The 261,700-nt window shown below is 38.2% G+C and overlaps 10 protein-coding genes, 1 long non-coding RNA gene and 1 pseudogene across 14 annotated transcripts; 5 read left to right on the top strand and 7 right to left on the bottom strand.

Annotated features, from left to right (window-relative positions):
- Nucleotides 1-1,553: 1,553 nt before the first annotated feature.
- Nucleotides 1,554-16,976, bottom strand: LOC128617432 (inactive all-trans-retinol 13,14-reductase-like). Its single transcript, XM_053640554.1, has 11 exons — nucleotides 16,755-16,976; nucleotides 15,947-16,129; nucleotides 13,901-14,142; nucleotides 13,574-13,769; nucleotides 5,654-5,851; nucleotides 5,210-5,329; nucleotides 4,945-5,083; nucleotides 3,599-3,708; nucleotides 3,190-3,356; nucleotides 2,366-2,525; nucleotides 1,554-1,964 (listed from the first exon to the last, which is right to left on the bottom strand). Exons 1-11 carry the CDS (start codon nucleotides 16,909-16,911, stop codon nucleotides 1,798-1,800), a joined length of 1,839 nt encoding a protein of 612 aa, XP_053496529.1. The 5' UTR covers nucleotides 16,912-16,976; the 3' UTR covers nucleotides 1,554-1,797.
- Nucleotides 16,977-18,237: 1,261 nt separating this feature from the next.
- On the top strand, nucleotides 18,238-26,358 carry LOC128617459 (inactive all-trans-retinol 13,14-reductase-like). The gene is made up of 11 exons (XM_053640583.1): nucleotides 18,238-18,394; nucleotides 19,011-19,193; nucleotides 21,318-21,559; nucleotides 21,691-21,886; nucleotides 22,599-22,796; nucleotides 23,097-23,216; nucleotides 23,343-23,481; nucleotides 23,950-24,059; nucleotides 24,184-24,350; nucleotides 25,254-25,413; nucleotides 25,810-26,358. Exons 1-11 carry the CDS (start codon nucleotides 18,238-18,240, stop codon nucleotides 25,974-25,976), a joined length of 1,839 nt encoding a protein of 612 aa, XP_053496558.1. The 3' UTR covers nucleotides 25,977-26,358.
- An 11,405-nt stretch (nucleotides 26,359-37,763) lies between these two features.
- Nucleotides 37,764-43,574, top strand: LOC128617319 (inactive all-trans-retinol 13,14-reductase-like; annotated as a pseudogene).
- Nucleotides 43,575-69,544: 25,970 nt separating this feature from the next.
- Nucleotides 69,545-89,415, bottom strand: LOC128616546 (uncharacterized). The gene is made up of 5 exons (XR_008387456.1): nucleotides 89,329-89,415; nucleotides 83,146-83,232; nucleotides 82,300-82,352; nucleotides 70,310-70,405; nucleotides 69,545-69,626 (listed from the first exon to the last, which is right to left on the bottom strand). It is a non-coding gene; the product is annotated as an uncharacterized LOC128616546 (long non-coding RNA).
- On the top strand, nucleotides 87,757-110,716 carry col1a1b (collagen, type I, alpha 1b). Its single transcript, XM_053639130.1, has 51 exons — nucleotides 87,757-87,982; nucleotides 89,356-89,544; nucleotides 89,971-90,002; nucleotides 90,226-90,267; nucleotides 90,920-91,012; nucleotides 91,761-91,829; nucleotides 92,488-92,532; nucleotides 92,706-92,759; nucleotides 92,955-93,008; nucleotides 93,409-93,462; nucleotides 93,704-93,757; nucleotides 93,856-93,909; nucleotides 94,017-94,061; nucleotides 94,178-94,231; nucleotides 94,760-94,804; nucleotides 95,044-95,097; nucleotides 95,386-95,484; nucleotides 95,596-95,640; nucleotides 95,906-96,004; nucleotides 96,212-96,265; nucleotides 96,374-96,481; nucleotides 97,125-97,178; nucleotides 97,680-97,778; nucleotides 97,862-97,915; nucleotides 98,118-98,216; nucleotides 98,414-98,467; nucleotides 98,641-98,694; nucleotides 98,843-98,896; nucleotides 99,042-99,095; nucleotides 99,293-99,337; nucleotides 99,466-99,564; nucleotides 99,651-99,758; nucleotides 100,637-100,744; nucleotides 101,482-101,535; nucleotides 103,960-104,013; nucleotides 104,123-104,230; nucleotides 104,323-104,376; nucleotides 104,479-104,532; nucleotides 104,703-104,864; nucleotides 105,183-105,290; nucleotides 105,440-105,547; nucleotides 105,746-105,799; nucleotides 106,119-106,226; nucleotides 106,437-106,490; nucleotides 106,582-106,689; nucleotides 106,818-106,871; nucleotides 106,988-107,095; nucleotides 107,200-107,473; nucleotides 107,767-107,957; nucleotides 108,770-109,012; nucleotides 109,359-110,716. The coding sequence occupies exons 1-51, from the start codon at nucleotides 87,901-87,903 to the stop codon at nucleotides 109,503-109,505; spliced, it is 4,350 nt and encodes a 1,449-aa protein (XP_053495105.1). The 5' UTR covers nucleotides 87,757-87,900; the 3' UTR covers nucleotides 109,506-110,716.
- sgca (sarcoglycan, alpha) lies at nucleotides 110,484-127,686 on the bottom strand. Of its 3 annotated transcripts, XM_053639133.1 has the most exons (11): nucleotides 127,547-127,686; nucleotides 126,901-127,029; nucleotides 126,057-126,211; nucleotides 125,899-125,968; nucleotides 120,580-120,778; nucleotides 119,890-120,052; nucleotides 118,788-118,996; nucleotides 118,650-118,676; nucleotides 117,343-117,528; nucleotides 111,348-111,374; nucleotides 110,484-111,209 (listed from the first exon to the last, which is right to left on the bottom strand). In XM_053639133.1, exons 1-11 carry the CDS (start codon nucleotides 127,581-127,583, stop codon nucleotides 111,203-111,205), a joined length of 1,209 nt encoding a protein of 402 aa, XP_053495108.1. In that variant the 5' UTR covers nucleotides 127,584-127,686; the 3' UTR covers nucleotides 110,484-111,202. The 3 variants fall into 3 exon arrangements, with proteins under 3 accessions (XP_053495108.1, XP_053495106.1, XP_053495107.1); XM_053639131.1 differs by lacking the exon at nucleotides 127,547-127,686 and having other exon boundaries at nucleotides 126,901-127,257; XM_053639132.1 differs by lacking the exons at nucleotides 110,484-111,209; nucleotides 127,547-127,686 and having other exon boundaries at nucleotides 111,344-111,374; nucleotides 126,901-127,257.
- Nucleotides 127,687-133,288: 5,602 nt separating this feature from the next.
- On the bottom strand, nucleotides 133,289-170,160 carry arhgap27 (Rho GTPase activating protein 27). The gene is made up of 18 exons (XM_053639867.1): nucleotides 169,815-170,160; nucleotides 167,040-167,969; nucleotides 151,195-151,662; nucleotides 149,030-149,254; nucleotides 148,821-148,901; nucleotides 147,370-147,471; nucleotides 145,988-146,059; nucleotides 141,593-141,660; nucleotides 141,389-141,476; nucleotides 141,180-141,281; nucleotides 139,514-139,612; nucleotides 138,258-138,369; nucleotides 135,643-135,768; nucleotides 135,458-135,556; nucleotides 135,288-135,365; nucleotides 135,035-135,163; nucleotides 134,826-134,931; nucleotides 133,289-134,586 (listed from the first exon to the last, which is right to left on the bottom strand). The coding sequence occupies exons 2-18, from the start codon at nucleotides 167,934-167,936 to the stop codon at nucleotides 134,412-134,414; spliced, it is 3,027 nt and encodes a 1,008-aa protein (XP_053495842.1). The 5' UTR covers nucleotides 167,937-167,969; nucleotides 169,815-170,160; the 3' UTR covers nucleotides 133,289-134,411.
- A 4,496-nt stretch (nucleotides 170,161-174,656) lies between these two features.
- Nucleotides 174,657-191,295, bottom strand: plekhm1 (pleckstrin homology domain containing, family M (with RUN domain) member 1). The gene is made up of 13 exons (XM_053640138.1): nucleotides 191,068-191,295; nucleotides 190,020-190,110; nucleotides 184,804-185,045; nucleotides 182,144-182,668; nucleotides 181,373-181,868; nucleotides 181,055-181,232; nucleotides 178,969-179,585; nucleotides 178,625-178,883; nucleotides 178,216-178,361; nucleotides 177,853-178,046; nucleotides 177,543-177,606; nucleotides 176,932-177,089; nucleotides 174,657-176,211 (listed from the first exon to the last, which is right to left on the bottom strand). The coding sequence occupies exons 2-13, from the start codon at nucleotides 190,071-190,073 to the stop codon at nucleotides 176,103-176,105; spliced, it is 3,042 nt and encodes a 1,013-aa protein (XP_053496113.1). The 5' UTR covers nucleotides 190,074-190,110; nucleotides 191,068-191,295; the 3' UTR covers nucleotides 174,657-176,102.
- A 24,554-nt stretch (nucleotides 191,296-215,849) lies between these two features.
- On the top strand, nucleotides 215,850-217,840 carry ifnphi4 (interferon phi 4). Its single transcript, XM_053640003.1, has 5 exons — nucleotides 215,850-216,258; nucleotides 216,398-216,472; nucleotides 216,576-216,722; nucleotides 216,893-216,970; nucleotides 217,079-217,840. Exons 1-5 carry the CDS (start codon nucleotides 216,127-216,129, stop codon nucleotides 217,190-217,192), a joined length of 546 nt encoding a protein of 181 aa, XP_053495978.1. The 5' UTR covers nucleotides 215,850-216,126; the 3' UTR covers nucleotides 217,193-217,840.
- A 5,201-nt stretch (nucleotides 217,841-223,041) lies between these two features.
- Nucleotides 223,042-228,320, bottom strand: cd79b (CD79b molecule, immunoglobulin-associated beta). 2 transcript variants are annotated; one of them, XM_053640610.1, is made up of 5 exons: nucleotides 227,988-228,320; nucleotides 227,182-227,496; nucleotides 226,898-227,016; nucleotides 224,812-224,865; nucleotides 223,042-224,358 (listed from the first exon to the last, which is right to left on the bottom strand). In XM_053640610.1, exons 1-5 carry the CDS (start codon nucleotides 228,061-228,063, stop codon nucleotides 224,251-224,253), a joined length of 672 nt encoding a protein of 223 aa, XP_053496585.1. In that variant the 5' UTR covers nucleotides 228,064-228,320; the 3' UTR covers nucleotides 223,042-224,250. The 2 variants fall into 2 exon arrangements, with proteins under 2 accessions (XP_053496585.1, XP_053496584.1); XM_053640609.1 differs by lacking the exon at nucleotides 227,988-228,320 and having other exon boundaries at nucleotides 227,182-227,863.
- Nucleotides 228,321-232,776: 4,456 nt separating this feature from the next.
- Nucleotides 232,777-258,659, bottom strand: scn4aa (sodium channel, voltage-gated, type IV, alpha, a). Its single transcript, XM_053639577.1, has 26 exons — nucleotides 258,463-258,659; nucleotides 258,034-258,340; nucleotides 257,755-257,870; nucleotides 257,401-257,493; nucleotides 257,042-257,170; nucleotides 255,948-256,039; nucleotides 255,532-255,780; nucleotides 253,458-253,521; nucleotides 253,185-253,326; nucleotides 252,493-252,693; nucleotides 252,222-252,371; nucleotides 251,219-251,351; nucleotides 250,324-250,562; nucleotides 249,951-250,124; nucleotides 248,677-249,033; nucleotides 245,287-245,676; nucleotides 243,898-244,024; nucleotides 243,557-243,711; nucleotides 238,644-238,817; nucleotides 238,389-238,511; nucleotides 237,995-238,273; nucleotides 237,688-237,741; nucleotides 237,331-237,468; nucleotides 237,142-237,246; nucleotides 236,716-236,986; nucleotides 232,777-236,512 (listed from the first exon to the last, which is right to left on the bottom strand). Exons 2-26 carry the CDS (start codon nucleotides 258,289-258,291, stop codon nucleotides 235,221-235,223), a joined length of 5,505 nt encoding a protein of 1,834 aa, XP_053495552.1. The 5' UTR covers nucleotides 258,292-258,340; nucleotides 258,463-258,659; the 3' UTR covers nucleotides 232,777-235,220.
- Nucleotides 258,660-259,006: 347 nt separating this feature from the next.
- On the top strand, nucleotides 259,007-260,816 carry LOC128616784 (uncharacterized). The gene is made up of 2 exons (XM_053639578.1): nucleotides 259,007-260,056; nucleotides 260,177-260,816. The coding sequence occupies exons 1-2, from the start codon at nucleotides 259,211-259,213 to the stop codon at nucleotides 260,546-260,548; spliced, it is 1,218 nt and encodes a 405-aa protein (XP_053495553.1). The 5' UTR covers nucleotides 259,007-259,210; the 3' UTR covers nucleotides 260,549-260,816.
- The last annotated feature ends 884 nt before the right edge of the window (nucleotides 260,817-261,700 follow it).

Genomic DNA, 261,700 nt, shown 5'->3' with positions numbered 1-261,700 from the left:
AATGTTTTTGAAAGGGACCTTGAGCCGCGGTGAGTGGGTACTACTAAGCGTCGGTCATTGATTGATCGCAGATTGCGTGAGGGAACATAAGCCTTCAGGAGAGAGTTGAGGTAGGAGGGTGCTGTTCCAGACAAGGTCTTGTGCGTGAGCATCAAGGCCTTGAATTTGATGTGGGCGGCTACAGGAAGCCAGTGGAGGGAGATGAAGAGGGGTGTGACATGGGTTCTCTTGGGCTGGTTGAAAACGAGGCATGCTGCTGCATTCTGAATCACTTGAAGGGGTTTGATGGAGCTGGCCGTTACATAAGAAAAAAACTATTCACAAAAGGCTTGACTAAACTAATGTTTTCAGCCTAGACTTGAACACTCAGACTGTGTCTGAGTCAAAAACACTTATAGGAAGGCTGTTCCATAACTGTTTGGTTTTGTAAGAGAAAGCTCTACCCCCTGCTGTAGCCTTCACTATTCGAGGTACCAACAAATAGCCTGCACCTTTTGATTGAAGCAGGCCTGGCGAATCATAAAAGACCAAAATTTCACTCAGGTATTGTGGCATGAGACAATTTAATCCTTTATAGGTCAATAGTAGCATTTTATAATAAATGGGAAATTTTACTGGGAGCCAATGCAGTGTGGCTAAGATAGGGGTGATGTGGTCATATTTTCTGGTTCTAGTAAGGACTTGTGCAGCTGCATTCTGGACTAACTGGAGCTTGTTTAGGCACCTACTGGAACATCCAGACAGTAAGGCATTACAATAATCCAATCTAGAGGTAAGAAAAACGGATGATGGGACGGCCTCCAAAGCTACCAATTCTTTGTTCTGTGATCTTGTTCCCAGTTTCTCGGTTTTCGTGTTCTGCCTTTGCCCTGTCAACCCTGTTTGCTGATCGCCTTACCTCTGCCTGTTTGTGGAGCTTGATTTTGCCTTCACGATTTGGATTTTTCAAATCGTTAAAAGCTTTAACTGCAATTGCATCCATATCCACCCTGTTTACATGACAATGAATTTCACTTTTCTCTTCCGTGTTACCCCACAGCGAACTCGCGGCCACAATACTCAGATGGCGGCACCGCTTACAAACATGGCGGACAAGGACTACACTTCCTGGCCATGCCCGTTCTCAAGTCCGCCTGAGTATTGATCACCAACACCTATACGGCTCATAAGTTATAAAAGGCCTCGTTAACCTTCGCGCCCTAGCGAAGTAAACGCTCAGTTCTCGTGACTTAGTTGTGTTACCAAGCCTTTAGTTTTCGTCTAGATTTTCCTGGTTCTTGGAATTTCCTGCCTGTTAATTATTATCACGATTCTCTGCTCTGTCTCATTCGGATTGTTTGCCTGATCACCTGACTTTTGCCTGTTTCCTGTGTTTCCTCTTACATCGCTTCTGTACACGCCGCCCTGCCCATCCGCGCTTGTCTCCAGCAGGTATCGTGACATTCTGACTTCTGACCTTGTAGTTGTCAGGAGCCAAAATGACTGTAAATGGAGCATAATTAACAGTATTATCATTTACAGTAGGTAAAAATGACAGGGCACTAAAATGAAAGACCAAATTTTATTTATTTATTTGTTTGCTTGTTTGTTTCATTTTTTCATTCGTTCAATAATTCATTGGTTTATTTTCATATTGATTATATATTCTTACTTTTTTGCTATGCAAAGGAAAGAACATATTTGTTTCATCAATTTGGACGAAACCGTTTACAATAAAGATAAAAATAAACAAATTAATTTGTGCCACTAATTTGCAGGACATTGCTTCTGTCAGTTGCCGCAGTTTTTCTCTCTGATTCACAGCAACTTTTTGATACGTTCAGCAGTTCCTCTTGCCTTCTTCTTCTTCAGCTTCTTCTTTAGCATCAAGAGGTCGATGTACACAATATGTCTGAGCACCGTGGAGGCACAGAGAAGGCCACCATGTAATGCACCTGCAATACCACAGCTAAACACATCTTGACCTGAGAACCCAAACACACACAGTCATATAATCAGTGAACAAACCCTGGAATACAAGCTCAATGTACTGGAGCTCAAAAAACCAGGCACTCAAGGATATAACAATGACGTCCAAACTGACTCTAAGTAAGGAAGGAGCTGAGCAGTCACCAAATTTCATAAGGAGTCTAATAAGCAAGAACGTCATTGGATTTTAGATGAAAAAGTGGTTAAAAAAAGCTACATCTGCAAGCTCCACCCCTCATCCTAACAGTAACTACTTGTAACTTTCCATACAAGCTGCATCATGTAAATTGAATTGAAATGTCATAGTCGACAAATATAAGTGCACCATCCTTTCCAAAGCATAACTAAGAACTACAGAAACACTTAGCTACTGTATATCACAAAGGGCTTGTTATACCTGAAACAAAGAGATTTTTGACAGGGGTATCACAACGATTTCTAGCGAGGGCCTCTGCTTGGAAGCGCTCCACATTCTGCTCAGTTGAGTACATGGCTCCGAGGTAACGACCAAGATAATGTGCGTTAGACAATGGAGTGGAGACTTCCTGATATACCAGCTAGGAGGAAAACAGGTAGAAAAATAAGAGTTCCTGAATAAGAGCATAATTTTTTTTTACAGTGTATTAAAAAAATTACAATTGTCCAGTTTCGCTTAACCTGTACCCATTGTAGTCTCAGATTGCTGTACTTGGGTGACAGGAGTGGAACCCAATGTGGGCTGTTGTAGCCTCATTTTGACATGCCTTTCTGCTCACCATGTTTGTAAAGAGTAGTTATTTAGTTACTGTAGACTTCCTGTAGGTCAAACCAGTGTCCTCTGACCTCTCAAGGTGTTTCTGCCTGACTTTTTTAAAAATCTTTTGACACCATTCTGTGTAAACACTAGAGACACACATATAATGTGTGTGAAATTCTCAGGAAATCAGCAGATTCTGAAATACACAAACCAGCCCATCTGGCATCAACAGCCATGCCATGGTCAAAGTCACTGAGCTCATGCTTTTTTTCCGCATTCTGATGTTTGATAAAGACATTAACTGAAGTGCTTGACCTGTATCTGCATAATGTTTTACACTGCACTGCTGCCACATGATTGTCTGATTACAGGTGTTCCTATGAGTATATTTATAAACTATGCTTTACCTTTAATTATCTGTGACATTTAATACAAAATATTACGTGTGATTCTGCTACTGAAATCTATTTTGAAATGATTGCTACCTTGTCTCTCAGTTTGGGGTACTGGCTGCAGGCCCAGTCAAAGACATTGTTGGCAAATCTCATCTTGTACTTTAAATAGTCATCCCCTCTTTTTCTCACTGGAGTGTCCTTCCACTCTTCAAACCATTCATAATTAACCACTGTCAGGATGGTCATGCAAGATTTACCTGAAAAATGAACAGGAGATGCCATTAGTATTGCTCTCAAAATTTTCATACACAGAGTAAAGAATGAACACAACGTCTTGTTGTCTTGAGTGGACAGTATCTGATGTGTGATTTGAACTTAAAATCAGTACTTCACATGGCATCCAAAACTTTAACTCCAACCACTGTTCTTGCCACATCATTGAGCTGCGTCTGGCATTTTTAAAAAGCAAAACACATTTTGCTGAAACCTGAGGTTGTACCTGGGTGACGGATCTTTGATGTGGGATCTTTGGCAGATGGAAACGTAAAGTGAATCATGGGAACATTATCTGGAGCTTCATCCTTCCCCATACTGAAGTACTCATCCATCCTTTACATAAACATAACATTAGAAGTGTGAAAACTCACCGCAGTGCCACTTTGCCAAATGTGTTTAATAGGAATAGCTGTGAATGTTATAGAAAGCTGGGTTTGGCCATGTTCTTCCAACAGCCTGTGATATAACAGCCTGTAATAAGAATAAAACCATGTCCAACTTGAAGAAAGACAGCTGAGTGCTGGGATTGTGCTGTGGTTATTCTTCTCTCAAGGTTTAAACAACAGCACTACACTGTGGGTGTATAAGAAGAGGTCTGACGAGAAAACTAGGCCATTTTTGTTATTATAAAGTTTTCCTTTACACTGCTGAAACATATGCAGTTTTTAAGAAGTGCTACATTTTACTAATAACCAATAAAACTGCAAAAAATTACAGATATCTACTCTTCAGACTATCATGTTGCCTTGTTAGCCACAGCAGATAATAGATGAACAGCGATTCCTGTATTCTTACATATATAAGCATTAATACCACAGCGCTGTTGAACTGTTGACCACTTGATTCTGATTGGTCAGAAAGTGTTGATTTATTTTCTATAACAGCAGCTCTGACACTAGTGTTGGCTGCAGGTCAAATGATTTATATTAATGTGAACACATTCACAGGGCCTTGTATGGCGGACGATCTACACGATGTAGGGCTAATAATAAATTGATGGAAGAACTATTATTTAACAAAGAAAAACGTATAATCATTGATATGGTGATGTTTTGTAAGGAGATGTTTATATAAGATTTATAAATGCTTAGTATTGCTCAGTTTTCTGCCATGGGAGAGTCTTCAGGAGTCTGTGCTTTCTGGTTTCTGTGTAACATGCCAAGCTGTATGGTTTTTTAAATTTATTTATTTATTTATTTATTTATTTATTAATAACCTCAAGAAAGAAAAAGAGAGGCTGGTGAGCTGCTGCAATGCAAGTGTAATCTTATCATCTAAGGAAATTGTCTCACAAAATTTCCACAATATTATATGTAACAACAAACCAATAAAAAGCACAGTTTCATTCATTAATAAATAAAGAATTGTAACAGCTGTGGTTTAAGAGGAATAAAACACTTCATGATGTGCTGTTATAGGAAAATAATCCACATCTGGTGTTAACAGCACTTTGCCTTAGAGATCCCCAACACTCCATTGATTTTTTTTTTTTTTTTACCTATAACACAATGCCACATTGTGTCTTATTCCTTACATATTATATGTGATTTTTTTCCCTTTAGTACTGACATGGCATCCATATCGTTAGACTTAAAGAGCCACATGTTGCTAGAATTGATGCCCAGTTCCTCCTTTGTGGCATCGAAACCTGAGAACACTAAAAGGCATCCTCGTCCAGGTCTCATCATATTCAGCCGCTTCTGAATCTCTGCAACATGGGATCATAGCATGATTAGTGCTGGATTTAATGCTTTAATGTTCTAATACCTGAAATCCAGACACCAAAGAAATAAAGGCTAAGTAATATATAAGAACTAATGGTTGAAGAGCTGACCTGGTTTGGTTTGTATATGTGATGGTAGCAATTTCTGGAAGGTGTTGAAGACCCCACAGTTGGAGATGATAACAGGAGCCCGCATTTCCACATCCTCTTGGCCTTTTTTCACAGTGACGCCTATCACAAAGTGACAATTACTGCATGTTCCAGACATTCCGTTTTAATAAGGAAAAGTTCAGCTATATTATAACTGTCCTGTCCTGAACACCATTCATCTGAGAGACTTTTTCAGTTAAGTGACATAGTTGTGATTATTTATGAAAGTATGGAAAAATCTTTGGCATGATAAAAATATACATCCTCATATAATATTTGACATATAACAATATCTGCTTCTACATTATATACAGGTCTTAAAGAGGACATGCTATATAAAATGGCAGCAGCTAGTAGTGCATTATTTGGTTAGAGAAATGGCTGTAATTGTCTTCTGTCACTCACCATATGCAGCTCCCTTATTGTCAACCAGGATGCGATTTACAGGAGCACGGACCAGCACACGTCCACCAAATTTCTGGATGACCTTTATGATGTGGAATGGGATTTCACTGGCGCCACCTTTTGGGTAGTATGCTCCGCGCTTGTAGTGGTGCAACAGCAGTGCATTAATGACACAGCTGGACTCTTTGGGTGGAATGCCTGTAAATTAAAAAAATAGCCTAGTTCTAAGGAATTTTATTGATTTAACACTCACAAAAGTGCTTCCCATGCTTAGGGACCTCCTTCTAATATGAAGGAAATGTAACAGCAACTAAAAATCACTTTTTTTTTCCTTCAAATGTACAAAAAAAAATCACGTTGAACACTTTTAGTTTACATACACTACTGACCTTCACATCATCTCCGTAATAGACATGTGATCTCTAATAATGATTTTCATGTTCATTAAAGCTATAACAACAAGAACAAAAGCTGTTGTGTTAGAGAAACAATATTCAACAAAAGTACTGTTCTGCTTTTTGTCAAATTTAAAGAATATAAGGGTTATAAGAAAAGTCCAAATCCTATTCCAGGAACACACCCTGGATGGGATGGCAGTCTATCACAGGACACATTGCACACACTTATTGTGCTAGTTTAGCATAGCCAATCCACCTACCAACATGTTTTTGGACAGTGTGATGAAACTGGGGAACCTGTAGGAAACCCACCCAGAATCGAGAAGAACATGATATACTCCACACAAACAGTAACCTGAGCTCAGGATGGGACAAAGGACCCTGGAGCTGTGAGGCAGCAACTCTATAAACTGCACCACCATGACAGCCATGACTGGTAAACCTGCCAGATTAATATATACAGTGGTGTTTAAAAGTTTGTGAACCCTTAGGAGTTTTCTATATATCTGCATAAATATGACCTAAAACATTATCAGTTTTATCATTGTCAGATCATCAGATTTGTGAGTGGCAAAAGTATGTGAATCTCTAGGATTAGCAGTTATTTAAATGTGAAGTTAGAGTCAGGTGTTTTCAATCAATGGGATGACAATCATGTGTGAGTGAGCACCCTGTTTTATTTGAAGAACAGGGATCTATTAAAGTCTGAACTTCACAACACGTTTGTGGAAGTGTATCATGGCACGAACAAAGGAGATTTCTGAGGACCTCAGAAAAACTGTTGTTGATGCTCATCAGCCTGGAAAGGGTTACAAAACCATCTCTAAAGAGTTTTGGACTGCACCAATCCATAATTAGACAGATTGTGTACAAATGGATGAAATTCAAGACCACTGTTACCCTCCCCAAATGTGTAATAGTCTGCAAGGTCACAAAGGAACCGAAGGTAACTTCTAAGCAACTAAAACCCTCTCTCACATTTGCTAATGTTAATTTTCTTGAGTCCACCATCAGGAGAACACTGAACAAAAATGGTTTGCATGGCAGTGTTGCAAGGAGAAAACCACTGCTCTCCAAAAGAACATTGCTTCCCCTCTGCAGTTTGCTAAAGATCACAAGCCAGAAGGCTATTTTGTGGATGGACGAGAACAAAATATAACTTTTTGGCTATGTTTGGAGAAAGGAAAACACTGCATTCCAGCATAAGAGCGTTATCACATCTGTGAAACACTGTGATGGTTGTATCATGTTTGGGCCTGTTTTGTGGCATCTGGGCTAGGCCGACGTCCCATCATTGATGGAACAATTAATTCTTAATTATACCAGAGAATTCTCAAGGAAAATGCCAGGATATCTGTCCATGAACTGAATCTCAAGAAAAAGTGGGTTATGCAGTAAGATAGCAACCCTAAAAACACAAGTCGTTCTACCAAAGAATGGTTAAAGAAGAATAAAGTTAATTTTTTGGAATGGCCAAGTGAAATACCCAACTTTAATGCAATATTAATGCTGTGGAAGAACATAACGCAAGTAGTTAATTTGAGGAAACCCACCAACATCCCAGAGTTGAAGCTGTTCCCTTTCAAAGGGAACTTCACGTTGCGTTAGCTGAATGCTGTGGGAAGCGCCCTCGCGCATGACCGGTATCTGAAGCTTGTGTAACATCATGCCTATTTATAGGCCTGCCGTGATCAGGTGACAAGGCATTTAAGCGTGTCGCGTGATATATAAATGACACCTGTGAACCGTGCCGTCAGCCTTATTATCTTCAGCGAGACTGCGTGTCGGTTGTTTATGTAACAAAAACAAAAAGACTCTTCATTTCCTCTCTATCTTTTCTCAAAATCTCTGGACTTTTCTATCCCTTTAAAAAAAGAGAAGAAAAAAAGTATGAGTGAGATAATTCAGGAAGTGTGTTACGCCTTGCTCCCGTTTCATCACGGGGAGGACTGCACAATTTCTGTGTGAAGTGTCTAGGGTTGGAGCATGCCATGGCAACCCTCGAGAGGTCCGACTGTACACATTGTAACGCCTTACATTAGGCAGCTCCGCTTGTGACTTGCTCTCTTCTTGGAAGCTGAAGTGAGTTGGGTTTCAGAGCTTCGTGGATCTGGGCTGGCTGCTGCTGAGGCAGCTAGCCGTTTCAGGTCCGGGGGATCTCTTATGGATCCGGAAGAAGAACCGGAGGTAAGCGCTGATCCATCTTTTCCGGGTGCGCCTCTCTGCTGAATTTTGGAGCTTGCGTCGCGACTCCTCCTTCCGCTATGGAAAGCCAAAAAACAAAACGAAAAAAAAAAACACACACACACAAAAATAAAAAATAGTAATTCCTCTCTGACTCCAAGGAGCCAGAAGGGTGTGCTAAAAACTGAGAGCAGCATATAAAGAGCTGCTTGAAGTGATTACTACAGCTGGATGAGCTTTTTTCTCCCCAGTGAAATAAATCCCTCACACTGCAGAAACCCCCTTTTTTTTCCAAAAGTGCATGACAAAATATCACGCTTCTGGGGGAAAACCATGCATAAGCCGTATTTATAACCCCGTGATGTTGGATTATTCAGCCATCATGGGGAAAGATGCTATGCTGAAGGTGGAGGAGGCGCTTGTGAGCCACCTATCTCTATTGATGGCAGGTAATTTAGGCCATCCAAGCCATTTAAGGCCACCATGGCATTGGTGGGCAAGGCCTGTGCAGTAGTAGGTCTTGCTTGTGGGTCACTGCAGACAATGTCTTCCGACAATAACAACGTTAATTATAATCGATGTTCAATTAATAGTCCAGCACCTGTAATACATACTATAGAGACTGTGTCTGTTCCCCGAGCTATAAAAATACAGAGAAAATCTCGGAAAGTCTTTTCTTCGTAACCTAAATAACATAAAATTAAATCATATTGAATGCACAGCCAGCACTTTTAATCTGAAGCTAGGACTATTAAACATTAGATCTCTTGCGTCTCAGGCTCTTATTGTTAACGAAATCATTACTGATCAGGAATGTAATTTAATGTGTTTAACGGAAACTTGGATTAAACCAAACGAGTACATAGCATTAAATGACGCCAGTCCTCCTGGATACAATTATGTACATCAGCCTCGTTCAACTGGTAGAGGAGGAAGTGTTGGTCTCATCCATAGTAAAAATCTAGTCGTCACACAAAAACCTAGTTATAAATTTAATTCTTTTGAAATTCTTTATACCGGTATAAGTTATGTAGCCACAAAAAATAAGTCAATTCCTCTAATTATTATTTACAGACCCCCAGGGCCATATACTGAATTTCATAGTGAATTTGCAGACTTTGTCTCAAACCTGGTTGTGTCTGAAGATAAAGCATTAATTGTCTGAGATTTTAATATTCATTTTGATAACCTGGAAGACCCTCTAAGAATAGCGGTTGTGTCCATCTTAGACTCAGTAGGGATTAATCAGAACATAATCGGGCCTACTCATAATGGTGGTCACACTCTTGATCTGATACTAACATACGGATTAAGTATAGAAGATATTGTAATTTTTCCGCAGTCTGGAGTTGTCTCAGACCATTATCTTATCTCGTTCATAATACATATTGATCATAATATTTCCACCTCGCCTCGCTACCGCGTAAAACGTACCGTATAGGAGATAACAAAAACAATTCAAGATTCCTATTCAACACGGTAGCAAAATTAACTAGGAATAAAACCACTACAGAGAGAAACACTCAATCATTAGATAGCAGTGAAGATTTCATGAAATTTTTCATTGATAAGGTTGAAAATATTAGACGTGAAATACAGGCCATTAATTTAAAACCGGACAGTACTGTAACAAACCCATTAGATGATAATGTAGCAATATCAGATCAATGCTTAGAGTGTTTTGCTCCGCTTAGAGAGACTGAACTAGCTCCATTAATCTCTTCAGCCAATTCATCAACTTGTATACTAGATCCCGTACCTACATGTTTGTTTAAACAGATTTGTCCAGGAGTAATTGAACCACTTTTAAATATAATCAATTCTTCCCTTAGCACTGGCTATGTACCTAAATTACTTAAATTAGCAGTTATTAAACCCTTGATTAAAAAACCTGATCTTGACCCCTGTCAACTGTCCAGCTATAGACCTATATCAAATCTCCCCTTCCTGTCTAAGATTTTAGAAAAGGTTGTAGCAAAGCAGTTATGCTCATACTTAGATAGGAATAACATTCATGAAATGTATCAGTCAGGATTTAGACCTCATCATAGCACAGAGACAGCGTTAGTTAAAGTAGTAAATGACCTACTACTGGCCTCTGATCAGGGTTGTGTCTTGCTGCTTGTGTTACTCGACCTTAGTGCAGCTTTTGATACTATAGATCATACTATTCTCCTTGATAGATTAGAAAATGTTGTTGGCATTAAGGAAACAGTCCTCTCCTGGCTCAGGTCTTATTTGACCAATCGTTATCAGTTCGTAGATGTAAATGGAGACTTCTCCACGCATACTGACCTTTGGAGTTCCACAGGGTTCTGTTTTAGGCCCACTGCTTTTTACTTTATATATGCTATCCCTAGGACAAATTATTCGTAAGCATGGAATTAGCTTCCACTGTTATGCTGATGATACACAGTTGTATGTTTCAGCGAAGCCAGAGGACAGACAGAAGCTTAGTAAAGTTGAGGATTGTGTAAAGGACATTAGACGTTGGATGCTAACTAACTTCCTTTTACTTAATTCTGATAAAACAGAAATACTATTATTAGAATCACGTGTAGCTAGAAATAATCTTTCTGATCACATGGTTACTCTGGATGGACTTTCTGTTTCAACATGTACAGCAGTAAAAGACCTTGGTGTGATTATTGACTCCAGTCTATCATTTGATGCTCATGTAGATAATATTACTAGGATAGCCTTCTTTCATCTCAGAAATATTTCTAAGATAAGAAATATATTGTCACTACATGATGCAGAAATATTAGTTCATGCATTCCTCACCTCTAGACTAGATTACTGTAATGCCTTACTATCTGGATGTTCCAGTAGGAATATAAACAAACTCCAGTTAGTCCAGAATGCAGCTGCTAGAGTCCTAACTAGAACTAGAAGATACGACCATATCACACCAATATTATCAATACTGCATTGGCTCCCAGTGGAATCCCGCATTAACTATAAAATACATTTATTGGCCTATAAAGCACTAAACGGTCTCGCGCCACAGTATCTAAGCGACCTTTTGGTTTTCTATGATGCGCCAGGCCTACTTAGATCAAAAGATGCAGGCTATTTGACAGTACCTCGAATAGTGAAGGCTACAGCAGGGGGGAGAGCTTTCGCTTATAGAGCCCCACTGTTATGGAAAAGTCTTCCTATTAGTGTTCGGGACTCAGACACAGTCTCAGTGTTTAAATCTAGGCTTAAAACGTATTTGTTTACTCAAGCCTACCCTGACTAGACTTTCTATTATACTAATTCCCAGTCCTAATAATCTTTTCTCTCCCTCTCTCGTTCTGCCGAGCCACACACGATTTTATGGAGATACTAGAGATCCAGATCCTTTCTGCCTCTGGATGGAGCTCAAATCTTCTCCAAGTCCAGAATGCTGGGACTACGGCTGCTCCTAAGGCCATACAGACTTCATATACGCCAATAATGAACTTTTTCACATTATCTGTTGTTACCCAGATGAGGATGGGTTCCCTTCTGAGTCTGGTTTCTTCCTCTTAAAATATCTCAGGGAGTTTGCCCTGAGGGGCACCAGCTCATAGATTCTGGTCTCACAACTGAGGTTATAGAGACCAGGTAGAATGCTAGAACGCCATCCACGATGAAATTGTATGCGCTCAAGTGGCAACTTTTTATCTTGTGGTATGAGGAACGTCAGCTAGACCCAGTGAACTGCGCAATAGCTACAGTCCTGGAGTTCTTACAAGGACGTTTCTCAGCGGGGTTGGCTTCTCCTACAATCAGGGTCTATGTGGCCGCCATTTCAGCCAGCCATGCCCCTGTTGATGGAGCCTGTGTGGGGCAACATCCTCTAACTTTGAGGGATATGTGTGGTGTCAGGTGGCTGAGGCACATCTGCAGACCATACATACCTTCTTGGGACCTTTCTGTGGTCCTGGAAGGTATGTCAGATGCCGCATTTGAGCCCTTAGTGTCACCTTCTGAGAAGCTCCTGACTCTAAAGGTAGCTCTTCTGCTGGTCCTGACATCTCTCAAGTGTGTAGGAGATCCACAAGCTCTCTGTTACCCACTCCTGCCTTGACTTTACCTCTGGATTAGCCAAGGCCTTCCTGTATCCTAGGCCAGATTATATTCCTAAAGTGCCTACATCTGCTGCCCAGCCAGTAGTGTTGCATGCTTTCTGCCCTCATCTGTTTCTCATACGGGAACAAGAAAAATTGCACAGACTGTGTCCAGTAATGGCTCACTGTACTTACATCCACCACTCCGGCCAGTGGCATAAGTCAGAGCAGCTGCTGGTCGGCTTTGGCGGTGACAGCAGAGGTGATGCTGTGTTGAAACTGCGCATCTCTAATTGGATAGTGGAAGCTATCTCTATTGCTTATGAGGCGTGACTCACTACACCTCTGGGCATAAGGGTTCATTCCACTAGGGGGTCGCCTCCTCGAAGGCTTTGTCCAAAGGGGTATCCTTACAGGATGTGTGTGCTGTGGCGGGTGGTCTACGCCATACACATTCATTCGATTTTACAGCCTAGATATACATTCTGGCCCAGGCTCGAGTGTCTTGCAGTGGACCCTTGGGCTCGGGTCTTTTTGAACAGGTTGTACCCTCAGTATGATGGAGTGGGTATTCTCGTTCCCACATCGTTCAGCTAACGAATGTGAAGTTCCCTATGAAAGTGATAGTCTGTGTTATGCATGTAACCCTGTTCCCTGAGAAGGGAACAATATGTTGCGTAGCTTTGTCATTCTGGGGCATGCCTGTGAATTGCGTCTTCACTTCAGATAATAGAGGCTGACGGCTCGGTTCACAGGTGTCGTTTTTTTATTTTACGCGACGCACTTAATTGCCACATCACCTGATCACTGCAGGCCTATAAATAGGCATGATGTTACACAAGCTTCAGATACCGGTCATGCGCGAGGGCACTTCCCACAGCGTTCAGCTAATGCAACGTCTCCTCCCCTTCTCAGGGAACAAGGTTACATGCGTAACCCAGACGGTTTGTACTGAGGAATGGGCTAAAATTCCCCAAAACTGATGTGCAGGACTGATCAACAGCTACCAGAAACGTTTTGTTGCAGTTATGGTTACACAAGGGGGTCACCCTAGATACTGAAAGCAAAGGTTCACATACTTTTGCCACTCACAATTATGTAATACTGGATCATTTTCCTCAATAAATATAGTACCAAGTATAATATTTTTGTCTCATTTGTTTAAGTGGGTTCTCTATATCTACTTTTAGGACTTGTGTGAAAACCTGAGGATGTTTTTCATATTTATACAGAAATATAGCAAATTCTAAAGGGTTCACAACCTTTCAAGCACCACTGTAGATCAATACAAGCAGCCTCACCATAGAAGAAATAGTTGAAGATTAACTGGAGGTCCTTGTTGGAGGTCAGACTGTCAGCAACTGCAGTGGCATTAGTGGCTGCAAGGCGAAAGATGGAGGTACAGAGGTCAGCAATGCCACTCTTAAGCAGGAACAGTGTCACCCACTGAGGAATTAGCTTTATTGCAGCCAAAATGGATGTCTTCCTGGCTGAGATCTGAGGAAAAATAAATATATTTTGTTTTGGAAATTATAAAGGTCCTCCAAAAGCTGAGAGAAGAAGATCCTGCTCTAACCTCTTGAGGTCTGTACAAATAAACAGGTTTCCTAATCAGGGAGATGCACTACCTTCATGATCTTAAAGAACTCCTCCACAGCTTTGGTGTCATCAGGGAACTGCTCCTTCAGATGCTCCTCCATCTCAGTTTTTCCGCTGTGGATTGTGTACTTCCTGCTTTTCTCTCCGCTACCTATCACTAAAGTGTCAAAGTGCTTGTCCAGTTCCACAAACTGCAGTTGTCCTTCTGTGATCTGGTCCATGATGATCTTAAACAGACTGTTCTCATGTAGCTGACCAATGTAATGTAGCCCTGCAAAAATAGATATACAGTGGATATAAAAAGTCTGCACACCACTGTTAAAAAAAAAAAAAAAAAAAAAAACTTTTCCAGCTACACCTCCTGATTGCAAAGACATTGCTATTGTAAAACTATTGTGATTTGTAAATGCAAGCTGAATTTCTTTTCTAAACTGTCATGCTGTGCTGTTTGGTGTAAGAATCGGAAAAGTGTTCATTAAGACACCTTACCAAGCCAAAAAAGAAGATAGGAGAGATAACTGGCTCGAGGAGCTCTGTCAATCCAATTTCTAAAACAAATTTGTGATAGATTTTTCAGCCAGAAAAGGTTAGCGTCAGGTTGCTAGGCTACTTAGGTCTATCTGCACCTGGGTTTTGTGTGCAATCTCTTTTTGTTTACAAAAGACCAAAGGTTAATATGCTTGAAATCATTGGCAGCCAAAATACCACAATATATGACCTGATATTGAGCTTTACAGTTATTCATTAATCTTCTGTAACCACATTCTTATTGAGGACTTGCCTATAATGGACACTTTTATCTAATTTTGTTCAGCTAACAACTGAGTTTATTGCATCTGTTTCTGCAGCACCTTGGCTTTCATTGGGATGATGATGACATCCTTGACTCATAAAACATTATGCCTTGAATGTGCCCACAAACAACAAGGTTGTAAACATCAAGAGACTTGTATGCCTTCAATGTATAACACAAATGCTAGTAGATTCTATGAGATACACTGCCTTGCAAAAGTATTCAATCTCCTTAAAAATCAATTTGTCTAGATTTCAAATGATGCTTACACAGATTATTTCAGGTTCTTTTGTTTTTTTGTTAAAGTAAATGTTCAATGTCAAAATACATTATTTGTCAGCTTTCTTTTCAAAAAGTTACAACTTAAAATGCTGCTTGCATAAGTATTCGACCCCTTCATACTTGTACTTGGTAGAACCACTTTTTGCTGCAATAACAGTTTTTAGTCTGTTCTATTGGATTAAGATATGAACTTTGACTTGGTCATTCTAGAGCATTTCATTTTTGGTTGTTCAATTACTCCTGTGTTGCTTTGAACTTGTGCTTGGGATCATTGTCATGTTAAAAGTTGAAGTTTCTCCCAAGCTTTATTTTTTGGGATGGTGTTAACTCAGGAATAGGCAGTGTTAGGCTTGCACCATGCATAGCATTTAGAATTTTGGCCAAAAAGCTTTATTTTTGTCTCATCTGTCCACACATCCATATACCACATTTTAGCTGGGTCACGCTGATGCTTTCTGGCAAACTCCATAGGTGCTTTGCTGTGTTTTTCCTCAATTTCTAGGCACCATCACATACAGGCCAGTTGTAAACAGAACGTTTGATGAAATTGACTGGTACACCTTCATTCCAGTCTCAACCACTGCACTCTGTAACTCCTTCAAAGTGATTGTTTGCCTCACTGTCTCTTCCCTCATAAGTCTCCTTTTTGCTCTGACGCTTAGTTTTGAGGGTCTTCCAGTGCTTGGGTGATATGATGCAACTTCAATTTCCTCACAATTTTGTAGCCTTTTCCTATGTTGTGCATGTCTATATCTTTATCTCTAATTTCCATAGAATGCACACTGATCTTCATTTTCACAGCTTTCCTTCACATTCACAGTCTGACCAATGGTGCATGAATTAAGTGGGTCTTTGATCCAGTAAAAGGTTTTTTTAATGATTTACAAGTAAAGGTCAAATGTAAGATAATTTATATTGGTTAAGGTCAGGTAGACCTGTAGCTTATCACAGTGAAAATGCTGAAAATCAAAGTCCAAAATATAATAGCATGATCTCTTACCTACGTCAAACTCGAAGCCTTTCTCAGTGAAAGTGTGGCAGCAGCCTCCAGCTTGGTCATGCTGCTCCAGCACCAGCACTCTCTTGCCCAGTTTGGCCAGTGTAGCTGCCGCTGTCATGCCACCTATGCCACTGCCAATCACGATGGCATCCAGATTCTCTGGAATCTTCTCTTTCCTGAAACCTACAGGAACAAATAATTGGAGTGTTTCATTGTCTTGTAAACCCACTGATATTATTTAGATTAGATTATGTAAAAAAAAAATAAGCGTTTCAACTCAATATAACTGCAAAATTAGATAAATCTAACTCAGATAATGTTTCCTTTATCATAAAAGCAGTTTAGGTAAGCATCTTTCAACACTCTGGGCAGTTGGCCAAATCCGTAAATCGAATTAAGATAAGACAAGATAAAGATGGACTATCACATTATTAGTTTAGGGCATGTAAATATTTCTTTTACATCTTCATTTGAAAAAAAAAATCTGTGAACCTTGCATTATATGTTCCTTCTATTTATATAAATTTTGCTAATAAGGTCAATTTATTATTTCTATCATTTCATTTGGATTTTTGTGTTTTATTTGAGCAAAATATGCTACATTTAGATGATATTTTAAGCTATAGCGTGCAATGCTGCAAAACATACAATCCTCCAAGCATCAACCAAGGTCAGTATCCTGCTTAAGAAATTAAAGATATTTAAAAACAAACAAACAAACAAACAAACAAACAAAAACTCCTGATTTCATTTTTAAGAAATCAAACCAACATGTACCATGACATGTACAGAATCCTCATGAACTTACCTTGCTTCAGAATTTTGTCTCTCTTCTTCTGGTCCAGCTCTAATGGACCCGGAGGTCTAAGTGACTCAAGTGAGAAAGGGCTTGGTTTGCCAAACAGGTACCAGTAAGTACCAACAGCCCAAATCAAAAAACACACCAACAGCAGCAGCAACCACATCCTGAAGGAAACAACCCAATTGTTATAGACAGAATAAGTAAAGCTTCAGTGTTGTATGAACTGATTACTGCTGCATCACTGATGAAAGTATTCTCTCTCATAAGCCATTTTATAGCTAGTAGGTGCTAAAGGTCTAAAGACATGATAGGTAAATTAATTATGACCAACAGTAAAGATAAGGGGTGATATATGGTGATAGAAATTAATCAGCTATAATGTAATATATGTAATGTTTGGCCAAACCAATTCCTAGAAATAATGAGTGAGAGCATTGCTATTACTTTATATATATATATATATATATATATATATATATATATATATATATATATATATATATATATATATATATATATATATATATATATATATATATATAGTGTCTATAAATGACACTCTTAAATCTACTTGAGTGCAACTTAAAAGCTGCAGAAAAAACCTAAACACATTTAAAATATATTTAAACATAGATTAATTACAATGTAAATAAATTGTTCCATAAAGTAAAGGTACACTTAAATTGTTTGTATTTTTAACAAGAAAGGAGGTTGTGTGACATAATGATGACTTAATAATACTGACAGAAGGCTTTCTGAAGGGCTTGTCCCAGGGTTTCCTGTCAGGAACGGATGCAAGTGCAGTAAAAGGCGTTTTATTAAAGGGCAAATCCGAAATGTTACTCGGACTCTAAAAAAGAAACAGGCAGAGACTGGCTGATCTACAAACAATAACTGGGCAATCCAAAATACATGAACAATGTAACAGAACAATATCGAAAACCAGAGAGTCATGAGACACAGAATGCAAAATGGCTTGGTTCAGACAGGTGTTTAAACAGTGAACACATACTTTGCATGGAACAAAGACACGCAAGCGTTTAAATATACAAACTAATTAAGCAATGACAGAACATGGATGAAAACATTACATGAACCAAAATAAAAATACTTGTGGCATGAGATAAATAAACATGACATTTTGGAAGTGTGTGATGCATTGCTAATGCATGCTGCTTATGCACGCTTGTGCCTCTGCTCACAGCACTCAGTGCAAGGGAGAATTTGGCCAAACATTACATATATTACATTATAGCTGATTCATTTCTATCACCATATATCACCCCTTATCTTTACTGTTGGTCATAATTAATTTCCCTATGATGTTTTTAGACCTTTAGCATGTCTTTAGACCTACTAGCTATAAAATGGCTTATGAGAGAGAATACTTTCATCAGCGCTGCAGCAGTAATCAGTTCATACAACACTGAAGCACCAACTGTGCAGCTTTAATTATTCTGTCTATAGCAGTTGGGTTGTTTCCTTCAGGATGTGGTTGCTGCTGCTGTTGGTGTGGTTTTTGATTTGGGCTGTTGGTACTTACTGGTACCTGTTTGGCAAACCGAGCCCTTTCTCACTTGAGTCACTTAGACCTCCGGGTCCATTAGAGCTGGACCAGAAGAAGAGAGATAAAATTCTGAAGCAAGGTAAGTTCATGAGGATTCTGTAGACATCATGGGACATGTTGGTTTGATTTCTTAAAAATGAAATCAGGAGTTTTTGTTTGTTTGCTTGTTTGTTTGTTTTTAAATATCTTTAATTTCTTAAGCAGGATACTGACCTTAGTTGATGCTTGGAGGATTGTATGTTTTGCAGCATTGCACGCTATAGCTTAAAATATCATCTAAATGTAGCATATTTTGCTCAAATAAAACACAAAAATCCAAATGAAATGATAGAAATAATAAGTTGACCTTATTAGCAAAATTCATATAAATAGAAGGAACATATAATCCAAGGTTCACATTTTTTTTTTCAAATGAAGATGTAAAAGAAATATTTACATGCCCTAAACTGATAATGTGATAGTCCATCTTTATCTTGTCTTATCTTAATTCGATTTACAGATTTGGCCAACTGCCCAGAGTGTTGAAAGATGCTTACCTAAACTGCTTTTATGATAAAGGAAACATTATCTGAGTTAGATTTATCTAATTTTGCAGTTATATTGAGTATAAACGCTTATTTTTTTACATAATGTGATCTAAATAATAGCAGTGGGTTTACAAGACAATGAAACACTAAAATGATTTGTTCCTGTAGGCTTCAGGAAAGAGAAGATTCCAGAGAATCTGGATGCCATCGTGATTGGCAGTGGCATAGGTGGCATGACAGCGGCAGCTACACTGGCCAAACTGGGCAAGAGAGTGTTGGTGCTGGAGCAGCATGACCAAGCTGGAGGCTGCTGCCACACTTTCACTGAAAAAGGTTTCGAGTTTGACGTAGGTAAGAAATCATGCTATTATATTTTGGACTTTGAATTTTAGCATGTATTACTGCCTGAACCCCAGTGTCAATGTGATAAGCTATGGATCCACATGATAAATTATCTTGCAGTTGACCTCTACTTGTGAATCATTAAAAACCTTTTACTGGATCAAAGACCCACTTAATTGAAGTAACATTGGTCAGACTGAATCCGAAGGAAAGCTGTGAAAATGAAGACCAATGTGCATTGTAAGGAAACTAGAGATAAACGTATAGACATGCACGACATAGGAAAAGGCTACAAAATTATATCCAAGTGAGCACTATTGGATCAATTGTGAGGAAATCGAAGCTGCTTCATTTCACCCAGGCACTGGTGGGACAAGACCCTCAAAACTCAGCATCAGAGCAAGAAGGAGACTCATGAGGGAAGCAGTGGTGTAGTCCTAAAAAAAGTGGTTTAATATTACTCCCTGCAGTGCAACCCTGACATGCACACCATTGTTGTTCAGTGTTCTTCTGATGGTGGATTCATGTTAATGTTAATTAATGGCCAATGTTAATCCTTTGTGACTTCGTGGACTCTTACACATTTTGGTGTTAGAGTGATCTTAGTTGGTTGACCACTCCTGGGGACGGTAACAATGGTCTAGAATTTCCTCCATTTATACACAATCTATCTGACTGTGGATTGGTTGAGTCTAAACTCTTTAGAGAGGGTTTTGTGGTTATCAACCTTTTCCAGCCTGATAAGCATCAACGACTCTTTTTCTGAGGTCCTCAGAAATCTCATTTGTTCAAGCCATGATACACTTCATGTGCATCATGTCAAGGACAACATGTGTTTTGAAGATCAGACTTTGATAGATCCCTGTTCTTTAAATAAAACAGGGCGCTCACTCAAACCTGATTGTTATAACATTGACTGAAAAGACCTGACTCTTATTTCACCTTGAAATTAACTGATAATCTGATAAACAAACCTAACACTGTCTGTTTCTGAACTAATATCATCCCAATAGTGAAGTATGCTTTTCGACACAGTGACTGGGCATCTTTTTAAGATTAAAGGATAGTGGATAGTGCAAAATATAGGGAGATACTGCAAGACAACCTATTTTAGTTTGTTAAAAAATACTAAAGCTTGGGAGAAACTTCAACTTTCAACCGGCCAAACCAACACAGGAGCACTTGAACCACCAAAAGGTAAATGTTCTACAATGGCCAAGTCAAAGTCCATATCTTAATGCAAAAAGTGGTTCTACCCAGTACTAGTCTGAAGGGGTTGAATACTTATGCAAGCAGCATTTTAGGTTTTAATTTTTTTTTAAAAGAAAGCTGACAAATAATGACTTTTGACTTTGAAAAGTTTTCTTTAACAGTATATTGATTTGCAATGGAAAAAAGTGTCATTTGTAATCCAGACAAATGTGATGACTTTTAAGGGTTGAATACTTTTGCAAGGCACTGTATCTCATAGAAAGCTTTTGTGCTAGAAATTGAAGACATACAAACCTCTTGATGTTTACAACTTCGAGATGTAATGTTTTATTATTATAACATCAAAGATCTCATCCCACTGAAAGCTGAGGTTCTGCCCAAGCAGATGCCATAATCTAATTTGTTAGCTGAATAAAGGTAGGTAAAAGTGTAATAAAATGAATAAATAACTGTAAAGCTCAATTAAAATATTTTTTAGTATATTGTGGTGTAGCATTTCGGTTGCTAATGAATTCAGGCATTGCATACAAAACCTGCGTGCAATAAGACCTAAGTAGCCTAGCAACCTGATGCTAACCTTTTCTGACTGAAAAATCTATCATGAATTTAATTTAGAAATTGGATTGACAGAGCTTCCTGAACCAGTTAACTCTCCTATCTCCTTTTTTGGCTTGGTAAGGTGTCTTATTCGATAGAATGCAGTAAAAAAAAAAAAAAAAAGTCTAAATGAACACTTTTCAGATTCTGACATCAAACAGCACAACATGACACTTTAGAAAACAAATTCGGCTTGTATTTACAAAACACAATAGACTCCTGCTATGTCTTTGCAATCAGGAGGCGTAGCTGAAAAAGTTTTTTTTTTTTTTTTTAACAGTGGTGTGCAGACTTTTTATATCCACTGTATATCTGTTTTTGCAGGGCTACACTACATTGGTCAGCTACATGAGAACGGTCTGTTTAAGATCACCATGGACCAGATCACAGAAGGACAACTGCAGTTTGTGGAACTGGACAAGCACTTTGACACTTTAGTGATAGGTAGCGGAGAGAAAAGCAGGAAATACACAATCCACAGCGGAAAAACTGAGATGGAGGAGCATCTGAAGGAGCAGTTCCCTGATGACGCCAAAGCTGTGGAGGAGTTCTTCAAGATCATGAAGGTAGTGCATCTCCCTGATTAGGAAACCTGTTTATTTATACAGACCTCAAGAGGTTAGAGCAGGATCTTCTTCTCTCAGCTTTTGGAGGATGTTTATAACGTCCAAAACAAAATATATTTATTTTTCCTCAGATCTCAGCCAGGAAGACACCCATTTTGGCTGCAATAAAACTAATTCCTCAGTGGGTGACACTGTTCCTGCTTAAGAGTGGCATTGCTGACCTCTGTACCTCCATCTTTCGCCTTGTAGCTACTAATGCCACTGCAGTTGCTGACAATCTGACCTCCAACAAGGACCTCCAGTTAATCTTCAACTATTTCTTCTATGGTGAGACACTGCTTGTATTGATCTATATATTAATCTAACTGTTTTACCGCGCATGTGTGGCATGGTGGTGTAACGGGTAAAGTTGCTGTGTCACAGCTCCAAAGTCCTTGGTTCCATCTGGATTACCATTTGTATGGAGTTTATTATGTCGGGTACTATTCGTGTCTGGGTGGGCAATTTCCTACAGGTTCTCCAGTTTCATCACACTGTCCTAACAAATGTTTGTAGGTGGACTGGCTATGCTAAACTGGAACAGTGAGTTTGTGCATGGTGCTCTGTGATAGACTGCCATAGGCTTTGGGCTTCTTATTTATTTATTTATTTATTTATTTATTTATGTTTATAAAACTTCTATTCTTTAAATTTGACTAAAACCAGAAAAATAATACTGTTAATTTATTATTATTATTATTATTATTATTATTATTATTATTATTATTACAGCTTTGTTCTTGTCACAATATCTTTAATGAACATGAAAATCATTATTAGAGATCACATCTCTATTACGGAGATGATGTGAAGGTCAGTAGTGTATGTAAACTAAAAGTGTTCAACATAAATATTTTTTGAATGTCTGAAGGAAAAAAAGGTGATTTTTAGTTGCTGTCACATTTCCTTCATATTAGAAGGAGGTCCCTAAGCATGGGAAGGACTTTTGTGAGTGTTAATCCATAAAATCCCATTGAATTAAGCTGTTTTTTTTGGACAGGCGTTCCACCCAAAGAGTCTAGCTGTGTCATTAATGCACTGCTGTTGCACCACTACAAGCGTGGAGCATACTACCCAAAAGGTGGCGCCAGTGAAATCCCATTCCACATCACAAAAGTCATTCAGAAATTTGGTGGACGTGTGCTGGTCCGTGCTCCTGTAAATCGCATCCTGGTTGACAATAAGGGAGCTGCATATGGTGAGTGACAGAAGACAATTACAGCCATTTCTCTCCATTTCTTTTTCTATAGCATGTCCTCTTTAAAACCTGTGTATAGTGTAGACGCAGATCTTGCAATATGTCAAATATTATATTAGGATGTATATTTATCATGCCATGAATTTTTTCATACTTTCATAAATAATCACACCTATATCACTGAACTGAAAAAGTCTCTCAGATGAATGGTGTTCAGGACAGGACAGTTATAATATAGCTTAACTTTTCCTTATTAAAACGGAATGTCTGGAACATGCAGTAATTGTCACTTTGTGATAGGCGTCACTGTGAAAAAAGGCCAAGAGGATGTGGAAGTGCGGGCTCCTGTTATCATCTCCAACTGTGGGGTCTTCACCACCTTCCAGGAATTGCTACCATCACATATACAAACCAAATCAGGTCAGCTCTTCAACCATTAGTTTTTATATATTACTTAGCCTTTATTTCTTTGGTGTCTGGATTTCAGGTATTAGAACATTAAAGCATTAAATCCAGCACTAATCATGCTATGATCCCATGTTGCAGAGATTCAGAAGCGGCTGAATATGATGAGACCTGGACGAGGATGCCTTTTAGTGTTCTCAGGTTTCGATGCCACACAGGAGGAACTGGGCATCAATTCTAGCAACACGTGGCTCTTTAAGTCTAACGATATGGATGCCATGTCAGTACTAAAGGAAAAAAAATCACATATAATATGTAAGGAATAAGACATTGGCATTGTGTTATAGGTAAAAAAAAAAAAAAAAAAATCAATTCCAGGGCTTTACGGCAAAGTGCCATTACCACCAGATGTGGATTATTTTCCTATAACAGCACATCATGAAGTGTTTTATTGCTTTTATAGTACCGTTGTTACAATTCTTTATTTATTAATGAATGAATCTGTGCTTTTCAATGGTTTATTGTTCCATATAATATTGTGGGACGTTTGTGAGACAAGTTCTTTATATAATAAGATTACACTTGCATTATAGCAACTCACCAGCCTCTCTTTTTCTTTCTTGAGGTTATTAATAATAATAATAATAATAATAATAATAATAAACCGTCATGTTATTCCTACTAAACAAATGTGGCAAAGTGGCACTGCGGTGAGTTTTCACGCTTCTAATGTTATGTTTATGTAAAGGATGGATGAGTACTTCAGTATGGGGAAGGACGAAGCTCCTGATAACGTTCCCATGATGTACTTTACGTTTCCATCTGCCAAAGATCCCACATCAAAGATCCGTCACCCAGGTACAACTTCAGGTTTCAGCAGAACGTGTTTAGATTTGACAAATTCCAGACGCAGCTCACCAACAGTGGTTGGAGTTAAAGTTTTGGATGCCATAGTACTGATGCAGTACTGTTCATTTTTCAGGTAAATCTTGCATGACCATCCTGACAATGGTTAATTATGAATGGTTTGAAGAGTGGAAGGACACTCCAGTGAGAAAAAGAGGGGATGACTATTTAGAGTACAAGATGAGATTTGGTAACAATCTATTTGACTTGGCCTGCAGCCAGTACCCCAAACTGAGAGACAAGGTAACAATCATTTCACAAATAGATTTCAGTAGCAGAATCACATTGTGTATTAAATGTCACAGATGATTAAATGTAAAGCATAGTTTATAAATATACTCATAGGAACACCTGTACTCTTCCTTATTCATGCAGTTATCCAATCAGCCAATCATGTGGCAGCAGTGCAGTGCAAAACATTATGCAGATACAGCTCAAGCGCTTCAGTTAATGTTTGCATCAAACATCAGAATGGAAAAAAAACCCCACGAGCTCAGTGACTTTGACCATGGTGTGGCTGCAAGATGGGCTGGTTTAAGTATTATTATTAGAATTTCACACACAACAGTCTCTAGAGTTTACACAGAAGGGTGTGAAAAACAAAAAACAGTTCTGCAGGCAGAAATGCCTTAAGAGATCAAAGTAGACTGACATGAAGCCTATAGTAAATAAAATAACCACTCTTTACAACCATGGTGAGCAGAAAGGCATCTCAGAATGAGGCTACAACATCCCACATTGGGTTCTACTCCTGTCAGCCAAGTACAGCAATCTGAGACTACAATGGACAAATGCACAACATGTCAGACCTTGCAGACGACCACATCAGTTTTCACTTCTGTCAGCTAAGAACAGGAATCTGAGGCAATATTGGGCATAGACTAAACAGCTGAAGATTGCAAAACGTGAAGCCAGGCGATGTTTTTCCATTGTTCAATTGTTTGGTTTCCATGAACCTATGCCAACTGTAGTCTGAAGCGCTTGACCTTTATCTGCATGCTTTCATGCTTTGCGCTGCTGCACCATGATTTGCATGAATGATCAAAGGTACATGCGTCCCTATTGAAGATCCCAGTGAGTGGATTTTTAAAATACACTACAAAAACATTGCTCCTGTTCATTATTTTTCTACCTGTTTTCCTAAAGCTGGTATATCAGGAGGTCTCAACTCCATTGTCTAACACACACTATCTTGGTCGTTACCTCGGAGCCATGTACTCAGCTGAGCACAATTTGGAGCGCTTCCAAGCAGAGGCCCTCGCCAGAAACCGTTGTGATACCCCTGTCAAAAATCTCTTCATTTCAGGTACAACAAGCCCTGTATGATATATAGTAGCTAAATGTTTCTACAGTATGATTCTTAGTTATGCATTGGAAAGGATGGTGCACTTGTCAACAATGACATTACAAGTCAATTTACATGATCCAGCTTGTATGGAAAGTTACAAGTGACTAGTGTTAGGGTGAAGGGTGGAGCTTTCCCATGTATCTTTTTTTTTTTTTTTCCATTCATACAAAATCCAATCTGACAGCATTCTTTCTCATTAGAATCCTCATGAAATTTGACTACTCAGCTCCTCCCTTAATTGGCATCAGTTTAGATTTCATCGTTCTATCCTTGGTTATTTGAGCTCCAGTACACTGAGCTTGAATTCCAGGGTTTGTTCACTGATTATATGACTGTGTGTGTTTGGGTTCTCAGGTCAGGATGTGTTTAGCTGTGGTATTGCAGGTGCATTACACGGTGGCCTTCTCTGTGCCTCCACGGTGCTCAGACACATTGTGTACATTGACCTCTTCATGCTTAAGAAGAAACTGAAGAGGCAAAATGTGAGAGGAACTGCTGATCGCATCAAAAAGCTGCTGTGATTCAGGTCAGAATTCAGATGAGAAAAGTCACATTCATGATAAAGAAGCTGAAGAGACAAAAGGCGATAGGAAATTCTGAATGTGTCAAAAAGCTGCTGGGAATCAGAGAGGAAAGCTACAGCAACTGACGGAAGCAATGTCCTGCTAATTAACAAATTAATTTGTTTATTTTACATAGCCGATCATCATTTTATCTTTATATGTATCATTAAATAATATATTCTCTGCATCTGTAAAGGAAAACAAGTAATAATACATAATCAACATTAAACCAATGAATGAATGAATAAATGAAAATAAATACATGTTGGTACTTTATTTGAGTTCCCTCTCATTTTGAACCTGTTAATGAGGCTCAGTCATTTTGACTCCTGACAACTGCAAACTTCAGGTCAGATTCAGAAGGGAATATTCATATTCATGGTAAAACTACATCCTTCAATAAAATATTGTTTTATTGAAGTCTGTAACTGCACAGCATGCCATTACAGACTTCCATACTCCCTAGTTAGCTAAACAAAAGTCTAGATTTATTTTAATTCATACTTTTATTGTTGTAACGACAAAAATATTTGGAAAAACTGTCATGATTCAGGATACATTGAAAAGGAGTAAGGTTAGTAGCGGAGCATGTAAGTGAGTTCTGGACGTATTTGGCTCACAGGAGGAATCATGCCCAGTCCTCTTTATTGGTGGCACAGAATGTCCTTAGGAAACGTCCGAGCTCTTGATTAGCACTCTCCACCTGACCGTTGACTTGAGGGTGGTAGCCTGACAAGCTCACAGAGACACCTAACATCTCCATAAAGTTCCTCCATACCTGGGATGTGAACTGGACACCCTAGCACTTGTTTCTTGATCCAGGGTGGTAGGACAGATTGGAGTTAAACCTGGAGAAAACCAGTGACGAGAATGCCTGATATGAGTTAAGTCATTTGACAAATTTGATGTACTCCAGGTTCTTGTGGTCTGTATATATGGTGAATGAGTGGAGGTCCCCCTCTAACCAGTGACATTACTCCTCCAGAGCGAGTTTGACAGCAAGGAGTTCCCAGTTTCCGATGTTGTAATTCCTCTTGGCCAGTGATAGCTTCTTCGAGAAGAAGGTCACTGGATGAAGCTTAGGTTTCTCTTCTGTTCTTTGTGAGAGTAGGATCCACACCCCTGTTTGATGCCTCAACATCTACTATAAATCGTTTTGTGTGGTCAGTGTGTCTAAGGCTCGATTGCCCATAGAGTTCCATTGTAGCTTCTTAGCCCCTTTCTTCATCAGGGAGCTCAGTGGGGCTGTGCTGCTGTTGAATCTCTGTATGAACCGCTGTTAGAAATTGGAAAATCCCACTAATCACTGTAACTCTTTGACACTGCTAGACACAGGGTACTTGGTTACTGCAGAGACTTTGTCTTGGTCCATGAGCAACCCCTATGGTGTTATTATTCAGCTGGGGAAGACTACCCTGTGCACCTGAAATTCACATTTCACTCTCTTTACGTAGAGCTGGTGCTTGAGCAGTTGTACTACTGCCTTTTTTACGTGTTGGACATGGGTGATCTGGTCGGGGGAGTATATCAGGATGTCGTTTATGTATGCAATGACCATACTTCTCCAGCATTTGTCACAGCACATTGTTGATCAGGAACAGAAAGACTGCAGGTACTGAAGAAGTGGTCAGAGGTGGTGCTATACGCTGTCTTCCTCTCATCTCCCTCCCTGATACACACTAGATTGTAGGTGGTTTGCAGGTCAAGCTTGGTGAAGATGCACGCTTCACGGAGTTGTTCTAATGCTACTGAGACCAGTGGAATGGGATAGCGATACTTAACTGTGACTTGATTTAAGGCCCAATAGTCTATGCACAGCCTCATTCTACCCCTTTTTTTCTCCACAAAGAAGAATCCAGCAGAGGCAGGTGACATGGAGGGATGATTGTACCCCTGCTTGAGAGCTTCTTCGAAGTGTTCCTCCATTGCCTGTGTTTCCTTTGCAGATAGAGGCTAGATGTGGTTGTGTAGGGGTGTAGCTCAGACCAGCAACCCTATTGCACAGTCATAGGGGTGATAAGGAGGCAGGCCACTTGCCTTGGTTTTACTGAACACTTCCAGATACTCTTGGGACTCCTGGGGTATGATAACTGGAGCTGTGGTTTGGGGACTTTCGATGGAGGTGGTTGCCAGTCGAACAGAGGTCAGACATAGACAATTTGCATGACAGTGAACTGACCAGCACATGGTCTGATGTTCCTTCAATGAAATTTGAGGGTGGTGAGTGTGGTGACATGAGTGGTTCTGTGCTTTGGATGATGAATCCATGACCAATGAATCTGCCATAGAGGGCTTGGAGCTTAAGTGGATGTTGCAGTGGCCGGAGTGGTAAATGAAGTTCCCCGCCACACCAGAAACGATCAACACTAGAACAGAATGAAACCTTCCTGAGTGTTCAAGCTTTACAAGAATCACAAAGTTATGGCAAGAGAGATAACAGACAGGACTCACTGTGGTGAAGGGAGGGACACTGTGAGACCAGGTGTTGAGAACTGCTGAGAAGCACAGTCTCTCCTTTTGATGCCTTTGGCATTCCACAATGTTGCACTTCACCTGTTCGAGATGCATGGGCTCTGTGGTCTGGAACACTCAAGGTTGTTTAGCATCAAGGGTTTAATGAGGATCTGCTCACAGAACCATCAGTTAACCCTAGATGCCCTGATAAACATGTCCACTTAGCACGATGCCCTGATAATAAAAAACCCAAGCTGTAAAATCAGTCAGCTCTCCCGTTCTGAAGATCCAGACCACAGAGCCCAAGCAGTTTGAACAGGTGAAGTATTCTGTCAGGATTCAGGTGTGGATGCAAGTGCAGGTACTCAATGCTTTTAGTAAAGTAGCAAACAAAACAAAGACATAATCCAATAACATGGTAAACAAACAGACATAGGTCAGCAATGTGCAAACAACATAAACAGGGACTGGCAAAATCAATAAACTGTAAAACAGACTAAGGTCAAAATCAGATAAGCATACAATAGACAAAGGCTTGGTAATGACTGGTGCTGAAAGCCACAGAGCATATACTTCGCAACGTGTGTGTAAACTGAATGTCCTTTTAAACTGTGAGTGTGCTTTGGATGTATTTGAGTCCAGGTGTGTGCGATTAGTAATCAGGTGAGTGTGAACGTGAGAGAGTTTGGGAGTTGTAGTCCTTGGCAGTCATATCTGTAGGCCATGCTGTGTACTGGGAAGTGTAGTTGGACGCTATTTCCGGTATCGGCATGACAAAAACAAACAAATAAATAATAACCATAATTTAAAATAAATAAAAAAAATAAATAAAAAAAAACACTTTTCAAGGAATATTTATGATTTAATAATAAAAAAAAATCCTAAGAAATTTCCACATGACTGCAAATGTATACAATATGTGTATATGATTATTTTAATCTCGAAACAAAATTCATGCATAGATTTCATTTATTGTTTTAATAACATTGCAAAGAAAGATAACGTCCATTATATCCACCCATAACTCTCACCTAGGGCAGTGGTATTCAAAGTGGGGGCCACCAGGGGGCGCCAGGGGGGCCTCAACAATTTGGTGTGCCCATCCCTTCCACTAATATGTTTTCTCTTTCTCACTCTCAGACAACCACACACACACACACACACACACACACACACACACACACACACAATCAATTCCTAATGTAATGTAATGTAAAGATGTAAGATGTAATTATTAATAAAAAAGGGGGATATTTTCAGAAGTCTGTATTTTTAATGTGTTATAAAGACATTTTGCAAAAGGAGGGCCTTGTCAAATGTTAATGCCATTTGGGGGCCTTGCCCTGGAATAGTTTGGAAACCCCTGACCTAGGGCATCTGCAACTTTTAATATGTTGTGAATTTGCTGAAACAGCTACATACATCTGGTTAATTATAAAATTATAATTAAATTGACTAAATTATAGTCCATGACATATTTATTTATATATGGATCAATATTGAGAATATGCATACGTTACAGTATTCCCGGGAGAGACTCTGGAATCACTGCAACTCTGAGCAGGATAAAATGGTTATTGAATATGAATGAATGAATGAGTGTATAATGTTATGTCACATAAAAGACATTGATAAAGAAGAGACAATAAATAGTCTACGTTGCTGTTCCCCCAATCAATTCCTATTATTAATAATAATTATTAAGGAATTATGATTAATTTTCATATTAGTTAGATTGAACCACCAATCCTATCCCTAACCATTATATTTTTAAAACTTTCTCATTATCTTTTCACCTGTTTTAACTTCATCCATTAGTCCATTCAAATTGGTTTCAATGTTCAATTATAGCATAGTGTTTGGGATTTTCCTCACTCTTAATAAACAACTAGATCTATATATGTACACAGTTTGACAAAAATAGTGTCACTCGACAGGGAAATGTATCCATGCATGCTGATCTGTTAAACAATCCAAATCAACACATTATGTAATGCCTTGAAGCAGTGGCTTTCTCCTTGCAATCCTGTCATGCGCACCATTGCTGTTCAGTGTTCTCCTGATGGTGGACTCATGAACATTAACATTAGCCAATGTGACAGCGGTCTTTAGTTGCTTAGAAGTTACCTGGGTTCCTTTGTGACCTCGGGGATTATTACATGTCTTGCTCTTGGAGTGATCTTTGTTGGTCGACCACTCCTGGGGAGGGTAACAATGGCCTCAAATTTCCTCAACTTGTACACAATCTGTCTGACTGTGGATTGGTGGAGTCCAAACTCTTTAGAGATGGTCTTGTAACCTTTTCCAGCCTGATGAACATCAGCAACTCTTTTCTGAGGTCCTCAAAATTCTCCTTTGTTCATGCCATGATACACTTCCACAAACAAGATCAGACTTTGATAAATTCCTGTTCTTTAAATAAAACAAGTCACTCACTCACAGTTGATTGTCATGCCATTGATTGAAAACATTTCACTCTAATTTCACCTTCAAATTAACTGCTAATCCTAGAGGTTCACATACTTTTGCAACTCACAGATATGTAATATTGGATCATTTTCCTCAATAATTAAATGACCAAGTCTCCTTTGTTTAAATGGGTTCTCTTTGGCTACTTTTAGGACTTCTAAGAAAATCTAATGATGTTTTAGGTCATATATATATATATATATATATATATATATATATATATAGCGGGCGGCAGGATCAATGCGTAAGCAAAGGGGTGATCAATATTCGTGGTCGTGATGCAGGCAGAGGTCAGGCGATCGGCGAACAAAACAACAGAGGGCAAGGCAGAAGTCGTAGTCGGAAACGGAAGCTAAGGTCAATGAAACTAAGCGAACAGACACTAGAGAACAACGGCTTGGAAACGACAGAGAACAAGTCTACTGAACGTATACTTCGCAAAGTCATTGTGGTGAAAGAGTCTCTCTATGCTGTGGTGTGAGTGTGTGTGAGATTGGTGACAGGTGTGTGTGATTAGAACTCCGCAGAAGGTGAGCGCATGCGTGTGTGGGAGGTGTGTGTTGCTTCTTGGGAAACTGAGTCGTGGCTGGACTGGGATATGACATACAGATATATATAGAAAATTCACAAACTTTCAAGCACCACTGTATATGTTCTTGTATCCAATCCCAGATGAATAAGCTGATCGTTTCAGTTTGTCTTATAAATGTAGTTTTTACCAAGTTAAGCAGAAGACTGCTTAAGAAGAGTAGAAGTAAAAACCTTGATAGATTAACAGGCGGAACTCACAGCACACGTGCGTCAAATGTTGATAAGGAGGTCAACCTGACCTGGTGCGGTCTCAGCGGCCTTACATCTTATAGATAAATGATCGATATTTACATAAACATTAAATGGGAGATTTAAAGGGAAAGGGGAACCATCTAGTGGCAGTATAGAGAGTTAGAATGAGTAAGACTAATTAGAATTAGCCAGTTCGAGGGGGCAAATATGTCACGACCACGAAGGTCATGCACTACAATCAACTATTCAGTTTTTGCTCTTGAGACAGACCTCCTGTGTTGCTTAGGTTTACCTTCGTAGTAAAGTTCTTCCTGATTGTAAGAAGCTTGGTTTCCTTGCTTATCCTATCTAGGAATATAGGTAGGAGATGGGAAAAATTGCCTGCGACATTATACAGTAGTCTAAACCTTTTTACTATTATCATTTCTTATCAGAAGTTCAGGAAGAGTTTTAAAAGAGTTTTTAAATTCATAGTGCTGGATGAAACAGTTTAACTGAATATATAGGTCTCAGTTATACACTACACTACTGTTCAAGCCCCTAAACTCACCGACCTGAGGGGAGGACATTCAGTCAGAAAAGAAGAGTGTAGATCAGGCTTCATAACATCCAACGTTCACTGACCCTCTGGGTTTGTCCCAAGCAGTATACTATCTATTTAATTAAACGACGTCCAAAATAGTAATACTGGTATAGTAATACTGTTGTTTCACTGAATGATGCTCTAACCCCTGCTTGTCTTTACATTGTCAAAGGTATCTTTGCCTTAATGAGTATGGACTTAATCTGAGCTCTGAACTGCTCCTTCCACTTTGGTACTGTTTATTCATCACACGAAATACATGGAGCTGTCAGCAAAACCAGTCCTGTTCCAGATGCTTCCGTGGGCTGCAAAAGGTTTTGTTCATAAGCCTACAATCAGACCTCATGCTATCCTGGATTGTCAAAAGCTCCGCCAACAACTGTCGACAGCAACTTCACCACAACAACTTCACCCTGTCAGCTTGCCACCAGAGCCATGGCAGAAACTAAGGCTTGATACAGTGGGGCCTTCTGATTATGGTGCTTCTGATTGCCATTTCACCATCTCCCTAGTTGATTACCACAGTAAGTGGCCTGAAGTAACCTCCAGTCAGTTTTCAGTAGGGAGGGAAATCCACAGTGCATTGTAACTGACAATGGCCCTCAATTCCTCTCCAGTGTGTTTGCAGACTTTTTACAGGAGCGGGAGAATAAGTCATATACATAGTAGCGTGTACTACCCTCAGTGTAATGGTGCTGTGGAGAGATGGAACCGAGTTCTGAAGGAATGCATTCTCTCGGCTGAACAAATGAGAAAGCCATGGAAATATAGGGTTACTGAGTTCTTGCAAAATTACAGAGGTACTCTGCATATCACACACCCCTTTTGAACTTCTTCACAATCAGAAGATGTGCACAAATCTGATTAATGATGTCCTGAGGGACATGTTGGGGAAATTTGTGATAACCTACATTGACGACATTCTGGTGTATTCTCTATCCTTTGATTAACCATGTTAACCATGTCCACCAGGTCCTTCAGCGCCTCCTACAACACCAGCTGTTCATAAAAGGAGAGAAATGTGTGTTCCACCAGCATACAATTTCATTTCTGGGTTACATTTTCAGCCCCAATTACTGTATCAGCGTCCAAGGTAGCGGCAGTCGTAGACTGGCCCACTCCCCCTACAGTCAAGGACCTACCACGATTTCTGAAATGTCTTAAATGTTCAGCAGAAAAAAGCCATCTCTGCATCAGTCCTTCAGGTCTCATAGTTTTCGTCACCTCTCAAAAGACATGCTGATATTTATTCTCGTTTTAGCACAGGCTCTGTTGCTTTCCCTTTTTGACTGCAGGCTCTTCGCAGTTCGAGGCTTCTTGGTTTTGACAACAGATGATTCCCCAGATGTCAACAGTGATTGAGTTTAGAACTATCCAAATTAAAATCAGCCATCTAGATGACAAGTTTAAATACTAAGTAACTCGTAAAGCTACAAACACCAACATCCTCAGCCCCCACACATGCGATATAGTACCCGGGTCTTCTTTCTACTTACAGATGTGTGACATCAAAGGCCACGCAAATGACGTCAAACTCAAAAATTGATTTTTGTTCATTTTTAACCAAAAAATGTGCGATACTGCAGCTTTAAACTTGCTGTAAATTAGTAATCATGTCAATGCTGTTTAGTTTGGAGTCTTTTTGTCTCCTGAAAATTTTCCCCATGCTGAAATATCAGATGGAGGTCAAAAGTAAAAATAAATAAATAAATAAATAAATAAATAAATAGATAAATAAATAAAATGAAAGTTACATCCTGCAATACATTTTATTATTATTATTTTTGTAAACCATAACATGCAATTATAGACTTTAATATTCTCTGGTTCACTATACTGTACTTCTTGTCAGATATTTAATCATCGCATACACAAAATAATTACTCAGTTATCCATTAGAGTGCACGTGAGTTTGAATCACCATTAGTTCATTTCTTCATTCCAGATGTCTACAACTGCCCCTGAGCCTGTCTCCTTCATTGAGGCCCAGTCTGCAGAAGACCCCTTAATCAAGGGAGTTCCTGAAGACAAGGAACTCCCTTTTAGGAGAAAGGAGGTTGCGTTATTACACAGCAATGTCTACATAATAATGACAGAAGGCTTTCTGAAGGGCTCGTCACAGGTTTGTCCCATCTTCTACATTCTACAGGCAATAACTGAAAGAGGAAAAGAGATCATTTTATGTTCCCTTGGATTCCTTATTTATATGTTGCCTCTATGATACATTCATGAGTAACTGAAAAACATTCTTAATCCTATTCTCCAAATGTCATCTCAGGATTAAGATCTAAGCCTTTTATCCTATTACCTTACTGTCCCTCAAACTAACTTCAGGAAGCGTTTTAAATGGGGTTACTTTGCTGGCTGAAGCAGTTTAGCTGACAATAAAGATCACAGTCATACACTACATTACTGTATGAGCCCCTAACCTTGCTGACTTGCTGGAAGGCCATTCACTCAGAAACCGAGTGTAGATCAGGCTTCATAACATTCAGCATTCACTGACTCTTGGGGTTCGACACAAACATTATATAACCATATTAAATAATCTGACTTCCAAAATAGTAATACTGAGAATGTACAAATTTTACCTGGAATTATTTCAATAATAACAACCACCAGTGAATTGTTCTTGGTTTTAATAGCTTTATTTTGGATTACAAACTGTAATATTCCATTGTGTGTGTGTGTGTGTGTGTGTGTGTGTGTGTGTGTGTGTGTGTGTGTGTGTGATGTGTAATAGATTGTAATAAATCTTTTTAACATTTTCAAATATTAAGCCTACATGAAGACAATACAAAATTAATTTGTTATTATTGAATTGTTTTTATTTATTTATTTATTTATTTATTTATTTATTTATTCATTTTAATATTAAATTTGAATCTTAAATTGGGTTTTGAATACAAATGCTATTATTGGATATTGGTTTGTCTTGGAATAAATTGATAGATTATCCCCTCTTACTTTATTCTTACTACACTAGTTACCGGCAAGTGGTTTTAGTCTTACTCTGACTCTGGATATGATCTTGGGAAGGATTTGGTTGGGATTTTGTCTTTAACTGAATTTTGGGCATTTATGGCCTTCAATATTCACATCCACTGTGGTTTACTCAGAATTCAGTGCAACAGATGAATAGCAGTCTAATGTCACATCCACCCAGGACATTTCATAGCCATACCACCAGAGGGCATCTCCCCCAAATTCTACACACACTTCTTCTGTTATCGTGCTCATTTCCTGTTTACTCAGCAGTGGTCAGTGAAACCTTGATGATTGTTACGTTTTGTGTCATTTCTGAGCTGTTTTTCTTGTTTTGTCTGTTTTGTCTGACCCTTTCCTTGCTGGTTTGTGTACCTCTTTGGATGACTCTTTGGATCTTGTGAAGTACTGTATAATGGTTTGTTCTTAACCCTGCCTGACCTACTGACTATTCTTTAGATTTTTACTTGAGATTACTGTGTTTGATTTGGTTACAGTTTTGGAGAGTACTGTGTTTGACCCTGGCCTGTTATTGAGTTTTGGATTATGGACATTATTAATAATAAACCTCCAGCACATGAAGCATAACAGCGTCCCTGAGTTGTGTCCATTGCATCCAAAGCATACCTGTTTAACAAAATGTTTAGAAATTTTCTCAAGCATTTTTGTATTTAAAAAAAAAAAAAAAAAAAATGCAAACAGTTAAGGCCAGGAATGGGTTAGCAGTTGTGTATATTCTTGTAAAATATAAACAAAACTGTTTTTAAGTGTGCTTTTGCTTTTAGGGACAGCTTAATAAATTGTAATTAAGCTATGTTTAAATGTATCTTAAATACATTGTTTTTTTTTTGTTTCAGTTTTTAAGTTGCACTCGATTAGATTTAAGAGTAATTTTTAAACTGTGACTAAATATACTTTTTAAATTATGCTTTTAGTATTTTGATAAATGGTCATCTTTGATATACCTAATTTTAAGTATGCTTCGATATGAAAAAAACAAAAAAACAAACAAAAAAAACCCAAACCTTTTACTAACGACTACACCTAAGCTGTATTAAAACATACATTGAAAGGTATTACTTTAAAGTGTACTTTCATAATAATATACTTAAGGCTACATGACAGTAAAAAGTATGTTTCAGTAAGAATAGTTCCTTACAGCATACTGAACTTTAATTTAGGTATTACTTTAAAATATACTTTTGGAAAAATACAGACAAGTATAGTTTAGGTATATATCCAGAAAGTACGTGAAGTGAAAAAATGTACTTTTAATATTCTTTGTGCATGAAGTAAACTATTTATGAAATTAAGCATGCTTCATTTTTGCATGGGCCACATTTACTGTACTGTATATGAAATCTAATAGCAATACTCTCACTCATTTTATAATAGAAGTGTAATAACAATGCACTCACTCTCAAGTTTTGAGTCCTTTTGAGGTCACATGGCAAGTCGGAGAAGATGACGATGAGGCAGGCGAATGGATAGAGGCAATGCATTGCAAATATACCACCTCAACCTGTTGAAACGTTGGAAAGAGGCAGTTCCTGCGGCTCTGACGATGGTGCTTCAAGAGAGGGAGGAGCTGGGACTGGAAATAAGTCAAAAGAGTGTGGCCCAGTTCACCTCAGTCCCCTGTGGAGACCATCTCTCACTGTCTCAGAGACTACAGATTGCCAAGTTGTAAGAGAAATTTTCCAACATGTTTTCCAACGAGACTTCTCCAGTTGTGGTTGCTTGTGGCTATTAAAGCATTAAATCCAGCACTAATCATGCAATGATCCCATGTTGCAGAGATTCAGAAGCGGCTGAATATGATGAGACCTGGACGAGGATGCCTTTTAGTGTTCTCAGGTTTTGATGCCATACAGGAGGAACTGGGCATCAATTCTAGCAATACGTGGATCTTTAAGTCTAATGATATGGATGCCATGTCAGTACTAAAGGAAAAAAATGTTATATAATATTGGATAATAATATAATATGGGGGGGGGGGGTGTCTTTGCAGCAAAGTGCCATTACCACCATATGTGGATTATTTTCCTATAACAGCACGTCATGCAGAGTTTTTGTTCCTCTTATACCACAGTTGTTACAATTCTTTATTTATTAATGAATGAAACTGTGCTTTTTAATGGTTTATTGTTACATATAATATTGTGGAAAGTTTGTGAGACAAGTTCCTTAGATTATAAGATTACACTTGCATTGCAGCAGCTCACCAGCCTCTCTTTTTCTTTTTTGAGATTATTATTATTTATTTTTTTTTAAATCCCACAGCTTGGCATGCTACATAGAAACATACTGCTGTTGCTTACTTAGATGACATAATCATTTACTGTATAGTACTGATTGGCAGCAGCATTTGATCCTGATCCTGAGATCCTTGAGATGGTTACTCACAGCAAACCCAAAGAAGTTTGCAGTTTGTCAGGTGTAAGTATGGTATCTGGGCTTCCACTTGGGCCATGGGCCCCGCCAGGGTGGGGAGAAAGCTGCAGGCTGGATGGCTCAGGGTATTTGGTGGTGGGGGCGTGGTCAAGAGGTGTCAGGTCAAACTGGCAGGTAAAGTGTGATAATTCTCATTTGTGTCTTATTACGAGTTTGTGTTTTTGGTTGAGTTTTGAAAGTGCACTGAAAAGCAGGGTCTGAATAAACATGAGCCTGGAGCTCCACTAAAAATCTACCTCTCTTCTGAGTCTTCCACTACACTCTGCCACACCGGAGATCTACACTGACTATATCAAGTCTTAGCTACTGATTCACTCCCTGATTCTGGTTAGACCTTGTTTACCATTGTTTTCTTAGCCCTGCCTATCGCCTGACCGCTGATCGCCTGACCTTTGCCTGTTTTGACTTTGAACCTGCAAGCCATTTTGGATTTGTTTGACCCACATCAAATCAATTCCTTTATATCACACAAATAAATCATCTCAGATCTTTTCCCACCTTTAATGTGCTATAGCAACCAACACATTTCTAGTGAAAATAAAAAGGGTTTCTTTTAACAGTGGTGTGCAGACTTTTTATATCCACTGTATTTCTGTCTCTACAGGACTGCATTACATTGGTCAGCTACGTGAGAACAGTCTGTGTAAGATCATCATGGACCAGATCACAGAAGGACAACTGCAGTTTGACGGTGTAGTGATAGGTAGTACAGAGAAAAGCAGGAAATACACAATCTACAGTGGCAAAACAGAGATGGAGGAACATCTGAAGGAGCAGTTTCCTGATGATACCAAATCTGTAAAAATCTTCAAGCTCATGAGAGTAGTGCATCTCCCTGATTAGGAAACCTGTTTAGTTACAAAGACCTCAAGAACTTAAAGCAGGATCCTCTTCTCTCAGCTTTATAATTTCCAAAACAAAATCCATTTATTTTTTCTCAGATCTCAGCCAGGAAGACACATTTTGGTTATGCTAAAGCTTATTCCTCAGTGGGTGGCACTGTTCCTGCTTAACAGTGGCATTGCCAAACTCTGTTCCTCCATCTTTCACCTTGTAGCCACGAATGTCACAGCGGTTGCTGACAGTGTGACCTCCAACAAGGACCTCCACATAATCTTCTGCTATCTTATCTATGGTGAGAAGCTGCTTGTATTGATTTATATATTAATCTGGCAGTTTGACCAGTCATGGCTGTCATGGTGGTGCAGTGTATAGAGTTGCTGCCTCACAGCTCCAGGGCCTTTGTTCCATCCTGAGCTCAGGTTACTGTTTCTGTTGAGTATATCATGTTCTCCTCATTTCTGGGTTGGTTTCCTACAGGTTCCCCAGTTTCATCACACTGTCCAGAAACATAATGGAAGGTGATATTTGGCACAATAAGTGTGTGTAATGTGCCCTGTGATAGACTGCCATCCCATTCAGGGTGTATTCCCGGAATAGGATTTGGACTTTTTTGAATAACCCTCATATCCTTAACTTTGACTAAATGCAAAACAGTACTATTGTTGAATATTGTTTCTCTAACACAACAGCTTTTGTTCTTGTCATAATATCTTTACTGAATATGAAAATCATTATTAGAGATCACGTCTCTATTACAGAGATGATATTAAAGTCATTAATGTATCTAAGCTAAGTGTTCAACATGAATGTTTTTTGAATGTCTGAAGGAAAAAGGTGATTTTAGTTGCTGTCACATTTCCTTCATATTAGGAGGAAGATCCTCAAGCATGTGAAGGACATTTGTGAGTGTTAATCCATAAAATCCCACGGAATTTTTTATTTTTTGTTTATTGTCATGTGTTCCACCCAAAGAGTCCAGCTGTGTCATTAATGCACTGCTGTTGCACCACTACAAGCGCGGAGCATACTACCCAAAAGGTGGCGCCAGTGAAATCCCATTCCACATCATAAAGGTCATCCAGAAATTTGGTGGACGTGTGCTGGTCCGTGCTCCTGTAAATCGCATCCTAGTTGACAATAAGGGAGCTGCATATGGTGAGTGACAGAAGACAATTACAGCCATTTCTCTAACCAAATAATGCACTACTTTCTGCTGCATTCTATATAGCATGTCCTCATTAAAACCTGTGTATGATGTAGACGCAGATCTTGCAATATGTCAAATGCTATATGAGGATGCATGTTTTTCATGCCATGAATTTTTTCATACTTTCATAAATAATCACACCTATATCACTGAACTGAAAAAGTCTCTCAGATGAATGGTGTTCAGGACAGGACAGTTATAATATAGCTGAACTTTTCCTTATTAAAACGGAATGTCTGGAACATGCAGTAATTGTCACTTTGTGATAGGCGTCACTGTGAAAAAAAGGCCAAGAGGATGTGGAAGTGCGGGCTCCTGTTATCATCTCCAACTGTGGGGTCTTCAACACCTTCCAGAAATTGCTACCATCACATATACAAACCAAATCAGGTCAGCTCTTCAACCATTAGTTTTTATATATTACTTAGCCTTTATTTCTTTGGTGTCTGGATTTCAGGTATTAGAACATTAAAGCATTAAATCCAGCACTAATCATGCTATGATCCCATGTTGCAGAGATTCAGAAGCGGCTGAATATGATGAGACCTGGACGAGGATGCCTTTTAGTGTTCTCAGGTTTCGATGCCACAAAGGAGGAACTGGGCATCAATTCTAGCAACACGTGGCTCTTTAAGTCTAATGATATGGATGCCATGTCAGTACTAAGTGGGGGGGGGGGGGGGGTGTCTTTGCAGCAAAGTGCCATTACCACAAGATGTGGATTATTTTCCTATAACAGCACATCATGCAGTGTTTTATTCCTCTTAAACCACAGCTGTTGCAATTTTTTATTTATTAATGAATGAAACTGTGCTTTGTAATGGTTTATTGTTACATATAATATTGTGGAAAGTTTGTGAGATAAGTTCCTTAGATTATAAGATTACACTTGCATTGCAGCAGCTCACCAGCCTCTCTTTTTCTTTTTTTGAGATTATTAATTATTTTTTTTATTTTTATTTTTTTTTAAATCCCAACAGCTTGGCATGTTACATAGAAACCAGAAAGCACAGATTCCTGAAGACTCCAGTGGCAGATAACACATTGAGCATTACTAAGCATTTATAAATGTTGTATAAACATCTCCTTACAAAACATCACAATGTCAACGGTTATACATTTTTCTTTGTTAAATAAATTTTTTCCCATCAATTTATTATTAGCCCTAGATTGTGTAGATCGTCCGCCCTGTGAATGTGTCCTTATTGTAAAAATGACAACATATTAGAACAAGCACATCAATATAAATCATTTGACCTGCAGCCAACACTGCTGTTATAGAAAATAAATCAACACCTTCTGACCAATCAGAATCAAGTATTCAACAGCGCTGTGGAATTAATGCTTATATATGTAAAAAATTCAGGAATCGCTGTTCATCTATTATCTGCTGTGGCTACCAAGGCAACATGATAGTCTGAAGAGTAGATATCTGTAATTTTTGCAGTTTTATTGGTTATTAGTAAAATGTAGCACTTCTTAATCAACTGCATATGTTTCAACAGTGTAAAGGAAAACTTTATTAATAGCTTTGACATAGTTTCCTGGTCAGAATTTTCTCATGTAAAGCCCACAGGGTAGTGCTGTTGTTTAGACCTTGAGAGAAAGTTAACCAAAGCACAATCCCAGCACTCAACTCTTTGCTCTTTTTCCACTTGAACATGGTTTTATTCATATTATATTACAGACTGTGGGAAGAACATGTCCAAACCCAGCATTTCTATACTTCATTCTTCGGCAGGATAATATTCACAGCTATTTCTATTAAACAAATGTAGCAAAGTGGCACTGCGGTGAGTTTTCACACTTCTAATGTTATGTTTATGTAAAAGATGGATGAGTACTTCAGTATGGGGAAGGATGAAGCTCCTGATAACGTTTCCATGATGTACTTTACGTTTCCATCTGCCGAAGATCCCACATCAAAGATCCGTCACCCAGGTACAACCTCAGGTTTCAGCAGAACGTGTTTAGATTTTTTAAAAATTCCAGACGCAGCTCACCAACAATGGTTGGAGTTAAAGTTTTGGATGGCATAGTACTGATTTCAAGTTCAAACCACACATCAGCTACTGTCCACTCAAGACAAGGAGACTTTGTGTTTGTTCCTTACTGTGAGAATGTTGAGACCAATACTAGTAGAATCTCCGGTTCATTTTTCAGGTAAATCTTGCATGACCATCCTGACAGTAGTTATTTATGAATGCTTTGAAGAGTGGAAGGACACTCCAGTGAGAAAACGATTGGATTACTATTTACAAGATGCGTACAAGATGAGATTTGCCAACAATGTCTTTGACTGGGCCTGCAGCCTGTGCCCCAAACTGAGAGACAAGGTAGCAATCATTTCACAAATAGATTTCAGAAGCAGCATCGCATGTAATATTTTGTATTAAAAGTCACAGTTTTAAACCTAGAGCATAGTTTATAAGTATACACCTGTACTCCTCCTTATTCATGCAGTTATCCAATCAGCCAATCATGTGGCAGAAGTGCAGTGCAAAACATTAATCAGATACAGGTCAAGCACTTCAGTTAATGTTTGTATCAAACATCAGAATGGGAAAAAAAATATTATCTCAATGACTTTCACCATGGCATGGCTGTTGATGCAAGATGGGCTGATTTCCTGAGAAGTTCACACACAAGAGTTTACAAAGAATGGTGTGAAAAACAAAAAAACATCCAGTGAGCAGCAGTTCTGCTGGAAATACCTTGAGAGGTCAGAGGAGACTGGTTCAAGCTGACATGAAGTCTATAGTAATGACATAATCTCTCTTTACAACCATGGTGAGCTGAAAAGCATCTCAGAATGAGGCTACCACAACCCACATTGGGTTCCACTCCTGTCAACCAAGTACAGCAATCTGAGACTACAATGGATATGGGTTAAGTGAAACTGGACAGTTTGATTGAATCTTTGATTGAAAAATATGACTTTGATTGTGCCATGGGTATGAATGCCAGACAGGTTTGTTTGAGAAATTGCTGATTTCCTGGGATTTTCATGCACATCAGTCTGTAGTGTTTAGACAGGATGGTGCAAAAAAAAAAAAAAATGTCCAGAGAGCAGCAGTTCTGTGGGTGGAAACACTTTGTTGATAAAAAAGATCAGACTGTTTCACACGAACAGGACAGCTACAGTGACTCAAATTTGTGACAGTGACTCACTTCGGTGAGCAGAAAAGCATCTCGGAATGCACAACATGTCAAACCTTGAGGTGTATGGACTACAACAAGACCACATCAGGTTCCAGTCCTGTCAACCAAGAACAGGAACCTGAGGTGACATTGGGCACAGGTTCAGAAAAACTATACAACTGAAGATTGGAAAAAGAACAAGAAATGTTTTTCCATTGTTCAGTTGTCCAGTTTCTGTCAACCTATGATAACTGTAGCTTGAAGCCCTTGAACATTATCTGCATGATTTCATGCTTTGCACTGCTACACCATGATTTGCATGGGTACAGGTGTTCCTATTAAAGTTGCCAGTGATTGTATCTTGTAAATACTCTACAAAAACATTGCTCTTATTCATTAACTCTTATTTTTCTACCTCTTTTCCTTCTAGCTGGTATATCAGGAGGTCTCCACTCCATTGTCTAACGGACACTATCTTGGTTCTTACCTCGGAGCCATTCAGCTGAGCAGAATTTGGAGCGCTTCCAAGCAGAGGCCCTCGCCAGAAATCGTTGTGATACCCCTGTCAAAATCTCTTCATTTCTGGTATAACAAGCCCTTTGTTACTGTATTGATGCTCAGTTTACAGTTATTTTGACTCCTGACATCTGCAAACTTCAGGTCAGAAATCAGAAAAGAAAAGTTATATTAATGGTAAATTACATCCTGCAATATATATATATATATATATATATATATATATATATATATATATATATATATATATATATATATATAACATACTACAGCATGCAGTCACAGACTTAGCTATGTAGAAGTCTATATTTTCTTTAATTCATGCTTGTAATGTTGTAATGACAAAAATATTAAAATAAATAAATAAATAAATAATAACATTAAATTAAAAAAAAATAATAATTTTATAAAAATATTTGAAAAAAAATTCCAGGAAATTTCCATGTGAATGCAAATGTATACAGCATGTGTATATGATTATCTTTTCTATATAAACTATGTATGGATTAATATTGACAAGGCAATATGTTACATGAGCCAAAAATAGGAATTATGGACAACTTTGTTAAGCAATAAAAAAATGAGTCTGTAGTAAATATCTTAATTCAGTTAAGGAGGAACACAGTTGGTTTCAGATAATTCATCTGATATTTCTATGTATAATTAACATACTGTTAAAATTTTTTTAAGCATTATTATATAACATATTGATGCACTAGGTAGCATTGGTGCATTGCTGCCTCTTCGATCCACTCACTCACTCGACAGGGAACTGTATCCATGCATGCTGATCTGTTAAACAATCCAGATCAACACATTAAGTAATGCCTTTAACTGTTTAAGAAGAATCCTCGTGCCGGTGTTGTTCTGACCTGTGTGTGAGTCCCTCCTGATCGGGAATCAAAGGGATTACAGAAAACCTCAAATTTATTCAACTAAGTGGACATTTCCTTTGGGAAAAGCATGCAGATCGGCTGGCATAACATGGGCCCTGATGAATGAAAGGATCTGTGGAGGGATGAATGCTTTCTCTGTGTGTAGCTGCAGCGGGATGCGAACTCTCCTCCAACTTTCTGCTCTTCTCTATTCGCTGTGAACACAGACCTTTACCCCGTGGGTGATAACCTGCGGTTATGATCTGTATCTAAATTGCCACAGTGCACTTGATATAGTAGAATGATGGAATGTACAGCAGTGTAATACAGAAAATAACTGTTAAACATGGCCTATAATAGTAGCTTTGTATATAGTCGTCAGTTAGTATATTATACTCCACATTACAATGTTTGAACTTCATTGATGCAACATAATGGATATCATGGGCACAGACTCACCAAAAGTGAACAGATATAACTGATTTTTTTTTCTATATTTGAACATTATTGATTGATACATCAGTGCACTTGTATGTTCTGATCACCTCTATGCTTCTATTTCTTTGTATTAGGGGTGTAACTCTTAGTTAAGTGCTCTAAATATTCGTATCTGTATTCAGATTTAAACCTAAATTTGCATCTGGAGCTCAACAACAACTCAACCAATGAAAAAACATTGACGAACAACAACAAAACGTTGCAGCACTTCCTGTTCGTTTCTGTATTTGTGTTCATTTAGAACACATTATATGTTGAATCTGTATAATGTATTCGTATTCGGTTACATACCTACTATGTATTGATCGCTTGTTTGACTCCAACAGGTTATATCGTAGCTCTATATCTATCACATTGCTGAAAGTCATTGAGCTATAGGTTGATATTTTGAAAAGGTTATCTTAAGTGTTTGCGTATTCACATTAATGAATTTCATTAATATCAACTTTTAAGAAATTTAGCCTTAAAAGTTGAGTACGTTGGCGGCTGTGGATCAGGTGATAGAGCGGGTTGTCCAGTAATCGTAGGGTTGGCGTTTCTATTCACGGCCCACATGACTCCACATGCAGAAGTGTCCTTGGGCAAGACACTGAACCCCGATTTGCTCCTGATGGCAAGCTAACACCTTGCATGGCAGCTCTACTACCATTGGTGTGTGAGTGATTAGATGACATTCAAAGAAAGTAGAAAGAGAAAAGACAATTGGAACACTTGAAAGAAAATGATATCTAATGCAAAAGTGTAAAATGCAATATTCAACTGATATTCAAATTCAATATTCAAAACAAAAAGAAAACACACACTGACAATAAACAGACAATAAACTCTGATTGTTTGATCCTGAGCTCAGGTTGCTCTCTATGTGGACTTTCACATGCTCACCATGTTTCCTCCCATCTCCCAAAAACACGCAGTTCCCAGCCTCCACAGCAACCTTAAGCAGGATAAAGTGGTCAGAGAAGATGATTCATAAAATCGGACTTAACATTCAATAAGCTAGAGAATCCCAGATCATGTTGCCACCCTTATTACTACACCCTCTTCACTGGAGACATTTACCATAAAAAAAAACAACAACAACAAAAAAAAAACATATACAAATATATTAAAATCAACCAAGGAATGGTTTTAAGAGCAGGTGCGAATACATGTAAGAATTCATAAAATGCCATTTTAATCTTGCTGTAAATTACAGTATGAATCATGTTAACGCTGTTCAGTTTGCAGTCTTTTTGTCTCCTGAAGTTTTCCACCATGCTGAAATATCAGGTGGAGTTCAGAAGTCAGATAGAGAAAAATCATATTCATGGTAAAATTATATCCTGCAACACAATGATTTTTTTTTTTTTTTTTTTTTTTGTAAACCATAGCATGCAATTATAGACTTTCATATTCTCTGGGTAATTATATATTGAGGCTCATATTTCCTTTAATTCCTACTTATAATTTTGTTCCCATGACAAAAAGATTCAGAATAAAGGAAATGTGGTACGCTCTTTATAAAAAAGAGACTTCAAATGATACTTTGTACAGCTAAGGGTCTTTAGCCTTCTAAAGGGGTTCTTTTTAGGAGCCCTTTCTGATCTGGTATTATGATATTACCAGATACCGCTAATCTGATATTTAAGGGTTCTCCAAAGGGATAAAAGTAAATTATTAAGGGTTCTAAATGTGACCTTTTTTTTCCTTCTTCTTCTTCTAATTGTTACAATACGTTTCCAATGTCAGACAAGTTAAGCAACACTCTGGGAGAAAAAAAACCCGAAAAAACTCAGGGCGTGTTTTCTTTCAGCTGCTTTAAGACGTGTCAGTGATAAAGATTCTGCAAAGGATTAAAGATAGATTTTATATTATAATTAGCATGGTTTAATGGAATGTTTCGATGTCTTCAGGAAAAAAAAGCAAGCTGAAGTTTGAAATTGAAAGCCATTTGAACACAAAGGAGAACTTGTGGACTTTTACTGTTTCACCACCGTGCTCTGTGGATCGCTCAATTAATATGATTGTTTTGTTTGTTTGTTTCTGGAATATTACCTCCCCTTGATTTCTTTCTTTGTCTATCCTTTGTTGCCTTTTCTTCTATCTTACTGTCTTCCAAATGTCCCTCCCATGAGCAGGGAGCAGGGTTTGGCTAGGCTTTCTTCGTTTTTTTTTGACTTTCCCAGCTGTGTTGAGGCCAGTAGAGGCAGCTGGCTTTAATCACCACACAAACCGAGAGAGAGAGAGAGAGAGAGAGAGAGAGAGAGAGAGACAGACTCCCTGAAAAGGGTGGGGAGGAAAAACATACTAACACACTGTTAGGTCACCTGAACACTTGGAGAAGATCGAGTAGCACCACTGTTCAGTATTTATTCTCATTTCAGTTAGAGCAGGTCATGTCATTATATCTGAATCTGTACAAATTTACACAGTTCACATGAGAAGTTCATATGGGTAACATCATTCTCTAAAATGCCTCTCTTTCTCGTTACCATCCCTAGAACATTTTCAGAAGAGTCTGTATACAATCTAAATCTCTATGGATGAAGAGGAGCTCAACAGATTTTCACGATGCACTTTCTATTTCCTCTCCCTCTTTCATGCGCGTTGTGTTGTGTTTGTGTGTAGCTGTGAGAGAGAGGTGGGGGAAGATGTGTGTCAAGCTTTTATAAATAATGTCCAGATTCCTCCATGTAGTTGATGTTATTCAGCTTCTGCTAACAAAGTCTGCTGATAGATTGTGTTAATTTGCATTGTTTCAGTACTGACTATGCCTGCTTGTGGATGAGTAGCATCTAAGAAAGCTTTTTATTGTCCTTCTATAATCCTTCTTTTGGCTATTTCATTTATTCTTTTAAACGGAAATGGTGCACAGCCTGCATCTGTTGTGTTTGTGCGTGTCTCTGTGGGTGTGTGATAGAGAGAGAGAGAGGGTGGGGGGGGGGGGATGGGGGGTTTTGGCTGTGTTGAGCTTTTATAAATAATGTGTGGCAAACACAGATCCCTCCACGTCCGTCCCGGAGAGGAAAACGGGCCAGACAAGAACAGAACCGCGAAATGACTGCGATGTTGGCCGAGACACCTGGGAATTAAAATGGATCATTTACACTAAGTTAATTTGAAGTTTTTTAGTCAAAGACCCGTTCCTTACTTGCAACTAATTCTGTGATTAATGAAACATAAAGAAGATAAGAATAATTGTTGAAAGCTCGACTGTTATCTTTTATTTTATTTCCGGTTGCTATTATATGCAGGATTATTGAGACATTAGGTTAAGCAGCGAATAATGAATTTAATTTTGGCCATTAACAAAAAAGAAGTAAAAAAAAAAAAAAAAGGTACAGTATATACAGAACATCTTTCACCTTGAAGCAGTAGTCTAACAAACAGAGGTGATTAAGAATAAAATAAATGCAAAAATAATTGTAAGACAAAATTTCATACTGGCAGCTACAGTAAAATAAAATAATATAACCCTCAATTCTTTCTAGAAATGAAGATCACCCTTCCATTCACATTGAGAATGGAAACTGTATATGTTATTTTGTTGTTATTTTTATTCTTAATGCAAGAGTCATTTCAATGATTGTGAATTCCTGTAGTGGTGTGTTCATAGTAAAACCTTCCTCAGAAACCCTTAGTAAATCTGCACTTACTTTATTATCTGCTATTAAATATGTAGTTTTTATGTAGTGTTTCATCACTAGAGATCTGCCGGGCCGGATGGAAGCGAGCACTGCTAACACCGCCAGTCGACTCATAACACTGGAATTCCTCTTGGCAGCTGCTTCACTTTTTTCCGTTTGGATTGTGCAGAGCACTGGGTTATAACTTATGTTACATGCACTTCAGAGAGAGAAAAAAGGGGCGGCCATTTTGGGAGCATTGTAAGTGCAGAACAAAGACAGATAGACGGAAAGAGTAACATGGAGCAAATCCATCAGAGAGTGAAACAGTAGAAGAGAACAGAGAGGGAGAGGAAGAATGCAGACACTTGTAATTAGGCTTTATCTTTTAGATTAAAGAAGAGCAATGTATAGTACAATATACCTTTGGCTAGAATAACATATTTCGCAGAGAATCTATAAAATATGTCTTTATTCCAGTTAGGAAAGTGATTTAGTGATCAGGTCAGAGCAGGTTCAGTTTATACAAAAGTACATAGAGATTGTAAACGGCGGTAGAAATCTTTAAACAGGTCTTTACAATAGCTTACTTCAAATTGGAGAATTATTTTTGCTTGACTTGTAAGAATACTCCCACTGTAACATCTACAAGTTGAGAGCAACAGCAGGCATTGATTCCAGAGATTTGGCCTAACTGTGTTAAACACTGGAGATCCTCTTTCCCCTGCCTCTCCATCTCCCCCTGTTGTTTACAATGTGCCACAATCAATAAAGGCATTAAAAACCTGTTTTCAAATTATCACCCTACTCTTCCTTAAGAAACTCACTTCCTGCCATCACACAAATAGATCTGAAACTCATTTTAGGACTCGTTGAAGTTATATAATGGAGCCTGTAGCCTGTTATATCTTCGGTTAAATGCCTTCACACTTCACACAGGGTTTTAAATGACTAGGATTGTAAATATGGTGATGCCCATGTTATTTACAGTCAAAACAGCCTCATGTAAGTACAAGCGTAGAAAAACTCCTAAGCTCCTAAACAGCTTTTAACCGATCCTTACACTGATTATACAGAACTTAATTCAGAGCCAATTAATTAGATGTGATAGTCTTTTCTACTCTGAAGTTTATTTTCCAAAAACAGTGCATCCCCCTGTGTTTTATTCCTCTTATACCACAGCAATTTATCAAACAACAATATTTTATATTAATAAGAGTCATGTCGTACTTTTGATCCATTAATAATTACATTTAATGTTGTAGAGCATCCACAAAACAAGTTAACTCCTGTTATCACTTACATTATAGCAGCTATAAACAGCTGTCCCCTCACCCGCCTCTCTTTTTTTCTCTCTTAAAGTTTAATGACGTTATTTATATACATTTTATAGAATAGAATATTTAATTATATTCCTGAAAAGTGTCATTTGCCATGTCCACTGATGATGTCACTAATTCTACTGTAGTAACAGTTTCAAACCAGGAAGTGGAATTTTACCTGGCGAACACAGACGAGTGGAGTGATAGGTACAGTGAAACGTCCCAGTGCGGTTATAGGAAATATAAGGGCTATTGGAACACCGCTCGACCAATGAAATAGGTGGACCGTAATTAAATGTAATAGACACAAAATTGACAAAATACACACCTTCTCCTGTTACCCTGAAAGTGTCCTCTGCCCAGAAAACTTTCTGTTACAAAGGTGACAGCATTACCTGGTACTCTGCATGAAAAGCATGGATGAGAAAGGAGCATATTAAAGTTGAGAAATGGACAAAACAAGATGCAAACTTACAAACAAGTCAAATTTACAGCACAACCCTATGTTTATCATCCATCCATCCATCTTCTATACCGCTTATCCTTTTCAGGGTCATGGGGAACCTGGAGCCTATCCCAGGGAGCATCGGGCACAAGGCAGGGTACACCCTGGACAGGGTGCCAATCCATCGCAGGGCATAATCACATACACACTCACACACCCATTCATACACTATGGACACTTTAGACACGCCAATCAGCCTACCATGCATGTCTTTGGACTGGGGGAGGAAACCGGAGTACCCGGAGGAAACCCCGCAGCACGGGGAGAACATGCAAACTCCGCACACACAGGACCACGGCGGGAATCAAACCCCTGACCATGGAGGTGTGAGGCGAACGTGCTAACCACTAAGCCACCGTGCACCCCCTATGTTTATCATATTTAAAAAAAACAAAAAAAACAAAACATTTTACTACCGTAGACTGTGCTGAGGGTTATTTATTCACCCTTTAATTCCATTTATTTATTTTTTTTTGTTTGACCACTAAGTAATGGCACTAAGGATAATAGTATTTGGGCAAATATGATGTAAGATGTTTGATTACAAAAACTCCCATCAATTCTGACCTGACATCTCTGACTATGTGATGTTTTAGAGTATTTTTTTCTACTGACTCAATAATACTGTATTTACTTAGAAAAAAGTTACTGCAGCTTATTTAACCCACTTAATTTTTTATTTTTTAATCCATTAACCTGTGACTTATCTTGCTGTACTAATTTTTCTCTAACAGGGGTTTTCCTTGGTTGTATACTTAGACTGTACAGTAAGTCACTCTGAATAAGGGTGTTTGCTAAACGCTGTAAATGTAAGCTTTGGGAAAAGCTGTTAATGTAAAGCAGCTCTTTTACATTCTAATGACAGTCTACACTGGTTTAATAGTAGAAACTGAAGGCAATTGAACTGCTGTATATTTGATAATTAAAGCAAAATGTGTTCACTTTGCTAGTATAAAGGCCTTGCTCTATCATATATAGTGTATACCAGAAAGATAGGGCTAAAGAAGACATTTTGGTGCCAAAACTGTAATTAATCACATGAAGCTCTTAGAACAGAAACACTGAAAACCCATTTTAATGTTCAGAACTCCTACAAGATAAACTGAGAATCCCTATTGTTGCCACCTCAGGAAAAAAGTGATCTCTCTTTTCCTAAAAAAGCAATTTAAATCCAGCTCAACACTAAGCCTTACTGCTTTAAAATGTTTCACTTGGAAGCAGGAAAAATCTCCGGCTTATCCGCCACTTTCCTCTTCCTCTTTCTGATTTATCAGTGTCCGTGTTTCAGATAGAGTTCATATCCCTGATGTGTTTAAAGCAGAATTGTAGTCCCTGAGTCACTGAAAAATTTATGTAAAAAAAAAGTTTAGTACTATCATTTATTTTGACAAGTAATCTAATTAAGAATACAAGAGATGCTAGGAAAGAAAACAGCATAGCTTTGCATTAGCACGTTCAATTCTTAGCTAACAGGATATATACAGTCCCTTCTGAAAGTATTGGAAATTCAAGGCCAATTCTATTGTTTTCACTATACATTGAAGACATTTGGGTTTGAGATCAAAATATGAATATGAGACGACAGATCAGAATTTCAGCTTTCATTTCCTCCTATTTACATTTAGATGTGTTAAACAACTCAGCACATGGCACCTTTTATTTGAATCTACCCATTTTTTCAAGTGATCAAAAAATTTGGAATATGTGAACTAGAGGTGTTTCTCGCTGCCCAGATGTGGCCTGTTAGACAGATTGTTTAAAGAACTAATAGCTCGGAATGTCTACTCTTGGTTTGAGCACTAGGTTTCGTCTGCATTTGTTGTTAAAAAGGATAAACCAACATGAAGACCAGAGAACTGTCTATGGAAGAAAAGCGAGCCATTTTGAAGCTGAGAAAAGGGGGATAATTTAAAGAGTCATTGCAAATGCATTGTGCATAACCAATATAACAATTTGGATTGTCCTGAAAATGAAAGAAACCACTGGTATACTTACAACCAGACATGGAACAGATAGGGTAAGGAAAACAACAGCAGTTGATGATAGAAACATAGTGAGAGCTGTGAAGAAATCCCCCCAAAACAACAGTTTGTGACATGACCAACAACCTTCCCAGGGCAGGGGTGAAGGTATCACAACCCACCGTTCGAGGAAGACTTCAAGTGCAGAAATACAGAGGCCATACCACAAGATGCAAAGCACTCATCAGTAGTGTTGCGTAAATTACTAAAAAAAAGTAATCCACTACAGATTACTAATTACTACTTTAAAATTGTAATGCATGTAAAAAGTAATCAGATTACTAATTACTTTACCTTCATGTTGCTTTCAAATCCTATCAAACTTACAAAAATACACTCCCAAATGAAATTCATAGTTCTTTCAGTATTTTTAGTGCGCATTGTATAACATGATCAGAAAAAGTCAGATTTATTATGACACTTGCCTCAGGTGCTGTCAGTTTGTAAGACGACCAGACCGATAAAATATAAAACTTCTCTAACTAGGCTAGTCTGGTGTCGCTAGCCAAGGGGAGGCACAACTAAGCCATCATTGTATGAATTTCGCTGCTACAGTGCAATGCAAAGTACATTATCTTTCCTTCTACTCTGCTCATATCGTGTTCACATAAACTGGAACTCATATAGACATTTACACACCTTGTTTTCCTGCTCAGTGTTTTCCTGTTTCAATTTCAACCCCTTTACTGCTTTTTTTTTTTAAAAAAAAATCAGCATATATCCACATTTCCTCACACTGACTGTGTGAACTAGCGTTGGGCAGAATTGAGTCTGAGTGGGCTCGCCTCCATTCACCTAAGATATAAAATTAAAGTTGATCTTCTTTTACTGATGTTCAGTTACGTGGTGATAAACCGCTCCAAGTGGAGAATTATTCAGGACTAATAAAAAAAATCTTCAAAGCAAAATGTGATTTATTTTAAAATGCATACTTAATATTGTTTTCTGAACATTAAATTTTTAACGCAAGTAGCATCATTTTATTGACAGTAACTTTAATCAAATTACATAAATTTAATGTGTAATGTCTTACATTACTTTGTTATCAGAAAAAGTAATTAGATTAGTGTAACCAGTTACTTTGTAACACATTACAGCCAACTCTGCTCATCAGCAGTAAGAATTGGAGTATAGAAGTATATAGATGAGCCACAAAAGTTCTGGAATCAAGACTAACCTTTAACAAAGTGATGGAAAGCCCAAAGTGTGAAGAAAGAATTGATCTGCTCAATGATCCAAAACATAAAAGCTCATCCGTCTCATCAGACCAGGCTCACTAATCTATATTGATCTTTATTGAACTCATGATGGTAACAGCAGAATGAATTCAGAAGTCTACAGAAAGAATCTGTCTTCCAATTTACAATCTTATTGGCGGTGGTCTGGAAAACCCCCTCAAATGGTGAACTGGAGTGAAATGTTCAGCCATGTAAATTTTTGAAAAAGTTTTCCTGACCTGAAAATGCTTCTCTTTTACACACATCATAATTACAAGTAAAGTTCCTGCATATGAAGTCATTTTAACTCAATTTGATCAAATCCTGATTTTTCATCATTTCTAGTGATGCCCAGATTTCAGCCACAGTGACATCTGGCACATACACTCAGCAGGCCCTTTAATAGGAACACCAGTATACCTGCTCATTCATGCAGTAATCCCATCAGTCAATCATGTGGCAGAAGAGCAATGCATAACATCACGCAGATACAGGTCAAGAGCTTCAGATAATGTTTACATCAAACATCAGAATGGGGGAAAATGTGAGCTGAGTGACTGTGGGATGGATGTTGGTGCCAGACAGACTGGTTTGTATTTCAAGCTGCTGGTCTCCTGGGATTTTAACACATCAATCTTTAAAAACAAAAAAACACCTTGAGAGAGAGGTCAGAGGAGAATAGCCAGACTGGTTCGAGCTGACAGGAAGGCTATGGTAACTCCCATAATCACTCTTTACAACCGTGGTTGAAAAGCATCTCAGACAAACATGTTGACCCTTGATGTAGATGGGCTACAACAGCAGAAGACCACATCTTAGTTCCACGCCTGTCAGTCAAGAACAGGAATCTGAGGCACAGACTTACCGAACTGGACACATTTTTACAAAATGTGCAATAATGCATGACAAATTTTGAACCTTATTTAAAGAAATTGTATTTATAAAATAATATTAATGTAATATGTATTGTATGTCGTTACATTGGGAATATTACGGTACATTAGGCAATGTCAAGTTGAATATTGAATTTCATTAAATGACATGAATTCAAGAGTCTGTCACCATTACAACACATCAAACAAGGAACGTGAAGCATGCTGAAAGGATATCAAAGGCAACATGCAGTGGAGAGCAATAAATAGTGTAAATTTGCTGTACTTCATAGTAAGGATGGAAAAGCAGGAAATGATTTCTTACATCCCATCAGCAATGTTATTGCACGGTAAGCCAGAGATATTCATCACTGGTAGAGTTGCGCTGCTTCAATAATACTTATTTTGGCAGATCAGAGTCCTAAAAGAACGTATTAAAGGAAAAATCATTCAGGAGTGATGATTATGTGCAGAGAGATAATATTAGATATGATAGGATGCTCTCTCCGCATATATAAACACATACACCATGTTCAGGCCTAGAATAAACATGTTGGACGACACACCACAGGGTACAAGCTGTAAGGCCTGCAGGCATTCTGAAGTGTGGCCAGGGAAAACTCTTCACACACACACACACACACACACACACACACACGCTTCCAGAGCTAGACAAGAAACACACACATACATACTCCCTGCTGTTAACATAAATCATAGGAACACTTGTACAAAATAACTGACCATATGGCCAATTTTCATTCTTGCCATAATCTGCCATAGTTCACCTAAATAAAACCTACCTAAATAAAGAAATCCCCACTCCCAAAAAATGGCAAGTATTTTCCTGCCCATTAGCCTTAAAAAGGGGGGATTTCCTCTGGACTGAACTCTCTGCCCACAACATAACACTTTCATCTGCTTTCCCAAAGTATAATGTAGGTCAATAAAGGCTTTACTCGTCTATGCATGCCTACATAGCTGCCTCGTCAATGCTTACAGTGAAGGGTGCATGGTATTCTCAAATTCTGTCTATGGTTTTTAATTAAACAGATTATTGACCACGCCTCTGACTCCAGCTCCAGGACAATAAGCTCTCAACACAAGAAGTGTTGCCTTCAGGAGAGAGTTCAGGTCCCATTCAAGGAGAGAGAGAGAGAGAGAGAGAGAGAGAGAGAGAGAGAGAATACTGCAGACAGATAGCATGTAATATGCACAGGAAAAGTACAGAACAATTGGAGAATAGTTTAGATTTAATACAAAATGAACAGTTTAACACAATTACGTCAAACTCTTCAGGTGGTACTCAACATGACTGAACACTGAAACCCCCGTGGTAGAGAAGAATCTGATCTAAGATCAGTGTTAAACTTCCAGTTGCTATTTTCTATTTTAAATCATGTACTCTACTTAAATCGTTTGAATAAATACTTTTAATTGGAAAAGGACTGAGCAGATGAGAGAGCGAGAGCCAGAGAGTCATATGACAACAATAATTCAAGGGATTTTGCACCAACATATTTTTTCATTCAGTCAACAAGAAACAAATGATGAGTTGCATTTTTCAAGTTACAAAGCAAACGGTATAAACTGATTCCTGCTACTTAATCCTACTCCTGTAATTCACTCCATAAAAGCCATATTAGAATGGCAAACAGCATTTACGGGCTATTATCTTCTGTATGGTTTGTTACCGAAGTTGCATCAACACTGCAAAATAGTGAATTCCATCTGTTTAAACAATTCCACATGCCTGAAACAGAAAACATATGTGCTGAGGCATTGGTAAGTGATACTCCTTATCATGGAGGGAGATAAGAGAGAACAATACTCATCAATACACATGTAGGGAAAGCAACCTAGCCTTAAATCTCTATTAATTAACCATTAGTTATATCACACACCATTGAATTATTAATTCTGTGTGGTGTTGATTAATTTTGCGGAGGTAGGAACAGGACAACCATGAAACCAGGATGACAGGAAAACTCGTCTCTCCTAGGAGAGAGAACGTGGATGGTGACAAACGAACAAACATAACAAGATAGGACTACATTAGGCTATATTTAAAGCAGCTAACCTGACTGCCAAAACATCAAATGAAAACCAGCTTACTACACTAAGCTAAGCTAACAAGAAATACAAGGGGTGGCACATGCCCTCTAACTTAATCTGTCTTTATATTCAAATATTTGTGTGCACAATCTAACGTGTTCTCAAATCAAGGGAGCTAGTATAAGGGTGGAAAGGAAAACAAAGCAACAAAATAAACTAACCAACAATCAAAATAATTGAGAAGCAAACAAGCTGGCTAACAGTGAACCAATGGGCTGACAGGGGGGCTTCATTATGGTTCTGTCAAACCGATAACTCCGCCTCTGTTGTTCGGGATCTTGCCTTCCCATTGGTCATGTCCTGTCAACCAGTTAATGGTGAGTGCCTCAAGGATCCACCTATAGGAGGACAACCAGAGACAGAAGAGCAAACAAACAGTGGAAAAAAAGAGTACAGGGGGAGCACACAAATGCAAGCACACTGACTCATAACACCATGCATACAGCCAATCTGGCTCCCAAAACCGGAGAAGATCCACAGCAGAATGTCCACAACAGTATAAAACTTCTAAACAAACTTTGAAATCATTGAAAATTTCCAGAATAATTGGAATTAATTTCCTAGTTTAAATCTGGTATTCATAATACATGTGTGATTAGTCTCTCTGGATAAGTAAGCCTGTAGCTTGCAGAAAATCTGCTGCAAGCTTGAAGCTCCACGTGACAGAAAAATACTGGAAAATGTAAGACTCTGCTTTTTGAATGAGAAAATGGAAAAAATAAGACATGTCTAGGAGACAACGAGGGTTTTTAAATTCAACACGTTTTTCAATCAAGATTTTCAAACCAACAGTGGAGAATGAGTGTATAGAAATAGTTATGATGTCATAAGTATTTACATACAGTACAACAGCCTCTTAGCTGGCTATGCATGCTAAACTGCCAGAGGAAAAAAGATAAGCAATTTCATGCTGAATTCAAACGTGCAACATATAGTGTATCAGTTACAAGTTTTATCTTTTATTAGCTAATTAGAAGATTGTTTTCTTGAGTTACCAATTTAGCTATGAGCTACTGGACCTGATGGGCATGCTGTTGATTTAGGTGGTCTTTAAGGCCTCCTTTGTGGATGTCATGCAATAGCGGAGATGGACTAGAGACAACAATTCCCATCAGCCACTGCACCTAGTCACATGTCTTATTTCACCTGTTTCACAATTTTAGCTCATTAGCACTGGTGTATATATAGTCACGTTCGGTAGTGCACTGGTTGTTTTGCATTGTTTGGTCTGTATCATGGTCTGCTTGCCCTTGGTTCACTATGGGTACATTATTAAATGTTTCAAATTAGTAAATGAATCACATGTAAATGAATCATACGTAAATGAATCACATGAAAATGAATCACATGAAAATGAATCACATGTAAATGAATCATACGTAAATGAATCACATGTAAATGAATCACATGAAAATGAATCACATGTAAATGAATCACATGAAAATGAATCACATGTAAATGAATCATATGAAAATGAATAAATAAATTAAAGACAAATGTTTCACTTCAGTTCTGCATTTGCATCTGTTGCTACGTATAAATGTGATGGTGGATAGTAAAGGTGTTGGAGAAATTTAGAAATTGTTGAATGAGTAGAAAGTAAAATGAACTGAATAACTTCTCCGAATGGTTTTCTATTCCGATTTTGCTTACATATGATTTTACTTTTCCAATGTTAAAATAAATCACTTATTGCCACAAGATCAAGTTTGGTCATAGTTTTTCTTTGCAAGTTTTTTGTTAATTGTCATTACTTTTTGGTAATAAATCTTGGTAGGAAAGAATGTTATGTTGGGAATAGTGTTTGCCCCCCCCCACCACCACCCCACCCCCCGCAGCAGGCAGGTACAGGCAAAGCACTGAGTATAAAGTAACTCAGTCAGGTGAGATTAAAAGGGGAAGAAAGAGTACAGGTCTGGTGTATGGTGTCTACAAGGTTCCCACTCTGAGTCAAATGTAAAATTCCATGACTTTCCCTGACAAATCTTGAATTTCCATGGCTTGCTGTATGGAGAATGGTACAATGTACTGCCTGGGTACTGAACAGAAAAAAAAAAAACTATTTTTAACCCATTAAATCTGTAAGCTCCATTTCTTGGTTAAGACATTTTCAGTGCAAAACTCTTTTCATTGCTTAAAAAGAACATGTACTTCTCATGAGTCATCTTTACACCTCATAAACATAATGATCCTAATAAACTTTGTGCAAAATATTCCTTTAATGGAAATAAAATCAATTCATTTACAAGGCACCTTAAGCCATTTTAAGTACATTTTAACCACAATCCTGTGTAACATTCAGCAAATGAGTACACTGTTTAAAAAAAGACATTTCTGGTGTTTATTCAGTTTAGTGCTTGTGGGGGAACAATGTCCTATCACAGAAGAATAAATTTTGCCTCTACAGAACGGCACAACTGGGTATAGGAGAAGATGGGAATCGAGAACTTCATTAAAGGAAAACTTTTGTGTTGTATTTTTTCCATCTTAGAGCGCTTAACATGTCATTCTGAACAAGTACCAATCAAAATAAAAATAAAAAAAAGAGTAAATTCCAAACAACCATGACACAAAATAGCTATAAAATGCATTCTACAGGGCCAAACTACATTGTAAAATAAGACAATATATTTACCTTGATAACTGTAAAGAAGCTGTAGAAAATGACAACTTCAGACAGTCCCAGCTTGTAACTTCTAACCATTTCTTGCATTCAATCCATTGTCCTCTATTGTTGATGGCGGGGCTTTTTGCTAATCTATATAGCTCATGTGATGTAATGAGTGACAACGTATGCCTTAACGTCATAACAAAGAGCTACAAGCTGGGACAACCTACCGAAATGGTCATTTTTCTACCACTTTGCTTTGTTTGCGTCTTCAAACAGCAAAACATCCATTCTTCAGATCCTGTCCATCAACAGTGATTTGCAGTATGGTGCTATGCCAAAAACTGTCAAATTGGAGGATTTAGTCCCTACACATTGAAAGCTGCTGGCAATGGTGCTATCTGGGAACATTCTTTTGAACAGAGACCCTGTTGAAGAAAAGTGGACAAAGCTGTAATGTATTTATATTCTCCAAACATAGGCTTGGCCTATTTTTCCATAAAATCTATTTAACTGCAATACAATGTAGTAATCACTTTGGATGAAAGCACCTGCAAAATGCATAAATAATCAAATTGCAACTGTCTCAACTCAACTAAGTTTCATTATGCATCCTATAGCTGATGTCTTTGTAGATATGATTAATGGACGAAGGATCACATTATCAATATGAATGACAATTGCTTTCCAAAATATCTTGGTAATGGCATTTCATCATGTCTAAAGCAATGCCATGTTATTAGTTTAGAATTATTAGGTTTGAAGATATCAGTGATACTAGTTTCTAAAAAGTAGGATACTGTGGCTCAGCCTACCTTAACCTTCTCTTTGAGAATGAATGTCAGGTGATGCAATCGCTGGCTGGCGTATTATATTAATAAAGAATCTATATAATTATATTTTGTTCTGTTAGTAAAATAGCTGGATATCTGAGGATTTACATTCATTCCAATTTCATAAAGCATCAACAATGCATCTTAACCATACAGTCTATGGTCTTAACACACCATGTAAGAAACGATAATGGTATCTGGTGCTCTCACATTACTTCCATTACAAAAGCTGACATTTGATGGTATAACAGACACACTAACTATACTGACTAGTAAATCTTCCCTGGGATTGCACCAATATCTAAAGAAATATTTAATGTTACATGATAGACAGTTGTGCCCTGCGATGGACTGGCACCCTGTCCAGGGTGTACCCCGCCTTGTGCCCGATGCTTCCTGGGATAGGCTCCAGGTTCCCCGTGGCCCTGAAAAGGAGTAAGCGGTAGAAGATGGATGGATGGATGGATGGATGATAGACAGTTGCAGAGACTAAGCATTTTTCTAATGTTCACTCTGACAATGCTGCGTAGAAACAAACACATTATGTGTGTGTGTGTGTGTGTGTGTGTGTGTGTGTGTGTGTGTGTGTGTGTGTGTACATATAACATTTTAGCTAGTATATTTGAAAAATGTACAAACGCGATTCCCTGATATTTCCTGACTTTCCATGACTGGAATGGACTTTATTAAAATTCCATGACCTGTGGGAACCCTGTGTCTAAATGATAATGCAACAGTGCATTATGGGAATTCAATCATTTAGCCACCATCTACTGCAATGCATAATGGGATGTAATGAGTATATATTAATGTGCTCATTCTAATACATTAGTTTCTATAGTAACAGCTAATTCACAGGGACTTGTACAGTGGGTGATCAAATGATCTCAGATTAATAATAAACATATTAAACCAACATGCTTTATTTCCACAAAGAAAAATATATAATCATAGAGATGGTGAATTTTTTAATAAGGAGATGTTTATTTAAAAGTGTTGGGAGGAGTCTCCAGTGTCAGTAATTTTGTAACGGGTAAAGCTGTGCCTTTATTTATTTCAACATGGGAATTTCTTGCACTTTTCTCAGTAACATGACAAGCTGTGTCTTTCTTTTCTTTTTTTTTTTTTTTGTATTAGCTTCAAGAGAGAAATAAAGAGAGGCTGGTAAATGTTTATTTATTTATTTATTTATTTATTTATTTATTTATTTATTATTATTATTATTATTATTATTGTTATTATTATTATTTACATTTTTATGGTTGATGGCGTCACTTCCTCATAGCTCCAGGATCTCCACACACATGTTCGCGCAGGTTTCTTCAGGTTCTCTGGTGTCCTCTCGTCTCTGAAACTTGTCCTGATTGTAGTTATATACCATTCATGAACATAATTATAGCACAATTACTGACCATAACAATGGTATTCAATGTCAAATTTAATTCGTGTTAAATTTCACCATTCATGCATGCGTTTGGCATCCACAAAAAGCCCTACTGGAATGCGTTATGCATATGAATATAATGACATGAAATCAAAAAAAGGCCCTGATGCTTGTACTGATTCTTTCAACACACTTGGTACTGTTTGATTGAGGAAGAGTAATGACTCATAATCACACTGTGCCCTGCGATGGATAGGCACCCTGTCCAGGGTGTACCCCGCCTTGTGCCCCATACTCCCTGGGATAGGCTCCAGGTTCCCCGTGACCCTGCAAAAGGATAAAGCGGTATAGAAGATGGATGGATGGATGAATTAGAAGATGGATGAACTGGTTAAATCGTCTCAGAGTTGTTGCTTTTTTTTTTGTTGTTTTTTTGTGTTTTGTTTTTACCACTGGCTTGCTCATTAGGGATAAATTCATACATTTAAAATCTATATTTCTGTGAAGCTGCCTTGGGACAATGTTCATTGTTAAAAGCGCTGTACAAATAAAACTGAATTGAATTGAACTTAATTGAAATTAAATTGAATTGAATTTAAATTGAATTTAAATGAATCTGAAATTGAAATGAGTTGAAATTGCATTGAAAGCGAATTGCATTTAAATTGGGTTGAATTGCATTGCATTCATTCACATTGACATTGAATTGACATTGAAAGTATAATTCAGCTGAATTGTGCAGTTGAATTGCATTGAAACTGAAACCGAATTGAAAGTGAATTGAATTGTGTTGCCATTGAAAATTCATCTATAATTGAATTTGAAAATAATTGAATTGCGTTGAACTTGCATTGTATTGGAATACATTTAAATTGCATTGAAATTGAATTGAATAAAGGCCACACAGTGGTTTTTGTTTAGCTACTGTATAAAATGATTTCCTGGCTCGGCCACTGTGCAGTGCCACAAGTTTGCATTAATGAATGTGACCTGTCTTTTGTGTCCCATGAGCTTAATATATGAAAGTATAAACCACCCACTCACGCAATTTTTTTGTGTCCTCAGATCTCAAATCCACACCTCTAGTCTCAACCGTAAACATAACCAGAATAGTGTGCCTCCTGTATTTGTATCTCATTCAAATACATTACCTGTTCAATCTGTTCAGTTTTAGTTATGTCTCTACACTATACTGTATCTAGTATCAATAAGTAGTTATGTTCCTACTGGTCGGCTTCGGTGCTTTCATTTGGATTTGTCCCTCAAGAACCTTTCTGTCTCTGCCTATGAGCTGAATCCTTGCGACTTTCATGATCAGCATCATTACAAGTTTACAAGCCTTTTTGTCAGATCATTTGTGTCCTGTTTAGGAGATTTGAGTAGCCAACTCTCCTCCTGCCATGTTTTTACGAGGAAAGCAGAGAAACCAGAGGAAACCCACATGGACATGGGAAGAACATATGAAACTCCACACAGACAGTAACCGGTGAACCACGCACAGGTATCATTCTCACCAAACTGCTGCTAGGTAGCAATCATTGTAAGCTTGATTCCCAGAAGTCCACAATAAATTTGTACCTACTGTTTCATATAGCGGTCAGATAAGACCCAACTGCCAGAAAACAAAGTACGCAGATACTCCTAGAATATACAGTGTTCCTAGGGTTAGGGTTAGGATCCTCAATAGACTTGAATACTTCTTTATTGGATCATTGTCCAACATGTGTATTTCAGTTGACGATTCCTATACCCTGTTCAAAATGCTGATTTACAAAAAGAAATAACTACCATGAAATAATGTTTGAAACTGGAGGAAAAAAACCCCCACCTAAACAGGAAACCAAGAGAGACCAGATGTTGCTGCTTACATTGTTTCTAAGAATGAAATGTCGCATTTCTATGCCATTAATTAGTGTTTTGTCAGTTTATTATTAGCAACTTTAAATTGGGAATATAAAGCAAACCCTTCGGTTCTGAATGTTACATGCAGTCCATGTGTTTATCCAATCATCATTCTGTATTTGCTATTGCCCAATTATTAATCCCTATCTCTCTCTCTCTCACTCACTCACTCTCACATACTCACACATTCTCTCTCTCTCTCTCTCTCTCTCTCTCTCTCTCACTCACTCACACACACTCACACATTCTCTGTCTCTCTCTCCCTCTCACACACACACTTCTCTCTCTCTCTCTCTCTCTCTCTCTCTCTCTGATAGGGAATGCTGTTTGCATGTTTTTTAAGCTCCCTTCTTATGCTGATGTGGCAGCCCTTGCAAAATTATGCTGTACTGTGTTTGCAAACTTGAGAGAAAAAAAAATGCAAACCCTTCCTCTCTGTGTCTGTCTGTCTGTCTGTCTGTCTGTCTGTACCTCCACCCAAGGGTGATGTGCTTTATACAACAGGCATTCAATCTCGGGTGAAGAACTATTTTTTTCCAGTTAAATACTTACTGTGGGTCTGTGGGATCGTGTTGGAAACATTCACATGATGAACTCCTGAATTACATCGAACAAGAAGCAGGTTTTGGAGAACAGCTACAGAGACAATGCTTCATGTTTCACATTTTCTCTCCGTCTTCATGACACTTTCTCAGCGCAACTGAACCGAATGTTTAATGTAGAAAGCATAGGTGTGGACATTTGCAAACATTTTGGTGGGTTTTTCATAATGTGAATCTGAGAAAGTTCTCCTCCAGTGTAACAAAAACCCGCACACACAAAAAAACATCGCCTCTGGGCTGAGAATTTACCCAACTAAACATGGCCATCTGGCTTCAGCCAATCAGCAGGAAACATTTGCAGAGGCTCCAGTCACCATGTAATAGCATGCATGAGTTATAACATGGCTCCACCTCTCTCTCTCACTCTCTCTCTCACTCTCTCTCTCACTCTCTCCCTCGCTTTCTCTCTCTCTCTCTCTCTCTCTCTCTCTCTCTCTCTCTCTCTCCTTCCTACTATTTTTTTCAGTTTGGAGTCCATCTTGGAGCTCAGCTGAAAAAAGCACTAAAGCAAAAGCTTCTGAAACAACACCATCGTATGAAAAATGCGTTATGAGATTTTAGTGTATCAGTACAAAACATGGATAAAGAATTATAAGCATATTTGGTTGTCTGCTTCTACTTTTAATCTTGTGACATCTTTTCACACACTTTAACACATACTCCTTGCTTTCTGTTGTACAAGCTCACACGTCTTTTCTGCAGACTTTTTCTTGTATCATCCTTGGTATTTCCTGCAATGACACAGACTTCTGCTTCCCATCTGGACATACAATGTTCAGAGCGGAGTTGTAGATCAGTGAAACATGATGGCGTAGCACTTTGTCATCTTTATCCATCTCACCTCATTTTTGTTCTTATTTATTTCTTCTTCTTTTTTTTTTTTTTTTGCAGTCTGGTGTTTTGTATCTTGATATTGTTTCTTTAACGAACATACCATGGATAACGACCAACAATGTCAGTCTATCAGTCTATACCTGAAAAGTGAAGGGATTTTTCTGTGTGGTTTAGATAGTTAGTTATATTTAAGCTCTTTGGTATCCTATTAAAACATTATTAATTGTTGAGAACCAGTTGTAATGCGACCATGATTCAGGACTAACATTCTCAGCACTATTCTCTATATTATTATCATATGCTGAATGTATACAGTATATACAGAACCTGAGCGACTGTTTAAAAAAAAAAAAAAACGTCACTGAGATTCTGTCAGAACAAGAAAGAGATAAGAACATGATAAATAACAGACAAACTACAAGGTTGAAATTACAAAACTGTAATTTTTTTTTTTCTTTTCACAAAACATGTTAAACCCGAACATTGTAAAACATCAGTAACCATTTTCCCTACAACAGAGTATAATGCATAAGATTGATCTTAAACCAAATCCGATACATTCCACGTAGCCTTCTTTTTTTCTTCTTCTTTTTACTGAGTTCTCTCTGCAGATTGTACTAATCTGTTCCACCCATCCATGAGCATTTGGGCAGGGCTGTGGTTCCCTGTCTGACCAACAGAAGGCATCTCTAAACATGAGGAACTGCACTTTTGGCTGTAAACTTCTGCCATTTTTTTTTTTCTAGTAAAGAGGCTTTTTAGTGCTTTATTTTATTTAGCATGTTCAATTTGGCAAGTCTCTTCAGACCAGAGCTACTGTATGATTAGAAATCGAGATCAGATGCAGAAATCCTGTCAAAACAGCAAAAATTTCAGGACAAAAAAATTCAATCTACTTAAATTGTAAATAACTAAAAGATACGATGTTAAACATGTGTGTTTGTAAAATATCTGTAGCTTATCACAAATATTTTTATTTGTAATTTTTTACACTAGTATTACAACAACAAGAATTGAATTCAATTATCATGCTATTTTATTTTAATCCTATTCCACAGGTTCCTACTTCCAAATCTGGACGAGCTGGTGATGAAAAGTGTGGTTTAGTTTAACTGCAGGTCCTCCATAGGACGTCTTGCCTAGTGTAAAGTCCTGATTACTTACCAATTTAAGCAGGCATGTTTATAGACTACTGTCTCCAGGGGTTACAGGTAGCCGGAGGGAAATGAACCAGATATTCAAGATATAATGTTTACAGTGACTCTGCTTAAATTGCATTCTTTTTTACTTTTTTTTTTTTTTTTTACTGTGCTATAGAAGTTTTACGACAGCTACTCTGTGTGTAATTTGCAATGTTTAGCTCCACATGACAGGATCATAATGAGGACATGTTTTTACTTTACTTTCCCAGACGTCTTCACATATTTGAAGTTAGTAGCGGTCCTGGATTACTGAAATGCTTACCTTTTCTTCACAGACAATTGGCTTAAGTAGTAACTACAGGCACTTTCACAACACTGTACATCCTACATAATTATTTACATACATGCTTGCTGTGGGGTTTCTCTAATGTACACAGCTTGTCCTATACTTCCCATTCCTTTAAGTTCAAACTTCTGTGTAATTGTCTTTAGCATTATGGACTTTATTGCCAATTTCACCAGTATAATGATACCTCTAACATGAGGGACCAGGAATCCATTCACTTTGGCTTATGCAAAGTCACTTGCAGGTGAGCGACTCAAATCCATGCACTTGGGGATTAAGGCCTTTAAGTCCTAAGACTTCTGATCATTAACACAGTGCCTCACTAAATTTAACACATTGTCTTATAGCAATTGTCCATCCATCCATCTTCTATACCGCTATCACGGTGAACCTGGAGCCTATCCCAGGGAGGATGGGGCACAAGGCGGTGTACACCCTGGACAGGGTGCCAATCCATCGCAGGGCACAATCACGTACACATTCATACACCCATTCATACACTACAGACACTTTGGACATGCCAATCAGCCTACCTTTTTTTCTTTGGACTGGGGGAGGAAACCAGAGTACCCGGAGGAAACCCCCGCAACACAGGGTGAACATGCACGGTGGGAATCGAACCCCCGACCCTGGAGGTGTGAGGCGAACGTGCTAACCACTAAGCCACCTTGTAATAACTTGTAGTTATTTTTTTAAAGGTGTTCTTGTCAAATGCAATTTTCCAACTATATTGTTGGGTTTATGTGTGCATTCTTCCAAAGTCTTGCAAAGCACATAAAGTGATTTAGTATATGGGAATTTGCATAATTGCATATCATTCCTATCTGAGTAGCTGTTTAGACAAGCTTTTTTTTTGTCTGTTACCTTTTTTTTTTTTTTTTTTTTTTTTTTTACAAACAATCGTATTAGTTTTAAAGCAGCACATCCATAAGCCTACAATAACATTATAAAGTGTTAAAACATCAAAGCAGGTTATCTGGTTGTCTCCAAAGCATTATTGAATTACTAGCTCAACATGTGGTCACATGACCCATGAAAAGAAAGCAAAGTTAAAGAAAAGTGAAATCTGTCTTCAATTTGAAATTGCTGTGCTATATTTTCCCCAGTCCTCTTCCAGTTTCACTCAGGCAATGCTGTTACTAACACAGAGCCAAATGCAAAAGTGTCATGTAATTTTAAATGAAATGTATAAAGATGTCATTGGTTTGGAACAATGTGGGAGAATTAACGTAAAAAAGGTCAAAGACGTATGAAAAATCAAATCAAGGTTGTCATGCAATATGGTGGAACATAAGCTTTTATTTAAAATATATCAAATAAGGTTTGATATATTATTATCTATTACACGTGCTAGCAGTGATATTCATTCATAATAAAATATATGCAGGTGAGTCAAATGAAAAAGTCTGACACAAATTAGAATTAATTCAAATTTTAGGCACTGGAACATTTGCACTGAATCAAATGGAGATTATGTTAAAAAAAAAGAAGAAGAAGAAAAAATATACACTTGTGAGACATTCGCAATACACAATTAAAAATAATAATAGAAGAAGAAGCCTTTGTTTGTCACATATTCGTAAAATACTTTTCTTTGCATATCTCAGCTTGTTAGGAAGCTGGGTTCAGAGCACAGGGTCAGCTATGATAAGGCACCCCTGGAGCAGATAAGGTGGCAGCTTGGCAGTGCTGGGGCTTGAACCCCCCAATCTTCTGATCGATAACCCAGAGCTGTAAACGCTGAGCCATCACTACCCTGATTATAACAATTAAAAAAGTTTTCATTTGACACAACCTCATAGTTTTAATAAAACACCAGTAGCAATTTACCTTAAAATGAATTACCACATTTTATCATAATGACAATAATTTGTTACCAAGATGCCCTGTGTAACTGATGCGTCTAAATGAAAAAAAAAAAAAAAGACTCCTGACACAAACTGTCTTGCTGTTATGTTATAGGCAAATGTAGTACCAAAACTGAGTGAATAAATGAATTCTGTTTTAATGGAACCATGGTTTACATGCGTCCGTACTTCAAGCACATTTCTGCTAAGAATAGTGTTTCATTCAGTTGGCTAAAGTAGCAGATTTAGTTCCATTTGACTTCTCCATAGACAATGTTCATGCTAGTTATATCATGCTGGAGCATCTGCTTTAGTCACCGTGTTTTAACAGCCCCAAGTGATCAGTCTGCGAATACAGCTTGAAGAGAAGTGGCCTGCTAAAGGCATTTGGCAGAAAATGCACACGTTTCAATCTCAGAAGACGGCGAGGCTGTAATTTGTGTTCCACAGACGAGTGTTAGGGTTCATTTCTGATGCTGATAAACTAATCCTGGCAAATGATATCAGCAAAACAATTTAGCTCGCTTTCTTTTTAGCTTTTGTTTCTACCTTTTAGAGAGATCAAGAATGGCATGTCTCTCCCTCTATTTCTCTCTCTCTCTCTCTCTCTCTCTCTCTCTCTCTCTCTCTCTCTGTGTGTCTCTGTCTGTCTCTCTCTCTTTCCAAACACCTCCCTATTGCTGTCTGGAAATACAACGTTCAGCACGACTGCTTTTTTTTCCGTTTGTCATCTATTTGACAGACAAAACGGAAAAGATTCCAGATAATATTACAATGACATGATTTTACAATCACTTCAATAAAAGACAAACAAACAAACAAAACAAAACAAAAAAAAAAACAAGATGTGCAAGAATAACACTGAAATCATCGGGTTTCAGTCTGCCAACAAGATACATGTTTTGTGAGCAAATTTAATAATAATAAAAAAAAGTAATTTGTTAATGAACTCTGTGAATTTTGCAATACACAAAGTCTTCTTTATTTTTAATAATTAAAATGATAAATGTTGGAAGTGTAATTATATCTGTATATGATTTTCTCACATATGTCGAACTGATATTTATTGTAGCTTTATTGCAAAAATTTTTTTTAAATAAAACTTTGCCTAACTTTGCCTAAAAAAGAAAAAGAAAAAAAAAAAAAAAAAAAAGAAGAATAATTCAGAAAATCTCTGAAACACTTCAGATGCTGGATGGATGGACTATGATTTTTCTTTTTCCCACCAAGAGCTGGTTTCCAAGATTTTTGCCTTGCCTGGTTTTACACTCTTTAATTTTGAATGTTTATTTCAGGAGAGTTTATTGTCCCCGTTCCTGTTCTGAATGCCCAGAGAAAAGACGAGGACTGAGTGGTGATATTTTGGGAGTTCCGTTGTGTCTCAGTAACACTGGTTGTGTATGTAAGAGAGAGAGTGTGTGTTGTCTGCTCTACGTTTGTGACTCACATTAGCCATGTCCACTCTATAATTTCAGCCATAGTGGTATCATATTATATGGTATTATGGCATACAAACTGTATTATAGTATTCTTCTGCACTCGGAGGTTCTCTTTAGTTCAGTTGTACACGTTCACAGTGCTGTAGAATCCTCAATTCTGATTGGTTGATTATGAAGGTGTTGGATAATTTTCTATAACAGTGGCTCTGCAAGGCAAATCACAGGTTTATTGTAATGCACTCATTCTAATATATTACTGTTTCTATTCTAAGTCACAGAGACAAACAAATTCATATAATCATTGATGTTTTCTGTTCTGTTCTGCAACATTAAATACATGTTTAAGAAAAGGGTCTCCAGTTTCAGCACTTTGTAACAGTACGTCTTTCGGTACAGGAGAGTTTTCAGGACCAAAAAAAAATTTTGGAAAATTTTGGAGATGCTGGTGAGGGAATGAATATTTATAGCTGCTATAACAGGAACTAACTTTTTATGGCTGTTTCACAACATTAAATGTAACTATAAACAGTTAAAAATCACAACAGTTCATTAATAAATTAAAAACTGTAATCATTGCTGTGCTTTAAGAGGAACAAAACACTTTAGGACATGCTGTTATAGGAAAATAATCCAGGGTGGTAACAGTGACTCCGCTTCATGTCAGGCCACATCACACCACCACGTCCTTGATTATTTTCTTATAATAGCACACTTCCATCATTTTTTTAAATCAACAATCCTGTCTTTATTATCATCTTAGCCCAAGGTTACTTAGTTGCTGGGAAAGATTTGAAATAAAAATTAAAAGGGGACTGAAAGTTTGTCAACATCTGGAAGCTGTTATCAAAATCTGTCTCCATGACGACAAGTATAAATCAACTTCTCTTACCCTGTCTCAACACTCAGGCGAAATGAAGGGCACTGCACAGACACTGCAAGTCACAACCTCTAAGAGAGATGGATATCCTGGGCACCGTGGTCTGAGCTAATGACCGGGTTCACATTCCAAAAGAAAACATAAAACAAGTTGCTTTTAAACACAGAACGCAACTAAAGTGCACATAGTCTGGACAACACCAATCCTGAATATTTTGCTAACAGTGAAAATGTCTGACACATTCTCCAAATAACCAACATATATCTTAGGAGTGTGAAAGTGTGCCAACAGCATATCTGCTTCCTTTTACAAGGAACAGCATCGTGCGTGGCAACACATCACATTTGCTCCAGGAAGAAAGAGAAAGGGATGGAGAGAAAGAAAGACAGATCGAGGAAACGTTAAATGAGAACTGTGGTTTGTGTTTCATTCCCTCCTTTTCCATTCTCAGTCATAGGTTAGAGAAAGCAAGAGCAGGAGAAGGAGCACATATTGCCTGAGTTTGAATGCTAGGGAGGGAGAGGAGACCACTGCACATTCTTTTCCGTTTAAGTCACTGTTTCTACTCGGTTCTCAAGTGCACTGGGAGGCCAGGGTAGATGCAGGGAAACGTCTGAGTCTACAACACTTTAGAAAAAGCCTCAAACTTTGCAGAAATGTTGTATGAGCAGAGAAGGGTTTGAAGCAAAGTAAACGTTTGCTTAGTTGTGCATGAATCCTGTCATGTTGTGTTTGGTGATTCACTGAAGTACATGTTAAAGAACTGACAGTGTTGCACATAGAGATTTTGGAATGTTTAGAAGAAATGAGACCATGCTAATCTGAGCAAAGCCGTAATGATCGTGGTATAAAAATGTAATAAAATAAAAAATACATTTCCCACACACCTGAACAAAGGCCCACCTCCACGGTTTGTTGCGTAAACACTACTGCCTACTGGACTATGCCACATCACTGATTTTATTTTAAGTACTTCCATACCTCTTTACTCACCAGTCACACTGCCTACTACTGACATTTTCCTCCCAGTGGGGTAAGAAGTGCTAAACCCTGCAACACAAACACACCTGCATCTCTTTTTTGGGGTGGGTCTTACAGTTACTTTCTTGTCGAAAAATCATGAGAAAGCTGTAGCTGATTATGTCTAAATTACCTGGTATCAGTTCTTATTCCACAGTACTGTTGAATTCTCCAAACGGATTAGTCAGAAGCTGTTGATTAATTTTCTATAACAGCAGCTCAGACATTAGTTCCTGCTGAAATTCAAATCAAATTTGTAAGAGTAACATGAAAGTCTTCAGGACAGGGTAGTTTGTCTGTGACAATCGAGAGGAAAAAAGGAGAAAACCTGGTGGTGGCTGTCACATGGGGGGGCGGTCAAATAATAATAATTTTGTTGCCATGCTTTAATCTTATGAAACATTTCTATTGTGATGGGAGTGGTCTCATCCAGGATGACTCCACAGGATAAGAGAGCTTGCTGAATGGTTTGATGAGGATGAAAATTATGTAAATCATATTTTACAGCCTTCTCACCCTATCTCAACCCACTTGAACAACTGTGGGAGATTTTGGATTTACATGTTTGACGGCGCTCTCCGCCACCAGCAAAACACCATTTGAAGGACTATCTTTTGGAAGTACCATGTTCCAGGACAGTTCCAGAAACTTGTATGATTATACCAAGGTGCACTGATGCTGTTCGGGCAGCCCAAAACCTTACTAAAACTGCTTATTCTGTATTTTCCCTTTAATTCTCCCATTTTAAAACATAGGAATTTGTAAGTAGAGCAACTGGACCATGTCTCCATGCTAAAAACATCAAGCTTTTTATCTTGTTAGAACATCTATCCATTTTCCATACCGATTATCCTATACAGGGTCATAGGGGAACCTGGAACCTATCCCATGTCACAAGGCACAGACACCCTGGATGAGGTGTTAACCCATCACAGGGCACAATTACACATACATTCACACACTATGGACAATTTGGAAATGCCAATCAGCCTAAAACACATGTCTTTGGATTGGTGGAGGAAACTGGAGTACCTGGAGGAAACCCCCAAAGCACTGGGAGAACATGGAAACTCTGCACATGCAGGGCCGAAGCAGGATTCAAACCCCCAACCCTGAAGATGCAAGCAAGGCAAACATGCTGTTGATGCCAATTGACACCAAATTCATGCCTTAGATGGAAATGGATGTTTAAACTTCTGTTTCAACTCTAGATACTGTTGTACGTGAACATGCCAGGTGATCATCAATTTCTGAAATATTCAAACCCTCATCAGGCACCAATAACAATGCAATGGTCAAAGTCATAAAGCTCACACCTTTCCCCATTCTGATGTTTGACATGAACATTAACTGAGGCTCCTGACCTGCGTCTGCATTATTTCATAGGATTGTGCTGCTGCCACAGATGATTGTCTGTTTGACATTCTCTGTAGATTATGCAGGTTTGCCTCGTGTTTTGATTGGCTGTCTGTCGGTGTCTGCAATAAACTCTAGATTGTGATCTTTGGTTCGGCAGCGCTGTCATGCAGAGTGTGGGGCTGCCAGAGCTTCAGATGAACCTACCTGATGCGCTCAACAGAACAAACATGAGCACGAATCTTGTATGAGACAGAGTGAGGGATAGAATATGACTTACTGTTAATGATGTTCTCTGGCAGGCCGAGTATCTTGAGGGAGGGAATTTCCTTCCTTCTCTCAGTTTCAGGCTGCATCAACACAGCGACAAAAATCTGGCTGTGCAGTGCAAGGTTTTCTCTCTGTGTAAAGTATTACTTACAGAGCTATGGGTGACTGATGCCAAATCGCCTTGGCCGAACCGTTTCTGTTGATGTGTTTTACTGATAGTTGTCTCAGGCATTACATGTACAGGAAGAAATACAACTGCACCTGCTGAGTCAAGATTGTAATATCAAGATGCAATACCCTGGTAGAGATAGAGCAGCGTGACTGACACCAATCAAACCATGCTGTTACTTGAAGAACACAGTAACTTCCGAGTCGCTACCATATGATTCTAGCCTATTGACAATTTAATTCTATAATTAATTTAATTGATGTATTAAAATATGGCGGTCAAAATATGATGACAAAAATCAGTCAATTCAGCTTCTCTGGTAACTTTATTTATAGAATATATTGCCAGGGTTTCAGAAAGAAAACATATGCAGTTGGTTTATTTTTGCTCATATACAGTATATAGCATACACAACTACCTGTTGTGTTGGCTAATTATAATATGTTGGCAGGAAGTTAGCTCAACAGTCCATCACATGATCTGCAACAAATGATTTAATACCAACAAAGATACATTGGTGCTATAATACCTCACTCACAAGCTAACATTTGCTAGCTACTATTGTCATCAAAGGTAATCGTGTGCTTCTATATATGACGGTAATATTTTAAAAATGTAAACATTCATGCCAATAGCTAGGATTTCTGTGGGGAAGGGTAATGCTAGACTAGCCAGTAGGAACTTTAAAGTAGCTGATGGTTAGCAAGCTAAGCTCAGAGCTATCTTGACACACTGAAGCTGTGTTCCTTATATAGGAGATATACAAATCCAAATTATGGTTTTTATTATTTTTTTTACATGTGCTTATGATTTTTTTATGCACATGCTCAATTTATTTTCAGGTAAATGTTGAACATAATGTGCAAATTCCAGGCATAACATGTTGAAATGCACGTTTACACTTTTTCCCAGTGATCACACGTGGCAAAACATATGATCACACATGAAATGGATTTTTTTTTTTTTTTTTTTTTTCCGTAAGGCTGTCTTAATTAGATTTTCCTGCAGCTTTGCTATCTGAAGAGTGTCTGAGTCAGACCTAAGCTATTCAGGTCAACTTTCTCTTTAAGCTTTATCCAGTCTCTCTCTCTTTTTCTGTCTGCATATATGCAAGTAACGACCCTCATTACTCATTTACCATCACTCTTTCTTGCACTGTTTCTATCTGTACTCCATATGGCTCCATACTTTAGCCACCACATTTTCATACCACCTAATCTCTTGTTCTTCATCTTTCCTTCCCCTCTGCTCCCCTTTTTTCCATCTCTCTCTCTCTCTCTCTCTCTCTCTCTCTCTCTCCTTGCAGTCCGTGCACAAGCCTGGAGCAGCATTTATGAGTGCCTGTGTGGTGGCGTCAGGGGATGACTGATGAGGTTTCCAGACCTCGGTACTGAACTAAGTTTCCCCACCATGCTCTCACACACGCCTCCCATGATGAGTTTACCTTTGACTTTTAACACTTAAAAATACAACACATGGTCTTGGAAGTTAGGAAGAATTGATACTGACATAATTATACTACTTAACACATAAACACAGTTCATTTTGTGATTGAAGTCTTTGTTATCTCTTGCATTTCATCAGTGTTGCAAAGACAAATAAGATGACTTCTTATCCCGCCTAGCTGTTTACCCAGCTAAAAATCTACAACATCTACAAAATAAAACAAATGAAGAGAGACCATGCATATAAACAGCAAAAGGAATGGAGAACAGCGTATTAAACATAGAGTCTTAAGAGAACGTTTTCCAGATGTCTCCCTGGGCAGAGGTTTTGAAATTAAATGTCTGCCAGAGAGACTGGAAATTGTGTCTAGATTAAAAAGAGCACTGAGCAGTTCTACAAGGCATGAAACAAAGCTCCTCATGTGTGTGCTATAAATACTGTAATAGAAGTCTACCTTAATGGTAAAGCTCTTTTTAAATTGATTGACATCTCAGATCATTTGTATGCCTATAAGAACTAATCAGTAAATGGGGTGTTTACACAGGGAGTACATAAACCCAGTCCTTCAAAATAAGCGTGTATTTTATTTCAGAGGTGTATTTGGGTGCAGTTTACAAAAAAAAAAAGGAAAGAAAAAAAATGAGAATATTGCAAGGTCAGTGATGTATGCTGTTTTACAGTTTAAGCTTCTTTCACACAAACACAACCTGAAATCTGAAACACATTTAGGCCACACCCCTTGGACAGCAAATTCCCAGCGAGGCACACATGGACTCATAATTTTTCACTTATTTGAGCTCTTTCACCAGAGCACCTTCCCCCATTTCAGACAATTAATCTTAAAACTAGCCTCTGACTAAACTGAACATTAAAAGTCTCTTAAATTGTGAGTCTAAGCAGTCTAACTGAACTGACAGGGACTAGTTTTGCTGTCTTTGTGTTCTTTCTGTTTTGCAGAAACAGTAATATGGCGGCTTCCACCCACCATATGCACATTATCAGAAGTCTGGGAAGAATTCAGTCACATTTTCCATTCTCTCTCTCTCATTCTCTCTCACTGTTAGCATGGGCGTCTTGGTAAAGAGGAGGCGACTGGTGCTCGGGGGTGGGGAGTAAATAAGTAAATGTTCAAGGAAGTAAGGCAGGACTAAGACGAAGGAAGAAAAACCATGTCACAGTGTGACCTAAATGAAGCGATTCGTGTAGAAACACCAAATGTTCTTAGATCTCCCTTACCAAAGACAGTGTTGCTGAGGTTACACATTTTAATCCCAGGTCAAATCCCAGGTCAAAAAAGGCCAAACATGGACAGCTTCAAATACCAGACATGTATTTGGACAAATATGGTGTGTACCTGTATTTCCAGTGGTTCTGTTATGTTAAAACATTGCTCGGAATAATGTTTTCATGCTGCATTATTGAAAACCAAACTCAGACAGATCATGTAATGAAAACATCTTCCCAGTTTTCCCCTAGGCATGCTTTCTGAAATGGGAGGAGCCATATCCAAGGGGAGGTCTATGCTTAGCATCTCCTTTTCCTACAGGCATCCACATCCCAGCGTGTCCACTGGTGACGTGGTATGAGGATGAAGCATAGACATCTCTTTAGGAAGAGCCTTAACATCCAACTAAACAGTACTTCCAATTTTATCTAGCTACAGATATCCTATACTTCCTTAAACCTACAAACCTCATCAAGAACCTGAGCTCAGAATCTCAGTACATGAAATCAGTGTGTGTTACTGAGACAGTAAAATAGTCCCCTTTTAGGGAAAATTATGGGTTTGTTAGATAGAGTTGGACAATGACTCTCTCTAAGGACAGAGGCATGATATGCCATGTCATTACAACTTCAAGGTGCAAGGCTGCCAAGTATTCAGAAGACAGCCTGACACCCTGTAATTAAGTACACCCACGCAAATCCTGAGGGAGGAGTTAGGGCCTTCACTTGCTTGTAGAGTTGAGTTCGAAAGTAAGAGTGCACTTATCTCACTGTGATGCTGGGAGGGCAATTTTTCTCATAGCATTCTAGGTGAAAGTTAAAGGTGGAAGGTTTACCCTCAGGTATTTATGCACAGTCAATATCCAAATTCCAGTCTTCCCCATTGAATCAGTTATTACTGCCAAGGTGTACAGTCTTGGGGGTGCAGTGGGTAGTGTTCCCACCTCACAGTTCCAAGGTTCAAGTTCAATCAGGTTACAGTTAATGTTTCTCACACACTTTCTCACCATGTGGGTTTCCTCTGGGTTCTCTGGTTTTCTCCCACCCACCTCCCAAAACCATGACTGAAAGGTGGACTGTACCAAATTGACCCTAGATATGGATGTGTGTGTACATGGTGCCCTGTGATGGACTAGCAATCCATTCTGTTTGTGTCCCTGCTTCAGGCCCTCACTGTTCCCATCATTAGGTCTGGATCCACCACAAACCTGAAATGAGTGAATGAATGACTGTAGGGTCTTGCTGGATCTTCACGCATTCCTTGTGAAAGTGCTTGTCGCTGGCTGGATTCCCATCAGGGGAACAATTTGAAGGAACCAGCACATATGCGATCTCCCAGAATCCAGAGAACAACAGTACAGGATAACATTTAGCCACATATCTGGTTGTAGGTAATCCAGAGAGGTAGAGCTGATAGACAAAGAAAATTAGACAAGAAGGTCAAATCCAGTCTAGTTTAGATATTCAGACCTCAGATCAATTCTCCATGCTTCAGAAGAACCCAGCTAATTTCTGAAAGTCCCTTTCCATATGGACAACTGCTAATTCCATATACAGTGCATCCAGAAAGTATTCACAGCGCTTCACTTTTTCCACATTTTGTTATGTTACTACTTTATTCCAAAATGGATTAAATTAATTATTTTCCTCAAAATTCTACAAACAATACCCCATAATGACAACATGAAAGAAGTTTGTTTGAAATCTTCGCAAATTTATTAAAAATAAAAAACAAAAAAAGCACATGTACATAAGTATTCACAGCCTTTGCTCAATACTTTGTTGAAGCACCTTTGGCACCAATTACAGCCTCAAGTCTTTTTGAGTATGATGCTACAAGCTTGGCACACCTATTTTTGTGCAGTTTCTCTCATTCTTCTTTGCAGGACCTCTCAAGATCCATCAGGTTGGATGGGGTTGGCACAGCCACTTTCAGATCTCTCCAGAGATGTTCAATCGGGTTCAAGTCTGGGATCTGGCTGGGCCACTCAAGGACATTCACAGAGTTGTCCTGTAGCCAGTCCTTTGTTAGCTTGGCTGTGTGCTTAGGGTCGCTTGTTGAGCTTGTTGTCCTGTTGGAAGATAAACCTTCGCCCCAGTCTGAGGTCCAGAGCGCTCTGGAGCAGGTTTTCATCAAGGATGTCTCTGTACATTGCTGCATTCATCTTTCCGTCAATCCTGACTAGTCTCCCAGTTCCTGCCGCTGAAAAACATCCCCACAGCATGATGCTGCCACCACCATGCTTCACTGTAGGGATGGTATTGGCCAGGTGATGAGTGGTGCCTTGTTTCCTCCAGACATGACGCTTGCCATTCAGGCCAAAGAGTTCAATCTTTGTTCAATCTTTGGTCTGAGAGTCCTTCAGGTGCCTTTTGGCAAACTCCATGCAGGCTGTCATGTGCCTTTTACTGAGGAGTGGCTTCCGTCTAGCCACTCTACCATACAGGCCTGATTGGTGGAGTGCTGCAGAGATGGTTGTTCTTCTGGAAGGTTCTCCTCTCTCCACAGAGACACGCTGGAGCTCTGTCAGAGTGACCATCGGGTTTTTGGTCACCTTCCTGTCTAAGGCCCCTTCTCCCCCTATTGCTCAGTTTGGCCATACGGCCAGCTCTAGGAAGAGTCCTGCTGGTTCCAGACTTCTTCCATTTATGGATGATGGAGGCCACTGTGCTCATTGGGACCTTCAATGCTGCAGAAATGTTTCTGTACCCTTCCCCAGATCTGTGCCTCAATACAATCCTGTCCTGGAGGTCTCCAGACAATTCCTTGGACTTCATAGCTTGGTTTGTGCTCTGACATGCATTGTTAACTGTGGGACCTTATATAGACAGGTGTGTGCCTTTCCAAATCATGTCCAATCAACTGAATTTACCACAGGTGGACTCCAATCGAGTTGTAGAATCATCTCAAGGATGATCAGTGGAAACAGGATGCACCTGAGCTCAATTTTGAGTGTCATGTCAAAGGCTGTGAATACTTATGTAAATGTGTTTTTTTTGTTTTTTATTTTTAATAAATTTGCAAAGATTTCAAACAAACTTCTTTCACATTGTCATTATGGGGTATTGTTTGTAGAATTTTGAGGAAAATAAATAATTTAATCCATTTTTGAATAAGACTGTAACATAACAAAATGTGGGGAAAGGGAAACGCTGTGAATACTTTCCGGATGCACTGTATTTTCTATAATCACTTTTAGGGGCAGTGTACTATATATTTGAACCCCAGGACTTTGTTTACATATGTGTTTAAACTGCTGCTGCAAGAGCACATGTCTGAGGGAATCTTGAAAAAAAAAAAAATCTAGAGCAAAACGCTGAAATACTGTCCAAAAGCTGGAGTGGTGTCAGGAAAGCATTAGTCAGGCACAGATTTTTGTACTTACTTCACCGAGGAACATTTTCAGACAAACTACAGAGCTCAAGGTTAAACTGTTGTTGGGGGTTATTTTATTTTGCAAATGCCACTTTAAAGTCACACATCAAACTTCAAAATGTATGAAAATATATGTCTTCAAACCATGGTTTGCATTACAACAAATAAATTGTGACAAGTGCAAAATGGCATGGTATGTAATTATTTAAAGAGAATTTCCAAATGGCCAGTTGCTAGATAATTTCCCTGAGGTACTTTAGTATATTACATAGCTTGAAGTCAAGACTTGCAGTGCTAAAGGACCATACAGCGATTGACAGAATCCCAGGAACAAAGAAGGAAGTAGAGAGGAAGAAAAGAAAAAGGGGGAAGGACAAAGCAAGAGCTTGGGGGGTTTGGCATGGATTTCTCCAGCAACAACTCAAGCGTTCTCTCCCCTCTCTGCAAGTAGGAACACGCGAGAAGCACCAGATGCTCAGGGACTGAGGAATCTTTGCAGCCCTAGACTCTCTCTGCACCACAAACATGAAATGTTCTTAATGCTCCTCATAACAGTATAAATACAATCTAATAGCTTTGAGTCAAACATAGTGAACATTTTATCTTATGAATTATGTAAGATATACTCAAATGTGAAAGAAACTACATCAAATCTTGTGTTCGCTGACAACAACGTTACATCATCACAGCTGCCACGTGTCAGTTTGAGAAATCAGACACAATGGTACATCAAGCAGCAAAAAAATTTTATTTTTTATTTTTTATCTATAAGACTGATGTTCTGTTAAGCACTTTTTAAAAAAAAAAAATCATGAAATCATACAATCATTATATAGGCAACGTTTTTCAGTTTATAAATGAATTCACATGCAACTGTTAAACCATTACAGGCAAAGCAGAACTAACCATGCTAAGAATAAACTAGATCTTCCTAACAGACACACCCAAGAGGTGGAAGCTTAGCAGAGGGGGTGCAGAAAGAATGCTACATTTTCAAAGCTTCAGGCCAACATAATCACTACACTTACCATATCAGGTAGGAGGGGTTTTTCCCAACCCATTTCATTCTACAGTTAGTTAACTCCAAGCCAGTTAACTCCATATTTTATTCAAACAGAGCCAAATCTGGCAAGGCTCTATTTGACCAGGTTCAGGAACAAATACAGAGCTTCTAGAAACAGGCAAATGGTTCAAATTTCAGTTTGGAAAAGTTTTTAAAATCAGTGGGGTTTTCTGACAGTTTCAAAACATTTTACTAATCCTCTAATACTGAACATGTCAAGCAGTTGTCAGAAATTAAAATATTTTAAAATGTTGTGGAATCAAAATATCCTGAAAGACAGAGTATCCTGAAGGATGGGATGGAAGCACTTAAAGCTCATATGGTCTTGATATTTGTCTGGCCACCAGGTGTATAATACAGAACACGTTAGCCTGTACATGTCCATTTTGGCGTGGTGACACGTTGTCCCTGGCTAGCATAATGCCTTGTTTGATGGTGCCTGTCTTTGAAAGTCAACACTTTCCATTTAATTCTACTTCTTTCTGGATTGGGAAAGGGAGGCGTTTTAGGCTTCTCTAATTGTAGGTACCAGTGCAGCTTGTGGATTTGAAAGGGAGCCTTATAGAATAGGGCATGGACCGCACCTAGTCATCTGACATGTTGGTACTGCTGAGATAAAACCAGGACACTGCTGTGAGTCAGGAAGAGGTTATGTGGCATAGCTAGCACCTGAGGCTTCTAGAAAGTTGTAACCTTAGTTTTATAAGACAAGATAGAATAACAGATACATTGTAAAGTACTACCTTAGTCCTTTTGGAGGGAATCCAGACAATTAAATCACTCACTCAATTTTTGTAATTGCTTTATCCTGGCCATTGTGGCAGTAGATCTAGAGCCTCCTCTTTCCCATCCTGTATAAGATGCCAGTCCAGTGCATGCCACCATGCACACACACACACACACACACACACACACACACACACACACACACACACACACACACACACACACACACACACACACACATTCATGAACTCACTCACAACTAGGGGAAGTTTATCATAGTTAAGCCATCTACCAGCATGTCTTTTGGAGGTGAGGAATAACCCGAAGGAAAGCCACATGAAAACTGTACAAAACTCCACAGACAGTACCACGAGCTCAGGATTGAGCTGTGAGGTGGCAACTCTAACCAGCTGCGCCACCAAAATCTTTGAAGTAAGAAGATGCAAAACATTTGTAGGTTCTGAAAATGGTAATTATGCAAGTTGTGCATCATTATTATTATTGTCATACCTTTCATTATTTTCAGAAAGTCTGAAAGTCTATATGATAGACTGTTACTGTCATGGGTATGACTGACTGCTTTGGGATAATATCTCCTAATTATTCCATGTAATAAAAAGAAAACCATAAATACATCAATATATCTTTAATGTATTACCCACTATTCAATGTCCATATGATTTGTGCATCTTCATGGCTGGTGAACAGCATTCAGGGCCACTGTCCCTAAAACACCAGTGCATTGGTCTTTTTCATGGTGCACTGGTCCAACATGTGTCCACCCTAACTGCCAGTCTGAACTATCCCACATGCAAACCACAAAGCCCCACATTACTGAGGCTCCTGCCTGGACAAAAACACAGAAAATTGCAAGTTCTATTTAAACCCAAGCAAGTCTCTGCTGTATCTCCACATTTCCACTTCCTTCAGTGGTATGAATCCTGACAGTCAGGCAAATGCATATGAAAATGTGTGCTGTCGTGTACTAAATACTGGATGTGATTTCTGGGAGGGACATAGGGAAGTAACTGAAGCTTTATCATCACCGTTGTACCACAATAGGGGTTAAGGGAAAAAAAAAAGAAAATGAAATCATGTCTACATTCAAGGCACTTCCTCAGTTAGTAAAGTGTTGATAATATTTATAGATTCAGCCAGTCAATAACCCAGTAGCATATATTCAACACTACTTTCCAACAAATAAATGGTAGCTAGTAGTTAAAAGATGGGAACTGCAATAAGCACTGACAGAGATCCACTGGGTCAGGAATCATGCTGCCCCATGCTCACTCTATGAACATTTTGTTTCTGAGTGAGGGAGGGGCAGCAGAGAGGACAGATTAAGATGTTACCTTTCATGTCTTAGTCTTGCACACTCTGACAATGGCCACAGGAGAAAGACCAGCTGTGAACACAGTTGAATAAAAAATAAATAAATAAATAAAACTTAAGCTAATCAAAATGAACACTGTTATTGTTTTAGTCCATAGTTTTTACTTTCAATCTGGTCTCCATAATTAGAAAGGTTATTATTAGCAAGTTTACACTAGCTAGCTAGCTTGGTAATGTGTAGCTTGGTAAAGCAACTAGAAACCATCATAATTGCACCAATAATTTCATCCATACATTTTCCCTTCCACTTATCCTACACAGGGTTGCGTGGGAGCCTGAACCTATTCCAGGGTACTTGGGGTGCAAGGCTGGGGACACCCTGGACAGGACTCCGACCCATCACACACACATTCACAGTGCATATGCTTGGACTTGGGGCAAAGCAAACTCCACACACACAGAGCAGAGGTGGGATTCAAACCAGCCTCCCCCCCCCCCCCCCCCAAGTTATAATGTCTAATAATAAATACATTTACTCATTTAGCAAATAAGTACATAAATGCACATACGTGATTCTTCATAGTAAGACTGCATCTGTTCCTAAGCTAAACAACAATCTCAAAATATTCATTCTAGTAATCGAATTAAGATATAACTAGCTTATGAAGAAAGTCTTGGATTCCTTACATCTGAAGTGGATATTGTAAATAAAACTATAACTGATCAATAATTCAGTGCATTTTGTTTAATAGACAGATCAGACTAAATGAGTGTGTTTCCCATTATCCACCATTATGACAGCCTTTTTCCATTTCAGAAACATTGCTATACAGAATGCAAGAAAAACTAGTTCATGCTTTTGTTACCTGTAGTCTTGTAGACTATTGTGAAGTCTTGCCATCTGGACATTCCAGTAGGTGCGTAAACAAAATCCAGTTAGTCCAGAGTCAATTCTAAAAACAGAAATCATGTTACTTCTATTTTATCCACACCACATTGACTCCCAGTAAAATTCTGCATTAATTTTGCAATAAAGCATTGAATGGTCTCACAGTACCCGAGTGAACTTTTGATCTGTTATGAGTCACCATGCCTGCTTCAATCAAAATGTGCAGGCTTTTTATTAGTGCCTAGAATAATGAAGAATACAACAGGGAGCAGGGCTACAAAGTCCCCCAGAGATATGGAACAGCCTTCCAATCAGTGTTCAGGACTCTAACTCAGTGCTTTTTTTTAAGTCAAACTTTTTAAAACAGCTCTTCTCTTAGGTAAAGGAGCACATCTGGGGATTCAGGGGCATAGAGATTTTTGGTAAACTGGGATCTTTTTATGTTATCGCCCCTACTTACACAGACTCACTCATGTTTGTTGACTTCTGAGTAGTGGGATGCTTTATGTCCCAGGGTACCTCATGGCTGTGTTAGCTTCTGATGCGATGTTTTATTCATACTATCATAACTAGACCTGCCAGAGTCCCTGCTTGCACTCTGACCAAAATTTACCACAACATTTCAACCACTGTATGGCAAGAGCACATCTCTTTCTGCTGTTTACTCAGATATGTATTTCTACTTCCTGATGTGATTCCTATAGCTGATCCTCACACAGTTCTCCAGCTGTGGCTCTGCTTACCCTCTAGACCTGCAAGATTCATCCAGATGATCTACTGCTCCTGCTCTATTCTAGCTGTTTCTTGCCTAGATACTCTAAAGATTCACAGTTCCCCAAAACAGTCTAGGCTTAGAATCTTCCAGCTTCAATAATCTCACCTGGATACTCTAGACTTGTAACTGTTCTAAGAACTGCTGCTGGAATGGCTACTGCTGATTCTCTGCTCATCCCTGGACTCCCACTTACAACATGACCATACCTACTACTCCATATCACTTCAATATATATATATTGAACTCATGAACTAAATTTACCAATAAACTAATGACTAAAAAAAAAAAAAGACTAAGCAGAGGTGGGAATCAAACCCGCAAGCCGAGAGGTGCAAGGTAAACAAACTCACCAGTAAACCACCATTCTTGTTCCAGAACTATTGTACAAATGTACAAATGTACAAATTTGTACCTCTGTAGTTCTGTATTAATATTACTATTCTTCCTAACATGGAAACAAGATTTTGCTTGGTAATACAGAACCAAGTTTTCTTTCAGAACCAGGTGAAAATAAATAGTGCAATGCACAAAATGAAATGCATGAAATAGCAAGCAACCACTTCTATTACAAGAGTGAAATGAAAACCAGAACCACTCAGGAATCTGGATACAACGTGTATGGAGAAATGGTCTTGGATTTTGTAGAGAGGAAAACCCACCATGTGCGGTTGTTTGAGGGGTTTGGGTGCAGAGCATAGAAAACATCTGATAAATAATGAAAGTAAACTGGACTTAGAATCTTTAGTCATTATAATTGAGAATGCAGATCTTTATGGAGTGTTATGGTGAGTTTACGGTCTGTATATTCTAAACACCATTGCCAAATCTACCATGCTATAAAGAGTTTTTGTCATTTATATGATAAAGTACTCTGTTTATATGACTATAACATTGTGTGTCACATATTCACAATTCAATACTGTAGTCAATACTGTAATACTGCCAAATTCTACTGTATTAATAGTGTACTGTATAGGTACTGTAACACTTTTTTTTTTTTTTTTTTTCAAATGCTCTAGTTAGAATCCTCTATTTTTTACTTAATTTGATTTAAAATGTTTATTTGAAAATTTAATTATACAACTCTCTAATGCGGGGGAGGGGGGTGGAGGAGTTGATTGGCATGTCCAAAAGTGTCTGTAGTGTGTGAATGTGTCTGATTGTGCCCGGCAATAGATTGGCACCCCCGCTTTGTGCCCCAAGGTCCCTGGGATAGAATCCAGTTTCCCTGTGTCCCAGTAACAATAAGTGGTATAGAAAATGGATGGAACTCTCTAATTAACTAAAATTGCAGCAGAGATTTTTGCAGTAATATGCTCTTATGAATATGTAGTCTTTCAAAATTACAGCAGCACAATATACCATTCCTGCAAATAAACATTATAATAATAATGCTGTATATATTACTTACAGTACCGACCTGGCAACTCTGCTACTAGTGAATTTACAAGGACATTTCCGAGATGTCTGACTTGTGCACTGATACTATGGAAATAGAAAAAAAGGAAACATTTGAATTCATTTTAAAAAAAAAAGAATTAGAATATGCGATGTGAATATAGATGTGAATTTTGATCAGGGTAAATGTACTTCCTGCCAATGTGAAGAGGGAATGTTGTTTCAAAAACTTTATGAGGGAATGTACCCTTTTAAAATGGTTCTATTATCGGTTACAAGCATTTCTGACAGTGCAGACCAGATCATAAATCCAAGGTCAAAGGTTCTCAGTGATGTCTGGTGATGATATTAGATGGGAGGCTAAAATCTAATATCTTTCATTACCTCAACAGTAAAACTATACTACTGAGTAAGGCAGGTCTCATCAGTGGTATAATAAGAATGACGTGGGGCAAACTATTACACACACATACACACACACTTAAAGACAGATAGGCAGTTGCATTAATGATTTCTCATTTTTTTAAGCATTTCAAGTGTGTAATGCTCTATTGGGTTCACGCTGTGTTTAGTCTGAATTCCAAAACTCTGTCTTTTGCCCTTTGGTAGCTTGCACATTGATGGGACAATGTGTGCTTAGTCTATCTACTTTTAGTTTCTCCTCCAAATGCATTTTTTGGGGGAAAAAGGACGATAGAAGAAATAATCCACCTCGTTCACATTCATTACATCTGCGAAACTATTTGACACGCACCTTCTCAATCCCTTCTGATGACATGTTACAGATGTGTCCGAAAAATATCAGCCTTAATGGAGATCAAGTCTAGGGGGCGTGTCACTCTGCGTAATCACCTGACATGTCTGGTCTAGAAAGAAATCAGCCTCATCCTCGCTTCTTCATACCAGTCTATGTACATTTCTTATGACTGTTGAAGTTGATGGTGCTGTTGTACGTGGTTCCACAGAAGCCCCAAAGATTTTTGTTAACAGCAAATAATCTGATGTGGATGGGGAAATTTTTTTTATACTCTTGTCTTTATGTCTTTGAAAGATTACCTAGCCCATGTTCTGTACTTGTATCTAGTAGGTTGCAGGTTCATATCTCATAAATTCTGGAAAGTGGTCTGTTTGTTTGACCCTTTGACAATGCTCTTAACCCTCAACTAATCAGTGCTACTCGGTGCTCTACTGAGGTTAAATTTGTCTCTCCTCATGTGAACAGCATTACTCTTCAGTTAGTAATCAAAGGCTAATCAAAGACAGCACACAATACTGTATGAACTCTTCAGATGAGGCTCTGAACTTGCAACGTGTCCATGACACAACACGTACTTTCAAATAATGCCAAGTCTCGCTCTCTCTCTCTCTCTCTCTCTCTCTCTCTCTCTGGCTCTCTCTCACACACACACATCCATATTCTTCCATGTTACATATTCAACATAAACGCTTAAAATCACAAAAAAGTTTGAGATGATGTCTGCCCCATTATGTTAAAATGTAATTTATTTGAATTCATATAGATATTTCTCTGAATGAACTATAAATGACTCTACTTGTGATAGCCAAGAAATACAAATGGGATACAGACAGAATGTAGTTGTAAAGAGGAGGAAGATGATGATATCATAGATTCCAATGTTCCTTTTACTATTATAAAAATGGAGGAGGAAAAAAAACAGATTTTGTATTTTTATTAAACATAAAGCAAATGAAAAAGGCCAAAGAGGGAAGCTGAATATGCGTCATTAAGACAGCGCACTCGGCATCAGTCTAATTCCTACTATTCAGACCACCCTTTTCGACGAAAACAGTCATTTGCAAATAAATGGTAGGGTCAACAACTGCTTTCAATCAAATAACAGTGTGGATTAAATAGATCCACGTTAAACCCAAGAGATCTGTGTAATGGCATGCAATCTTTTAACAGCATGTTTCACTGCCTATTTGAAAGTAAAGGCAAAAAAAAAAAAGTTTGAGAGATATGGAAACATCACTTTCAATAATGCACAGTAAAAAAAAACAACAAAACAAAACAAAAAAAACTATATCTATTACCATAAGTGCAATGATGACAGTGTAATAGGTAATAGAGTTCCATGTCAGTTTGCATCCAGTGTTGGAATGTGTGTGTAACATAGCATGAAGATGCACATGTGTGCATCCAGGCCATGTTAATTCCCTGTAAGAAACTTCCACCTCATCACTAAAAACCACTCGAAACGTCCACGTTGTCCTGAAGTTGAGTTCTCCCGACATGGTTTTATTCTTTCTTGGCGAAGGAGGGTCTCTCTCTCTCTCTCTCTCTCTCTCTCTCTCTCTCTCTCTCTCTCTCTCTCTCTCTCTCTCTCTGTTGAACATGCTGAGGATGTTGAGCACCTCCCTAACACAGCTGGCAATATAAAAGCCGGGATAAGGTGTGTGTTTGGGCAGTAGGGAGTGTGTGTGTGTGTGTTGGGGTCTGGGTTTGGAGTTATAACCTCGACGTGTATGATCGGCGTCTGCGGGAACTAAAGACACAACACTCTCGCCTCAAAGAGTCTACATGTCTAACATTTAGACATGTTCAGCTTTGTGGATATCCGGTTAGGGCTGTTGCTCGCGGCCGTTGTGCTCGTGGTGAGAGGACAGGGCGAGGATGACAGTGAGTACCTTTTTTTAATTTTTTAATTTTTTTTTTTTTTTTTAAAGAAAGAAAGAAAATATGTTTAACGAAAGGGGGGGGGGAAAAAGTGGAGAAATGTGTTAGTATAAAGTTTGGGTCAAAACAACGGTTGAATGTTATGTTGTGTTGAGTGCGTGCCCTTACAAGTTTGCAGCAGCTGGAATCTCTAATTGTTGTCCCACTTAAGCAGAAATGGAAAAAATAAATGAAGCTGCACTCAATTTATAGGTTTTTTTTTTGTTGTTTTGTTTTGTTTTGGGTTGTTTTGTTTTTTGTTTTTTTTTACAAACGGAAATTCGTTGCTGTTCATCGACCGTGAGACAGATGTGGAACATCTGGACAGCCCTTATTTTTTTAGTTTTGAGCGCTAATCAGGTAGAAGTCTCACTCAAACAGAGTGAGAAAACTACTCTGTGCAAAATAAAGTAAAATAAATGAATTAATACAAAACAAAATAAAAGCTAACCTCGATAAAAAAATAAAATAAAAAAGCAGTGATGTCTGTTGTGTAATTTCCAGAGACAAGTTAATAGGCTTTAATAGATGATGTAGTTTGGGCGTTGAATTCAGTTATGAGTAATGTGAGTCAATGGCGGCACCATGTGGTCGGTTTGTGTATTGCAGGACGGCATTTTTTTTCTGGGGGCGTGGTGCAGGCTATGAGTAGGATACGCCCACTGTTTTTTTCCCTAAGATTTTTAAATTTTTTTTCCTGAAGTAGACCTCGGTTGATCTCTGAATCATTCTAATGAAAGTTGCTGCTGTGAACTTTATTCTAATGTGAATTAGAAACGTCATTACATGACATTAATCAAAATTAATTAAAAGTACAGCACTGATTTATTGCAATTTAATTAAAAAAGGAATTGTTCAAACAGCCAACACACAGCCAACACACACACACACACACACACACACACACACACACACACATATGGTACAGGCACTGTATTTAGTTTTGTTTGTTCATTTCTGAAGCATTCAACATTTCTATGTCTGCAGAGTTATCTTGCATGACTGGTCATTATTGGACGAAAAAGCAGTCAATGTTTGTGAAAATGAATAATTCATTAAATATGATTAACTGTATATTTGTATAGAATGACATCTGGTCTTTATGGATTAATAGAGTAACATATAGACATGATGACTACCAAAAAAAGTCAGATCCTCATCTATTATCCCATGTTATATAATCTATATAAATCTAGTTCTGTGAGCAACAAAGCTCATAACTAAACCTCCTTCTTCCACCTGATCCAGCTGAAATGGATTTCATAACATCAGGAATCAATGAGGAACCTTATAAAATGCTCATAACTCACGTGCTCCTCTTGGTCTTTCATTCGCAGGCTTATTCAATAGCTGCACATTAGACGGCCAGTCGTACAATGACAAGGACGTATGGAAACCTGAGCCATGCCGGATTTGCGTGTGCGACAGCGGAACTGTCATGTGCGACGAGGTGATCTGCGAGGACATAACGGACTGCGCCAACCCAGAAATCCCCGATGGCGAATGCTGCCCTATTTGCATCGACGGTATATTTGCCACATCACCACTCACTCACTCGCAGGCGTGCTAGTTTTATATCGCCCTCTAGCAGACTTTCTTTACCTGAGCTGGGAAATCGTAAAACCAAGTGAGGTGTCTCTACTCTGATGGCCATCCTGCTGGAACGGTGCACAGTCTGGGAGGGCGCTACTGTGGATCTATTTTCACACTGGATTAAGATTACTTTTGGAATGATCAGTATTTGGCAGTTATGAAATATCGATTTTGTGAAAGGGAACACAGTGGAACACATTTTTTCATGATCAAAGAGTGTTTCATCTGTTAGCTTGGGCCAATCATAATGAATATATATATATATATATATATATATATAATGATAGAGAATATGTGTCTAAAACTCTTGATTATAGACGGTCAAAAACACTAATTTTGATTTGTATTTCATTTCCCAGGCACAGAAACACCAACCACTGATAGCCCTGGGGTCAGTAACAATACCAGCTTACACTCAACATATACCTTCGTCATATATACTTAATATTTTTGTATAAAATTGACAGATTTTTCATATTCAAGTAATGGAATAGTGTACAAGAAATACACAAAAAAAAAATCACATCCACTTTAAGTTTAAAAGAAAAAATAAATTGTTTCTAAACGGCATATTTTTGAGGTATAATTATATAAATATATGTATGTATTTTTAGGTTTATGGACCCAAGGGTGATCGTGGACCTAAGGGTGAGCCGGTAAGCGCCATTTTCATCTTCGTGTCTTCCGTTTGATATCGTTGTGTGTTGCTTTAGGCTCGAGGTTATGTTGACCAGCCATGTTGGCATTGTTACTTTACTTTGCTTGTATAATATTTTTTTTTTTAGGTTCTACTTCAAAACATTATTATATATTGATAAAGTCTATCCAGACACATTTTGGATATATGTGAAATATTTTATGCATTTTATGCAACAGGAAACACTGAATCAGTTTATAGAAATCATATAGAATGTTTCTGGAAACATGTTATTGTAGGTTATTTTAAATGAAGGAATTATACCGGTCCTCTGCTGCCAAAATAATGGCTACTTTTGTAACCTTATGACCTTATGACCTGTGTGAACTTTGACCTCTGCGACACTGAATTAGATGTAAATTTGACGTGTGACCTGAACATTTTTAAAATAATTTGATGTAATTATCTAGAACTATCTCTTTAATTTATTCTATTAATAAAAGTACTTTTAAATCATTTAGTAATTTATGTCATTCCCCAATGGATCAGCATATATACATTAGATTTGAAAAATTTTGTTTGATCCGTTCCTATGTCCTGCAGTTGCACTGTAAGAGGTGGTCTGGCTGTTACTAAGCATTTTATATATTTTATATATTTGTAATATAAAGGGTCCCGTTGGACGTGCCGGTAACGATGGTATTCCCGGAGAGCCTGGACTTCCTGGACCTCCCGGCCCCCCTGGACCCCCTGGTCTTGGTGGAGTGAGTACATCACTTTATACATTTTCCACAGATAATGCTGTGAAAAGCAGACCCATGCATGTTTAAGACATGGTCAGGTCAGTGTCCTTATACCATAAGGACTCCAACACCAACACAAAATCCTAACTGGCATTACTTTCAATTTTACGGTGGACTACAGCATCTGGTTAGCGGGGAAGATTGTTTTTATACAGTATGTGTTAGTGGGAATCAGATGTGGCAATTTAGAATCTCTAACACATAAATGAAAAGGAATTTAAAGGAAAATATATCTCGCCAGTTTTAAATGACAGGTTTTGCACCTGAATTTGTGTTTATATTGAATTATCCAACAGAGATACCAGTAATTATGACAAAGGACATGTATTGAATTATCCAACAGAGATACCAGTAATTATGACAAAGGATATATATTTGATGTCTTTTGTTAAGTGATTCTATCATGTCACACCAAGACAGCCAAGGAAACTCAATTCCTCCATTTCCCCGTGTTTACTCTGAAAATCAGCACCACTAAGATGGAGAGCAGCTTTAACTCTTTATTTTTAGAAGCTCTGAGCACTATATATACACAACATGAGCAGTGTGTGCGAAAATATGTGAATATTAAAAGAATATAAACAATAGTAATGCTCCAAACTGTGAGGGAGAAATCTAAACCAAAGTAATGGGACACAGAGAGACTTGTTGAAGGTGTAATGGATGGATTATTATAGCTTTTAACCTATATCCTTTGCTTGTTTTGCAGTACAACTTGCCCCAGCTGTCTTATGGAAGTGAGAAATCCAGTGGAATATCTGCTGGTCCTGGACCACCAGTATGACAATTTTATTCTTCACTTCTCTTCTCTTCTCTTCTCTTCTCTTCTCTTCTCTTCTCTTCTCTTCTCTCCTGTCCTCTTCTCTTCTCTTCTCTCCTGTCCTCTTCTCTTCAATATGTTGTAATCAGTAATAATGATTCCAAATATCTCATGTTGACTGTAATACTCAGTAGATATATAGATATAGATATAGATATTACCTGTTATGCTATAGAGTTATGCATGAACACATGAAGATAGTGTTTTATCCACAATTTCACACTAATAAATGCAGCACAAACCTAAATATCTTTCTCTCTCTCTCTCTCTCTCTCTCTCACTGTCTCTCCTTCACCAGTATGACAACTTTGTTTATCTCTCCTCTATTTTTCTCTTCTCTCATCTGTTCTCCTCTCCTCTCATTTTCTCTTCTCTTCAATATGTTGTAATCAGTAATAATGATTCCAAACATCTCATGTTGACTGTGATAGTCAGTAGATCATATATATATATAGATATAGATATAACCTGTTATGCTGTAGAATTATGCATGAACACATGAAGACAGTGTGTTTTTCCAACAATTTCACACTAATAAATGCAGTACAGACCTAAATCTCTCTCTCTCTCTCTCTCTCTCTCTCTCTCTCTCTCTCTCTCTCTGTCTCTCCTTCAGGGCCCAATGGGACCCCGTGGACCTCCTGGACCTTCAGGTTCTCCTGTAAGTTTTTTATTTCTTCAGTGTCTAGGAGAAATCCATACAGTTTTATGTTTAAATCAGTTCAATCCTAAAACTGTGCACCATTATTACCAATAACACATTTGCAGCCAGTAGAGAGGTGTCAGTGATGTTTTTTTTTTTTTTCCCCCTCATTTTCCCTAACATTTTCTTAGGGTCCTCAAGGATTCACTGGCCCTCCAGGTGAACCTGGCGAGCCTGGCTCTCCTGTGAGTATTTACTTCCTGCAACACTCTCACTTTCTTGCTCTGTAGATGTTACTTCCTTTCCAAAAACAGTGGAACATTTCTGATAGAAACAGATATATATATATATATATATATATATATATATATATATATATATATATATATATATATATGACATCTATGTCATACTTCTATTGACGATTTTATTGTCTTCAGGGTTCCATGGGTCCTCGTGGTTCCATTGGTCCTCCTGGAAAGAACGGAGATGATGTGAGTCCATATTCAATTTCAGTCTTATTGAAAAGTGCTATTCAATCTGGAGTTTACTATCCAGCTAATAGTTTTTAGGATTTTTCTAAAAGAAATGTAAGCTTTTATTCAGTTGATATTCAGGAAAACTTTTTTGGTGGAAATATCATTCCTCGTATGATTTAGATTTTTGTTTAATATTCCACTGAAATATTAACATACACAGCAGACGATATTTATTGCTGTCATACTCACACTGATATGATGAAATAATAATAATAACAATAATAATTCAGTGATCTGTATCTATTATTATATATGGATGTTATTGTGTATTATATTGTATTATAATCTGATGTATTATATGTGCACACGCTTTCACTTATACATGAAAGTCTAAACCTTTTTCTCACTTTGTTAGGGTGAGGCTGGCAAACCTGGTCGCCCCGGTGAGCGTGGAGCTGCTGGTGCTCAGGTCTGTATTGGTTCTGTTTGTTGTAATAAATGATCATTTTAATGGAACCAACTAGCTTGACCTTTAAGGAAAATGAACCATTTAGAGCATTTAGTTCATATTAACAGAAGTTTCATCTCTCTCTCTCTCTCTCTCTCTCTCTCTCTCTCTCTCTCTCTCTCTCTCTCTCTTTCTCTCTCTCTCACTCTCTCTCGCTCTCTCTCTCTCTCTCTCTCACACACACACACACACACACACACAGGGAGGTCGTGGTTTCCCTGGAACCCCTGGACTTCCCGGCATCAAGGGACACAGAGTGAGTATGACCCCGTGAAGTCAAACCCCTGTCGATTGACCTCTAAACCCCTAAACCCTCTGTGACCTCTTTCTATCTATCCATTTATATATCTTTAGGGTTTCCCTGGTCTAGATGGAGCTAAGGGAGATTCTGGCCCTGCTGGACCTAAGGTAGGATTCTCCCTTTAATCTTTTTGAACGTTTTCGACGTAGATATAATATTTTATAATGAATTGCTTTAAGTAACTGTTTGATCTTAGTTGTATTTATTTCTATAGGGAGAGCCTGGTTCACCTGGTGAGAATGGTGTTGCTGGTGTTATGGTGAGTTTATTAGTTAATTTTGTTTTTTAGTCTGTCAGATCAATCTGCTAGACAGAAATATTTACCAGTTTCATTAAAAGACTGAAAGTTTTTTTTTTTTAATTATTATTTTCTAGGGCCCTCGTGGTCTGCCTGGTGAGAGAGGCCGCCCTGGACCTGCTGGACCTGCTGTAAGTGTCCTGGTCACTCCGAGCCATTCCCACCTTTCTTTAATTTACATAAGAGATTGCAAAGAATGAGCTGAATTACGTTCTAAAAAAAAAAACCTCATCCCTAGTGCACTGTATCACTTAAACTGTGTCATTTCAATCTATTGAAAGGTAATACTAGTTATGTTATGTACATCATCAAAAATTATATAAATAATAGGGAAAGAGAAGACCAGATTTCATTAAACCCAAAACTTTAGTTGATATTCTACTAATGCAGTTGTAACTTGAGTAGATTTACAATGAATGCACAGTAAGTTAGTGTACTTTATGTATTTAATTATTCTTAAAATTAAGTGGACATTTAAACTCAAAGTATTTTATTTATTAACCTGGTTGGTTAAACTAGTTTAACATACATTTTGTCAGCACATTATACTAAAATATTACATTTTATATACTTTCAAAAAGATCTATAAAAATCTATAATATTTTATACACATTTCTGACAATTTAACGATTATTTTCGGTCATGTTTTCTTGCTGTAGGGTGCTCGTGGTAATGATGGCAACTCTGGCCCAGCTGGATCTCCTGTACGTATTACCTGTACTTTCATTAAATACAACAGAATTACTGAATAATGAACACTGTCTTATAAATATAAATATGAACTTATGAGTTTTAGTAGTGGCATAGCTGGCATGAAGAATGGAAAAGATTTATATATCCATTGTGCTTTACCAGACAGATTTGAAGCTTTAGGTGGAAGTTGAATATAGAGTGGCAAAGGGAACTGTTGTAACTTTTTCTTTTCTCTGATTTTCTCTTTTAGGGACCCACTGGCCCTGCTGGTCCTCCTGGATTCCCTGGTGGTGCTGGAGCCAAGGTAGGCCTTAATCTACCTTAATCCAACACACACACACACACACACACACACACACACACACACACACACACTCAATGCTATAGGAAATTAAATCTACATGGTTTCATTTGGCTAACACTTTTATCCAAATTTAGGAAGAAACTAAACAGTTGAGGGTTTTTAGGGCCCACAGTGGGAGTACTTCCGTTTTCTAATTGGTAGCCCAAAGCTTTAACCACTGATCTAGCAGTGCCCTACTGCCTCTCTGCATTACAACAGCATCTAGATTAACCTCTAACCCCCCTGCAGGGAGAGACTGGCCCCGCTGGAGGCCGTGGATCAGAGGGACCTCAGGGAGCCCGTGGTGAGCCTGGTAACTCTGGACCTGCTGGAGCTGCTGGACCCCCTGTGAGTCAATAAGGTTTTTTTTTAATTATAATTATAATTAATATAATTATATTGTATAATAATAATTAACAGATTTAAATCTGAACTTAACTCTTCTATTTCTCTGTACAGGGTCCTCCTGGTAACGATGGTAGTCCTGGTGGCAAGGGTTCTCCTGTAAGTTATTTGTTTTGTCTTTTACAGTAGACATATCTTTTGGTATGAGCACTGATTAACCATTATTATACATGCTTTGAAGTAGGTTAGAAGATTTTGAAACCAGATTTACAGCAATGCTAGGAAAATGAGCAGACTGCGTTTTGAAAATGATTGTGTTATATGTCATTTTATGTCATTAGACAGTTATCATAGAATCAAGAGTTATCAAGACTATTTCATACATCACTGAATATTCTTTTCTCATTTCTCTGAACATGTGTAGGGTGCTGCTGGTATTACTGGTGCTCCTGGTTTCCCCGGTACTCGTGGACCTGCTGGACCCGCTGGACCTGCTGGTTCTGTTGGACCTAAGGGTGTTAATGTATGTACATGTAGACTTTTGTCTGTTACTTGTGTAGTTTTCCAAAACCTATAGCCACTATGAGGTGTTAAAACAAGCTAAATCAAAAATGGACCTGATTCTTGAACCCTCCAATCATTCATTGTTTTTTTCACTTCACATATATTTATCACTTCATATTAGAGAAGGTGAATAAGTTCTGAAGGTAATTTTTTTTGCCAATCACAGGGTGATGCTGGTGCCCAGGGACCCAAAGGAGAGCCTGGTCCTAAGGGAGAGCCTGTGAGTATGCTTAATGTTTACCAAGAGGTGTACATGAAATCTGATGGTGTCTGGAATTGTTGATCTGATTCTCTTTGCCTTTCTTCTTTTTGTCTTTCTTGTATACAGGGACCTGCTGGACCTCAGGGTCTTGCTGGACCTCCTGGTGATGAGGGAAAGAGAGGAGCCCGTGGTGAGCCTGGCGGCACTGGACCCGTTGGACCTCCTGGAGCTCGTGTAAGTTTAATATATATAAAATTATATATATTTGTGTTGGAGCACTTTCCTGATCCCCTCTCTTCCTGAGTCCTGACAGATCCCTCAGAAATAATCAGGGCTTGTGACAGAATCACAAAGGGAATGCAAAGTATCTCTGTGTAAACCGAGGCTAGTGCAGTCCTACTAACATAAATTATGAAGCCACTGTATCTGTTCTAAATTATCAAAACTTGGAGAACATCAACTTGTCCATATTGACTACTGATAAAACCTCAGCTTATTAGGGAATGTCACAGAGCATAATCATTACCCTTTGACCTGTGTATCAAAATCTCAGTTGACCTATAGAATGCACAACAGTGTTACAACAAGCCTATTTTGTAACTAAATCGTATATAATTTGTTACATAAACTTATATAACTTATATAACTTTACAGAAAGAGCCTTCAATCTGAACTATTTTAACTATCCTATTTTGAACTATTTTTTCCCAATGAATGCATATCCAAAAAGAGAAATAGAGTGTAAAAGATGTGAAGATGTACTGAATGTTCTACAGCCACAAGTTCTTTCACATACACAATTTTCTTCTTCCTTTCATTCATTCCTTTTTTATTATTATTCATTTTTGTTAATCTTTATGTCCGTCTCTTCAAACAGGGTGCCCCTGGCAACCGAGGTTTCCCTGGTGCTGAAGGTGGACCAGGCCCCAAGGCAAGTCTTTCAAATACACGATTCACCATTTATGTATCAGTCATGTATCAAATATCAGTGATAATCATCATTCCTGCACCGTGATACAGAAGAAATGTGCTGAATGTATACTGCTGCTACACTAAGCCCATTCAGTTTCTGATAGGATATGGTTTATTATATGAAATGGGTCAGAATTTCTGTCAGTCTCACTCCCCCTTGTTTTATCATGAAGCAACTTGCATGGTCCAAAAAATAAATTCAGCCAGCACATATGAAATTTTCAGGATTCATGGAGTTAGTGGTCATAGTTGTTCTTAGAACTTCATTCTCATGACATTTAAAATCCACTAAACTCATTACATTGTTCATTACAATTACACATTTCTTACAATATGTAGGCTTGGGTAGTTCTGTAGAGCTGTCCATGGTGCTGGATCTGAGCAGTCAGAGCATTGCACATCGGTCAAGAGAGTATAAAGATGGATGTCTATAAGTTGTATGTATTTTCTTGCATTATAGGGTGCCCCTGGTGAGCTTGGCCCCAACGGACCTGCTGGAGCTCAGGGAGCCACTGGAGAATCTGGCCGACCTGGAGAGCCTGGACTGCCTGGATCCAAGGCAAGACTCTTGTCCTTTTTTCCATCTTGATGATTATTTCCACATTTCTATTCTTACTTTACTGTCCCATGTCTCCTATTTAGGGTGTGACTGGTTCCCCTGGTGCCCCTGGACCTGATGGCAAAGCTGGACCTGCTGTAAGTCAAGTTTATGACCACAGATTAGTATAATAAAGTTCAATGTGTCAAAATATACAGCATTTGGCTATAACATTATGGTACACATGTAAGGAAATATTAATTATATGTCATACAGGGCATTTGGCAATATTTTAAACCTTGCACACACTTGCTGCTGGGCTGTTTTCAAGGGAATTTAGCATGGGTTATTCTTTTACAGGGTGCTTCTGGTCAGGACGGTGCCCCTGGACCTCCAGGCTCTGCTGGATCTCGTGGTGCTCCTGGTGTGATGGGATTCCCTGGACCTAAGGGAGCTGATGTACGGAAAGGGAAAACATGCATCACCAAACCATCACCTTCCTATTTCTTGTTTAATATTAGAGATTAAAATTAGTGAATTGCATTCTGGCTACTCACTGTTTGTTTTTTCATTTGTAGTTATTTGCAACTTGAATTGATGTTATACCTCAAAAAAAAAAAACCTTGAGAATTAATTACGATCCTGTCCTCTTATAGGGTGAGTCTGGTAAGCCTGGCGAGAGAGGCGTTGAAGGACCCGTTGGATCTGTGGTGTGTACTCTTTCCCAAAGTAGTTTTTTTTTTTTTTTTTTTTTTTTAAAGAGAATATTTTGTATTTGAAGAATGTGTGTACCTGGAATATTTTACTCACATAGACAGCCTTCCACACTATTTGACATTTGTAGTCAATATAAACTTGAGTGATTTTGAATTATCTTTTATAGGGTGCCCCTGGTAAAGATGGTGATGTTGGTGCTCCTGGACCTTCTGGACCTGCTGTACGTTGTTTATAGGGACAATAAAAACAAAACAAACAAACAAAAAAATTATTATTTATATTGTATTTTGTTTTCATAAATGTAACACATTATAGCTGAATGCATAATACATCTCTATACTGATTATTTGGCATGTTTCCTGTAACAGGGACCTGCTGGTGATAAAGGAGAACAAGGACCTGCTGGACCACCTGGATTCCAGGTATGCAGCTGTTAACCTGCATACCAAAACAAGTTGTCTTGTGTTACTTTCATTAGTGAAACATTTTTATTTATAAGCCTTTCAAGCCAATCAATTGCAAACGGGGCACCATCAATCATTTCCATGCTTTTTATTATCTTGGCAGGGTCTTCCTGGAGCTCAGGGTGCCACTGGTGAGACTGGCAAGTCTGGTGAGCAGGTGAGTGCCAGCACATTGTGATGGAAATGTATTATCCATCACTTTTAATAAGGTTCTGCCCCTTTTTATGTTACTTGTGTTTGTAATAAGTATATGCCTAACAATGGCATTTTGGAGCCAAGCAGGGAATATCTTGCATTATGATAATAAGTCCTTGGTGAGTATTAATTGTTAATTCTGTATGTTTCTCTGAGTAGGGTTTGCCTGGTGAGGCTGGAGTTCCTGGACCTTCTGGTCCCAGAGTAAGTATCACTGTGATGAGTTCTTCAAAATCTCTGCTTAATTGCCCCAGCTATTATTGCTAAGACCCTGCTATTATTCTACATGTATTTGGTGTTATATAACTAAAATGTGAATCCTTTCCCCTCAGGGTGATAGAGGTCTTCCTGGTGAGCGTGGTGCCCCAGGCCCTGCTGGCCCCACTGGCGCTCGTGGCTCTCCCGGATCTGCTGGTAACGACGGTGCTAGGGTAGGTTTTGCGTGGCTTGCAGTATCATGAGAAACAGGAATAAAGTCTGCATACATCTGTGTAAGAATATATATGTGTGTGTTTAGGGAGATCCTGGTGCTGCTGGAATTCCTGGTGGTGTGGGTCCTGCTGGTCCACAGGGAATGCCCGGAGAGCGCGGCGCTAGTGGACTTCCTGGTGCAAGAGGAGAAAGAGTGAGGGCTGAATATTACCTTTTCATATTAAACCCACTTTGAACATCTACACCAAGATATTACCCTCTCTGACCGCTTTATGAACACGTTAAACCTAGCCTTGAGCTAAAAAGCTTTTTAATTGGAATGGACAGCTACCTTGGAATTTAATCCATGACAAGGATAGACGCTGTGTCTCAAATTCCAGCCCAGTCAGTTCAGAGTAGTGCCTGTTATATTCTGTTAAAATACTAGCTACTAGTAATCTGTAAATAACGAAGCATTCAACCATAATTATTGTTTACAGATGCAGGGAGTCATTTTTAAAATTAGCTTCTATCCAAATTTTTCATTTCATATTGTAGGATGTCTGTAATTCTTTTTTTAAAAGCTGTGATGATGCCATGATGAGTAGCTCTTAACTATTTTTTATATTTGCTGATAATAGTTATTTAAGTCTAAAATAATTGTGATTATTTCTAGAACTTTGAAAAGATGAAAGATCTATTGAAAAAACCTAATTCTTCATTACGAATTATTTAACATCAAATCAGCAAAATTTTAACATTCAACCAGTTTATACTGATAAAAAAATTATATACGTTTAAAATATTATCACTATATCCACAATATCTTAGAAAAGTGTATCAAGACAGAATTTATCAAAATACCTGTATTATATCAGCATGTTAATCATATAGCCCTAATTTACTCTAAGAGATCTCACTGTTTGATATTGTATGTACAGGTGAACTAATTTGCAGGATTATGTTTAAATGTTTAAATGTAATAGCAGAATGTTGCCTAGGAAAACTGTAACAATAATGAATCTTTATTTCACTTGAGTTTTAGGAATGGTGTGTGATGATGTCTTTACTAATGCTATCTTCCATTGACAGGGTGATGCTGGACCTAAGGGCCTTGATGGTGCTCCTGGTAAGGATGGTGCGCGTGGTTTGACTGGTGCTGTCGGTGCCCCTGGACCTAATGGTCTTGCTGGAGAAAAGGTTACCAAAGCTGCATTGTTTTTTGTTGTGTTATAGCTGAAGGCATGTCAGTTAGAAGACATTGCATGTACATTATGATTATTTGATTATGAGCATTTGATTGTAGATGTTCTCACTTAACCATCACTAAACCTATTCCATCCTGTTTCATTTTTTAGGACATTCTTTAAAAGCACATTATAAAACAGATAGTTTCAGGTCTAAAATCTGATGCATGTCCTCTATACATGCACAACTGTGACCGTATCACAATCATTTAATTCAGTATTAATTCACCATTTTTTAAACCATTTCTGCTCAAAGAATTTCCGTATCTTTGATTATGTTGCTTAACAGCAAAAGCTTTCTGTTCACAGATTAGACTGCATGGCAAAAAGATTGTTCATTGCGAATAGTAGTAATAATAAATTTAACCACCTATTAATTGAACGCTATATTTTATTGTATTTTTTGTCACTCTTGAGTGGCTTATTGCTTTAGTGTAGAATCTTCACGTTAACTTAGCAGCACAGTTTATGGAAACACAGATTCATGAAGATTGAAGATTTACAGTCCAATCATCTTGATACTATTTTAGAACATTTCATGTTCCCTTGTAGCCGTTTTAAATTTTGACCAGACAGAACATGTTAATTTTGCGTGTAGGGTTTTTGTGTGTGTGTGTGTGTGTGTGTGTGTGTGTGTGTGTGTTGGAACATGTGCTGTGTTATTAACATGCACTTCCTGTCATGCTACAGGGTGAAATTGGACCTGTAGGACCTGCTGGAGCTACTGGACCTCGTGGTGGACCTGTGAGTGATCCATTGTTATTTCACAAATGCCACTCACATCAGCATGCTGCCAATAATATGCACAAAACACACAACACCACATGACAAATAAACAGTTACCCTGAAATACACTGTTACCCTCTGACGTATTACATTAACACATGAGGGAAAACATGGGGATATCTTGAATAAATGGGTGGAGAGACATAATGAATGCAGATGTTTTTAACATCCTACCATGCTCTGCAAGCCTAGCTGACCTTGATTTTAGATCAAGATCCAAATCCAGAGATCTAAGTTCATTTTGAAATATGGTTCATTATTAGGATTATTATGGATGCAGGAGCTTTATTCATGAAGACTAGCTCATGAATGTTTCAGTAGGGACAGTGACTAATATGACATTAGGCTTCAATAATTAGAACTGGAAATAGTGGACACTATATGGTCAAAAGTATGTGGACGCCTAACCATTATACCCATATGTGATTGGTAAACATCCACTTCCAGATCTAGTCCCCTCAGTGCTGTTATAATAACCTCCATTCTTCTGGGAAGACTTTTGACTAGATTTTGGAGTGTGGCAGTGGAGATTTGTGTTCATTCAGCCACAAGAGCATTAGTAAGGTCAGGCACTGATGTTAGGGGAGGAGGCCTGAGGTGCAGTCAGCGTTCCAGTTCATCCCAGAGGTGTTCAGGGGGCTTGAAGTCAGGACTCAGAGCAGGACACTCGAGTTCTTCCAGTCAAACCTGGTAAACCTTGTCTTTACAAACCTTGGTTTGTGCACAGGGGCATTGTCATGCAGGAACAGGTTTGGGTCTTGTAGTTCCAGTGAAAGGAAATTGTAATGCAATAGCATACAAAGACATTCTGTACAATTGTGTGCTTAGTGGCAACAGCTTGGGGGAAAACCACATATGGGTGTAATGGTCAGGTGTAAGTAAGTAAGTAAGTAAGTAAGTAAATTTTATTTATATAGCACATTTAACACAGCAAAGCTAACCAAACTACTGAACAGAGTAAAATAAAGTAAAATAGAACTCAGAATAAAGACAAATAAAGACAGACAAGACCAAGGCAGTACCCTTGATACCAATAAAAAGCTCTAAGTGCCAAAGAGGTTTGTTATGATCTACAGTATCAAAGGCAGCTGTAAGATCTAGTAGCATCAACACAGTATTTTTTCCAGCATCCACTGTCAGTAAAATGTCATTTAACACTTTTAACAAAGCAGACTCCGTGCTATGATAAGCAATGAAACCAGATTGAAAGATTCCAGTAACTTAGCTGAATTTATAAACAGGATCAATTGTGACTGCACAACTTTCTCTAACAGCTTTGACAGAAACGATAGCTTAGAGACAGGCCGATTATTATTAAAGCAACCTTCATCCAAACCCTGTTTCTTAAGCAAAGGTTGAACAATAGTATGCTTAAAACAATTCGGGACAACCCCGGCATCCAAAGATGAATTTATACCTACAATATACTGGGGTCAATTATGGAAAAAGTTGCTTTTATAATCTCAGAGGGAACAACATCAAGTGAAGTGGAAGTTATTTTCATCTGGTTAACCAGATCACACAGTTCCTTAAGAGAAACATGTTGAAAATGATAAAAGGAAACCGGTATAGCCAGCAAATTCAGGGACAGGTCTGAGAACTTTGAAGTGAAGGAATAACGAATGGCTATTACTTTATCAGCAAAAAAACATTAAAAATCTCTCACAAGGTTCGACTGAGGATTCCCCATGGAATTGGCAACTCGGATTAATTATTGAATTAATCGTGGTGAATAAAATCTTAGGTCTATGACAGTGTGTAGTAATTAAATCAGAAAAATACCTAGACCTAGCTGACTTTGCTGCATTCTGAAACTTAAACAGACAATCTTTAAAAATCTCAAAAGACACAGTTAAACGATCATGCTTCCATCTCCGTTCCGCTTTACGACAAGCCAGGCTGAGAGAACGAGTATTATCAACTAGCCAGTAGTACGATTTACACTTTTGGTTGTGTCCACACACAGTACTTTTGACCATATAGTGTATATTAATTATAAGCAAAACAGAAGCGCAACAGTTCTTCAGGTGACTGAGAATGTCAGGGCAGGAGGTGATCAGACTGTCAGCAAGAACAATCCACCCACAACCGCACAGAGCGTGTTATTATAATAGTGTCACAGTGCAGAAACCCCTCATTAGAAATGTGAATACAGTGAGACACCTTAGTTGCTTATCCCTGTCTGTATCTCAGTTATGTTTTCACTGCAACCCAAATGGTAAGAGCACAAAACCATGTCCAGTAGCCCAAATCAGAAACTCTGACAAAGATATGGCACAATGTAAATGCACATCTACCAGAACTGGTAACGTATTATGACAATATATACACTTCTTAACTAGCTAATGACTAATCATGACATTTTCTCATCAAACTACATAGGGCGACCGTGGTGAGCACGGACCTCCTGGACCTGCTGGATTTGCTGGACCTCCTGTGAGCGTTCTAACATTTTCTCTATAATATCAGAAATATGGTCATTTATTTTTGAGGTAATATCTAGTATAGAAAGAAAATACAAGTGGCTGTTGTTCACCTAATACAGGGTGCAGCTGGCCAGCCTGGAGCCAAGGGTGAGCATGGTGACACTGGACCTAAAGGTGATGCTGGACCTCCTGGACCTCCCGGACCTGGTGGTGCTTCCGGTCCTCAGGTACTGTCCCGAAAGCTGATATAATGAGTATGTGTATATAGATAAATGGACATGCATGTAGATATATAAATGTTTCTCTTTTCTTTATCCAGGGCCCTGCTGGTGCTACTGGAGCCAAAGGTGCTCGTGGTGGTGCTGGACCTCCTGTAAGGACCTAGATATATTGTTAAAATGTGTGCTGAAGCTTACAAGCTAACAAGTGTTACATGATAAGTCATTAACAGTGTATACTTCTTTATTTTTTATAGGGTGCCACTGGTTTCCCTGGTGCTGCTGGTAGAGTTGGACCTCCTGGCCCTGCTGTAAGTTACTTCATCACAATCACCTTCATCATCCTGAGTGTGGTCCTACCTGTAGTCCCTTCCCAATAAGGCATTATTAGTAGCTTATAAAGTATTATCTTAAAAACGGAGATTTCTACAATGTGTTACATTAAATTTAAATGATCTGCTCATATATCTCTTCCTCCTAGGGTATTTCTGGACCTCCTGGCCCCGTTGGCCCAGGTGGTAAAGAGGGACAGCGTGGTGCACGTGGTGAGAAGGGAGCACCTGGTCGCCCTGGTGAGGTTGGTCCTGCTGGACTCCCAGGACCTCCTGGAGAGAGAGGTTCTCCCGGTTCCGATGGACCTGCCGTATGTAACTCACATCTATTCAGTTCAAATAAATTTTATATATTTGTATAGCACTTTTAACAATGTACATTCTCACAAAGCAGCTTTACAGGAATCCAGATATAACATTTTCATTTAAATTTATCCCTCAACTGCTTCTAATTTGAAACATTTTTGTCATTGTAACATCGTGTGGAACTAATTATTTGAAATTTGGAGCTTCATTAGTAATGAAATGAAATATTCTGGCCCTCTGTGCACACAGTATAACAATGGATAGTATTGCAACAGTAATCATGCCAGTTGAAGACATTTACATTTGATTTCTTTCTTCTCTAGGGTCCTTCTGGTGCCCCTGGACCTCAGGGTATAGGTGGAGGTGTTGGTATTGCTGGTAGCCCTGGACAAAGAGGAGAGAGAGGCTTGCCAGGTTCCCCTGGACCATCTGTAAGTCCGGCACAAACAAATAGTCTAGCTTACATTAGTCACTTAAAACTTTAGGGCTTTAGTTATTCTTTAATCAAGACATAACACTAGCCTGCATCTGTTCTGAAATGGCTCTTTATAAAGCTGATTATGTTTTGTCCTCCACTCAGGGAGAGCCAGGAAAACAGGGACCTACTGGTTTAGTTGGTGAGCGTGGACCTCCTGGCCCAATGGGACCCCCTGGTCTGAGCGGAGGTACTGGTGAGGCTGGCCGTGAGGTAAGAAAACCACTTTTTTTAAATACATTTTCACATCCATGTACCGTTAATAATAAACTGCTAGATGCTAAATATGAAGAAATCTAGCACGGGAGCAGATTTATTTTGTACTGTATCATGGGGAGCAGCCTGTTTTGTGTGATGACATGGTAATATTATTCAAATAAATTAACTTCTTTTTCCTGTGTGTCATTGCAGGGTAGCCCTGGTCATGATGGTGCCCCTGGTCGCGATGGTGCTCCTGGCCCCAAGGTGATTTATACTGTCTTTGCATTTTTAAGCTTGTATTTTTAATCTTTCAGTGCCATCATTTAAACTGTATGGTATCCTTAAGAACAAACAAATCACAGGAAATGGTATTCCTGCATTGTGTATTGTATATTAATATTTCAGTCATGTAATAGATGCTCCAAGAAAGATAATGAATTACTTGCAGTGATGTAGCACACTTTTATGTCGTTTAATGTTGCCCTGTTTTGAAGTCTGAAAGCTTTTTTGTGTGTACAGTAAGGAGTGTAAAGCTATGCTGTGTGTGCAATACTTTATTTTTGTGATTTTCTGTGTATCTCAGGGAGACCGTGGTGAGTCTGGACATGCCGGAGCTCCAGGAGCTCCTGGACCCCCTGGACCTCCTGGACCCGTTGGTCCATCTGGCAAGCATGGAGATCGCGGAGAGGCTGTGAGTTTCAAGAGCTTATTTTTTTTATTTTTTTTTATTTTTTTAATACATTTTAACAGCTGTGTATTTTATCTAAATGCGAACCATTTAAAGGGTTATCCAGTCAATAACTTTTACAAATGTAATAAATTCACATTTGAATTATTGATATTAATGTTAGCATTATCAATATAGTGCATAGCTTACTCCTGTCTCGCTCTCTTTCTCTAGGGTCCCGCTGGTCCCGCTGGCATTTCCGGTCCTGCTGGTGCACGTGGTGCTGTGGTGAGTGCACCAAAGCCTTTGTCTTTTGAACATCAGATAGCACTTTTAGTCAGGAAAAGTATTTGTGCTAAATACCTATATCTATCTCTAGGGCCCTGCTGGTGCTCGTGGAGACAAGGGTGAGGCTGGAGAGACTGGAGAGAGAGGCATAAAGGGATACCGTGGCTTCTCTGGCATGGCTGGACTGCCTGGACCTGCTGTGAGTGACCATGTCAACTTGCTATATTTTAGATCCAATGTTTACTGTCTTATTTTTCTCCACTAAGTTATTATTTAGGGTTGATATCTCCAGTAAGGAATACTTATTATCATTTTGTGCACCTTTAGGGCCACCCTGGTGAGCCAGGACCTGCTGGACCCACTGGCCCTGCTGGACCTCGTGTAAGTCTTTGACGCCAAATCTGTAATTTAATTCCGAAGAGGTTCTGACACAATATTTATAGACCAGTTAGCTGGTTAGCATTCTGTGCTCAGTTGTACTACCATTCTCATTATAGGGACCTGCTGGCTCTACTGGTGTCCATGGTAAGGATGGCATGAATGGTATTCCTGGACCTGTTGGACCTCCTGGACCTCGTGGTCGCTCTGGAGAGATGGGACCTGCTGTGAGTGGCTTAATCCCTCTTTAATTCATCCCATTGTTCCCTCTATGCATCTAGTCTTTGACTTTGGCAGTCCCTGATGTCTTGACCCACCAATCTTTCTGTAGGGTGCCCCTGGTCTTCCCGGACCCCCAGGTCCTCCAGGACCTGCAGGCATTGGTGAGCCGTTCCCCATCATGCCCCAGCCTGAGAAGGCAGCTGACCCATACCATGGCTACAGAGCTGATGAAGCTAGTGTGCGTGACCGCGATGCTGAGGTGGATACCACCCTCAAGTCCATCAGCCAAAAGATCGAGAACATCCGCAGCCCTGAGGGAACCAAGACAAACCCAGCTCGCATGTGCCGTGACCTCAGGATGTGTCATTCTGAGTGGAAGAGTGGTGAGTCCAGAAGAGTCCAGAGATAGCTAGAGAGATTTAGAAGCCCTTTCCTAGAGATTTAGGCAGCAGTGCCTTATGAAACTAAGTAAGGAACTAGGTGATACATTCACAGTCCACTGCGGAATTAGCAGAGTGGCTGACTTTTCAGTTTTTTTGTGCCTCAGCTTCTCAACTTCAAACTTAACATGATTGTTATTTCCTACACAATTAGCTTCTAAATGAGAACTTTAACCTTTTAGTCTTAACCTTTCATGATTTCACTCATCACTACAATCTTCTGCTCATTCCTAAAGGTTCCTACTGGGTGGATCCCAACCAGGGATCTCCTCTGGATGCCATCAAGGTCTTCTGCAACATGGAGACTGGTGAGACCTGCATCAACCCCACTCGTGCAAGCGTTCCTCTGAAGAACTGGTACATCAGCAAGAACATCCGCGAGAAGAAGCACGTCTGGTTCGGAGAGTCCATGCCTGATGGCTTCCAGGTAGGGGAAGATGATGTAGTAGTTTTAATTCTGACTCAAATGTTAAAGCAAAAGGCTGTGGATGAAAAAGAAAACAAGAGGAATAGAGAGAAATAGTTCAGGAACCACAATGAAGGGTGACATATTACGTAGTCTAATGAAATGAGAATGTCTAGATTATGGGTGTGTCTTATAGGTTTAAAGATATCAAGTCATATTTGAATCGAATGTTTGTATATACTTCAGCCTTCCAAGGTGCCTTCATGTGGATGATGAAATATGGAAGCCACACAGCAAAATCACCAGTGTTGATTTAACACCCACAGTGTTGAATTCACACCCTACAGTGTTTATATGAGTCCATTGGGTGTTAATTCAACACTAGGGATTTTACTGTGCAGCATATATACATATGCTGAGAGTGGATTTGAGGTCAAATAAATTATCAGAATATCAGAATAAGTTGTCCAGATATTCACTCTATTATCTGCAATAAAATGATTCCATCTCTCCTAATGGACTTTAATGTTGGTGAGCATTGGTTGTTGGTATGCGTTGTATACGTATGCGTTGTATAGCGTTGGTATGTTGGTAATCTGGCAACATGGTCACATATCCTGTCTTTGAACCCATCTTAAACCTTGTAAACTTGTAAATATCCAAGTGATATTATAATACATCAAGGTTAACTGTATTATAAACAGTTAGGATACCTTATAATACATCAAGGTCATCTGTTTCAGACATCTCTTATGTACATCCTGCATGTTATATACCAAACCCATGCTGTCCAAGTGAATGGATTAAACCTAGTTCTCTGTCTCCATCCACAGTTCCAGTATGGCAGCGAGGGCTCAGACTCTGAAGATGTGAGCATCCAGATGACCTTCATGCGCCTGATGTCCAACAAGGCATCCCAGAACATCACATACCACTGCAAGAACAGCATTGCCTACATGGATGAGGCCTCAGGCAACCTGAAGAAGGCTCTGCTCCTGCAGGGATCCAACGATGCCGAGATCAGGGCTGAAGGCAACAGTCGCTCTACGTATACAGTCAGCGAGGACGGCTGCACGGTGAGACCTCTCTCTCTTCTACTACTTTCTATTTTTCTCTCTCTCATTTGTTCTCTTGATCAAGTCATTTTGAGCTCTCTAGCTAATATTATTGATAAACAACTAGAATGTGAAGGAGGAAAATAGGCCAGCCCTCTGTGTCGTCATATTTTTATCTTTGTTTTTTTTTTCTACCAGTTTATTTAACAGTTTTCACTAGTAAGGATTGTCTATCCTCCTTCAGCTTTTTAAATATAAGGGCATAATAAGTAAAATTATTAGTATATATAAGTTATATAAGTGTCTCTTGGTGTTATGAATAGTGCTTATTGACTGATTTACTGATTCCATCTTCCTGTCTCTACAGTCGCACACTGGCACTTGGGGCAAGACAATCATCGAATATAAGACAACGAAAACATCTCGTCTTCCCATCATTGACATTGCTCCTATGGACATTGGTGCTCCCAATCAGGAATTCGGCATAGAAGTTGGCCCAGTCTGCTTCTTGTAAAAAGATAAATCTGGACATTAAAAATGTTGTTGTTGTTTTTCTAGCAATCATCTCCAAATCTTTTTCTATGCATTAAAAAAAAACTCATTCGGCTGCAATCAGTCCACGTGCTTACACTTTAACATCCTTGAGGACGGTGCTTGTTGTGATCTCGAGAGACGTTCTGCTTTTCTTTTTTTTAAGAAAATAATTTTGAGGACCACTATTGCCAATCAGCGTCAACGTCATGGACACTTAGCGAGAAATTTTTGAGTCATTTGGCAACAAGAAAATAATATATACCTGTACTTGTAAAGTGTAAGATCACCCCCAAAGATGCCAAAAAAGAGCAAACAACCCAAAAGGTCATGAAAATACCAGTGACTTATTTGCCGTTTTTTTGCCACTGCAGAAGGACAATGAAAAAACACACAAGTGCTAATGTACCATTTTCTGGTGTTGAATAAATCTGAAAAATGACAATTAAGTGTCTTGTTCTTCCAGCCAAAAGGGGAAAGATGTCAACATCCCGTCATTGTGTTATGCAGACTCTAGACTCAAACTTGTAATGGCTACCTCAGGACAACCAAATCATGTTACCTATGGGTGTTTGGGGGACACTAAGGCAGGTTATTACCACTCCAAAAAAAACTTATTAGCAAAGTAAAAACACGAATACCATTTGTGAAAAGGTGCTACTTTCCTCTCCAGGTCCTAACTGTGGTGTATATGTGTTTGAACAAAAAGAACAGAAAATGCTCATTTTTGTTTCTGTCTCTTGTGCTTTTGGGACCTGTTTGGTGCTATTTAGTCTTGTTGTCAATGTGATGCAATTTTTCTCTCATTATATTGTTGGCTGAAGAAAAAAATAAAAGCTGAATGCGACACTTACTGTAGGCGAGTGAAGTAGGTGGACCGATTGCCGGTTTGATTCCCAGGTTCCCTGTAATCTTTGGGGAAATCTTTATTTGTGTCTGCACATGGCCCCCCGACTGTCAATTTTTCTTTTTTTTTTTCCTCTACAAATGCAATGCGCACCTTTCATTTTTCCTATTTTTGGGTTTTGATTCATTTGTTTTTAGTTAAATACGGCGGCACAGAAAGAAAACCACAACCAGACACTTTAATGGTTCCAAACAGAGGATCTGTACTTATTTTGTACATGTATAATATTTCGAGATGTTTTTAATTATTTTGGATGCTGAAATAAAGCATGTTTTAAAGTGGTCAAAGGAATGTTCGGCATGTCATCTTCTTGCCATGGCCTCACTGCCTTCCTATCAAATTAAGCAATCTATACTGTTTACATTCAGCTAGCTTAATAATATTTGATTTGCTGGACTGACACATTTGCACATGTGCTAGCATTTGGGTGGGATGGAGGACATGTTTTTATCATGGTATTTAAATATGTAAGAAAATTACATTCTACTTAGATATTACAGGTATCTACTCAGATATTTTCCTAACAACAAGAAATACATGAAATACAGATTTTAAACGTTAGCATTACACTTCTAAAAGAGGCAATTAATTGGTGCACTTAAAGCCACATGGTACTGCAGCTTTATCCATATCAGCAAAACAGAGTGGCACAAACAGTACACCAATTAAAATGTGCTGAAACACACAATGCAGATCAGAAAAAAATCATAGTGAGCAGACAAAAACTCTCCAGCAAATCGGGATCCTTCATTGGGTTCCCAAGAGCCATATCTTTATTTCCTAAGAAATAGAAAAAGAGCTACATATTTATAATTATACGACTGGATCATTGTGAAATGAATACATAAATGAAATGAATGAAATAAAATCAAGCTTTATGATTAAAAAAAAAAAAAACAGAACTGAAATGAGGATTACCTGGGCAGCGTATCAACATTAGGCTCCCTGTAGAAACGAAACAAAACAAAAAGAAGTGAGAGACTTTTGAAAAGTTTTTCCAAATCATAAATGGTCATTTATCAGTCACAAAAGGCAAGGAAAGTTCATTTGTATAATGAACTTCCACAGAGGTCATTCAAAATGCTTTACATGAGCAGAAACTATAGAAAGAGGTAAGAGAAAGATGAGATGAAGATCAAAATTAAGATAATAAAATGTGTTTACAATTTAAGGTTAAAAGAATAAAAGGGCAAATGGCTAGGTAGCAAGAAAATAGAAATGATTTTCACATGGAATTTTAAAATAGCTACATTTGTGGTACATCTGATTGGTTGGTGTTGGTTTCACTTATGTGTAACATAAAAGAAACACTTAAATGCTGCTTCATGATGCTTAGTTTGGATTTTAGTCGTTACTAACTGTCCTGTACCAAAAGAGACCTACTATGCTTCAATTCTTTAGACCAGAAGCAGCACTTTAAAATCAATTTTGTAGCTAACCAGAAGCCAGTGTATAGATTTTAGACCTGGACTATTGTTCCTTGTTCTCTTGGTCCTGATGATGACGGGAGATGATTACAGTACCACTCGATATGTTGGTTTTCACAAACAGTTAACAACATGATTCATGAACATCATGATTTGCTTCAAATTCAAATTCGCTTCAGTTATGTTGAAATCGGTGTCATATTCTCCATTAGTACAGTCTGTTATTGTCATTACTGCTTTAGGACTGCCCAGTACTGTATGAATTATATATTTACTTTTATCACAAAATCACAGAATGTGGGTGTGAGAAGACATTGATGTAGGCATGTCTCATACGCACTCTGTAGTCATGTCGTAGTGCTTCTCACTGCAAAACCAGAACAGTGTTGAATTTAAAATATATAGTCCCCTCTGAAAGTATTGGAAAAGCAAGGCCAATTCTATTGTTTTCACTATACTTTGAAGACATTTTGGTTTGAGAGAAAAAGATGAATATGAGACAACAGATCAGAATCTCAGCTTTAATTTCCTCCTATTTACTTCTAGATGGGTTAGACAACTTAAAACATGGCACCTTTTATTGACCCCACCCATTTTTTCAAGTGATCAGAAATACTGAAACATGTGACTGATGGGTGCTTCTTGCTGCCCAGGTGTGTCCTGTTAAATTGGTTAATTAAAGAATTAATAGCTCTGAATGTCTACTCTTGGTCTGAGCCCTGGGTTTCACCTTTGAAGACTGTGTTTGTTGTTAAAAAGGATAAACTAACATGAAGACCAGAGAGCTGTCTTTGGGAGAAAAGTCAGAGGCTGAGAAAAGAGGGGAAATCTATCAGCACAATTGCACATGCATTGGGCATAGCCAATACAACAATTTGGAATGTCCTGAAAAAGAAAGAAACCACTGGTGTACTAACAACCAGACATGGAACAGGTCAGTCAATGAAAACAACAGCAGCCGATGACAGAAATATTGTGAGAGCTGTGAAGAAAAACCCAAAATCAACAGTCAGTGACTGCACCAACAACCTTCCCAGGGCAGGGGTGAAGGTATCACAATCCACCATTCAAAGAAGATTTCAAGTGCAGAAATATAGAGGCCATACCACAAGATGCAAAGCACTCATCAGTAGTAAGAATCTGAAAGCCAGATTGGAATTTGCAAATAAACACAGAGATGAGTAACAAAAGTTATGGAACCAAGATTAACCTCTGACAAAGTGATGGAAAGGCCAAAGTGTGGAGAAAGACTGGATCTGCTCATGATCCAAATATACAGTAGAAGCTAATCAGTCAAGCATGGTGGAGGTAGTGTCATGGCTTGGGCTTGCATGGCTTCTGCTGCAACAAGCTCACTAATATTTTGATGATGTAACTTATGACGGGAGCAGCAGAATTAATTCAGTCTAATTCAATTCAATTAATTAAGTCTATAGAAACAATCTGTCTTCCAATTTACAGAGAAATGCATCAAATCTAATTAGGAGGAACTTTGTCATGCAGCAAGGCAATGACTTTAAAAGACTTCATCAGCGGGAAAGAGTGGAACGTTTTACAACCCGAATTCCAAAAAAGTTGGGACAGTATGGAAAATGCTAATAAAAATAAAGAGGAGTGTTTTATAAATGCACTTTGACTTGTATTTAATATATTTTATATATATAAATATACACATACAGTATCTCACAAAAGTGAGTACACCCCTCACCCATCCATCTTCTATACCGCTTATCCTCTTCAGGGTCACGGGGAAACCTAGAGCATATCCCAGGAAGCATCGGGCCCAAGGTGGGGTACACCCTGGACAGGGTGCCAATCCATCGCAGGGCACAATTACACCCCTCACATTTTTGTAAATATTTGATTAATCTTTTCATGTGACAACACTGAAGAAATGACACTTTGCTACAATGTAAAGTAGTGAGTGTACAGCTTGTGTAACAGTGTAAATTTGCTGTCTCCTCAAAATAACTCAACACACAGCCATTAATGTCTAAACCGCTGGCAACAAAAGTGAGTACACCCTTAAGTGAAAATGTCCAAATTGGGCCCAATTAGCCATTTTCCCTCCCCGGTGTCATGTGACTTGTTAGTGTTACAAGGTCTCAGGTGTGAATGGGGAGCAGGTGTGTTAAATTTGGTGTCATCGCTCTCACACTCCCTCATACTGGTCACTGGAAGTTCAACATGGCACCTCATGGCAAGGAGACATGGCAAGGAGACATGGAAAAGGAGATCTCAAGTAGAGTAAGGGCCAGATGGAAAGACTTTAACAGCATAAGGGATGTGCTAAAGGGAAGACTGGATAAGACCACCTGTGCCAATCTCTTCAATGGCACAGTTTTGCCTGCGATGTTATACGGAAGCAAAACTTGGGCCACAATGTATAGAGAGGAGCAGAGGCTGGCAACAGCTCAAAGAGCCATGGAAAGATTCATGCTAGGAGTATCATTGAGGGAGCACATCAGAAGCGAGGTGATCAGAGAGAGGTCCGGCGTGAGAGATGTCATCACGGAATATAAAAGGAACAAGCTCAGATGGGCTGGACACATCGGTTCACAGACAACCGGTGGACCTTGCCAGTTGACGAGTGGCATCCACGCGAGCGGAAACGACCATTCAGAAGGCCTCCAAGACGGTGGATTAACGATATTAGAAGCATAATTTGAGTAATGTGGATGAGGAAGGCACGATCCAGAGAGGAATGGAAGGTGTGCTGTGACCAGCGGTGCCGAATCGACACCTGACGGACTGGTCGGTCAAGGTGATCTATATATATATATATATATATATATATATATATATATATATATATATATATATATATATATATATATATAAAGACAAGGTATTTGATGTTTTACCTAATCAACTGTCTAGCTTTTTGAAGACAAATGTTCATTTTGAAATTAATGCATGCAACACGTTCCAAAAAAGTTGGTATAGGGGCAATTTAGGACTAGTAGCAATGTGACAAGTTGAAATAAGAATGTGATTTGAAACAAGTGAAGCAATCGTCTAATCATAGTATATAAAGAGCCTCCAAGAAATGCCTAGTCCTTCAAGAGCAAGGATGGGTAGAGGCTCGCCAATCTGCCAGCAGATGCATCACGAATAATCTGAATATAATAATAGCGAATAGCACTTTGAGAACAACATTCCCCAAAGACAAATTGGTAGGATTTTGGGCATTTCACCTTACACAGTGCACAATATAATTAAAAGATTCAAGGAATCCGGTCAACTCTCGGTGCAAGGCCGAAAACCACTTCTGATTGTGCATGATCCCTCAGACTTCACTGTCTTAAAAACAATCATGAGTCTGTAATGGATATCCTGGCATGGGCTCGGGAATACTTTGGTCAATACCATTCGCCGCTGCATCCACAGATGCAAGTTAAGGCTTTACTATGCAAAGCAGAAGCCTTACATCAACACTGTCCAGAAGCGCTGCTGATTTCTCTTGGCTCAGTTTCAATTTCTGAGATGGACAGTAGCACAGTGCAATCATGTTTTGTGGTCCGACGAGTCAACATTTCAAATACTTTTTGGACAAAACAGCTGGGCCAAAGAGGAAAAGGACCATCCAAGCTGCGTCAGGTCAAAAAGCCAGTGTCTGTCATGGTATGGGGGTGTGCCCCCACATCTGTGAGGGCAGCATTAATGCAGAAAGATATGTACACGTGTGGCGCATTATAAAGTGTAAAAAAAAAAAAAAATGCAATGAAGGCCCCGTACAGTTGCACAGCTGAGGAAATGCATAATGGATGAATGGGGTAAAATTCCGATGGATAAACTAAACCAACTGATGTCTTCAGCGTCCAAATGATTAATAAGTGTTATTAAAAGAAAAGGTGATGTTACACAGTGGTAAACAGTCAACTATCCCAACTTTTTTTGAGTGTGTTGCAGTCATCAGATTTGAAATGAATGTATAGTTTCACAAATAAATTAGATTCACAAAGTAAAACATCAAATGATGTGTTCATAATGTGTTTTCAATATAGTACAGGGTGAAGTGAGTTTTCAAATGACTCTTTTTGTTTGTTTTTTTGCATTTTCCATACTATCCCAACTTTTTGGGAATTCGGGTTCTAGACTGGCCACGTCAATCACCAGACCTTAACCCAAATGAGCAGCATTTCATCTACTAAAGAGGAGACTGAAGGGAGAAACCCCTCGAAACATACAACAACTGAAAGATGCTGCAGTACAAGCAAGAACAAACAACACAAAAGAAAAATGCAACAGTTTGGTGATGTCAGTGGGTCACAGGCTTGATTCTTACTATGTATTTCAATACAATAATGCAATAAACAAACAAGATTATTAAACATACAGTGGGGTCCAAAAGTCTGAGACCACATTAAACCACAGGGATTATTTATTTAAAATGGGAAATAAATAATAATAATAATATTTTGAAAATTCTCAAACAAAAAATATTCAAGATGTTGCACCATTTGTAGGTCACTATTTAAATCTAAGCAAATTTATGATATTGATCATGTTAACTCCTCATCCCTTCTATTGAAGCACATGTTCAGAAGACTTGTGTAGGGTGTGTCTGCTCTAGTGCATACTGTCATTAAAGTGCATTAGGTAAGATTATGTCTCTAACAATTAAGTAGATTATTCTTTTACACTACTTGAGCCCACTTCCCATTCCTGCCCATGTTCAGGAAGCTCCACCTGCTGGGTCCAGAGCATCTATAAAATGACTGACAGGAGGCCCACCCAAACACAAACAAACATTCCTGACTAGAAGTCAGGAAGGTGTTTTTTAAGGGGCTTCCGTAGCCATTTGATAGACCTAAACAATTGTTTATCATGTTCTACATATTTTCCTGGTTATTTGTACAAGTAAGAAATTTTATCAACTATTGCACCTTTAAAGCATACCAAATGCTAAGAAATTCTGAAGTGTAATAACAAGTCTCTAGTTGTTGTGATAATATCATTTGCAAGGAAAGTCTGTGTGTTAAATTGAAAAAGAACTCCAAAACAGGAGCATTTTCACTAGTTTTCTCAGACTTTTGGACCCCACTGTATTTCTAGTTTTTAAAGATTAGTTTTGAAAAATATAACGAGAACCAGGCTGAATAATCTATTTAATTTATAGTAATCTTATTATTAAAAATATCAGATAAAATTGTACATATTCAAAATATTTTCACTTGCTAGGATATAATTTTTGCAGTGCATGCACAAGCATTGATGAAACTTTGTTACTTTAGTTACTTGCTCAAAAAGCTAACGTTCATCATATTCTGTGAACGGTTTGGAGGTTTTTGATGATAAGGTTCATGTTAAAACATTAAACAAGCAAGGCAATGGCTTTGAGTACACACTTCTTTCTGCCAAGGATATTCCTGTCGAGACCGCCCTCTGCTGTCATATGGGTGATATGCACTTCCACGATGTGAGCGTAAGTCAATGATTAAAACAGTACAAATAATTCATGTGCAAAAAGAATAATCTCTTACTGCTGGGCCATGATGAGGGGGATGTGTACGCTGTCGGAGGGATATTCTGGAGGTGCCCTCTGCCCAGTTCGGGTGTTAAACATAGGCATTGTAGACAGGGGCTGTGGTGCACTACTACGGTTGCCTGCCATGTTCCGCAGCTCACTGCTGTTCCCTTGGATGGTGTGATGATGGTAAAGCTGGATCCTGAGCATGAGAGAAAAGAGAAAGTGTAGCATAAGATGGAAGAGAACATTAGCATTAAGAAAGTGATGACAAACGTTGTGCTTATACTTATAATGTGTTGATTAAGTTATAATAAAATACTAAAACAAAATTTCAACTGCAGCAATATATTGTCAGTATACTAGACCAAATGCTTGGCATCCTTTCATCACTGTACTAGTTTTTCTTTTTAATTGATGCTTTTTATATTGTCTCTTGCGTTTATGTTGCATTGTATTGCAATTGACAACATTGGCATTTCTATTCCACCATGTTAAGTGCAAGTGCTTTTATTTAAAGGTGGTGGTCTAGAGGCTACTGAAAAAAGCGCAGTCTCGGACACCTCTATTGAAAAATATTATAAATCTGGCAACCTAGGATGTGTAAACTACACACAGGTCACATTAATCATCTGAATGGACCACTGAGAAAATCAGCTTAAGCACCTGCTTAACCTGACTCTGAATACGAGTAACTTTCTTTACATAAGTATTGACGTAACTTGTGAACTTAACTCATACAAATCTGAATACAGCCTTTACACTCACCGTCCATTTTCTTAGGAACACTTGTACACCTGCACATTCATGCAGATTTCTTAACAGCCAATTATGTAGCAGCAGTGCAATGCAAAAAATCATGACCAGACTGGTTCGAGCTGGCAGTAAGTCTATAGTAACTAAAATAATCACTCTTTATAAGCATGGTGAGCGGAAAAGCACCTTACAATGCACAAAATATCAAAACATGAGTTGGATGACCTAGAACAGCAGAAGACCACATCAGGTTTGACTCCTGTCATCCAAGAACAAGAATCTGAGGCACAGACTCTGAACAGCTATGGACTGGAAAAAGACCAACAGATTTTTTTTCCTAATCTTCAATTGTCCAATTTGGGTGAGTCTATTCCCATGACAGTATAATGAACACCGAATAATGACTCCACTAGTACAGTCTGTAATCATTACTATCAATACTACTGCTTTTGGAGTTTACATGCAGTCGCTAATAAAATGTCGTCAAGGCACCATGGATTAAATTTTACTACAAAATAAATGTAAATGTGTGAAGAGAATATTAAGATAGTAATGTGGCATACATACACGGGAGTCATGGCATCACGCTTCTGACTGCAAAAACAGAAAAATTGAATATTAAGTCTATATACACACATAGACATAGCCTATACATTCTTCATTTCAGAAGTATATTTTTTCTGGTCTGGAATGAAGCGAACTTACACTCCTTCTCTCCTGCAGCACATAACGTAAGCTAGAATGAGGCAGAGGAGGATGGCGAGAGCGAAGGGCACAATAATGGTAACTATGTAGTCAGGGATGAAGTCTCTCTCAGGCGGAGAGTCAGGTGGCATAAACTCTCCTCCCCATGCCAGAATACCTGAACCCACGGTTGGTGCCGGAGTAGGAGGCACAGGCCTGGATAAATCAATCTGAGAGAAATGACAAAAAATATGACAAAGTGATTGATTTGTTTATTATTAAGTTTTATTTTTAGTTAGAGTATATTTTACACCCCTACAGTTGTGTATTATTGTGCTTGTGAAATTGAAGAGTATACACAGTAGACTTGAGCACACAACTCTTATCTCACATCTTGCTGGAAGTTCAGTATTTCATGACACTGTATACATTTGACATAATTTCTGTCTAGCATATTCCTTTTATAGATCCCAAGCCTATGCTGGGAATACTGGGGAACGAGGTGGGAATGCAACCTTGGTGGTACACCAATCCACACACACACACACACCACTTAGGGGCCATTTTTAATGTAGCCAATCTGGAGAACCCAGAGGAAACATGCAGAAACTCCACACAAACAGTAACCCAAGCTCAGGATAGAACCGAGGACCCTGGCGCTGTAAGACATCAACACTACCTTCTGCACCAACCATTAGTAGGGCACAATCACACACACACAATTTGAAAATGCCATTCAGCCCGGGGAGAACATGCAAACTCTGCACACACAGGGTGTAGATGGCACCCCAGAGGTTCGAGGCAAACATACTAACCACTAAGCTACCATGCCCCCACAAAGAAGCTCAATAAACTCTAAATTATTCCAGCAGTGACAAAATTTTGTTTCACTAGCTGCACATCACCTTACAAGCTGTACATAAGAGGGTTTAAGTGCCATGCCTAAAAACAACAACAATTCCCTTCCTTTTGGTTCAAACCTCATAGAGCTGGGATTTTAAACTTAAGCTTTGACTTCCTATTACTAATCTTAACCTTTTACTAATTGATTACTGATGACTGATTACTAATCTTAACCTTTCAGCCATCATTGCTCACACTTGGTGATGTTGTAAATGCTTACCAGAGCTGACTTGCACCAGGTCACACAGTTAGCAGGGATGCTGCACACACTGCAATCTCCGCTGATCTTCCCTCCGGCCTCACACTCCCTCAGATGATCTGCTGTCTGCAGCCTCTGCAGGCATTTGGAGTAGGGTTGATCTGACCCCAACTTCACATACACCCTGACACACACACGCACACACACACACACCATTACAACCCTGGAAATGGACTATTCTTCTTATAAAACAGCAATTTGCCAGCTATTTGTTTTATTCATAAAAGAATGACATGTCATACTTTTTATCTGTTTATAACTACATTTAATGGAAAGTCAATGAGGCAAGAATAAAAATGCAGGTTGTCATGTTATCTGGAAAGCACAAAGTCGTCTATCTTAAAAACCTTCCCGTGATGGAAAACTTACTGACTGTTACAAAGCACCGACACTGGAGGCTCCTTCCATAAGTGTTCAATAAATGTCACCTTACAAAACATTTCACCATGTTAATGACAATTATTAATCTGGTGTCTTGTGGGCCTTAAGTTATGTTTATCATCTGCCATAAAAGTCCTTCTGAATGAGCTGTTACTATAGCAACCATAACATATTAGAACAAACACATTAATACTGTGCAAATCTATTATTCGAGAATTCTGCAGCAATGTTGTATTAAAAAAACAAAACAATAAAAGCACTTTAAGTCACCCCTCATAATGTCCAGGCAGAGGCAGAGGGACACGTCCACCACGGTCCAGAGCAGAGGTGATGTTGACATAGTCGAGTCGATCGGTTCCCCAGATCAGCTGGATATCCTGCTTTATCTCCTCTTGAACCTCAAACGGTAAGGCCTTCTCAATCTCCCTCAGCCCAATGAAGAATTCAGCCTGGTAAGGCAACAGTTTTTCTGGGAGCAAAGAAATATTGCATGACTGCATTTCTCCTTGCCTATTGCTTTGCTTATTTTTATTTAATGGCCATATTTATGGGGGCTTTATTTTGCTCAGCTAACATTTATTTGATTATGCATTATTTGTTTTTAAAGCAAGGTCATATAAATTGAGGAATACTTTTTTTAATCCTTCAGTGATTTTTTTTTCCTTCTTATAAACTTCATGACTATCCACTCAGTGCAACAAAATGTATTTCGAATTGCCCTTACTTTCTATCACTGAACTGTTAATCTTCCAATCACTAACATGCTGATCATTAAACTACAGACTCCTGTGTGATTGTTCTACCATGTAGATCACTCTATACATGGTTTTACATAATTCTGTACTGTTACATTCTCATCTTTAATGTCTGTTTGTTTATTTATTTATTTATTTATTTATTTACTTACTTATATTTTACTTGTACAAATAACTTTGCTTGTATTTTCTCATTTGTAAGTCACTTTGGACTAAAGCATCTGCTAAATGAATAAATGTACATGTAAATATGTAGAACATGATTTTTAAAAAATAATAGTTTAAGCCATGACCTCTGAGAAGGCTATGAAAACCGTTTTGGAAAACTGACTTCCGGCCCAGAATACTTATTTGTATTTGGATAAGCCTCCTGTTAATCATGTTAATAAAATGATCACAAATCCTGGGAGCAGAGCTTTGTGAACATGGGAGGGAAGGTGAGAGGTGGGGGGGGGTTGTCCATCCATCCATTTTCCATACTGTTATCCTACACAGGGTTGTGGGAGAGCCAGGGGCCTACCCCAGGGAACTTAGGGGCATGGGTGGGCAGGGTGCCAACCCATCACAGGGCACAATCACACATATTCACACACTACAGACAATTTGGAAATGCCAATCAGCCTACAATGCATGTCTTACCAAACCAAACCAAAGTATCCAGAGGAAATCCCCCAAGCACAGGGAGAACATGCAAACTCCACCCACATGGGGCATGGGCAGGATTCAAACCCCATACCCCAGAGGTGCAAGGCAAATGTGCTAACCACTAAACCACCATGACTTGGTTTATACTTTATTTACTTGTACCTGAATGAAAGAAATCTACTGTATTGTCAAACCCTTATGTTCTGGTCAGATAAAAAAAAAGACAATTTAAATAAAACAAGACAAACCTTTCAAAGGTCCAGAATGGAGCTACAAGAGTCATTAGTATAACCAGTAGATATGACCACATCACCCCTATTGTCATATCACAGCAAACCGACTTCATTTCCCATCCTGCACTGTGGTGGTCTACAAACATGGCCGCCATGGACTACACTTCCCACATGCACGTTCACCTTCTCCGGAATTCTAGTCACACACACCTGTTGCCAATCTCACACTCACTCACTCCACACTATATAAGAGACTTTTTGAACACTATGACTTTGCATAGTATTGAGTGTTATCACCATACGAAGCGTTTGTACCTTGTGCTGCGTTTTGATTCATGTTCACTGATCTAGTTTCTTGTTCTCGTTTCTTGCCTTTCCTAGTTTATGCCTGTTTGTAGATCGTCTGACCCTTTGCCTGTTTTTTTGACCATGCTGTTGTCTCATGTTTTGGATTTGTCTGCCTGCCTCTCTCTATTAAAAGCTCTTTTCTGCACTTGCATCCGTCCTAACCCTCATTACAAGGAATACGTGACAGAATACTACACCTAACCATGAATGCAGGAAGACGGAGGAGTCATCATGCCCAGGTAGTAAGGAACACCCTACTAAGATTCAACTCGATTAAGCTTCCTCAATGGGTAGCCAAGGATCCTCCAGAGCCATACGATAGACTTTTTGGCTACCCTGAGTATTTTCTCTTTGACTGCCAATTGTATTTTTGCCTGACCAGAGGAAGTAGCTAGGGTTCATACTCTCCTGGCTCGTTGGCCAATCCCGCCAGTGGACGGAGCATCTGGCCCATACAGAATCCAAGGGTCTGCACAATGTACCTCAGTTTGTGGGACTATTAATGAAGGAGTTTGGGAGTCCAAAGTACGCCCCAACATGGATTTTGGGAGAGGCCTGCCTCATAGTTAAACCTGACTTGCTGTTCACCACCTATTATGAGCAGGCAAACTGGGTGACCTCCTCCCCAAAGTTCCTGCCTAAGACCCACTATGTGGTCTCAGCTCCAGAGCTCCAGCATAAAGTCAAGTTCGTGCTAGAGGTCAACGAGGTGACCTCCCAAGCCATGTTCCTGTCTGAGGTCAAAGAGACGATCTCTCCAGCCAAGTTCATTTCCGAGGTCGACGAGGCGATTTCCCACGCCATGTTCATGTCCGAGGTTGACGAGGCGACTTCCCATGTCACGTTCCCGTCCGAGGTCAACGAGGCGACTTCCCACACCACGTTCCCGTCCGAGGTCAACGAGGTGACTTCCCACGCCACGTTCCCGTCCGAGGTCAATGAGGTGACCTGCCATGCCACATTCATGTCCGAGGTGGACAAGGCGACCTCCAAAGCCACGTTCCCGTCCAAAGTCAACGAGGCACCCTCTCCAGCAAAGTTCATGTCTGAGGTCGACGAGGCGACCTCCCATGCCACGTTCATGTCCGAGGTCGACGAGGCGACCTCCAAAGCCATGTTCCTGTCCGAGGTCGATGAGGTGATCTCCAAAGCCACATTTCCGTCCGAGGTCAACGAGGTGATCTCCCAAGCCAAGTTCCAGTCCGAGGTCGACAAGGCAACCTCCCACGCCAAGTTCCAGTCTGAGATGGACGATGTGACCTTCCATGGCAAGTTCCAGTCTGAAACCAACGTCACGACCAACCAGGTTCTGTTCACGCCAAAGTCTGTTGACACGACCAACCAGGTCATGCTCATTCCAGAGTCGGTTGTCACGACCAACCAAGTTATGCTCATGCCAGAGTCTGTTGTCACGGACAAGCAAGTTCTGATCATGCCCGAGTATGCTGACACAGATAACCAAGTTCTGCTCACCCCTGAGTCTGCTGACACAGACAAGCAAGTTCTGATCACGCCCAAGTCTGCTGACACAACCAACCAAGTTCTCCTCATGCCTGAAACTGATGTCATGATTCTGCTCATGCCTGAAACTGATGCCAGGTTCTGCTCACCTCTGAAACCAACTTCATGACCTGGTTAGGTTCTGTTCACGCCCGAGTCTGCTCACATGGACAACCAAGTTCTGCTCACGCCCAAGTCTGCTGATGCGGCCAATCAAGTTCTGCTCATGCCTGAGTCTGCTGACGAGGCCAACCAAGTTCTGATAAAAAGAAGACAATTTAAATAAAACAAGACAAACCTTTCAAAGGTCCAGAATGGAGCTGCAAGAGTCATTACTATAACCAGAAGATATGATCACATCACCGCAGCAAACCAGTGACTACATTTCCCATCCTGCACTGTGGCGGTCTACAAACATGGCCACCATGGACTACACTTCCCACACACACGTTCACCTTCTCCGGAATTCTAATCACACACAACTGTTGCCAATCTCACACTCACTCACTCCACACTATATAAGAGACTTTTTGAACACCATGACTTTGCGTAGTATTGAGTGTTATCACCATACCAAGCATTTGTACCTTGTGCCGCATTTTCATTCATGTTAATTGAGCTAGTTTCTTGTTACTTGTTCTCATTTCTTGCCTTGCCTAGTTTATGCCTGTTTGTAGATCGCCTGACCCTTTGCCTGTTTTTTCGACTACTCTATTGTCTCATGTTTTGGATTTGTCTGCCTGCCTCTCTCTATTAAAAGCTCTTTTGTGCACTTGCATCGGTCCTAACCTTCATTGTGATGAATACTTGACACCTAACTTATCCACACTGCATTGGCTCCCAGTAAAATCTTGCATTTATTATAAAATACTACTATTGACCTATAAAGCACTCAATGGTTTCGGACCATACACCTAAGTGAACACTTGGTCTTTTGATCTGCCATGTCTACTATGATCAAAAGGTGTATGATATTTGTTGGTACCTCGAATAGTGAAGGCTACAGCAGGGGGAAGAGCATTCTCTTACAAAGCCCCACAGTTGTGGAACTGCCTTCCAATTAGTGTTCAGGACAGTGTTAAATCTAGGCTGAAAACATATTTGTTTAATCAAGCTTTTGTGGTTAGTTTTTTCTCTCTCTCTATACAAATAAAACTCAATTGAACTGAATTGAATTGAAAGGTGTTGGCTCAGTTTCTTTAATTAACATCCATTTATATTCATATTTAAATCCATATTTAGAGATCAATTTTAGCCTCTTTGTCAAGTGGCAAATCCATTTCCCAGAATGCACCATGAACTACAAACATGGACAACAACTTCAACTCCCAACAGTACACACAGTCACGTCACCTTCTCCTAAGGACTAATCACCCAAACCTGTTCTCAATCACACCACACTACTTAGGATATGCTCACACACACAGCCATTGCGAAGTATTACGCTCAGTTGACTTGTCTCTGTCATTTACCAAGACTTTGTGTCGTTGCTCTGGTTTTGTGATTTTGTTATTCCCTTGACTTTGATTCTCTGCCTTGGCTAGTTTGGATTGTTTACATGATCCTTTGACCCTTGCCTGTTTATGGTTATTGATTTCTGCCTTACCCTGTGGATTCTCATTAAACTGCCTTACCTGCACTTGCAGCCACCTTTGCCTCCTATATGTGACACTCTTAATATCATGACCAGACATCACTGATTTTTTTAAATTATTTTTTATTTCGATTATGTTTCGATTATGTTCTGGTACTTTTGACCTATGAGAAACAATGTGCAATAAAAGTATGTAAGTCTGAATTTTTAGTGGTCATATTTGTTCCAGCAGAAAGATCCCCAGTCTGGTAATCAAGAGATTTTAAGGCCCAGGAGTTTTTAAGACTCCATTTCCATCAAAAGTTTTATATTTTAATTAATTTGGGATTTAAATTAGCATTACAACTACTATAATATCAGGAAAGAGGGTGTGGCTCAAACTATTACTGTCAGTTTGTGTAAATATGAGCTAAAGAAGTGTTTCACAAAGAAGTGTTACTCATGATGCTAACTCATCTTATGGAGGAAGATATCCCCTTTTATTATAGATATGTGGTGGTGTTGTTTTTTTTACCTGCAGGCCCAACATTTATAACAAGGCGGTCTTTGAAAGTCTCATAACTTCGTTTATTTGTCACAAAAACCTAAATGGAAAAAGGGGGCAGGCATCACCAGTATAAAATAGCAACTTTATACATAATTCAAGATTTAGTTTAATCAGATGTTTTGTACCTCAATGATGCTCTTGCCCAGGTCTTGGGGCAGCGGTGTGCCATACAGGAAGCCATTGTCATACGGGTGGCGCTGTGTGAAGCGCAGCCAGCGTGGCAGGTCTGGGAACTGCTGCTTGTTGCATTTGAACACCATGGGGTCATTATACACACGCCCTGGATACACAAATGGAGATGATGTAGTGATATAGACAGTGAAACATGGCAATTGGGAGTCTGATCCAGGTGCACAAAATGATAAAAGTGCCTGATTTACAAAAAATAATTCAGTCAATTATGTAATGTGTAAAAGAGGTGGAGGAATTAATATTTAAAACTGCAGTATGTACAAGAGTCAAGCAGTACTAGGAACCCACAGTGCTGCAAGTCCTCCTGGCAATTTTGTAATTCCTACTGAGAGCTGTTGGGTGTTATTTGGCTTCATATGCGAACTAAGATGCATCATCATGCTCCAATTTTAGAAACAAGCCCAGATTCACACAGAGCTAATAGTTTCACTGTCTGGTTAATGTTAGATAGTATATAGATATAATATGCAGAAAACACAGACTGGAGAATAAAAAGTAAAAGGCGTATATGAAGATTTTGTTCTCCACATTAGATAACTAGCCAAAATTAGCTGGTTAAAATCAAACATCAACCTCAAAGATGCAAAAAAAAAAAAAAAAGTGATCAAAAGGGAGAAATCATTTATGTTTAGCTCACGAATGTGAAGAGGGCATCAAATATAAATGTGGAAATAGTCATAATTTTAATAAACTTCCTGATTTTACTGGCATACTGAGTCAATAGAATAACATTCTGGTTATTAAGGAAATTTATTTTTATATTCTAATACAGCTTACCATAGTGTTTGAGGAATGGCTCAAATTCATTCTGGTAGACTTCTCGGTTTAGCTCATGGACAAACAGCTGGCCCACAGGAGCATGTTTTATGATGTCTGCTTGGACCACCAGCAAATAGACCATACACACTGAGGAGAGAGATATGCTGTTCCATTGACATTTATTCATTTGAAAGAGTGAGACAGAATCGTATACAAGCATGGAATGTTGGATGGAAGGCAACATCGGCTCTCTGGCAGCCCTGGAAATTACATTCTAAGCTTTCTGGTCATTAGCACACAACTGAGATAGCACTATCTTCTGTGCTTCCACTGGCCTCAAACACACAGTTTAATACTTTACATCATGTGGAAAATAAAAGGAAATGTCTTGTCTTAAATTCATAGTAAATATTATATACATTTATATTTTGTTTTTCACATACACAGGTTTACACATAGAATAGGACACACAGTAGTACAGGTTTAGTACAGCTATATATGTCAGGCGCTGACTGACATCATACTAAAGCTACATTCAGTCGGTTTTCACAGGTCAGTCAAAAGCTCATCTCTGTAGTGCATGGGCTCATGAATAAAGCTTAATTAAAGATTTTATCATAAGCGAGATCATTTGGGAGAACAAAAGAAAACACCAAATACTTGCCTGAGAGTGTTAAAACCCAGTTCCCTCTATCTGCCATCTTGTTTTGAAATTTGACTGACAAGACCAGCTGGAAAAGACAGTGGCATCCCCACTGAGTTTAAAAGAGAGGCTATTTTTGCTTCAGCCATAAGACCATAACAGTGTGTGTGTGTGTGTGTGTGTGTGTGTGTGTGTGTGTACTCTATTTTAGAATGGAAACCACATCATACTATGTTGCTTGGTAATCAAATAAAATGGATGAAATGGATGTTTTTCAAGGTTACAGTTTGCTTAATGAGTATGCATTATTTAATATAACCACTTGAAGTTAGAGTAAATTCACATCAGTTAACATCAATTTAAAAAAAATAAATTAATTAAAAAAAAAAAAAAAAAAAGGCCTACAGTCAGGGGTGTCACAGAGGAAGGGATCCCTGGGATTTGCTCTGGATCCACCAGGACCTTTACCAGGATAAAGTGATGATTGAATGAATGAATGAATGAATGAATTAATGATGTAATTTACAGTGGTGGCTCATTCATAGGGGCAGGATGAGCACCATATACAGTATATCATCTGTATAAAAAAACATTAATCGTCATAAAGTTCTCATTAACAATGGCATACATTTTAAATTCCATTGAAATACTAATTATCTCTTTGGTGTGAGCAATGATTTTTTAAAATGTTGCTATTTGACATGTAACTGAGTGTTCAGTGCCAGATTTTATTCATAATGTGAACTACAGTAAGTAACTAATAATTGCTAATAATACTATTTACAGTGTTCAGTTGGGTATTTTACAAATGAACATGTGATGTTCATCACATCCTACCCTTGAACCCCTTTGTGCTGTAGTCACTTACTGCTTTTATCACAGGAGAAACAACACCACAGCTCTGTTTATGACACACTGTAATTCCATTTTTGGATAAAATGTATTCACACATACCAACTGTACTGCTGTACAAACATGATAGATCAGGCTGGTTCTTCAAATCTGGCACTTGAGGGCCACTGTCCTGCAGAGTTTAGCTCCAACCCTAATCAAACACATCTGAACAAGCTAACCAAGGTCTTCAGGATTACTAGAAAATTACTTGACAAGTTTGGACGTTGGAGTTAATCTCTGCATATTTGAAGAACCATGTGATAGATCATGCTTCACTGTTTACCAATATCAAATGTAGTAACATTTAAGACATCTTTGTTAATAAATAAACATAATTAATGTAAAATACTGTTTTATTATTTGCTGTGCTTATATTATATGTTATCATGACTATTATCATGATATACATACATCATATATGCATCTCAAAATGCCTGAATAAAGTAGGCTTATCCCCAGATTTCTACTAGCCCTAGCTCTGTAACCAGTGGAATGTCAAACTCAAAGTTTTTACAGCAGAATGCTACTATAGAGGACTTATTTCTGTGAAAATTTTAGGGTTGTATCTGGTCCCCCACCAGAGATATTCAACCAGAAACTAAGGGGAAGTTTATGGCACTTTCTCGTCCCCATAGAAAATATAATAATAATAGTAAGAGAAGTCTCAAACCTGAAATATTCTGCATGTACACTATACTTACCTAGGTACTGCCTAAAAAAGTTAAGACTAAGACTCAACCCTTCCTTCATAAATCGACCCTAAAAGTGGAACTGTGAGCAATCTTGTGCATTACATTTGGACTTACATTCTAAGTCTAAGGAACATGAATGTGCAAAATGTTTATATATGTACACGTACCTTGTAATGTGTTCAGCGAGGTCATTTTTTGTTCCAACTAGCTAGGCCGGTGCAGATCTGAGATTTTGAGGTTTCTGTAAACAGCTGTGTAACCAAAATTTGTTGTGTGCCATGACACAAACATGGCCATCACAGTTAAACCAAGGGAATTTTAGAAAAATTTGGAAGGTGAATACATAAAGGTAATCACTCAAAAAAAAAATTGAAAGATTAAAAATGGTCAAGCAACCAACTTTACAATTATTAGACCACTTCAGATGGACTTACCCATAATAGAATTGTTGGTGCTTTTTTTAAATCCAAAATTGAGCTGGTCATTTTCTGTTGTGGGAACATGTGTTACCTCTTATGGGCCAAACGATTACTGAACAAACTACTTCATCTAAATGACAGCAGATATACAGTAAACTATATAATTAAAGGTTTGTGGCTACATGACTATCACACCCATATGTGGTTCTTCCCCAAACTGTCCCATAGAGTTGAAAGCACACAATTGTATAGAATGCAGGGCCGTAGGAGCTCTCTGGAAAGGCTTTTTTTTTTTTTTAAATAATAAAGCAATTAACTGCTCATTTCTACTGGCATTTCATTGGTGAAATATCTGTAAAACACAGACAGATGTAAAGGGTGACCAATAGCATTGATTTATGAAAAAATAAAAATGACAAAATATGGAGATACAAGTTGTCACTGATGTATATCTCTGAATTAAGCTCAAGTTGTTCATTAATATTACTCCAAACAGAAAATTGTTAATTTAAAACACTAGCTACTATAATAGTTAAGAACAGCTGCTAGTTAATGTAGCTAGCCACAGAACATTTCGAGACGTGGGGGCCATCCTGTGAGGATCGCTGTTTCTGTTGGTGAGTTGAAGCTAGGAGTATGAGTTGAAGGCTATATTGCTATAAAAAAAACATTCCATTGTCCAGTATTCTTGCTGGATGACTGTGTGACCTACTATGGCAGTTCTTGATGCAGCAGCACTTCCCAAGTACCTTGTAAACTTATGCATATTTGACAGTTTCATAGGCTAAATAATTATTTAAACAACAAAATTGTCGATCAAAACCAGCAAACAATCAGCATTTTCATGGGCTGAAATAGCTACAATATCCTACCACAAATACAAAGTGGTAAATCTTTTATCTACACGTTAGTGGGCTCAAGAGCATCTGAATGTCATAACCGCCCTCACCTCAGGACACAAGTTTTTTTTTTTTTCCCATGGATCTTCACGGAATAGTTGAGTATCTCCAAATGAATCCATTCCGCTTTCATTGCATAAGAGTAGCCACCTCTCTGAAAATCCATAACAGGTTTTGCTTGTTACCTTGCAGTGACAAACACTTTGCTCTCGCCAAGCTTGGCAACAGGCAAATGGGTTCAGTCCTAGCTACTCGAGTCTGACCCCTCCACTTATTACAGAGAAAGTTTTTTTTTTATATATAGAATTATGTTTCTAAAAGTTGTAGAATGGATTCATTTGGAGACTATCCAACTCAGAAATCCTCAGAGACACGCAGGCAATGCGAAATAAAATTTAAGATTAGGAAAAAGCCATGTATAATGGTTCCTACACCCATGATAGAATGCCTTTGTATACGGTAACAATACAATTTCCCTTCACTGGAACTAAAAGGCCCAAACCTGTTCCAGCATGACAATTCCGCACTGAGGTGTATCCATATAATAATATATAACAAAGCAACAGAAACACGCCAGCAGCCTCAATAAGTGGTTTCAACTAGTTTTGGTTGGAAAGAAAATGGTTGCCAAATTTCATATACGTGAGCTATGTCAGCAAGGGGTTAAGGTAATGGACTGCCAATCCGCTGTGTACCCATGTGGGTTGGATGCCATTTTGTGAACCCTTTTGAATTTTTTATGTTTCACCATAAATTAAACATCATCAGATTGTCAGAGAAGTCCTAAAAGTAGACACAGAGAACCCAATTAAACAAATGAGACAAAAATATTATACTTGGCCATTTATTTATTGAGGAAAATTATCTAATGTTACAAGTCATGTATGGCAAAACCTCTAGGATTAGCAGTTGGTTTGAAGGTGAAATTAGGGTCAGGTGTTTTCAATCAATGGGATGACAGTCAAAAGTGTATGAGCACCCTTTTTTATTTAAAGAACAGGGATCTATCAAAGTTTGATCTTCACAACACATTTGTGGAAGTGTATCATGGTATGAAAAAAATGAGATTTGTGAGGATCTCAGAAAAAGAGCTGTTGATGCTCATTAGGTTGGAAAAGGTTAAAAAAAACAACAACAATCTCTTAAGAGTGTGGACTCCGCCAATCCACAGTCAGACAGATTGTGTACAAATGGAGGAAATTCATGACCATGGTTACCCTCCATAGGCATGGTCAACCAACAAAGATCACTCCAAAAGCAAGACATGTAGTAATCCACGAGGTCACAACTGAACCCAGGGTAACTTCTAAGCAACTAAAGGCCTCTCTCACATTGGAGAATGTTAATGTTCATGAGTCAACCGTAAGGAGAACACTGAACAACAATGGTGTGCATGGCAGGGCTACAAGGAGAAAGCCAGTGCTCTCCAAAAAGGACATTGCTGCCCGTCTGCAGTTTGCTAAAGATCACGTGGACAAGCCTATTGGAGAAAAAGTTTCATGGACAAATGAGAAGACTGAAAGAACTTTTTGGTTTAAATGAGAAGCCTTATATTTGGAGAAAGGAAAACACTGCGTAAGAACTGTATCCCCTTTGTGAAACATGGTGGTGGTGGTAGTATTACGGTTTGGGCCTTTTCCACTGCATCTGAGCCAGGACGGCTTGGAACAATGAATTCTAAAGGAAAGTGTCAGGATATCTGTTTGTTAACTGAATCGCAAGAGAAAGTGGACCATGCAGCAAGACCCTAAGCACACAAGCACTCAAGCACACAAGTCGTTCTACAAAAGAATGGTTAAAGTAGAAAAAGGTCAATGTTTTGGAATGGCCAAGTCAAGGTCCTGACCTTAATCCAATGGAAATGTTGTGGAAGGACCTGAAGCAAGCAGCTCATGGGAGGAAACCCACCCTCCAAGCTGATGTACAGGACTGATCAACATTTACCGGAAACGTTTGGTTGCAGTTGCTGCTGCACACCGAGGTCACACCAGATACTGAAAGCATAGGTTCACATACATTTGCCACTCACAGATATGTAATATTGGATCATTTTCCTCAATAAATAAATGACCCTGTGTAATATCTGATGATGTTTTTGGTCATGTTTATGCAGATGTATAGAAAGTTCTAAAGGGTTCACAAACTTTCAAGCACCACTGCAAGTGGGATGTAAGATCATAGCAGAATAGCTCTTGTGCAAACACTACATATGTGACCATAGACCACGGTATCTTAAGCCTAGGTGAATCACATCTAAAAAACGATGCCTTAGCTCTATATTCAGCTAGAAATGGTTAGATGTCTCCTGTAGAGCTGGTTAAGAAGGAGGCACTTGAGTCTCACAACAGATTGGATTGGGTCCAGTTGATTATGGAATTGTCCCATTCTGTGTGAACTTTGGATTTATTAGAGAAGCAGTCATCTAGTTTGCTAACAGTAAACCCTTCTTTGCATAGTTTTCGTTGAAAGCAGCATGTCTTGGATGAGGTGGCTGAGAGGTTAAGGCGGTGGAATGTGTGAGAGAAATTGTCTTTTATTTCATGCTATATGTTGTGTTCTATGCCTGTGCAAGGATGCACGTCTAAGAAGGTCATGTCATGTCATTTAGATTAGTATAGATTGTTTATCTGCTTACAGAGACGCAAACATGTTTTTCTGTTAAGGGTTCGTCTGCACATTTGCTAAGACCCTGAAACAAAGCCTGTTTGAACTGCCTCAAATGACTCCTTATATATATACATATATATAATTATTTATCTCCCCCCACCCCACCCCCCCATTCTATTTCTAATTAATGTGTATTATTTCCTATCTGTTTTTTGTGTGTAATTGAGCTGCTGTAATGAGGGAATTTCCCCAGTGTGGGATCAATAAAGTTTATCTTATCTGATTATCAGCCAACACCACACACCTTTGAGAATCAGCACTGTGTGATTCTCTGACACAAAGAATTGTCTGCAGTACTGTGCAGGAAAGGGGCCTCTAATGATCAGGCCACGTAATTTAATATACTCCGATTCTCAATTGATAAATATCAATGTCACATGACTTGTAAAACAGTTATTTTTATTAAAAATTCTTTATAAGCAGCATAAATATGCCTTTCATATGTACATCATCAAAACACAAACATATGCCTTATATTTAATAAAATATTAATGCTTTACAAATCTTTACAACTATGCTCTTTATTTCATTAAGGATTAAACTGTATGTGCAAATACATTTTACAGAGAGACGTTTTACTTTTGTACTAATAAATATAGCACTTTATATCTCTAAAGACTGTACAAGTAATCTACTGTCCCCCATTTATGGTAATATATCTTAGATGAGTATAGATGGCAGTATTAAAGGACAAAAGTCAACATAAAATAACAGAAACAATCCTCAGCTAAAATGCTAAAAATGACAATCTGTACTCAAGTCTCTAAAACTTTTAATTATAATATAATATCTTAAACCACTTGTAGGATTACAGGTGAGAGTTAACTGGTTTGAAACATACCAAGTCAGAAGAATGTAGTTTTCCATATTAAGGGTAAATATAACACTTATACAGTGTTATAACCACAACACAATTTACTTACGAGGAAAATATTTCCATGTTCTGAGGTAAGTGGTCATTACCAGAATTACATGAGACTATGCTCACAAGATTGATTATGTCTGAGTACAGCTACCGGAATATCATTAATAAATAACTCTAATTGATTGTTAAATTCAACTTAGGGCGAATGTACTGTCTATCATTAAATTAATAATGAATATATGGGCACTTCCAGCTAATATGATCAAGAGTACTAAATAGGTTAAAGAAATACTATGCCCAAAATACTAACCTGGCTCACAGCAAGAAATTTTATAATGACAGCTGACCCTTACTGACTTTTTTCTTTGTTTAAATATTTCTTATTCTCTCAAATTATTTGACATGATGTTTGATTCTTTTAACTACCACTGGTGCGGCATTTTTAGGTGTTCACATGTGAAAGATTGCTTCAAATTCACTGAGGATGAACTCGATGATCTGGTTCTGGAAGACCATGTATGCCGTTATGTTTGCTGACTCCATTTCAGGCTTGAGCAACGTTGGGCCGAAGACAATGGCCACATTCTGCAAACTCATCCTGTTCTCATCTCCATGCTCAATAACTCTGAAAAAAAGAGTGATATAGGAAGTGATTCAGGAAGATTTCCTTCTAGAAACTGTCCACACTGTATAAAATCAACAGTGATCATCTACGCTACTTTTACTATGTCCTTAACATGCAACAAACAAAACCAGATCTCAGAGAGAACACTATCACTCTGAAAAGGCTGATAAATATTTGCCCCGGGCACTAATGGTAACTGAAGAAGAAGAAGAAGAAGAGGAAGAAGAAAAAAACCTTACTTCCTTAAATGGCTAAAGAGTGCCTCCATTGTGTCATGATTATGTGTTGGTAAAGATTTCACCAGATCACGTATATAGGACACTCGGCTGTTGTAGTCTGGAATTTCTACAGCAAATCAAAAAACACAATATATTAAGCTCTCCATGAACATTAAAAACAACCACACCAGTCTAATTTCTGCCATAAATATGAGAAGATAATTACTCACTGATGCCCTGGACAAAGCTGTTGAAGTGACTGTAAGGGAACAGGGGTTCTTGTAGCTCCCTGAAAAAGAGCTTCAAGGCTCCTGTAATGACATGGATGTCCCAGTGGCCCTCCTCCAGATCTAGATCCTCTGTTGATGTGCATAAAAATATTAATATGACTGCTTAGGATAAAAAATACTATGTTAGTTTAAGCCAAGGAATAGAACACTGACAAACAGCACAAGAAAACAATATATTTTTAAATGATATTACCATGATCAGCCTTGAAACGTAGCTTCTGAATAACAGCTAAGTTCCCACTAACTCTGTAGATTCCATCAACCTCCAAACCTGGGAGAAAAAAGTAGATTGGGTCACTCTCTTCATTTAAATGTAACAAAATTGCATCTAATTTTGATCTAGTATTACACAACACACAGTACCTCTGTTCTCTACTGTCCTGATGCACTTCACAACAAAGCTAGGCACTGTAGTCTTCTCCTGGGCACAGAGATTTTGCAGATGACAGCCAAACACGTTTTCTATGTCAGACAATGAAACATCTTCGTTATATACCTCTTGTACATGGAAACTACATAGATACCCTAAACAGAAGCAGTCATTTCACCTCTAATATAGCCTTTTTCCTTGACTGACTGCAAAGTAGGCCGCTTGAGGAGAAACTTGCGGAGCTTGTTGCGGACCTTCTTTGGGTCTGATTCAGATGTGGAATTAGAGGAAAGCTGTCTACCTACTAACAGACAAACAGAGAAACATATGATAGGATCACTACAATGCAACCTAGTAGACTATGTGTACAATATTTCCCATAATTTCTGCAATGATAGTAGGTCAGTTTATGTTACATAAGCAATTTGGAAACACATTCAAATACATTTATGTATTTAATGAATTATTCCTTAAAAGTATTTAACTAATTAGGTGTCATTTCACATTCACTCAACACAGGTTAATTTATAGTATGTTAGTGTATTATACAGATAAAATTTGTTAGGCATTCCTGTCTGCTGTACTTCCAGTGGTGTACAGTTTGGTTGTACGATGCTCTTGGGTCAACCAGGGGACTGCCAAACAACAATGTTTTATTCCTTTTAACATCTGGTACATCTGCTCTGTAATAGAATAGTAACGTGTCTGCCCCTCAACTCAGTTAGGTCCCCAATTCTTGTCGACCTGGTAACACCGCCTGAACCCTGTAATACAGTACAGAGGTTCTCAACCTTTGGTTACTAAAGCCACCCCCAAGCCTCCCCTATCATGTGCATGCCCAACCCCCCCACCCCCGCCTCCCCCCCCATTGGAGGTATAATAATTATCTATATTCTATATAAAATCTATCTTTATATAACCTAATCTATAATGTGTTTTTGATAGATAGATTGCTTTTGTGTTTTTGTACTTTTTAAAATTACTTTTCATAACTTTTGATTTTTTTAAATAACTTTTATGACTTTTATAAAACTATATAACGGACAGGTATGGAACATGAATGATCAAAAATATTTCTGAAGACTATAACTACTTTGAACTAGGCTGTAATAACGTGTACTATTTTACATGTAAAACATGTTGCATTCCATTCATCTTGCATTCTAAAAACATTCGCATACGAATTATGCAAATTGGAATGAAGGACGCGTCTCGTTAGCCATGACTTGGTAAATGTCCGCCTCTCAGACACTCTCTGAACAGAGCAGACGCAGAGAGAGGTGAGAGTGAAGTAGGAAAGCAAGACCTGGCGCTTGCAGGATAGTACTGGTGACATTTGGAAAGTTTTTTCCAAAAAGTCGCTAGATTTGTCGCTAGACACTTTTTTGTTGCAAAAAAGTCGCTAAGTTGGCAACACTGGTATGCACTGACAGCTACACAGCTAGAAAACGGCAGGCTAGGCTCCGCCTCTCCCCAGCAAAAAGAAAATGCAGAGGGAGAGGGAACTTAGGGTTCTTCATTTACGCAAATGTATGCTATTTGAAAAGCAATAAAGCAATGAAATACACAGAGTACCCAAATGATTACCTGTCTGTATTTTCTTGAAAACAATTTGCACCCCCCTTCAGAACCACTGCTGTAGTACAACTATGGCTTTTTTCTCTTTCTCAGCAGACTTGGACCAGCACTTCTGCCAAACTAAGAGTTGATGGAGTGGCAGTTTCTAGGAGTGGCAGCCTGCTGATGGCCTTGTGCACCTCTGGCAGTGTCTTTGTGCTATTTGGAGTGGGATATTAACACACACAGGTTGATGGACTGCCTCAACTCTAGGACAAGTCTAATTTTCTCTTGTTTTTCCCCAAGGATGATGGATTCATGTGGAAGTTGCGGAGGCCTGAATCCGTGAGGCATCTTGGCAGGTTTGGCTTTAATGGATATATGTTGAATATTGGGGCAACAGTGGATCCGATATTAAGTCTATTATGGCTACTAATCAAAGCACTGACAGCACCAACAATAACTGACCTTATTATACTATATATAATGGTAATATATATTACTGGCTCCCCGACCTCTCAGTTATCTGGCTACATAGTGCTTGTTCACCACTGTTAGACTTTCCTTTTTCACTACCTGTCTTCAGCAGTGTTGGATTCCTCTGGTCTGTGTTTATCTACCTAGCTTTGGCTCTTGTCTTCAGCTGTGCAAGGCTGCCCATGTTCCATCCTCTTTCCTGGTGGATTCATTTCCAAAAAGATCTTTGTTTTCTTTTCCCTTGTTCCAGTGGTTACCCTGGTAGTTACTTCAGGAAGCAACAATGCAATGGTTTGTCCTAGTTTAGCTAAAATTTGAACATCATATGCATTTATTTAAAGTACTACTTGCATAGCATGCTGGGCTTATGCTAATTGGTATGCTAAAATTAGTTCCCCTTGGATACCATAACATACTTTCAGATTATACGCTCACTGGTAACTTTAATAGGAACACCTGTACACCTACTCATTTATGCAGTTATCTAATCAGCCAATCATGTGGCAGCAGCACAATGCATAAAATCATGCAGATACAAGTCAAGGGCTTCAGTTAATGTTCACATCAAACAACAGAATGAAGAAATGTGATTTCTGTGACTTTAACCGTGGAATGGTTGTTGGGAACAAATGGGCTGGTTTGAGTATTTCAGAAACTGAAGTCCCAACACCTGCTAAGGTGTGGGCCAGACATAAGAATTCTTTCTGGGTTTAGAATTCACTTATAGTCAGTTAAGGGACAATATCGTCCCTATATTACCATTGCTCATCCTTCGTTTGTCTACACTTGATTTGTCTTCCTTTTCTGTGTTAGAGGACTTTTCACTGGCTTCCTCGTCATCATCTGAGTGGTGCTGCTCCATGTCCTGAGACTGAGAGAAATAAATACACTTTAACTTTAGAGGATGTTTAAGCTTTTAATATTAAAATATTTCTAAAACCTCTACAGGTGCATCTAAAAAAAATGTAATATTGTGGAAAAATTCCATAATTTAATAAAAAAAAAAGTGGAACTTTCATATATTCTAGATTCATTACATATAAAGTGAAACATTTCAAGCCTTTTTTTTGTTTCAATCTTGATGATTATGGCTTCCAGCTCATGGAAATGAGATACTGAAAAAAATCCAGTATCTCAAAAATTTTACAATACAGAATTTATAATACGGCAATGTCGACCTGAGAAGAGCTCTAATCAGACAATTAACTCAAAACACCTTATTATTAAAACACCATTTCTCAGTGGTCCAAAGTCTTCTTTTCAGATGAAAGTAAATTTTGCATTTCATTTGGAAATCAAGGTCCCAGAGTCTGGAGGAAGAGTGGAGAGGAACAAAATCCAAGCCGCTTGAAGTGCAGTGTGAAGTTTCTACAGTCAGTGATGATTTGAGGTGTCATCTGCTGGTGTTGGTCCACTGTGTTTTCTCAAGTCGAGAGTCGATGCAGCGTCTACCAGGAGATTTTAGAGAACTTCATGCTTCATCTGCTGACGAGCTTTATGGAGATGCTGATTTCCTTTTCCAGCAGGACTCAGCACCTGCCCACAGTGCCAAAACTACTAGTAACTGGTTTACTGACCATGGTGTTACTGTGCTTGATTGGCCAGCCGACTCGCCTGACCCGAACCCCATAGAGATTGCCTCCATGTCACGCCGCATTGATGCAGTAATTCGTGCAAAAGGAGCTCAGACCAAGTATCGAGTGCATAAATTAACATACTTTTCAGAAGGTCAACATTTCTGTATTATAAATTCTTTATTATAATATTTTGAGATACTGGATTTTTTATTTCCATGAGCTGTAAGCAGTAATCATCAAGATAAAAAAAAAATGGCTTGACATATTTCACTTTATGTGTAATTGGTATAGAATATATGAAAGTTCCACCTTTCAATTAAATTACGGAAAAGAATGTACTTTTCCATGATATTCTAAGTTTCTGAGATGCACCTGTATTAGAGACATGCTAATTGTCTATAAACAGAATCAGAATGTTTGGACATTAGTCTGACTTACAAGTTGCCGTATGGTGTCTGTTATTACTTTATGCCAGTCTGTGATGATGCTTTCAGTGTCATACTGAATCAGGAATTCTGTTCCAGCCCGACTTTTCAGCTAAATAATTAAAAAAAATAAAATAAAAAATGTAAAAACATTTTAATCAATCATTCATAACAATATACAGTGCTGTGAAAAAGTGATTTCTTCTGTTTTCATATATATATATATATATATATATATATATATATATATATATATATACATATATATATATATATATATGTATATATATACGTATATATATATATATATATATATATATATATATATATATATATATATATATATATATAAAATAAACAAAAACTAAGATAAAACAAAGGCAACCTGAGTAAACGCAAAATACAGTTTTTAAATGATAATGTTATTTATTGAAGCAAAAAAGTTATCAAGACCAACTGGGCCTGTGTGAAAATGTATTTGCCTCTCGTAGTTACTAATTCCCCAAATCTATGAAACTGCATTCATAATGGGGTTCAGCTGGACTAGACACAACCAGACCTGATTACTGCAAACCCTGTTCAATCAAATCAACACTTAAATAGAACTTTTTCATTAGTATGAACTTGGTTAAAAGATCTTACCCAGTAACACACTATGCCAAAATTGAAAGTTATTCCAGAAATGATGAGGAGGAAGGTAACACAAATACATCAGTCTGGGAAGGGTTACAAAGCTATTTCAAAGGCTCTGGGACTCCAAATGACAACAGTGAGAGCCGTTATCTCCAAATGGAAAAACTCGGCACAGTAGAGAATGTTCCCAGAAGTGACTGACCTTCCAAAATTCCTCCAAGAGCACAACAACTTGGCCAAGAGCCAAGGACAACATCAAAGGACCTACAGGCCTTTCTTGCATCAGTAAAGGTCACTGTTCATGACTCCACTATCAGAAAGACACTGGGCAAAAATGGCATCCATGGAACAGTGGTGAAGCAAAAACCACTGCTAACCCAGAAGAACATTAAGGCTCGTCTGAATTTTGCCAAAATACACCTTGATGATCCTAAACCTTTTTGGGAGAATGTTGTGTGGATTGAAGAGTCAAAAGTGGAACTGTTTGGAAGACATGTAAACCAAACACAGAATTCCACAAAAAGATCATCATCAAGGTCAAGCATGGTGGTGGAAGTGTGATGGTGTGGGGATGCTTTGCTGCTTCAGGACCTGGGCAACTTGCAATAACTGAAGGAAACATGAATTCTGCTCTCTAACAGAAAATCCTGAAGGAGAATGTCCGGTCTTCAGTCCGTAAGTTGAAACTCAAATACAACTGGATTAAGCAGCAAGACAATGATCCAAAGCGTAGGAGTAACTCTTAGTCCTAGACATAAGTGAAAGACTGATCTCCAGTTATCAGAGGCATTTGGTTGCAGTTATTGCTGCTAAAGGTGGCACAACCAGATTTTAAGTTTAAGGGAGCAATACAAATATATGTTTCAATAAAATAATAATAAAACATGTATTGTGTGTTTATTCCGGTTGCCTTTGTTTTATGTTGTATTTCATTTGAAGATCTAAAACTATTTAGTATGAGATATACACAAAAACAGAAGAAATCAGCAAATACTTTTCAACAGCACTGTACACTAGAAGTATGTCTGGTTTCCTTATTTTTATACCTCCAGCACATTTTTTTTGCTGGACTTCTCCTTTGCAGCCCATCCAATTATTGCTCCTTTCAAATCCACAGTGAATTCTGGAACAATCTGATTGGTCTTGCTCTGTGGAAACAGAAATTCATTGTTGTAAGAAGTAGGCTCTTTGTAAAAACGGCTATCAGTGGCATTGAGTCATGGCAGCTCTTTATGTGCAGTGCTGCAGCACTTACTGATGTTCCTGCTGGGGTGGACTTTGGGTCCTTGTGGAATGTTAGAACCCCTCCATGAAGAACAGTCCATGACTGAGCCCAATTTTTTCTGTATAAACAGTATTGACAAGCAGGTTTTGTTAAACAAAATCGTGAAGCCACAAAAGTAATATTGTTTATCACCCTTATAAATCACATTTATGCACAAGAAGCTTTTGTCCTTACCGTACTTTTTTACCGTTCTCAGATATCTTGGTCTTGTTGAGGATTCCAGCTTTCTCCAAATTTGACACCTAAAAATGGGAATAAGGAATAAGAAGATTTCAGAGTATATGATGCATTTTCAGCAGGCAGCAAAGGTACCTGCAGATTTGTGAACAATATATGGTTATTCTAATGCTTGTTTACAGTTGCTTACTTGTGTATTTTATTCATGTCTCAATTCTTATCTTAGCATAAACGTGTCTTTACTATCCAATGATTAGTAGGCAATGTGCCATACTCAATAGTGTTACACTGCTTAGACAGATAGAAAACAGTGTACCGGTAGCATTATAGTATTTAAAGCTCTTTATATGTCCATGTGTTAAGAGCCTTTGTCAAAATTCTCCTTCATCAGCCTTACTTTATATTGCTACAAATGTTTCAATAATGCACTGTAGTCACCATTGCCTCTGCAAATAATGACAAGAGTTCATGATATAAACCATAAAATAACACTGAATATATATATATAAAGCTACCAAATTTGATGATATAGAGGACTCCTTGGCATCTAATGAAGTCATATCATGATTTTTTAAATATTTTCCTTTTGTTTGGGTGTGTAATGTATCTGTTTGTGCATGTATAAGATCTGCAAAGTCACAAACCTCATCTCCCCCAAAGCGATTTATTTAGAGATGTACCGATGTATCGGCCGATACCGATTATTGGCATTAAAGGCAATTTTTCAAGCTCTGCCCCGCTAAAATTTTACACCGGACATTGCAGCAGTGAAGCGGGAGTTTCGGCGTCGAATCGATTTCTCTTTTTTGCGTTGCTCGCGCTGAATTAAAGCGCCAGTACACAATTCAAAGATTTAAATGAAGATGAGTTGGCAAAAATTATATTGCCCAGAAAAATATATTTATAAATTAGTATATTTCATATCCAGTTAATGTTAATATATAAAAAGTTGATATTATATATTATCAGTTTGATGTTCAGTGATGAAGTAGAAATGCTTTTGTTTGTGGTGAGTGAATGTGAGACTAACAGGAGGTTTTTTAGAATTCAGTCAATGTTAATATGAATTAATAACATTCGATAAGTTAATAATCTTACTTTAAGCTTCAGAATTGAGTTCATGTGTTAATGTTAATTAGAGTAATGTGTTTTCTGTTTATGAGATCAGTTACTGTGAAACAACTTGCTGAAATGGAGAGAATAAAGTTTTTATTTGCATTTCCTTCAGAATTGTGGAATTAATTATTATTCATTTAAAAGATGGTATAAAAGGCAGAACTATCAGTATCGGTTATCAGTATCGGCCGATACCACTCTGAATAATCGGTTATCGGTATCGGCTGAGAAATTTAGTATCGGTGCATCTCTAGATTTATTTTATCTAACAGAGAACACTGCTCCAGACCTGCCCAAAACGCGTCGTTTGAAGTCCTGATATTACTTCTGCGAATGTGTACGTCACTACGTGAACTATTAGCATAATCCCACCAAAAGGCAGGCGCGAAGAAAGAGGACGATTCAGGCACTATGTCATGGAGACGCTGTGTGTTTTGATGCAAAAGCAAACTCCTTTGTTTGGCCTTCCAAAAACAGACGAGATTAGGAATCAGTGGTTACTATTTATTTATAATGCTGTTCCTGAACAGTACAACCCAAACGTTTGCTTGTGCACAGCGCATTTTATGGAGGACGACTTCCTGAACCTGGCAAGGCAGGCTAGACACAAAGGCTACTCCTGAAATGTGGGGCGATTCCCACTTTACTCAGACAATGTTGTGCTTCTGAATCAGAACCTGTAAGTATGTTTGATTATTTTATGAAGTATCTGCTATTGACTGTTCAAATGCAGAGTTTTGTGTTGTGGCCCAGGGCTCAGTTGTAGACCTCTTCTAACATGCTAGCTAAAGATTGCAAAGTTGCCTCAGTTTTTTTTAAGTATTTGTTTGTTTGTATGTTGGTGGGCTGACTTAGACGTTGATTGTAGCTGCTGTTGTGATTGTATCCTGAAACGGTTTATATCAGTTGAATCACAAGAATCTTAGCTTTCCAAAGATATACTGCATGAGTACCTATGTATGCACAACAGCGGTGTACATAACATAGTTTTCCACTTAACAACACGCCGGCTCACCAGCGGGGTGTCGGAATTTAAATCGTATCTGAAAGGTAAGAGAGTTACAAAATAAAAATTTATCACTGGGCTTTTTGGAAGGACAGGCTTTGGAGAAATTGGAGTGTTTTAGGCAGCCTGGGAATAGAGGTACTGCAACAATGTAAGGTATGTGACCAATAATGCGTTTTTGAACAATAAAGCATGTTAACCTATTTTATTACACTCAATAAACAAAATAATGAACGTTTAAAAATCATGATATGACCCCTTTAAAAAACACGTAACTGGATCAACATATAACAGAACATGACCATTGTAGAGTACATTAATTGCAATTACCTACACAACTGATAAGATACATTTTTACATTGATACATTTTTGTCACTTGTCAGTGTCATGCAGCAGCAATACATCATCATTATGCTTGTCTATATTGTGTAGACCCAGTGGTAACTAATAAGTAAGCAAATATATTAAAAAATGCAATCATCTATATTATTTCTAACAAATACTGGAGTCCCATCACAAAGTAAAATGAAATATTCATGAAACAGTATAACAGAACTTCTGTTTATTTAATCACTCCACCAGAAGTCCAGCAATTCAATAAGCAGATACAATTCAAAAACACTTTCTATAGCTGAGATTCCGTTCTCTGATTTGGCAGGTTATTCCCAGATATAGCTGTAATATGGAGTTAATTTTGTGCTAAATGTTGCAAATAAAATAATTAAATCCACAAGGCATTCACCTTAAATCTCTATTGGTCAACTTTTTGGAGTGGGAGGTACTCTGAAAGTTAGCCACACCCACTCCATTAACTGTGGTGCATCCTCTGACATGTCGGAACGAACGGTGTCTAGTGCTCAGCAGCAGGTAAACTATATTGTAGCTGCATTAAAAAGCTGACAAAAACAACAATATGAGTAGCTACTGAACTGTTTGTAGATGCATTCACATGTATTTCTTGATCATACAAGTGTCTTCATTCCATCCACTTGAGCAGCAGTTTAAACAGCTAATGTTAGCTAGGTGTCAAGACTGAAGTTGGCTTCTTATTCGCCAGTCTCTTATTTGGATATTCCATTCCACCTTCAGAGGTCCAGGTCTTATGATCTCGTGCCAGTAGATGGCGCCATGAAGTGCACTAATATCAAATACAATTTCCTACGTCAAATGTCATTCTCAGGACGTCTAAAAATCAGACAGCTCCATATGAAAATAAGTGTAATGTACTATCAAAATGCGCAATATGAAGAAATAAGTACAATTCTTTTTAATAATGGCCCTGTGAACGTCTCTATTCTATACTGTATATTTTGTATTCTCTATATATAATTTTATATTTATAGTATATGTACTGTTGTATATACAGTGTACATATCTCTGACATATATTTATGACTAATACTTACATATACGGCATTTTTAAAAAATACCTATTAGAGCTTTTCTATTATAACATCATTCATAATGCATCATTCATACTGTTATCTACTCAGTAGCTACTGCACATATTCACTGCCCATAGCCTTGTTATTTATTTACTGTATATATTTACATATTCAAACTACAATTTGTTAATTTGCACAATGCTACTATTTGCACTTCTGGTAGATGCTAAGCTGAATTTCGTTGAGGAGTACCTGTACTGTGCATTGATGATGAAGATCGATCTATCTATCTATCTATCTATCTATCTATCTATCTATCCATCCATCCATTCACCCGTCTGTCTGTCTGTCTGTCTATTGGATGCAGGCAAATTGCATTTTCTGCCTATACCATTATCTCCTTACAATAATACTACTTCTCACTTATTTTCATATGAAATATTCAGATTTTTGAGTTTTAAGAATGAGGACTCATGCTCTCAATCATGCTGTTGTAGTGAATATAAGCATGCCCGTGATTACCTGTGGCACTCGGCATGCAGCTTCACGCACATGGCCGAATCACAGACATGCTGATATTCACTACAACAGCCCTCTTGCTTGTGCAATATTGCTTAAATATATATTAATTCATTATTTTAAAAAATTATAATTCTCATGATGGGTACCAGTAATTCCGGTAGTCACTCTATTGTGTTGTGGTAAACATACAAGCCTGTAATTATTTGACAGTCTGCTGCTGAGGATTTAAGACTCCCTTAAATACATCTCTTGGACTAACCAGATGTGGATAAATGTATACTTTCTTTGCCTATCATGGAAGATTAATCACGTGCATGCACAATCAAGTGGATGTCAAGTGGATAAGTCAGGTCAGTCACTTACATTATGCAGCATTTCTGGAGAGCCAGACATATCGCTGTCTGAAGCATTCCTGCGATGACTAAAGGGAAGTTTCTGTCAGCGAGAAAAAGCCATTTAGATCTCCACAAAATTGTGTTTGTTTATTTCCTTCCAACCAGTGTTACTGTTAAAGTATGAGGTGCAGTGGTGCTCAAAGAATAAACATATTTAAAACATATCATTCAGTTATTTCTTGGAGGAAAAACAAGTATGAAACAAATGCTACTTTAGGAAAACTAGATTAACTACACTTAATCATTCTGTAATGATTTATGAAATAGGTCTTATCTTACTTGAGAATAGTTAACTACTGTAAGTTATGATAAACATGTTAAAATCAACTTCGATTACATTACAATATATTGAATTATTATTACATTAGTTTACATAATCTATTTTGCAACATAAAATACGGTATACAGTATAATATGGCTGAATCATGTAGTTTTATTTCTAGTTCTAATCTGTGCAGAGTTTTTTGCATGCTTTCCCCATGTCCACTTTCATCTCATTCCCGCTGTGTTTCCAGAATGGGCTCCGTGACCCTGACCAGGATAAAGAGGCTGTTAAAGATGAATGAATGAATGAATTATGGAATCCATCTCAGTGGAAGCCTGTATTGTATCAAAATAGGAAAAAAGTAAAGGGGCACAGACAAAGCAGGGGTCCAACAATGCCCCCTGGTTGGACACCCTGCACGTGTTTCGTGGTAATTTGAGTACAGGGTTAGTTAATATCTTTTAAGAATTTTTAATGACATATAAGACTAAAGTTGGGTGCACACTGTGCGATTTATAATAGTCGTTTGCGACTGTTGCTTGTCAGACTGTACGAACTTGATCCCCACTGTAATCCATGTCACACTGTAGGATCTCAGTTGTCATTAATGTCAGACTGTACGACAGTCAGGAAAAAAAACGCACGCACGCAAGAAGACTTGTACGGAGTAGGAGAAGCCACACTGCAGGACTGTGCCTCAAATCTTCTGTCACTGCCAGAATTTAATCGGAGGAAATATGTCAACGCAGCAGCCATTAATCAGTTGTCGGGGAACACGTCAAACTAGCGATCAAAGGCTACAGATTTTGGCCTAGGATTATAGGAATCTTTTAAGGTTCTCAAAATTTGTCTCAGACGACCAAATCGTGGCCAAAATCATACGGTGTGAACCCTGACTTACTTAAGGTAAGTTCAGGATATAGTAGTTATGAAAATGAATGAGTAAATGAATGAATGAATGAATTGAGTTTTATTTCGATTTTTATACATCATGCTCCAAGTGATAGTGTACATCATTGAATGGGCTGCAACAACCCTTGAGAGAGTGAGTGAGAGTGTGTGTGTGTGTGTGTGTGTGCATGCACCTCATCTTGAGATCCTGTGCTATTCCTCCAGGTTTTCATCATTCCAAGTCCATCCTGCCCCACTGTCCCACCATTTCCCAATCGTCTCAAACCTGCAGAATGCTGAAGGGAAAAAAAAAAACACCTTTCATTAAATTCCCTATTATTTGAAGACAAATGACAGAAAAGAAATATAATGAAAGTCACAGTGCATAGATTTTTCATTTTCTTGTTAAAAGCAAAAACATGATTAACATGATTACTGAGTCACGGGAAAAAAACTATTCTATTACTGGATATCATGCGTTACCCTCACAATCCTTAAATAGTAATTCACAGTCAGTGCTGCGTCAGGGGTGATCAGTCCAAATTGGTTTGACTGAAGTTTGTACACATACATCGTACATCAGCTCAGATCTATTAACATCATCAGGCCCCGATGTTAAGTATGAAAGAAGTCTGACGACACGTGCAATCATTCACAATTTACCGGTCCACCTATTGTCATGTTTTTGGGAAGTCGGAGGAAATTCGAGAACCCGGTGGACAACCATATGGACACGGGGGGGAACATGTTAAACTCTGCACTGATAGTTAGGCGATAGAGCTGTAAGGTGGCAATGCTACCTGATGCACCTCCATGTTGCCCCTAATATGATCAATAAGTGGAAAATGGATTCAAAAGTGATGAGAATTTTAGCTTTGCTGAACAGGCATATTTAGTCTCTAATTTGGTGGGAATCTAGTGAAAGATTATCATCTGTGATTTTTTTTCCCCTTGTGGAATGTGTATTGTTACTCAGTTTGCAAAGTTGCTTTGAATAAAATTATTGATAGCCAATTAACCGATCACTAGTTTGGTGTATTTTGGTTTGGTGTATTTTGTGTATTTTTGAAATTCATATCCAGTTAATTTACATAGTGAAGTAAATGGTCATGTATACATTTATTTCTGCAACAAATTTTCTTTTGTTGGTTTTACTTTAAATTAAATTGCTTCCCCAAGCAAGTAGTTTTAACTTAAAACTGAGGAGAAGCAGTGAGGAGCTCAGCCTTTTTTGGAGCTTTAGGAAGAGCCTCCTGGGTGAGGCTCCCTGATGAAGCTGGTTGAGAATGTGGGAAAATGTCAACAGCAATACTGTTCAAATTTATATTCAAAATTGTCTCAGTCACTACATAATTCCATATGTATTATTTCATTATGTTAAAGTGGTATGTCTGTTTTGTGCCTAGGTATGGTCCCAGAAACCCCTCTGTCATCCAGGTGAAAACATAGGCTATAAGCAAGCTTCTTTCAATTTAAGGCTTTTCCAAACCACTGATTTATTTTTTAATTAAATCAATTAATTTAATTATAAATTAAGCACATTACAATAATAATAAATAAATAAATAAATAAAAATAAACAGTAATTATTGAAATGAAAGGATGTATTTGTTGCCCTTCATTTTAAGACAAAAGTTTTCACTTACTTCAGGTAAGTTCCACTCAGACTTGGAGCCGTCTTTCAGGTAGTAATATGTCTGTCCCCGATCATCCAGTGACTTGATCCACTGTCCACACAAACATTTATGTTGTTTATAACATTCCAAATATAAAAACGGAGAAAAGAGAAAAAAATTAATGCTCAACTCAGGTATGGGTATGTACAGTTTGTAATAAAAGTCTAAGCATGCACTACCTGCTCCTGTGTATGGTCGTTGGTGAAGATCCAGACTCCATCAGGGTCAACGTTTAGTGTCCAGCCTGCAGGAGCACTGCGGTCTAGACACGCTCTGGGAATGACTGCTTTTTTCACGTGGGCCAGTGAGTATTCTGAAGAACCAGCAAAGGAGAAAGCATCCTCCTGCCAAGGAGTTGCTGGACTATCTTCTTCAGCAGGGTAGTCTTCCTCAGGGAGGGGAGGCTAATGATGGATCACAGGTTGACAGGTGATATATATAGAGTCATGTGAAAAAAATAAGTACACCCCATGGAAATTGTTGGCTTACATTTGATCATCTTTGAAACAGCGCCTATTAATGAAGTTGATATACTTGAACAAAACCACAAGGAAAAATTTTTCAATCATTTATTCAACAGAAATATCAATATATGTGATATTCTTCTGTAGAAAAAGTACGTACACCCTAGAATCTAGTATTGCTCCCTTTAGCAGACCACTTTTTTGACCACTCTTCCATGCAATATTCTTTCAGGTGCAAGATGTTTGAAGGTTTTCTTGCATATACTGCCAGTTTCAAATCCCCCCACATGGAGGTTTGAGGAATGGCCTAGTAAAAACACTGTATTGAAAGCCAGGCTTTGACTAGGCCATTCCATAACCCTCCATTTCTTGTTTTTGAGCCATGCCTTGGTGGATTTGCTAGTGTGCTTAGGATCATTATCCTGTTGAAAGGTCCACTTTCGGACAGATGGCCTCATATTATCTTCAAGCACTCTTTGATATGATGCAGAAATCATAGTTGAATCATAGAATGAAAGCTCAACAGTCCCTGAGGCAGCGAAGCAACCCGAAACCATAACATTTTTACCACAGTGTTTCAGAGTTGGTATGAGGTGCTTCTTCTGAAAAGCTGTCTTTGGACTGCGCCAAACGTGACTGCTGTTACTGTGGCTAAACAACTCTCTCTTTGATTCATTTGTCCAGAGCGCATTATTTCAAAAGGTCTGGTCTTTGCTTATATGCTTATTGGCAAACTGTAGTCTTGCAAAGGCTTTTTCGTGGCACGCCTCCCATACAGGTCAAATTTGTATCCCTTTCTGATTGTAGAAGCATGCATTTTGACACCAACAGTTGCAAGACTTCCTTGCAAATCTTGTGATGAAATTTGGGGGTTCTTGGAGACTTCTTTTTGCATCAAACGGTCTGCTCTTGGTCTGAATTTGCAGGGACGGCCAGTCCTGGACATATTGGCAGTCATTTAAAATCTGCACCATTTGTAGATTATTTTCCTTACAGTGGAATGATGTATTTAAAATGATTTGGAGATCTCTTTAAATCCCTTGCCAGACTCATGGGTATCCGCAATCTTTTTTTCTGAAGGCCTTACAGAACTCTTTAGATCTTGGCATGATGACACCACACACCTCAATAACAAAGGGAACACCAGACACTAGATATGAGAGGGGTATAAATAAGACAGGTTCCACCTGCACTCCCTAAGCAGGTTCTAATCACCCCCACCCAATCTTCAACACCTGGATTGGAAGGTGTGATAAAATGTAGTTTATCTTAAAGTAAATAAGGGTTTACATACTTTTTCCATGTGACTGATCTGTTTTTTGTTCGTTTAAATTGTGAAAATTACTACAACATGTCGATTTTCTGTGTCATTTGATAGAGTGTATCAACTTTAATAATAGGCACTGTTTCAAAGAGGATCGAATGTTTGCTTGTCCAAATATGTCCCAAATGCCACCAATTTCCATGGGGTGTACTTTTTTTTTTTTACATGACTGTAAGTATAACAAGTAGTTGTAGACTGTTAGATTAGATTGCGCTTCCAAAAAATTGTTATTTTGAGTTTTATTATAAACCCAGTTTGAGATCAAATCACAGCAATATTACTGTGCAGTCATAGGCCAATCTTTTTTGTTGCATATTTTCGGTTATATACAGACCTCATTGTGTGTATTCTAAAATACTATTTTAGCTGTAACCAACTGCAATCATCTTTTGAATCAAACTGAATCATCTCTTGATATCTGTTTGTGCTAAAAAAAAAAAAAAAACTAGCCTGACAGTGACTGGGGCTTCAAGCTTATTTTACATTCCAGTGGCTTATATGTGAACTGAAAAAATGCTGCAAATACAGAGGTGGTTTCTGTGTGTGCTTTTTATACCGGTGCCCCTTCCTGCAGACTGTTGGCTGACAGGGGAGGAGTCAGCAAGTCATCCGGTAGGTCCCATGAACTCTGTCCAGAGATAGGGTTAAAAAAATAGTGTCTGCCACTCCTCTCATCCAGCACCTTCTCCCAGCCGGAGGTCCTTCTTGCTTCATCTGTGGGCGAACAGGCTGGAGACAGGGATGGAGTGGGGGAGACAGGAAGATCCTTAGCCCCCACCTCAGACTCCATTGAGGAGCTAAGAGGGTAATCCCAGGTGCTACGGCCTGTGCTGGGGTGATAGTAGTACTCTTTTCCAGTCTCCTCGTCAGTGTGGATCTCCCATCCCTCGGCGCCTAGAAGGAGAGTGTCATGGAGTTCAGGAGATTCTGAAATGCCCCAAGCAGAAGCGGAGGGCAAGCTGCTGATGCTCTGATGTGCCCTGGGCAGGTTTACATACACTGCCGTCAGATCCTCATCCTCAACCTGGTAGAGATGAATCAATGAATAAAAAACTAAAATGAGACAAGTCCTGACAATATGACAATAACAATTCTTTTTGCACATATGTCTCTGTTTAGGGCAAATGAAGTGCACCGAGACAAACACAAAGACACAAACAAAGGCACCCACACTGCTTTTTTTTCTCCCTGCATTCAAGGAGTGAGGTAACAATGTTTGTTTAGTCAGACACTGTGCGCTAAAAAAATCTCTTCCTGTAGACAGAAAAAAAAAATTGAGAATACAACCACCGCAACCTAATCACTTGTTCTATTCAGAGACATTTACATGTCTCACAGATAGCGCAAATAAAGAAACCAGACCCGAGAGTACAAGCACATATGCAGGGCCAGAACAAGTTATGATATAACGAAAAGTTTATAACACCTTTTACATAGCAATAACATAGGAAGGTGGAGAAAATTAAGGACTTTTCTGGAACTTGGAACTCATGGTCAACATAGATTTTGTAAGTATTTGTGTCAAAGTGCAACAGCAAGAGATTACTGAAAACACACACTTGTTCTGATACAGAGTTTTCATAATAGTAGCCCGGTGTTACTGGCCTGAAACACTGATCAGTATTGTATTGAATTTGGCATATTTTCCGATCCTACCCACTGAGGTCATTTTGATGCTGTACATGCATCATGACTACCACAACCTATATCTTTTAAACCCTTTTTTTTTTTTTTTTTTTTAAGTACACAAGTACCTGCAAATTACAGCAATGATTGACTATGACAAACACAAAGATGCTTAAATGAACGTTTATTTATTCTGCATCATCGAATACATTTAGTCCAGTATGAATAAAAAAGTGCAATAAATAATTCCAGAAATTGAACCATAATTGTTGTGGTTCTTTATTTGGAGCTTCATTTCTGTGCTTTTGTGCCACGTGTCCATAAATACAACATGTCAAATTCATCAGATTAGTACATTAGTAAGTTTAACTCATACTGAGACTGTAGTGATGCAACTTTCCAACTTTTGGACGTCTGTTACAGGCTTATATTGATTAACACAGGGACGTATGCAGATGTGTATTAACAGCACTAGTAGTGTATCACATACTTGCCTCTTATCTAAACAAATCGAGCAAAAAGAAAGACTCCATCCTGACATTGTATCTACCATCCAAAGACTTGCTGCCATTAAGCTTTGTCAAGTGAGAAAACTCAGTAGCTTATACAAAAATTGCTACCCCAACCCCACACCTATTTCTGTCAAATACTCAAAAAAATGACCAAAATGCATATGTGTAATGCTCATAGTGCATCTCACAGCTTGTCTTAATAGCATGGTGCCATGATGCCTGTTTCCCATAACTCAGTATCAAATCGGTATTACACATTGCCCGACACCATCCGAAGCACTTAAGTTGGTATTTTGAGACAGTCTGAGAGCAGCATTCGCTGAAAAATGAACATCTCTGAAATATACACCTTACTGAATATCACTAAATATACGTGTAAGCCAAGCAAGACAATGGGGATTAGTCATCAGCGATGGCTTAAATCCAATGTTTAGCTCCTTAAACTGATATAGTCCTCAGCTCACCTGTATCCCTAAGAGAGATTTCTGGGAGGCCACACCTCTTTTGATGAGGTATTTCTGAGAGAGAGAGAGAGAGAGAGAGAGAGAGACAGACAAACAGAGACAGAACGAAAGAAAGAAAGAAAGAAAGAAAGAAAGAAAGGAAGGAAGAAAGAAAGAACAGCTTCAGCTGTGCAATTAAGATTGTTGTGAGCTCTTTGAAATTCTATGGATTTCTGAAAGAATGGCTCCAAACTATAACACAGCATTTTATATTGCTATTCGATTACTGAAAAATGGTTTAACCAGTTAAATGCACTGATAGGAAAACCATGTAGATCCTTATATTTATAAGATTCATGATAAGAAATAAGCTATTCATGTGGAAATTTTATTAATGGCATTAACCTTATCCTATACTTTCTATAGCTGCTAATTAATGCTAGTTAGTAGGTCTTTTGTTTTCTTTTGTTTTTGTGATGGCAGAAATTCACAATCAAGCAAACTCCACAAAATTCAGAAGAGCTTGCAATTTTTCAAAATTACTGCAGATTTTCCACAGGTTTGGGCCCAGATGCATAACGTGACGTTATAACAACACGCATTCAGCCAAAGCCCTCTTCGATTCACGTGTGTCGAACATGGAAAAAAAAAGGTCTCATTTACTAACAAACATCACTGTGAAAGACAATTTCGTACAATTGCAATTTCACAAAATGCAAGTAGTTTTCCACAAAAAAAAAAAACTCTGCAAGTTGTATTGCAAATTTTGAAAAAGGCCGCAGTAAAATCATGCATTTTTGGCCGCAACAATCACAAAAAAAAAAACCCTCAGAAATCCTGTACGGACTGATTAATGTAAATTCATGTATAAAGGCCTGTCTATCAGGATTGAGGTCTAAAGATTTGTTTTCATCAAACAGGCTGTGTATATTTACAGAGAAATTCAACTATCTGTCTCATCTCTTCACAAAACAAACATTATAACAGTACGGGTGTAAAATACACAGCAGGTCTTTAGTAATTAGAGAGTTTTTTGTACAGTTGCGGCTTATTCCAGGATAAACTCTGATTAGCCCTAACCCTTTCTCTCTCTTTTTTTTTTTTATGACAACATATTACATATACCAGATACCTGTTTTTGCCTAATGTTTGCAGACTGTACCATTTGTTACCTTTAACCGTTAACAAGATTTCTAAGGTCCATGAAAATCTTATTTGATCAAGCCATATCAGAACTATTGAGGAACGGGGATGTCTAAGTCCTCCTTTATCAAGAGGCCATTAACTTCGAGGTTCACATACCTGTCCATCAATGACCATGTCCATTTAAATCATTTGCGCAATAATGATACAGCAATGCAAAATGTGTGTTGTTTGTGAAATATTTTCTGGAGCCATTCCAAATAGTTCACGAACATTTTTTCCACAACTTGAGCTAAGGTGTACTGTTAGGGTGGTCAAGTGCTCCGTCTCTCCTTATTAGCCCACTGTATGCATCTTTCCCCTGGAACTTGAATTATGCTAACCAAAACATTACAACTTGTATCTGAGAGCATAACATGTGTAAGAGACGGTTTTGAGAAAGAGAAGAGGTGGGACATAAAAAAAGAGAGCGAGAGAAAACAAGCTCTTATGGGAGATATGCAATTCCCAGAACGCATGCCATCTTTTTGAGGATAAAATTAGATGAGCTGAATGCGTTGAGCCAACAGAGACATGGATATACCCTGCATATGTCACTTTATAAGTAGGCTAACGGGAATGAGAGGTAGAGAAGGAATAAGTGAGTTAGTGAGGAAGACACAGAGATACGGAGGGAGCAAGAGAGAGACATGAAGAATGGGAGACAGAATAAGACTGATGGGACACAAAGAGGTCTACTATATATTTTTGTGTCAAGCAACCAGGGTAAATGAGGACATTCAATGTTTGAAGCCACCCATCACACACACACACACACACACACACACACATTATTGATCAGTTTATACTTTGAATGAAGTAGACCAAACAGTACAATAGCAGTGGCTATTGACTACTACGCCCTTCGTTCACTGTTGGCTGGAACGTGTTTTCATAGCATCTGATCTGTCATAACACACACAGCATTTTAGGAAGAACATGAGCATCTTACTTCTTCTTACCACAAAGTGAACACACACTTTGACATGTTACACCTAGGCGTTTTCTGCAACCAAGTTTCTAACAGGAAGAGTGCAGAGCAGACTAGCCACTAACAGTAGAAAAACCTCTAATTTCATTCGATTTCGTTTTCTCAGAACTTCCTGCTTTCAAAAACAACACAATAATCACCTCTGACAAGCTTACCTCTAATCACAGCAACTTGCCTTTAAAGTTTTACTGATACTAGAGCTGGTCAGATCCAAAACATAAGCAGAAAGCTCATACACTGTACCTCAAACTAACAATCTGGTTGTCCTATGGAAATTCAAGCCTACCTGGGGATGCAGAGAGATGGCCAAAGCAGTCTTGGGACGGCAGTTGAGCCGAACCTTGGAGTAATAATCCACCATGGTACTGTTTTGGAAGCTCTGTCAAGAGTCAAAGCTCATGATGGGAGTTAACCTACTGTTATGGCATGGCGAACTGGAGCAACCATAAAATCAACACGCGTATGAAAACACAAGCATCTTCTGAAAGCTGTGTGTTCAGTGTTTTACAGACAGAGGAAAGAGAAGTGCTTGCTCTGTGTTTGTGGGGGAGGGGGAAATACTGAGAGAGTGCGACAGAAGAGACAGAGCAGAGGGTGAGAGACAGTAATAGAGAGATGGGTGCACTATGGCAAACTCTGGTTGAATGGATGATACAATTAATATTATTATAATGAAAAACACTCTCTTCCTCGCAGTGCTAAAGAAAGTGTCGGAAGAGAGTGTCAAGAGAGCTTGTCTACAGAGATGCAAATTCAGTTTACTGTTGCATTCACTCACAGACCCAAGTCTGTGCATAAGTCATAGAGATCTTTTTAACAACTACCGGAAAACATCTGAACATCTCAGTGCCGTTTGAGTAAAATCCACTTGACTGTCAAAAGTGTCTGTGACATGCTGAAAAAAAAATTGTTTTTTAGCTGATTCCACAAGCATATAATGAATATAAAGAGACTAACACAATACTGGTTTATGAACAAATAGTTATAAATAGTCAAACAATCATAGTTTATCATGGAATTGTTAACAACTCTTGGCAGCAAGTCCACTTGAAACTTAGCCTGGAAACTAAGATGGGACAGAATATAGCTAATATTGTGTGTGTAATGGCTTTGTAGAAAGATTACAAGCCAATATGTGTATGATTATGTGCTTACAAATGCTCAAAGAGAGAACAATACACAGGATAAAGGGTGAGGGTTGCTAAACACTTTCTTTCCATTAGCTGTAAGGGTGAGAAGGTCTGTGTGGATGTGGTTCTGCATATTTACAGCATTTGTAAGTATGTGTACTTCTATTCAAAAAAACAACAACAAAAAAAAAAAACGCACACACACACACACACACACACACACACACACACACACACACACACACACACACGCTTCCTCTGAAATGCAGCAGGTTTCCGGTAGAGCGGTGGTGATACCAATGTGTAGCCAAGTGCCACAGTGTGGGACCGAAACCTTGGTTAGTTATTTTACTACTGAACGTGATCTAATTCTAGACCCGTTATCAGGTAGATATAAAAGTCTGCCTCTCTTATGCATTCTTGTCACTCGAAAAGGGCAGTGTGCATACTACTAATCTTTTAAAACAACTCTCCTATTTTGTTCATGCATATACTTTGAGTATATTCACACTGCAGACAATTTTAGACCTTCTGTCTACATTTTCCTCCTGTAATTTGAGAACGTTGATGTCCCCACTACGTATTGTTATTCCCACTCTGTGATGAACCATCTGTGTGTCAGATGTTTGTGATTGATCCTTTGCCTTGAAATCATGCATGATCCCTTCTGACACAGTGGCTTACTACACAGAGTACAGTAAAAATCAGGTGGAGTTTAAAAAAAAAAAAAAAAAAAAAGGCTTCCTTGTGTATGTGTAGTTTGTTATTCAAATCTTCAGCTTGACAGCCTAAACCTATATGACCTCACTTCCACACAGTCCAGTGCTTCAGATACCAGACAACTGAACACTCTCCCTTGCATATTCATTTAAACAAATGTGCTTCCTACAGCAGCACAAGGATTTCAAAGCCTATTCACGACTTTTAAAAATGCTCAGTATGTAGATTATTGAGGACTTAAATCAGTATCTTAATCAGTAGGTAGTTAGTTTACTTAAGCAAGTCATATTTATTCAACCAGATGCGAATGTATGTAATGAGTTCATTTTTAAAACAGTCAGTCTAACCTCAGGAGATCTGCTTAATGAAGTCAGAGCTCTCAAGAGGCATTTTATCTTAAAATGGCAGTGGCACAAAATGTACTAGAAGCAAAAGTACATGATCTAGAGAACATACACAATCATTATATATGTGTGTGTGCGCGCACACACGCACACACAGGTGCTTTGTTGATGTGAGAGGTCAAAGAAGAATGGCCAGACTAGTTTGACTGAAGCTCTAAACCTGTCTAGGCATTATTATGCTAGTTCATGTATTTCATGTGTTCCAGCTCAAGCACACCTGGTGCAACTAATGAAGCCCTTGATTAGTTTAGCATCAGGTGTGCTTGCGACAACACCTGTTTTGCATATGTGTGCTGTTGTGAGGGATTCTATTCAGGGGGTTGAATCATTTTGAGACTGGAGAAATCATTATAAGTTGCATTTTCAGTTGAATTTCGGGAAACCTATTGATGCATTCATCGTGCTGAACTATTTCAATTGCTTTTGTTTGATTTGTTCATCGCAAACAGCTGAAAGTCTGTACATTTTGACAATAAACCTGATTTGCAATGGGGGTTGAATACTTTTGATTGCAACTGTAAATGCAGGAGTACATATGATTTTAAAAGGAACAGTATATTTATTTGATTTACTATTTATGTTTTCATGTTGAAGGCAAATGTCAGACAAAAACTGGTTCCAAGTTAAAAGAAAGTAGAATAAACTGACATACCCATAGAATTTTCATGCTGGTTCATCTGTCCACCAACATGATGGTATATGACAAAGAATTTATAGCTGCTATAAACGAATAAAAGACAGATTGTGGAGCACAGATCGAGAAAGCATACAACTGCTTAATTAACCAAATTACTTGTTTCGATGTAACAGCGCCTGACCAGGCAGGCAAGGACCCAATCACAGCACACACACACATGCACAGACTCTCTTTCTTGCACAGAAGCACTATTGAGGCCAAACTTCCCTCTCCCCCCCAATGTTATATCATCAAGCATGGCCTGGAATCTGGATTAATTCACGGAATGATGGTCTGATCTACTGCACTGCAACATGCAGCATTATAGCATCAGTTATGCAGTGATGGTTGGTAATGCCAGTGGTAAAGAGAGTCTGATTATCAACCACACTGTCAGGTAAGAGATGGAAATAGTCCCTGTATATCTGAGATATAAGGTTACTTCTGGCAAAATACCTCAATGTCATGATCTGACATATCAAAGGGAGAACAGAAATATCCAGCAGGTTAATACCCATCCTAAGTGAACAGTTCCTGAAATACATGTCAGGATAGACTTGCAGTAGAGTTCATGTAAAAAAGAGTATGTAAAATATTTGTACTCTGGCTGATATCACAACGCATTTTAAATGGCATGACTACACAGGACAGGCAGTATGGTTCATAGCCAACCCACCAAGTACCATTTGAAATAAGGAACTGAGCACACAGGAACCAAAAACGGATGTTACATAAAGCGCATTTGACACTACTCAACCCAATGTTGGGCTTAATTCGAAACTATACCCATCTGAACATATTTTCCATAAGTTTAAGATGAAGAATCTAAATGTTAAAAGACAGAGGCTGATGTGATTAAACAGGAAACCATGAACCGAAACACACAGTTTAATCACTGCTACGTATTACTGTTGTTGGCTCAGAGAAATCCCCTACAACAGAAATGAGGAGTCACCCAAAATGCGGACAATCCACCTAGGTGATGCAATCAGTCAGCTGACACACTGCAAATAAGCATAGCTCTTCTAAGATGTTTTCTTCCCTCGTTGGGCTCGACAAATTGAACTAAGTTGAAAAAAATGATGAATAATACCTACAGTAATTAAATGTTTATATGATCATTGCTCACAGTGCGGACTTGGCAGCTCATTACATTAACCATCAACACACAAGTCACAAAGGGTTTGGTTATGGCTTGATGAATGGTAAAGCCAAGGGAGCACATTGTCTTACGTACATCTTATTTAGTGTGACGATTATTACAATCCTCGGTGGAGTTTCATGTTTGGTCAGGATGGTGAGATGAGTCCACTTGTTTATATACATGAGATAGATGTGATCCTAACAGGATTTGTGATGTTTACACAGCCCATCAAATGATATCTCTAAGTCATTTTAAAGGCCACAAGACCCTTGTGTATTTAAATTAGAAACGGTGGACTTTTAGTGTGATAAATTCAGCCAGTCTAAACAAAGGTCAGACAATAAGCAAACAACAAGGGCTCACTTTGAACAAGGGCAACTATAAAACACTACCAACCCTTATAACTTGGAAATTCACCTAATCTTACAACTTTGACTAAATTTATCTCTGTTGTTGTTACTTTTATATATTTTTTTTTCCACCTGTGTTTGTAATAAACCCGAGGTGAAATGAACCCACCATATTTTTCCAACAGCACAAATTTTTTGAACTAATCACACGCCCGGACAGACATTCTGGGAATAGAACATCAGGAGAAAAATCAGACAACCATAGCCATATGGTTCATCAGAGCACCTAAACCTTTGGATTTGATATACTGTCCCTGTTTCTGTGTTGTAGTAACACTCTTTGTTTTCAAGGCTGCTTGTGACATTTACATACAAACAAATTGTTGCCTGTTGCTTTGATGTCTGTTCGGCAGTATGCGGAGGAGCTGAACTGGAGGGTGGAGCAAAACTGCAGGCCACAAAACAGATAAACAATGTAAGGTGATATTTCACACCAGATTGTCTAGGGAACCTTTTAAATTAGATAATTATTTAAGATTAAATGCAATGTTAAAACTACAAACTGCACTTATGTTAATAACTGCACAAGTTCAGAGGTGTTGTTGTTGAATGAATTTGTGGCTAACATTTTAAACATGGCATTGACAGTGAGAGTGCAATTTTAAATACTTAATATTTGCATAAATTACCTTAAGGTATAAGCAGCAGCTAAAACTCCCCTGTATGCGCACGAACACACACACCCACCCACCCACACACACACACACACACACACAACTGGTCAGAGCAGTTCTGCTGCATTCCCAACGCTCCACAGTGCAGAAGCTACAGATGTGCTTGCATAGAGATAGCTCTGTGCAGCAGATTCAACCTTTCACAAATGAACACTTTGGTACACCATGCTTCATAAAATGTTGAGGTTCTTAAGTAGATTCAAGATAGTAGGTGATTCTGAACACCTGGAACACCACAACATGAATTACTGCAGTCTTAATTTACATGTGCACTGTACAAGCATTTATTATGGACATATTTTCAGGAATTCATGAGAATCTGCAGCCATCTTATAGGAAATGTTCTATAAGGCCAAAAATGTTATCATACTTTCGATATAGAACCTAAGCTTATAATGGTCAGAATCATGTGCCCTTACGTTACTATTGCAGTCATGTTACAAAACAAACTTGACTCTCTGAAACGCTGAAGTGTTGAAGCAAAGAAAATCCTCCTGACTGTTTCGTAACCGTGTCAGCAGTGTTTTTACAACTCTGTTAATCACACCATTCCTCTGTACAAAACATACTGTCAGACTGACTGTAGTTACACAAAGACCTCTGGCTCACAAGGTGAGAGGTAACATAAGGGTTCTACTTATGGCAGAGCCCTTCCCCCATATTCCCTTTTCCACATGAATATATCTGATTTCTAAGTAGAAGTTCAGTAAAAGGTGAAGTTTCCCCATTTATAATTAGTAACTCAAGGGTCAAATGTGTTTCGTTGCTTCAGTATGTATCATTGTTAAGTCTGAGTCCTGGTTCAAGTGACTTCTATTTAATAAAATGTATATATAGTCCTATTAACAGATTCAGAAACACTACATTCAGTTCATCTTAACTTATCATGTAAAATGTAAAATACCTAATGGTGGTATTTAAAATACATCAGTCATACAGTATGCATGTCTCTTATGTATGATTGGCACTGTACAGCATATACTGTAAAGAAGCTGCATTATTACAAAAGTACACAGAAATGACAATACAATAGAAGATAAATCTATAGTCAACTAAAGAATGGAACAAATGCTTTTAGGGGGTAAATACTGTAGGCTTTACATCGTTCCATGAACTGCCTCTCTGGTGCTTTCATACATATCACATGGATCCCTTTCCCGGTGAATCACAAAGTCCCACACACAAAGAAGTCACCTATGTTTTGTGTAGCTACATTATGCAACGCAGAAATGTCAACAGCATTCAGATGAGTCCCAACCAGTGCCCCCTAACACACAACACACATGACAGCCACAACCACACCACACAGTCAAGCACAGGTTCCGGTGCTGCTGTGAGCAGTAAGAGCCTACATTAGCATAAACTGCCCTACAGCCTGCTACTTGGACATCTGATTGCCATGGAGACCAGAACTTCGGTGGCAGACTTCCAAATGGGGCCTTTAGTTCTTCCAAAGAGCTTTAGTTCATGGTGGAGTGAGATTTCACACGGTCGCGTTTTCACTTCTCTTTATTCACACACATGGAATTATGAGGATTCAGCTGCTGTCAAAGCTGAAAATGAAATTACAAAATAGTGTCGACTCACCAAGAAGTTAAAGTGAGTTAATATGCAAACACACAGAGTATTTTCACAAAATACTCATCCGCAGGGGAACACTGCATACCACCATACAATTTGTATAATTAGGGGAAAAAAACTGCACCACTGACGGTCGCATTCTCACACGGTCGCCATGGCTACCTACTACTTTTTTATTTTTATTTTATTTTTTTACATAAGACTCTGTGTAGCCGCGAAACATAGCACAAACAACTCAAAAGTCATTGAAACGCAAAGGAGAACTTATTTTGCTGACATGAAACCTCTGGTGTTTCAGGACTTGAAAAAAGGGAAGCAAATGAAAACTTAAAGGCGTTTCCTGCTTCACCTGGATTTACTACATCATCTACAGTAGCCTACTGAGAGCGCAGAGAAAGTGCCACAGCCTACCGTGCAGCAGGTGCTTTTATCCTCCCTCCGAAAAAAAAGGTCAAAGCAAAATCCTTCTTATTAAATCCTCATGAAACGACGGATGATCTTAGGGCAAGCCGACGTTGTGTGTGGAAAACAGGTAGTCTGTTTGGGAAGCTGCTCCGTAGGGAGTGTTTGTGCACTAGGAGGGCATGAACTTAACTCTTTCAGTGCCATGGCACAGAAGCAGCTATGCTGAACTGTGTGGAGTGTTTAATACCATCCAGGAATTTCACCCTGACTGTTAATTTGACTACATCATAAAGTATGTGAAAAGACATTGAAGGTTAAAGATTCAACAATAAAGTAACAATAAATCCAATGCAAACACAGATGTCATTTTTGTGCAAGAAATCTAATTACAATAGAAGGATAATCTGGGCTGATAGCAGTAATGATCAGATTATCCATAGCACTTATCCTCCACAGGGTTGTGGGGAGCCTGGAGCCTATCCCAGGGAACTCGGGGCACAAGGCGGGGGACACCCGAGGTGGCAAACGATCACAGGGCACAAACGCACACTCACATTCACACACTATGGACAATTTGTAAACGCCACTCAGTTTACAGCACATGTCTTTCGACTGGGGGAGGAAACCAGAGTACCTGGAGGAAACCTCCGAAGCATGTGGAGAACAAGTCAAAAGAAAATTCTGTGTACACATGGTGGAGGTGTGATTCAGACCCCCAACCCCAGAAGTGCAAGGTAAACGTGCTAACCACTAAACCACCATGTCTCGTGAAGCACAGGGTTAAATTCATTTAAGGTATTCCATTACACTTAGACCACTGTCAAGTGGGCTGGACAAAAAAACAACAACAATTCAACTCCTCATAAACCAACAACTGGTCTTAGATGTGTTAATTTATCAGAATTTATCTGAAAAGTTACATCTCAGTGCATGGACAGATTGAACTTACTATATTACCTGCAAAACAGATAAACACTGCAATTTCTTAACAAGAAGAAAACAAACTTTCCAAATTATGCTTTTAGCATACACTGCCTTGCCTAAATATTCACCCCCTTGAACTTTTCAACAGTTTTCTAGTGTAGTGGACTTAATTAGAAAATGAACTTAATTTGGATAATATATAAAATACTTACCTTGCTAATTAAAAACTACTTATCATTAGCACATTTTGCCAATAGCTGAGTTTATAACCCTGCATTTATTAATATATTATGCCCCCTAGTGGAATTACTGAGAAGGCTGGTCCCAGCCCAGGGGAACCTTTGACACACCTGATCAGATCGTGTGAATACTGTGATTTATCAAAACCCCTAAGACGACCCCTGTTCATTTCACAAAAGCCAATGACATAATATATGTTATGTTAATACCTTATATGTACTGGTTAGATTTTGCTGCAGTTGGAAGAAAATCTAACCAGCACATATAGGGTATTAAATTAACATATATAAAACAAAACATATTGCCATGAATAACATAAATAAAAACATATAGGCTTCAAAGCCTGTTTCTTTGGGTGCCGCATAACAATAGCACAGCCAAGCCAGTGCAGAAGACATGCATCTCACTCACATGCAGATTGCTTGGCACAACACACCATAGCGATTAAGGCTTGTCGACTGGGCATTTGATCACTGGTAGTAAATGAGTGAACTATAATGTTTGCAGAAAGGGGACATTGCCAGATCCTGAATGTTATGAATGAATGCAAGAATGTGTTTGATGCTAAGAATACACAGTGCACAGCAAAAGCTATGTGCATTAAAAGCATCAAGGATAGATACATAAAAAATCTAAATAGCTTATTTTATATTATTATTATAATATTATTAGGATCAACATTAGATATTAGGACTGATTACGCCAGAAAGTATTATGATTATGGTCAACATTATCACAAACATGAATAAATATCATCTTACTTATGGAAGTATAATAGTGCTAAATGTCCTCAAGGCAAAATGGCATGTTGAATTACATCAACTGAATGAAAACATATCGCAGTAACAATACTTGATTTTTTTCTGCCCAGCAATTTTACACAATGAGCTTTATCACACGTCAGATCCTTGTGTGGAAATTCAAGAGTCCAGTACTATAAATGAAATCTACAGTGCTTCAGAGGCACAAGCTGTGACCACAAGTCAGTCAAATAAACATTTTACACATTACTCTTAAATAACTTACCTTCCAAGCAGATTACCTTTAGTTCATTGGCAGGGGTACTTTACTAACACAAACATACAATACTGTATCATTGTCTTTTGATAACACGGTTGTGGGTCACTTTAGGAATTGCTAAACTGCTCTTGGCAGATTAATTAAGAATTAATAATTGCATATGATCATGTGAAATTACCTGTTATTTTCTGACATCACATTTCTGCACTCCAAATTTTGTTGCATACAGCGCCTCACAGTGGCCATGCATATAACTAACACTCAGGTTTTTTTCAGTACTCAGCAGTAAATGTACTTACTGCTCCATGTTCAATGAATGTTCCACACTCCCAGTATGGGATTAATTTTCCGTCAAAAGTATTGCAGTCACAGATAAAAAAAATAATAATAATAAAATAAACGTGAATCAAACATTTTTAAAAACATGCAAAAATACATTGTACACATCTGAAAAGTAAATGCAAAGTTATCAGAATAGCAAACAGCGTGATCACGTATCGAAAAACAATAAGCGTGAATCAAAAGTTTAAAATATATATATAAAAAATTATAAACTAAATTGCTGATAATCGAGATTTTCATCTACACTGCCGTTTTTCTGCAAACCGTCTTTTATGACAAGCTCCTCGTTTTGGCTGAGCGACTGACATATTGTGAATTTTACTGTAGTTGGTTGGCTAACAGTTCAGGCAGTGTAAAGTAGCTGTAAGAAGGGAAGGTATATCTGCAGGTGAGCCCCCCATGATGTCCAGTGAGCACTTCGAGCTGGAGGACTTTGACAGGACAGGTCAGACTGTCAGGATTAGAGATGGAGCTAAACCACCTGTCTTCAGTTTCCCCACACATCTCCAAACAATAGGTGTATCCATAGGCTATAATGATTTAATAGCTTGTCATCAAATTGTGGTTTTATTATTATTATTATTAGTAGTAGTAGTAGTAGTAGTAGTATCATTATTATTATTATTATCACCACATAAATGTTTTTACCACTGTAACTGAAAATGTTTTACCAGATCCATAAAGGATTATCTTATACTTATCTTTCTAATTGTCTGTTTTGGAGTATATCTGTATCCTTTTATTGCTAAGAAAACATAGAAAGCAGACTGACTGCCAGTGTCTCACTATTTGATTTGTATTTGCCGATTTTTTTTTTCTTCAATATTTAAAAATGAACAATCTTTGTTAACAGAATTCTGACCTGGAGCACAAGAAAAGCTAGAAGATGGGGTTGAAGACAGAAAAATCCATTTCCACAATGAAAAAACTTTTATTCACATTTCATGTACCTTACATGATATTACATTAAGGACGTCTCAGCATTTTTTAACCAAGAAAAGTAAGCCAAATCTATGCTTGGCAAGCGTGAGTTTTCACAATTCCTTATGCCAATGAAGAAATTTCAAAGTGTAACTATCGAGATTCTAAGTAACTGGAGACAGAACCTTTTTTTTTTTGTACACTACATAGATCATAAACCATTGAAATCGTTTGAGAAATGTAAACGTTATTGTGATTTTTATCCAGAAAAAAGGGTAGCTCCCACGTATTTGTTTATAGGGCAGTCTTGCCCGGATCAATATGGCGGCGACGTTGACCTACGATCCAGCAGCCAATACGGTGTCTATGTATGTCTATGAACACAACAGCCATGAGTCGCAGCGGAGTGATGTCAACTCCCCTCTTCGATTGATTGGCTAGAGGAGGAGCTGTAGCGGACCAATGGTGACGCTAAAGCCCACCCTGATTTACATGTAACTCGAACTGCAACATTTGGAAAACCAAGTGGAGAATGTGGAAACAAGCGTGAAGAGAAAACCAGCATAAGTGTTCAAAAGAAGAAAACATGAGCAGAAAATGTCAGAGAGCACAAAAGACAGAGTAATATAACCAAGGAAAACATGATTTTGTGTGCGATTCAGAAGACTTTGAATTCATGTTTCAGTTTTGTGCAATGTAATTGTAAATGCATTTTAAAATTTTTGATTCACGCTTATTATTTTTTGATCCCATAGCCCAGACCATCCCTTCTCCATTTGAAGCAATGTCATTTTGAAAATTTCCCATATATGCCTTCTTGTCATCAAAATTATTAGCAGTACAAACTATGCGACTCAGGTCTAATTAATTTGTCTTTATATTGTACTTTGTAAAATAGATCTGATGCATAAAATGTTTGAGTCAAACTCTAGGAAAAAATCATTTTAGTATTGTTGCAGCAAATGGATGCCCTGAACAGAACACAATGGATAGACTGTTTTCTTTATCATTTAAGTGTAATCCTCATAGGAATGAATAAATAAAGATGGACTGTACCTTCTCAGTGAATGCACATGGCATGTCAGCGGGAGGACCAGGACTCTGCTGTGGAGAAGATGGAGAGGGTACAGATGTAGGAGAAACTGGAGACACCAGTGCCAATTCTACCCCCACTTTCCTCTCGTTGTCTTTAGTGTCCTGAACCACAGAATCTTTCAGTGACTCTATAGACTCATATATACAGTTTTTCTTGAGGTCCCATATTTTTGGGTCCCAGCCAGCCCGTATGAGCATTCGAATGTCATCGTTGAGGTCAGTATGAGGATTTTCATTTGACTGAAACTCACTGGGCTCTGTTGCTGTTCTTTGTGAGTTAGTACTAGGGATATGTGGTTGGGAGACAGCATATGTACTTTCCCCTTTAACGAGAGAAAAAGAATTTGTTAAATCATCTTGGCTACTATCCATCTGTGTTGCATCCTTGTACAAGTTGCGAGGATCAAGCCCCTGCTCTGATTTAACCTCCCATGGCTCATTCTCCAAGAATTTGTTTTTGTACTGATCACTTGGAATGACAAATTTGGAGGTCCTGTGTTCGTTCGTTTCATTAGCTCTCATGATGGATTTTTGGTCTTTAATGGTCGCCTCCAAATACACAGGGGGCACTGTGTCAGAATATGGCTTTGGAGTATCCTGCTCATCCTGCTCACATGAAAGTTGAGTAGTCTCAGTTTTAGAGGGCAACACTGTGACATATTTGGCTGGGATAAAGAAAGGCTTGGTTGCCTCGTCTTTGCGTACATGCCACCAGTGGTCATTGGTCTTGGCCAACAGAACATAGCGTTCATTGGGCTTGATGGATACATGCCTGCCTTCACGCGTTGTGTATTCGTACTGAAAGTTCACCAGCACCACTTGCAGGAGTGACATCGTTTCCAAGCTCTCAGTATTCATAGGGTCAGGGTTCACAGTGGATAACCATTAGAACTGGAAGTCAAGAAGACAAATTGTGATTTGACAAAAAGACATTTTATTAATTCACCATTGCACAAATCATGAACTTCAGCTAAATCCATTATGTGTATGTTTTCTCTTTGACTGAAACTTGAGTACACTGAGTTCTGAAAGACAGCCATATAGTTAGATCATGTATACATGCAATCTGACTTTGTTTAACGTTATGTCTTTTTTTATGTGTCAGATTAATTATGACTTCAAGAGTACATTATTTACCATATGTTTTGGGCCTCGCAAATTCTTCACCATGTTTATCAACCTTTCCAGAACCCCACATCCTTTTAGAAAAGAGGAATGTGGACAGACAAGAGGAACAAAAACCATACTTCTGCTTGTTCTATTTCAAGTGCACTGAGAAACGGGTGAGGCCAGCTATGTGATGCACAAAGGCTTAACAATAGAACCAAATCAGCTTCAAACATGAAAAGCTGGTTTTCAGACACAAACTGAATCTAATCAGGAATAAACATTTTCATTCTGCAATCCTTTAGAGCCCCTGGACTAGGTTTCATTTATATCTGGGAACAAACCGCTAATCAAGATTTAGGAATTGTATATATATTTTTATTTCAAAATTGAAGAACTGCATCTAAAACGGTAAACACTTATGACTCATGTCATCTACTGTACACAAGTGTAATAGACTGCTGGCAGCAATCTATATATGAATGCCTCCATATGTATGCATATTAGTGCATATTAGATGCATTTGTATTGTTAATTCTATTCCTTTTTATAATTAGTTGGTTGAGACGCCTTGCTACTTACACTTTACCTATTAGTACAAAGTACTAAGTGAAATATTTAGGAGTCTGATGGAGTACAGACTGCAGGAAGCAAGCAATTACACTTGAAAGAGGGGAAATGAAGTCACAACCCACAAAACAGGAAATCATACAGCTGTCTGCATGTAACAACAGTGTGCATGATGTACAGCGACCTCAGGTTCCCATAAAAGGACTGTTCTAACACGTTTGTATTATAAGCTTCTACATTATTGCTCCAATACCGTTTGTTGTACCAGCAAAACAAAAATGCCTGCAAAGTGAATTTTCCATGACAACACATAGTTCCTATTCATGGTATTGTAGGTGTCTGAAAATACTATTTGGACAACTCGGGTAGCTTATATTAGAAGCTGAAACTTAAACGGGTGATTTGGAAATTTGAAATAATTAATGTCTGGTAATTTTTTTTTTTTTTTAATAAAATGAGTAGTGTGTAAAGTATGTTCTTTATTTAAAAAACTTTGATTATAAGTTTAATAAGCCTGTAAAATATTATGTGACACAGAATAAGAAGAAACCAAATAAAGAGTTAGAGTTAGACATAAAGTAGTTGCTCTAGAATGTTATACAGCTAAGTACAGTGTCATTAAATATGTCATCTGTTCTGGATTACACTTCCTCAGTAATTTCTGTCACTAATCCCTAACAGTGTCTGTCTAGCTGATGACGTCACAAAAAAGGTGTTTCCAGGTGTGGCATGTCACATATGCCAAACAATTTGAAAACAGGGTAGAGGTCAAGGTCTTATAATTTCGTTACTATTTACAATAACATTTCATTGGATATATATTCATTAGCATTAGAATGTATAATCATTTATAAAAGTATTATCTGATATGACAAGCTGCGTACAATTTCAAGAGTATTGTGCTTTTACGGTAAGGTAAACATTAACAGCTCTACAAGGAGTTGTACAAGGATATTGAATGTTTATTTACTGCAGGAAGATTAAAAGGATTGTAGAGCACATAGTACACACACACACACACACACACACACAGTGTGTAAATTAAATGTAAAGTCTTACCTATAGTGAGCAGACAACAAGCTTCTTTACACAAACAAAACCCACTCACAGGTGGCATGTCTTCACTTCTTGCAAAATTGGAATTGAATAAAATAGAGTTGAGTTAAAGTGAGTCCACGAAGCGAACTGTGTCCAGATGAGTGTGTGAGCGTGTGTGCGCGCGCGCGCGTGAGAGTGTGTGTGTGTGTGTGTGCATGAATGTGCCTGGAGGGCGTTTTGAGTGTGACCGCAGAGATGCTTATTTAGGTACCTTCCTTGCACTGGAATAAAGTTGGTGTGAAGTTGGACGCTCGATATTCTCAGATATGCGGAAATTAAGGGACCGTCTCTAAAGTTACATACCACATTGTTATACACGTTTCAAACTTCAATAGCATTTGAAGGGAATGATGTTCAGTCATATAACCAACTGTAAAATGTTCGTCTATGTAAATATGTAAATATTGCCATGTATTTTATTACTGCATGGGCTCATACACAAAATATACCATAATTTAAAGCTCAATAGCATTTGAAGGGAATGACTTACAGTCAAACAAGCAACTGTAAAGTGTTCATCTAGGTGTCAGGTATGATGCACACCTCTTAGATTTTTGATATTTATTAAAATGAGCTATTAAATCACATTTAAATTAGACGTGTATTTCACTGCAGAATGGGCCCGTACACAAAATATACCATTATTTAAAGATCAATAGCAATTGAAGGGGATGATGTACAGTCACACAACCAACCAGATGAACACTTCACAGTTGGTTATATGACTGTAAGTCATTCCCTTCAAATGCTATTGAGCTTTAAATAATAGCGCATTTTATGTATGGGCCCATTCTGTCGTGAAATACATGTCTAATTTAAATGTGATTTAATAGGTCATTTTAATAAATATCAAAAATCTAAGAGGTGTGCATTATACCTGACACCTAGATGAACACTGAACACTTTAAATTATGGTATATTTTGTGTATGAGCCCATTCTGTAGTGAAATTCATATCTAATTTACATATGATTTAATAGCTTATTTTAATAATTAGCAAAAATCTAAAAGGTGTGCGTCATACCTGACACCTAGATGAACACTATACAGTTGGCCTCATGACTGTACATCATTCCATTCAAATGCTATTGAGCTTTAAATTATGGTAAATTTTGTGGATAAGCCCATGCAGTAATAAAATACATGGCAATTTTTATATATGATTTAATAGTTTATTTTTGTTAAATATCAAAAAATCTAAAAGGTGTGCGTTATACCTGACACCTAGATGAACACTTTACAGTTGGTTAAATGACTGTACGTCATTCCCTTCAAATGCTATTGAAGTTAGAAACGTGTATAACAATGTGGTATGTAACTTTAGAGACGGTCCCTTAATTTCCGCATATCTGAGAATATCCAACGTCACAGCAACTTTATTTCAGTGTTGCACGGCACCATGTTGTACTTGGTGCATTTTAACCTACGTCCACGAAATCAGAAATGCAATCAGGAGACAAAGATTCAGCAGAAACACACAAAAATGATCAGATAAGTAGAGGAGGAGCAGTGGTTTGACTTGTTCCTTAAGAACTACCACCAGGCAGCAATGACGCATGAAAAGAGATTCTTAGAGGTGTGAGTATGTTTAAGTCAATAACACGAGTTCCTCCTGACCGAGTCCCCAGTTTGCTGTAAGACCTTGTGCTTTTTAAAAACCGTATATATTTTTAAATGTAATAAGAAAGTATGCGGTTCTGATCAGTATTGCCAGCTCTTTTCAGGGTGAAGTAGCTAATGCATGCTCAAAAACACCACAGAGGTCGCCAGATGACGTCACATAGCCTAGTAAATATCAAAACGTGTTACATGAAGAGGATTTTCTGGACAAAGAATAGAATAGTCTTTGGTCATGGCACCACACATTACTTACATGACATATTTACAAAACCTACTGTTTAGATATTTCCAAAATGCTATAATTTCTGTTAACACAGAAAAAAAGAAGCAGTGGGAGTGAGTAGTTGTGAAAAAGACATGACAGAAACAGTACTGAAACGAATAACTCGAGTTTATTACGTGTCAGTATAGCCAAGGGTGCAGGAAGATGATGATCGAAGGGAGCTGCAGCACTGCCAACTTTCAGGATTAAATAAAACAATCATCATCATCATCATCATCATCATTATAATATAGAAGTAGATGACTTTTCTTCCAGCCTCTGTAGATGTGGGATGTTCCTTTAAAAAAAATAAAATAATAATAATAGCATAGCTATTACCAGTTGGAGTTCATCTCTGGTGGTTACATGACAAATTTGCTGAATGAATTGTCTTTATACTGTATTTTAATGCAAAAACGAGACAGATAAAAAAAAGTCCTATGTCAGAAAGGGATGTATTTAAAAAAAAAAAAAAAAAAAATGACAGTGTACTGTAGATAGGTAGGTAGTTAAGACTGAAATTAAAAATGAAGGTTCTAAAGATTCCAGTAGTCTTGTGACAAACTAATTACATACAATAATAATAATAATAATAATAATAATAATAATAATAACAGTTGTATTTCTTGATGTCTAAAAAAAAAAAAAAAATTAAGACTGTTCACAAAGCCTAGGCTGTGGATTTTGCCTAGGCAAAACATTAGAGACGGCTGTGCCTAGACAGTTGGTACTGATATGAGTTGTAACCCTTTTGACATAATAATAACCACATGGTTAATGATGTCAGGAGTAATGGTGTGACATGCCTCAATAATATGCCAACACAAATGTTCAACAGTCCTAATTTTCTGTGTAACCCGGTGCTTTCAAATGGCCCCAGAGATAAAATCCACTGTATGGTTTATCCTGCATGGATCCTGTTTGCTTAAACTTTAACCTAGGCTGTGGATTTTGCTATGAAATGTTTTAAATGTTCACCAGCTCTTCCGTGAGCTATACGCCCTGGAGATATGTGGGCATGCGTCAGAGATGTGGTGAGATATTTGAGACAGACACCAAATCCAGACTAACTCTAACCATTTTTTTTTATTGTTTATTAACACGTTTACATTAGCTGTGAGGTTTTGTTCAGAAAATATAATTTGTTTGTTATTTAGTGATTATTAAACATTAAACATTAGTGGCTATTAACGCAACTGCTGCTGAGGTGGCCGGGCTACTCTGGCCCCACCATTAACTCCGCGCATGTGATTTGCCAATGAATGACACATCACACATTTAATCTGTTCATAGTTACATTTAACATTATGGAACATCCATGAGACTCAAGTCTACAGGACAGGGAAGGTCAAGCTTTCTGGTTTCCCTGTAACATGACAAGCCACATTTTTTGTTTCATTAACTTTGAGAGACCAAAAAAAAAAAATAAAAAAAGAGGCAGGATAAGCGATAACAGGAACTAACTCCTGTGTCACGAAACTGACTTTTACAAAGTGCTGACACTCCTTCCATAAATGATTAAATAATTAAATATCTCCTAATGAAAACCTTCACCATATCGATGATTATATGCTTTTCTTTGTTATACAACGTTTATAATCTGCTTTTTATTAAGCTTAGATTATGTGGTGTAAATTATGTGGCTGCACAAGCCCCTGTGAATTAGCTGTTACTATAGAAATGACAACATATTAGAACAAGAGCATTAATATATACCTGCAATTCATGATACCATCGTAAATATTTGTAAGTCATAGAGGGGAGAGGGTGTGTGCGAATGTGCGTGCATGAGAGAGAGAGAGAGAGAGAGAGAGAGAGAGAGAGAGAGCACTGTCATATGTGCTGGACTGGAAGAACGAGTCCATGCCTAAGGTCTTGGTAGGATACAGAATGATTTTATTATTATTATTATTATTATTTTAAAGAATGACTCCTGACTGCATACTGCCTATACTGGGTATTACCTGTCCTGATGTTTTACATACTGCTTTATTGCAGTGAAGCACTTTGAGCTGCATTTTATTTATGAAACGTGGTGTATAAATAAAGATGATTATTATTATTGACAGCTGGTACGGATATGAGTTGTAACCCTTTTGACATAATAATAAACACATGGTTAATGATGTCAGGAGTAATGGTGGGACATGACTCAATAACATGCTGACACAAATGTTCAACAGTCCTAATTTTCTGTGTAAGCCAGTGCTTTCAAATGGCCTCAGAGATAAAACCCACTGTATGGTTTATCTTGTATGGATCCTGTTTCCTTAAATTTCGCAACAAGTCTACTAACTTACTCTGTGCTCTTGGTCTGGATGCAATCTTTTAAATTCAACACCAGCTTCTCTTTAACGTTCCTATGAGCAAAATTATTTGGTTTCTTTTTTTTTTTATTCTTCATAGTCTATAATGATATGAAAACGTACATGATCCCTATGATGCTGGACTTATGGAACACCCTGTAGTATCACTTTTAACATCCCATTCACTCTCACAAACTGTACATGTTAAAGCCATCCCTTCTGTATGAGTGATAAACTAAGTGCGGAGGAAGAAAGTGATTATAGGTTCAAAATGGCTGTTACTAAATATTTTAGCTTTGCAACGTACTTTTTGTCCATTTTTATAGATAATGTCATGCAGTGTCAGAAATTAAATAAACAAGTCACAAAGCCTTTTACCCAAAGCAAATAAGTCAGAATCCAAGTCAAGCAATTAAAGTTAAAAAGAAAGAAGAAATAAAAACATTAGTAACAATTCACTCCGTTCTGTATTAAATACATTATTTAATCATGAGAACATAAGGCAATGGTTACAAAAAAAATAAAAAAATAAAAAAAAAAATAAAAATAAAAAACACACCAGTAGAAGAGTGGAGAAGAAATCAGAATATGTAAAGCATATAACAAGCCAAAAGAAAAATACTATATATATGTGTAAAGTATGTAAAGAACTGTTCAATTCTGCTACACGCGGTGTGAGATGCATGGTTTCAGATATTGCACTCTGAACTCAGAGGTGGCAGCACCCCTCATGAACCTGGCATAGTTATGCTGAAAAACCATTTAAAATTTTTTATTTAAAATAAATTAATTTTAAAAATCAACAAGTGTACAGAGTTAGAATTTCCTGTAAAGTTTAAGACATTTCTGTGAGCCAAATAAACAGCGGTAATTACACTAATAAAAACATTAATAAAGACACTGAACATCTGACTAACAAGACAGTCACATGTTCAAGACAAAAAAAAAAAAAAAAAAAAACTACTAAGTCAGTGAGCCCAAGCAAGAGTGTGATGCATTGGCAAACACATGACCACAAACCAAAAAGAAAACACAGTGTCAACTTCAAACAGGCAACGGATCATAAGGTTGTGCAAATAACATTCATATAAACAGTAATTAATTTGGCAACTAAACCAGGAAGTGTGCAGTACAAGCAAAATCAGAAACCAAATCTAGAATAGTTACATACTTCCTATGCAGTGTTCTACAGGGAACTAATAGCATTTACACCCTCTGTAGTGCACTAAACAAGTGGATTAGACCTATTCAAGATTCAGAATCAGCTAATTCTTCATGAGGGGTAAAACATTGCATACTGCTTGAACCGAGTAACTCCCTTTTAATTACTTGGCAATAGTAATAAAAAACATAATTGTGTAAAGAATTATGATGTTATGTGACAGTGTACAAAATGTTATCATTCGTATAATAATCACGTTTTTGGCAGAATGATTTAAAAACAATCAGACAAATCGGTAGGAATAATATTAAGCATTAAGAACAAAAACGAAAAGATGAGTTTTAGGACCGTTCTATGTATAAATTAAAATGTAAATAAGAGTAGAACGCTACAATGTTGCTGCCATATTATAACAGACCTTCAATTCCATTAAGAACAGCATCATTAAGATAGAGTCCTATTATAAAACCATGCTTTTCATACACATAAACGTAGAAGTGTAGCCATATCAAAACAGGGGGGCTTTGATCCTTGGCAAAACACTGCTTCGTGCGTTTCTTAAACATGGTTCCTTAGCAAAATGTTATATATATATATATATATATAAAAACAAAACAAACAAACAAAAAAAAAGCACTAATAATAAAACCCTGGAAAAACCATAGGTTAATGAGATGAAAAGAAAAAAAAAAATCAAAAATAGCGTCTATCCATTATAGGTGCGTATGGAGAGTTTATACGTACATATGTATTAAATAAGTGCACTTAAGGCAGTGTAAATAAATATATTCAAATTAGACTCCATGATCCTGGTTGAGCTCTGCAGCGATCATGTCACAGCTAGTGGTGGTCGTGAGGAACATAAGCTGGGAGTGTGGGAAATATAGCAGGATGCATGATTTATTCAAGAAGGTCTCTCTCTTTATATCTCTGCAGACGCTCACAGCGAGGACAGGTAACACTCTGGGCTTTACAGGAGGAGTGGAAAACAGTTTTGCATGCCTTACACCTGTGAGAAAGCAAGAAAGAATGCAATCACAAAATGATATGTTTATGACTGTATAGGGCAGGGGTCCAATCTTATCCGGAAAGGGCCGGTGTGGGTGCAGGTTTTCATTCCAACCAATCAGGAGGCACACCTGATTCCACCTGTTTAATCAGTTGATCTTGGCTTTCAATAGACTTTAGGTGTGGCTTCTGCTTGGTTGGAATGAAAACCTGCACCCACACAGGCCACACCGGATAAGATTGGACACCCCTGGTATAGGGTTTCAAGGTGGTGCATGGCTGAAGACTAGAGCGATGAATCGATCTCAGTGCGCAGCTATCCATGTTCAGCTCTTTTTCCGTCATTTCCGACAAGCCATCCAATATTGTCCTGTCTAGTAAGCATGCACTGTCCAGTGTATATACATGGTCCTATTTATTTGCCATTTTGCACTCGTCTCGTCTCACACTGTGAGTATTTATACTTCATTAAGTACCTACTGTATCGTGCATCGTACAATGGTCCCGAAGAAACATTTTGTTCCCATGTACGCACGTTATATGAAGGAATGACTATTAAAATCAGTTGACTTGACAAAGCTTTTAAAAATCCTGTGACCATTTACACAGTTTGTGGTTCAAAATGAAAGTCTCACATTTCATTGAAAGGGGAAGGTGAGGCTTCTCGATGAGCAACCATGTTATGGCACCATATTGAAGATTTATCGTATTTTGTGCATACCTAGAGGTGGTGTCAAACTGAAAAGGAAAAATGATGTCGTCCACGTTGCAGATCTGGCAGATGAAGCCTCGCTGAGTGCAGAGGTCGCAATGATGCACGTGCTTGCAGGAGAACTGGATGAGAGACTGCAGGAAGGACTCGTACTGGCTGTCCGCTATCTGTGTGGAAGGAGTGGGGGAGAGATTGAAAAGCAGCAATACAGAAAGGACTTGAGCGAATAAATATTCATTTCAGCAGAGATACTATCAGGCAGTTGATTGGTTTTGTCCATGGTCCGTGTTATAGTGCTGGGTAATATAAACGAGACACGAGTAAAAATGTCAATCATTCTATTTCAGTTTAGCAAAACTACAAATACATCTATGGACCACATTCCCACTGCTTTAAAACTAATTTATGTTTTGGGCAACAAGCGTTATGTGCATAACAAACAGTAGCTATTTTTGCACCGCCACTAGACTGGTTTATTTCTTGACTATGCACTTCCTTTCCCTACAGCGTCACTATGATTGTATTCGGTTCATAAGCTGTTTAATCTGTTCATTCTGAATGGGTTTATCAAGTGATGTGGCTCTTTCTAAATGACCAACAACTTTACAGAACAACCCTACCTGCCTGAAGTCCAGCACGCTATATAGATCACTTGACTCCAATAGGTAGGTTCTCTGCTTCAACCTGCAATGAAAACAGCGATCTTAAACTGATCATAATTACACACTTATGGAATGGAACATGATTAATTGTACATTAGTGTAGCGTTTCCTGTATCTGTTCACATTTTTGTTCTCCCCAGATCCCGATGCACATGAATTAATCAATCGAGAACTCGGCACTGACAGGAAGCAAAAACAGTTTGGGAAAGTGGACAGTTTAGGAAACAGCGCATTAGTCTGTAACGTGTACACACACACACACACACACCTGGCCTCCACTTTTTTCCGGATTCCACTCCGACAGGTGAGCAGGTAATCTCCAAGAAGGCGGAGTCTCTGCCTGAAGCGTTGCACTGTTGCCATGGTTTCACTGTGATCAAACAAGTCAGGGTTTAAGAGGTCAAGATTGAGCAAGGGCTCCTGCTCAATGTCCGTCAGCAGCTTCAAGGCCTGCCTGGAGACCTACATGCATACATATGTGCACACACACACACACACACACACACACACACACACACACACACACACACACAGAGAGAGAGAGAGAGAGAGAGAGGGACAGAGAGAAATAGTGAAACAGGGAAGTACAAGAAATAATCCGATTGTGTTGAAGCATACTGACAGTGCTCACCTCACGTGCGGTGAGATCCCAGTTGTGCACAACGCGAGAGGGGATGATGGTGGTGTCACCTTGGTGACAGGTATCACAGTAGTATTGACCCGAGAACTCACACAGCCTGGCTCGTCCCAAAGAAACACCAATCTGCCTCAGACAGCCTACACATGCACACGCACATTCACATGGATATTCACTTGAAACCCTAAAACAAAAAGTGCTTTTACCAGGTTAATTAAACTCACAGAATAAAAGTATTCTTCTCTTGTACACGAGTTATACCACCATACTGCATATAAAAAGGTATGAATGCAGGCAACATGTAGCCATATATAAATGACTTCATGCTGACCGGTACGTCCTAGCTTGCATTCTTAGTCACATTAGGATGTTGCTAGAGTTATATTAAAACCACAAGGCATACCTGCACATTTGAAGTTCTGTGCATTTAGCCCTTTTTCTTTAGGGACGATTGTCAGATAGGGCAGAAGCACTGCATCCCCCTTCAGCCTGTGCTGAACAAGTCTGCGGATGTTGCCTCCACTCAGAGATGTGATTTCACCTCCGGTCTCATTGTCCTCCTCCAGGTATGAATCCAGCGCATCTCGGATAATGCTCCTCCAGGCCCGTGCCTCCTCGCCACTCTCGGCCTGCACCGTTAGTGTCTCCTTTGCGGTCAGCACCTTGAAAAACAGCCCAAAACGAGCCATATTATAAAGACATCATGCAACTTCAAACGTTTTAGCATGCTCAAAGTGCAAAGAGTACCTTAAAGAAGGCAGGGCCGCCCAGCGCCACGGCAGGCACCACATCCCGCACAGCATCGATGCCATAAGAGAAAAGGCGTGTTTTACACCCATTCTGCATTGAAAAACCTTGAAACAGCTCCAGCGAGAGAGAGAGCACCATCAAACGCCAACCTTGCTCCTCCCGGTTCAGGAGCACCACTGTCTCCTTGATGGCATCTGGTTCTAGCTCACAGGGCCTGTTCCAGTCTATCTCAGGCAGATTAGATGGCTCAGTGGGTATAGAGACAGGCATGATAGAGGGTGAGAGGTCATCCCAGTCATCAAGCGGTTGGTGCCGCACATTGCTCACAGCCTCTAATATGCGCTCCACCCAGTCCTCAGCCTCGGCTTTGCTCGGTGCCCGCAACTGGAGCTTCTTTCCAGAGAATTCGAGATGGAAGCGGCCATCGGAGCCCAGGTGCACATCCTCACAGCGCAGCAGTGAGCGGTTTTCACAGATGTTACGCTCCTCATCGTCAGCATACAGGCGAAGCTCAAATGGTGACAACTCACAGTGGCATGCACGCCACAGACCCATAGGACCACGCCGTTCCAGCTGGCCCAGCTTTAGAAGACCTCGAAACGGGTTCGACAAGCCTTATAGGAACAAACAAACAAAAAAAAAATTTAGAAATATGTTTTACAAAGCAGAGGAAAATGAGCAAAAGGTAAAGTTGGCGTTCAATACAAAATAACTATAGTATTATCCAAACCTCAAGAGCAACAGGGTTTAGAGTTTATAATTTAACAGGGTTTATAGTCGCTACTTTTGCAAGTTAGGCTAAGCAAGTTGTTTTGTATCTTAAAGTTCAAACATATCCATGTGCCTACACCCTTAAAACACATGCACATGTGCTAGAACACCTAAATAGGGTGAGCTGTCTGAATTGAGAGGTAACATGATTGACAGGCAATTAGTAATTCCTCCTAGACCTGATAAGTTGGATTCTGCTGGTCCATGACAACTTAACAATATTACATAATTTTTTTTATTTATATTATATATATATATATATATATATATATATGAGACATCCAATAATAATGTCCAGACCTTTTTTTAAAGAGGAAGAGCTAAATAAACCAGAGTTTAAATGGAAGCTTGTCAACAGGAAACATGTAAACGTGCATAACCATATAATGAAAACCACTGGTCTGTGAAAGGTACTTGTGTTTTTCAGTTCCTCAAATTATGCTAATTATCAGGGTTTTCTAACACGTACACAGAAACGGGACAATCGCCAGCTCACACATCCCTAGGGCTGCAGTGCAGGCACCATTAGTGTGCGAGTCTGAGCCTGAGCCACTTCCCTACTTTAGACACATGATCAAAGTCACACAGCAGGAGTCACATAGCATTTGCATTCTCATTAGTGAAAGCAGTTCCTACTCATGTAGCTCAGTGTGACATTTTGTTCCACAAAGTCAGCTATACTTTGAGAACTGTTTCATTATTTTTTATATTTATATATATATATATATATATTTTTTTTATTGATTGATTTCACACAAAACAATTGGAGAGAATCTTACATTTAAATGAAGTAAATTTATTTTTAAATAAAAATGCATTTTAACAAACCCATACGTCACAAGTACTGGCACCTTTACAAAATCAACTAAAGCATGGTCCCTGTTTAAAATTCAGAGAGTTAAGGAACTCTTTAGTGGTCATCCACTTCCTGTTTCACTGGAGTGTAAATTTGAGGTGGCACAGAGGCGAAATTCTCTCAATCAACATGAGCAAGATTAGAGAATATTAGTGCGCTGAGCATAAATCAGCTGAAAATGCAGATATCCACTGATAGGGCAATAGTTAAGAATTAACCGGAGCTGTAACGTAATCAACATGCCATGTAATCAACCGGAGCTGTAATGTAATCAACATGCCATGTTATCAACCGGAGCTGTAATGTAATCAATAGGAAACACAATAAAGCATTTTTATTGTCAGGGCACCAACACTAGGATTTGACTGCTTCAGTAAAATAGTAATTGGGGAGAATAAGCTTGAATAAGTTGTATAATAGGCGGACATCTTATATGTAATGTCATTATCCACTTACCAATCTGTCTACGACGAACCACACTAGGTGGAGATTGGTGGGATTCAGGTTCAGCAACAGGAGATACCGTTCCATTAAGCTGGGCAAATTCTACAACACCATCAGGCTCTTCAGAATCTCCACTTGCATAAGTATCTGGCTTATAAATATCCTCCTCTGAGATCCAAGACCTGGATTTCTGAGAAACATGAGTGAGATGGTCTCATTAACAGGCATTCAGCTCCATTCAATTCCAACAATGTACACAAACTCAATTATTTTCAGCAGTTGATGATCTATAGAACCAGAGTGTGAGAATGGGAGACTTAAGAAACTTACTTGATGAGAACAGACAGAGCCTGCAGATGTTTTCCTGCTCAGAGCATTAGAAGTGTGAGGGAAAGAAGCATTCTCTGAGTTTTTTACCAGCTCAACGTCACTAGAAATCGATGGAGCAAGAGTGTCAGGAGCCGATGAATCAGAAGTCAGAACCTGACAGGTTAACATAGGGGTGGAAGTATCAAAGGAAATAGCAGGAGAGTCTTCATCCTGCTTCTGATCTTCTATGATGCGAGACTCAACGTCTATTGGTCTTATATTTACAAGAGCTGCAGGCTCTGCTAATTCCTCTCCTAATGGCTCTCTCTCCAAAACAACTGTGTGCGTGTTGGGGATAGATGAATCCATGGAACATTCAAGCATTTGGTGTATATCCTGTTTGTTACAGGAGTCTTCATCACTACTGCTGTGAGGAGAGGACTCGATCATTCTGTCTGCAGCAGGGCTAAGCACATCAAGGTCTTTTATTATATCTTGGCTAGAGGAGCTACTCGTTCTGAAACAACAGACAGACATTTCAGATGACTGAGTCAATATAATTCAACAGGATTTCAGAAACTGTAATAAAAAAAGAAAGAAAGAAAGAAAGAAAGACTAGCCATAAATACTACATTCAATCTTGTCATAAAACATAAGACTAAAGTATCACTTTCATGTTTTTAAACCTTACAAGAAACCCACAACTTTCATCTGCCCACCCAGGTTTTATTTAAACACTTCTCCAAGTTATTTCTATTATCCCCACCCAAATTTATGCTTTGGCTTACTCACTCTCCAAGTGCACTCTTGTTCTCCGTTTGGCAGCTCCAGCTCTCTCTTTCCGAGCCAAAGCTGGAAGAGAGATGGCAAGAGCCAGCTGTGTCCAGGCTGAGGTCTGAGGGTGTCCTGCCTTCCTGACCTCTCCCCGAGCCCCCGGATCCAGATGACTGTGATGCTGTATCCCAGGATTCTCTGCGTGAAGAGGGAGGCCCCAAATCATCAGTAGGCAGCAGTGGACATAGACCGGCAAGTGCCAGCGGTGTGGTGGTCCACTCATTGAGCATTGCAGATTTGTAGGAGAGCTGGAAAGCAAGCGAGGCCAGGCCTTGCAGAAGGCTGAGTAGCACCTCACGCTCCTCAGGGTCAAGGAGCAGTGCACCAGGCTGGTAGTGGGCCCCCAGCTTGGTGCCCTCACGGAGAAGTGAAATCAGGTAGCACTCCAATAGTCCATCATTCAGTGCCAAACGCACCCATGCCCTGCACCGGCCTACGTCAGAGTTGATGAAGCTCAGGCCCTCTAGCTCCAGAATCACGTTTCTAAAAGACAAAACAAATATTTTAAGGTGATTTCATCGGAACCATTTTAAATGTCTGGTAATAAATCAAATCAACAGGGATATGGTTTATTTTTCCATGTTGTGCACTGCTCAGTCAAAGCTAGAAAATGCAGTAACGTTACAAAATGTATCCAGGTTCATAATAAATATGAGACAGCTGTACAAATTGAAACTGCGTGTGATGGGCCGCACATTCAAGCTAATCTCATTTCACTCGTTTATGTCTACAATGCAGATTTTACTTTGGTCTTTCCTTTCAAATCTTTCAGTTAAGACATACATTTCATTGTGCCATTGCTAGTCTAAAATGACTGACAGGCTTGTTCTATCAGCATGCTGCACTACACCGTCTCACTGTTTGCAGCCAACTGTGCATAAAACATTCACCACCCAACCGTTAGACAACGCCATATAATTATTAATTTTACACCTCAGAGGGAAATAGAGAAAATTACGTTACTTTGGTAGCGGTATTCATGTGGTCATATCATTTACCGGACTGCCATTCAGTTAAATATGGTGTTTTTGCCTTGTATTCGCCTGGCAGTATATATGCATACTTAAGCAGTATTAATCTAAATGGCAGTAAATCCAAACTATTCAATGAGCAGTTTCTCATCCCTTTCCTTCTTTTCATTTTACTTTCAGTCCAGATGTAAGCTGATGAAAGGGTCTCGATTTTTACCGCACACTGAAAGAAAAGACTGGATACCTACATCCAGCCATCCCACCCACACAGTCCTGTCATACTGAGTACAGTTAGCTAATCACAACAAAGTAGTTTGAAAGCATTCTAGGCTTAACTGCTCATGTGAAAATTCCACTGGAGTGGTTTCTCTGCTTGCTCTGAACTGTTTGGGTCCTTAGCAGAAAATAGGCTCATTGCTAATTCACTCAAAACAAAAACGAGTAACAAAGCATTCAAGAAAATGTCTTGTCACTCTGATATACCAAACAAAAGGAGGGTTTAAGATGGGTCCCAAAGTGTAAACACAACACTTCCAATGATTAGTTTATATATTTATTACTTTAAGTATACTTTATTTAATCTCCAAGGGGAAACTTTTGGTTTTCCTTTCCATATATCTTAACTTGAAAGGAATCTGTGCTCAAAGTTAATAGTTTTTTTGTGATTGTTGCAGTCAAAAATGCTTGATTTTGCTGTGACTTTTTCCTAAATTTGAGATGCAGCATTTTTTCTGAGTTTTTTGTGCTGTTTTTTTTTTTTGCAGAAAACTACTTGAATTGGCAAACTTGCAGTTGCACGAAATTGTTTTGCACGTTCTTTCGCAGAAATGTTTGTTGGTAAATGAGACCTTTTAGCTGTACTCATGTTGAACACGCATGAATCGAAGAGGGCTTTGGCTAAATGGGTGTAGTGATGATATCAGATGACACATCTTGGGCCAAGTCTGTGGTAATTTTTTTTTTTAAATGGCAAGCTCCTCCGGATATTGCAGGGTTTGCATTAATTTCTTTGAAATCCAGGAGGGACTGGCTATTATACAAGATCTCTGGAGCTGTTAAGGGCTTTCCTCAAAAGGGCCAAAAGTGACCTTCTGAGAAATTGAACTCAGTTTTTCAGGCACTAGTTCAACATACCCTAAATATACAAGTATAATACTTTATATGACAAGATCTGTCTAAACCAAATTACATAGCAATTACTAATCACATATCCAAGTAAGATAAAAACCTGCACTATTTGAGCTTGATTAGTGTTGGACTAAAGAGGAGCATTTCACCTGACAGCAATAACAAGAACTGATTGACTTAAGTAGTCAATCAATATCAGAGTAAGATAACAGAACAAAACGCCAATAAATGAGTCTAAGGGCTAAAACTGTCCCATAGGTCTATATATGCAGAGCAGAATCACTTGACCAGTGCTGGAGACAACTCCAGAGACTATTACCAAACAACATGACTCAACTAATCCTACAGTTTGTCACAATCCTAGTCACAAATTTACCCTATGATCTTAGAAACATTTCCTCATTAAACATTCTGAACAGAAAAACCTCTCAACCACAAAAGAATTATGTTGATTTGCAGACTAAAGGCAGTTGAACAGCAATGACTAGGTCAATTGGGGCCAGGTACTCCATGACATGCCTGTGAGTGATGGTCTTAAGCAGGTTCCAGAAGACGGGCTGAGGAAGTGAGCCCCCTTTGCGGTTGCGCGCTCCTGTTCCATCTGTGCGGATGTGTTTACTCCGGAGGCCATGAATGAACACGGCTTCCAGAGCACAGCAGAGCTGGTTGGCCTCAGAGTCCTCGCTGGTCACCGGTGCATCTGTGGTCACGTAGCGCTTCTGCAGCGTCTTCAGCGTCTGTGCTATCTTCTCTTTGATCCACTGCAGAGGAGATGGGCCAGAATTATTGAACAAAGACAAAGATGAAACATCGCCATTTCACTACTGTTTAGCCCAATTTGCTGTTTTTCATCAGGGAGGAGATAAAGCTCAAGAAAGTAAGATAGCGAAACATGAAAGGAATGTAACCACAAGTAGGTAATTGTATGGGATAATCATTGATTGGACTGCAACACTACAACAGCTACATCTTGCCTGGGTTGATATCATTATAACCACCTCAACAATTTGCAAAGTAGTACACAGAAAGGAAGTAAAATAATAATTCTTCAAGTGAAGACAGCTTGGCTTTTTATCATGAAAAAAATGTTTCCAGTTTTACAATTTTCAGTTGTTTTTTTAATTTTTAAATTAAAACTATCTACATCAAGTAATATTCAAAGATCAAATGTGATTTGCATTAGAAGGCTGTGTTAGTCCAGTGAATAAGAAAACAACCAACAACAACAACAACAACAACAACAACAGATTCAGAAATGTTTTTGAAATTTCCATAGTTTTCCAGGTCTGGAAATGCATGCCTGAAATTGGCAGACTTTTCATACCTGTGTAATGAAACCAAACCACTGTAACACAACTCACTTGAGAACAGGAAGAAATACAGTGGGGGAAATAAGTATTGAACGGGTCAACATTTATTTTTTCAGTAAATATATTTCCAGTGAGGTTATTCACGTGAAATTTCCACCAGACATCAGAATTAACTCAAGAAATCAGGAAATATAAAGAATTCACATCATTAACGTTCTTAAATAAAGTTGTGTGTAATAAAGTGGAATGGCACGGGGAAAAAGTATTGAACACACTAACTGAAATTTATTTAATACTTAGTGGAGAAGCCTTTGTTTGTAACGACAGCTTCAAGACACTTCCTGTATGAAGAAATGAATGGGCCGCAGTATTCAGGTGTGATTTTGGTCCGTTCTTCTAAACATATTGTCTTTAAATCTTGTTCAATTGGATTCAAATCAGGTGAATGACTGGGCCATTCTAGCACCTTGATTTTTTTCTTTGAGACCAATTGAGGGTTTCCCTTGCTGTATGTTTGGATCGTTGTCCTGCTGGAAGCTCCACCCACATCTCATCATCATCCTGGTAGATGGCAGCAGATTCTTCTCAAGAATCTCCTGGTAAAGGCCTCCATTCATCGTTCCTTCAATTATATTAAGTCTGCGATGAAAAACAGCCCCACACCATGATGCTTCCACCTCCAAACTTCACTGTTGGTGTAGTGTTTTTAGGATGATGTGCAGTGCCATTTCTTCTCCAAACATGGTGTGTAGTATCACAGCCAAAAAGTTCAATGTTGCTCTCGTCTGGCCAGACTACACTCTCCCCTGGCCAGACTACACTCTCCCAGTATTTCATAGGCTTGTCCAAATGAGTTGTAGCAAACTTTAAACGAGCTTCGACATGCCTTTTCTTTAGTAATGGAGTCTTGTGGGGTGAGCGTGAGCAGTGGAGTGCACTGCCTATTGTTTTCTCTGTGACGACGGCACCTGCTGCCTCCAAGTGTTTCTGGAGCGCTTTCTGAGTGGTCCTTGGCTCTTGGGCTACTCTTCTGACTCCCTGGTCAGAAGTCTTGCGAGGAGCTCCTGTAAAATGTACGGCTGATGACAGAGTGATGTTGCTTGAACTTGTAGATAATGACCCTAATGGTGCTTACTGGAAGATTCAGAAGTTTTGAAATACGTCTGTATCTGCATCCATCAATATGTTTCGCAACAATAAGGTTGCAAAGGTCTTGGGAAAGCTCTTTGGAAATATTTTTACTAAAAAAATAAATAAATAAATAAATAAAATGTTGACACGTTCAATACTTATTTCCCCCCACTGTACACTCACATCAGCTTTTATTTTGCTGCCATTGTTATCTGAACATGTGGTAGGAAGAGCTGTTTTACTGGTCCGCATACAGATTACATGTCCATCCTGCCTTTAACCTGTTTTGTTCAGCAAGAAGCAAGGTGGAAGTGATGACCAGTTAAGGCCTTGCCACATGAATCTGACCCACAGTGACAGGCTGGCATGTCACATGATGTCAGCTGACTGACTACACATAGGAACATGACCTGAGAGTGTGAGAACTACTAGGCAAGGTTGTGGCGTTTTTCCCGGTGCTTCTGTGCATCTTTCAAGTTATTTGTATAGCACTTTTAACAGACAGACATTGTCCTAAAGCAGCTTTACAGAAATGTATAAATTCAGGATATAAATTTTAAATGTATGACTTTATCCCTAATGAACAAGCCAGAGGTGACACTGGCAAGGAAAAACTCCCAGAGACAATATGAGGAAGCAACCTCACGTGTAACCAGACTCAAAAGGGATCCATCCTGATCTGGCTGACATGCTCAAAATGCTCAATGACACCGAGGAAGGATACAAAGTTTCGACCCAGCAAAATATTTCATCTGACTGAACCAAGTACATGAAAATACTGTAGCAGAACTGGTCAATGTATTGTATGGAAAAAAACCCAAAAAACAAGTTGAACTCCACACTAACGGTGTTGACAGGGATGCCTCCGTCACCAGCAAGTCTAGTTGGTATACTAATTTGCATGCCAGAATGACCCTTAAATACACTTCAAACGTGAAGGAAGCTATTGGAGAAGAACTATTTCAGACATTTTGCCTTGCTGGGACTCTGACCCAGTTTGCATAAATCGCAAAAACTAATCAGTTCATCTGCTGGTTACAACCATTCATTTTATGTACCACTTATTTCTACACAGGGTCATGGAGGAGCCTATCCCGGGGGACTTGGGGCACACCCTGAATGGGGTGCCAACCTATCGTAGAGCACAATCACACACTACAGACAATTTAGAGATGACAATCACCCTACAAAGCATGTATTTGGACTGGGGAGGAAACCACCAAAGCACAGGGAAAACATGCAAGCTCCACATACCAAGGTGGAGCTGGGAATCAAACGCCCCAACCCAGGCAGTGTGAGGCAAATGTGCTAACCACTAAGCCACTGTGCTCCCAGTTTCACTCATAATTCCATATAAATCCTACAAACCTTCAGCCACATCTTGTTCAAGAGAGATCACGCTAGACCCCCCAAAAACATAATGCCTAACCCACTCTGTGGTGGAGGCATAAAAGCTTGCAATAGTTCAGTAACTTTTTTACTTATTTATTTATTTATTTAAAAACATGAAACAGCTCAGTATCCATCCACTCCATCACAACTTGTTGCTGCCAATTACTAAGTTAACTCAGAAAAGTTAACAGTTATCATAGATTTTTTTTTTTGTTCCATTTACCCTGTCTGATCTGATTAGTAAAGTGACAACATGGCCTGTTGAACGCAATTATAAAGTGATCATGAAAACAGAATGTTAACTGACAATTGAACAGTAAAGTATGAGTCTATTCTCTGCTTCAAGTTCAGAACAAATCTCAGTTTTGGTTTTTGAGATTTTGCTGTGGCTTTTTTTCCTCTCTAAAATTTGCGATGCAACTTGCAGAGTGTTTTTTTGCTTTTCTTGCAGAAAACTACACGAATATGTGAAACTGCAGTGCCATAAAATTGTTTTGCATGGTCTTTCTTTTTGCAGTGATGTTTGTTGGTAAGTTAGACCTTTTAGCTGTACCCATGTTGGACTCACATGAACCGAAGGTGGCTTTGGCTGAATGTGCGTTGGGGTGACATCACATGATGTGTCTTGGCCCAAATCTGTGGTCATTTTTTTAATTGCAAGTTCCTCTGAATATTGTGGCATTTGCTTGATTTGGCATTAATTTCCAAGAGGACCAAAATATCTGTTCTGTTCCGACTCTGCGGTGCTAATCAAACCAGTAACATGAAGCAGTGGTACAAAACAAAAAACACCTTCATAATGATGTGCCTTATATATAGCCATAAACTAATCATTAATGTTTAAGCCTTAACAGGTAACAGCTGTTGGCATTCAGCCTTGCCCTAACCGCTAACCATACATTGCCAGGAAACTGGAATTCTTATCTCCTGTCACACTGAGACAAACCTTTGACCTTCTGAGGCACTGCACCACTGACTACGTTTACATGGACAGCAGTGATCTAATCACTGACCTTATTCTGAATAAGACAATACTGTGATAAAGGTGTTTACATGAGTCGCTTTTATAATACTCCTTTCATCTTCCCGTTTTACATGTTATAGAACAGAGATCGACAAACGGCACACGTCATTACGTCACGCCGTCCGACGTTCCCTCAAGAATTTCACGTATCGACATACAGTTCGTCTTCATTATGGTACGGTATACAGTTTGGGGGGGTTTCATTTTTAACTTTACGAAAGCTTCAAGTCCAGTTAATTAATTTGTCATGCTGTACGTGCAAATAGACGACTGCTTGAAGCCGTTGGCTGCGTCCCAAACCGCGTACTTACCTACTATATAGTAGCTCGGATACATGCATTTCTTCTACTATGTAGCAGGTAAGTACGTGGTTTTGGACGCAGCCGTGCTCTCTTGTTTGCCGTCAAACGGTTGAGCACTGCCGTGTGTGCGCGCACGTGTCCTGTCGCAAAATGCGGTGAAAACTCCCACATTAATAATGTGATTAAGGTGTGTACATGTCTGTAACGCACGTCGATAATGCGACTAAAACAGGAATACTCCACACGTCTTAATTCAATCTGTGTTTACTTCGAGAATGACTATTCAATTAAGGTAATTAAAAATTGCTGATTACATGCTAGTTTCTTAATCAGAGTATCGTCTTAATCAGGTTAATATTAGATTATTGTTGTCCATGGAAACGTACTGAATGTGTCAGTAGAGCAAGGGTGTTACTGAGAATCAAAACATAAGCACCATGTGATCCTCTAGGGCTGAACATGAATGCTTAGGAATAAAAAGAAGTGCAGATGAAATACTTAGGCATAATTGAAGATCAACAAGCTGCTCAACAGTTGTTGTTTTTTTTTAATTATTTAAGAGCTCCCTATACTAACCTGTATGACATTTTTGGCCTCTAGGACAGAGTCAGGGAGCTGTGTTGCAAGCATGTCTCCTCTCAGTTCCTTCTTACTTCCACTGGACACACTGAGGAGGGGAAAAAAAGCAAACATGGCACAAAGTTAAATCTCCCTATGCACTTCAATTGAGCACATACAGGACATTATAATGATTATAAGGCATCAGGATGAAAGATGGGCTTAAGTTAATTCAGAAAGTTAGATCTTTCTGGAAAGTTTCTGTCTCAGTCAATGGTAATGACACGCCGTTTCACAATCGCGTATTTTTCCTCCACCTGTATTGAATTTCTCGGGCTAGGATTGGCTAGGAATATCCCGCCTCCTGCTCTGCGATTGGTTAACAGTTCACTCCAAAATGCAGTTAACCAATCACGACACAGGAGAAAACATATGCAGAAAAAAAACATTTTTTGGGGGGCAGTCAGGCAGACATAATGAGACGTAGATATAACAATGAAACAATTTAAGCCTTCCTTAACGAGAAGTGAGTCGAGAAAAGATAGCGTTTCGCTTTCTCTGACTGATTCATAGGAGTTGTAAGAGTATGAAAAACATACATAGTATAGTATAATATATAGTTGAGGACTGTTAGCTCGTGCTCTGACTCACCAATCAACAACTGACCATTAGATCTTAGAAACAAAGAAAACAAAAGATTAAAGATAAAGTCGTGAGATCACGAAAGATTTGCATTTCAGTTGCAACAATGTAACACAACTCCACAATCAACACAAGCCATGTCGAGAACTGTAAAGTATCCGTAGTCTATACAATGTATCCGCGTGTGTTGGAGGAAATTAAAAACAACATGCTGCTGGCTTCGAGACATTATTTAGATGATTTAAGAAAAAAAAAAGATGCATAAATGATGATAAAACACACTACAAAATGCACACACTGAAGTGAGCGTGTTTGTTTGTAGTCACGGAAGGTGCAGTATCCTAATGTTAGCCAGCTAACCTTCATGTACGCTGATAAACTACTCAAAAAACCGAGACGTTCTGCCATTACATTCAGCACTTACCATGCTGTGAACGGATCTCCTTTACCTCAGGTTTAATGCTGTCAGATCAGTTAATCATGGACTCAGACGAGGAGCAGAGTACTAGGCGGAAGACACAGGAGTCTGCCGAAATCTCTCCGCTCAGCTGAGACTACACCGAGGCATTATGGGAACGGATCACGCGCTTCCTGTTGACGAGCGTTCGTATTGCGCAATCTCATCACAGCCTTTATTTACCACAGACTGTGCATCAGGTTATAGCAATCAGAGACTGGAATAAAGTTGGTTTGAAGTTGAAGGTTCGATATTCGCGGATATGTGGAAATTAAGGGACCGTCTCTAAAGTTACATACGACATTGTTATACACGATTCTAATTTCAATAACATTTGAAGGGAATGACTTACAGTCACATAACCAACTGTAAAGTGTTCATCTAGGTGTCAGGTATAACCTTTCAGATTTTTGATATTTAACAAAATACACTATTAAATCATATATAAAAATTGCCATGTATTTTATTACTGCATGGGCTTATACACAAAATATACCATAATTTTAAGCTCAATAGCATTTGAAGGGAGTGATGTACAGTCATGAGGCCAACTGTAAAGTGTTCATCTAGGTGTCAGGAATGACGTGCACCTTTTAGATTTTTGATATTTAACCCTACAATGCATGAACCAAAAAAACCTTCACGAATGCATAAAGGGGGTCAAAATGACCCGTACTGGATTGAATGGTTTTCTTTGGAAAAAATAAATAAATAAAAATAGATGTCTTATTAATTAAATAATTAAAAGAACTGATGATCCACGGATGTTTTAATATTTCAAACATTTTTATTTGTAATCCTCGTCCCTCCTTTTTTCTGTACCATTCTGCTTATTGTGCCCTGAACATGCATCATCATTATTAGCATCATCACCTTCATCTTCATTGTCAGGAGTTCAAGAGGTTAAAATGATTGTTAATACTGTTATATTTATGTGTACATACACACACACACACACACACACACACACACGTCCTCTCTCTTTTCCGAAATATCTGTAAAACAAAATGCCAAACTCAACAGTGTTACCCAAGTATTATTGCTTCAGATTTTTACAAGAGAATTTGACTAAAACGTACATTATGTTTATGAAAATGCATTTCTAAAGATACCATGTGCTCAGTAGTTTCTTGGCCTCCATGTTGAATATAGGCCCAAAATGCTAAAAATGTCAGTTAAGTTACCGGTCGATTGTGTTACTCAGTAAAGGTAAAACACTGGACAATAGGTAACAAAGATGACATTTTACGCAAATGTTCCGACCGATATCAAGAGTTGTTTACAAATGTTCTATTTAAAAGTATACAATTTGTAAGAGAAGACTTAAAGGAATTACTCAACACTAGCTGAGCAGTCATTTATAACATTTTGAAATTGTGTAAAGGCAATAAAATGGGATATTACTTTCTTGTCACATGATTTCTTCATATTCTATTTGGCAACTACACCGCAAGTACAATACTTCGTGGCATTGATATTCCTAATGGCAGTGGCTTCTTTCAGCAGGATAATGTGTCCTGCCACATTGTAAAAATTGTTTAGAAATGGTTTGAGGAACATGACAAAGAGTTCAAGGTGTTCACTTGGCCTCCAAATTCCCCAGATCCGATCCAAGCATCTGTGGGATGTGCTGGACAAACAAGTCCAATCCATGCAGGCCCACCTTACAACTTACAGGACTTAAAGGATGTTAATGTCTTGGTGCCAGATACCATAGCACACCTTCAGAGCTCTTGTGGAGTCCATGCCTCAATGGATCAGAGCTGTTTTGGTGGCACAAGGGGGACCTACACGATATTAGTCAAGTGGTTTTAATGTTAGACATTTTAATGAACACAATATATGGAAATTGTTTCATACAATAACCAGCTCAATAACAAATACATAAAAAATATCGTTGGCATAATTACATCCTATGAACTATTGTCTCTTGCTCATTTTTCTACTCTCTATTCTCATGTCGGGTCAACTGTGTTATGTGTGTCAACTATGTTACTGTTGAGTTTTAAATTTTCAAAAATACTCAGCTGAATACTGTACAATATTTATAGTCTCAAGAGATTACCAAAGGTGTCCTTTGTTCCCCCAAGGTAGTTTTCCTCCAAAACAACATAAACAAATTTGACTTGCTTGATTAAATGTGAGCACCATTGAATTTCTTTTGTAAAACTAGAGAGGTATTATGCCTCCAAATATGTTTTCCTTAAAGTGTTAATGATCATAGTTGTTGTTTTTGGTAAGTGATTACATAATCTATCAAATCAGGTGGCTATTTAAATTCTAGTCGTTACAACCTGAGGGTCGTATATCTTGTTTTGTGAGTTTTCTCCATTTTCACTTTTCTTACACGATCTAGGCAGAAGAATGCCATATCTGTATATTCAAACATTGGTAACTTTTGTTATTACACATATTTAGCAGGAAGACTTATGTAAATTTTAAGTTTAGATTTAGCTGAGCTTTAAATGGTACATAGACGACAAATTTCAAATATTGCATGATGTATTTCCGTAGCCGGTGGCTACTGATTGGATGATGGTCTTACTGAATGGAAATAAAGGTGTGTATGCTAGGATTGAGGTCCGGGTTCAACAGTTTGACGTAAGGTAAGGTTTCTGCTACTGATATACTGTCGACTGTGTGACTCTATTAAAGTTTACCGTTCTAAAACATTATTCTTGTAAGGTTTAGTTAGGTAACCGTTTTTAGGTTAACTGATTTCGTCTTTTTAAAAACTGAAACGAATCAAATGGAACTCATAAAAAGACAAATTGGCATTTTTAATGGTTGTTAATTGAAACTATTCAGGAATCTTTGAGTGTACAATAAGGTTTTAATTTATTTATTTTTGTTTGTCAGCTTACAGCACACAATCCTGTTTATCACACAGCTTCAGGTTAATATATAAATAGACTGTTTTTCATGTTACTTGATGTTCATAATGTATTAACTGATGGTAATATTCAGCTTTTAAAGTAAAAATTGTTGGTAACACTTTGCAATAAGGTTTTTTGTTCACATGAAATCAAACAGTGATTCTGTTAACATTAGGTAGAGCATTATGATTTAATATGAATGAACAATTGTATTTTTATTAAGTAATATTAACCAGTATCAATAAGTTCTTTGAAAATATATTGCTGAATATATCTTTTGTCATGTAATATCAGAGAAGGAACTACAGTTCCTACACACTACAGTTCCCATCAGCCACTGCACCTCACTGCATCATGGTCACATGACCATCTGCACCATGAGCACCTGTGTGTGTAGCCACAGCTTGTACTGCACTCCTTGTCTTAAGTTTGTCTTTCTTTGCTGTTGTTTCTGGTCTTTGGTTTATGTATATTCTTAGCTTTAGTGTTTTGCCAGAAGTTCTATAGATACTATTTTTGTTTGTATTTTTTATTAAACCTAATGTGCACTTGCATCTGTGTCCGCCTCCAAATCGTGACGCCTGAAGAACACTTTAATGTAGGAGTAGCAACACAGTGGATCTAAAGCCTCAAGTCGGGCCATATTCTCGTTGAAAACTGATGAGAACACCATGACTCATTTAATAAGATTATGTTGTGACTATTTTTTAATGACACTGAAATGCAAGCATATACTGTAAGTGATCCATTTAATTATTTTAGTCTTCCTTTCTATACTAAATAGCATTGTTTGTTTCTTTGTCTCTTCCCTGCAAATGTTTCACATCTCTGCTCAACGATAATCCACTGATTGATAGTCCATTGTATTTCTTTTGCACCTGGCATATATTTGCATACAAGTATTCTTGACCTCTTATTCAAATAGCTAAGTGCCCAATTATTGTGTCATTGTATTATCATATTGATCACAGAAAACACTTCATCAATTTCCAGGAACATTAACATTTTTGCGCAAAACAATAGTTACCTTAACTATCCCCCCCCCCCCCCCCATTATTTTATATATAAAAATATAATTATTTGGGTCTTGCAATGCAACAATTCATTCATCTTTATTTCTTTTTGAAGAAGTAAAAAAAAGTTCCATATCGTGGAGTTCATGGACTCCTCTGAAGTGGAAGTGCCATCTGGGTACAGAATGTCGCCTGTGCTTGGCCATCTTACAAATCCATGGATAAGATTCAGGAGGCTGTAACATGGCGAGAATCTCCTCATTATATTTGGACGAGCTTCAGAGTGCAGATTATTAACACTAAAGGTAACATCTTTTGTAAATTATAAATATTTCATGATTGTTACTTCTTTTGGGGAGGTTAACAACAACGTGTTTTATAGACCAGTGGTTTTCAAAGTGGGGACCACCAGGGGGCGCCCGGGGGCCTCAACAATTTGGTGGGAAAAAATAAAAAATACATGATATATATATATTTGTATATTTGTATATTTATATCATTCCTAATGTAATGTTAAGATGTAATTATTAATAATAAAAAAGGGGGGGGGACATATTCAGAAGTCTGTATTTTTAATGTGTTTTAAAGACATCTTGCAAAAGGGGGGCCTCGGTCAAATGTTAATGCCATTTGGGGGGCCTTGCCCTGGAAAAGTTTGGGAACCCCTTTTATAGACACATATCAGGAAGCTCGGGCCAACTTTCCACAGGCAAGTCTGATGTCTGACTTGCAGACCATTGATGATCGTCCAGCTTACACAGAAAGAAAAAAACAGGTTTGTTCGGATTTTAAGTATTTCCTTTTACCAAAGGAAACCCGAAAATGAAAAGTCTGTCAGCAACAACAACCTGAGGGTGAGTCGATGATGACAGAACTTTCATTTTTGGGTGAACTATAAGAGAAGATGCAAATATATTGCATTGGCTACTAAAAAAAGCAATTACAAAAAGCAAGTGAACAAATTCTTCAGTTGATGGTTGTTTGACTGTTTGTGCAATTAATTACAAATATTTTTATATTTACTTTAACACTTTTTTTTCTAGATTTATGCCAAAAATATTAGGTGTTTAAATTTTTGTTGCTTGTGCAATGTTATAAATAAACATTTTGTCCTTCATATTTTTTTGTGCTTGTTTTTATAACATTTGTAACAAATATGGGATCATTGTAAAATAATTATGGTGAAAAACAATTACAATGTCGCACTCTAATCCTATCTAATCACACACACACACACACACACACACACACAAAAGGGAAGTTAATGAAACCATAAACGTGTTCCTTTTCCCACCTGATGCTGGAATATATACGGTTGACATTATACATTTGCTGTAATACAAGTAGTTACATATATTATTCAGGAAATATTAATGAAGGTATAAATGTAATTGTTACAAACTTAATTGCCCCGACTCAACAACAAACACTGAGTGTGACTAACTTCTATTACTTTTTATTACCTAAAGCGAGTTTCACCTTACCGACTTGTTTCCGGTTTTAACCTGACCCTTCTTTAAGAAACTGTGAACAACTTTGTTGTACATCATCATTTCGGTGGTGTTTCACACTCGCTGTCTGAGGTCCAGTGCTTTCTGTTTCTCTTTCAGCAGAATTGTTCGGTAGGAATTTCCTCCAAGCTCCGGTGTGAATCTCACACACAGGTAAACACGTGAAGACCGCATGCTACTGTACTAAATAATACGGTGAAGTTGTACGTAGAACTAGGTGTCATACTACCGTCAAATACTGTTTAGTAAGGTAGTATGCTTTTCCTGACGTTGCCGGGATCTGGCCACGCCCATAGTTTCGTCATCGGTGCTTACGTTGAGAAAGTTACCTGAATGACCTCAAGTTTAGAAATAAATATATTAACATTTTAGACAGTTACCTACATAAATAAATAAGATAACCTGAGCTGATAAATTTAATCATACATAACTATAAACACTCTCTCTCTCTCTCTCTCTCTCTCTCTCACACACACACACACACACTAGCGGTATGTGGTATTGCATAGTTACAGTGGCATTTGTTGTCATGGTTTATGGTCCAGAAAGTGAAATTTCGATTCGTGTGACTTTCTTTACATTGTACATTTGACTTGTTGCCTATAAATACTGAGTATTAACACTTCAGAAGATGCAGATAGTAAAGTGTAGAGCACTTCACACTCTTATTAGGAGTAACAGTCTGCTGTACAGGAAAGTAGAGTGTGTATACTGGGAATACAATGTTTCTATGTTTGGTGCACCTTTGTGTCATTGTGACTCTGTGCAGTGTGAGCTCTGGCTTCAGCTGTCGATGGATCAATCCTAAATTCAAGCAGCATCATGGGGAATGTTTAGCACTGCTTAGAGAAATGGTGAGTCTTACTCATCTGTCTACCTATCTGTCTGTCTGTCTATCTATCTATCTATCTATTCTTTTGCTATCTACTGTATCAGTGCATTCTGTTTGTGGAAAATGTAACATTGTAATATTCTGTGTTTTTGTTCCTACAGGGAGAGGAAATCAGCGTCAACTCCTCCATCCCAGATAACTGGCGTCACTGGTTCTTTAACCAAAGCCATTCTCAGGTTAATATATTAATGATGCCGTTCACATACACAAACTGTTGTTCTGATCCTGTTATCCTGTGTGTACTCTACCTTCATCTTCATCTCCATCCTTCTTCCTCAGCCAGAGAAACAGATCTGGTTCATCGTTCAGACTCTGGATGAGGTCTCTCGTTTATTGGAAGATTCAGACTCTGTCTCCTGGAACAAGGACAAGCTGGACACTTTCTTACATATGCTGGATCTGCAGGCTAACGGACTACGCTCATGTGTGAGTGCTCCATTTATCAATGCTTTCTCTAAATGTATCCACCAGGTGTGGAATGAATATTGTACAGTAAAGTAGAGCTGTGGTTTATAGCCTGAATTTTACTCAAATTAAAAAGGATGATCCAAGCATAAACGTTCTCTTTCTATAACCCTGGATTTGTTTAAACACAGCTCGAGCACCAAATGAAAAAGAACAAAAGATTGCCCTTATACTTCAAACGACTAAGAGACCTCACCAAGAACGACAAGGTAAACAATTATCTCCACTTCCCTTATTCACACTTACAGTGACAGAGGGAGAAAGATGTTTAATATAAAGGTGTCTTCATGTTAAAATTTCGGAATTTATCTTTACAGCAGGAGAAGAACGAGGCCTGGGAGTGGATCAGAAAAGAGCTGCTTCAACTCTTCGTGCTGTTCGACTTTTTCCCTGCTCTCTCTGTGAATCGTGCTGCAAACGACATTCAGTAATCAGTTGAAGTTGTGCAGTGGTGACCAGAAGGTTGTGAGTTCAAACCCCAGAACTGCCAGAGAAAAGCTGTTGGCTTTTGTAAAAGACTCTAAACCTACAACTGCTCAGATTTTGCTAGAATTGGATTTTCCTTCACTTGTCAGTGCTTTGGATCAAAATGCATTTGAACAGTTCAGTTTGTATTAATCTTTCAGTGTTGCTCTACTCAAAATCATAGAAAGCTAAATTAGCAATGTATTTCAGTTTCATGACACATTTTCAACTGTTACATGAAGTTTTCTTTAGCTATTAATTTAGTTTTAGTGATATTTTGTTTTATTTAGAAAGGTATGTGTCTGTTAAATGATAAAACTGTGATTATGCTGTACTTTTTAATCGATATCTTTAGCATATATATATTTAACGTATTTATTTATTTATTTTGTTTATTTATTCATTTATTTGTTTGTTCGCTTGTTTGTTGATTAATTGATGACGTATGTCTTTATTCATGCATTATGCCCCTGGACTGTGAACATATTGAACATGATTTGTATAAGAAATATATGAAATTCATGAAGATGTCTATTAAGATATTATAACAGTTTCACTGCTAGTGAACGCCTGATAATAAAAATGACCTTTAAATACAAAAATGACTCAGTAATGTGAGTGTTTTTCATTTATTACTAAATACAAACTTTTTTCAAAAAATAGCAAAGATGAACACTTTTTGTATAAAATATTAAAAGTAATCACTTCTTGCTGAAAGTATAAAAAGTAAAATCTTTTCACAGCAATAAATTTAAAATTATCTCCATTATCTAAAACTATTATTAATAATTCTTTGTGTAATGTAGTGAAATTTCTCAATATGTGGCTGATGTCTACCAGAAATCAAGTATCTGAAGATATTACAAAAATATATGAAGACTTTATGTCTGAATGTGACCAAAAAAATTACTGTTGAAGAATTAAAGATATGTATTATGACTACCAAAGATAAAAATGCAGATTCTAAAAAATATTTATTGATCATTTATTACCATACTCATTCCCATAATTCCTAAACCAAATAAAGTGAAATTATACATAGAAAATTGGACACCGATTAGTCTTTCCAATAATGTCACTAAAATATTTGCATCTGTTTTTGACAAGATGTTAAAAAGAGATTTGATGATGTGACTGATAAAGAACAATAAGCAATAAGACACATAAGCAATAACATTAGATTAGTATTAGATATGATTGAGTGTAGTGAGTACATATTAGATGAAAGCTTTATCATCCTTGTGGACTTCTACAAAGCATTTGATAAAATTAGACATTCATTTATGTTTAAAGTTATAGATCGATTTTGGACTTGGCAGATATTTGATGAAATCAAAACATCTCGTAAAGGGTGTAATTAATCAATTAAAGTAGCACATGGTACTACACCTACATTTCTGATGAGATGGGGAATTACACAGAGTTGAACAATAAGTACCATGAAGTTTTAACTTATTACACAAATTATGGCTTTACATCTTAAAATGGGACAATTTCAAGGTACATTGGTGTTAGGTAAGACGCTTAATTTCTTAAGCATTACGTCAATTTGCCAATTATACAACAATATTTTTACACCATAAAAAGAATATAAAAGCAACCGAATGAAAACAAATTCTCTTGAGTATCTGGATTAAACAAGGATTTAACAAATCTGTCCTGTTGCCTATTAATACAGCAAAATGAAATCTATAGAAAAATGTTTAAATTTTATATGTATATACATAATTTAAACATTTTGCTTAAAATGTTTCTAAAAAAGACTTCAAAGGGTTAAGCAATCACAAAAGGAGAAAATAAATATTCCTATTAAGCTCACAGTTACTTATTTGGGTCACACAATACAATATAATACAAATGAACAAGAATGAAACAATATAAAGTTTAATCCTATAATTGACAGAATAAGTAAAATGCTTAATATGTTGCTACTGAGACACCTATCTATAAATGGGAGGGTTTTATTATCTAAAGCTGAAGGAATATCTAGATTTGAATACTGAATTACATTAAAGAGCACATTTAAAATAAAATGCTTAATTAATATGATCTAAGAAAATATTCCCAAGGTATCTGTTTAATTTAATAGATGGAATCGATTTTTTCCCCAACCACAGGTAAAACTGGCATAAGTACGTTCTTCTAGCATGGAACCTAGCATACAATTTTTTTTTTTTTCGTATATAGAATATTTTCTTTAATTAGGAAACAACACGATTATTCAATATGAAATCAAAACAATACCCTTTAAAAGTTTGATAATACCATTATTTTGGTTAAACAGCTTTTGAAGACAGAAGGTTACTTTATAGAGTGCATTTCTTGTTAAATTTGGATTTCCAGTCCCACCCAAAGACTGCTGTGGTTTTGAGGCTATACCTGGGAATACTTTACAGCTCTTCGGAAATTGTATAAATGATAGGTTTAACCACAACATTGACCATTTGAAAAATGAAATATGCTCATGGGAAGTTAACATGATAATTCAAAGATATACAAACAGATACATAAGGAAAACCTTCGTCAATGTAATGTGCTTCTTGTAAATCGTTTCAATCATATGATGCTGAAATAAGAATAAGATATAGACAATTTCTGACAAATGTTATATGACTAATAAAGTGGAAGAGGTTTCTTTAAAATTTGACATGTCTTGTAAAATGTCTGTTAGAAAAAATATAAATGGGATTTGTTGTATTGTATTGTTGCAGCTTCTGTAAATATTTAATAAATAAATGTGGTACTTATGTACATTCTCTGTTTTATGTTGTTTAACACATCTAGATGTAAATACCAGGAAATAAAAGCTGAAATCCTTCTCATATCAATCTTTTGATCTCAAGTCTAAATGTCTTCAGGTTCTAGCAACAATAAATGAATTGTCCTTGACTTTCCAATAGTTTCAGAGTGGACTGTTCTGGCACTGAATTAAAAAAATGATTGTACATTATCGAAGAAAATGCATACAGCTAGAATTCAGCTTTAAAATATCTTTCAGCACATGTCAAACAGGACTCTAAAAATGTGTTCATTATCCAATAATTTCATTCATCTATGCGCGATCTTCACCTTACCGACTTGTTTCCGGTTTGAACCTGAACCTTCTTTAATAAACTGTGAACAACTTTGTTGTACATCATCATTTCGGTGGTGTTTCACACTCGCTGTCTGAGGTCCAGTGCTTTCTGTTTCTCTTTCAGCAGAATTGTTCGGTAGGAATTTCCTCCAAGCTCCGGTGTGAATCTCACACACAGGTAAACACGTGAAGACCGCATGCTACTGTACTAAATAATATGGTGAAGTAGTACGTAGAACTAGGTGTCATACTACCGTCAAATACTGTTTAGTAAGGTAGTATGCTTTTCCTGACGTTCCCGGGATCTGGCCACGCCCATAATTTCGTCATCGGCGCTTACGTTGAGAAAGTTACCTGAATGACCTCAAGTTTAGAAATAAATATATTAACATTTTAGACAGTTACCCACATAAATAAATAGATAACCTGAGCTGATAAATTTAATCATACATAACTATAAACACACTCTCTCTCTCTCTCACACACACACACACACACTAGCGGTATGTGGTATTGCATAGTTACAGTGGCATTTGGTGTCATGGTTTATGGTCCAGAAAGTGAAATTTCGATTCGTGTGACTTTCTTTACATTGTACATTTGACTTGTTGCCTATAAATACTGAGTATTAACACTTCAGAAGATGCAGATAGTAAAGTGTAGAGCACTTCACACTCTTATTAGGAGTAACAGTCTGCTGTACAGGAAAGTAGAGTGTGTATACTGGGAATACAATGTTTCTACGTTTGGTGCACCTTTGTGTCATTGTGACTCTGTGCAGTGTGAGCTCTGGCTTCAGCTGTCGATGGATCAATCCTAAATTCAAGCAGCATCATGGGGAATGTTTAGCACTGCTTAGAGAAATGGTGAGTCTTACTCATCTATCTATCTATCTATCTGTCTGTCTGTCTATCTATCTATCTATCTATTCTTTTGCTATCTACTGTATCAGTGCATTCTGTTTGTGGAAAATGTAACATTGTAATATTCTGTGTTTTTGTTCCTACAGGGAGAGGAAATCAGCGTCAACTCCTCCATCCCAGATAACTGGCGTCACTGGTTCTTTAACCAAAGCCATTCTCAGGTTAATATATTAATGATGCCGTTCATATACACAAACTGTTGTTCTGATCCTGTTATCCTGTGTGTACTCTTCCTTCATCTTCATCTCCATCCTTCTTCCACAGCCAGAGAAACAGATCTGGTTCATCGTTCAGACTCTGGACGAGGTCTCTCGTTTATTGGAAGATTCAGACTCTGTCTCCTGGAACAAGGGCAAGCTGGACACTTTCTTACATATGCTGGATCTGCAGGCTAATGGACTACGCTCATGTGTGAGTGCTCCATTTATCAATGCTTTCTCTAAATGTATCCACCAGGTGTGGAATGAATATTTTACAGTAAAGTAGAGCTGTGGTTTATAGCCTGATTTTTACTCAAATTAAAAAGGATGATCCAAGCATAAACGTTCTCTTTCTATAACCCTGGATTTGTTTAAACACAGCTCGAGCACCAAATGAAAAAGAACAAAAGATTGCCCTTATACTTCAAACGACTAAGAGACCTCACCAAGAACGACAAGGTAAACAATTATCTCCACTTCCCTTATTCACACTTACAGTGACAGAGGGAGAAAGATGTTTAATATAAAGGTGTCTTCATGTTAAAATTTCGGAATTTATCTTTACAGCAGGAGAAGAACGAGGCCTGGGAGTGGATCAGAAAAGAGCTGCTTCAACTCTTCGTGCTGTTCGACTTTTTCCCTGCTCTCTCTGTGAATCGTGCTGCAAACGACATTCAGTAATCAGTTGAAGTTGTGCAGTGGTGACCAGAAGGTTGTGAGTTCAAACCCCAGAACTGCCAGAGAAAAGCTGTTGGCTTTTGTAAAAGACTCTAAACCTACAACTGCTCAGATTTTGCTAGAATTGGATTTTCCTTCACTTGTCAGTGCTTTGGATCAAAATGCAGTTGAACAGTTCAGTTTGTATTAATCTTTCAGTGTTGCTCTACTCAAAATCATAGAAAGCTAAATTAGCAATGTAGTTCAGTTTCATGACACATTTTCAACTGTTACATGAAGTTTTCTTTAGCTATTAATTTAGTTTTAGTGATTTTTTTTTATTTAGAAAGGTCTGTGTCTGTTAAATGATAAAACTGTGATTATGCTGTACTTTTTAATCGATATCTTTAGCATATATATATTTAACGTATTTATTTATTTATTTTGTTTATTTATTCATTTATTTGTTTGTTTGCTTGTTTGTTGATTAATTGATGACGTATGTCTTTATTCATGCATTATGCCCCTGGACTGTGAACATATTGAACATGATTTGTATAAGAAATATATGAAATTCATGAAGATGTCTATTAAGATATTATAACAGTTTCACTGCTAGTGAACGCCTGATAATAAAAATGACCTTTAAATACAAAAATGACTCAGTAATGTGACTGTTTTTCAATTATTACTAAATACAAACTTTTTTCAAAAAATAGCAAAGATGAACACTTTTTGTATAAAATATTAAAAGTAATCACTTCTTGCAGAAAGTATAAAAAGTAAAATCTTTTCACAGCAATAAATTTAAAATTATCTCCATTATCTAAAACTATAATTAATAATCCTTTGTGTAATGTAGTGAAATTCCTCAATATGTGGCTGATGTCTACCAGAAATCAAGTATCTGAAGATGTTACAAAAATATATGAAGACTTTATGTCTCAATGTGACCAAAAAAGTTACTGTTGAAGAATTAAAGATATGTATTATGACTACCAAAGATAAAAACGCAGATTCTAAAAAACATTTATGGATCATTTATTACCATACTCATTCCCATAATTCCTAAACCAAATAAAGTGAAATTATACATAGAAAATTGGACACCGATTAGTCTTTCCAATAATGTCACTAAAATATTTGCATCTGTTCTTGACAAGATGTTAAAAAGAGATTTGATGATGTGACTGATAAAGAACAATAAGCAATAAGACACATAAGCAATAACATTAGATTAGTATTAGATATGATTGAGTGTAGTGAGTACATATTAGACGAAAGCTTTATCATCCTTGTGGACTTCTACAAAGCATTTGATAAAATTAGACATTCATTTATGTTTAAAGTTATAGATCGATTTTGGACTTGGCAGATATCTGATGAAATCAAAACATCTCGTAAAGGGTGTAATTAGTCAATTAAACTAGCACATGGTACTACACCTACATTTCTGATGAGATGGGGAATTACACAGAGTTGAACAATAAGTACCATGAAGTTTTAACTTATTACACAAATTATGGCTTTACATCTTAAAATGGGACAATTTCAAGGTACATTGGTGTTAGGTAAGACGCTTAATTTCTTAAGCATTACGTCAATTTGCCAATAATACAACAATATTTTTACACCATAAAAAGAATATAAAAGCAACCGAATGAAAACAAATTCTCTTGAGTATCTGGATTAAACAAGGATTTAACAAATCTGTCCTGTTGCCTATTAATACAGCAAAATAAAATCTATAGAAAAATGTTTAAATTTTATATGTATATACATAATTTAAACATTTTGCTTAAAATGTTTCTAAAAAAGACTTCAAAGGGTTAAGCAATCACAAAAGGAGAAAATAAATATTCCTATTATGCTCACAGTTACATATTTGGGTCACACAATACAATATAATACAAATGAACAAGAATGAAACAATATAAAGTTTAATCCTATAATTGACAGAATAAGTAACATGCTTAATATGTTGCTACTGAGACACCTATCTATAAATGGGAGGGTTTTATTATCTAAGGCTGAAGGAATATCTAGATTTGAATACTGAATTACATTAAAGAGCACATTTAAAATAAAATGCTTAATTAATATGATCAAAGAAAATATTCCCAAAGTATCTGTTTAATTTAATAGATGGAATCGATTTTTTCCCCAACCACAGGTAAAACTGGCATAAGTACGTTCTTCTAGCATGGAACCTAGCATACAATTTTTATTTTTTTTCGTATATAGAATATTTTCTTTAATTAGGAATAACACGATTATTCAATATGAAATCAAAACAATAGCCTTTAAAAGTTTGATAATACCATTATTTTGGTTAAACAGCTTTTGAAGACAGAAGGTTACTTTATAGAGTGCATTTCTTGTTAAATTTGGATTTCCAGTCCCACCCAAAGACTGCTGTGGTTTTGAGGCTATACCTGGGAATACTTTACAGCTCTTCGGAAATTGTATAAATGATAGGTTTAACCACAACATTGACCATTTGAAAAATGAAATATGCTCATGGGAAGTTAACATGATAATTCAAAGATATACAAACAGATACATAAGGAAAACCTTCGTCAATGTAATGTGCTTCTTGTAAATCATTTCAATCATATGATGCTGAAATAAGAATAAGATATAGACAATTTCTGACAAATGTTACATGACTAATAAAGTGGAAGAGGTTTCTTTAAAATTTGACATGTCTTGTAAAATGTCTGTTAGAAAAAATATAAATGGCATTTGTTGTATTGTATTGTTGCAGCTTCTGTAAATATTTAATAAATAAATGTGGTACTTATGTACATTCTCTGCTGTATGTTGTTTAACACATCTAGATGTAAATACCAGGAAATAAAAGCTGAAATTCTTCTCATATCAATCTTTTGATCTCAAGTCCAAATGTCTTCAGGTTCTAGCAACAATAAATGAATTGTCCTTGACTTTCCAATAGTTTCAGAGTGGACTGTTCTGGCACTGAATTAAAAAATGATTGTACATTATCGAAGAAAATGCATACAGTTAGAATTCAGCTTTAAAATATCTTTCAGCACATGTCAAACAGGACTCTAAAAATGTGTTCATTATTCAATAATTTCATACATCTATGCGCGAGCTTCACCTTACCGACTTGTTTCCGGTTTGAACCTGAACCTTCTTTAACAAACTGTGAACAACTTTGTTGTACATCATCATTTCGGTGGTGTTTCACACTCGCTGTCTGAGGTCCAGTGCTTTCTGTTTCTCTTTCAGCAGAATTGTTCGGTAGGAATTTCCTCCAAGCTCCGGTGTGAATCTCACACACAGGTAAACACGTGAAGACCGCATGCTACTGTACTAAATAATATGGTGAAGTAGTACGTAGAACTAGGTGTCATACTACCGTCAAATACTGTTTAGTAAGGTAGTATGCTTTTCCTGATGTTCCCGGGATCTGGCCACGCCCATAGTTTCGTCATCGGCGCTTACGTTGAGAAAGTTACCTGAATGACCTCAAGTTTAGAAATAAATATATTAACATTTTAGACAGTTACCCACATAAATAAATAGATAACTTGAGCTGATAAATTTAATCATACACAACTATAAACTCTCTCTCTCTCTCTCTCTCTCTCTCTCTCTCTCACACACACACACACACACACACTAGCGGTATGTGGTATTGCATAGTTACAGTGGCATTTGTTGTCATGGTTTATGGTCCAGAAAGTGAAATTTCGATACGTGTGACTTTCTTTACATTGTGCATTTGACTTGTTGCCTATAAATACTGAGTATTAACACTTCAGAAGATGCAGATAGTAAAGTGTAGAGCACTTCACACTCTTATTAGGAGTAACAGTCTGCTGTACAGGAAAGTAGAGTGTGTATACTGGGAATACAATGTTTCTACGTTTGGTGCACCTTTGTGTCATTGTGACTCTGTGCAGTGTGAGCTCTGGCTTCAGCTGTCGATGGATCAATCCTAAATTCAAGCAGCATCATGGGGAATGTTTAGCACTGCTTAGAGAAATGGTGAGTCTTACTCATCTATCTATCTATCTATCTATCTATCTGTCTGTCTATCTATCTATTCTTTTGCTATCTACTGTATCAGTGCATTCTGTTTGTGGAAAATGTAACATTGTAATATTCTGTGTTTTTGTTCCTACAGGGAGAGGACATCAGCGTCAACTCCTCCATCCCAGATAACTGGCGTCACTGGTTCTTTAACCAAAGCCATTCTCAGGTTAATATATTAATGATGCCGTTCACATACACAAACTGTTGTTCTGATCCTGTTATCCTGTGTGTACTCTTCCTTCATCTTCATCTCCATCCTTCTTCCTCAGCCAGAGAAACAGATCTGGTTCATCGTTCAGACTCTGGACGAGGTCTCTCGTTTATTGGAAGATTCAGACTCTGTCTCCTGGAACAAGGACAAGCTGGACACTTTCTTACATATGCTGGATCTGCAGGCTAATGGACTACGCTCATGTGTGAGTGCTCCATTTATCAATGCTTTCTCTAAATGTATCCACAAGGTGTGGAATGAATATTGTACAGTAAAGTAGAGCTGTGGTTTATAGCCTGATTTTTACTCAAATTAAAAAGGATGATCCAAGCATAAACGTTCTCTTTCTATAACCCTGGATTTGTTTAAACACAGCTCGAGCACCAAATGGAAAAGAACAAAAGATTGCCCTTATACTTCAAACGACTAAGAGACCTCACCAAGAACGACAAGGTAAACAATTATCTCCACTTCCCTTATTCACACTGACAGTGACAGAGGGAGAAAGATGTTTAATATAAAGGTGTCTTCATGTTAAAATATCGGAATTTATCTTTACAGCAGGAGAAGAACGAGGCCTGGGAGTGGATCAGAAAAGAGCTGCTTCAACTCTTCGTGCTGTTCGACTTTTTCCCTGCTCTCTCTGTGAATCGTGCTGCAAACGACATTCAGTAATCAGTTGACGTTGTGCAGTGGTGACCAGAAGGTTGTGAGTTCAAACCCCAGAACTGCCAGAGAAAAGCTGTTGGTTTTTGTAAAAGACTCTAAACCTACAACTGCTCAGATTTTGCTAGAATTGGATTTTCCTTCACTTGTCAGTGCTTTGGATCAAAATGCAGTTGAACAGTTCAGTTTGTATTAATCTTTCAGTGTTGCTCTATTCCAAATCATAGAACGCTAAATTAGCAATGTATTTCAGTTTCATGACACATTTTCAACTGTTACATGAAGTTTTCTTTAGCTATTAATTTAGTTTTAGTGATATTTTTTTATTTAGAAAGGTATGTGTCTGTTAAATGATAAAACTGTGATTATGCTGTACTTTTTGATTCATTTCTTTAGCATATATATTTAACGTATTTATTTATTTATTTTGTTTATTTATTCATTTATTTGTTTGTTTTCTTGTTTGTTGATTAATTGATGATGTATGTCTTTATTCATGCATTATGCCCCTGGACTGTGAACATGTTGAACATGATTTGTATAAGAAATATATGAAATTCATGAACATGTCTATTAAGATATTATAACAGTTTCACTGCTAGTGAACGTCTGATAATAAAAATGACCTTTAAATACAAAAATGACTCAGTAATGTGAGTGTTTTTCATTCATTACTAAATACAGTTTTTTTTTTTTTAAAATAGCAAAGATGAACCCTTTTTGTATAAAATATTAAAAGAAATAAATTATTTAAAATATTAAAAGAAGTGATTCTTGCTGAAAGTATAAAAAAGTAAAATCTTTTTACAACAAAAAATTTCAAATTATCTCCATTATCTAAAACTATAATTTGTCACGTATCGTGACGCAATGGAGATAAGGACGGATGCAATCGCAGTTGAACAGGTTTTATTGAGAGACACAGGCAGGTTAATCCAAATCGTGATCCAAAAACGTAAAACGGAAACAGGTCGAGGTACAAAACATGAAACATTAGCTATGACTATGAACTGGGAGTGGAGAAACCAGCGTGAACTAAACTGAAGAATCTAAACATGAAACATGACATGGACAAGAACTATGATTATGACTGTGACTGTCACAATGACTAAGACTAAGACTAAGACTATGGCTAACTGTAGTAAGGAATCAATACTAAGGTTCTAATCTATCTAAACTACTCTAATATTCCGCGCTGTGTGCTGGGAGGTGCGCGGTATATATACAAACATAATCAGCCTCATAATGGCTGACGGCTGAGGGTAATTCAGACCCACGTGAAACAATAGCCAATGACAGAACAGGGAGGAGACATAACAGAAACATAACAAATGCACGTGTCGAAATGTGACGATTGGGAAAAGCAGGTGCTTGCGCACCTGCTCGTGCACGCGCGCTCACATGCTCCACAGCACGCTGCTTAAGGGGGAAATTGTGACATAATCAATAATCCTTTGTGTAATGTAATGAAATTTCTCAATATGTGGCTGATGTCTACCACAAACCTAGTATCTGAAGATATTAGAAAAATATACGAAGACTTTATGTCTGAATGTGACCAAAAAAAATACTGTTGAAGAATTAAAGATATGTATTATGTGTTACGAAATGAGACTATAAACAGAAGCAAGCGTAGATCAAAGTCTTTATTCTCAAACTGAAGTCAATAAACATGAAACGCGGTCTAGACTGGAAGAGATATCAAGTTTTAAACATGAAACTAGATTCGAGGGAAGGAACAAGAACAGGACACGAAAACAGGACCGCTTAGTCTACTTAACATATTCACCAATACATTTATTCATTCAGTTAATACTGCGCGAAGTGCACAGCAACACGAGGGCTTAAAATAACAAACATAATCTCTCTTGAATACAGACAGCTAGGACCAATCATGACACACCCTCGAACATCAACCAATACCTGAACAGGAAGAGAACAAAACCAAAACAAAGGCAGGTGTCCATAGGAAACAGTCCTCATTACGTAATCTTCTGCGCGTGCACTCTGCAGCTGTCCGTGAACGTCGATGCCGCAGCGCCATCTGCTGGCGAGATCGTGATTGAACCCTCCCCTCCAAAGGCGCTCCTCCTGGAATGCCAAAGAGCACCCCCCTCCAACGGCTGTCCTGGTCCCCTGTGTAACCTGCCCTTTGCTGCATCAGGAAACAGGGCGGCCTCCGCTGGGCAGCAAATAGGCAGAGCACCGCCTCCAACGTGGCTGGAGCTCGGGGCGATGTCCTCTGTGGGGCTAGAATGCTGGGCAACGTCCTCTGCGGGCTGGAGCTCGGAGAGACGTCCTCTGCGGGGCTGGAGCTCGGAGGAACGTCCTCTGTGGGGCTGGAGCTTGGAGAGACGTCCTCTTCCTCTGAGGGGCTGGAGTTCGGAGAGACGTCCTCTGAGGGGCTGGAGCTCGGAGAGATGTCTTCTGTGGTGCTGGAGCTTGGAGAGATGTCGTCTGCGGGGCTGGAGCTCGGAGAGACGTCCTCTGCGGGGCTGGAGCTCAGGGCGATGTCCTCTGCGGGGTTGAAGCTCAGGGCGACGTCCTCTGTGGGGCTGGACAGCGGGACAGCTTCCTCGGCGGGACAGTACAGCGGGACATCTTCCTCAGCGGGACAGGAGAGTAGGGCAGCTTCCTCGGCGGAACAGGACAGCAGGACAGCCTCTTCAGTGGGACAGGACAGCAGGACAGCCTCCTCAGTGGGACAGGACAGCAGGACAGCCTCCACAGCGGGACAGGACAGCAGGGAAGCTTCCTCAGCCGCACAGGACAGCAAGGCAGCTTTTTCCACTGGACAGGACAGCAGCGCAGCTTCCTCGGCAGGACAGGACAGCAGGACAGCTTCCTCAGTGGGACAGGACAGCAGGGCACTTTCTCCACTGGACAGGACAACAGGGAAGCTTCCTCGGCGGGACAGGACAGCAGCGCAGCTTCCTTGGCAGGACAGGAAAGCAGGACAGCCTCCTCGGCAGCCGAGACCTCCCCGCAGGTCTCCAGCTGGAGCTCTGAGGTCGCCATGTTGACCTCAGGCGGAGGCTCCGAGGTCGCCACGTTGACCTCGGGCTGGAACTCCGGGGCTGAGACCTCCTGCTGCTTGCGTTGTGCAGTGTAGTCCCCCAGCAGCAGGAAAGCCCAATAATCCAGGTGGCTCTGCTGCCTGCATAGCGTAGTGTAGTCCCCCGGCAGCGGGAAGGCCCAGTAATTCATGTGACTCTGCTGCCTGTGTAGCGCGGCATAGTCCTCCAGCAGCGGGGGAGGGGGAAATTACGCAGGGGGTGACGTGGCGCATGGCCCAGCTTGCAGCAGCAGCGCTCTTTGCTCCAGAAGGCGGTCGATCTGATCTAGGCGTTCGTTTATCAGTTTACTCTTTTCAGAGAACGATCGATGCCACTCCTCAAACTCAGCAGCTAGGGCAGCATTCATGTTGGTCTGCTGCTTCTGCGTGGTAGGCGCAGTATTCCGTTACGAAATGTGAAACTGAAGTCAATAAACATGAAACACGGTCTAGACTGGAAGAGATATCGAGGTTAAAACATGAAACTAGATTCGCGGCAAGAAACAAGAACAGGACACGAAAACACGACCGCTTAGCACACTTAACGTATTCACCAATACATTCATTCATTCATTCATTCATTCAGTTAATACTGCGCGAAGTGCACAGCAACACCAGGGCTTAAAATAACAAACATAATCTCTCTTGAATACAGACAGCTAGGACCAATCATGACACACCCTCGAACATCAACCAATACCTGAACAGGAAGAGAACAAAACCAAAACAAAGGCAGGTGTCCATAGGAAACAGTCCTCATTACGTAATCTCGTGCACGCGCGAGCTCTGCAGCTGTCCGTGCACGTCGACACCGCAGCACCATCTGCTGGCAAGATCGTGACATTATGACTACCAAAGATAAAAACACAGATTCTATAAAATATTTATTGATCATTTATGACCATACTCATTGCCATAATTCCAAAAACAAATAAAGTGAAATTATATATAGAAAATTGGAGCCCAATTAGTCTTTCCAATAATGTCACTAAAATATTTGCATCTGTTTTTGACAAGATGTTAAAAAGAGATTTGATGATGTGATTGATAAAGAACAATAAGCAATAACATTAGATTAGTATTAGATATGATTGAGTGTAGTGAGTACATATTAGATGAAAGCTTTATCATCATTGTGGACTTCTACAAAGCATTTGATAAAATTAGACATTCATTTATGTTTAAAGTTATAGATCGTTTTTGGACTTGCGAAACATCATGTCTACAGGCAGACGGGGAACCCTCCCAAACAGGAGATAAAAGAGTGCAAACCCCGTATTCTCATGCACGGTACAATTATACACGTAAGTAAAAGTCTGTACCCATCCTAGCCAACCATGTTTCTCACCAGGAGGCAAAGCACAAATCATGTTTAATCCAGATACTCAAGAGAATTTGTTTTCATTCAGTTGCTTTTATATGCTTTTTATGGTGTAAAAATATTGTTGTATGATTGGCAAATTGACCTAATACTTAAGAAATTAGGCTTCCTACTTAACGCCAATGTACCTTGAAATTGTCCCATTTTAAGATGTAAAGCCATAATTTGTGTAATAAGTTAAAACTTCATGGGACTTATTGTACAACTCTGTGTAATTCTCATCAGAATCTCATCAGAAATCTAGGTGTAGTACCATGTGCTAGTTTAATTGACTAATTACACCCTTTACGAGATGTTTTGATTTCATCAAATATCTGCCAAGTCCAAAATCAATCAATAACTTTAAACATAAATGAATGTCTAATTTTATCAAATGCTTTGTAGAAGTCCACAAGGATGATAAAGCTTTCATCTAATATGTACTCATTACACTCAATCATATCTAATACTAATCTAATGTTATTGCTTATTGTTCTTTATCAATCACATCATCAAATCTCTTTTTAACATCTTGTCAAAAACAGATGCAAATATTTTAGTGACATTACTGGAAAGTCTAATTGGGCTCCAATTTTCTATATATTATTTCACTTTATTTGGTTTTGGAATTATGGTAATGAGTATGGTAATAAATGGTCAATAAATATGTTATAGAATCTGTGCTTATATCTTTGGGAGTCATAATACATATCTTTAATTCTTCGACAGTAATTTTTTTGGTCACATTGAGACATAAAGTCTTCATATATTTTTTCTAATATCTTCAGATACTTGATTTCTGGTAGACATCAGCCACATATTGAGAAATTTCACTACATTACACAAAGGATTATTAATTATAGTTTTAGATAATTTGATATTTTTTGCTGCAAAAAGTTTTAACTTGTTTATACTTTCAGCAAGAAGTGATTACTTTTAATATTTTATACAAAAAGTGGTATTTTATATTATATTATAATATATTTTATAAAAAAATGGTATTTTTTTGGGAAAAAAGTTTGTATTTAGTAATAAATGAAAAACACTCACATTACTAGTCATTTTTGTATTTAAAGGTCATTTTTATTATCAGGCGTTCACTAGCAGTGAAATTGTTGCAATATCTTAATAGACATATTCATGAATTTAATATATTTCTTATAAAATCATCTTCAGTATGTTCACAGTGCAGGTGCATAATGCATGAATAAACACATACATCATCAATTAATCAACAAACAAGCAAACAAACAAAGAAATGAATAAATAAATAAAATAAATACACAAACAAAAAAATAAATAATTTAAGTAAATTATATATATATATATATATATATATATATATATATATATATATATATATATATATATAATTTACTTAAATTATTCATTTATTTGTTTGTTTATATATATATATATATATATATATATATATATATATGTATATATATATATATATATATGTATATATAGTTTTTATATAAAGAAAGACTTTCTAAAGAAAGACTTCAAAGGGTTAAGCAATCAAAAAAGGAGAAAATAAATATTCCTATTAAGCTCACAGTTACATATTTGGGTCACACAATACAATATAATACAAATGAACAGGAATGAAACAATCTAAACTTTAATCCTATAATTGACAGAATAAGTAAAATGCTTAATATGTTGCTACTGAGACACCTATCTATAAATGGGAGGGTTTTATTATCTAAGGCTGAAGGAATATCTAGATTTGAATACTGAATTACATTAAAGAGCACATTTAAAATAAAATGCTTAATTAATATGATCTAAGAAAATATTCCCAAAGTATCTGTTTAATTTAATAGATGGAATCGATTTTTTCCCCAACCACAGGTAAAACTGGCATAAGTACGTTCTTCTAGCATGGAACCTAGCATACAATTTTTATTTTTTTTCGTATATAGAATATTTTCTTTAATTAGAAACAACACGATTATTCAATATGAAATCAAAACAATACCCTTTAAAAGTTTGATAATACCATTATTTTGGTTAAACAGCTTTTGAAGACAGAAGGTTACTTTATAGAGTGCATTTCTTGTTAAATTTGGATTACCAGTCCCACCCAAAGACTGCTGTGGTTTTGAGGCTATACCTGGGAATACTTTACAGCTCTTCGGAAATTGTATAAATGATAGGTTTAACCACAACATTGACCATTTGAAAAATGAAATATGCTCATGGGAAGTTAACATGATAATTCAAAGATATACAAACAGATACATAAGGAAAACCTTCGTCAATGTAATGTGCTTCTTGTAAATCCTTTCAATCATATGATGCTGAAATAAGAATAAGATATAGACAATTTCTGCCAAATGTTATATGACTAATAAAGTGGAAGAGGTTTCTTTAAAATTTGACATGTCTTGTAAAATGTCTGTTAGAAAAAATATAAATGGCATTTGTTGTATTGTATTGTTGCAGCTTCTGTAAATATTTAATAAATAAATGTGGTACTTATGTACATTCTCTGTTTTATGTTGTTTAACACATCTAGATGTAAATACCAGGAAATAAAATCTGAAATTCTTCTCATATCAATCTTTTGATCTCAAGTCCAAATGTCTTCAGGTTCTAGCAACAATAAATGAATTGTCCTTGACTTTCCAATAGTTTCAGAGTGGACTGTTCTGGCACTGAATTAAAAAATGATTGTACATTATCGAAGAAAATGCATACAGCTAGAATTCAGCTTTAAAATATCTTTTAGCACATGTCAAACAGGACTCTAAAAATGTGTTCATTATCCAATAATTTCATACATCTATGCGCGAGCTTCACCTTACCGACTTGTTTCCGGTTTGAACCTGAACCTTCTTTAACAAACTGTGAACAACTTTGTTGTACATCATCATTTCGGTGGTGTTTCACACTCGCTGTCTGAGGTCCAGTGCTTTCTGTTTCTCTTTCAGCAGAATTGTTCGGTAGGAATTTCCTCCAAGCTCCGGTGTGAATCTCACACACAGGTAAACACGTGAAGACCGCATGCTACTGTACTAAATAATATGGGGAAGTAGTACGTAGAACTAGGTGTCATACTACCGTCAAATACTGTTTAGTAAGGTAGTATGCTTTTCCTGACGTTGCCGGGATCTGGCCACGCCCATAGTTTCGTCATCGGCGCTTACGTTGAGAAAGTTACCTGAATGACCTCAAGTTTAGAAATAAATATATTAACATTTTAGACAGTTACCTACGTAAATAAATAAGATAACCTGAGCTGATAAATTTAATCATACATAACTATAAACACTCTCTCTCTCTCTCTCTCTCTCTCTCTCTCTCTCTCTCTCTCTCTCTCTCACACACACACACACACACACACTAGCGGTATGTGGTATTGCATAGTTACAGTGGCATTTGGTGTCATGGTTTATGGTCCAGAAAGTGAAATTTCGATTCGTGTGACTTTCTTTACATTGTACATTTGACTTGTTGCCTATAAATACTGAGTATTAACACTTCAGAAGATGCAGATAGTAAAGTGTAGAGCACTTCACACTCTTATTAGGAGTAACAGTCTGCTGTACAGGAAAGTAGAGTGTGTATACTGGGAATACAATGTTTCTATGTTTGGTGCACCTTTGTGTCATTGTGACTCTGTGCAGTGTGAGCTCTGGCTTCAGCTGTCGATGGATCAATCCTAAATTCAAGCAGCATCATGGGGAATGTTTAGCACTGCTTAGAGAAATGGTGAGTCTTACTCATCTATCTACCTATCTGTCTGTCTGTCTATCTATCTATCTATCTATTCTTTTGCTATCTACTGTATCAGTGCATTCTGTTTGTGGAAAATGTAACATTGTAATATTCTGTGTTTTTGTTCCTACAGGGAGAGGAAATCAGCGTCAACTCCTCCATCCCAGATAACTGGCGTCACTGGTTCTTTAACCAAAGCCATTCTCAGGTTAATATATTAATGATGCCGTTCACATACACAAACTGTTGTTCTGATCCTGTTATCCTGTGTGTACTCTACCTTCATCTTCATCTCCATCCTTCTTCCTCAGCCAGAGAAACAGATCTGGTTCATCGTTCAGACTCTGGACGAGGTCTCTCGTTTATTGGAAGATTCAGACTCTGTCTCCTGGAACAAGGACAAGCTGGACACTTTCTTACATATGCTGGATCTGCAGGCTAACGGACTACGCTCATGTGTGAGTGCTCCATTTATCAATGCTTTCTCTAAATGTATCCACCAGGTGTGGAATGAATATTGTACAGTAAAGTAGAGCTGTGGTTTATAGCCTGAATTTTACTCAAATTAAAAAGGATGATCCAAGCATAAACGTTCTCTTTCTATAACCCTGGATTTGTTTAAACACAGCTCGAGCACCAAATGAAAAAGAACAAAAGATTGCCCTTATACTTCAAACGACTAAGAGACCTCACCAAGAACGACAAGGTAAACAATTATCTCCACTTCCCTTATTCACACTTACAGTGACAGAGGGAGAAAGATGTTTAATATAAAGGTGTCTTCATGTTAAAATTTCGGAATTTATCTTTACAGCAGGAGAAGAACGAGGCCTGGGAGTGGATCAGAAAAGAGCTGCTTCAACTCTTCGTGCTGTTCGACTTTTTCCCTGCTCTCTCTGTGAATCGTGCTGCAAACGACATTCAGTAATCAGTTGAAGTTGTGCAGTGGTGACCAGAAGGTTGTGAGTTCAAACCCCAGAACTGCCAGAGAAAAGCTGTTGGCTTTTGTAAAAGACTCTAAACCTACAACTGCTCAGATTTTGCTAGAATTGGATTTTCCTTCACTTGTCAGTGCTTTGGATCAAAATGCAGTTGAACAGTTCAGTTTGTATTAATCTTTCAGTGTTGCTCTACTCAAAATCATAGAAAGCTAAATTAACAATGTATTTCAGTTTCATGACACATTTTCAACTGTTACATGAAGTTTTCTTTAGCTATTAATTTAGTTTTAGTGATATTTTTTTATTTAGAAAGGTATGTGTCTGTTAAATGATAAAACTGTGATTATGCTGTACTTTTTAATCGATATCTTTAGCATATATATTTAACGTATTTATTTCTTTATTTTGTTTATTTATTCATTTATTTGTTTGTTTGCTTGTTTGTTGATTAATTGATGATGTATGTCTTTATTCATGCATTATGCCCCTGGACTGTGAACATATTGAACATGATTTGTATAAGAAATATATGAAATTTGTGAACATGTCTATTAAGGTATTGTAACAATTTCACTGCTAGTGAACGCCTGATAATAAAAATGACCTTTAAATACAAAAATGACTCATGAATGTGAGTGTTTTTCATTTATTACTAAATACAAACATTTTTTTCCCCCAAAAAATACCATAACCACTTTTTGTATAAAATATTAAAAGTAATCACTTCTTGCTGAAAGTATAAACTATTTAAATCTTTTTGCAGCAAAAAATATCAAATTATCTAAAACTATAATTAATAATCCTTTGTGTAATGTAATGAAATTTCTCAATATGTGGCTGATGTCTACCAGAAATCTAATATCTGAAGATATTAGAAAAATAGATGAAGACTTTATATCTCAATGTGACCAAAAAAAATAATTTTTGAAGAATTAAAGATATGTATTATGACTCCCAAAGATAAAAACAGAGATTCTATAAAATATTTATTAATCATTTATTACCATACTCATTACCATAATTCCAAACCAAATAAATTGAAATTATATATAGAAAATTGGAGCCCAATTAGTCTTTCCACTAATGGCACTAAAATATTTGCATCTGTTTTTGGCAAGATGTTAAAAAGAGATTTGATGATGTGACTGATAAAGAACAATAAGCAATAAGACACATAAGCAATAACATTAGATTAGTATTAGATATGATTGAGTGTAGTGAGTACATATTAGACGAAAGCTTTATCATCCTTGTGGACTTCTACAAAGCATTTGATAAAATTAGACATTCATTTATGTTTAAAGTTATAGATTGATTTTGGACTTGGCAGATATTTGATGAAATCAAAACATCTTGTAAAGGGTGTAATTAGTCAATTAAACTAGCACATGGTACTACACCTAGATTTCTGATGAGATGTGGAATTACACAAAGTTGTACAATAAGTCCCATGAAGTTTTAACTTATTACCCAAATTATGGCTTTACATCTTAAAATGGGACAATTTCAAGGTACATTGGTGTTGGGTAGGAAGCTTAATTTCTTAAACATTAGGTCAATTTGCCAATCATACAACAATATTTTGCCAAAATTGCTGTGTTCTTGTTCAGTTAATTGTTGTTGTGGGACCTCTGGTAGCGACATTAAGTAATCAGTGGGTCATTTGCTATTTAACCGGTGAAATCACACCCCTTCTCCTGGCAGAGAAGTGTATCTCATGCTGAGAGGGGGTAGTCAAAGATGTGCTCCTGCAAAATGAGATTATTTCTCTAACATAATACATGTTTATCTAGCAAATAATGTTAAATTCAACGTTCAGTCATTTGTTTAATGATGTGTTAGTTGATTGTGATTGTATATGACCAACTTTGGGAAGTTTAGACGTAATTTGCTCACCATGTGTGTAGCATGGCTGAGACATCTTTTTGACTCAAATGCGGGTAAAACCTTTTGTTCTTTTAGATACATGCATATATGTCTAAATGCCCACTGTGTGGCCAGAGGAAATTATAGCTTATTACAGGATTTACACTGACAGGTTACAGCCTATGATCACAACCTGAAGGACAATATCAACACCTGTAGATATTCTCCATCATACAGGATTTACACCACGTTTGCAACAATGATTTCCTGGACCAGCAGCAACAATATCAAGACATTTCCCTGCAAAGTGTAACTCACACACATACACATACCTGTTAATGTTTCCTTCCTGTCTGTCTCTCTCCTCCTCAGCTCTGTCTCTCTGGGGCTCTCTGTCTTTCTGTCTCTCTCCTCGTCTCCTATCTCCAGATGTTCCTTTGGTCCTCTTCTCCTCAGCTCTCCAGGGGCTGCCTCTCTCCTCATTTCCCCCATTTTCTCTACTCTCCTCTTCTAGTGATGAAAAGGACGCAAACAGCATAGATCAACTTGACTCATGTTGACAGGGCTCTCTCTGTCTGTCTCTCTCATCCTCTCCTCCTCAGGGGCTCCCTCTGTCTGTCTCTCTCCTCATCTGATCCTCAGGGGCTCTATTGCCCTTAGAAAAACTTCTTCCTGGCTTTCCTGTTAACACACTCAGTCACAATGTCATCAAAGTCCAAGTTCCTGACCAGCTGAGATTCAATGGCCATCAGTGACAGTGCAATGAGGCGCTGTTGCTTTTGCATCGTTCTGGAGTTCATTTTTAATACTTGCCATCTGTGAAAATGATCTTTCTCCTACACAGTTTGTAACCGGCAATGTCAAAAAAATATGTAGGGCTACAAAATCATATTGGGGAAAGTTGATTGCGGACTATGTTTCAAGAACATCTGCAGCAGTTTTTGACAAGATGTATCCTGCTAGTGCTCTGCGAAGCATCTGAACTGGATAATTTCATCTGTGAGGCTCTGATTTAAATCATAATGATATGAATTGCAGAGTGCATCAGCCTGTTTACAAACATTAGGCAAATCCTCAGATTCCATGTTCAGTAGAATCCCAAACCTGTTACTAATGTTGTGGTATGCATCCACTCAATGGTCTAATCAGCTGACTAGCTTGTCAATAATGACACTGAAGGTTTCTACCTGGTATTGCTCCTGGCCTTTCAGAGTTACTTCATGCTCTGTAGATTCATCTGAAAATGCTTTTTGCTTTTTGGCCCACTGTAGTTCATCTTTATGTGACTGGCACACACCGGGAGCGTTCTTTGCAGATCTTTCATAATGGTAAAATTGGTCAATAAGTGATACAACCCATGATCTCAAAGACTTGAACAGACATATTGCAGTCATCAGATCCATATTAGCCTTTTGTAATGCCTCACTTGTTAGATGATAGTAGAGCCCCTCTAGTGAATATACAGTCCAGCAGGCCCCTACAGATTGTCTGCATTGACTACTGGTCAGTAGAAAATTTGAAGAACAAATCTGTTGATATTCTTGTTGTGTCTGATCATTTCACTAGACTGGCACAGGCTTTCCCATGTAAAATCCAGCAAGCCAGGGAGTTAGCCAGGGTTTTGTGGGATAAATACTTTTGTTTCTATGGGTTTCCGGAGAGAATTCATTCCGATCAAGGGGCTAGTTTTGAAAGCTACCTCATCAGTGAACTTCTCAGAGTTTCAGGTGTGAGGAAATCCCATACAACCCCATACAAGCCAGTGGGGAATGGTGCTGTTGAACATTTAAACAGGACACTTGGTGGCATGATTTGTGCTTTGCCTCCTGGTGAGAAACATGGTTGGCTGGGATGGTTACAGAATTTTACTTACATGTATAATTGTACGGTGCATGAGAATATGGGGTTTGCACTCTTTTATCTCCTGTTTGGGATGGTTCCCCATCTGCCTGTAGACATGATGTTTCGCAGTGTTTTGAGTGATTCAGCATCATCAAATTACTCTAATTATGTGTCCTCCCTGTCAAAGGATTTTTCTGAAGCTATGACCATAGTCCAAAAACTTGCTTTTAAGGAGCAACACCGCCATGCCGTGCTGTACAACAGACAGGCAAAAGGGTCCAATGTAGAAGTGTCTAATCGCGTACTTTTGGCAAACCGTGCTGAGACGGGAAAGAAAAAAGTTGCTGATCGTTGGGAATCAGCTGTGTATACAGTGGTTGAAAAAATTCCTAGAACAAACACATTCAGAATTCATGATACTGTCACTGGACAGGAAAAAGTAGTTCACCGTAGTTTGTTGCTGTTGGCCAACCTTCTTCCCATGACAGTTGCTTGCTGTAATGATTCAACATCTCTGCTTTTTTCAACTGATGTCGAAGCTGATAGTCCTTCATCAACCTTTGAAAATTCCTCTTTGCCTAATACTAACTCATGCTTCACACAGGATGGGATTACTGTTGGTGGAGTTTCTGATGGTAACTGTTATGATGAGACCGTCAGTGCAGGTTCTTATGTTGACACCAGTAAGATGGCTGTTAATGACTCTGCTAGTATTTTCCCCAATCCGGCTGAATCTGTGCCTATAATGGATGAAACCGATGTCTGTGATCGCACAGGGACAACTTGTTCAGATTCTTGTGTCAAAGACTGTACCTATCAAACTCTGGAATGGGTCTCTCAGTTACCTGATGATAGCTCTGATCGAGCTGATCCTGTTCTATCTAGTGAAGTGTCTTATCCTGTCAATGCAGCTGATGAGCCCGATGCGGTGTAAGGAATGAGAGGTGGACTTACTGAACTTGCAGAGCAGTCTCCTGTTACTGTAACACTACCAAACCAGTGAGCAGACTGGTTTAATAACTAGACTGTCCAGACATAACCATGTCCAGACTGTCAGACTGTCCAGACATAACCAAGTCCACACCATGTCCATGTCCATGTCCAGACAAGATGTGAGCCATGACCCATGTTAAGAGATTTAGCCATGAGCCATGTTAAAATGGTCTCTAGATCAGTTTTTCAAGCTTTCCAGGAATAGAGTGTTAGTAGCTGATAGTAGCTTATTCCTTGTGTTCATTAATGTTCTAATCTTGAATGTACAATTTTTTTCTTTTCTTTACTTTTATTCACAAATGTTACAAGAAAATGTGTGCATTTGTATTGTATTATTTCTGTGACTGGGTAGTAGGGTGTAAACTGGGCATCCTACAGGCTAGTTGTTGGGTTGTGATGGTGGCGCCAGTCTCTTCCCATTTCATCCTTATGGGATACTTTGATTGTAGGCAGTTCTTTTCTGGGAACCTGTCTTGTGGACTGGTAAATCTTTTCTTTTTGAAACTTATACAATTTTGGTGAAATTCAGCAGGGGTGGGTATAACAGGGTTATAAATGTTCCTGTACATGTTACTGTGTTTTTGTTTAGATGACTGTTGTTGTGGGACCTCTGGTGACAATTTAGACAACAAATTGTATAACCTTGTATATATTTAAATCTTTCAGAGCGGTCAGTTTTAATCAGCTTAGGCTACATGGTAGTATTGTGTTACAAGAAATGTTTGCATCTTAATTAAAAGTCACTCATTCATATGTTTTGATTGCTTTGACTGTTTTATAACCAAATGTGATTATTTATTTATAAATTACATTACAGCAAGCTATTCTCATTGGTCTTTATTTACAGTTCTGAAATGTAGACTATGCAAATTTGTATGAGTGGGGACAAAAGTGAAAAACACTTGTTTACCAGACTTGACCACAGGATGGCACTCTTTTTACTGTAATTTAGTGCACTGAAAAGCTGAGGCATCACTGCAGGGCAGAGTAGTGGAACTGACTACTCGTGTCAAGTAGCTCTCTTAACATTTCCTGTGTGAAAAAGTTTGCATATTTAAGACACAGGAAGAAGCTTGCACATACTGCCTTTGCAAAGGCCAGGAAATGTGTGCTACATCACTGCTAAACAGTAAAATACCACTATAGCAGTTATAGTAATAGTAAAAAATATAATATATTTTTTCTGTTTTTTTGTTTTAAGAAACGGAAGTTATAGGAAGGAGTGTTATAGGAAGTTACTGTGCTGTTACCACACTGAAGTTTATTACTATTTTACTGCAGATCTCAAATTCCTCTTATACTACAACATTTTGCAGATGACTACAATATAATTAATTTAATTCCATTTATTAAAAACAACACATTATACCTTATATCTATCTGTAGTTACATTTAAAGCTGTGTAATGTCAGTGAAACAAATTAACACTAAACACAGTTGACCATTCCCTCTCTCTTTTTATCCTTTATAAAATAAAGTCCTTTAATAATGCTAAATAAATGTCTCGTCAGTGAAAAACATTTTAGCATGTCTTCCTATACACTTAGCATCTCTTAGCAACTTAATACTTTAGATGTAGAATTGTTTTTACCATCTTATAGTTGTACATTTTGCATCTGTTATGTATTTAGATGTGTATTTTGGGTTCATATTGCTATAAACATGAACGCATATTTTGATACTTTTAGCATGTATGTCCTTTAAGCATATCTATAAGCACGTTATTAGTTTTGAGTTAACATATTTGACATATTAGTTAATATCGTAACGTTTGAGCATGTGTGGGAGTGCGAGGTTTTTAAAATATGTGTAAATGGTTGGCGCTGTGGAAAATCACCTAAACATCATGATCGCATGTTTGGAAATAGATATGAAGTGAAAGAGAACACAGATGATGGCCACATGTCTTTATTCCGGTGGAACAAATTTCAAAACTGGTCCTTTCCATCTGTTTTATAAAATATTTTCATTACTAATATATAGAGCACCATAAAATGAATAGCTTCAACAAACCAAGTTTAAGCTGGTGAATAAAAAAGTTATTGAATATTGCCATTTAATGAAACAAAAGAATACAAAAGAAACTAAGTACTATGTAAGTGCAAGGCTTGTTATATTATATATTATATATTATATTGTATAGAGTGGATGTAGGAAAAAATCAGCATGGTACATGATGTAAATAAAAATAAAATACCTTGTGTACTCTGCTTAATTTTTTATATATTGTATATGTAATGTGTGATGTAGTCCTAATTTTTCAATCCACAATAAAACTTTCTCCAAGACAATCATGTAATTCTGATGGCCTACTACATGATATGTATTCTGCATCATGACTTTATCACTCTTGTTCTGGAGACTCGACTTCCCAGGCTGCGTCTGTGTCTGGCTCTTGAGCAAATGCAGTTAGGTCTTCATAGAGGTCCCCACAGTGCTCGATCTCCAAACCCTGAGAGAGGTTGCAAAAGAGGCAAGACAGAGAGAGGCAAAGACAAAACACAGAAAGAAATATAGGCAAAAAAGTGACAGTGAAAAAGAGAGAGAAACAGAAGGAGAGGCAGAAAATTGGAGAAAATTGGAAAAGTTGGAGTAAATCATCAATGGAGTAAAAGAAAAAGAGAAGTGGTGGGCCTGAAGACATAATAACAGTCAATTTCTGTGCACTCTTCTCTATTTCTTAACACTACCTCTTCCTGTAAGACATGCTACAATGGCTGCGGCTCTTTTCTCTGAAGAATTCACCAACCAAAAACTCAATGCTGTTAAGCTGCTTCATAAATTCAGAACAAAGAGCTGGTGATTATTTAAAGGTAATTGGTAATTATAAAGGTAATTATATTTTCCACCCTTCTAACTGCTCACAGTGTGAATAATTATATAACAAAGTAATTAAAAACAGCACCTCATATGTATGATCACGCTCAGGCTCTTCATATACGGCTTCCTCTTTTTGCTCCTGATAACGAGAGAGAGAGAGAGAGAGAGAGAGAGAGAGAGAGCACATGTTAATCTACATTCAGGTTAGAAGGCTACGTCGTAGTGCTACATGTTAGTTCTTGACTAATTGTTACACAATTATCAACTGCAAATCATGCTACAAAGTACAATGTAGTGCCAACATCCATAATTAATCATCAAAATAAAAGTTAGGGTTTATGCTACATAAAAATGCAGAGACAGGACGTCTCTCTTTGTAGTAAATGAACAAATTCCTATTTGAAGTTCTTGAACAGTGAGGTTGAACAGTTTACATATACATTACATTTGCAGCGTTTGGCAGACGCCCTTAACCAGAGCAACTTACATTTCTCTCTTTTATTTTTTTTTTTATAGATCTGAGCAGTTGAGGGTTAAGGGCCTTGCTCAAGGGCCCAGCAGTGGCAGCTTGGTCGTGCTGGGATTTTGAACTCATGACCTTCCGATCAGTAGTCCAACATCGTAACCACTGGGCTAACAGTTTTGTTTCATAGTCACTTCACGCATTGTCATTCAGAAATTTATTTTGTGAATAAGCTCACTCTACACTCAAATGTGTTTTCCTTATTATATTTACACTCACTCTCTACTTTATTAGGAACACCTGTACAACTACACATTCATGCAGTTATCTAATCAGCCAATTGTGTCGCAACAGCACAATGCATAAAAGTCATGCAGATACAGGTCAAGAGTTTCAGTTAATTTTAAAGTCCTCAACTGTCCAGTTTAGGTGAGTTTGTGCCCATGATAGCCTCAGATTCTTGTTCTTGGCGGACAGGAGCGGAACCTGATGTGGTATTCTGCTTTTGCAACCCACCCGCCTCAAGGTTTGATGTGTTGTGCATTCTGAGATGCTTTTCTGCTCACCACAGTTTAAAAGAGTGATTATATGAGTTACTATAGACACCCTGTCAGCTCTAAACAGTCTAGTTATTCTCCTCTGATCTCTCTCCAACAAAGTGTATCAGCCCACAGAACCTCAGCTCACAGGATGATTTTTGTTTCTCACACCATTTTGTGTAAACTCTAGAGACTGTTGTGTCTGAAAATCCCAGGCAATCATCAGTTTCTGAAATACTCAAACCAGCCCAATATACCAAACAACATATTCCCCCATTCTGATGTGTGATGTGAATATTAACTGAATCTCTTCACCAGTTTCTGCATGATTTTTTGCATTGCGCTTCTGCCATATGATTGGCTGATTAGATAATTATATGAATGATCAGTTGTACAGTTGTTCCTAATAAAAAAGTGGATGGTGAATGTATATATATTTTTAGTTAATTTTAGTGAGGTCAAAGTGCAAAAAATGAGTGGTACGATTATAGTTTTAGAAACAACATATTAGAATAAGGTCATTAGTATAACCCTTCCTTGTAGCAAGAACTATTGTCAGAACTGCTGTTATTAAAAACAAAACAAAACAAAACAACAACAACAACAACAACAAAAAAGAATCAACACTTTCTGACCAGTTAAATTTGAGAATTCAACCACACTGTGGTACAGTGAGTCATGAAAGTATATTAGATTCCACATTGTTAGTGGTCATAAATGATGATTTAAAATAGATTCTAAAATACTTTTAGATGAGAGATGACTTAAAGAATCACCACACTACTCAAAGATTAGGAACTTGTAAGCATGTGGAAAATGCAATTTAAAAAGCTGAAAAGGTACCTTGTGTTTTATTGTACAATACTTTGTTTTCAGTATTTATGCTATGTATTTGATAATCATGTCTCTTTTACTCTTACAATAGACATACAAAACATGCAGCAAACAAAACATGTTTCTGAGCTGAGTTAAAGAATTTTATAAAGCTAAAGAATAATTAGTTACAACCAATGTTCATCAATTAAAATAACATTATTTATTTATTCTGCCCCATGTAGATAAATGTTTGCCTTGGCAGAAATGCTAGGGATAATATACACAAGAAAAGCTTTATCTGTGTTTGTGTGTGTGTGTGTGTGTGTGTGTGTGTTGTTGGGAATGGCCCTTACCAGTCTGTAATACCAGACCAAAGGAATGATTACACACAACATAAGGAGAAAACCCTGGAATAAAATGATCATGTCTTTCATGTTGTTCCTCCTTTCAACCACTTTTTGTTTGGTCAGTCCTGATGGAGACAAGGGTAAAATAGTGCAAAAAATTGTCTTAGAAAATTATATATTACAGAAAAAAACTGCCAAACAATTGAAATAGCTGACGCAGACCTATATGCAGCTTATGCATTTGGTCTAGAGACCTACTGAATAGCTTTATCATGAGAGTGTGCACTTACTGAATACTTGCAGCTCTGTTCCACGTCCCCAAGTCTGGTTCATCTTGCAGTAGTAAATGCCGCTGTCTTCGACCTCTACATTCTCAATGGTTAAGTGACCCTTCATGTTACCTGAACGCTGCACTGATCTGCCATTTTTGACTAGATGCATTTGACCATTGGACACTTTCTCCTTGTCATATTTATCAATCTTGTACCATGTCACCACTGCATCACCAAGGGTGAGATCAGAAGCAGAACATGTAAATACCACCACTTTTCCCACGTTTACACCGTAAAACCTGGGCTTCTGCTGAACTTGAAAACCAGCCGTGACTGGACATAAGACAGAAAGAGGAAAAAGGACATGTTGCATGATCAGTGATATGAGCTCTAAGGCCCCAATAACTGCACTGAAACTCACTTCATATGGAATTACTTTAAACATGGAATTACACACAGAATTACAAAGATCAACAACAATATTACTGAAATAGTGCAAGATACACAGACATGTTTTGAAGCATTTGTGACTTCCTCTTTTATGCACAGATGGAGAGGAAGTAGAAGACTGAAAACAACACATACACTGTATGCAAAACACCTTCTACAGCTCTATATTATTTAGTAAAGATAAATATTGCATAAACCAAAAGGCAACCAAAATGACATAACACCTAAAACTGATTTACTTGCACAGTGTAGCACAAATTGCCCAAAACTGCTCTGATTACTTTTTATGCATTACAATTTAAAAATGCTCTTTAAAAAAAATGCACATTTTAAAATGTTTTTTCTTTTTTATAAACAGTTAGCTGAAGACTTACCTGAGAGGTTTACCAGCGACAGCACAAAACAACCTAAAAGAATGTAGTTCATGATCTCATTGAGTCGGACTTTCATCCAAGAAACTCTGACATCCACAGCAGTGTGTATGAGATGCCTTACATACAGAAGAGAGTGTGTTTATGTGTGTTGTGTGTGTGTGTGTGAGAGAGAGAGTGAGTGAGAGAGGAATATAAATGTATGAACCTTCTTGTACCGTAAAGGGTGGTTATCACTAAGCAGTAATAGTAAGATGCAGTCTGTGGGCTTTATGCAAATTAAACCATTCAGGCATAAGATCTGAGTCATAATCTGGAAAAAAATAACATTAACAGTGGACATTATACAAGATAGACCCGACCTATAACTCCTTTTCAAAGTTTCTTTAGTACAGACAATAGTTACATAAGGACCTATTATTGAATATATTCTGAATGCTTAAATTCTTTCTATAAGTGCTTAAATTCTTTACAGTTCAGAAAACAGTGTTTTATGTGTGACATTCAAATTATGCAGCAGTTCTCTCAAGGTCAGTTATTATATTCTCTCTGACATCTACACTGTATAAAAGTAATGCATCATATTGCTTAACAAAGACAGTTAGATTAACTTGTAATTTTTACAAGATGTGAGTCAGTTAAACATAGTTATGCCACATATTTGTTGAGAAAAACAATTAAACATTAAGCATGAAGAGTGCATGAAGACATATTCTGAGTAAGGGGAGGGATAGGTGTTTAGAAAACCTAATTATTAAAGATTAATTATTTAATTAAGCTAAGCATATTCATAGTGTTAGTCTTATTTGAACAAAATTGAAGCTGCTTCCTGTGAGATTATGGGTAGGAAATTGTATTTTATCACAGACTTCTTGGTTTAGGTGAAGCAATATTTTTGTTGTTTATAATATTTTAATAATATCCAACATTTTAATAACTTAGACTCACCAAACACTTAATTAGGAACACTATACTAATACCACCATAGAACATTTCAGCAAACTGAATGAAAGTATTCTTTTAAATAATGGAGGTTTTTTTTTTTTTTTTTGCCTTTTTTTTGTAGGTTTTGAATTTTGGTGACACACATGTGCAGTGGATGTGAAAACATGCATGAAAAGAAAACCAAAATCGATTGGTTCAGAGTTTTCTCACAGCTTAGAATTTTTTATTGTTTGCGTTTCGGTTAATTAGTGCTCATTTCTCATTAACAGGTTTCTTCACATATGGATTTGGTGCTGTAGCAAAAATATCTTTATGATAAAGCTTCAGTCTTGATGTATTTTACATCATCGTCTTAATCAAATGGTGTTTTGTTTAGTCTGTAACATCATAGGAAGAGAAATAGAGTACGTTAAAGGGTTAGCTTAGTGGTCTGCATAAAATACATTAATATCATTAATGCGATGTTAAAATCCATTTGGAGCAAGTAAAATGAAGAACATGAGGACCATTTTGGCTAAGAGTGTAGTGCAGAAAGTATTTCTGTAGCTAAAATACTGAAGTATGACTAATTTTATGGAATTCTAGGTTACAGAATTATGTATGTATCAATTATATATTTACTGATAATCTGAAACTAAATTCCAGTAGATGACTAAAGATTTTACGGTTCTCAATACAGGGTCTGAAGATGTAAAAGATAAAAATGGACGATTGGACTTTAATACACTAAAATGAAAAGTAAAGTATTTAAAACTGCTCTGATGTAAATTGTAGTGCAGGCACAGGATTCATGACTTAGGAGTTAATACTGTTCTGTAGATGACAGGAAGAGCCCGTTATCATCTATCTGCCAGTTGTGAGAACATCTGAATGCTGCACTGTGTTCTCACATTAATCATCAGATGGTTTATTTAGTTTATCAGCAGAAAAGAACTGTTTCCACTGCTTGCTTGGATGTACCAAAATAGATACAATGTGTGTAGGTAGATGTGAGGTGGCAGTATCTAGAGGCTTGTTAAGAATGTCAGCGTTTGGCTAACTGGAAGTGATACACTATCATTAACTTGCATAATCATATGTAAATTATAAACAGGCACATAATGGAAGGCCACAAAGTCACACATATCCATGGAAAAGCAACCAAGTTTTATAATGTAACATTAAAGTAACCCAACAATAATGTTACTATAAACCCACAATTTATCTGCCAGGGTTATAAATAGAAGCAGCAATAGTCAAATTCACAAACCACTATATTTACCGCTTTTTATATATTTTTTTTCTGCAGGATGTCAAGTCCCAATACATAGGAAAAACTAACACTTTTTAGCAAAATGTCTTCCAAAAGACTTTCAAAGGAAAAATGGCAAGCACATCACACACGACACTGTTGTCAAACTTATTGCTTATTACATGCCCTGTTTTAGCGTTCATGTACCATTAGGATCACTGTTCCTTTAAGAGATTCTTTCATAGTGAACTGTGAATAGTTGGACAGTCTTTCTGGTTGCATGTGTTTCATATGTAAAAGTGAAAAAAAAATAACCCGTACCTTTGTAATACTCTGTCCTTTCCCATATTGTACTATTGAATGGTTCATGAGTTTTCATGAGTTTTACTACTAGCTGCTGCTGAACTTTGACCTTTTATACTGGCTGTATGTAAGGAACTTAAGAAATCTCCAGCTCAAATCACATGCACAGGCGCGCACACACACACACACACACACACACACACACACACACAGGTCTGCTGTATCTGATATACATCAATATTCAGGACCTGATTTTTTAAAACAAATTTTATAATTATATATACACTATATAGTATATCTATAGTTTAGTAATTAACATACTAAACAAAATGTCACTGAAAAACTATTAACATGGTGTCCATATTTTATTACTCAGTGTACTTACAGTGGGGGAAATAAGTATTGAATGCATCAACATTTTTTTCAGTAAATATATTTCCAATGAGGTTATTCAAATGAAATTTCCACCAGACATCAGTATTAACTCAAGAAATCAGGAAATATAAAGAATTCACAACATTAAAGTCCTTAAATAAAGTTATGTGTAATACAGTGGAATGACACGGGAAAAAAAGTATTGAACACGCTAGGAAAAAGCAGTTCTCCAAGGCAAGGTAAGGTAAGGAACCAGCTGAAATCCATAAGTAATTATACCCCCTATCTGTGCAAATTAATATCAGCTGGGTTAGTAAATCGATGGTCTATAAAAAGGCTTTTCATTACCAAGGTGTCACACAAGAAACATCTCATGATGGGTAAAAGCAAAGAGCTCTAAAGCTTCATAACCTTAATGTTGCAAAACATATTGATGGAATCAGATACAGACATATTTCAAAACTTCTGAATCCTCCAGTAAGCACCATTAGGGTCATTATCCGCAAGTGGAAGCAACATCACTCCATCATCAACCGGCCACACACAGGAGCTTCTCGCAAGGTTTCTGACCAGGGAGTCAGAAGAATAGTCAGAAGAGTAGCCCAAGAGCCAAGGACCACTCAGAAAGCGCTCCAGAAACACTTGGAGGCAGCAGGTGCCATCGTCACAGAGAAAACAATAGGCAATACACTACACTACTCATGCTCACCCCGCAAGACTCCATTACTAAAGAAAAGGCATGTCGAAGCTCGTTAAATAAACAAAGTTTGCTTATTTACACAAGCCTATGAAATACTGGGAGAGTGTAGTCTGGTCAGACGAGAGCAAAATTAAACTTTTTGGTTGTCATACTACACACCATGTTTGCAGAAGAAATGCACATCACCCTTAAAACACTATACTAACAGTGAAGTTTGGAGGTGGAAGCCTCATGGTGTGGGGCTGTTTTTCATCACATGGTACTGGCAGACTTCATATAATTGAAGGAACGATGAATGGACCCATTTACCGGGAGATTCTTGAGAAGATTCTGCTGCCATCCACCAGGATGATGAAACTCTCAATTGGTTTCAGAAAAAAAAATCAAGGTGTTAGGATGGCCCAGTAAATCCAATTAAACAAGATTTAAAGACAATATGTTTAGAAGAACGGGCCAAAATCACACTTGAATGAATACTGCGGTCGATTAATTTCTTCATACAGGAAGCATCTTGAAGCTGTTCTTACACACAAAGGCTTCTCCACTAAGTATTAAATAAATTTCAGTTAGCCTGTTCAATACTGTGTCATACCACTTTATTACACATAACTTTATTTATGGACTTTAATGTTTGGATTTCTTTCTATGTGCCGATTTCTTGAGTTAATTCCAATATCTGTTGAGAATTTCATATGAATAGCCTCACTGTAAATAAATTTACTGAGAAAAATGTTGATGCATTCCATTCTTATTTCCCCCACTGTATTGTGTCCACTGTGCTCAACATTGAATGTTAAACATCCAGCTAATGGTTAAATGGAAGTACAAGTTAAGTGACATGGGATATTGCAATATGCAAAAATCAGGGTAATTAAAATATTAACATGCACTGAACAGAGCTCAAAGTCCAATGTTATTAGGACTTGTTACCTAAGGTGCTGCCATTGCTGCAAGTGAAAATAGAAGGTGTAAAACAGCTAGAGCTATTAGAGGAGAAGTATATAGCACCCAAAGGAGGGCTTAAAAAGATTTTTTAAAAAGTGGTTAAATAAGGTTTCTGAGAATCCTCTCTTGCTAAAATGCCATTTCATAGGATAGTGTATTATTTCTTATAAAAGTATACTATGAGAAGAGAGACATGTAGTTTTTAAGTTAAGCCACATGTATGTGAAAGGATACGGACAGATCGACCATATTACCATTTATTTCAGTCAAAATTGTGTTTAATGTACATTTTATTTAAAATTATTTTAATTATATAAAGGAAGGAAAAGGGTAAAATAGTATCTAACATTCTGTATGCATAATGTATATACAGGCAATACAAGCCAAAAGCACTGAAATTTCTCTTCGTGCAATACGTAAACAATTCTGAACACAGTTTTATGAGTCATGAGCTCCTAAAATAATCTGCAACAGATAAATCAAAAGTGCTTCATGTATTAATTTGCACATTTTCAGGAGTAAGACATTAGTAATTAGGTTAAGACGTATGGTTCAGCTTCCAGAAATGTCCTTCAGTTGATGCATTACATAATAAAAACAAATTATTTTCATCACAAATACAAACTACTTGACACTGTCAATAAATTAAAATATTTTGCTATGATTAGTGATTAATTTTACTAGCTGACTACCTATTATGATTTCGAACACATAAACAGCAAGCCATGTATTCAATTCAATGCATACGGTATAAATTAAATATCAAGTTTCTACATTTAGACCAAAATAGCAATACAAACTGTAAACATTGTAAAATAACATTACAGTCACAATCAGTTAATATTAACTACTCATTGTTGCTCTGAACAAAGTAAAAAAAACATAGCTTGACATGCTATATACTGTAGGTTTTTTATCTAAAATGATTTAACTAAACCTAATCCTAACATCTATAATGATGTTGGTTTTTTTTTTTTTTTTTTTTTTACATTTACCTGAAAGACACTCAGCTTGAGAAGAAAAGTCCAAATTTAGTGTAATAAGCATGTCCCACAATGTATTTACAAAAACACTAAATTAATGAATGACAAAAAAGATGAGTTGTTTTTAAATAAATTTGGTCACAAAGTACACAAAGTACAACTTCATTAAGCATACATAAAAAGTATGGCTCTGTGTTATGAAAGACTATGAGAACTATCACACTGATTTTATTCTACTAATTGTACTAATATAATGTTAATGTTAAATGTTAAACCTGTTATAAATTGAAACATCTAAAGGCTCTATTCTTTAACCTAGCACAAGTGTAACTAATTGCCCCCCCCAAATCAATACACTTTTACTTGGTTGCTATTTAAGTGATGAAAAATTTACTTTTAAAAAATACATTTAATGAGCCTGCAGGTACGTGGGTGAAGAAATGCAACAGAGGATGGGACACTTGAAATCTATTGATGCAATGAAATTTTAGCACAGACTCAATGCCAGAATGGTTCAGCCACAGTCCGTACAGATTTCTTACAACCTAATTTTGTGAATGTACTATGAACGTCATGTCTTTAATAAGAAAAGTTCACCCAACTGCTTGCTAATTATAACTGACCGAATAATTTGATCCAGCTAGCTGATGCGTAACTAAGCACAGAAATATTGCCAACATAGAGAAGAGGAATTAGCGAAAATAAGCATGAGTGCACACGTGTGAGCAAAGGCCCACAAAAAGAGCATGGGAAGACAAAAAATGCATTTAATTGTATGTCATTACAACAACATAATTGTGCTGACACTAATATGAAGAGCTTATTTAAATGGGTATCACAGCCACACCTCTTGATAATGTATTAATTTTAACCACACCCTTCTGCACCAGGTTGCCGCTTGCACCCATGGTCATAAAATAGCTCTGCCACACTCTTGGAATCTCAATCTTATTTTTGCCTTTGTGTCATGATCACAAGAATAGTGGTAATAGTGATATAATGGTATAGTCAACTTATATTCTTAAAAATATTTCACCACTTATATAACAGCCCTAATCAGTTTTAAATGACCTGGTTGATTGAGTGCATTCAGAGATTCTTAATAAACACTACAGGTAGTATGTACTGTACTGGTTATGTATGCCATATGCAGTTGCACGTAGTGCCCAATGTGACAGTATACCTCCCATGTAACTGATCAGAGCCTGTTCTACTCTTTCTATCTCCATGCTGTAAACTGGCAGGCCATGAACTGGGGGTCTAAAAATAGTGCAAAGGAAATTGAGGCCCCAAGTCAAATCAGGGATGAGTTACAGCAGCTCTAGGGTGAAGGGTGAGGAAATACATTTTAGTGAGAAATTCTCTAACAACTTTTGTGTTAATACCAAGAAGTGGACAGCTTCAAATGGTGAACATGACTGCACAAACATGCAGTAGATTTTGGGGAAACAGAAATCAATAGTCTGACTACTCTAACCTTTTCTACAGGATTAGTGTTTAATTTTTGAGCATGGAACAGGTTGATCAACAAAACAAATCAGCTCCAGGACAGATAGCGGAAAAAAAAATCTATTGTGATTAAAGAAAAAAAAAAAATCACTACTGGACGCCAATAAACATCACCTCAATAACTCTATAAGAGTGATGTATGTTTTAGAGCATCAGTATGGTTTCTTTTTGTGCAGCTGATACTCCATTTCAACACATCATTCTCTGCATAAAAAGGACAAAAAATGCTGCACATTGTCTCTCTACTATATTATTGATTCTTTTGCTGCTGCCGGCTCTGAACTCGAAGAGTTCCTCATAGTTGTGGGTGCAGAACGGAGAACTACATCCTTTGTGACTTCTACTGGCACTATTCTCTGTCGGCCTTGGGAACGTTGGTAGGTTAATGGCACTGTGAGACCAGATGAAGTGGGTTTGACTGGCATAGGCTTAGACTTAAGCTCCAGAGCCATAGCCAGCTCTGCATTGCTGCCATAGAGAGCATTCATCTTGCGTGCTATCAAACCCTCTGTTTCTGGGGGTTTGTCATCCTCCTGCCACCTCACTTTTCTTTTCTTGGAGCGATGCATGAAGGAGGCATGGCGGATAGAGCGTTTGAGGAGATGTTTGCGGTATGAATGTTGGATCAGAATGGCTGCCCGCTCCTCCTCCTTTCTCCTCAGAGTGGTGATGATGGGCTCAAAGAATTCAGGACTTGGGTTGTTCATCTTGAACTTTGCCTCCATACTCTCCCTCATGGCTGCCATCTCAATAGTGTCTCCCAGCACATGTTGGGTGACAGCCAGCATAATATCTAGACAGTGGATTTTGTCTCCTATTACGACCGGCAGATCCATATTGACCAGTGTGATTCTGTTAGGTTTGTGAATACGCAAGGGTTCTTGCAGCGCATCAACAAAGTCAAACACCTGGTCATAGTCCAAAAATTGCGTGCCTTCTGTGTCAAACCTCTCCCAAGTCTCATTAAACATCTCAAAGTCATCTTCACATAGCAGCTCACTGCTCTCCTCCTGGGCAACATTGAAGTTCTCCAGAATGATAGCAATATACATGTTCACCACCACTAAGAAACACATGATAATGTAACTGCAGAAGAACATTATGCCCATGCCTGGGTTGCCACAGTTGCCTTTCACATCTGTTCCAGGGTTTTCAATGTCAGGGTCACAGTCAGGAGGACCGCTGTTTAGCATTGGGATCAGTAGCCCGTCCCAACCAGCTGAAGTCGTGATCTCAAATAAGCAGAGGATGCTATTCCCAAAGGTCTCAAAGTTAAAAATGTCATCAACACCAGCCTCCTTTTTCACATAGGCGAAGTTAGACATGCCAAAAATGGAAAAGATGAACATGATAAGGAAGAGAAGCAAGCCGATGTTGAACAGGGCAGGAAGTGACATCATCAGAGCAAATAAAAGTGTCCTGATGCCCTTTGCTCCTTTGATAAGCCGCAGCACACGGCCTATTCTAGCCAGGCGGATGACGCGGAACAGGGTGGGGGACACAAAGTACTTCTCAATTATGTCTGACAGCATAAGTCCTATGAGAAAATAGACAAAAACAATAGATAAGAATCCATCCAAACAATAGCAGCAAAGGAGTAGCACTGTGTATTTTTGGGGCTGCAGGACAATATCTTAATAGTTGATCAATGTTGAATTCAATTATTCAGCCAATTTAAGCCAACAACATACTTTTACTAATACACCACAGTCAATAAAAACTGATGTGCTCAAAACCTACCAGCTATAGAAAGGATGACAACGATGAAATCAAACACATTCCATCCCACAGTGAAAAAGTATTGTCTCAGTGCAAACATTTTGAGGATGCACTCCCCAGTGAAGACAACAATGAAGATTAAGTTGATCTGATAGAGAACATATTCTTTCTCTGCACTTTGGTCATCTGTCTCAATCATCATGGTAACCATGTTGAGGCAAATGAGCACCATGATGAAAATGTCAAAGAACTGCTGAGAGATGAAGTCAAACACTATGCCCTGGATCATATTCTGGAAGGTGATGAACATAATGGATGACCATTAGGAAAGAACAGAAAACATCCTAGTTATACTTAAATGAGTAGTGTCTACAAATAGTCAAGTCTTAAAATGTAAATGAAACAGAATATGCAGTGATCTTCTTATTCATGTTGATTTATGCATACCGCAGGGCGAGGTATGGGTTTGACAGGCTTCTTGGAACCCAGCTTTTTCATGGCATTGTAGTACTTTTTCTGCTCCTCTGTCATGAAGAGATCTTCCCCACCAAATTACAGAATAAAGAACAAATACACAATTATTTTTTCTGTCTATGGTAAATCAACTTTTTTAGGATAAAAAGAACTGGTTCTCATCTTTTGCTTTTGCTGATTAAAGTTGTCAATGATGACACCAATGAAGAGGTTGAGGGTGAAGAAGGAGCCAAAGATGATGAAGATGACAAAATACAGATACATATATATGTTAATCTCATATGATGGCTGTTCTTCCACCTGCAAGTAAACAGAAATAAATAATTTAAATTATATTGTCACACTTTTTGAAATGTATGAACAAATTCTAAAACATAATTAATGTACTTCTGCTCCTACTTTGCATGTTAGTTAATTCTAATTTATTCTTTATAAATCATGGATTTATATATATAGTGTATACTCCATGCTATATGAAAGATGCAGGTGTTTACAAAATTTTAAAGACAAATGAGTTACCTCTCTGGAATCCACTGCAGCATACATAATGTCCATCCAGCCTTTAAATGTAGCCTGTGACCAGAAAAGTATTTTTCGGTATTTGACTACCAAAAAAAAAAAAAAAAAAAAAAAAACTACACACTAATAAGGTTAAAATGTTAAATTTGTTAAAAGGTTAAAATTACCATGTACACTCTGAAGCAAGGAAATAAAGGTAGGACAATCAAAGTTATGTTGCAAAACTTAATAATTATGAAGTTTTTAATTTTATACTGCAATGTATATATTTAATGTACTTAATCTGTATACTTCAAAATGAGCTCACCACTTGTAGCAGGGAAAGGTAACCCAAGCCCACATTGTCAAAGTTGACCTTGACATTGACCCAGCGTGCTTCATTAGTGTGCATTAGCGCTATGCAATCACTCATGTTGTTCACTTGCTCTATGGGTAAAAGTTCTTCTGTGGTGGTATTAATGCAGCGGTAGTATTTCCCAGCAAACAGGTTGACCCCCATAATACTGAAGATCAGCCAGAATATTAGACACACCAGGAGTACATTCATGATGGAAGGAATGGCACCCAGCAATGCGTTCACTACCACCTGTATAGATGGATTTGATAAGCATAGAACTCAGGGTGTAGTCATAGAAACAATGATACAATGTGAGTACTAAGACCTGCAAAATATCAAGTTATACTCTGAGAGAAGTTCTCACCCTCATTCCTTCAAATCTGGACAGGGCACGTAAAGGTCGAAGCGCCCTAAGAGTTCTGAGAGATTTTATTGGTCCCAGCTCTGAATAACCCAACAGATTTGCCGTTAAACTGATAAGTGACACCTAAAAAATGAATAAAAATCACTTGAGCTAAAGACTTTAAAGACATTAATTTTAAAACCATAGAAATATAAACTACATAATCAGGCAGATGAACACACTGCTACCTAAAAAAAATGTAAATAATAAACTTACATCAACGATGAAAAAGTCCAGCCAGCACCAGGCATTGGTGAAGTATGTCTTGAAGCCATACGCAACCCATTTCAGTAACATCTCTATGACAAAAATATATGTGAAGACTTGGTCTGCATATTCCAAGATAATCTTAATCACCCTGCGACGCTCAATGTAAATGTCGTCAAAGGCCTGGAAAAACAAAAAATAGTAATTAAAAATATAGTACAATGAAGATTAAAAGTGATTACTGAAATAAAAGTTGGATAAAATTGAAGCAAAGGCAAGATTCCAAACCAAGTGCTTAATCTTTAATTCATTTTTAATTACTGCAATGAGTAACCATTGTTTTTAATGCACATTTTGAATGAACTTATTTCTTAAATGTTACATGTTGTATTTAAACCTAAAAAGTCCAATATACAGTGCCTTCCACTGATATTGGCAGTGAATAATGGTCTTTTGTTTAAAAAAATCACAAAAAACTCTGCTCTCATGGATGTCAAACAATTGCAAACAAAACAGGTTTATTCAAAAAATCTTTGTTAAATATAGGTGTGCAACAATTATTGGCACCCTTTTAATCAGTAGTCAGTACTTTGTGCTACCTCCCTTTGCCAAGATAACAGCTCTGAGTCTTCTCCTATAATGCCTGATGAGGTTGGAGAATCAATGGCGAGGGATCTGAGACTGTTCCTCCATACAGAATCTCTCCAGATCCTTCACTTTTCGAGGTCAGTGCTGGTGGACTCTCCTCTTCAGTTCACCCCACAGGTTTTCTATTGGTTTCCGGTCAGGGGACTGGGATGTCCAGAGCAGGACCTTGATTTTGTGGTCAGTAAACCATTTTTGTGTTGATTTTGATGTATGTTTTGGATCATTGTCCTGCTGGAAGATCCAACCATGGCCAATTTTAATCTTTCTGGCAGAGGCAGTCAGGTTTTCATTTAATATCTGTTGATACTTGATAGAGTCCATTATGCCATGTATCCTAACAAAATGTCCAGATCCTCTAGCAGAAAAACAGCCCCAAAACATTAAAGATCCACTGCCATATTTAACCGTGGGCATGAGGTACTTTTCCATATGGCTACCTCTTTGTGTGCACCAAAACAACCACTGGTGTTTATTGCCAAAAAGCTCTATTTTGGTTTCATCTGACCTTAGAACCTGATCCCATTTGAAGTTCCAGTACTGTCTGGCAAACAGAAGATGCTTGAGTTTGTTTTTGGATGAGAGTAGAGGCTTTTTTCTTGAAATCCTTCCAAACAACTTGTGGTGATGTAGGTGACTTCGAATTGTAGTTTTGGAGACTTTCTGACCCCAAGACACGACTAACTTCTGCAGTTCTCCAGCTGTAATTCTTGGAGATGTTTTGGCCACCCGAACCATCCTCTTCACAGTGTGTTGAGACGATATAGACACACGTCCAATTCCAGGTTGATTTATAACATTCCCAGTTGACTGGAACTTCTTAATTATTGCCCTGATGGTGGAAATGGACATTTTCTATGCTTGTGCTATTTTCTCATAGCCACTTTCCATTTTGTGAAGCTCAACAACCTTTTGCTGCACATCACAGCTATATTCCTTGGTCTTACCTATTGTTATACAGATTGTAATTGTCATATTTATACCCCCGAAACAGGAAGTCATGGTTGAACAATTTCCTGTTCCTAGTCACCCAGGTGTACACATTTTTTTTTAACATCAATGGGAATATACTTCACATATATATTTCTCATATGAATTCACAGGACCGCCAATAATAGTTGCAAACCTATATTTAAAAAAGATATATTATTTTTGGATAAACCTGCTTGCAATTGTTTGATAGCCATGAGAGCAGAGTATTTTTGTGATTTTTTTAAACAAAATATCAAAACAATAAAGACGATTTTTTCACAGCCTTCTTTCACAGCCTTCTTCTACTACCAATGGTGCCAATAGTGGAGGGCACTGTAGATGAAAATGCTTTCTGCATTTGTACTCTCAGTCGAGAACCAAAAGTGTGGTAGGAGGTGGTGTGGTCGAGCATTGATAATGGATGGAGGCATGTTAAACTGGCAGGTAACATGTGATTGTTCTCACCTGTGTGTTATTACCATTAGCCTACTTATGTGCATTATGTTTTTAGTAAGGGCTGTGAAACAGAGAGAAACGGAGCTGGCATAGCCTCCACACAACATACACGCATGCATGGAGCATGAACTTGAATTTGAATGAGGCAAAGGCCATGAACTATTGAGACTGCATTTTGTTTCTCATTTTCCAGTAAGTTTATGAAAAGAGCACTGTAAAGCACCTGTAAAAGGATAAAGTGACCCTCGAGGCTCTGTCAAAATCCACCTATCTCCAAAGTCCTCCTCATCTCACACACACTGGATTCTACAGTGGTGCCAAAACCTGGGAGGAGGACTCAGATGGCAATGTGGAAGCCTCCCCACTCAGCAAAGTCTATTGCAAGCCTCGACCAAACCAAACACCGACCTTCCTTGACCCGCGCAGTGGGCCACAATTTGAAGCTATCGAACAATCTGAGGACTGAAGTGCATTCCAGAAGCTGCTGCAGCCCATCTCCTGTTGTGACCACTCCCACCATCCAGCACATAACAGTCATGGAGATGCCTCCACTGACGAGCATCTGGGTGGGAATGGCTGGAGTCTGTGACTCCTCCCCCTGCTGATTGGGGAAGCCCATCTTGCTGCTCAGCAGCTGCTCTCATAGATGCAGCTGGTATATTAGAGATGCTTCTGGGTCACTGAAGCTCAATGAGGTTAGCCGCACTTTAATCTATGTGCAGCAGCTGAAAGATCCTCCACCCCTCCCCCTCCTCTGCTGTCAGAGTAGAATTATGCGGAGCAAATCGTTAGGCTGGTGGTACTGGAGCAGTTCATCTCTCAACTCCCAGCAGGAACAGCAGAGCCCCTAGACAGTGTCCTCGGATGATGCCATCCAGCTGGAGGAAGATGACCTGCCTGTGGTTCACGGTTCAGTTCTCCTCTCCTCCGCTTGTTCCAGCGCCCTGACATTGAGATGTCTGGGTCCTGAAACGGGCAACCTGGACCCATATTTCCCCTCACTTTTAATCCCATTCCTCTCATTCCTCCCCAATGTCTCCTCCTGCTCCTAGTCTGTCTACACAGGGAGAACCCTCCATGCCCGTGAGGACCTTCACAAAGCCTGGGCAGATTTGCTGGCACTGCAGGGAAACCAGAAATTTTCAGGACCATGAGCATTCACTGATGCCTGTATTAGTACATATCCAGGACATTCCAAATGCATATTGTTGAGGTAGTAGTTAGTCCCCATTGCACCCATTTTGTCGACAAATTGGCTGTGATTTAGGAAAATAATAAAATCTGTGATTGTGGATGGGTCCTGCTGCAGTATAGCGAAGTGTGGGGTGTTTGCTGTTCTGGCTGAGGAGGTGGTGACAGAGCCATCAATGTTGGTGCTGAAATCACACTAACCAACCCTTATTTTTCAATAATTAAGGATAAATTATATTGACTGTCACAGGACACTCACACAAAAGAAGAGAATACCCTATTATTAGACTTAAAGAGCCACATGGAAATTATTTCACATGTGGTTCATCCTAATCCTATCGAAGGGCATCTGGGACAAGATAAAACACTCAACCATCTAATGGCTTGTTTTTTTTTTTGGCCAGCATTTGTGGTGTGCAGCAGGCTACTAACTTCAGCTGCAAATCCACTGGCCACCCCAAAAGCACCATTGTGCCCATTACCTTTAATCAAGGTCCCAGTTGAAAGAATTGACATGGACCTCAACAGGCCATTAGAGAGATGTGCGCGAGGGTATTGATTTGTGTTATTTCTGGTGCTATTTCATGTAACACTATGTATAGAACCAGTGCCTCCATGCATGCTGAACACACACTGTTGCATAGGCACATTTCTAAATCATCTTCTGGGTTGACCAAGACACTGTGTTCATGACACAGCAAAGGTTGGCAGGTTGCAAGGGAAAGTTTCCACTGTATTTTCACATCTACCCTTTGGCACAAACCTCATAGAGCATCACATTGTGGCTATGCTTAACATAGGAACTCAAGGCAAATTCAAGGATATGCTTAACATAGGAATAATCAAGGAGTCAGGACCGCCCACCTGGTGATTGGAGCAGGGCTCCAAGGGATAACTTGGTTTCCAAGTTAGGTCAGTCTATGTTATGCGGTATAGGGGGTATGGGTGGAGAGAGGATGCGGGTTGAACCGGCTGGTAATGCATGATTGTCCACACCTGTATTATTACTGGCAGCGTACTTATGTGTGGTATTTTCTTTCTCTAGGTGCCGTGAGCCAGAGAGAGATGGAGCTGGCGGAGCGTGCACACAATGCATAGACACACATGGAGTGTGAACTTGAACTTTAATAAGGAAAAAAAAATGTAAACTATTGAGACTGCATTTTGTTTCTCATTTTCCAGTAAGTTTATGAAAAGAGCACTGTAAAGCACTGTTTTTTTTGTTTTTTTTGTTTTTTTTTTTCATTTTCTGTTAAGTTTCTTAAAAGAGAGTTTAAAAGTGCCTGGAAAAGAATAAATAGAGCCCTGAAGCTCTGTTAAAATCCAACACACACACACACACACACGCACACACGCACACACACACACACCAGGTTCTACAGTAATTTTTTTTCATTTCTAACAAAAAAAATTGTAGCAAAGATTTCAGTGCATAAATACAATAATCCTCCTAAATTCCAAGGACCCAGAGTTAAACTCCTCACTATGTGCCTTTCATATTGATTTCAATGTAGTTACTATATACTTCACAGTAGTCACTGAAAATGTTATTTTTGTGTTTTAAGACAATAAAGATGATTCTTATTTGATGCTCAATAAATTAAACAGTGTTACATTTAGCTAGTAAAGTATTTATTATTTTAAAGATTCTGACATACCAGTGCACCACTACTGAGGAGAATCATGAAGATGATGAAGGTTTCAAAGTAATCATGCTCCACTATGGTGTAGCAAGTTCTGCGCAGATTCCACCAACTCTTTCCCCTTCCCTGAGTGATGTCCAAATTCAGACATGGACATCGTCTCACACAGTCTATCACATGGAACAAAATGATCAGGACAACAATTAACAAAGAAAAGCCTTTGAAGAAATTTCAGAAGTGAAACTATGACGCTGCCTCCATTTAATTGTGTAATAATTGGTCTACTATGAATAGTACCATGTCAGATGTAATTAAAGTATAGGATGAAAGGTGGATTATATAACAAAGGCACAGACTTTCAGTAAAACAGGCTTCTGGCTCAACAGGGTCTGGTTCCTCTTCCTCCTCTTCCTCAGTTGGGGATTCTGGAGGTCTATAGTCCACTGTGCTACACATTGAAGAGTCTTCATCACTGAGAACACCCTGACCCAAAAAAGAATTATAGATGAAACCAAAGTTTACATACACCAAAGCAAGTCTACTTTCTTCATCAGAGGTAATTTTAAAACAATCTAATTAGATCGAGAGGATAATTTTCAGCTTTAATTCACTATATCAAAATTCCAGTAGCTCAAAAGTTTACAAATACCAAGTTGATTGTCTGAACAGTTTTGAACATTCCAAAAATGTATGTAATGAATCGTCTGATTGGATAATTCTAATAATTAAGAGTTAATTGGGAGTGCACCTGTGTTTAAGGGTCTACCTTTAGAGCTAGTACCTTTTTGCCCCTGTGGGACCACTCAGACACTGCATTGTTCAGGAAAGAGGCACAAATTAAGTCCCAGGGATGAATAAAATTGGTCCAAAAGATTCAACTGAACTCCAAGAAAATAGCAAAGGAATTGGTGAAGGAATTGCAGACATCATGTACCAAACTATGTACAACCACCATTAAGAGATTCTTACATATTCATGGCCTGAAAGGCTGTCATGAAGCCTCTACTCCAAGACCAGCAAAAATGCAAGACTGAAATTTGCACGTGATCTCAAGCCTTTTTGAGTGTTCTCTGGTCAGATGGAGCAAATTGTTTTTTAACTGTTTGGCCACAATGATTAGTATTATGTATGAAGGAAAAATGGTGAAAAGGCTTTTACTTCAAAGAACACCATCTCAACTGTGAAGCATCGTGGTGGCAGAATCATGTGAGAGTGTTTTTCTGAAAAATGGACTAGTACACTTCACAAAATAAATGGATTAATCGGGAGGAAGAATTATCTAGAAACACTTGAAGCTTTTGGAAATCTACCCCAAGTGTTTGATTCAAGTTAAGCAATTAAAAGGCAATGCCACCAAATACTAATAAAATATATGCACATTTTTTGACCCACTGAAAATCTAACATAGTAAATAAAGCTTAAATGAAATGATTTTCTAATTAATAGAACTGTTATATAAGTGCAATATCACACTCACAATCATGCTGTTGTATTTAATATCAACATGGCTGTGATTCAGCCATAGGTAATATTCAGTATAACACCACTCTTGCTTGTGCGATATTGCCTAATTATTACTTTTTAAAATCATTTGGTACAAAAGTTATACTTTTTTGTAATTTAAAAAAATTAAAAATAAACAAATAACCATTTTGGAACAAAGACAAAAATCAGTGTGACTGATTACAATATTGTTTTTAGTCTTGGTGGAGTTTGAAGAACAAATGTAGTAAAATAAATGACACCTTTTTGTTTGCATTCGCTTCTTCTGATAAATCATCTGACTCCTCATCTTCAACATCAGACTCAGCTTTGGCAATTGGTACATTCAGGGTCAGAGCCTCCAGACAGTTGGTCAACTTATCTGCCATCTTCCCTTCATCAAGGTGGTTTAATGAAAAACTTTCCTTTTTGTCTGTATCATCACATTCTGTTCCTCCTGTGTCACCCTCAGGAGGCTTCCTGCAAAGTATCTGCTGTACAAGTCCAATGATGAAGGATTTGACCCAGTCAATGCCCCTGGTGATGCGGCCGATGGCAATCTGGAGATTGTTCATCTCACCATCTTCATCACCTGCTGAGAGATTGTCCCCGCTGAATGAGCTGAGCAACAGGGCAAGGAACAGGTTCAGCACCTAAGAAATTAACAAAGAGAAAACACTTTAGAGAGTTTAAGATTAATCTTGAGTATGTATAAATCATATAAAAATATAATTGAACATCTTCTGATTATGACAGATACGCTTTTTCATGTTTCACAAACTGGATGGCTATCACTGGCCTTATAATGATGAAAGCTGATTTTATTTCTTTCAATAATAAATGTGTGACTGGTATATATAACAGCTATCAGGTTTTTGTGCTGTCTACTATGACATGGAGTCCGTAAATATTATGCTGTCTACAGGATCTCCGTAGGGAAGCTATCTTTAGTTTCTAAACTAAGTTAGTCCATGTCTGGATTCTTATTTCTTTGCTTAAGTTGTAGATCATGGTCACAGCAGAATGGTAAGGTTGGGGAATAAAGTTGGTTGAAAGGCATTTTATTTTAGTTAATCAATCACTAAAATCGACTGAACAGAATTTTTGCACATGAAGTTTTTGCCATTCCCTGTCATATTTGCATAATATGTATTTCATTAAAACATGTTATTATTATTATTATTATTATTATTATTATTATTATTATTATTATTATCCATCCATCTTCTACCGCTTACTCCTTCTTCAGGGTCACGGGGGAACCTGGAGCCTATCCCAGGGAGCATCGGGCACAAGGCGGGGTACACCCTGGACAGGGTTATTATTATTATTATTATTATTACATGTACTGTAATTATAATAATTTTATATAAATATAGATTTAGAGGGATAATAATAACTTCATAAACTCAGCATGCCCAAACATATTATAAACAATATAACAGGAGCATGAAGCAAGAAAGTACATCAATAGACAAAAAAAAAAAAGATCTCTACTAATGCCTATTGGGTAACTCATAAAGCACATCAAAACTAAACATCAGACAAAGCCACTGACATTTCAGTTTTCATGTTACAATTCAACCTCCTTTATCAATATAGCAGAGAAAAAGATGAGGTGTACACTAAAGATACCATTCCAATAACCAATCCAACACCCTGTGTCAGTATCTGGGCTGAACCTGCTTGCTCTTTTGCTTGTCAGTTAGAGGATTCTGCTGATGTGATTTGCACTGTGTGGCGCGAGAAGCAGGAGCATATCAAGACCTCCAGACTCTGCTGCTGTGCTTTTCAGCTGTCTGTGTGTTTGCTCCTTGTGTGCCAAAATGCTCACTTGAGCTGGGTCTTAGCACATAGCCAAGGTCAGAACCACTGTTTGCTGGCTCAAATCATAAGACTTAAATAGAAGCATGAGTAGAGAAACAGTGCTCTGTCCCAGTGTGCTATGGGAGCGTGTGTGTATCTGAGTATGTGTCGACGTGACACAAAACCTTGTTTTTGCTCATGCTGAGTGGTGGTGCTTTTGTTAGCTCACTAAGATAAGGCATTTCATTTCCTCTTTCCTCTCAGCAGTATACCCAGCTGCTGTATGTATTATCTGTATGCCTTTATTCTACACTGACACTGCACATTTTTCTGCACACATTGTCAGTTTTACTTTTTAGTCTGTTTCCAGAACTCTAGAAACCTACTAAGAATGTTCACAATGTTCACGATAATGAAATCAAGATATGCTCTTAGGTAGCGTGTCTGTTTGCAATATAATACACAATGTATGACATATGCTTTTATATGTAATTTAATCTAGAGTTATGCATATTTTTTTTAATTCACTGACCACACCTTCATGCTCCATGAGTTATTTCTGTTTACACCCACCCACAATGTTTTCCAGTGAACTGACTTGGATCAAAACCTTCAACTTTAAACAAGACACTGTTAAGGGGGCATATTTCTTAAACAACACAAGAAAATTTTAGGCAGTTTTCCCACTTGGTATCTAGTGTGCACACTCAGGACTGATTCTGTGCTCGTTTGGAGGTGGGTTTGCTTTCATGTAGAAGAATTCCTTCCAAACCATGGCTCCATTGTGAAATGTTGTCACTTTTGTGTATTCACTTTTGTAAAATAGTAGGCACTAGGTTAATCTGTTTGCTGTTTTTATTATTTTCCTGTGTAGCAATACTCAAGCTGCAAAAAAGCACTTTTTGGATGCATGGCATGTCATGGTGCAGGAATACCTACAAAGAGCTGATCTTGTGTGCAGGCTGACATGAGACGGGCCTTTTTTTTTTTTGCTGCACTCTCAGCTCAAGTGCTGGTGCCAAAAGGTGAGCTAATTACAGTGCTCCAGTGCTATGAAAGTCTGGTTTTATATATCAATTACCATAATAACCCCTTCCCCAGAAACAGGAAGTACCGTGACAAGTTAAACCAATCACTTTACTCGGCTGACCGCCCCCAGGTTCATTTGTAGAGAACGTTAGGCCACTGTTTTCAAGAGGGCCAGGGATCAGATCTCTAGTCTGCTCCCTGACTTGAAAATAGCATTCACACGTCACCAACAGTACCGGGAAAAAATGCGAGTGTGAAAACGACCTTAGGCTACTTGCATAAGCAGAAGGGGTGAGATCTGTCTGGTGAAAAAAACCCACTGTTTCAGTTGAATGGGAAATAACACAGGAACTTAAAAAGGAAAACTGTTATTTTGCTTTGTACTGTATTCACCCAAGTAAACATTAACCTGTTAAGTAAACATTAACCTGTCAGACCTTGCAGTGAGGAAAAATGAGAGTAGACTGTTACAACAGTCACCTAGATAGAACAGGCTAGATTATATCTATCCTTGATCCACAATGCATATTTCTAACTGTCCACTGAACTAGGTTTATTTATCGCATAATCTAAACATCATACTATTGATTACTGGATATTAATTATAGGACTGTCACATTGAGAAGATGGAGAATGACTACAGCATATAATTATGGAAAAGTGAAGGTGAGCTGTATTATTGGAACCTCAGAAGGCACATTTTCAGGGAAAAATTAATTTCTGTATTATTCCTGATTTGACCGTTAGACTCACATAGTTCTCCTGAATTAACATCTAGTGCCATTTTTTTCCCCCACACCGACACATACTGTACTTACCACCAGGTTTCCTATGACCATGACCATAAGGAAAACCACAAGGCACATGCCTGCTCCAGCCACCTCCATGCAGTCCCACATGGTTTCAATCCATTCACCACATAGGATGCGGAAGACAATGAGGAACGAATGGAAAAAATCGTTCATGTGCCAGCGGGGAAGTTCGCAGTCCTCTGCGATCTTACACACGCAGTCCTTGTAGCTCTTGCCAAAAAGTTGCATGCCTACGACGGCGAAGATGAAGACAACGATGGCCAGCACCAGAGTCAGGTTCCCCAGAGCACCCACAGAGTTTCCAATGATTTTGATCAGCATGTTGAGCGTGGGCCAGGATTTAGCCAGCTTAAAGACTCGCAGCTATCTCCAGCAAAACCAGAAAAAAAAACAATCACACACACACACACACAATTTAATGTCAGCAAAAATGTACTGCACAGAAATATTTTTGTTCCCCAAGGTACGTTCATATACAAAGTAAATCAAGTCTACAAGAGTGGTCCTTAAACTTTAATTATGCACTATAAATGAGTTTTTAAAGTACAAGTCATTAGTTTTCTCAGATAGATCTCAAAGGTAAAGACGTATCCTTGAAAGTACCAGCCAGTTATAAGCATTACTGACCTGAATGTGTGCACAAAGGCACCATTCAGATGTCAGAATAAAAGGAGAGAAGAGGTAGACACAACATATGTATAAAAACCCAAATAATATTAGTAAAATCAGCTTTCTAACAAAAAATTAATAAGTTAAAACTTAGGGTGCCAGCCAAATTTCCCTAAGCGAAACAGTTACATATTGGGAGGAATCTGGCTGCTAAAAAAGTGCTGATGCTGAATATGAGGAGATTTCCGACATGATTTATGACATCAAATAAAAATATTTCTTTGCCAATTTTCCAATGTTGCAATATAATAAAAAATATACATTTATTATATATCAAGCTATTTTCGGGACATTGTGTCTGCATACAGTCAAGTCATGCAAGCAGCTCCCCTTGATGTAAGTGATTCAATCTATATTTAATCTTTATTACTGATAATAAACAATTTAATCTAGATAGCAAGCTAGGCTAGTTAATTAGCTAGGACTAGCTAGGACTGGTGTAGTTATAATTACAGTGTGCATGTAGCATGAGCTGATTTATTTATTTATTTATTTAAATATTAGCACATAAAATGCTTTCTGAAAATAAAAAAGCCTGGTGTGAAAGCAGCATTACAATTTAAATATATTGCCTGAAGTCACAGGCTTATAGGGTTATGGTTCAGGCTTACCAAACGAAAGGATCTGAGTACAGACAGACCCTGCACATTGGCCAGGCCTAACTCCACCAGGCTAAGAGTGACGATGATGCTGTCAAATATGTTCCAGCCCACCTGGAAGTAGTAGAAGGGGTCCAAGGCAATGAGCTTGAACACCATTTCAGCCGTGAAAATACCAGTGAACACCTGCGTGGAAGAGAAGAATTGTTTTTCTTTTAATCAATTTAAAAACTAAAAACATTTGCATAGTGCCATCAAGTTCCATCAATTCCTTGACAAGCTAGGTTTACGCTTCATTAGATCTCTTCATCTCTTTGTTCTAATAATACAAACTACAACACAAGCTGCTTGGAGATTTACGGTTCTATTCATGTAGAGTACCTACCAAGTTGCCAACACTGAGCACGTGTTCAAAGCTCGAACTCATGGGATAGTGCTCCATTGCCATGAAAAGTGTATTGAGCACGATACAAATCGTGATGCCCAGGTCCACAAAGGGATCCATCACTACAAAATGGACCCACTTCTTGAAGATTATCCAGGGTGCACAGCAGTCCCACTTCAAAAATATGTCAGCAAACTTATACCAGCCTGGAGGACAAGGCCTTTGCGCCTCCTCCAACTCTGAGGGAAGACAATTTGTAATTATTAAACGGCCACACATTCAAAATAAAACACAAGTGACTTTCATTGTGTGCACCATTTATTAAGTCACAATACCAAGAAAACCTACTCATGTTCATGCCATTAAAGAATTTAGAAAGTGTATATTAGTTGTTAATTTCTGATAATTTCCCAGTACTACAGTTATTACACCCAATGCGCAGCAGCAGGACAGATTACTGCCCCATGCTAAGTTTAATCTCAATCACTTGAAATAACCTGAAGCTTAGCACCACTCAGGGTAGGGCAACAGAGCTTTCTTCACACACAACATACTTGACCACTCCTGCTGTGTGCTAAACTCCAGACAATACACACTCACAGCCAGTGCTAAATATTAATAATAGCATACTAATCTCTGCAGGCACACGTTTCTGTCTGCTTAAGCCTGATGTATTTCAAACCAAACCATTGGGAGTTCTAACGTATTCACACGCACTAAAGCTTTAACACACACAGTATATGCTGTATATATTCAAGTCAGTGAGAAGGAAACCTTTTCTAGCATATGTTTAAATAGTTTGTTTACTACTTTTGTTCAGTGTTGAAAGGCCCAAATATTAAGAAACATAAAATTATAAGTAATAGACCTTTAGTCTCCTTATCTTTGGTAATACCTTCCCTACATGTGCTGTGAACACTCATGGCACTGGCTGTTCTCCCAGAGAGCCCAGGATGTTCCAGGTACATCCTGCTATGTTTGGAGCCCACTGACTTATTGTCAGCCTTTTGGTCATCGTCTGGTGCTATCTAGAGAGACAACATGCATATATGGTTAAGACAGCAATAAAGCAACAATAACTGTGTGTTTTTGAAGTTGAAAAATAAGGATAAAGGTAAATTTATCTATTGCTTTTTAGTTTAATTTCTTTATTTTGTGCCAATATTTATGATTTATGTTCACCTAAAATCAGACAAGACGTGCTTCCAAATGACAAAATGAATACAAATAATAGGTTATTAAAATAAACTTTTTAAAAGTTATTTATAATGATGAAATTATATTTAATTACTTAGCATTTATGAAAAAAAAAAAAAAACTAGCATTGTGAAGGGGTAAGAAACATATAAACTTCATTAGTATAATTTAATTCTTATATAATAAGGTCTGTTGAGTTGAGTTCCTCACACAGCTCCAGTGCCATGTAACCATAACATTGTACCCTGAAACATGTTTTGAGCAGTGTAAATTCTTTCAAAAGTTGCTTGTTCATCAAACCTTGTGCAGGTCAAAAACTATGAGCACATATTATTACAGTACACACACACACACACACACACACACACACACACACACACATACATATATATATATATATATATATATATATATATATATATATATATATATATATATATAATTTATGTAATTTATTGTATATTGAATTTCTGCTACATTGTATTGCACTTGAGAGCAAAGGGGGAAAATCTGCTTTATCATACTACATTATTTAATATTCTAAATGGGCTGCACAGAAATTCAACTTAAGCTCAACCCTGAATACAGAGACCTGCTGTATAAGCAGGAACATAACTTAAGAACTGAATTTGCTGACTTAAGTCACCAACACTGAATACGACCCAAAAACTGGTACTGGAAGTAAAAAAGCCAAGCTTTACCTCTACCACAGTTGGGGCTCTATGGATGACCAGATGGGGAATAATCCTACCATTACAGTCCTTTATTACATCATCCCCATCATCTGCCATTTCTGACCCTCTGCTCTGAGTTGTCTGACTGGCCAATGATGCCTTGCTTCCAGTTTCCAACTGCAAAAAATCAACAGTGAAACAATGACAATTGTCTTTTTGTTTGACAAGGGAGTGATAGAGAGAGCTATATGCAGTTTTCTGTCATCTATCACATTTAATGGTATTGTAGTCACCTGACCTGTTGCTCTTGCTCATTGAGCTGCTCCAGCAGTCTCTGAAATTCTTCCTCTTTTTCTCGGGCCTCAGCAATTGTGGCCTGGTTCTGCTCATCATACGCCATGGCAACTACAGCTAGGATTAGGTTGATGAGGTAGAATGATCCCAGAAATATGACCACCACAAAAAAAAGCATGTAGGTTTTCCCAGCTGCACGGAGAGTCTAAGTAAAACAGAAGGTGGGGTTACATTAATTTCACATAATAATAATAATAATAATAATAATAATAATAATAATAATAATAATACAGCAGTTGCAATAGGACAGGATTATAATTGCAGTTTATAAATATTAACCGTGCAATCCTGGTTTTTGCAAGATGCTAAATTCTTGTATTTGTTCAAAGGTGAGCATACACATGATTAATAATAGAAGCTATTTAGTTACTATAAAATTAATACGTAATTCAGCATTTAATTTTGAATTAAATCCATTTTTTTCTGAATTTATCACCAAAACCAGATGTTTCCAGACACCAAAATTACTGTAACCAAAATGTTATTGATAGCAAGTTTAGATATCTAATGATTTATCAGTTCTTCTAGAGAAACAGGAAAATGTGACATTGTAATTGACATTATTTTGTGGATTTTAACTGTTCCATCACATTTTTTCTACTGTGCAGCCAACAATAGAAAAACTGATTGCGCTACCAGCTGAAAGAGGTTCTCCCAGTAGTCCTGAGTCATAAGCCTAAAGAGAGCAAGGAAAGCCCAGCCGAAAGTGTCATAACTGGTGTAGCCGTAATTCGGGTTCCTTCCAGCCTTCATGCATGTGTATCCTTCTGGGCACTTTCTGTCAAAACAGAGGCAACACTATCTTACTTTCATGTATATTTTGATTTCTGGTAAACACCAAAACCTGACTGAATATATAAATTTAGAGAGTTAGGTGTTGAAATATCCACAACTGGATGGCAAACTTACCCAGCATCAGAACTGTTCCCACATAGTAAAGCATCTAAGCTACCGTCCAGAAAGTACTGGTTTTCTGCAATCAATCAATCAATCAATCAAAGTAAATAAAACCCCATGACACACACATGTTTATCTTACATGTTGCTACTTCATGTTTACCTTTAATTGTATGGGAACTGACAAAACGGCTGTGATTTAGACGCTTTTGTATTTTTTTTTTTATCACAGCTGACCACATCCAAATGTTGAAAAAAGTGCAGAGTGATGTCAAGCATTTTTTTTTAAATATCCCAACCAATAAGGCCACAAGTTATGGGCCAAGTGAGAAAAACAAACATGGAGGACTGTCACATCAAATTCTGCTTGGAGCTCGATCTCCCACGTAGAGCTAGTGCTACCCACTGTGCTTCTAATCAGCTGTGACTAATTAAAGACTAGGCCTGTTTTTGTCTTCTGATGAAAATATCTTTTACATTTAGTCAGTTTTTCATCACCTCATATTTATTCATTTTAGTCAATTTTACTCTGACTAAACTGGCATTGAGTATTCATCAACGGCAATTTAGTTGAGGCGAAAATGCAGAAATTAAACCAAAAATTCACATATTTTATATGTTAACTTAAAAATGTATCAACAAAAACATGTAAAAACTACCCTTGTTGTGAAAACCTGATCTGTTGAAATTCTAATAACGTGTCATTTTATGCAGTAGCAAGTTGTAATATTACATTTATGCTGTGTAAATGTCTGATTAATCTCATATGTGTATGGGATGCGTTTGGGTGAGTTAATTAACCCACTAGTAAAGCTTTTCAGTTTACCGCTGTTTATTCACCGTTCAGCTTCAGCTCACACAGCTTAAGCGGCTCAATCCCCAACATTATTGACTATGACCAGATTATTTGAAACACTAGAATTCGAAATTCGAATTTTAATTAGACAGCCCTGGAGCAGACGAGAGGACAGAAGCAGTATGAATGGCTAAAATGTTGGTGTGTCAGGAATCTCTCCCTCTCACCGAGAGCTGCGTGCAATTCAGTGTTTTGCCACCTGACATTTCCAGGCTTTTTGTTACATGTTGTTATTCTCCAAGTTATTGACCTAGTCCTGTTTTCTTGTTTGTGTATTTTGGATTATGCCTGCTTTTGCTGTTTGCTGATTGCTTGACCTGTGCCTGTATTCTGTTTACTGATTTTGATTCATGATTTGGATTTAAAATAAAACACTTAAACTGCATTAGCATCCATGTCAACTTGAACATGACATGGTGAAATTCATTCTTATGTAAACAAACAAGCGTGTAAACACAATGGGCAGTATTGAGGTCAGCAAAAATTATCTAGGTCCTGTCCATATATCGTACGATAAGTCGATAATGTAATTATTGTGACAGGCATATTAAGGACTCTCACGTGAAGACTGTATAAACAAGACACAAACACTCATACACTCTCACAAACAATTGCAATTGTTAGTTGTTGTTTTTTTTAGCTGTGTATTCTGATTGCTTTCTGTTATTGATCTCTATTATTCACTTCCACCTTTTTTGACTGCCTCACGTATACATGTATGACAGTGTGTTTGACCCATGTCTGCGATTCAGTTTGGATTTGTATCCCAACAGCTCAACCTTCCATGTTACAAGGACAAAGTACAGTGAAACATCTGTCTTGTTAGTAAGTGAATATGAGATTTACAACATGTTGTATCGAAAATATTTAATTGCCAATATTCCAATGGATCAATATAACTAAAAGTAACAACCCACCCCAAATAACCCCACCCTTATCCATCTATATTACTGATAATAATAAATCTAATCTCCATAGCAAGTTAGGCTAATCATGTTAGCTGATTTTAGCTAGTACTTGTAAGAGCCAGGTTACAGTGGTTACAGTATGCACATTGTATAAGCTGTTGTTTGTTTTTTTTGTTTGTTTATGTGGTTTTTTTTTTTGCAGATGTTGCTTGGGCTAGTGCTTTTTCTAAAAAGTAACAAATTAATAATAATAAAAATACAAGTGTCAAAGCACCCTAAATAGCACAAATCAGAACATCCTATTGTCTTGAACCTAAAATCACCTTCATTTTCAATGTAGGCAGTGAAGTCAAAAGTGTTGTTGATGAAGGTGGTGTTGTAGGTCAGGGTGGAGTTGTAGTCATCCATAGTGCTGTTTGAAATGGGCCAGCGTATACACTTGTGGCGCAGGTTCCCCATGAATAGCTGGAGGCCAATGAGGGCAAACACAGCCAGGGCAAAGTTGGTCAGAATCATCACATCCACCATCTTCTTAACAGACTGGATCAGAGCTCCAACAATAGTTTTCAAGCCTGAGAGAAAGAGAATGTCAATGAGGGAGAGAATGAAACAGGGAAAAGCAGAGGAAAACGTGGAGAGTAACTGAAAAAAAAAATTTTTTTTAAATAAAAATAAAAAACAAAAAAAATGAGTATAAAAGAGATATGTTTATGGATGCTATAAATAAAACCACACAAACCAGGAATAACAGTGATTGTTTTAAGCGCTCTGAGCACACGAAACGTCCTAAGCGCTGACACATTTCCGAGGTCAACAAACTCGGTGATGTACCTAAATGCAGCAGAAAGACAAAAAACTTGCTTAAAACAAAATTATGAACAATAAAATACAATTTAAACATGCTCTAAATTTCAAAAGTAACATTTATATTCTGTATCAACTGGGTAATCAGTGAAGACTGCAGTCACTATACACAAACCTGTGAAACACCATCTGAACCACTATTATTAACCCTATTTCATTACCTGACCTCGACCAATATATCAGCACAGTTGCATGAGCAACAGCATGCAACATAAAATACAACACAATAAAAAATGTTTTTAAAAGTACAAAGTGGAAAGGGAAGTGTGCAGTTTTGGTCCTTGGATTTTTCTTACTGGTTATGTTGTTGCACTGAAATGGGGGTTGTTGCTGATGTAAATGATATGTTTTAATGAGTGCTATATATAGATGTGTCACAACCTCAGTCAAATGGCAGCATTAGCCGACTGTCACTGAGAAGGTGCCTGAATAGCATAACTGCACAAGAAGCATAAGGAGATCACTTAGCAAATAGCACAAAAGATTGGATCTGAAATTCCAAAGGGAAATCAAGCTTTCACAAGCACACTGTGCAATTTCAGGAGTGATGTCTAACATGTCTCACATCGTCGGGCAGAAAACAGGGTTGCATAAACAAAAACATTCTTCATAGTGAGCTTGTGGTACTAATTTTTTTTTTGGTCAACTAGCATGTTTTGTTTACATTTTGCCATTGGCACTACTGTATTTGAAGCTGTCTCATGAGTTTTGTGTAATCCTATGCTCTTGTTGATGGCTTTTAGATGAGCACCACAGCAGCGGCTCTGAGATTTTAATAAATAATTTCTTACACTGCCAGGACCTTATCATCAGCTATCTTTGGTTGCAATGATGACATAACCAACAATTCATAACCAATGTGTTACAATGTGTGATTTTCATCAGCAAAGCGTAATCCCATCTTAACTCCACAAAATAAGAAAAGCTGATACAAACAAATATTGATTTTAACTATGATGATATACTTACGCCATGCTGATCACCATGAAATCTAGCCAATTCCATGGATCACGAAGGAATGTAAAAGATCCGATACAGAAGCCTCGTGACACCACTTTAATTGTTGCCTCAAAGGTATATATACCAGTAAAGACATACCTGAAAACAATTGTAGTATTGAAATTATTAGTAAATGTTTAGATAGAGATGTAGATAGTATATATCTAAGAAATTACAATTGAGGTAAGCTGAGAAAATCCTATTATTGTTATTACTATTTATTTATTTATTTATTTATTTATTTTACTAATTTTATTTGTTCATGCAAGTAATGGTGAAGGCTGCATCTGCCATTTATCTTATGTATTACTGAAATATGCTGCACTTACTCCACAGTTTTGCTCCAGGCAGGAGGGTTGCTCATCGTCATGAATACACAGTTGGAGAGAATAGTAAGCATGATGAACATGCTAAATAACTTAACCAAGAGTCAAGGAAAAAATGCACACATCCAAGACTGAATAAACTTTAAACGATTAATTGAAGGTATATTTAATATTGTTCTAATTTTCTTAAAAAAAAATACAATATAATGTAAAACGCTTGTTATATATATATATATATATATATATATATATATATATATATATATATATATATATATATATATACATACTTTTTTTAACAATACAATATTTTAAAGGCAAAAGTTAGCTAATTCTATGGAGCATCAAGGATATCAGTGTATGAGAATTCTAATAGCTGCTCTTCTCATGAGGTTAAATGGGCTGATAATGTAACAGGATGGTTCTGCATTAAACCTGTAGATTGTGTTGCCTTTGGTGATTATAATAAATGTCTGAAAAAATATAACATAACTAAATGAAAAAAAGAAGCCTGCTCAAAGTTTTCATACAGAGAGCGAGAGCGAGAGGGAGAGAGAGAGAAATAATTATTTTTAAAGTAAATTGAACAATTTCACAGCCCTCTTCCCATGCACAAGAGTTGGTCTTGAGACTGACTTTTTGTGCTTTGTAGAAGGGGTCTATGTCTTCTAGAGGTGTGTTGAGCAGCTCCTCTGGTGGATCTCCGTAGATCATGGGCAGGGACTTCCCTGCCTCCAGGTCACTCCGAGGTGCTGCCGGCTCCCTCTCTGGCTCCACATCCTCTACTTCCTTCCTAATTTTCTGCTCCTCAATGAGCTTCTCAATCTCTGCCAGTGATTCTGGAGTGAAGCGACGGAACACGTCGGTGACTGTGGTAGGGACCATCTTCGCCATCTTCGCATTGCGAAGATACACTACCTCACTGAGGAATCTCTACTTTGAGCTGTCAAGGATTACACAAAGCTGCACATCAACAACTGACACTGACATTTGGGATTAAGAAACATTTAACAAATAAACAGTGTTTTTTACTATAGTCAAACACAAATTACTTTTATTATATACCTTGCATATTGGAAAGACAACATAAAATGAACAATTTTTGCCTGCTGTACTACTGTGGTTATTACAATGGATGTATTCCAAATTTCTAAATTGAGCAAAGTTAGGAGAGATGGCAACTTAACATGATTATCATGACTAGGACTATGTATGACCAACCATTTCAATTAATTCTTAATTCTTAATTCTTAAATTAATTCTTCACTCACCAGCTACTTTAATAGGAACCTGTAGACCTGTTCTAGATTCATGCAATGTTCATGTTATCCAATCAGCCAATCATGTGGCAGATCTCATGCAGATACAGATCAACAGCTTTGTCATGATTCTCCCTTGAAACAGCGTGCTCTAAGCGCGAATGCGCGAGCACCTGCTTTTCCAATGTTGACAGCAGTGACAGTTCAGCATGTACTTTTGCTATTGTTTAGGTCATGTCTCCTCCCCGTCCTGTCATTGGTTGTCATGTCACGTATGTCCGGATTACCCTCAGTTGTTAGCAGTTACGAGGGTAATCATGTCCGCATATATACCGCGCGCCTCCCAGCACACAACGCGAGTCCATGTTTCATAGTCCATGTCTCATAGTCCATGTTTCAGTCAGTTAGTTTAGTTCACGCTGGTTTATCCGCTCCCAGTTCCTCGTCATAGTTAATGTTTCATGTTTCATATATCGACCCTGTTTTCCGTGCCACAACCTTGATCTCTGCCTTGCCCTAATTAATGCCTGTTTGCCGATCGCCTGACCTCTTGCATGTTTGTGGATTACGTTTTGGATCACGTTGTGGATTTGTCTGCCTGTCTCTCTTCCAATAAAACTCTCGTTCTAAACTGCGATTGCATCCGCCTTCTCTTCCGCTCCGTCACGAGTCGTGACAGAATATTCCGCCGCACCATGGATGCAGCACGAGGACGAGAGAGAAGTCGCGCCACAATGAGAGTAGCAGGACAATACCGTCTCGGGGAAACGCTCGGATTACTGGCCGCATTTTTTTTTTCCGTACAGTTCCCTCAAAGGTACGACGTCGAGCTTCCGCAAATTCCAGCGGGATTGGGGAGCTACCCGCTGGAGTTTCTGTTTAGCTGCCAGGAGTATTTCAGCAGCCTGGCATATCCCAAGCCTTCTAAGAGACAGTGGATCGGGTTCATGGTGTCCAGGTTTTGCGGTCCGGCCCGTGACTGGGCGGAGCAGCTGGTGAGTGCTGGGTCGCCAGCCCTCCATGATGTCTCACAATTTTCAGAACTGTTTATGGAGGAATTTTCACAGCCCGGACAACTTCGTGGTCTTGATTTACTGGGGTGGAGAGTCAATGGACAGCCCCAGGCGGACCCGCCATTCAACCTCTATTATGAGGGGATTGACAGGGCAGCCTCCACCAAGCCGCTCAAGCCTCCAGTCTCTGAAGTCCAAGTCAAGTCACCAGTCTCTGAAGTCCAAGTCAAGTCTCCAGTCCCTGAAATCCAAGTCAAGTCTCAAGTCCCTGAGGTCCAAGTCAAGTCTCCAGTCTCTGACATCCAAGTCAAATCTCAAGTCCCTGAGCTCCAAGTCAAGTCTCCAGTCTCTGACATCCAAGTCAAATCTCAAGTCCCTGAGGTCCAAGTCCAAGTCAGGTCTCAAGTCCCTGAGGTCCAAGTCAAGTCTCAAGTCCCTGAGGTCCAAGTCCAAGTCAAGTCTCAAGTCTCTGACATCCAAGTCAAATCTCAAGTCCCTGAGGTTCAGGTCAAGTCTCAAGTTCCTGATGTCACACCCAAGTCTACTGATACGGCCGACCACGTTCTGCTCAAGCCCAAGTCTACCGACCCGGTCGCCCAAGTTCAGCCCACGCCTGAGTCTGCCGACCTGGTCGCCCAAGTTCAGCTCACGCCCGAGTCTGCCGACCCGGTCGCCCAAGTTCAGCTCACGCCCGAGTCTGCCGACACGCACAGCCAAGTTCTGCTCACGCCCGAGTCTGCTGACACGCACAGCCAAGTTCTGCTCACGCCCGAGTCTGCTGACACGCACAGCCAAGTTCTGCTCACGCCCGAGTCTACCGACACGGCCACCCAAGATCCACCCCTGCCCAAGGTTCACCTGGTGACCTCAGAGCCTTAGCCTCCCTGCTCAGCTGTGGACGTCGCTCAGCCTCCCTGCTCAGCTGTGGACGTCGCTCAGCCTTCCTGTTCAGCTGAGGTCGTCGCTCAGCACCCCTGCTCCATGGCGAACATTGTTCCCCCCTCCTGCTTCGAGGAGAGCTTCGTTCCTCTCCCTGGCCTCACGGAGACCCACGCTCCCCTCCCTGGCCTCACGGAGACCCACGCTCCTCTCCCTGGCCTCACGGAGGCCCACGCTCCTCTCTCTGGCCTCATGGAGACCCACGCTCCTCTCCCTGGCCTCACGGAGACCCACGCTCCTCTCCCTGGCCTCACGGTGACCCACGCTCCTCTCCCTGGCCTCACGGACACCCACGCTCCTCTCCCTGGCCTCACAAGGGACTTCTCCTGCACTCCTGAGTACAGCGCTCTGTTTCCCTGTTCAGCCGGGGATGTCGCTCCACTTTCCTGCCCTGCCGAGGACATCGCCCTGCTTTCATGCTCCGCCGAGGACTTCGCTCAGCCTGTCTGCCCAGCCGGGGACGTCGCGCCGCTTTCATGCTCCAACGAAGACGTCGCCCTGTTTCCCTGCTCTGCTGAGTACAGCGCTCTGTTTCCCTGTTCAGCTGTGGACGTCGCTCAGCCTCCCTGTTCAGCTGAGGTCGTCGCTCAGCCTCCCTGGTCAGTTGTGGTCATCGCTCTGCCTTCATGCTCCACCGAGGACGTCGCTCAGCTTGTCTGCCCGGCTGTGGTCGTTACTCTGCCTCCTGGTTCAGCCAGGGACGTCGCTCCGCTTCCCTGCTCCGCCAAGAACACCGTGCGGTTTCCTGGCTCTGTTTGGGACATTCAGCCCAGGGGCCCGGGGCCACCAATGAGATGGGAGGACTCATGGCACTCCGGCAGAAGTGCCTTTGGGGGGGGTTCTGTCATGATTCCCCCTTGAAGCAGCGTGCTCTAAGCTCGAATGCACGAGCACCTGCTTTTCCAATGTTGACAGCAGTGACAGTTCAACATGTACTTTTGTTATTGTTTAGGTCATGTCTCCTCCCCGTCCTGTCATTTGTTGTCATGTCATGTGTGTCCGGATTACCCTCAGCTGTTAGCAGTTACGAGGGTAATCATGTCCGCATATATACCGGGCGCCTTCCAGCACACAACGCGGAATATTAGATGA

Source organism: Ictalurus furcatus, chromosome 13 (assembly GCF_023375685.1).
Source record: "Ictalurus furcatus strain D&B chromosome 13, Billie_1.0, whole genome shotgun sequence".
NCBI lineage: Eukaryota > Metazoa > Chordata > Actinopteri > Siluriformes > Ictaluridae > Ictalurus > Ictalurus furcatus.
The sequence above is the reverse complement of the archived record's forward strand: the minus strand, read 5'-3'. Positions and strand labels throughout refer to the sequence as shown.

Coding starts and splice junctions, on each gene's coding strand:
- LOC128617432 (XM_053640554.1), bottom strand. CDS start 16,911: ATGTGGTTGCTGCTGCTGTTGGTGTGTTTTTTGATTTGGGCTGTTGGT. Junction 14,143..15,946: donor AGGCTTCGAGTTTGACGTAG/GTAAGAGATCAT, acceptor CTATTTTTGCAG/GGCTACATTACATTGGTCAG. Junction 3,709..4,944: donor TCTAACGATATGGATGCCAT/GTCAGTACTAAA, acceptor GTTTATGTAAAG/GATGGATGAGTACTTCAGTA.
- LOC128617459 (XM_053640583.1), top strand. CDS start 18,238: ATGTGGTTGCTGCTGCTGTTGGTGTGGTTTTTGATTTGGGCTGTTGGT. Junction 23,482..23,949: donor TCTAACGATATGGATGCCAT/GTCAGTACTAAA, acceptor GTTTATGTAAAG/GATGGATGAGTACTTCAGTA. Junction 25,414..25,809: donor CAAAAATCTCTTCATTTCAG/GTACAACAAGCC, acceptor TTGGGTTCTCAG/GTCAGGATGTGTTTAGCTGT.
- col1a1b (XM_053639130.1), top strand. CDS start 87,901: ATGTTCAGCTTTGTGGATATCCGGTTAGGGCTGTTGCTCGCGGCCGTT. Junction 96,482..97,124: donor TTGGACCTCCTGGAGCTCGT/GTAAGTTTAATA, acceptor CTCTTCAAACAG/GGTGCCCCTGGCAACCGAGG. Junction 99,759..100,636: donor CTGGTGCAAGAGGAGAAAGA/GTGAGGGCTGAA, acceptor TTCCATTGACAG/GGTGATGCTGGACCTAAGGG.
- sgca (XM_053639131.1), bottom strand. CDS start 127,126: ATGTTGCCTTCCATCCAACATTCCATGCTTGTATACGATTCTGTCTCA. Junction 125,969..126,056: donor TGGGCAAGAGCATCATTGAG/GTACAAAACATC, acceptor TTTTCCATTTAG/GTTTTTGTGACAAATAAACG. Junction 120,053..120,579: donor CTGCCTGGACATTATGAGGG/GTGACTTAAAGT, acceptor TGTGTGTGTCAG/GGTGTATGTGAAGTTGGGGT.
- arhgap27 (XM_053639867.1), bottom strand. CDS start 167,936: ATGAATACTGAGAGCTTGGAAACGATGTCACTCCTGCAAGTGGTGCTG. Junction 139,613..141,179: donor GCAAAAAAAATGTGCTGGAG/GTATAAAAATAA, acceptor TTAATTATTTAG/CTGAAAAGTCGGGCTGGAAC. Junction 135,557..135,642: donor GGAAAAAGGCTATATTAGAG/GTGAAATGACTG, acceptor TGTCTGACATAG/AAAACGTGTTTGGCTGTCAT.
- plekhm1 (XM_053640138.1), bottom strand. CDS start 190,073: ATGCTTGCAACACAGCTCCCTGACTCTGTCCTAGAGGCCAAAAATGTC. Junction 178,362..178,624: donor ACAGAACTTCAAATGTGCAG/GTATGCCTTGTG, acceptor GTGCATGTGTAG/GCTGTCTGAGGCAGATTGGT. Junction 177,090..177,542: donor GCGTGCTGGACTTCAGGCAG/GTAGGGTTGTTC, acceptor CCTTCCACACAG/ATAGCGGACAGCCAGTACGA.
- ifnphi4 (XM_053640003.1), top strand. CDS start 216,127: ATGTTTCTATGTTTGGTGCACCTTTGTGTCATTGTGACTCTGTGCAGT. Junction 216,473..216,575: donor TTAACCAAAGCCATTCTCAG/GTTAATATATTA, acceptor CTTCTTCCTCAG/CCAGAGAAACAGATCTGGTT. Junction 216,723..216,892: donor CTAACGGACTACGCTCATGT/GTGAGTGCTCCA, acceptor GTTTAAACACAG/CTCGAGCACCAAATGAAAAA.
- cd79b (XM_053640609.1), bottom strand. CDS start 227,746: ATGTGTTGTTTTCAGTCTTCTACTTCCTCTCCATCTGTGCATAAAAGA. Junction 224,866..226,897: donor TGGTCTGGTATTACAGACTG/GTAAGGGCCATT, acceptor TCTCGTTATCAG/GAGCAAAAAGAGGAAGCCGT. Junction 224,359..224,811: donor AGCGTGATCATACATATGAG/GTGCTGTTTTTA, acceptor AACCTCTCTCAG/GGTTTGGAGATCGAGCACTG.
- scn4aa (XM_053639577.1), bottom strand. CDS start 258,291: ATGGCGAAGATGGTCCCTACCACAGTCACCGACGTGTTCCGTCGCTTC. Junction 256,040..257,041: donor TTCATGGTGATCAGCATGGC/GTAAGTATATCA, acceptor TGCTGCATTTAG/GTACATCACCGAGTTTGTTG. Junction 238,274..238,388: donor CCAGATTTGAAGGAATGAGG/GTGAGAACTTCT, acceptor CCATCTATACAG/GTGGTAGTGAACGCATTGCT.
- LOC128616784 (XM_053639578.1), top strand. CDS start 259,211: ATGTTTGTGGATTACGTTTTGGATCACGTTGTGGATTTGTCTGCCTGT. Junction 260,057..260,176: donor CTCAAGTCCCTGAGGTCCAA/GTCCAAGTCAGG, acceptor CCTGAGGTTCAG/GTCAAGTCTCAAGTTCCTGA.